The 288,358-nt window shown below is 38.2% G+C and overlaps 12 protein-coding genes across 22 annotated transcripts; 7 read left to right on the top strand and 5 right to left on the bottom strand.

Annotated features, from left to right (window-relative positions):
* The first annotated feature begins 2,077 nt into the window (after positions 1–2,077).
* On the top strand, positions 2,078–11,530 carry egfl6 (EGF-like-domain, multiple 6). Its single transcript, XM_044132387.1, is given in 14 exon segments — positions 2,078–2,430; positions 3,499–3,605; positions 4,762–4,854; positions 5,004–5,123; positions 5,224–5,343; positions 5,973–6,107; positions 6,193–6,315; positions 6,727–6,789; positions 7,218–7,463; positions 10,081–10,155; positions 10,248–10,343; positions 10,418–10,600; positions 10,603–10,676; positions 10,884–11,530. Coding segments are annotated over 14 exon segments (1,608 nt in total). The 5' UTR covers positions 2,078–2,365; the 3' UTR covers positions 10,992–11,530.
* Positions 11,531–12,501: 971 nt separating this feature from the next.
* On the top strand, positions 12,502–14,910 carry rab9a (RAB9A, member RAS oncogene family). Its single transcript, XM_044132386.1, is given in 4 exon segments — positions 12,502–12,885; positions 13,179–13,294; positions 13,465–13,743; positions 13,745–14,910. Coding segments are annotated over 2 exon segments (609 nt in total). The 5' UTR covers positions 12,502–12,885; positions 13,179–13,294; positions 13,465–13,503; the 3' UTR covers positions 14,114–14,910.
* Positions 14,911–15,649: 739 nt separating this feature from the next.
* LOC122840163 (trafficking protein particle complex subunit 2) lies at positions 15,650–17,626 on the bottom strand. Of its 3 annotated transcripts, none has more exons than XM_044132385.1 (5): positions 17,562–17,626; positions 17,254–17,367; positions 16,285–16,429; positions 15,925–16,010; positions 15,650–15,847 (listed from the first exon to the last, which is right to left on the bottom strand). In XM_044132385.1, exons 2-5 carry the CDS (start codon positions 17,344–17,346, stop codon positions 15,749–15,751), a joined length of 423 nt encoding a protein of 140 aa, XP_043988320.1. In that variant the 5' UTR covers positions 17,347–17,367; positions 17,562–17,626; the 3' UTR covers positions 15,650–15,748. The 3 variants fall into 3 exon arrangements, with proteins under 3 accessions (XP_043988320.1, XP_043988319.1, XP_043988318.1); XM_044132384.1 differs by having other exon boundaries at positions 17,578–17,626; XM_044132383.1 differs by having other exon boundaries at positions 17,591–17,626.
* A 200-nt stretch (positions 17,627–17,826) lies between these two features.
* On the top strand, positions 17,827–28,118 carry LOC122840161 (oral-facial-digital syndrome 1 protein homolog). The gene is made up of 22 exons (XM_044132380.1): positions 17,827–18,136; positions 18,243–18,446; positions 18,846–18,914; positions 18,998–19,022; positions 19,104–19,211; positions 19,306–19,442; positions 19,536–19,709; positions 20,453–20,559; positions 20,644–20,763; positions 21,724–21,797; positions 21,884–21,975; positions 22,124–22,310; positions 23,431–23,561; positions 23,740–23,851; positions 24,711–25,400; positions 25,507–25,666; positions 25,765–25,856; positions 26,839–26,967; positions 27,126–27,286; positions 27,365–27,535; positions 27,622–27,692; positions 27,981–28,118. The coding sequence occupies exons 1-22, from the start codon at positions 18,041–18,043 to the stop codon at positions 28,024–28,026; spliced, it is 3,156 nt and encodes a 1,051-aa protein (XP_043988315.1). The 5' UTR covers positions 17,827–18,040; the 3' UTR covers positions 28,027–28,118.
* Positions 28,119–28,198: 80 nt separating this feature from the next.
* On the bottom strand, positions 28,199–63,737 carry LOC122840162 (neuronal membrane glycoprotein M6-b). 2 transcript variants are annotated; one of them, XM_044132381.1, is made up of 7 exons: positions 63,525–63,707; positions 36,839–37,025; positions 35,451–35,607; positions 35,141–35,309; positions 34,046–34,119; positions 33,888–33,953; positions 28,199–30,717 (listed from the first exon to the last, which is right to left on the bottom strand). In XM_044132381.1, the coding sequence occupies exons 1-7, from the start codon at positions 63,526–63,528 to the stop codon at positions 30,568–30,570; spliced, it is 807 nt and encodes a 268-aa protein (XP_043988316.1). In that variant the 5' UTR covers positions 63,529–63,707; the 3' UTR covers positions 28,199–30,567. The 2 variants fall into 2 exon arrangements, with proteins under 2 accessions (XP_043988316.1, XP_043988317.1); XM_044132382.1 differs by lacking the exon at positions 28,199–30,717 and adding an exon at positions 32,724–32,932 and having other exon boundaries at positions 63,525–63,737.
* Positions 63,738–87,589: 23,852 nt separating this feature from the next.
* Positions 87,590–102,825, top strand: glra2 (glycine receptor, alpha 2). 4 transcript variants are annotated; one of them, XM_044132376.1, is made up of 9 exons: positions 87,590–88,282; positions 88,927–89,048; positions 92,753–92,820; positions 95,467–95,690; positions 97,457–97,539; positions 97,638–97,775; positions 97,868–98,082; positions 100,021–100,170; positions 101,390–102,825. In XM_044132376.1, the coding sequence occupies exons 1-9, from the start codon at positions 88,197–88,199 to the stop codon at positions 101,663–101,665; spliced, it is 1,362 nt and encodes a 453-aa protein (XP_043988311.1). In that variant the 5' UTR covers positions 87,590–88,196; the 3' UTR covers positions 101,666–102,825. The 4 variants fall into 4 exon arrangements, with proteins under 4 accessions (XP_043988311.1, XP_043988312.1, XP_043988313.1 ...); XM_044132377.1 differs by lacking the exon at positions 92,753–92,820 and adding an exon at positions 92,609–92,676; XM_044132379.1 differs by lacking the exon at positions 87,590–88,282 and adding an exon at positions 92,609–92,676 and having other exon boundaries at positions 88,931–89,048.
* Positions 102,826–108,682: 5,857 nt separating this feature from the next.
* Positions 108,683–117,183, bottom strand: fancb (FA complementation group B). Its single transcript, XM_044132374.1, has 9 exons — positions 117,097–117,183; positions 115,661–116,634; positions 115,234–115,389; positions 115,057–115,146; positions 114,279–114,407; positions 111,298–111,470; positions 110,382–110,803; positions 110,060–110,300; positions 108,683–109,166 (listed from the first exon to the last, which is right to left on the bottom strand). The coding sequence occupies exons 2-9, from the start codon at positions 116,567–116,569 to the stop codon at positions 108,758–108,760; spliced, it is 2,529 nt and encodes an 842-aa protein (XP_043988309.1). The 5' UTR covers positions 116,570–116,634; positions 117,097–117,183; the 3' UTR covers positions 108,683–108,757.
* Positions 117,184–117,244: 61 nt separating this feature from the next.
* mospd2 (motile sperm domain containing 2) lies at positions 117,245–136,568 on the top strand. The gene is made up of 15 exons (XM_044132375.1): positions 117,245–117,382; positions 117,461–117,518; positions 117,927–118,082; positions 119,444–119,530; positions 120,460–120,614; positions 121,472–121,532; positions 121,683–121,721; positions 121,815–121,939; positions 123,146–123,319; positions 128,496–128,611; positions 133,590–133,683; positions 133,799–133,895; positions 134,455–134,575; positions 135,045–135,147; positions 136,009–136,568. The coding sequence occupies exons 1-15, from the start codon at positions 117,350–117,352 to the stop codon at positions 136,159–136,161; spliced, it is 1,572 nt and encodes a 523-aa protein (XP_043988310.1). The 5' UTR covers positions 117,245–117,349; the 3' UTR covers positions 136,162–136,568.
* A 3,237-nt stretch (positions 136,569–139,805) lies between these two features.
* Positions 139,806–144,741, bottom strand: LOC122839627 (ankyrin repeat and SOCS box protein 9-like). The gene is made up of 7 exons (XM_044131410.1): positions 144,590–144,741; positions 144,425–144,504; positions 143,248–143,355; positions 142,757–142,907; positions 142,430–142,564; positions 141,819–142,010; positions 139,806–141,706 (listed from the first exon to the last, which is right to left on the bottom strand). The coding sequence occupies exons 1-7, from the start codon at positions 144,672–144,674 to the stop codon at positions 141,627–141,629; spliced, it is 831 nt and encodes a 276-aa protein (XP_043987345.1). The 5' UTR covers positions 144,675–144,741; the 3' UTR covers positions 139,806–141,626.
* An 80-nt stretch (positions 144,742–144,821) lies between these two features.
* gpr143 (G protein-coupled receptor 143) lies at positions 144,822–159,302 on the top strand. Of its 4 annotated transcripts, XM_044131408.1 has the most exons (12): positions 144,822–144,853; positions 144,946–144,978; positions 146,129–146,213; positions 149,220–149,481; positions 152,994–153,103; positions 154,141–154,235; positions 154,597–154,689; positions 156,021–156,130; positions 156,236–156,344; positions 157,143–157,260; positions 157,352–157,607; positions 158,662–159,302. In XM_044131408.1, exons 4-12 carry the CDS (start codon positions 149,226–149,228, stop codon positions 158,757–158,759), a joined length of 1,245 nt encoding a protein of 414 aa, XP_043987343.1. In that variant the 5' UTR covers positions 144,822–144,853; positions 144,946–144,978; positions 146,129–146,213; positions 149,220–149,225; the 3' UTR covers positions 158,760–159,302. The 4 variants fall into 4 exon arrangements, with proteins under 4 accessions (XP_043987343.1, XP_043987342.1, XP_043987344.1 ...); XM_044131407.1 differs by lacking the exon at positions 144,822–144,853 and having other exon boundaries at positions 144,871–144,978; XM_044131409.1 differs by lacking the exons at positions 144,822–144,853; positions 146,129–146,213 and having other exon boundaries at positions 144,886–144,978.
* A 374-nt stretch (positions 159,303–159,676) lies between these two features.
* On the bottom strand, positions 159,677–184,838 carry tbl1x (transducin beta like 1 X-linked). Of its 2 annotated transcripts, none has more exons than XM_044131403.1 (15): positions 184,260–184,838; positions 168,496–168,601; positions 167,914–168,059; positions 167,200–167,419; positions 165,161–165,320; positions 164,873–165,014; positions 164,716–164,779; positions 164,506–164,603; positions 164,122–164,182; positions 163,317–163,438; positions 163,171–163,245; positions 162,960–163,087; positions 162,568–162,733; positions 162,382–162,483; positions 159,677–161,634 (listed from the first exon to the last, which is right to left on the bottom strand). In XM_044131403.1, the coding sequence occupies exons 2-15, from the start codon at positions 168,551–168,553 to the stop codon at positions 161,608–161,610; spliced, it is 1,569 nt and encodes a 522-aa protein (XP_043987338.1). In that variant the 5' UTR covers positions 168,554–168,601; positions 184,260–184,838; the 3' UTR covers positions 159,677–161,607. The 2 variants fall into 2 exon arrangements, with proteins under 2 accessions (XP_043987338.1, XP_043987339.1); XM_044131404.1 differs by having other exon boundaries at positions 165,161–165,293; positions 184,260–184,829.
* A 14,625-nt stretch (positions 184,839–199,463) lies between these two features.
* LOC122839692 (anosmin-1) lies at positions 199,464–262,467 on the top strand. Its single transcript, XM_044131527.1, has 14 exons — positions 199,464–199,732; positions 209,573–209,620; positions 236,429–236,491; positions 236,808–237,030; positions 246,000–246,184; positions 246,526–246,655; positions 250,269–250,474; positions 252,101–252,245; positions 253,938–254,084; positions 257,151–257,239; positions 259,037–259,208; positions 259,460–259,680; positions 260,306–260,447; positions 261,214–262,467. The coding sequence occupies exons 1-14, from the start codon at positions 199,550–199,552 to the stop codon at positions 261,270–261,272; spliced, it is 2,013 nt and encodes a 670-aa protein (XP_043987462.1). The 5' UTR covers positions 199,464–199,549; the 3' UTR covers positions 261,273–262,467.
* Positions 262,468–288,358: the final 25,891 nt, after the last annotated feature.

Raw genomic sequence — 288,358 nt, 5'->3', positions numbered from 1 at the left:
GAGAAGATCAGTCAAACGGTCTTGGTCCCGGAGGATCCCCTGCACAAATGCTGCTTTAGTTAGAGATATAACACAGAAACATCAAAGCCACTGCCAGTTTTGTAATCCGTTTATGATTATTCATTCAATTACCTGTCTCTAACCTAAATGTGTGTGTAAAAATAGTTTTGTTTTACTACTGATATCTCGCAGGGGAGTGGTCATAAATTTCAAGGTAAATTTTATTCTGTCTTTTAAACATTTTTTTATTCAAAACTTGAAGTTTGATCCAGGACATGTGGGGGCGCTGTTGTGACGATCTTCCTGCACTTCAATGTATCTGACAGTCAACTCAGCAGCTCCATTGTACAGGTACATGAAACACATGCCAGAAATGTCAGTGATATAGACTCCAATTTCAAAATAGAAATAAAAGAGGCTCTTTAAGAAAAACAAAACAAATAAACAAACAAACCATGGATTGCAAAATTATGGACAAAAGTAATTTATAGATAACTGATTCTATCACTATCCCTGCACATCGTGTTGTCCAATATCACACAGTACAACAAAACCAACAAAGTTTTGATGTAAAAATATGACCTCTATTTAATCCCTCTGACCATCCTTCCATTTTCTGCTACACAGAGTTTGATTATTGCCCCCCTTTCCTGTCACATACTAATATTTCAGAGCATAAAACACAATCATTTGACAACGACAACTTTGGTAAATAAAATTTGTGCAAAGTCAATTTAGTATTTCAGTTGCATTTAATCTTTTTAGCCATTTATCAACTGAGTTGAGTGCTTTTGATCACTTCTCTGTTGCATAACCATGTGTTTAATAGTCTACTCTGTCCACAGAATATTAGTCTTGGTGATCACCATGACGTTTTTCTTTGTAAAATGTGAGACTGGCCTTTGTTTTCTTTATGAAAGAATCAAATGACTATGAAATGTGTTTATATAGGTAAAGATATTATTTTAAAATAGTAATTAAGTGAGTAAATAAGCAAGTAAGTAAATTAGTAAGTAAATTTAATTTATATAGCACCTTTCTCCAACATGAGTCACAAAGAACTTCACAGTAAAAATAATAAAAAACAAAAACACACCTAAATAATAGTACATAGGTTTAAAAAAACCGACTACATATTTGGACATATGATAAAAACCGAAACTAATATGATCAGACAAAGACATCATGACATAATGATTTCTCATATCTTTGTCTTAACAACTCAGAACATAATTTTATTTTAATAATAAAATTGTCTAAGGGGTCATTCCAGTGGCAGCGCCTTGTTATTGCGCTGTCAGTATCCTGAGTACTTTAGTTTTTTTTTCCCTCACTCAACCAACCTGAATCAAATAAAGGTTCATTAGCAGGCCTCTGCATAACTTTGCCATGCTGGGGAGACAGTTGAACCATTTCAATCAGTTGTGTTGAAGCAAAAACACATCTAAAACTGTATTGACCTCTGTCTTTAAGCTCTATGTCATGACATAGATGTTTGATTTTGTATATATTCGTGAGTCTGGATCAGCAAAACAGGAAATGAAACACAGAAACATTTCAACAGCAAACAAACAGCAAATCCTGCAGGTTTCACAGAATCACAGTCTGATCATTTGTTGAGTGAACAAAGAAGCTGGACCAAATGTCAGAGCTCTGTTTAGAAGTGTGCAAACTCATTAAACAAGTTTATGGCTGAACCAAGAATAAACATGTGTGAGACGGCAGAGCTTCATGTGTTACCCGTGAGCAAGACATCAAAGAGTGCTGCAGCAGCTAACAGCACGCCTCTGCATGTTTCTTTTACTTCCACAATTAGAGGATACAACTAATTACATGCATATCTCTTAAAAACATAGTGAAGGCAAACTAGCTGCCATGTATTTCTTGTTCATCTTGGCTTTCACAAACAGTGGTGGTATCACCCGGGCATACACATTTAAAACTGGATCCTGTCTCTTCCTGCATGGGTTTCAGGCAGACCAGTAAAGGATTAGAGTGAAAACCCAAACAAAATCCCCACCCCCACTTACAAACCCCCTCTTACTTTCCAACAGTCGCCCCCTATCTGTTTCAGAGCAGTGTCTTTTCGCAGAGTGTCAACCCACCTCCAGAAATTCAGAGGGGATGAAGGGGAAGCAAATTATGGGATACAAAGAGTAGCTGGAGCACAGAGAAGGGAGACTTTTAGCTTTGGTTCTGAACACACATGAAATCCAGCGTGCTTTGAGTTAAAGCTCAACCAAGACGTGTTCCTATCTGAGGAATTTAATGAAAGTGTATTTCAGGCAGGAACAGTCAAAACTCCCCAGACTGAAAGTCAGACTCTCGGAGAAACAAAGCAGCAGGGCTGTTCAACTTTTCAGACATGCAGGCATTTACTTTGATCGGTGCTTTTTTTATCCTGCTTAACAGCAGCACAGAAGCTTACAGGTAAGTCAGACTAACAAAGCAAGTGATGTTTTATGTGTTTTAACCCTATCTGCAGCTACATTTTATGTAGTTATACAAGAAATTAGCTCGAAAATAACCAAGGACATTGAGAATGGCACATAAACTGGCCGCTTCAAGATCTTTTTCTTCAGGTGAAGTTTAAAATGCTGTCCCTGAAAACAGATGATGAGTGTGAGTCTTCTAAATGTGGTGCAGCAACTGTTTGTATCCAAAGGGCACCTGTTGCACCAAGGAGCTCTTGCTCCCAGAGCTATTCCTGTTGATTTCTAGTCCAGTCTCAGATTCCTCCTCTCCCTCGGGGGCAAGCTGCTTTTAGAATTCCAGGTCCCACAACATCTAAACATCTGGGATATCAGACTTTACCTTCAAGCTTTAAAATAAAGACAATAAAGGTGAGAAGTGCAGCCTTTAGATTTAGCTTTTTTAGATATTTTCAGTAATTCAGTCAGTGGCACATAAAAAAAAAAATAATAATAATAATTCAACTAAAAATACATTTCTGCAATGTAATCTTTGCTTACTGTGGGTTATTTTAAGCGTAATGCTGAGCCCTTCCACACAACTGAGAATGGCTTGACACCAGAAATGCATTTGACTCCAGAACTCCCACAAAGATAAAAGTACAGCTGAAAACTGGCTTGTGCATGCGGTATCAATATGCATCATGTGGAGAGTCTAATTTGTGCTTTCCTCCATCCTGTCTGCTGGATGTTGCTCCGCAGGAAGCCCTATTTCTCTCCTTAAACAGGCTAAAGAGCAGACACGTTTTACTAGTTGTTTGCTTTCAAGGTATTAATCAAAAACAGATGCTGCAGCAATACCTTCCTTGAGAAAGGGTTTTTTTTTTTTGTTGGAAGACTTTTGGATACAAAAGGGGAGAGTTTTTAATGAAAAATAATTTTCACCACTGTGTTACTGTGGCTCTCTACATAATTTTGCTTGCGTAGAAACTTAAATCGTTTCTGAGTGTTTGATTCTCGAAACAGAGCATATCATTAATAATATGGCAGATAAAATACCCATTTCCTCACTGCTTCTCCCACAAAGGCACCATCGACAAGTTCATACTGGAAGCCAAGCAGGAGTGTGTCGCTATGGAAGGAGGCTGGATTGCTGCTATGGCTGGGTGAAAAACAATAAAGGGCAGTGCGAGGGTAGGATCTTTACATAATTAAATGAAATTAGAATTTACTAATATTTTCTGGGGGGGAAAATGGATAGAAAGCAACCACACACTGTATTTTTCTGGAAGTGATGTGATAGACCAATAAATAAAATAATGAATAGTTCTGAAGTGGAAGGAAAAAGGATTTATGGTTTTCAAATACAAATCTGAAAAGTGTGTCATATAATTGCATGCAACCACTTTTTGGAAGGTGTTTAGCGCCATCCATCTACTTTAGACCAAAACATTTACCCCTATTGAAGCATGTTGTTGTCCTCACCATGCTTTATTATAGGGATGGTGTGTTCAGGGTGATGAAGTGTTAGTTTGTTGCCACACTTAGAATTTGGTATGCAAGCTAAGATATTCAATTTTGCTCTTATCTGACCAGAGCACCCTCTTCCACTTTTGCTTTGTGTCCTACTAGGATTTTAAATTAATGTTTTTCATGTTTGGCAGACAATAATGCCTTGGTAGGTTTGTCCTTATGCCATAGTCATAACGTTTTTTCAATGCTAGATTGAATAGTAATCTGTTAGATGTTTGAAGCTTGGGAAAACCTAATATTAGGTTCTTCCACATCTTTCTCCCTAATCTGTTGTGCTCCTGGGTCTTCATGATGCTGTCTGTTCAATAATATCCCTCAACAAATCTCCAAGGCCTTCACTGAACTGCTTTATTTACACCAGCTAGCATACACATAAACTCTGTTTACCAGGTAACTAATTAGTTGCACTACATTTTCTTTGGTAATGTCAGACTGAAGTGAACTAAATACAAATGTACAACACACCTTTTATTCAGACATTGTTTTGAAAACCATTCAGAAATTTTCTCTCACTTTACAATTATGTGTAACTTTGTGTTTGTCTAGATTTAACACTGCTAGTTTGTTCTAAAACCCAATGCAATTTGTGGTTGTAACTAGACAAAATGTAGAAAGATTCAAGGGATATGTTGTTTTTTTTGCAAGATACTGGGAGAATACTGCTTCTCATCCTTTTGAATGTTGTTCTTTTCATCAAAATTTCTTGACCCACAAAATCCGGAGGAAATGCGGTGTGGTTTGACTGCAGTCCACCACTCTTGACCACTAATATGTCTAGTATATCGTGGTATTTTCTCTGTGTCAAATGTTTTACCAGCTCAGTGCGAGCACGGCTGCAAGCATGGAGAGTGTGTTGGCCCCAACAAATGCAAGTGCTTTCCTGGATACACTGGAAAAACATGTAATCAAGGTGGGTATTCCAGGTCAGTGAGGAAGGGGATGGGTAACATAGGTCTGACTGGGTTCAATTTGTTAAAGTACATTATTTTTCCACACCAATTTTGGATGTTTAAACTTAGATGTAAATGTGGTCCCTTTGGGTTTTGATTTTTTTTTTAGATCTGAATGAGTGTGGCCTAAAACCTCGTCCCTGTGAGCATCGCTGCATGAACACTCATGGTAGCTACAAGTGCTACTGTCTAAATGGATACATGCTAATGTCTGATGGATCGTGTGCAAGTGAGTTCCTTTCCTCCCTCTCGTGTACAATTACTTAAAATGTAAAATAAAATTCAAAAATCAATGTCTGATTTTGTGAGTATTATGGTAATGCGCTCAGATTCCAGAACGTGCTCTATCGCTCACTGCCAGTATGGATGTGAGGAAGTAGAGGGGGAGATTCGCTGCCTCTGTCCATCTGCAGGTCTTCAACTAGGCCAAGATGAGAGAACATGTGTAGGTGAGCTGCCATGTTAACAAGGAGTACTATTCAACTTCAAAATAAGGAATAAAGAGAATGACTTTGCCTTTCAAAGTCTCATGTGGAATACTCATTTTTCAAGATAAGTTTGTAACTGTACACTGTCAGGCTGGTAGATTATAAATGCAATAAGGTTCTATTCTTTTCTGTTTGAGCTATGACTGAGCCAGACTACACATAGATCACAAAATCCTAAAACGTCCTCCTCTTCCAGTTTTAGATTACCTCATTTCAATAGTGATTCTGATCTAACACTTTCAGCAGTAATTTGACAAGAAAAGCAGACTTTCACTTTTAAGGTAAGCCAAAATCTAACTGAGCCCATACAGCCTGTACAGTGCTGATGGGACACATTCTGACCTTTTACTCCACATTAAATTTCAACTTTGGCTGCACCAGATTGGATGCAAAAAACATGCCCAGACCTTTAGTGGTTAACTACGGATTGAGATATCTATTATCAAACATAGAAGTAACAAGAAAGTCAAAGCTATGTGGCTTAATGAGAATGAAAATAAAATATAAAATCTAATTTATGTACCCGTCAATAAGGAGCTTAACTTCAACAAAAATGTTACCTTGTTGTATATCTTTTTTTTTCTCTTCAGATATTGATGAATGCACAACTGGGAAGAACCTGTGCCCATACAACAGACAATGTGTGAACACCTTTGGCAGCTACTACTGCAAGTGCCAGAATGGCTATGATCTGAAATACGTCAATGGAAAATATGACTGTGTAGGTGGGTCTACAAGGTGTTCTTTAAGGTGAAACGTCTGCTATTAATGAGGCTTATGAAAGTACAAGCAGTGTCCTCCTGATTGCAGATCTTGATGAGTGTGCGGATGAAACCCACAAGTGCAGCCAACATGCTGCCTGTCTGAACACTCATGGATCCTACAGGTGTAGGTGCAAACCTGGTTTCAGAGGCAATGGCTTTGAATGCTCTGGTAAGGCAATATTTTAAAACAATTACTTTTATGCATACTTCTCAAACTGCACAGAAACAAGTAAGAAGCAGAAGGATGAGGGCTTCCCCTGATCAAAGCAGCCAGTCAGACTGGTCAGACGTAGTTTGCAGCTGCACATTTCATTTAGATTATTTAACCATCAGCAAGCAGGAACACAGCCAAGGCTAGTTTCCTGCTTTTGGAGTTGACTCGATGTTAAAGACTTTAAGAGACTTGGATTGAAAACACACCTGTGTAAATATGAAACTTTATTGTAACCAGCTCACTTTAGAGAGAATGAGAAGAAAAGACAAAGCTGCGCTCTTTGAAGTAGGACTGAGATCACAATAAACAAAGACTCTCCAGGTCAGAGGTTTCAGCACAAATGAAGATGCGTTTATTTTTTTATAGCCAAGCCATTTTATCAGAGGTCATGGGATGGAGACAAAGGCAGTGCAGATGATTCCCTCAATGGTGAGATGATATGTGAGGATGATTTTTTTCCAATGCTTTACCTTTCCTTATGTTGGCTTATTTTGTCTCTGTCTTGCTCGCTGCTGGAAATGTGCCATCACAATAGCCATTGCTTCAAAACTTCCAGCATGGCAGAGCTGATACAGTATGAGACATCACTTTTGCATGTAAAGCACTAATTTACGTTTTGCATTCATGATTTAATTTTAACAGCCACTCTTAATCAGCATGTAGATTTCACATACTGCTTTTTGTTCTGCTTTTGTAAAAAAAAAAAAAAAGTGACATTATTGGTAAGAAGCTGCAAGGAAGCCGGGAGCAAAAAGAGCAGCTGCAGAATGGATACAAACAACAAACAGGTCCTGGTAAAATACTAATTTTTAAATGCACATCCATGTGTGTGTTTCGCTTCCCTTTCCTGTCTGCAGTCATCCCAGACTCCCAGGTGAGGCCAGAGATCCTGGGAGGAAAGTTAAGCAACGAGGAGATAAAAAACGCCATCCCCGGAACAGTCCCGACGCCGTCCCCCAAAGTCCTCCATCAACCTTTCGACTACGATGGAGAGGCCTATGTTGGGACCCCGACGAAGGAAAGAAAAGAGAAATTTCCTGAGGAGAAGGAGGAAGAAGAGGAAGAAGAAGAAAACCAGCTCAACCCAAGAGGAGATGTTTTCAGTGAGTGTCTTCTCTTTAGCTGTCCTGTTGTAAATCACAGACAGAAATTCTGGTCTATGTTCAACACATTGACCAGCAGCTGAAATAAACATCAGCTCAAGATGAAGCTCTTGACCAAAAAGCAGTAAAGGAAGGGCTGATGCCTCCGACTGCATTACCTTTGACTCTGAGCCTCGGAGGTTGGCTAATGAATGGGTTCCCATTGCACTAAAAATAGAAATATACTTGAATATTAATGTAAAGCATCAAAAATAGTGTTATTGGGCATGCTGCGGTGGCGTAGGGGATGGCGCGACCCAAGTTTGAAGGCCTTGAGTCCTCGACGCGGCCGTCGCGGGTTTGATTCCCGGACCCGACGACATTTGCTGCATGTCTTCCCCCCTCTACTTCCCCCGTTCCTGTCAGCCTACTGTCATATAAGGGACACTAGAGCCCACAAAAAGACCCCCTGGAGGGGAAAAAAAATATAGTGTTATTGCTGTGACCACCATTGGTGTGTGGGTGTGAATGCATGAATGACTGCAGTGTGAAGCGGTTTGGGGTTTTGGGTTGATAAAGCACTTTGCAAGTACAAAGCCAGTGACCATTTACCATTTACTGTCAACTCTGACCTGCTGGTAAAATGTTTAGATTCTCTCACACTATATTTGTCAAAGGAAGAGAGATAGAAATAACCGGATGAGAAGCCAGCCAATGTAGAACTGATATAATATTTATCTTTATCAGATATAAATGCATAGAGCAAAGAGGTCATATTGTAGCATTCATTTCTCTTAGAAACCTAACACCTGAGGTTGCCTTTCACCTCCTTGCTTGATCTTTGTGAAAATACAAGCCTCTGTGTTAGACCTGTGATAGCAAGAGGAGACAAGTCCCAAGACATCCATCACCTCTGGGATGGATTTTTTATTTTTTTGCTCTTGTGGCATGTGCAAGCCTAAGGATAAAACTCATCTTGAGCATGCTTCCTAGCCTCACAATGCAGAGTAGGAGGGAAGGACGACTGTGAAGTCCCCACAAGCCTTTTATTATGTTTTCCCCAAAACAGCTGTTGTGCTAAAGACCTGCCTCCCAGTAGGAAAAGCCTGTCATCACCACTCTAGGCCTCTCTAACACCAGCCCCACTGTGAGCTGAGCAGGTTCAGCAACCCCAGCTGTCACTCATCTGAGTCTCAAAGGGCTGCTTTTCACATGTGGTGGTTTATTGCAAGAACTTTAAAAAGCTTGGAGTGTGGGGTTCAAACCTAAAGTTGAAGCTCCTTTTTAAAACGTTATGGCAAATGGAGAACAGGTCTCTAAATCTGTTGGTTAAAAGCCCCATTGGACCATTGATAATATCAGAATCTCTATTTGGAATGCTAAAGAAGATACAACTTTGTCTGATTTACTTTTCTTACTATGTTGAAATGTTTACTTACACAAACCTATTTAAAAATCATTACCTGTGCCATTATTAACCCTCTCTTCAGGATTGTTCATGAAAGTAAGGCTATTAGCCGAGTCCATGCCTCCCTCTGTCACAGTCTGTGAAAACATAATTTCTTTCAATGTCCCGATTGGTACATATAGATAGTTCTCCCACATTCCAGCTTAAACAAGAGAAGAGGTCATATGCCTGGCCCCACATAGGTTCTGTCTGATTCTCAGCAAACAGAGTCTAATCTCCCTATTCTCAGCAGGACGCTGGGGCTGCCTACTCATCACAGAGTTGTCAACTCTCTGTTGACTGGATATCTATAAAAGCAATAGATCAAGATCAAGAAGGAACGATTGTAAATGTTCCCATTTCAGGGATAGAGGAGTCAATAGGACAGTCAATGTAAATAAGCTGCTATTCAAACAAAATACATAGAATTAGAAACATAGAATTTGCTTAGGGAGCAAGTAGCTGAAAACCCCTGTTTTATATAACATTTGTGCTATAAAATTTATAAAACCCCAATTTTCTGTTTTATACTACACTCGATTGTTTTTTATTGAAAAGACCATTGTTCAAATATCATAAACAAAAAGGGAGTGATGATTTCATCACTTAATCTGTAAAGCAGGTTAAGTGATGAATGCCCAAGCATTTTATTTTATTTTTAAAATAATCGTACGGTTTTACATGCTAGTTATTTTATTTATTTTTTTTGGCTGGGGTCTATTTTTACACCTAAATATGTGATGCTGGAGGAGGAAATGTCCAAGGAGGGGATATAGATGGAGCCACTGGATTTACAAAGTGTGACCTTTGTTTGAAAAAAATTTTGTTTTAAATCTATTTGACAGCATATAAATAAAGACTTTTGTGTTAATGACTTTTTGATTATATAAAGATTTAATCTATAGTGTTGACCTTGTAAATGGTTTCAGACTGGCCAGATTCTGAGCAGGTCTTAGCTTAAACATTATTTCTAACCTTGATTCTGTGTTTCCAAACTGTGGTATTTCAAACTGATGTTTAGTTCAGCTAATGGCAATTTGGCCAAACCCCAGTTCAAAAGGGAAAAAAAGCTTTTTTTTTTTCTTAAAAAGTTAAATCATGTCAAAAAACTTCAAACTTTCAAAGCTTGAAAAATCAATGGACAAGAAAAATTCTCTGTTTATTTATTTATTTTTTCTTCTCTAAATTCAGTATCAGAGGACTTTGAGTCAGTGTTTGGCCCGGCCACAGAAGTCAAAGAAATCTACATTGAACCACCTCAGGAAGGTAATCAAAAGCATGTAAGAAGACACAATAAAAATGGTCTGTGGGTGGCCGACTGTAAAAGTGTACAACTGTTTTACTTTTCTTCCAACTAGAATATTTCCTGGACTGCAACTTTGATCAGGGAGCCTGTGAATGGGTCCAAGATAAAACTGATGACATGGACTGGACTGTGGCATACCGTACTAAGGGTGACGAAAGAGTGTTGCAAAATATTTATTGCTTGTTTAGATACAGCTACTAATATACCATTAAATCCACTCAGGTGGTGAGTACTACATGGCTTTGAGCGGGCTGATTGGTGGCAGAGGAGATGTGGCCAAGCTGAAATTGCTTCTCGGTGACCAAGCCCAACATGGCAGCTTCTGCCTGACCTTTGACTACCGTGTGGTAGGTCATGACGTAGGTTCGATCAGGGTGCTCCTGGACAACAATGCTTACCCTGTTTGGGGAGCCAAAGCAAAAACCAGAGCTGGCAAACAGAATTCCTCACTGTGGCCTGGAAGGAAGAGGCCCCACAGTCTGTGAGTCACTCTTTTATGAAAAACATTTTTCTTAGATTATTGTCATCATGAAGAAATTGACTTTAATAACAGTTATGCACGAACATCACAACAAATATTTGACGTCCCGTCAAATATGTAGATCTACAATTCTGTTTATTCGACTGGAGTGTATTAAAACACATTTTTCGACTTAATAATACAATGATTCAACCAAATGTCTTTCAGATTATCTTTGAAGCTCAACGCGGCAAAGGCATTGGAGGCGAAATAGGGTTGGATAATGTTGTGCTGACCTCAGGGCCCTGTCAAGAGGACGCAGGTCCAATCTTTTAGGAAAAAAAAAAACAACAAGGATTTTTGTGCTTCAATAACCTGCACAGTCAGATTATGTACAACAAGAGCATGCAAGTTTGCTTTCACTCCATACTGGTACATTGATCTGAACAGTCTTTATCTTAAGTTAATAGCTAGTCTAAATAAAACACAAATGACTCATATCTCAGGAACAGATGGTAGAGCTAACTTCATCAGTTTGTTTCAACAGTTTTCTGCTTAACTTGCATTGTGTATGTGACAGTATGTTAGTGAAGTAAACCACATAAAATGCAAGATGTAATATGAATGAAATTGTAGATGACTTAAGTTTTTGAAGGCTTTTTTGTTGAAACAATAAAAAGTGTCAGTGCATATATACTGCAACATTTGTATTGAAAATATGGTATATGGTTACAATAAACATGTTTTTTTCTAATAGTGGGAAAGATTGATCTTTTTAATAAATTTTTTTTCTATTGAATCGTGAAAAACATAAAAAAATATATTTCCTCTATGTATTTCATGTTAGTTAAATAAAATGTACACTGGAAGACAGCTTGTCTTCCAGCATCCCCTTGCATTTAGCTTCATCTGTCTCTCTATCAAATGGTCAGTTGCAAAAAGCACCAGCACAACATGACCTAGATTATGTCTTGTTTCTCCATTGGGATGTTGTATTTACAGTTTTATTTTTCTGACACATACAATGTTTGGCAATGTATTCCCTAAAAAAACATAATATTATTCTTATAAGACCAGATTACCTTCTTGCAGATGTTTGATGTGTCCCCACATTGCTTGTAGCAAACATTAAACAATACTCTATGGTTTTCTTTCAAAAATGTTACAATCTTGCCACTCTTTCAGAAACGCAAGACTTGTGGAATGCAAAAGTTATAGTTATTCTGGCAACAGATTTTGTTCTTCTACTAAAGCTGTGTGTCTTTGTTTGAAGCTCCTTCAGAGTCGTTATGAGCATAGCTGCTTCTCTTGCACAGCCCATCAATTTAAGTGGATTTCTCTATCTTCTTAGGCTTTCCCAGTTGTGTCTTACATTTTCGGTTAGATTTTAGAATGATGAACTGAGCAGTACCCGGTGAATTTCTTGAAGTTTAGAATATTGTTTTATAACCTAACACCACTTTAAATTACTGCACAGGGTTATCTGTGATTTACCTGGCATGTATTCTGATCTTCCTTATGCAGCATGTTTACTAATGTGTTTGAACAACCGAGAACTCTAAGACAAACTGGATGTGTTATGCAGGAAACTAGTTCCACTGGAAACATTATTAACACAGCTACCCTGGGGCAGAAAGACACGTCGTCACTGGGCCCTCTGATCAACACCAGCAGGGAATGCGGGTGAACTGTCTTGCCCAAGGACACCATAGTTAAAGCTTGCAGCTGTAACATGACAACACCTGAAAGTATTCAAGGCAGTTAAATACTTCTGCTTGACTTTTTGTAGTATCTTAGCACTATAGAGTACCGTCATTGCCTAAATGTCACCATCTAGCGGTCAAACAGAAATACTACAAAAACCTACAAGAAAAGTAGTGTTTGCTATCGGTGTAAATTAAGTAAAGAAAGCTAACAATAATTGTTGACTTTTTTTTAGGAAACGTGGCATTAAGTATTCTCACAAATAAATATAAATATAAGGTATGGAAGTTAAAAAGGGCTTGAGTTATTATTGCAGCCCTCGTGTTTCTATTACGATCACATGATCTAGCGGCTAGCTGCTTTATTAGCACAGTCTCTGGGAGTTGAACAGGAAACGCTGTGAGCCGACGTTATTTGAGCTGTCAAACGAAAGAAATCGTTATATTCAAACTATTTTTTAATTGTTATCATTATTTTAGCAACTATCTGATTAGAACTGCGAAGCACGTTTGGAGAAATCGTCTCGGTAAGTAAAGCCTGACTAGCTAGTTTAGTTCTTCATTAACCTTTCCATCTGTTATCTATTTTCAACTTAACCTAGCATAGCCTAAGCTTAGCTAACCTTTAGACCTGGAACAATTTGTCTTTCAAATTAGTTGCTACATTTTACAGGAGGTTAATGTTTTTGTACGTTATGACGACAAGTTAGGCCTTCATAGATTAACGGTGTACGTTTTTATTGCTATTTTCATCCATAACTTCTTCCCTGAAGCGTATGTTAATCAGGAAAATGACTGCTTGTTATTGTGTTTCATACAGATAGATGTTCTCTATATGGCTGCCATCATCAAAATTAGGCAAATGAGCATGTGATCTAATACTGTGGCTAACAGCATATGATCTGGCCCAGTGGAGGAAGACAACGTCAAACTGGGGTAAGAATAAATGACAATTATCCTATTTTGGGTCAGTGCTATAAAGTGAGGTATCTTTACTTGTAAACCTCAATAAATTAAATATACCTGAAATGTTAATTTATTTTAGAGATTCAGGTTTGATGATTTTGTGATTTATTGAATAAATTCCTGTGTTGTTTTTCTATTAGGTAAACAGTTTCTCAGTGTTTGATAAGTAGTTAAGAGCCATGACGGCAAGGAAGTCCCTGCTTAAAGTCATCTTGCTTGGTGATGGTGGCGTTGGAAAGAGCTCCATAATGAATCGGTATGTCACCAACAAGTTTGATGCCCACCTCTTCCACACTATTGGTGTTGAGTTCCTAAACAAGACCCTCGAGGTGGACGGGAATCAGGTAACCCTGCAGATCTGGGACACTGCCGGCCAAGAGCGCTTTCGTAGCCTGAGGACTCCTTTTTATCGTGGCTCTCGATTGCTGTCTGCTAACCTTCAGCGTGGATGATAACCAGAGTTTTCTCAACTTGAGCAACTGGAAGAAAGAGTTCATCTACTATGCTGATGTCAAGGAGCCTGAGAACTTCCCATTTGTGGTATTGGGCAACAAAGTGGACGTGACAGAAAGGCAGGTGTCTTCAGAGGAAGCTCAGATGTGGTGCCAGGAAAATGGTGACTACCCTTACTTTGAGACCAGTGCCAAGGATGCCACGAATGTAGCTGTGGCTTTTGAGGAAGCAGTCCATAGAGCGCTGGCTGCAGATGACAAAGCAGATCACCTCATCCCCACAGACACGGTCAAGCTCCACAGAAAGCCCCGCTCTGCCACTTCTTGCTGTTCATAAAATCCTTAAGCTATCACTAATAATCCTGATATGCCTGCCATGTTTTGAGGCTGTAGGCATAATATGCTGTAGTAATAAATTATGCTACTAGCTTTTTTTTAATTATTATTGCTATTATTTCTCCAAGGTTCATTGATGCTAACTGTTGAACTTCTGCCCAGAATACACGAGAAACACTAACTCCATTCATGACCAATTACAAAAGAACTTGAGGAACCTTTGCATTGATTTAGCTTTGGCATGTTTTAAAATTCTTTATGCATTAAAAAGTAAATGTTCCAGTTTTCTGCTGTCATAGTTACACACACTGCTTAGATGTGAGTGCAAATATTATCTGGCTTCCAAATGTGATTGTGCAACACAATTACAGAATTTAATTGCATCGTATTAAAACCATTTGTATCGCCCGATAACTGTTTCTAATGATTATGAATGAATTAAATCCCGTCTTTAGAAAAGCTAACCACAGAGACGTTTGATTACTACCCCTTAAAACTGTGTAATGTATTTGCATCATAAATAAATTAAAGCTGTGTTGGAGAAACCGTCATGAACATGTTTCCTTCTGGGAATAAACTTAAAGAATAACTTGCATGACAAATTTGAGCCTTCAAGTTTCTGCAAATCTTTGTATTCTGAAGCCTTGATGATGTTCAAATTAGATCTAGTGCATCTGACCAAAACTAATATAGAATGTCAATACTTGTATAGAGGGCCATAATTCAACAAATAACTTGTCAAATATTTATGTATGTGGTACTTTAAACTGGAATAAACACAATAAATTTGAACGCTTATCTAAAGGCCTCCAATTTTTAATACACAGATTAACTCTTAAACATGCTAGGTGTTTTTTCATTGTTTCCAAAGCAACAATCCATCACAAAATAACCTTAAAATGTGATTGTGGGTCATCAATCTGACTCGTAACGAGATCACAATAATCTACACACCATTTTTAACTATACACCAATGAACTTTTCTATTACATTGTCAGCTGACTTTGCTGGATAAAGTGTACTGATAAAACACATTCAACTTAGCATTATTCAATTAAAGACTGAAATAGTGCTATAACATATATATGCGTTATATGATTTCCATTTTTGACTTACATTTTTTTAAGACATTAAAGGCCAATTTGTATCTTGCGTATGTATTGTTAGTGTTGGACGTTATCAGATAGTTATTTAAAATGAAAAACAGTCGGCTTGGTTTGATCAGTCTGTTGGTAGCATTAATATTAACTGCTTACAAGTTAGTTTATTGTCCTAGAGATTAAACTAAAAACTCTTCCTGGGGAGATTTAATTTGTTTGTGCTGTTTTGATCTTGCTTTAATAGTGCTTGAACTTATAAAGAACAGGAAACATTTGTATATCAAAGAATAACGTAACTGTGTACTAAACCCCAAGTCTTGTTCATTCTTATGAATTTACTTTAAGAACCAAGCTTCATTGTCAACTAAATAAAAGTTATAGAGTAAAGTAGAGAAAAATGTCACACTGAAAGTAAAATCACTATCATTTTATACAAGTTTCTTTTAGCCATAATTTTTATTTAATGCTACAGAAAAAGAACAGACAAGCATTTCTGATTTTTATATATACAATGAGAATACATTCAGATGGCATGATTAACTTAGAAGATGTTTCTTTCCAAGAAACTGGACTTTCCGCTCAAATGCTGTCGAGCGTATCGGGGCGTTGATTTCATAGAAAGGATTCATTGCAAACTGGAAGATAAAACGCAATTGTCAGACAGTCAGCCTATCAAATTAGGGGTAATGGTGTCACAAAGAACACAACTCACCTTAATGTACAAATCATACACATCGTTAAAAAAGTTCTTGATTCCATCTTCTTGTCTAACATCGTGCAGCATGATGAATCTTATTTGTATGGCAGTTAATTAAAGAAAATAAACCAAGGCAGATATGATAAACATGCATATAAAAAAGGTATAAGAAACGACTATTATGTTCCTTAATATGGTGGTTTTCAACATGCCTCGTACCACTTAGATATGTTGTATCCACTGAATGGAAAAAGAAGGAACTTTTAGAGTTTCTGAGTAGAGAATTGTCCAAAACCAAATATCAACAACACTAAAAACTGTGTTTAAATATTACATTTAGAAAAAAAAACCAATAGATAATACACAAAAGGATATGTCCTGCTGTGACGAAGGCTGAGACAAACCACTCGTTGAACTTGTCCACAGTTTTCAGGTACATGCTGTTGGACAGCCACATGTTCTCGTCCACCAAGTCTAGGGCAGCGTGTGCGATGAACTGGTTGAGGTGACGATGGTCATCCTGTGGTCAATGAAACACATCTTATAAATGAGGGTCATAAATACATTCTTGCTGTTCATCTTCTATATGCGGAGCCTGTAGATTATAATGTATTTAATAAACAAATAAACCATTAAAGAGGATCTTTAATAATGAAAATAAGCAACAACAATTGTGGAACTTTCTGTTCAGTTTTCTGAAAGATGCAGCGTTTTGAAATACAAACTGTTAGACACTTGAACAGTTAGTGGCATCCAATGTGTGCTTGATGCAGATACATAAATGAACAAAAACAACAATACGAATTCCAAATCACAACCATCACATAATTTTTTGTTTTCAGTTTCAGGGTTGGTGCAATGTTTTAGCACACCTAAAAGGTAGGCCAAAAAAGGAAGAAAACAGTTGGACTTTGTTTTGCATATTTACTTTCAAACGCATATCGGGAAGTTATTGCTAATTTATTTAGGTATTTCACGCCACGTCACGCACGTCAATCTCCGCAGCTGCAGCTGGACAATGGCATATTTTTCCGTTTACTTACTAACATATTAATCTCAGAATGTTCACATTTGTCCAACTCGGTTACAGCGTTTTTTTAAAATATATATACTAGTTTCCCTTATCAGATTTGTTTGTTTTTCAGTTGAATTGCCCAGAACAAACATCACACATCACCACAAAAATACATTGTTATTACACCTCGAATAGCCAGGTACCTGCATTTTAATACTCAACAACATTGTCTGAATTTACTATTTATAATATATTTTAGTGAGTCTTATTAAAAATATATCTGTTTAAGGCAATTACGATAATTTTTAAGGGGTGAGTATATTTGTTACCTTTGATTCAGGCTTCCCGGTTGGTAAAAACTCCATCTCAAACACAGGATTGTCATGATGACCGACCATAACAAAGTAAAAGGTTCCCGACATCGTAGCAAATCAAAAGATGCCCTGTAGTTAATGAAAAACAAACAAAATCGAAGAAATGATCTTTCGAGACAAACGAAATGACATGTACACATTTGAAATAAACATACAACGCACGAGATTCTTTAAGGGATTGTTTCGCTATCAAAGTAAATAGTAAATTTGGACGTCTTTAATAGTCCAAAGGAAAATTAAAGACGTATATTTTAAAGTATTACCCCAGTTTTTCTTTACCCGTTAAACTCACTTCCTGAAGATGTGAAAGTGTAGTCGCAAAAAGATGACGACATTGAAAAAAAAAAACGTTAGCTACCCATTTAAATTTATTTTGTCTTTTTTTGGAATTTTTTTGGAGCATACTATTTTTGAAATTGCATTACTAAATTAGATCTGTGTAAAATTATGCACAGAAAATGTGATATATCGAGAGCTATTTAAAAAATTTAAAGGATTTATATCAGTTGCGTCATAGATGTGCGCCTGCCCACTGCAGAATTTCCGTTGGCAAGTTTAAATATTTTGGGTTCACATTTTTAAAGGGAGCGGATCGATTGTTTTGAGTTGTACGGTAACTGAAAAACAAATAGATTTCTCCTTCGTCTGTTCGGGAATTAGGTTTTCAGGATAGATAAACTAGTCTTCTACAAGCTGAGGAATTTGTCGATATTGAGGGATTTTCCTATTTTTTGTAATCGTTATGTCCTCGTCCAAGGAGGATGCGTTATACCCTGAAGAGCTGAGGAAAAGACTCTATCAAACATTTAAAAACAAAGGAGTGCTTGACACACTAAAAGTAAGTAACATTAACCTCAGAGGCCTCATAACTTCGTCTTCGTTCAAGTGTGGTCACTTTATTCACTACTGTGCCTTGTTCATTATCTCCTTTGGTTCTGATCCAGGTGCAGCTGCGGAATCAGCTCATCCAGGAGTTGAAGAGTCCACATTCCAAGGGACAAAATCCAGCTCTCAGGCCACTACACGGGACATCCGATACTCTTTTACTTTCAGCTTGCAACACTATAGTAGCTGATCACCTCCGTACTCTAGGGTATGAGTACACACTTTCTGTATTCTGCCCCGAGAGTGGTGTGTGTAAGGACGAGGTGTGTATGACTGCTTTTATTCCCTTCTGCAGTTTTAATTGTATGATCCACAACCACCAATGTATTCTATGTGGTTTTTAGTTACTTACAAATAAAATTCTGACATCTGCCTTGCCTTTGCATTCAGCCTCCTTTTGGTCTGACACCTCTAAATAAAATCCAATGCAACAAACTGACTTCATAAATGGAGTACTTGATATTTTAGGTTTACCGATGCTATCCTTTCAATCAGACTTGCCTTGGAACAAAATAAGTATTGTCACCAGAGGGCTGAATACAAATCCAAGTCACACTTTGTTTTTTTGTTGTTTTTTTTAAAATCTTGCATCATTTTACAATTATGTGGTACAGTATACTGAATTTTGTGGCTGTAATGACAATTCTGCTCAATTCTGGCAGATTCTCAAGAAAGAAAACCTTCTTCAGATTCTTAAATTTACCCCTTCGTCAGCCTTTTTCACATCTATGGTGATTAACCACAGTAAATATAAGATATAATCAAATTAACAATGAAGCTGTTTTGTAATATTAATATTATCAATTTTAAACAGCTAAATAAAGAAGATGGTGATAAAGGTACGTCCAGTAACTTTGTCTTCCACTCAAACTTCTTCTACACCCAAGTCTTCTCGTCAGCATAAAGGTTGTGTCTTGCAGGACTCCTGTTCAGTCTTTTAACAAACCTGACACACCATTCAACACACAACCTCCGTAATGACGTCGACACTCAGACAACCAACTTAGCAAGTTATGGAGAGTCTCTCGGTAGGATGAACTTGTATATATAACAGCCTTTTTCATTGTGTTCAAGCACTGATCATTTAGTGTTAATCACAGTTATTTTCCTTTCTGTTCCCAGTTGACAAGATGAAAATGATTGATAGACAATACGAGAACTCCAGTTTAGGTGAAGACAAAATATTTCCACTCCAGTCAAAACTGGCTGCGTATAAAAAAGAGATTGAAGCACAGAAGGAAGCAGAAATGAACACAAAGGTATACACATATGGACATGTAGAATGACATTTAATCCTCTGGGTTGTTTTTGTTTTATGTAATTTATGCTCTTACATTGTGTCATTTCATCAGCTGAAACATTTCAAAGATGTTGAAATTGCAAAAGTCAGAATGGATGAAAAAGCCAAGTTTAATCAGGAACTTGAAAAGCTACAGAAAGAACTGGAGAGGACTTATGAAATGAGGGGAAGGGCACTGATGGACCGAGAGAAAAATGCCATCGAGAGGTTGCAAAAACAGCAAGAGGTAAGACACTTTTAATAACTTGTGTTTCTCTGCACTTTCTCTTCAAATACTTAAACTCCTTGGCATATGACATGCTTTTCAGAAGCTGGGTTAATATTTTTTTTTCACCAGTGATAATGTCAGCCTAAGATAATTGTGAAACAGTGTTCTGAAACGTCTTTTACCTCATTCTCAAAAGATAACATGTAATTCTAAAAGCTGCTTTACTTTCAAGATTACCCAACTTCTGCTGGTGACAGTTAGACCATTTCTTTATGATGAGTAAAGAAAGTGAAGGTTTTTTTTTAGCTCTCTTTCAGCAGTTTTTTTTTTTTTTTTTTTTTTAAGGGTTGATCTTTTATCAGCCTAACCCTGCACTTGATACATCGGCTCCAAGTTTCATCCAAACAGGTTAAATAGTTATCAGAACCCTTGTATATATGTGCAGTGTTGACAAAAAACGATATTAGAATAAGTGGTTCACTCAGTGAGCTAAATTTGCACATTGGTGTTTTTGGGAGGGGGGATGAAAAGGAAATGCCCACAGATTTATCTGAGTAGACAACAACAGTGTCATCAATATGGCAAGATGTCTTTCTCTGGTTAAAAAAGAATGATTGCTGACTCTTGAAACTTAGACTTCTAAGTTACTGACTTTAGGTATCAAAACCTTTTGCATTCTTAAATAGTTCCAAATCTGAAGACTTTGTTTAATTCTATTGACTATTAGTGTAAACATTCTTTAATGACTGTGTTATTCTTAGATTGAAGAAAAAACTGTCTACATGCAGAGACAGTCACTGCTGAAAGAAATCGAAACGCTGCGCAGCAGAGAAAATGAGTTGAGGATGAGAATGGAGGCTTTTGAAAAGTAAGATATTTTTAGAAATCTTTTTTTTTTTTAAGAATTTTTTTTCAGTCACTGATTCATTGTTTTGTTTTATGTCAATTTCAGGTCCTGTGAAATTCATGCGGAGAAGATGAGAGCTACTGAAGAGTTGTTGAGGAGGAGAGAACTGGCTGTAAAGACAATGGAGGACACATACGACCAGAAACTGAAGAATGAACTTTCAAGGTATTTTTTTATTTAAGAAAAACACAATCTGGATTTGTTTAGGTCACTTAAAGTCCAACTAAAGGGAGCTCCTAGATTTAAGTTAGTATTTTCTTAAGTTTAGCATTCCTATCAGATGATGTCACTGTTGGGTTGACTTGATGTAATATTGTTACCTTATATGAACCATCACTCATCTTGAACTGTATCAGCTAAAATCAAATTATGCTAAAATTGTAATCTAATAATTTCTACAGAAGTTTTTATTTTTATTTTTTTTATTTTCTTTGCTGTGAACGCTTTTGGTATTAAAAGCTAATACAGTTCCAGTCACAAGTTTACCTGCATCATCACCAAAGATTTTATAACAATTTGGGGCTTTAAAAGTCAACTAACATTAAGCCTATGGAGCAATCCTATTGAAAAGAGAGGACCATATGTCCACAATTAATGTAGAAGCTGGGTCTGTTCCTGGAAACCAACAAATTTACATCAACTTTAACATTTTTACCGAAAAGAGAGATCAAATGTCCAGCTAGAACTACACCAGAAGCCTGCTGATGACTATAACAAGCATCTTGGTAAGGAATATTTGACCAAATATTTAGTTGAGGTGTATTCATTTATTTGAACTTTATATAAAGTAAACCCTGAAGAAATTCTAGAAAAGCCACAATAAATTCTAAGTTTGCACCTAATTATAGTCTTTAAAACTTGTTGAGGTTGTATGTTGACTTATTAGCCCTCTGAGAAAAAAAAAAGTTCAAATAAATACTGAGAAGATCCGATAAATAATAATTTTGTGAGATTCTAGTGTGATACTGTAAATGTACTGCTATCTCATCAAATTTTTTGCAAATCTGGGATAGGAGAAATGAGGCTTTCGTATTATAGTGTCAGGAATCATTCACTTGACTTTGTTCTAAACCGATTTTTATTCATCTTTGTCACCGATTGATTTCCTGCTTTCTATAATTCCAGTTATCAGCTTGAGCTGAAGGAGGAATTTCTTAGAAGAACAGAAAAACTCACAGAAAGCGAGAACCGAAACAAAGGCAAGCATTTCACTTCCTGCAGAAAAAATGACCAGCTTGATGATGAATTAATTTTCACAATGTTCGCAACATTTTTATTTTTCCAGTGGAAACAGCTCGAATCCAAAAGGAGTCTGATTTGATTGAATCCAGACTAGAAGAACACAACAGGGCATGCATAGAGCTGAAAAGACTTCAGGTATTAGTTTATTAAACTAATATTTAATTTGAAATATTTTGGTTATTCCTATAACACCTTATTGGAGAAGATTGACTTCCACAGGGTGGTTTATTGAAGTGTTTTCTAAGTTCTATTTTCATTTTCCACCCATTGCTGGTTTTCCCAGGTTGAGCTAGAAACACAGCAGCAGATATCTCTGCTGACTCAACAGAAGGAGCTATTAAAAGAACGACTGGAGAGTACGAGCGACTATTCCCGCTTGAAACGGGAGAGAACGGAGCTGCTGGGACAGCTGCAGCTGCTGAAGGAACAGCTGGAAGAAGCACAAGGAGAGAACCAGCGGCTCCGTGCAGGTGAAGGGAGACCGCCGCATTTCTAATGAACATGAAACAGCTTCTGTTTCCTTCATATCCATATCAGCTGTTACTCAGATGACATAAACAAGGTGCAAATACACATTCTGTTAATGTAATGTATGCAGTTTTTTTTCTTTTCTGGTTCGTCTCTTATATTGAGTGTCTGTGACTCCATTCGGTATGAGCTTCAATGTGCCGTGAAACGTTCAGTCCAGTCTGTCTCTCTGCCTCACCCTGAGTCTTAATTGAGTGTGGGGGCCCCTTTGGCTGACCTGTAGCTTTGCAGACTGTCTGTGAAGGAAAGCTATTAAAACGTAAGCTGAGACAGAAAGCTCTGTTTACCAGCAGCAAACAAAAATGTTTCTTCTCTCTGAGGGAGACTGAAGTCACCCTGTTTAATAAGTGGAAAAAATGTGTTGGTTTATTTCTCTGTCAGTAACACAAACACAGTAGCCTGAGTTCAGTAGGAACTCTGAGTGTGGTAGAAATTGGACATATTTAGTTAAAAAGAAATTATATAGTGCATTTTCAAAATACTCATATATCTTTAATTAACCCTCCCTTCCTTTTTTTGTTTTCATTACAACTTATAACTTCAAAGTACTTCTTTCGGATATGTGATAAGCCGATTGAAAGTGGGAGCATGATGATTTTTCTCTCCCTCTCTTTCATTTATTATTTACAGGTAATGATCTGAACAGTGTGGCATGCATTTGAATGAAGCCCTCCTGACTTCTAAATACGCTGCCTTGGTAATAGGCTTTAGAGCATCATAAAGACTAGGAATTAACTTTTAAAATAACATTCTAAATTTTGACTAAATTAGCTGTGTGCTATCTCCATCCAGTCTGATGTAGGTTTATCTATTTTCTAGCTCAGGAAATGGCGCAACTTCTGTTTCCGCATGTGGAAAGCTGTTAGAAACATTCTCCTAAAGACCGTCTGAAAAGTCTTGACTCCGAGGCCGAATACAAATTTAGAAAAATTTAGAATTCATTATATTTTATTTGCAGTTCACAATTATGTGCTGCCTTTTATAAAATGGTTAACAAATGTAAGGCACATGAATGCTTTCGCACACATGAACTAAATATGTTTTGTAAACCCCCTTTCTTAGAAATGATCAAACCATCTAAGGAAGAACTGGCCTTGCAGACGGAGCTTCACCGACTGCAGAACGCTCGTACGCTGGACGAGGCAGAGTTTGAAAACCAGAAACAGGTGCTGCAGACGCAGCTTCAGAGTGAGGTCAGTCCGGTTCCACCAGAGTACTTGGAAGACTGTGGGAAACTATGTGACCTACATTTTTCCCTATGATCACATAGGGGAAAAAATTGCTTTTCTGCCTCTGGTACAAATACAAAACTTCGCAAGACGGTGATTTGTAATTTTTTTTCTTTCTCTCTCTCTCTCTCTCTCTCTGCAGGTGGAACGATGTGTTCAGCTTAAAGCTCAGCTGACAGAGTGTGAGGAGAGGGCAGAGTGGATGACCAAGCATGTTGAGGAGATCAAAACACAGCTTCACCAAACACAGCAAGGTAGCATGTGCTGCAACTTACAGTTTGTGTTAGCTTGATCTTTGTGTCACGTTAGGTTTGTTCAGTTATGCATGTTAGACTCTGTAGCAAGTTTGTTGTCAAATTTTCAACTCTGAATAGACGGATTTGCTTTCTTTTTGTTTTTTGAGTGAAGATATTTGTCAGGGGTCAAATATTTTCCCCGTTGTTTAAAGTGTCTTGCAAAACTATTCATGCCTCATTTTGTCATGTTGCAAACTTCAGTGTGTCTTATTGGCATTTTATTTGATATAATTCAACAAAGCAGAACAAAACAGTGAAGTGGAAGGACAGTGAGGAAAAAGTGGGGCACACTTTTGTATCTCGCCTGTGTCTATTTCATCTAGAAGCGCTATTTACTGTAATTACAGCTTGAAGACCGTTGGGGATGCTTCTACTAAATTTGAACGTCTCTTAACTATGTAACCCATGAAGTCTTGACCAAACTGCTGGATTTGTACGGAGATTAAATTACACACATCGGTGTAAAGGGGACCGAATACAAACTCTCCTGAGATTTTTTTTTGTTTGTAAGCATGTTAGAAAACCAAATCATTCCACTAAATCCACTTCATAGTTATGTGCTACTATGAGTTGGTCTGTTCAGTAAAATACCAAAAAAAGTTGAAATGGGGAAAATGAAGAGTATGAAGAGTTTTGTCGGCACTGTAACAAAATGAAACCAAGAAAGACAGCTGCTGTCTAACCGTAGTAACTCTGTTTTAGATGCAGCTGCTTGTATTTCTGGTGGAGGTCTTCTGTTTTAGTGTTGAACCCCCTCCCCTCTCTGTTTGCTTTTCCTCTTTCATTTCCTTCTGTGTGACTCGATCGATAACGACAGCTCTGGAAAATGAAGTGCTGCGTAACCCGAAGCCCTCTCTTGTCGATCGCTCTGTTCTGGAGTTCAGCGCTGACTCACTGGTTCCACCCGACATCTACGTGGACAGAGCTGTGCTGAGGTCCAGGGTGAGTCACCATGATGTCTTTGAAGCAGGTGAGCCATTGCGAAGACACAAGTTCCCTTGGAGTGATTCTCCAGACTCGGACGTGGAGCTCGTGGCAGAAGCCAAAGCTCGCATCCAGAAACTGCAGAAGGAGGCTGAAAGCTTAGAGGAAGCTTACAGAAACTACCAGCAGAGGGCAGTGCACTCCATTGCCTCTCATAGGCCTCTTTCCCCACAGCAAAGCTATTTTTCACATTACCCCAGCTCCCCTTTGAGGAAGAAAGACTCTCTGCCTTCACACAACTATTCAACCCACAGACCAAAGACTTTACTCAAACAACTCACTCCTCAATGTATCCAGTCCCCCACATTGGTATCCCACGACACCGGAAACATCATGCCTCCTTCAGAAGTCTATGACCAGCCTCAGGCCCCATTTGCCCCTGAACAGAGTCGCCATTCTTTGTCTGAACCTGCATTTGCAAGAGACGGACAAAGTCAGGATGGAAGCTCTGTTTCAGTTGAGCAATCGTCTGGGACGCCACAGTCCTCCTCCAGACGGAGACATCAGAAGCAGAATGCAGAAGGTAGTTTTTTTTCCATTTGTCAGAGAATGCCAAACACAACTACTTTAAGTTTAAATTGATCCTCTTTTAGTCTTGTTTCTCAATATAAGTCCTTGCTCCCCCTTAGAGCCAGCGGTGCCTGCGATGGCACTCTCCCAGCCGCCACCGTCTGACACACGGCTCTTCTGTGCCTCCGTCGTCACCGTCGCGAACGCAGGTGACTTTTCTCCTGAGCTCAGTCCACCTCACAGCCCCCAGCTCAGGAGCACAGCACGGGACCACTCCAGGTACCATCTGCTGCCGCTAAGACAAGGACAAACATTTCACGTTTTATTTCATGGTCATGAATTTTAATGCTGTCTTGTTTGCCCTCGTTTCTTTCAAGTCCACCAAAAGCACAGCCTGTGTTTTCCAGCTTGGAGTCTTCCCCGCATCCGGAGGAGATAAACCTCGAAGATCTAACAGGAGATTTGCAAGGTGTTCTAGAGTATTAGCAGTCATGTCATGGTGCATGTTGTTAAACCCAATACTTTCTTTTTATGATAGGGGGAAGAATCATTTCACTTCTTTAATCTCCCTACATGCTCCTCACTTAGAAGTGAGCTGAACATAATTTGCGGTGGATTTTTTTCACATGTGTTAGCACTTAAAATCTCTGTAGGGTTCTGACTGACAAACATGTGGAAAAGACGTGCCACAGAAGCACGTCGCAGCTCTCAGCACTTAAAATCGGAAACCTCGCACTCCATCCGAACAGACATGCAATCATACACAGGCAGTTCTTTGATGAGGAATCCATGCCACATTTCAGTGTTAAACCACACACGCCAGTGTTATTGTGATTTTATGTCACAGACCAACACATTTGGGTGTAATTGTGAAGTGGAAGGAATAGACGCATTGTTTTAAAAATAGTTTATATTTATAGAAACATGGAGACAAGGAAACCATTGTTGAACAACAGCCATAAGAAATGGCTTTGAAAAGGGGGAGACGTTGACTTGTGTCTCCTTTGCAGATTTTTCTTTGAAAACATCTCAAAAACCATAAATGATTTTCCTTTCACTCCATAATTACATACTGCTTTCACATAACATGCAGTAAAGAAAATTGTGTCTGTAATGTGACAATGGAGGACAAGTTACTTATACTCTGGCATTATATAGTTTTATTGTGTATCTTCAACCTTCCAGTAGAACATTTTTCCGCTGAAATTTCCAAATGATGTGCTGCCATGCTATTTGCAGCAGGTGCCATGTACAACTTTGATGGTTCAGACTTTTTTTTAAATTTCCTGTTAATGGCTATGAATTTGGTTTGGCCCCCAGCATGTCCTTTCAGCAGCCCCGCACAATGGTGAAGATGAAGGACAGCTGATTATGTATTCTGTGCCGGTTCTCTGGCTCTGTTGTATTATGGGGGAGCATAAAAGATCTCTTTGTGCTGCGTCTCCCTCCAGAGCCCGGCCACATTCCAGAGCTTCTCCTGGACACTGCTGTCCCTCTCTCTGAGGAGGCCCCCAAAGGGCCCACCAGCCCCCAGCCCCAGGACCTCCCTGAAGACCCAGCAGACTCGCACAGCCAGCCTGGTGAGTCAACCCGTCCAGTAATGACCCTTGATCTTGGTTGACCCACAGTGATATGCATTTTATATTTATGTTGAAGGCCATCATTCTTACTGCTACCAGTCTGCCAGGTTTTGCTCATTTCCCGCTTCCTGAATTTATGTCACTTCACTTTTGTCTAGAAGTTCAAGAGACCTCAGGTGGCACTGTCAAAAAGGAAGAGGAAGACGAGGAGCAGAGGTGGGAAAGAGAGCGGAAAGAGAAACAAGAGCAAAGGCAGAGGGAGCTAGAAGAAACTAAGGAGCGAGAGCGGCAGGAGTTGGAACGTCTGGAGAAGGAGATGGTAACGGTGAATCCAGCGTGCCGATGCTTAAAAGATCTTGATCTGAAACTAACAGTGACCACTCCTGTGTCTAACCAGCTTTTGGAAGAGGCGGTGCAACTGGAAAAGGAAGGAGAAGAAATGGGAGGAGAAGCTGACATTAAGAAAGGAGAAGACGATGAGCAGATCAGGGAAGAGCCAAAAGTAGAAAATCCACTGGAGAAATACATGAAGATGGTTCTGGAAGCAAGAGAGAAGCAGAATGAGCAGGTCAGTTTGATCTAAGAGTCAACATTTTTTTGTTTAACTTGTATAGTTTACTTAACCTCACATTTGGCTTTTTTGTGCATTTCTAGAAGCCTGTAAGAGAGGAAGAAGGACAGATGAGCCCAGAGGACAATAGTTTATTTGAGGAAAAAGATGAAAGGTAAAACAAATAAAGCTGCTGTGTTGATTTGTAAACGTATCACTATATTGCATATAAAACAATTCAAAATGTATGACGTTACTTCAGAAGCCTTTAGTACAAGAGCAACACCATGTGATGTAATCCCAATAATTGATTGCTTTTGTGGTTTCCCGTCTCCTGATATGTCAGTAATGTTATTAGCTCTGGAATTACTTCAAGTTAATTTAAAAATATCTTCCTCTGATGGGTTATGCTTTTTTCTGTCCCTTGAGGGCTTCGCTTATTAACTCTGTTTGTTTTCTTCAGTATTGCAGCATTCTCGCTTAAGGATGAAGAAGACGAGTTCTGGTGAGCCGCCTCAAGAGCTGAATCGAAGTTCTGTAAAGAGTTTCAACCTCGTCACCTTTTTAATCTACATTTTAATATTTTCGTTTTTTAGACCTGTTTGCACTTATTAGAAGAGCAAACAGTGTGAAATATGCAACTTTTGTAAACTGCTCTAATAAAAAAAAAACACTTTAGAACATGCATAACTTTGTTTTCTTTATTTTCATAAAAACAGTCATCAGGCCAGTTGAGCTGTGTTTCCAGTTAGACATGGTGCTCATTGATTAGTTGATTGATTGACGTCCTCCTGGTGATTCATAAACATTTCCTTGCTTTTTTTTGGTTCATTCAGTATGGAACACAAACAATCAAAGGTCATGTACATTATTATGATGTAGTAGAATACCTCGCAAAAGAATCCATACCTCCTCAACCTTTTCATATTTGGCCCTGTTACAACTACAAACTTTAATTGTGATTTTATATGACAGACCGACAAAGTAATGGTTTGCTATGAAATGGAAGAAGTGGGTTGATTATTCTCTGCATTATACAAAGACATGACCCTCCGTACATATTGACAGGACAGGCAAGGAGAGTTGTATTCAGAAATGAGACAGGAAGTCCATGGTACCTTTGGAGGAGCTGCAGAGAGCCACAGCTTAGGTGGAAAAATCTGTTAGCTGTGTACTCTACAAATCTGGCCTTTATGTAAAAGTGGCAAGAAGAAAGTCATTGTTGTTAAGTGTTGATCATATTCTATAGAAATAAAGTACCATGAGGTTTGTGGTTTTTACATCACAATATGTGGTAAAGTTTAAGGGGTATAAATTATTTCGCAAGGCGTTGCATGTGACACATTTCTCAGTTTTTTCCACTGTACAGCTATTTGGTTACCATGAAACAAATACTTTAATTTCACAGGATACGGTTTTACACATTGGACAGCATTGGCTTCAACACTTTGGCTACATTTACTTTAAAAAAACCCCCAAAAAACTGATTTTTTTTAATTTTTAGGAAATTTTGAGGAAGCCCTTGACATTTGTAAAAAAAAACCATCTGTACTAACATGCAAAAAAAATTTATAAAAAGACAATAGTCTAAAAATATTGATAACTAGTTAGCTATGTAAAAGGAAGTAATATTAATTCAGTTAAAAAGGGCAAACACTGCCTACTACTGATGTCAGTATACCTAACTGTACATCACACGTGTCTCTGCAGAAACAATGGTTTTCATGCAACAGGACATCAAATAATCCCTGTAACTTCACTAAAAGCAAAAAGATTACATGAGTATATAAAAAACTGCACATTTAAAAGAAATGCAATTTAAGAAAATTGTTAATACGAGGTGTCAATTTCTAAAATCAGACACCAAAAAAAGTGAATCATAGCATATTTACAGTGCTTAAAACTGAAACCCTGGCTGCGTTCAAATGCAGTGTTATGTGGGACAGTTTTAATTCTGTTACAGGACCTTAAGCAGAAAACCGTAAACATTTGTGTATTGTACTGATGTACAATTCACAACTATTTACTGAGGAAGATCTTAGCATCACATCATTGGAAACAGATTGTTTTTTTTGTTTTTTTTTTTTTAATTAAATTTAATTCAAATGAACCAAATTTTGTAGATGTTACATGTATTCAGATTGCACTTTGCACCATTCCTGTAATAAGTGTAAGAAACAATTCTAATTAACACCATGAAGAGGATTTAATCAGGTTGAGTGAATGGTTATGTTGCTCCAAATACATCCCATTTTTGATCAAAATTACATTTTTAATGTTGTCTATGAGTTCTAGTGCACACCTGAGGTAGTGTTAATGTAGGCGATTGTTGTTCCAAACATGCTAATGGAACTACAATCCAAACTAATTCACACTTAAATGATTGGCTACTAAGATGGTTAGCCAGGGAAATATGCGTGTATTGATCTTGTGAACCCTATTTACTAATACAGAACTTGCATAACTGCCTATGTTTAACGTTCTTAATGCTACAATTTCAGCAACGTAAGACTAGAGTTTGAAAACAGTTACTGAAATTAGACATAAGGCTTTCCTCATTGTGTACAAATCATTAGCATCCTTTTTTATTTGAAATCTGACAAAAGAACGTGTCATCGAACTGAAACTTTACAACAAAGGGTCAAAAGAAGGAGCATGACAGACAGTAAAAACAAACTGTTATTTGCTGTGTGAGAATAGTGCAACGTCTTAACATTCACCAGCAGAGACTGGTTACAGAAAGGGCTAGAAAACATCAAAATCAACAGCATGAACATCAGAACTACACTGCATTTCCCTACAACACAGAAAATGACAAGATGTATCACTCCTGAAACACTTCTTGGTGAGTTAGTGCAGAAAGCAGCTCTTGTGGATTAGTTTGTTAGGAGCCAGGTTAGTACTGCACAGAGTTGGCAGGTTATACTAGTGGCGTGTTGGTCCAGAAAGAGGGCCTGAAGTGTTTGGCCGTGGTGTTCGTAAGCGTATCTGCGTGGATGCATTTTTTTGTTTGTTTGTTTTGCTTTGTTTCCTGTAAGCGTGTGACATCCTTATGTGTAGGAATTGAGGCATTCCTTGGAGCGCGAGGTGAGGTCCTGCAGCTCCCGCTCCTCCTTCATTTTGATGTCTTGGTAGGCATGCATTTGACTGGCATCCTTAAGGTAGGCCCAGTTTGCTGAGAGAATCATGAGGTAGTGGATCTGCAAGAGAAGGGTGAGGTGGATGGCCGGTGAGCATGTCAGAGATGCAAAGCGAGCTACAGGAAACAGAGCTATGGTATGTAAACAAAACACATTGTTACACTTTTAGAGAATAAAACATGGCAAAAGACTTTCTACAATAAATTTGTTACAATTACAGTTATTGTAGACGTTTCTACTTTTGCTATGTAGAGTACTACAGAAATTGCATTTTTATGGTAGGAAAATGAATGCTAGAAAACAGTGAAGAGTGGTACAGGCGTTAAAAGATGGGGGTTAGTGCAAAGCATGAGATCCTGGTTTCTGTAAACGTGACTGAGCTCCATATAGTCCCCATTTCATGATTTACAACACTTTGCATGAGTATTAATATCTCTTGAACTTGATCACATTTTGTTATTACAACTGCATATTCTATGTATTGTATTATGCTTTGTTGAGTGTTAGATCACAATAGATTTGCTTGGACTAACATCCCAATGGATCACTGTTTAGTCATTTATTCAGAAATAGAAAATGGCAGAAGTCCACCAACCCTACGAAGACAGCGTGGAGAAGACCTAAGCGGACAGGCGATGCAAGGAGAGAATTAATCAGAAGCAACCTAGAGGCCCATGGTAATATTAGAGAAGCTACTGAAATGCAACTTTCTGTTCAACATTATGAATTATCACACGTTGCTCTGCCTGACTCATAAAATCTCAACAATTATGATAAAGTTTGTTAATGTAAAGTAACAAAATTCCCCAAAAGTTCAAGAGATACGAGCACCTTTGCAAGCCACTGCATACGATTATAAGCGTTAGAATAAAAAAGACCAAGTAGGGATGCTTTTGTAAACAAAGATTGTTTATTTATGTAGAAAGTAAAAGCTACAGTCTTGTAAAACTTAAAGAAAATTAAATATATGAAATATGAAGTATAAGTAATTATAAGCAGATCAACAAATCTGAAAATTGTAAGCATGCAGGCACTGTGTTAAAATCAACAAAACGTCTCTTTAATGGCACTTTGAGGAAGGAAAAAAAAAAAATCTTTCCCAGCTGAGGATCAGCTGTCGTAGGAAACAGAATACATTTTGCTACTCTAAAACAGAAATTATTCTTACATCTTATAAAATGAGGCTTTAGGACCTCATCCAGAAGTATACCACTTGTACTGGCCTATGCTACTTTGAGGGAGGAGTTGTTACTTTGAAATCTACAATGCACAATAGGTCAACGTAATACTCATCAGCATAATACAGTGGATGAAAGTTTGCTTAGTTTAGGATTCATTTTGTGAGAAAAATATAATACTGAAGGTTTCCTGTGATTGATTGGCACAAAAAGTCCAAAAGAATTCAAAAATAAACAGAAAAAGGAACAAAAAATAAGGGTAAAGCTACTTTTTTTCTTTTTACAGACGTAGCTCCAGAAAACACACCAGGACTGCTAATCTGGCAATCTAACATGTCAACAATGGGATTAACTTTTATAGTCTTTGTGATTTCATGCTTCAAGGCCACGAGACTACTGGTGAAGTGTTCCTCCAATTAAGGTCTTAAGGCCAGTGTGAGTCCTTTAAAACAGCATTGAAACCTGCACAAGTATTCTACAATTGTATCTGGTGTGTGATTTATGAATTTGTGCACAAATTTGCAAATATACCCTGGTGGAATTTAACTGGTACTTGCAAAGCGAGTTGCTGGATGCTGCAAATCGTGTTTACTTTCCTGATCTAAATTAATCATGCACACAAGGCCTTTATACAAGACACAAGCAGCTGCACACGTTTCAAATTTAAATACCTCTATTTTTTTTTCTTAGATTTCTAGCTTTAAACTTTTCTTTAAACTTTTATGGGGACAAATTTGTAGAAGCAACGTGTCATGGAAAACTTGTGGAGAAAGCAGTGTCTCCTAAGCTGAGCGCAGCTTTATTAGGACAAGAAAACTCCCTGGATACCAAATGCTAAAAGAAGCACATAATCAGCTATTTACAGTTTGTGTGATAACTAATTGAGAGATGTCAACTTTTCTATTCTCAGGTTTTTGTTTCCTTTTTTTCTTTTTTTTTTTTTAAGTTTCTTTGTTGTCAGTGGTATCTGCCTCTAATTGGCACAGTCACGTGTGGTGCCGGGCTCTTAAACCAGCTTAAAACTTAGTGCAGCAGTCTTCCCGACTCTTAAACTTCAAAACGGCAAAGTTATAAGTGGTAGCCATCATGTAGATCAGCTGGTGGAAGAGAACAGAAAAGGCGGTAAGAGCACATGCTGATGACGTCCCCACTTACTGGTGCATCTCGATAAATTAGAAATATGACAAAAAAAAGTTTATTTATATCAGTAATTCAATTAAAAGAGTGACATTTGTGTGTGCTATTGATTCACGTTTATTTGTGTTAATTCAGATGACTATGGCTTGCAGCTAATGAAAGCTGAAAACTCATTTTCTCAAAATGTGATTGTTACATAAAGCCTGCAAAAAGAGCTGGAGTCACTGTTTCAGGAATCACTCATCTCTGGCAGAGGCTTCAACTTCTCCATTTCTGAACCAATGATATTGTCAGAAGCATTTTACACTGGCTAAAGATGGAAAAAAAAGAAGAAAGTTATCCTTTTAGATGAAAAAAACAATAATTGTTGCAGATTCTGGAGGAATAATAAAGAGGAACAGAATCTAAGCCACTTGAGGGCCAGTCTAGTTTCCACAGTCAGAGCTATAAGCCATAATTATCAAAGTGATCAGAAATAAACACATAAAATATATCACTCTGCGTCTAATAAATCCTTCTGAGTTTCACTTTTTAAATTATATTACTGAAATAAATTACCTTTAATGATATCCTAATTTATTGAGATGCACATGTATATTATTGCTGGTTAATAGTGTTCAGTTTCTTAAAAGTAAAATGTTAAAGGACATTTTAAATACATATGTTTAATATTGTGGAATTCAAAGTTATCCTTCCTGCCCATCTTGGAAAAACAAACAGCCATGTACATCTAAGCAAATGGTAAACAGTGAATGCGGGTTGAAGCTGTGAAGAAGCCAATGACAAACCCTTGTTGGTGTGTTTACACAAACCGTACAGCAATGGGGGGGAAAAAAGGAGCACTCAACTCAAACTCTGCTCATATAAATCATGCAAAGATGAGCTGAAGGATTGTGAAACTAGAGGGCAGCTTACCAAAGCGATCACAGTGGCTCCTGCTCCAGCGCATGCCACGATGTACAGGTGGTAAGATAGGTAGAACTGAAAAAGTAATTTTTCTAAATTAGAACCTTGGAATCATCTTTTCTTGTCCCATCCAGTGCTTTAAGCCTCTGCTCTCAACAGTTTCGTACCTCATTGCTGTCGCAGACGGTAATAAGAGAAGATCCGCAAGCCTTTCCTGGTGTGGCGTTCCATGGGATAATTCCTGCAGCCAAAAAGATCCAGAGGATTGTTGGTGATGTTCTCAACTCGTCCCTTTTGTCAATGCTGGTAAAACACGTGGCTTACAGATCTCAAACCAAGGCCTACTGGGAAAATATCACTGAAGTAGAAGATGCAAGAAAATAATATTTCAAAGTGTCAGTGGGGCAGTCCACTAATTTCACACGTTTTTACAGAAGGTTCCACACAACACGTGTGAAGAAATGTAAACTTTCTGCAATATCGCAGTTTAACAACCAGGATCTCAAATTCAACTTTATTTATAACAAGTTATTAAAAAAAATGTTGACCACAGTGTTGCACAAAAAAAAAGGTAAATCAAAGTAAATATAAAATATATGAAACAGAAAACAAAGCTATATACATATGGCAAACATATAACTTCACATAAAATCTGAGAACATGGTGGGTACAGGGGCATGATAAATGGTTGGATATTTGAAAAATAAATGTAAAAACATGGATAAGGTGGACAAAATATGAAGCTTGAGGTTAAAACACATTTTGAAAAGGGGTGCGAGTACTTTTGAAAATTTTTCTGAAACTGGAGAATTGGAGGACAATAGTACATACATCCTGATGTCTTTTATTTCAAATAATATTCTTGAAAATTAAAATTTAAAAAATAACAGAATAGTGGGTTACTTTTTAAATGTTATCACAGTTATTTTTACAATGTGTATCATGCCTCTGATCTAGTAAGTGTATGGTAAGATTTTATTTTACATTTATTTTTAGAATACATAAACTTAATTTTTTTATGCTGTTTGGAGTTTTTAAATTCTTCAAACAAAACTAAAGTCATAAGTTTAAGTGGTCACAAATAGAAACATAATCAAAATTCCAAAATAAGAAGTGTGAAGAGCTTTCAAGCCCAAAAGACAATTATGAAACCCTTCATATAAGTGGTTCTTTTGGTTCTTGGTTAGAGGCCACATGCGTGTTTGCTCTCAACTAAAATGAACTGAAACAAAATTTAGAAAGACAAAGCAATATTCTCTCACCGTACTGACGAACATCCACACAAAAGGAGTCTAAGTTTGTAATGTTGGCCATTGGGGACTTCATGGTGTTACAGGTAGCCCAAATGTTGTAGAAGAGGAAGACGGGTACAGCTGAGAAGCCAAATACGCCGAGCCAGGCTACACCCAGGATGTACGTGAGGAACACAAACTAGAGAGGCAGAAACAAGAGCAGGAAAGAGCTGTAAAAAAATTCATAAAATAAGCTCATTCTAGAGTTTTACACATCCTCTAACGACTGTTTCCCAAAATGTCCTGCTTAAATAAAAGCACTGAGGTTGTGTTAACATACCATTCCACTGATGCAGCGTCCACAGATGGTGGTCTTGAACTCGCTGTGCAGTTCCTTGACGGCGCTGGTTGTGTAGAATCCCTCGGCGAGCAGAATGATTCCATACAGGAAGAAAAACGAAGCAATGCCGTAGATGACGTACTGCATCAGCTGTATTCTGTTAAAGAGCGAGGTCACAGTTAGGCTTTAGTGTGCGCGGGGGACGATGCTGTGGACAACAAAACACCAGCATGGCCTGCCACTGTTCACCGTGGGAAGAAATGGCAGCATGCAGCATTTTTATTTTCCATTCAATCTTTAAGACATGAGAAAGTTGGGTTTTTAAAAATATAAGCAGATGGTCGGGATGAATCAAAACGTGACGAGAGACTCAAGTCCAAATGTGGGGATAGCAGGTGATGCAGGTCTCTGGAAATCCTCCAGGCAAAAGACAGACTGTGGACATCTTAAATTAAACAGAGCTCTCAACATAAAACACATGTGCAGCCCTGTCCAATGTCATCCTTTTTATGTCTAGACAAATGGGGTGCTTTTAAAAGCGGTCCTTATTAGGACTGTTCTCTAGGATCAGGTGAATGTGGGAGATGATGAAAGTTAAAAATATCCCACTTCAAGCTCACATTACAGCAGTTATCTGTTTTAAAAGACTTCTTTTTTGAGATGCTTATCTAGAAGTTTATTTTCCAGTAAGGGTAAGGGTTCCTAAATATTACAATGTTCTTTGTTCGCCTTTTTAGAAAATGGCAAGCATCAATTCTCACTAGCAACTAAAATGCATAAGTACTCATTCCCCCAGAACTATTTTACATTTCATCACAACACACAGCTACATATTTTAATTCTAAATTATCTAAATATTGATGATAATATATAGTGACTGTGACCATTGGTTTTCAACTCCTGTAGCAGATTCAAATCAGGCCTTTGACTGGACCAATCCAACAAATGAATATGCTGTAATCTAAACCATTCCAGTGTAGCTTTACCATTATGTCGGACTGTTGTCTGGCTATCTTGTGTGTGTTCAGGGTCCTATGCAACATTTGTTGTCTACCATTACTAGTTATAAATGAAGGAAATGTTACATTTTCAAAGCTTTCTGCATTCCACCATCCCATAATAATAAAGCTTAGGCCAAAAAATACTCCCACCTGATGTGGGGGGTCAGTGCTTCATAAAATGTTTGAAGCTTTGACTGTGGTGTGTGTATCATTTGCAAATTTATGTCACCTTGAGTTGGTCCATCACAGAAAATCCCAATAAATACCTTTAAAATACCTTAGCTTTTCCTAATTGCAAAATGAGAAACTTTTTCTTTCTTCTTTTTTTTTTTTTTATAAAGGCCCTTTATGGACAAGAGCATGTAGTTACAACATAGGGTGACTTACATGTCAGTGAGCATAGCATGGTCAGTTCTGACTGTGGAGAAGAAGGTTTCCAGGATGGTCACAGTGCCAGTGAGAGCCACATGGCCACATCCGCAGAACAGGGCCACACCAGAGAAGCAGAGGATTGTAGCAACCAGCGATGCATACGGCACGCCACCTAAACATTTGATGCAGCACTCAAAGCAACCTACGCAAGATGAAAGAGAGGAGAAAAAAAAAAAAACATTTTACAGGCCACTGCAATTTGATATAATTTGCTTTAAAAGGCTGTGAGGTGAAGCGAGATCAACATCAGCTGTCATGTCTATAAAAGGCTCATTTGTTTTAACCCACAGTTTGTCTAAAGAGGAAGCACACTCCGTCAGCCATGTCTGCAAATGTCTGTAATGTAAAGCACAAGCTGAAGCAGCTTGTTGCGTGCCCCTGAGGTTTCACAACTCGCATCGCCTTCATGTTTTCATCTGACAACTCACCACTACTCTTAAAGGGCACTAATGGCTGTCCAGCAGGTCAGAGCAGTGGGTGTCTGCCTTTGCTAGGCTGTAAAGAAAATCTATGGCAGCTGAACATGAGGGGAGTGAAGTGACCCAAATGGGCCCGTCTCATCCAATGGGTTCTTATGCCTTCTGAGGTGGAGCCATTTACCACAGTGCTCTCTGTCTGTAGGCACGAGCTAACAAGCAACTCTGCTCTTCAAATCAAATCCACATGTGTCGGACTGGAAATAGGGGAGTCGAGGGAGAACTAGGTCAATTTGATGTTTCAGCTACGCTGCCAGTTCCTGACGTCACAATGTAAATTGAATATTTAAAACTGCAACAACAAAATGTTTTACATTCGTAATGAATTAAATTGACAATAAAAAAAAAGAGCTAAAAGGCTACAGAGAGTGACCAGCCCAGACACAAAGGGTTGCATTTCAGACAATTTTTTCATTATTATTATTCTTTTAGTTACTTGATGGTTTATTTTGGTTCTTATATCAGTAACATTGCTGTTTTCTTAGAGATAGCAGTTCAAAATATGAGGTATTCTAGGTTTAGGCTGACCAGTTAAAACTGCAGCACAACATGCCTTTGTGCAAAACTCCAACAGAAGCTCTTCTTCTCTACCTCAACTGAAAAGTGAAGGCGGAGAAAAGATAATGAAAACCAGAACACATTTTCTGTAAATATTGTGCATTTAGGTTTCCAGCGCTAAATCTAGTAGCTTAAAAAACCTCAAAAAAGTTTGAGTAGTTTGACTGATGCTTTTATCGTATCAAGATTCTGTGCCAAAAGATCTGGGTACATTAAAACGCCTCAATGTTTCTCCTGTGGGTGAAGTCTTTTCTGGATGCTCAGTTAAGAAGTGAGCTGTCACGATGATCCCAGCAGATGAAAGTGACTTACAAAAACTCGAGTATAGGTAAAAATAAAGAACAACTTTACTCCACATGAAGAAAATTGCAGGCTAGGTTGCTTCTACAAAATTTCCTCACAACAAACCAACAGATTTTCTGAGCAGTGTGTTTTCTTTGTGTCTCTTTCACAAAGTCACCGTCCTGAGTATTCAGCACTGTTTATATTTTTGTGTGATGAAGAAAATTCTAACAGATATATTGCCGCTGGGCCAACACTTTTGGAGTCAGAGGCCTTATTAGCAGTTTGCGGCACACAGAGATAAAAACATTTCTCTCCAATGGTGCGTGCAAAGGAGTTGCCACGGCAACATGTTAACCACAACTTTATGAGTGTGCCCACAGTGGAGCTGCGAGCTCGAACAAATATGTCAGGCAGGGACAATGGATGGTGGAACATCCAGTGCCAGGGGATATTAAGCCCAGCTCTAAAGTAAATAACAGTTTAAAGAAAAAGCTCCTTCTGCTTTAGATGAAACCATCAAATCCAGTAGCAGATATTAGCTTAAGGTCAACTCAGTTTGGACCTTTCAACGCTGCAAAGAACTGCTTGCATACCCGTAAAAGTGCTTTTGGTGCTCTGTTTACCGTCCTGAAGTCCACAAATGTTACATGTGCTGAATGTGGTTGGGGTTTAAATTTATTGCTAAACTAAAAGGCAGAAGACACGAATACGAGTGGTTTTATTTGTAGCCGCTCTAGATTTTATGGTGAATCTAAAATATCATGTATGAAAATAATGCCTGCTTTGTAGTGTATTTGTGGTTATAATTGTACTTTAAGACTGGAAAAGGAAATCCAGATTTTCCATTTAGAACTGCATGTATTGTTAACAAGACATAAATATCAAAACAAGTAAAAATGCACTAATTTAATCCTCTTACCGAAATGAAAAGTTATTAGTGTTAGATTATAAAATCTTAAAAGACTACTTGGTGAATGGATCAGTGACAGAGCACAAGGTTTAAATATTTGTATGCAAAAGGAGCAAAAACATGAATGTCTCTAAAGACTAAAAATAAAGGAAATCACCAGACAGATGAGGGATAAAGGAGAAGTTTAAACCAGGAGTAGGTTAAACATTAAGGTCTCAGCTATGAACATCTCACAAAACACTTTTCAGTTCATCATATGAAAGGAAAATGGCACAACGACAAACCTACCAAAACATGACTGCACACATACACTGAGAGGCAGCCAAGACACCCTTGTTTGGGAAAAACTGCTGAAAACTAAAGCTGAGGTGAGGGAAGGTGTTGACAACTATTAGCATTGCACTCCACTGGCCAGGCAAAATTGTATTTGTGTTGGAAAACTAACTCTGCATATCAAGTTAAACACAGTAGTTGGTGTGAATTTGAAGGGCAAATAATATGCAAAGTTCTTTTATCCTCCATTTTTTTAAAACTATGCATCATTTTTTCCCCAATTCCAATTATGCAATAAATTGTACTAATCTGACAAAAATGTGTGAAGTAGATCAAAAGCTGTCGTTTTTGTAAGGCAATGTAGATTAGTAGAGAAAAGCAGAGCTTTATCAGATAAAACTAAACAAGAAGTTATCAATAGCAGGATTAGTGACTGATTATTTGTGCTAATCCTCACAGGAAATAAAATAAATAAATAAATATATAATTTGTTTTTCCATTTTCCAATTTTAAGGATGCACAGCTAAACATGAAAACATGACATTAGAAGGAGAAACTGCTGGCTTCTTCTGATTGGATAGCCAAAAATGAAAATCACGTTGGTCTCTCTGATGACTTTCACATGCTTTCCCAGTCACCAACAGTCCTGGTCAGACCTACGGTTCCTTCAAGTGGCTGACTTTCTGTCTTTGTCACAGAACGTAGCAAAACAAGAAAAGGAAGAATTCAAAGCCACTATAACAGAAAGAAACACCTACAAGTTTTGCTACTGTTGGCCCCGACAAAGTCTGGCCCCGAAGCAGAAGCTTGATTTGCCACATCAAGATCACGAGGAGACCAGGGGAAAAAAAGATTCTTGTGTGAGAAAAAAAAAAAAAAATATGTGTGAAAGTGTGTGACATTGTGAGAAACTCTGGAAAAAAAAAAATAGTAATAGAGAGAGTCCAAGAAGTCCTGATACAAAGGGCCAGTGTGTGCAGCCACAGACTGTCCATCACATTGGACTCTCAGGGGCCATTCAGAATAGCAGTAAGCCACGACTTTGCACTTCCGGCATGCAGGCTTGAAGCCCAAGACAAACCCACCACTGAGCTTCATCCTGTGTACTACCCCCCTTCAGAACAGTGCAGAGCCATAACGGTCCCTTAATGCTCGAGGAGGATCCTGTTTGCCAGATCTGTCAGTGTAGAGATGACACTGATATGAGATTCAGGCAAGCTCAGATACAGTTGAAACTGGACGTTTACTGTGTCTTTTTATTACACTTAATAAAAAGACACACAAGGCTTTCTTTTCTCAACATCTGAAGTTACATCTAACAAACTTCTCTTGTTTTGAATCATTTGCAATTACCTAAATTATGTCTATTTGATAAATGCTAGAAAACTTACCAAGAACATTTCTGAGAGATGCTTTTTTAGTAACTTTCATCAAACTCAGAAGTTTACATACCTTTGCACATCATCAGTGATCACTCCAATTAACTCAAATGTGTCAGTTGACCTATCAGAAGTTTACAAACCCATGACATCATCATTTGGTCTTTTTCTCATTGCTTAAAAAGAGAATAATCATTCTGTAGCTAAACTTAAGATTTTGAAAACATTGATGAATAAATATCTGACATATTGTGTCTCTCATTATTGTGATATTCACCAGATATAACGCTTGGTAATTCTAAGTGATCTACTACAAGGAAAGCTTACTTTGATTTTACTCCAGATAGTGAGAGGAAATGTGCATCTATGTGGTGTATGCAAACTTCTGGTTTCAGTTGTGTGACTGGCCTTTAGGTTACTGTCATTGCTATCGGTTTCTGGGCATGTAGTGAAGCAACTAATTGCACCTATTCTTTTTATTTTAATTGAGATGCAATGGTGTAGCATGTAGATTCACATTCAAGTGGCCATAGGATTCAAGCATGAAAACAAAGCGAGACAATAGAGTAATCTAAAACATACTTCCAATAGAAATGCAAATTCTATCAATTCAATTAGAAATTTTTCATGAAAAACTGTCCTGGTGTACAGATGAACAGCACACCCCTCTTTAAACATCGATATGGGAACACTATGAAATTACAGCTAAGATATGAGACAGTGAATCTTTGCAGGAAAACCAAAACAAAACAAAATAAAAAAAAAAAACCCAAACAAACATGGAATCTAATGCAGTAAAATATAAAAAGGTATATTTTCAGCTGTCCAAATGAAAAGATTTGGATAGCAAAAGCAGAATTATACACAACAAGAGGGTTATTCTGCCACATTCAAGTTCCATCCATCCATCCATTTTCTATACACCCTTCGTCCCTAATGGGGTCAGGAGGGTTGCTGGTGTTTATCTCCAGCTACGTTCTGGGCGAGAGGCAGGGTTCACCCTGGACAGGTCGCCAGTCTGTCGCAGGGCAACACAGAAAACAGACAGGACACACAACCATTCACACACACACTCACACCTAGGGAGAATTTAGAGATACCAATTAACCTGACAGTCATGTTTTTGGACTGTGGGAGGAAGCCGGAGAACCTGGAGAGAACCCACCATGCACAGGGAGAACATGCAAACTCCATGCTGCAAGGCAACAGCTCTACCAACTGCGCCACTGTGCAGCCCACCACATTCAAGTTCCCCCTTGAAACTCAAACTGACTTTTTCAGACACAGACATCTTTTATCTGCAGCAAATCTCCAACTGGTAGTTGGGTAAATGCATTTATTTTCTCTCCCATTTATTTAGATTCATATACCTCAAGGTCATGGTCTTGTAGGGGTGAGGCCTCTCCAACATGTTCACTTCAAATGTGCAGTGTTTGAACTTTTTAATACCATATAATGGTACACTTCTCTTCAGACTACCATCACAAGGTTATCATGTACATGTCTTTAACTATGAGAAGGTTAAAGAAAATTGCTTAAAACTATGTACAAATAATGTATTTCTGTATAAAATGTGGTAGATAACTCCCTTCTCAGAAATTTTATATTAAAACAATCAAAACTGCTTATGTAAAAATTGGCGAAAGGACCATCTCCCAACATATTAAAAAGTATGTCAACAAAACAGAAAATTCAGGAGAACATCTTTAAGAAGATAACTACTGTGTAATGTGCAAAATAATATTTATTGATGCATTTTGTGAAAGTACTTTCTTATTTTGTGCTTCAAAGTAAACATTTGTTCTTCTGCCTCTAATCAGGTTCATCTGACCATGAGTCACTGCAAAGGGCTCGTGCTCAGACTCATCGCTAACCCCTGCAGCTGGTCTTCATCCCTCAGCCACAGCCATCACATAAGCATAAGCACACAACCTGTTGAAAGAATCACCGAGTAGCTCAACTTTATGTCGGTTTGAAAGTGGAATAACAGGTATATCCATCTGTAGCTGGTTTGAGAAACATCAAAAAGCTGGGCTACAGATTCAAACAAGCTATCAATCTTTCATCTAAGGTAGACACAAGCACAAAGACACCTTCTAAACCAAAGACTTTCAGCAATCATAAATACAAGCTCCATGTTACTCTATGGAAAAATAAGTATGGAATGGAGTCCACACGCACAAACAAACACACCAGAGAAAAAACACATTGGAACTCTGAGTCTGGAGGAATAAACTGTCTTCCAGCTCCATTAAAAACACCATCCAAATCCAATCTGAAACCCAGGATCATTGCTAACAGATGTCTCTGTTTACAGCTGGGTATTGTTGTTTGTTGCCCCACCGGGGCAAACTGCCAGAGCAGCATCTCATTTTCCATTTTCTACCGAGGGGAGAGATGTTGAAATGCCTTAATTGCAACTCTAAAGGGTGTTAAAGAGAGGCTTTTCTTAGCCAGCAAGTTTCTGAAAAGTGAAACTTTATGTCTCATTTCTAATAAACTGTGCGATAAAAGTGGTTCAGGGTCACAATCCCTGCGTGTGACACGCTTGCTTTCCTGCACAAAATTAGATTTCAGACCTGGGGCTATTCACTGTCGCTGTACTAATTAAACTCACTTCAAACATCCAACAAACAAATTAGTGACTTGGCATAAGTAATAATAAACCCTGCAGATGATACGGTCTACTCAGATTTAGTTCATAACACTATAAAAATTAATGAACTTGCTACGTTGCCAAAAGATTTTCTGTTATTACTAATAGATATAGGATATGATTTATAAAAACATGTGTTGTTGTGAAACTGAAAATAAATCCTATATATATTAAACAATGATTTACTATACACAATTATTTATATATTAATTAAATTAATGCAGAAGTATCTCAGCTTGATACAGTTTTTAAATTTGAGGAGTCTATGACTAATTGATGTCCTGTCAGCAGATTTTTCCACCTGAGCTGTGGATCTCTGTTGCTCCTCCAGAGTTCTCATGGGTCTTTTGGCTGGTTCTTTGAATAATTCTCTAATTGACCATGCCTATTCAGACCAGATGGATGGCCATGTCTTAAGAGGTTTCGGTTGCACCATTCTTTTTTTTCATTTTCAGATGATGGACAGAGCAAAGCTCTGTGTAATGTTTATAGTTTGGGATGTTGTTTTATAAGCTAACCCTACTTTGAACATCTCCACAACTTTATCCCAGACCTGTCTGCTGTACTGTTTAGTCTTCACAATACTGTTTGTTCTCAAATGTTCTGAAACAAACCTCCCAAGTCTTCACAGCTGTATTTATAGTGAGGATTGTTACACACAGATGGACTCTATATGCTATTCACGTGACTTTGTTTAGTGGTGTCAGCATAAAGGACGGTGAATACAAATGTATGCAACACTTTTCAGATATTTATTTGTAAATAGTTTGATGACTGACTCATTCATCTTTGTATCTGTCCTCCACATTCACCCCGTTTGTCTCCAGTCTTCTTTGAAAGAATAACTCTGACACACCCTGAGCATTTATGGATCTATATTAGAGGATGGCTGATTATCATGAAGTGACATTTTCATAATGATGGCCACTAACAAGTCATAAAATGACCTGGTACTAAATAATTTAACTGAGATAAAGGGGAAAAAACACTGCACTACTACACAATAACACTGTTGTAAGAATGATGACAAAATAATTTTGCAGTCAAGGACAAATGGTAAAGGAACCAAAGTGTTTTGTGTGCAATATCTGCATTTTGACATTTAAGATCCTTGGATCAGAATATTGTGGTCAATTTTTGTTAAACTTTGGCCACCTGGTACCAATTCTGGCCAATGTAATAAGGAAATTATGAGAATAGGTTTCATAAGAACAGCATCCCCAAAATGTTCTTCTCACATTTCTGCCATGTGCAGCTATTATTTCTTTACACTTGTGTGTAAACAGCCACTCTGAAACTGTTTTACACCTATTTGAAAAGCAAAAATGATTATTGATGTTTACCATCTTGTTTTTAGGATTACTTTGGTTAGCATAACTGAAGCAGTGGTCTCCAGCGGTTCTCTGGAGAACATTAGGTTCCCCAATAACCCACCATGTTCCAAAACAGACTGAGGTTGAAAGCTCAAAAAGGTAAAATAGAGTGATTCTGCAATAGTCCATTCAGCCTTTTTGCTATCTGCTTGAACTCACTCCCTCTCTCTTTTTCCCCCTGAACAAACTGAAGAAATGTCTCAACATGTGTCTTTTCAAATAACTTCTTACATCTTGGTGCCTCCGCTCCCTTAATTTAAATTTCTGAATGATGTTGAAAATATATGAGTACTGATCACTGTGTAGTATTAAACAAAGTTCTTGTTAGCACTACCTGAAGGCATAAAAATCTGGTTTTGATCAATAGCCAATTTACTGATGCACTTCTAAAAAGGTACAACTTTCTATCAAGATACTAAGCAAGTTTCTAGGTGTGAATCTTACTTGGTTGGCACTGAAAAGTTGAAGCTAAACTACAAAGCCTACCTGTCACCACACTAATCTGTTTCTATCAGGATCAGAAGAGTGGAGCTTATATCATAAATCAAAGTGCAGCTATATGGTGAGGGGAACCATTCAGGAAATCTACTACAGCTGCGCGAGAAAACGTCCTTGTATGTCAGACAAGAAAGAATAAAGTAATTCACTGTTTGACCACAATGAAAGGCCAGGGATACAACCCAGCTCTACTTATACAGGGTTGATTCCTTAATTTTTAGACATTCAACACTTTATTACACCCTGACTGCTGTCGTTCCTCTATCTGGTGACTCCTAAATTATGAAGGGGAACAGCAAATCTACTTTTCCTGAACAAGGAAGCATCCTCTGCTCTGATGGATACAACAGAGGAAACAGCATGTGAAAACGAGAGAAACAGATATCCCTACAGAGGAATGCAAAAAAAAAACAACCTAAGAAAGAACGGAAAGACAAATGAAGAAAGGAGAGAATAAGAGTCAAAGAAATAATAAGAAATACTTGTTATAAAAACTGACAGGGAAGACAGACGATGAGCGATGACAGAACAAAAGAGAGTGAGGTAGAGAGGGAAGAAGATCTTGGCTGTATTTGTTTGGCAACAACAGGCTAAGGAGCCCCAGGGGTATGCTAATGAGAGCGAAGCCTTTCAGCAGAGCGGAGACCGCTGGAGTAGAGCTAGAGTGGGCTCTTCTCACGGATACTAGACCTCAGAGATAAAGGGGGTGAATGGGGGATGGGAGCCTCTGGGGTCAGGGGAAGTGAACTTAGCGGGGATCCCACAACAGCAACTGGTGTGCTAATCTTTAAGCACTTCTACCATAAACCCTGTAAATACTTGGTGAGCTAACATCTTCCTCATTAGGTTGGTACTGTAAATCTGTTGAAAAAAAAACAAACCACTCTAACCTTCTTTTTGAGATTATTCAACAGCATCCATCGTGTTTTCCAGATAAATGCTTGCAGTTCAATCAAAGAATCAAAAGAGTTAAATTGTAAAACAAGAGACAATAGATGCACACAGAGGATGCATGTTGATACATTGCAGTAGAATATAACAAGATTAAAAACAAGCCAGTGTACAAACTTTTGGGTTTTACATACAAAAAGAGCTTGATATATATATAAAAAAATAATGCTTACAATATGTTCTTACTTAGTAAATTGAATAAACAGCACTTTAAAGCATTTTTTGGCTTTAGGCTCTAAAGTAAATCCTTCTAATTCCCAAAGCATTTTCCTGTTTAAGCAAAGTTTACAACAAGAGTACTTGTTGGTTCTAAATCCACTTAGTTGTCATTGTTTTATTACATCACTGGTATACTGGCAATTTACCAGGACTTTCTCAGCAAGGTAAAGTTGTAAGTTGTCCAATAATTTCAGGCAGTTTACTTATTTAAGGTATCCTTGGAGTATGCCAAAAAATGTCTTTCATTTTTATAAGAAGCTGCAATACCTGTGCTGTGCCAAAAGGGGGCGAGAACGTCAACTTTAACGCCATCAAAATTCAAAAGAAGAATATCTTGTGTGTGGCAAAAGAAAAGCGAGACGCTGCTAAAACATCTGATTTTGTTTTTTCTGACTCCATTTGTGAAGTTTAAATGAGAGAATATGAACAAGTTGAGACAGATGTGGAAACAGTTCTCATCTATTCTGTCTTTAGGTAGTCCACATTTTTAAGCGTTTTAAGAAGTTAATAAACATAGCTGTTTTGTCGGAAAAAAAACTTAATTTACAGTGGATAAGTGCAAGGGCAGCAATTTATACATTTTGAAAAATACACGTGTTGGTTTTAACAGTGCCCTTAGCACAAAATTATATAAACAAATGGGAGAATCTCTTTTACAAGCAAACTTCCTAGAGAAAACAAAATAACAGGGGCTAGGTTTAGCTAAATTGTAACACAATTTTATGTCATCAGTGATACAGATAAAATGTATGCCTCACTTAGTTAGAACGTGATATGCTCAAATCTTCACCATGATTTTTGCTAAAATCTTAAAACAATTTTCATTGCTTGCTTGCTGCTCATGTTGGGCAGCTTCTTGCTATTGATCTCAAAATGACCAGTCCCTTTAACTTAATGTTGTTGTCGAGACAGTTTGATCTGCTCTCAAAAGTGGATTATTAAACTGTCAAAGTAAATCCAGGCTGCCCAAACGAAAGGTTATTTAAAATGCAGAGTCTTATGAAACATTTATTCTATTTTTGCAACTACAAAGTAGCAGGATTTTCAATACTTTTTGGCATTAGGAACACCTTAGAATAAGATTGAGATAAAAATGTAACATATGGAAATGCAGAGTAGAATGGTCTACAATAATTATTCTTTAAAACATAGTTTGTTTGTTTTTTTTTTTTGTTTTTTTTGAAAAATCATAATGGTAAGTTCCCTGTTTTGTCTCATTAAACCCACGTCCTTTACTAATTATTTCATGAATTGGATGTATCATTACACCTCTTAATGCCATTGCAATATTTTTTTCTTATTAAGAAGTTAATATATTCTAATTATGCAAAGCGATACACAATTAATAATGAACTAGGATCGGGCTCATCTTCACCAAAACCAATGACTGTGACTGTGGGAGTTTCACATGAGTACTGGCGACGAAGCCTGAATGCTGCAAGCTCGAGACTCTGCCTTGAGACGTGGCCACTCCCCTACTGGAGGACACAATCTGCATGATGATGAAGCTCACACGAATAAAACGGGCCTCATTGTGGGTCAACCTTTCACTCTGTGAGACTTGGAGCTCTGAATGCTCCTCAGTGCTCAGCCACCCGTGAAGCCCTGGCTGGCTCACACCAAGCATGAATTTCTCTGGGATCCGGATCCATGCCCAGGTCCAATCCTCACTTCCACTAACTAACAGCAAGTAAAGCAAAGCCTGGTTTGACACCAGAGGAATGAGAGTAGATTAGGTCAAATGGGTGTGTGTGTGGAGCATACCACATGAGGAATGACTCACTGGTGTCCACTGAAAGGGAAAAAGTAAGCTAAAGCAGTTAGAAAAAGGTCCATCTAAATAGTCCAAAAACATGTTTGTCATGCTCATGGAGAAAACATCCACTGTCTTGGGAATTGAGATTCTTATAAACATTACTTTGGCAATTTGCTGCAGTGAGTGAGTCTCTTTCCAGAGAACCGATCACTGACCCAGATTTAAATACAGTCCTTCTTCGTAGGTCAGCCTGTCCGGTGTTTATCCTGACATGTTTGGCATGAATTCAAGCTATTGATTGGTTTACAGAAACTCTCCACAGAAAACCCATTATACAGATCTATTCATTTGTTTGCTGACCCATTTTCTCCTGTAGAGTCGTGGAACAACGGGGTTAGAAACTCTGGACAGTTAAAAGTACAGCTACTAAAAAGCAAATGACCACAGGAATAAACTCCATGTCGCAATGGGTTTTCATTTATCCTGCCATCCTAAATCATCATAGTAGGACAAGGAGAGCAAAGCGAAAAAAATTTAGTGGCCTGACTCATAATGAGCGTCATCCTTCCTATTGTTCCATCAAAAAGCAATGAACAAGAGGTAAAAAGTTTATTTCTTTCCTGGCTCATTGTGTAAAGAGCAGAAAAAAGCAAGTCACAGGAAATCAGCTCAGCCTTTGACCAGAGTTAAGGTTAGAGGTAGATGTCATACAGTCTTTGATGTTTCACTCCACTTTTGGATGTTTATAATCCAATTTCTGTTTATACTTCAATTAAAACTAGTTTATTTTCTAAATCAGTAATGATTAGTGTCATTATTCTAAAGTATAATGTTGAAAACTACATGAAAAAATTTGAAACTTTGAAGTGGAGCAAACATATTTGCATGATATTTCCTATAAAACACAAAAATACTTTAAGTCTACATGAACTCATTCAGTAATGTTTAAATAGACATTCTTTTCAGATGTTATTAAAGCTTATATATTTTTGTGCCTTTATAAGCCTTGGACTGTGCCTCTCTGACAAACCAACAGTAAACCTCAGAAACATTATGCTGAAGCCAATCTGTGCACTTCTTTATGGTGTAATATATTATCCTATAATTCACAGAATTCTATCTCAGACACAATAACATTTTTCTTGAACAGAAAAAATATATAATACATCTAATTTATGTAGTACAGTAGCAAAAATGTAATATATAAACTACCGAGCTTCGAGCAGAAGCAGAAAGTTTTCATATCTTGGCACCCCTGCCATTTCTCCAATTGCAGGTTTATTTTTTTCTCCTCAGTACTTTACCAAACAATGCCCAAAGTATTTGACTCAGTACTTTTTAATTGCATGTTTCTACAATCATGTTAGGTCTGGATATGGAATAACATTCACATGGAGAAGCCTGGCACCCATTTTATTCCTCCTCTTAAAAAATTACTTCAAGACCTTGACAACCTTGACTTTCTGGCATCTCTGCAGCCACTGTGGTTTTGGCCGACATGTTGCAGGCAGAATAAGACACACACACACACACACGCACACACACACACACACATGCTTCCTATCATCCAGACCCTCTAACTCACTTGAGATTTTGGATGCTGCCACAGTGGCTTGGACAGGCAGAAAGCCATATGATATTAATACAGAAACCTACAGCTTTAAAAATGTACAATTAAAATCTAATCTGAATCCAAAGTTAGAAACTTGCCATGGAACCAACATCAAATCAAAACAAAGATATATGAATTGTGTGTTGCTTCACTCATTGCATTTCTCTACATGAGGGACAAACCACCACTTCAGAAACAATAAATAGTCCTTATATAATTGTTTGTTTCTCTTTCAGTCTGCTCTAAACATTTTAATGACGTCTCTTGTCTGTAAGAGCATTTGCTGTGATTGCAGTCCACCACAGTGAGATTATAGAGCAACTCAATCAGTAACAGACATTGAAAGAAAACACTTCTGCTCTTCTTTTCTCAAGTAACCAAGTGTCAATTTCCATTATAAGAAGTAATGCTATAATTCTGCATTAAGTTTGTAATGTTCTGGCAGAAAAAATGCGAGATATGAGTGGCAGAGCATGCTATATGTCAAGAAAATCAGCGGTGTAAATAGATAAGTTCACTCTTTTTGTAATATTGCAGTTTTGGTCCTTTGGGTTGATCTGCCATAGGCCATTTTGTATCAATCATGCTTCAATTCATAGCTATTTGAGGGGTCTTTTCTATACTGTACTTTTAGTGCAAGGAAAGAATATTTAGGCACATGTCATTTAGGATTATTTTGGTTTGATCTGGGGTTACAGTCAGTCATGGTTTAGAAGAGCTCACTGACCAAAACAAGGGTAAGGACCCAATACAAAGTTACCAGGCAATAGTATATAACTGAATTGAATTAGATGTGAAATTTAGATTTTTTTTTGTGAGCATTTATTTCTATCTTTATTTTTCTATAGCTTATTACAACTGTTAATTACAAGGACAAATAACGGAGACACAATGGTTTAAGTGCATGAGCAAAGCATGGTTCAGTTCTAAGTATAAAAGGGAAGCAGGAAGTAAAAAAAATAGGTAAGAACCGGTAAACCAACCCTGAGACTTTTTAAAAATAAACCCACCAGATATATTGTTATGTGGCTGTAAATTCACATGCCTTTTCGGATTGAGTCACTTTACACGTCCTGTTATTTTAGATGCTGCAAGTTTGAGTTTTGGACACTAAAATCTGGTAAACTGAAGTTAGAGTGCCTGGATAGCAAATAACGCGATGGAAGAAAACTTTCATTTCAACCTTGTTGCACTGTGCATGTGAACACGGAGTAGCACAATAGAGACATAATGAAGTCCAAAGCTCTTGAGACAGCAAGGGCTCTGGACTCTCACCCTCCACTCCTCCAGCCCCCCAGCTGCTGGGAATCTCTTCTCTCTGCTTCACTCCTGTCTGTTCCATTGTCCCCCACCTCACGCTGCCAACCTCTCACCCTTGACCTTAAAATTCAACCCTTTTCAAAACCCTTGGGTCTTTTACCCAACCTTTATTAGGTTGAGACCCCTCTCCTTTGTGCCAGCTCGACCTCTCCATAGAGGATTTGTTGACAGCTCTATGACAACAAAGTGGCTAATACGCAGATCACTTTAATGCCATTGTTGCATAAGGCTGCCCTGGAGTCTCAAAGATGAGACCATAACCTGGAAGTACACAGGAGTAACCTGAACCTGACACCTCAACCCCAGCAGAGGAGTGTCTGACCCTTTAAATAATGATACATTTCTTAATTATTGGCAAATATATAAAGAAGTTGGAGGATAAGAACTTCCTACACCAACTCCTGGTTTACGACTTGGTCTAAGACTTGGCCAGTTCATTCCTTTATTGATTTGATGGAGACATTTTGCTATGATTCATTGCAATATTGAAACACCACGATATGTGGGGATTTATTTTGAAGTAAGAAAATAAGCTATTCTTCAATTGACCTACAATACTGATTGGTACAATCCAATTCCAGATGCCTTCATTGCTATTAAACTGCTTAAGATTCTTGAACATATTTTGAGAGAAACATGACATCACTAGCCACTTAACTGGGTGCAACCTTTGAGTACTGGTTTGGACTCCCTTCTGTTTTCAGAACTGCCGTAATTCTTTATGGCATAGATTCAAGAACGTGTCAAGAAATATTCAAAAAATAGGAATAACAATAAATATCTAAAAGTTTTAAGTTGGGTGTTTTTGGAATTATTTTTGTTGGTATTCAGAACCGGGCACCCATTTATCATCCCCCTTTATCACATTGGAGTTGTGCACACTTTCCTCCTCATCAGAAAAATATTCCTCGGTTTTGTCCATATTGATAGCATGATAATGGCTACGAATGTGCTTTTGATTTGTAAGCTGTACATCTATAATTCAAATCTCTGGTGATGTTCTTTCACTTCTTAAAATGGCCTTGATTGGATTAAGATTGGGACATTGTGGAAGCCAATGGAGTGAAATGAGCTCATTGTTATATTCGAGAAAGCAGTTAGAGAAATGGTGCTTTATCCTTACGAAGCCATAAGAAGATGAGTACATCATGGACAAAATGGGATGACCATGGTCAACAACAATCCTCAGGTGGACTCTGGAGTGGATGCACACTCGGCACACATTGTTCCAAATAAATATGCCCAATACAATTACATCACCAGAATGAGCCTTAAGTAATGATGCAACGCAGACAAATGCTTTCATGTTCACATCCAAAGCCTGAAACTGAGACTCTCCAAACTAAGCAACATCTTTCCAGTCTGTTCAAGAGTTTTGGTAACTCTGCACAAATTGTGGCCCGTTTTGTGTCATTAGTGGATAGGATTGTCACCAAGATCTTCTCCTGCTGTTGTCAATTTGGTTGTGCATTTCTAAGTGGCACTGTGCATGTTTTGGTTGTTACGAGATGTTTGAGCGGCTGTTGCCTGTCTGTCATCACGAACAAGTCTGTTCATTCTCCCCTGACCTTTGACATCAAAAAGGCATTTTCATCCACACAGCTGCTCCACTTTTTTTTTTCCCGGTGGTTCTCTGAAAACTTGAAAAACGCCTGTGAGTGGGAATCCCAGTAGATTAGCAGTTTCTGAAATACTCAGGCCAGCCCGTCTGACACCTAAAACCCATTTCTTCCCCATTTCATCTTCATCATGTGTGATTGTGTGAATGCAGTGTTACTTGCATGTCATTGGCAGGTTTGTTATTTGTGTTATTGTGTTGTCAGTAATTTACTGAAAGATTCTGTACTGATGGCCAATTCTTTAAAACATAACTTGAAAACTTTGGCATCTTTGTGAAAACAAAAATTGGAATTTCTAATTTTAGTTTTTTCTTTACTGCCCACTCATCTGTAATCATATTTACAAAGCTCCTGTTTGCATGTTCTAAATATTTTAAATTAAGTATCATGAGAGATATGGCAAAAACAAAATGTTCAACAATGAAAAACATCAAGCGATTCTCCGAAAAAGCAGCTACAGGAAGGCTAGTTTCAATAGAAAAACAACATATCAGGTGCAAATCTCTTTCCACTCATATTCACACTTTATATTAGTATTAGCTCACTTCCAGAAGGTTTGAAACTTCCTCATCTCTAAAGATTTCTTTATAGCTGTTGCTGTTCTACTGTTACAGTATTTATTGTTTTCCCATACACTAAAGGTCAAAAACCAAAATGACTTAAGAGACCCTTAAATTGTGCTATTACAATATTCCTACAGCGAGCCAATCCCAACTCTGGTCTGCGTGTTGTTACAGAGCTAAGCTGTTTTTCAGACAGAAACATCTGGGATTTCCTCTGACCTGAAGCAGCAGTTAGCTGGTGTTTTTTTTCTCCTTTGCTTTGCAGTAAACTTTTGCTGAGTGACACAAAATATCCTAAAATGAGTATGTGATGAAATAATCAAACATCACTAGACTACTCTATTCTCTTTTTCCATTTTTTTAGCAGTCTAATTAAATTAAAATCCATTTTGTCACTTCTCCAACTAGTCTGCTTCTAAACCTACCCAAACATTCTCCCTGAGCTCTTATATTTCCTGCAGCTGTCTCGTTATAAAAGCTCAGCTATTTCAGATTCTCATCTGCTTGGCAGAAGTGACTCTTCCTGTCTATCAATCCCATCTTTGAAAGATAATAAACAGACAATGCAAATTCTCACTTGTAAAACTATGTCCTGGTGAGGAAAAAAAAATAAAAAATCGGGATGGAAAGAATGACTCCTGTAACTAATATAATCTGTCACAACAAGAGAAAAAATGAGTCATGCTCATTTCCAACATCTTGTGTAACCCAAACACCAGTCATTGCAGAAATATCTTCACAAGATTTGTTATGGGGGCTATGAAGCAAACTTTAAATATCTGCATCAGGAATGCATCTTGAATTCCTTCTATGGAGCTGTAGAAATATTCATATGGGGCTGTGAGGGTATTCATTTAAATCGCTGCTCAATTCGACCCCACTGTTGCGTTTGGCCGCCTCCCCGTAGTCCCCGGCTGTCTGGCAAGGCTCTTCGCAAGAAGACCATTTCTCACTGGTGTGCCGGGGTACCCCAGATGCTTTTGTCTTACGGTTGTTTAGCAGCCGCGTTAAAGGGCTGAGGACAAAGACCTATCTGTGGAGGCTTGAATACACTCAGCAGGCACACAGCCAACAGCTCAATCCTATAGGCTCCCACAGCTGAAAAGCAGACTAATGCATTCGGTTTTCACTCCTGACAGGGGATCTTGCAGGGAAAAGAGCTGGGGGCCCTTTTCTTTCTAATAAGATCACCTTAGTAATTTTACATGCAGCTTGTGGCCACACAAATCCCAGAAATAAAGTCACAAAGTAGATTTTGAACAATTATTTTTCTTAAAATCAGCTAAAATTAATTTCTAGTTTTTAATTAGGTCTGATCTACCAAGTTTGATTTTGAGCAATTCCAATTATTTTTGTTCTAAGGACTAAAACACATTAAAAAAAAAGGAGAAAAATTGTGTTGTAGGTTCTTTAAGAGAAGTAGCCATTTTTAATTTTCAAAAGAAAACAAATAAATTACGCAATCATCCCAAATTATACATCAAAAGATTTGCCCTAAAACTTTTGAGACGTTTTTATTAAACTTAAAAAAGTGCATAAAAGTACTTAATGTTGATTGTCTTAGTTAAGACTGAAAGTGGTGGCAGGTCTAAATGTTTGATTTCCAGTATTTGAGCAGCCAATTTTTAATCATAACAGATCAAAAGGGAAATCTGGCCAATCCAATCTGACCAAACTAATCTGTGCAATCTGTGTACTTACAAAATATCAAATGATAAAAAAGTAATATAGTTATTTTGAATGTCTTAATCTAAGCCTAATGTACATACTTCTGGGGATAAAATAAATAAAAACAGTACTTATTCTTACATCTTTCAGGACCGTTTTGGAATTTGAGTAAAGCAAAAATGGCACATAGTGAGCATGTACTCAACTGCAAAATTAGGACTTGTCAATCAAAGTTGCTCAACTGTTGCCTTTGCTGTCTTGTTCAATAACGCAGATGTATTCTGAACCACAGTTTAATCAAAAAGGGGCTTGACACGAAGTGTGAAGACATTCATTGGTCTTTGTGGTTATAAACGGATCAGAAAACAATCAGGAGCTGCCAAAATATTTACATATGTTCTACTTGGTTGGGACAGCTAATGGTCCGCATGAAAGCATGCAAGACACCACTTTTGTTTGCACCCATTTTAAGCCTACTGGGAAATAAAACCAAAGCAAGTAATAATAAACTGCACAAGTGACACCATTGGAGTGGAAAATAGACAGTCACTGTAAAAAAGGATCATTTGGTTTGCTTAAAATTAGTTTTGTGAAATTATTATAGGCAGTCAGTATTTTGCTCTGAAACAGAAAACAATTCTTTGAAAAAAAATGATGTTCTAAGAGTCAAGATAATCAAGAAGTCAAAGTTGATGTTTGTTTTGTTTTTTTCTTTTTGTCTTTCCACAGCCATAACCTTTTCACTGGATGGTTCTACTGGAGACATTGCTGGTCCAAAGTTGACATCAAGTGTCATAAGTTACATCAAACAAACTAAATAAGACTGCTTTTTTCTATATTGCTAAAAATATTTTTCTCCCCATAGCATTACTTTTCTATTATACATTTCCTGTGGTTTAGACATGTTAACATTTGCCTTGAAACATTTGAAAATGTTCACAGAACCAACATGGTTCTAAATCTAAACTAGTACTGATGTCAATATAGACAATTATTAAATCCACAGTAGGTAATTTTTATATAAATATCTTCTTTTTACATATTTGTTAAAACTGTCACTATATCCTGACAGGAAGACAGATAATTTATGAAATAAATACTTAAACTCCTCTGGAGGAGGAATGTCTCACCATTGTCAACCACAGTCGTGTATGTGATGCTCACAATCTTCCCCCGTTTAGCGCGTGGCATAGTTCAAGCTCAGGATTTCCGATTGCTGCAGCTGTGTTAACGGCGGAGAATTAGTGTAACATTACAGGAGAACTGTCAATTTCTAGAGTTCTTTGCAGGTCCTGCAGTAGGGGAGGAGCTGTGGAGGTCTCATTGTCACCCAACAGAGCAAGAGGGAGGGACCTGTGAGGTGTGCTAGTTCAAACTTTCAGATTGAGTCCACAGATTTTGCTGAAGTCCCTACTGGCGCTTTAAGTGACACCAAAGTCAAAATGGCTTAAATGTTAAAACAATAGTTTATGCAGTATGTTCTTAAACCACATATACATGCAGAGAAACACAGTAACTACTGGCAACAGCTTCACTGAACACCTCAAAAGCAAAAGTTTGGAAGGAACATCAAATCTGGACAAACATATGACCAATTTCATTAATATGCTTATCAACCACAATAGATTATATAAAAAGTCCCCCTCAATCTTTTTAGAGATAAATTTTCTGGTTTCCTTCAAAGTAGGCTCCTCTGTATCAAACAACAGCATTGCATAAATGGATATGCAAACTAGGACTTTCTTTTTAATTTTGCAACAAAGTTGTAACCGTTGCAAATCTCCCCAAAACGCAGGTCTTATTTTCCTCTGTAACATTTATTCAGCTACCGTCTGCATATCTGTGGGTGAAATGGTATATATCAATGAAAGCAGAATCAGTCATACTGCAAATACATCCTAAAATTCATCAAATCCATTCCATAGTTTATGAAAGAAATTGTGAACAGAAACTTGTAGGTCCTGCCATAAGTTTGACATGTAGTGTAATCCGAGTGCTTGTAAAAGAAAATTGTACATTTTAGGGAAAAAAACAAAAACATTACAATTGATTTAATTAGTGAAAGAATATGAGTAAATAAGTACAAACAGTCCTTTTATCTATTCATTTTCGTTCTGAGCAAGATGTGGCTGTCATAAGCAGCACAGAGAGCAGAAAGTAGTGCAACACTGCTGAATGCCTGTTGGAGCAGTGAATAAACGCTCATCAGCTGCAGCATCTCTTCGCTTACCGTGACCCATTATTTCCACCAGGCCTTCTGGAACAATCATCTGACTGTGAACACAACAGTGATCGAAACTGCTGCTCCACTAACAAGGACCCCCATTTTGCTCTGAATACATGAAGTGATGCCAGCAGGATGTCAAACTGAAAAGGAAGCTGTATTCATCAGCCGAACTCTGATAATCAGATCTGTTCTTAAATCTGTAGATAATGACCAGATTGTGTCAATTGAATAATCTATCCTACACAAAGCTACAGCTGCCTGAGCCTGTCATAAAACTTTGCTCTTTTTGCATAGAGAAGATATTTCCAGTGCTAACCTTTAACTATGGCATAGTGACTGTGACACTCTAAAAAGTATTAGGATCCTCTGAGCTATTTAATATTTGTTCACATTAAAGCTGCAAATTACATAATATTTTATTGCAATTTGATGTCATAGACCAAGACACAGTAGTGAATAATTTGAACAGGGGATGAAATACAAGGTCTCGAACACATTTTTACAAATTAAATTTTTTAAAAATCAGGTTAGAGAGGGTTAAATACAAAATAATTAAAAAAAAAAATTCAAGTCTGCTGATATTTCTGAATGTAAAAGCAACAAAACATCACTCACACACCACCTTCCATCCGCTGTGTTCATTAGCCTTTCAGTGATGGTGGAAGCCCATGTGTGAGCAAGAATCCAACCAAGAAACCTCTATTTCTATCATGTCACAAAGCCCAATGGCTAGCTTTGTTGTCTGAGGACTTATCAGCTCAGCGAATTAACATGACTGTATCTGGCAGACCTGGAGGACTTGGAGAGCTCAGTGAAGATGAAAGAAACCCAGAAGAAGGAAGACGGGAGATTTCAAGGGAAACAAAGTGGACCAGCAGGAAGAGGAGGAGATGAATGTGAATAAAGTTTTTGATTGAACTGAATTGTGTCTTTTTGGAGCTGCACGGCTACAGAAAGTCCTCCGACGGGCCTCGTCGGTTGTACAATAACCCAAGATGCTCAGTCACATGCGATGCCAGATGGAAAGAGGCCCAGAAATCACATAACTATGACAGCGGCAAGCTCATTATGGAGAATATTCGCCGTAATTAATGACTGCAAAGCAAAGACGGAGAGCAATTTGCAGATTATCGATGGTGGCATAAAAAGGTCTTCAAAGGTTAACAGATGCACTGGAACATATTTCAAATTTGAAATTCAAAGACGGCCTGAAAAGATTTGGATTTAAATAGCAAAGCTACTACTGCTACTACCGCCCCCACAGCAACTCATTCTCCAAGCCTGTTTATTACTGAGCTTTGAGAAGAGGACCTTGCCCAGCACTACCGGTCACCGGTCTTTCCTCCCCTCAAACTCAGGATGCAAGGTCACAGCACAGACAGTTCACTGCAGTGACACGTCCCAGATACCCTCAGCTCAGATGAACAAAAACACGTCCAATATAGAGGAGCCCAAGACAACAGATCAGAAACAGCAAGAGACAAAGCTAGTGTGACTAATTCAGCCCATCAAAGGACCCGATTTAGCAGTGAAAGCGTCACGTTAGTCATGAAAATAATTTATGACACAAAAATTAACCTCAAGTCAAAATCAGTTCTTGGTTTCACTGTCTGCTAAACCACGAGCCATGCGTGACGTCAATGTCTTCATCTGTAGCCAGTCCATTGGGGGCCTCAAGGTATTGCTGCAACCAGCTGCACACAGGCCATAATTATAGAATCACACGAAATGCAAGTGTCAAATTTTAACGTCCCGTCCCACAAAAACTGCTATTCAAAATGGTGGTACTAAAGACGCAGGCCAGATAAAGAGGACAAGTCCTGCAGCGAGCAAGAGAACTAAACAGATGTTTATTTTGGGAGATACTGTACAAGGAGATTTCAAAAATATGCAAACTGCTGATGAAATTCCAAGACCCAGCCTCTGATCTGTAATGTGACCAAAAGAATATTGTAATTCATGCATCCACAGAGGTAAAACATATAACTTATGGCCTATAACAATACAATGCTTTATCAAGTTCAGAGAACCCTAAAGCAATCCACACGATATTCAGTCATTCACACATTTACATGCTGGTGGTGGTAAGCTACTGGATTGTAGCCACTCCTGCCCTGGGACACAATGAAAGATGCAGACAAAGCGAGAATTGATCAGGGGGATCTGGTGAAATTGGAGAGAGGAAATATATTTTGGGATATTCATGAAGTAGAATAACTAGTTCTGACCTTTTCTGATTTCAGAACTTGTACTTGATTAGGTCAAACAGCTACTTGTAAGAAATCCCTCAAACTACCTTCCTGTTTGACTGACAGCTGGCCTGCCAGATGGCAAGCACTATCTCTCCACTTGATGACGTGGAAAAAACATCAAAAAAGGTTTCAGCCGTTAAGCTATGAAAAAACTGAGTAGGCTTAAATTTTGAATTACTGAATTATTTGTCGAATTACACAACGGAAATACCATGTAAGATCCTTCATAGGTTTCCACTAAAAAGCAAAAGAAGTTATTTTGTACAAAAGACAAAATCACCATAATTTACTCTAATTGACTGACAAAACATAAAATTAAAATATCCCCTTTCTTTAGACAGGAGCTAGAAAATATGTTCACCGCCACTTAGTAGCAACGCATTTCACCACACCCATAGTGATTCTGCCCAGACTGGTAGTAAGTTTAATTTGATTTATAGTAGTTCCTACTTGGGTTATTGAAATCCCACCCACACCAGCAAAGCAAATTTCTCACCTTATTCAAGTTGAATCCATGTGTTAAAGTGTACTATTAAATTTTGATCAAGTTGTGCAGAGCATTCAGCAACCATAACAACCCACATTTCTTAAACAAAGTATAATGGCAGTTAACATGCTGGCATTATGTAAATTGCCCACAATTAAATGGGAGGCCCAGTTTTCTGCTTCCCATCCACCACCATGTTTTAACTATGGCCTGGTCTCAGGACAGAAAAGTTCTGTTTTTCCTGGTTTGTTGTTTTCAGTGGTAACCATATAAAGATGAAGAGAAACTGCTGAAATATTTGATTTTTTTGATTGACATCTTGAGGAATTAAAAACTATGTCTCAAAATCTGAGTTACTACACTTAAGAGACATCAGTTTGGATTCTTAATAATTAGAAACACTACAGCAACAATGTTCTTCAAATGTGCCCATGGCTACTCTGGAGGAGCTGCAGAGATGGAAATCTAAAGTAAGAACAGAAAAACTTTTAGTTTTGCACTCAAACATATATGGCTTACAAGGATGAGTGGCATTCATGGACAGTCTTTATAAAGCACCTTTCAAGGCTTCCTGACCCCTCAAAGTGTTTTATACTTCAAAATCATTTACCCATTTGCACAAATGCACACACATTCATAAACTCATATGCAGATTGTAAGCATCTTGGGGTTAAGTGCCTTGCCCAGCGGCACAGTGACATGTGACAGGAGGAACTGGAATCAAACCTAAAATCTCCCAATTGTAAAACAACTCCTCTATTACTGACCTATATTAAATCTTTTGTTCTACTTGTAAAACTCTGGCTGCCCCAAAGGCAAAACATGGTAATGGCAGGAAGGCAGATTGGGGAATTTTTGTTAGGCTCCAAGTCATTGTTGAGGGAATGATAGTTAAAACTAAAAGCAGGGTATTTTAATAATTAGAAACCTCAAAGCAACATGGTGTTCTCAAAATGCTCCCAGTTGGGACCACAGAACTGAACACTGAAGGGTTTCTCTGGGTTGAATACAACAGATTGAAGACAGGTTATCTTCTCGCAACCTTCAATCAAAGTAGTGCATGATTAAATCATCCAAAGAAAGGATAGAGAAGACACTCAGGGCCTAAAACTTTCCTCTGAGAGGTGAATGCCATTTCAAAAATCAAATCAGATGCAAGTTATTTAAGTTCAGCCTCAAGCACAATCAGCTTTGTGACATCCTGTTTATTCTGGGCTGGACTCTTATCATGCTCACAGTTAATACATTTTCTATTTCTCATGAAACATAGAATTAAGATTATTATTAAGGTTTTTTGTTGTTGTTGTTTTTACAGCACCAAACGAGTCTTCACACTCACAACAGGCTACACTGCTTTATCGTAAAAAAAACAACAAAAAAAACCTTTGAGAATATTTGAATATAAAGCAGACAATGCACAAAGGCTGATTGCTATGCAAAGTAATATCCTCACTGAGACGGAGAATGAAGCAGAGAATGAGGGTTTGTGGGGAATTGGTTCACAGGGCATCCGCTATGAAACTTGCAGTTCAGTGAACTTCTCTCTCTACATTAAGAGCCACTGAAGTCGCACAAAGGAGCGGCTCCAAATTAGGAGCACAAAGGCGCTTCTGTGAGAGCTTCAGAGTGAATTAATGAGCATTGATACACTTTCTCACAGCGTTCTTCCCTACAGCCTCAGCTCCAACGTGTCGAACAACATCAGCTATTAAAAGATTACCGAACCCAGCTCAACCACTCGAAATGATACAGTTATTAAATCGATTTGTTCTATCCTGCATGTGCTGGGTCTCAGTTTACCACAGTTTCAACATGAGTGAGAAGTTTCAAAACATTAATCTGCCACTCCTGAGGTTTGGAACACAGATGGTCAACAGTTGGAACTCATTTAAAGACGGGACCGTCTCCTTTCCAACTCCAGACTGCAGTTTATGAGCTTCCAAAGCACGCAGGCTTCAAGATGTTTCCAATAAGACAATCTCCCAAGATACAGATATTGAAGTTTATGTTGGGAAAACATAATACTAACTTTTTATTTTTCATTAAAATTATCGCAATGCCACGCCCTAAATCATCTCAACCAAATGTAAGAAAAAATATTAGCACTGTTAAACAAAAAAACAAAAAAACTGTTCAAAGATTTGCCTTTAAATGTTACAAGACAGTGAAAATGTTTGGAAAGAAAAGATAAAAGAATAAGAACTTTAAAAAATAAAAATGTCCATTTCAACTCAAATTGGAACATGAGTTTAAAGAAAGGTAGTTATTTATTGACTTTAAGGCATGGAGTTTATAAATTTAAATTTAGAAAACAAGTAAAAACATATGTCTTTGTTTGTTTTGCCAATAAATGTTCCCTTGTATATGAAATTATGTCTAAATTTATGTACAAATTTGTTTTTGAGATGGTTGGTTAATTTCCCCAACCGCCATTTCATGCTCCTGCAGTTTTGGCTGTTTCATACATGTAGGTTTTTCAAGGACAAAAATAAGATATAATGGCCATGTGATCATTTGTAGCCACTTTGATAGAGTCCTACTCTCTCATATTTTATGACCTAACTGATTTGGTCTTCCTACCCTAAAATTGTTTTACCACACACAAAAAAGTACTTAAAATGTTAATTTAATTATATCAGAACTGTAAGTGGCAAAGCAACACAGTCAAAAAACTGGAGAAAGAGGTTTAGGACACATGCTTGCTGTTGTGTCTAAAATACTTGGTGTCAAAGGTCAGGTTAGATGTGGGGCGATGGAATAATTTTGAAAAAGTTCCATATGTGTTATCTAAATAAAAATAAAAAATGTCACAGTAAAGTGAAGGAAAAAAAAATCTTTGAAAATCTAGAAAATTCCATCTGGAAGAATATTAGTTCCTAAAAATATATGAAACACAGATATATATTTTTTTATTGGCCCAGGTCAGCCCATGTTGAAGACCGCCCCTGTGAACTCCCTGTGAACAGGAACCAGAGCAAAAATAAACAGAAGTAGGCTGCAATACAATGCATGAAATTAAACTGAACGTGAAATTTGAGCGTTTCACTTTCACATATAAATACGGGCATTTGGGCAAATTAATCTCAGGCCCCATTGGTTTCATGTCTAGCAACGCCCCTGAATAAAGTCAATCAGTTCTGTACTAATGATCAAAAGATGCTGATGAAAAAGGGCGTTGCCAAATTGAAAATAGGTTTTCAGCGAATGTATTGTCTTTGTGTCCGTCTGTCTGCAGGGAACAGTGAAGACAGTTCGCTGACCTGAAGTTAACACCTCCACGCATTCGCCCAGAGTTGACTGGAGGAATCTCTATAATCTCCCTAATCGCTTTCCTCAACATCTAGGTTGCTCTAATGCCGATCCTCACGAAAGCGGGTCAGATAAACAGCCCGGTTCTGCTTCACAACAGAATCTTCGCTCCTGTCAAAAACAGTCGGCGCGCCTCCTCGAAAAGTTTGAGAAGCTGCGTGTTTAAACCCACCCTGTGAGCCCTAAAAAAAAAAGACTCCCAGGTTCACTACTTTACAGGTCGTCTTAGTTTTGACTTTCTTGAACTTACCCATTGTTGTTAAAAGTTTCCGAACGGGCACGAAGTGAAAAGCGATGAGCTGAGAAGTTGTGCTCCAGCTACAGTGTCGTCGCGTCCTGGGATGCACACTGACCGCAGCCTGCTCTGCTCCAACACTCACCCACCGCGTCCCGGTGGAGGAGGCAGCGTGGCTGACGTCAACACTGAGGGGATTACTGATGGGAGTCACAGCTTGGCCCCTCCTCACCAAGAAGTTTGGACCAGCATTTGTTATACTGTCATGTGCGCAAAGTCCAGTCTGAAATTCCTTGGTTATCTCACACCAGGCTGACCAAATACATAGATTTTCTTTTGCCAATATTGGGATTTGCTGCTTAAGCAAAGTTTATTTTGTTTGTGCTACAGTGTATCTGTACATTTTGAACTTTCTCACATGCGGCAGTGTCACAACCAGTTGAGATGTAATGATATCGATCAACTCAAAGAGTGTAATTGTGAAACAATTTACTGAACTGGTTGTCAACCTTTATATATATATATATATATATATATATATATATATATATATATATATATATATATATATATATATATATATATATATATATATATATATATATTCAAGCCCCCCTAGAACATTTGCAAAACCAAATTTCCCAGCATTGCAGTTCCAAAGATTGGATTTTTTACCTATCCTTGTTTGCAAAATAGTTCAAGCTCCGTTAGATAAGATGGATGGTTTCTGTAGACATAAGTTTTCAAGACTTGCCAATCATTAATTGGATTTAGGTTTTCTTCCAGGATTGTCCGCTATGTTGCTTCAGCTTCACCAACATTCCCATTCCTTCTTAGAAAAAGCATCTCCCAAAGCATAATGCTGCCACTGCCATGTTTCACAGTGTGGATGGTATGTTCAGGCTGATGTGGAGTGTTAGTTTTTTGCTCAAACAGACGTATGTTGACAGAAAACATCTTCCCAGTCTTCACCAACTGCCCATTTCTGCGTCTTCCTCAGCCTTGATCTGTCTAATACGTTACTTGGTCTTTGAGATGCTGTTTGCTCTCTAGTTTTCATTAATAAACTTCTGAAGCCTTCACAGAGAAGAAACATTGAAATGACACAAAGACAGATTTTATTTATCTAATCGCTTCTGATTGCAACGGGTTACACTGGATTTCAGAGTAAACGGGGCAGGATACAAATGTTTGCCGCTGCTTTCTATTTTTATTCATTAAGAATTGAAAAACATGTATTATTTACTTTCCACTTTACAATTATGGAGTCGTCTATGTTGGGTCATATAAAACCCCAAGGCAAAGGATCTAAAATGACAAAGAACTGGATGTTGTTGAAAAACCTATAAGTGCAGGAAAAAAAACAAACACAAGCTGCAGATTCTGTAAGAACTCAGACACTCAGGGGTTATGTTAAAATTGAAGTTGCACAGTTGTTTGTTTTTTAATTCATTTTTCTTTAATGAAGGAGCACATGTTGTACAATGTCTTAAACTTTAAAAAGATTTCTGTTGCACGTTTAAGCTTCATTTTCCACATCTGGAAAATTCAGACTGATTTCAGGCCCCACTGTCTCCACGGCTCTTTGTCTGCAGGTTCCTGCTCTTATCCTGGAAAATTGTGCTTTATGCCAGACAAAGGCAGGAAAAATAAACCAACTCAGTCTCCAAAGAGAGATGAATAAGAAACATAGAGTGACCACAATGACACAAAATGGCTACAAAGAGATGTACTGTAAATCAGCTAAAATGTAAAACACAACAGTCAGAAGAATGCACAAAGCACTTCAATGAGACACATGGCTCCCTTAAAGTGAAACAAATGACCACAAAAACATAAAGAGATAAGAAAAATCTCCCCAATGAGTGGCAAAATGGCCAAGAAACATTCAATACAATAAAAAAGAGACATTAACAACATTTAACAGATGCGCAATGATGCTTTTTATCATTCACAAAAGCCAAAAATGAAATGAAAAACAGACTGAGTAAATTCTAATTTTCAACCAAATTAATAAATAAAACGACTGCAAAATAGAAGAGAAAAAAAAAGAAATAAACAAAAAAACACATCTATAATGAAATGAAACAAGATGCAACAAATGACCAAATATGGCAAAGACATTCTTATAGATTATACTGGATTCATGTCATGAAAAAAATAACACTGTTTAATTATATTTTCACTGACATTATAATTTCCCATTTCTATAAATGTTTTCTGAATTAATATGATTAGTCACAAAGGAAAAATGGCCAACTGGCCCATAATATCACTTCCACTTAAAAGCAAGATTTATTTCAATCTTTAAGGGACTGATAATCCCAAAGTCACATTTCCCCCCCAACAAGCTGCTTTAAATGCCTGAACTTTCTGTTTTGAATTTTATTTAATTCTCTCATGCTTCATGTTACCTCTGTGAACTGTGAAGGAAAGGGAGGCTTTTCACTAAAGCGAGGTCCTACAAAGAAACAACACCAATCACCATCAATCCAGTGCGCTGGTATCCGGTACCCAAGGAGGTCTGAGTACCCCCCTCCTCCCCTCCCAGTCCAATCCAGTCTTTTCAATGCTGGCCAAGTGGGCAGTTCTCACTGGTTTGCTTCATGGTCAAACAGCTATGGCATCTTCCCAAGATGACAAAATCAATAGAGGCTGAAAAGCAAGCAGTTTTACCAATCAACTTTAGAACTAAAATGATTGTGCTGTTATTTAATATGTTTTCTATTTTGATTTTAACACTTGAACATTTTTCTAAAACCATGTTTCATCTGCTCTACCCGTCATCAACTGTCAATGTTAAGTTTTTCATATGTTATCTTTTTTTTTTCTAACTGTAAATGTCTAAGTGGCAAAAAGATTTAGTCACTGAAATAGACCAAATTGAAACTTGCACTAATTTATCCACACATAAATTAGTAAATCTCCTTCACATGAAATGTGCTAAATTACTACTGTCTAGCAAAAGTCCTGTGATTTCTACCAAATAACGTATGTTTCCTGTAAAGCAAAGAAATGTCAATCAATATCTGTGTCTGTGTTTGGGAGCTGCAGCAGGTCAGTGTGTCTATGAGGGAGCTGCTGAATAGAGGATCTGCATGGGAACCTTCCAGCAACGCACTAACTGATACAGCAGCTGGCAGACAGCAGGCATATTAGTGGACGACGTGAAAACAAAACACATCAGACAATGTCTTTTAATCTGTCATTATGCTTTAGGCCCATGCCAGGTCATTCACGTAACAACACAATTGGTATTTTAGCCCCTAGGTGGACTCTGATTCTAAGGAGGTTCATCTTTACTACTGTTGTTTCAAGGACCAACAAGGTGGTTTGGAATGGATATATTTGAAACTAATTTTACAGTAAAGGCAAATTCAGTAAACCAAAACAGATACTTTGAACTTTTTTGATGTGCCTAAACATCTATTTGGTGACTGGATATGTTGTTAAACATGTAAATATTTTGTTGTTTAAGTCAAACACTTCCCATAAATGATTGAAACATTTTTATTAGAATAAGAACACTTCTGATGCACAGTGCTACTTCTCACAGCGTGGGTACAGCCCTTTGTGGAGAGTTCTTCTGTCTGTGGGGTTTCTATGGCTGATTTGATTTCTGCCTGTGGTTTAATAAAGTTTATTTAGGTTAATTAGCCACTGGATGTGACATTTTATAGTTGTTGGTTCAGTGTGTCTCTGTGTTAGCTCTTTTATTGAGCTGGTAACCTGTCTAGACCAGGGGTGGGCACTCCTGGTCCTCAAGGGTCGGTGTCCTGCAAGTTTTAGATGTATCTCTATTCAACACACCTGAGTCAAATAATTAGGTCATTAGCAGGACTCTGGAGAACCTGACTGCACTTGGGAGGTGATTCAGCTGTTGGATTCAGGCGTGTTGGACCAGATAGACATCTAAGAGTTGCAGGACTCCGGCCCTCGAGGACCAGGAGTACCCACCCCAGGTCTAGACTGTGTTCCAACTTCTTGCCAGATGGGATCTAGGATAGACGCAGTAAAAAAAATAAAGCATCCATGGTTCACCCTTGATGCTCTCACTTGATAATAGAGGAAAAGAAGCAACCAGGTGCTATCAATCAAAGACAGCTTCCACAACTCTGAACATCTCTAGAAAAACTTGCATAAATACATTTGCAAGATCCTTTGAGAAGCAGTTGTTGGTTCCAGTCGATATGTGAAGGGTCATCATACCATTTGAAAACATTTTTTTATTTTAAATTGAAGAATTAGCCTGATGCCGTCTGCCATGTTTAGCAAAAACTAGCACATCAAGAGAAATTGCTTTTCCAACTCAAGCATAAAAGGGGAGGGATGATGATTTGGGTTTATTTTGTAGCCTGGGCATCTACACAACTCTGCTCTGTACTACATTATCCCAGACTCAAATGTAAGACCACCTTTCTGACTTATGAGGTTTTGCCAGATTTAAGCTATCAACAGGACAGTAGTTCAAGACACATTGGGAATTTGACCATGGAATGCCTGAAAAGTAAAATGGAGGTATGGTAAAGGTCCAGTCTTAGCCGTGATTGAGATGGTGTAGGTTACTGGAACCTTAAAAGATCTGTGGAAAAAAAACAGAGTTCAATGAACTGGGAAAATGTTGTAATGAAGACCTATTGACATTCCTCCATATTGTTATGAGAGACTAATGAAGACATGCAAACATCTACTTATTGTTGCCAAAGGTAGCTGCTCAAATTGTTAATTGGTTTGGAGCACTTTGTTTTTATTGTGACTATATAAAATCAAGGAACAATTCTTTAAACCGAGACTTGTTACCAGACAAGGCAATGTCAGAGATGTGGCAGAAAACAAAAAACACTATGGAGAGAAATAATGAGTAACAGGAAAAATAACATAAAACCTTTTAAGAATATTCAGGGGTTTTCAGCTTATGTATTTATTCCTTCAATTGATTATAACAAGGGCAATGTCCAATTATATCATATTGACAAATACAACAAATAAGTCACAAACATAATAGCAAAAATCCTACCAGCAATAATTGGAGACAGAGCTTTTCTATGAGCATATTCCTGGCTGTACTTTATGTTGTGTTCCTAATTAAGAGTAAGCACTATGAAACAGGGTTGCTGGCAAGCATTAGGAGCTAATTGAGGCAGTCCTGTGGCACCTAATTGCAAATAAAGAAAAGCTGCTGAAGCTATACACCAAACATAACAGCCACTATGGCTACTAAGCACTGGGAAAATTGCAAACACTGAAAATGGGCTCAAAATGGGAGGTAGTTTAATGTGTGTCGAGAGCAAAGTTGGCAGTAGATCAAAAGCCACAACAATAAGTTGGACAACTGTGGCCTGCAGACGATCTTTAATATGTTCCTTCATCACGTAGAACAACCGAATTTTAAAATCCCCAAAGTTTTAAAAAGAAAATAATAGTCTGAGATGATATAAATATAAACAAGAGGCAAATTGTAAGACTTCCATCAAGTTATTTTAAGAGTTCCCCAGAGTTCCAACTGGGAATTTATATGACTCTGGTGGACAAATGTGGTAAAGATTAAATGTAATCAGTTCTAAAGCTTTTCTCTGGTGATTAGAAAACAAAATGTAACCTGAATTAAAAAAAACCTCCCCTTTCCTGTGAGTTGCAAAGTTAGTTTTCTGGATGTGAGCAGAAAAGAGCTTAAAAGGTCGTTCTTACTTTCAATTTCCAAACTGAATGTATTCCAGCTCGAATGTTTTGTGGTTTCTTCTGCGGGCAATTATTTGTACAAACAGAGTTTTCATCCATAACATGGTCGATTTTATCAGTAATGGATGGAACAGAGGTTTTAGTTTGAGTTTGTTTGAGTCATCACTGATATAGAGATGTAAAAGCATTTTATGCTCTGACAATATCTTAAGACTTACAGATATGGCTTTATTTATTTTCAAAACTAAAATAATCCCTGTCAGAGTCTTCAGAGGCTGGATGCGCTCCAATCTCTAATAGGGTGGGGTACACTCTCCAAAGGTCAGCAGAAGTTTTTGGACACTCATAAAATGAGTTCATGCACATTTTGACAATGTCAGCTAAAGTAGGAACACTCAATGGAAGAAGGAACCACTAAATTTATGGGGATGGATGTGGCTAAACACATAGTTTTGTTAATGCCTTTACAGACCTTGAACTTTTTACCTTTTGTCATGTTACAACCATCAACATTCGCTTGTTTTCTTGGGATTTTATGCGATAGATCAACACAAAGTAGCACAAAATTGTGAAATGTAAATCATTTAGAGGTTTGAAATAAACAAATGTGAAAACCAAGAAACTCAGAACATGCTAAAAATGAAAGGTTTTGGAGACTTTTAAAGCAAGGTTAGCCTCTTAAACAACATTCCAAGCTGTTCCCCAGCCGTTATTGGAGAACTGTTCAATCTATCCTGCAAATAGAAAGAGCAAGACTCAACTGCAAACTTGATCTTCAGACTAAACTTACATCCTGGAGTAGGAGAGCTTTAATTGGAGAAGCATCCCAGAGCCTCATGGTAACCTCAAAGTTCTGCAAATATACATATAACAATATATCAACAGTATATACCACTATGAAGGAGCTTCAATGATCCACAGCTCAGGGCGGCCCTGGTAGAAATATTGTTAGAGGCCGCAAAAGACTTGCTACTGAGCAGATGGTTCACCTCCTGAACAACGATTTTAAACTCACAGCCAGAGTCTTTATCTGACTAATTTGAGGCTGCTCTTCTCCTTTTTATGTCTTTACTTATGTCAGAGAAAGTGAATTACTGTAACCTTTTAAACGACCATCCCAGATCATTTTCTCTGTGATAAAATTCCTGTCAGCTTTCTGCACTGTAAAAGCAAATTGGTTTATATGTGTTCAAGTCCACAGCTGGGCACTTTTAGAAACATAAATATTAATGTCTGCAGAGAAATTGTTCTTTAATATGCAAAAGCCTTTGTCAACTACATGCTGGGACACTGCAGGTATGGGTATAAGTAAACAACGCAGTTGAAAATGGGGGAAAGAAAAGCTAGGAAACCAGCTTTGACCTCATGTGGATTACTGTGGGGAATCAACATCTGGTTTTCCATTTTAGTAAAAAGGTTGAAAACATTGTTCCACTGCCATCTTAGGGGAGTAAGGGAAGAAAAATGTTGTACACGTCTGTTTAGAAAGTCTTTTAAAAGATGTTCAACTGTTCAGCTTCTCTGTACGCAAAATACAAGTTCTGCTTCATGCTTATCAAACTTGCATTTTGTCAAGTTGTTTTTGTGAACTTTGATAGTCTTTGAGTAAGAGATTAGTGACAGTCAAATTTCAATTGTTGTAGAAGATATTTATGGTCAACATCTGTTTATTGCAATGCGTGTCTTCAGTAGAGGAATTGTGGTGGCCAACTCCAGCAGCTTGACTGGGGGTGATGAGCATGTAAGCAATGATTGAGAAGAGCTAATACAATTTCTTAACCCTTAAAGCTCTGGGCTGATGCCAGGAACAGGGTGCAAAAGTAACTCTAGACTATTTTTTTTTCCTCCAGTGCTTATGTGGTTTGAGACGCATGAGAAAATTATTTTCACATTCATTTTCTGAATGAAAATCACTTTGGAGTAGCATGATTCAAACTTCACACTCACTGGAAAACAAAGCAGCAATGTGACAATGCTGCTGGTGATAATTGGGTCACTGGACCTCATAATAAAAAGAAAAAAAAAAGAAAATGTTAGTTATACACAAAATACAATGGAAAGAAGGGTAGCTTGGGACATCTACTAAACTGATATGAAAATATGGACCAGATGCAGGTGAAAAATAGCTCGAAGTTGCCCAACACAGAGAGGACTGTAAATTAATTAATGTGTACAAATGCAAGCGGCATATCTGGACACAAACCTGTGTCTAAATATGGTGATGATATAGAAAAATGATGATTCTCAGGTTGTGTGTGTGTGTGGAAAAACGTTTTCGTAAATGTGATAGCAGACATAGACAATAATATTATGCTGCCATCTAGTGGACAATAAAATACTCACTATGACATTAATAAACTGCCAGACCTTTTATTACAGTCCTAAATACATTTAATAATAATAGCAAAATAAAAATTACAAATTAATAATAATAATAATATGAACTGTTGAACTCTGAGGTAGAATTCAGCAAATCGCTGGTTCCTCAATTCCCCAAATTAAATAAGACACTTGAATCAGAAAACAGTTCAAGTGTTTTGAGAGAAGTAAATGGATTGGCATTTGTATTTATATGTTGTGTTACCTATATCTAATGTCTTATTTTACACTTTTTAATTGTTGAGCTAGATTTAACTACAAATAATGTTGAGGCTTATATTTTTTAGTAGTAACTGGAAAATCAGCAGAGAAGTGATTCTCACCATGGATTTTTGGATCATTTTTACAGTGATAAGTAATTTTGTTGCAGTTATTATCCATTCATTTAGCTTTGCAGGATTGTGACTGAAATATCGTCACAGACAAATTGCACTCAAACTGTTAAGATGTTGTGTTTAGTAAGTGACTCATTCTGTATCATGACTGTCGAAGACACATTTTCTATTGTTTTGACATATGCATTATCATATAAATCTTATTAAAATAGGATATTACTTTAACCCTAATAGAATGGCACAGAGTGTAGTCAAACAAAGTGGAGTCAGCTCCAAACATAACATTCTTGAATCAGGAATGAAAGCCCGAAAAAGTGTTTGCGACCGTAATTATTAAGAATCAGACTTTCAACAACTTTAGTTATCCTAGAAGTATTCAGAGGTGTATGATACACTTGCTCATATTGTTTTTATACCAACAAATTTCTTTGAAAATTGAAATTTAATACAGATCTTTTAACTGCTTTGTCATTTTTAGTATCGGTTCATGGATAACAGGTTTTTAATCCACAAAGTTTGAACAACAAACTTTGTGGATTGTGAACAATTTATAAAGTAAATAGCAGAAGTGGTGGTAGAAAGATAACGCACAGGTGAAACAAGTGTGAGCAGTTTGAACTCTTGTGCTTTGGGTCTCCATTTTTATAGCTTTAAAATCTAACTACGACCTACCAGAAAAAATTAAAATAAAAGACACAAAAGTAACATTATTAGAAATATAGCCTCAGAACAGTGTTAGCGGTGAGGCAATATTTAAAGTAGGTGGAATTATTTATGACTGTATCAGGGAGGAATTAGCTTTGGGAAACCTGCAAGAGGCAAACTGCAGATTCACTCAAAGACAAAAAAATGTAGAAAGTGTGTACATAAATATGAACTGAAGTAATTTGTGATTCATTATTAAAAAAGAATACTGGTCATTCTTAAAAATAAAATATGCCAGAAACAATTTGAAGCACTAAATTCTTCACAGCCAGAAATAGTAAACTATACCTTTTGTTGATGGTTCTTTTCTCTTCTTGAGAAATCACCAGTCATGCAGGTCGCTCATTGTCTTATTTTACCTTTTTCTCCTACATCAGTGTTTCATGCAATGGTTTGTTTCCCCATTGAAAGTAATTTGCATGAATTTGAATAACTATTGGAAGATTATCCCCTAAATGGATTCATAACTCTACATTCAAATTCGGGCAAATTGTGTTAGCAGAGAGTCGGCAATTTATGTGCTTTCAGTAGCTTTGTGAATTAGAGTACTGGGTATGCATTTACATAGTGCAAATGCAATCAAACAAACTGGGTAAACAGTTTAATAAAGATCTAATAAATTTAATAAAGGAAGCCAATTATATATTATCAAAACATAGGAACTACTAAATAAACAAATCTAAAATCTTACAGATACTGTTGGACTAAAAACAAATTCAATTAAGATTAATTAAAAACTAAATACATTTCTTCCATCAAGAAACAAAATCAACACTGATTTTTTTTTTAATCAAAAATTAAAACAACTTCACTCTAATAAAACTAAATCACATATGAAGAGAAAGAACAGGAAGAAGTCAGTAGAAGTAATAAATACACAAAACAAAATTAAAAACCGTGTGAGCATTTTCCAGCATTTGCTTCAAATAGCACAATATTAGCTGGTTATTATGGAGAGCCACCTGCTGGCAAACCAATTAGATTTTCTAAATAATTCATTACTTTTGTATCTTTCATTATCACTGTAGATTATTTTTCCCTCTGGAAGTGAAACTGCCAGAATCTAATTTCTTCCTGGTTTCCGAGAGCCACTCTAACTGCATCCCTGTGTGCTGGCCAAAATCAATGTATTGAACTGCCAACCATAAATATCTGTTACAACAAGAAACGTTTGTTATATTTAAAGACAAGAAAGTCAAAGTGAATTGTGGCACCATTCAGGCTTTATAAATAATAAATCATATCATCCATTTACCAGTATACCTAATTGCACCCACCAGCCTTGGATATAGTTGTTGCTGCTCAGCAAATACAAGTGTTTATTTGTGTTCATTTGTAATTTTTCATTGATGATTTCTTTATTTGTGATTTTGTTTTATGTGGCAGAACTGCACAAAGAAGAACAGGAATGTGTGGCAAGGAGAAAAAAAGACATTAATTATTATTATTATTTCTTAATTGTACAAGTGCGGCATTAAAAGATGGTGCTGTGGCAAGGCAAGACCAACATATTACTTTCTATCTTGGATTAAAAAAAAAACTAAAATCACCCTGAACACACAGTTCCCACAGTAAAAGCCAGAGTTTAGGGGGGAGACAGATGGTGCTTAATAACGAGAAATCCTAGAAGAAACCTGTAAAAGGTTGCAAAAGACTTGAGACTGACAGTTTTTCACCTACAAGATAAGGAACCAAAACATACGAATCTACAATATAATGGTTTATTCATGTGTTAGAATGGTTCAGTCAACCTCTAGATTTAAACCTTGTAAGATTTAAATATTGATGTTTGCAGATATTTTCTGTGATCGAGCTCGAACAACTTTGCAAAGATGACTCCTAGAAACATATTCTCCGAAAGGCTTGTGTGAAAAAAGTAGTTCTGTTAAGTTTGGGGGCTTTAATACAAATGTAGACTACAGTTTTCAGATATTAATTGTAAAAGTACATTGAAAGTCGTGTATCATTATCTTTTCCTTCATTGTTATGTGCTATAAGTTGTGTCGGTCTATTACATAACCCCCCACTAAAAAAAAATTTTTTTAAAATTTGTGGTTTTACTGACAAAATTGTGAGTATTAAATGCACAATTCTGTTACGAATTATGTCCCTTTCAGCAAACAGGACGTAATTCCCATTAGTTTTGCACAGGATACTGCCGTCAGGCTCTCACTTCTTGTTGTCTCGCTTGGAAAGAGAAACCACTGTGAATTTTATTAACACATTGTGCAGTTTTGCTTTTACACTATTTGTTATTTAGGTTGACGACGCTGTTTATGCACTCTAGCCTGCAGCTCCTTCGCATCGTGGGGAGCTCGGCTCTCACATTCATAACTGTGTGGTAGATTCCCGTTTGCTGACCTGGTAGGAGCAAAAAGCCATTACCAATTTTAATTATTTTACCAGTCGCTTTTGAATGCTGCACTGATTACAGTTTTATTGCATATGTGGCTACTCAGAAAACACATTTTAAAAAAATATATCACATTTTATTTCTGTTGTCCTGCTTGTTTGGAGGAGTTGGTCATATTCCCAGCTCCACTATATTAAAAATACAGGAGCTCAGCCCACTGACAAACACCCAGGAGGTTCTGTTTCATTAGAAAACAGACCCAACAGAGTTGAATGCAATGAGTTCATCACTGAGGCTCACCCTTATCGATCTAAACTCAATACAGCAACACAGTGACAAATGTAGACTTCTCAGGCATGTCAGAGGCTCTCAGATAAACTGTTAAGTACAAAAACAATTAATTTTGTAGGTTTTGTTATTTTTCTTGCAACCTATCGTTTCTAAACAGCCATCAGTATAATTTTACCGTCTCTTTTGCATGCATACGCCATACACCCCTGTAATGGGCATGATGTTAAATATGCATTATTTTAATTGTTTTATTTGGGATGGTTTGTTTTTAGGTCAGTGTTCTTATACTTTCTGCAGTGCTCTTCCAGGACCACGCAAGTCGCAGAGGAGTGATGTTCTGCTGTCAAAGCAGCTCTCAGGATGCCATCAGTGACTCTCTGATCATGTTGTTTGCTCAAGAACAGATGAGGGGTTTGGTTGTGACACTGCAAGGCACAGCGCAAACATAGGCTCAGTGAAAATCTTATTTTAGACTTTTTAGATGTATTTGAATCTGTGACTAAAACGGGACACTGAGAATGTACCAAACAAAAAAAATTATATGTATCTTTAGATAATCAAACAAATCTCAAAACTACAAATATGGCTTAAAGGAGTAGATTATATTTATGTAGTTGTAAAACAGTTTTTCTGTACATCGAGCATGACACAACATCAAGGTCATTTGACTTCATGGGAATAAAGGAAATGTTTATAAAGCAGATGATTAAGAAAACACATCTAAGGCCTGAATCTCACATAAAGTATTTTGGAAAGGATTATCTATTGATACCTAATGTGAGAATTACAACAAAGTGAGGCATCACTTTCATATTATGGCTCTCAGTAGTGTAATGGTTGTCCTGAAGATGTGAGAGTTTACACATTCATAAAAGCAAACCAAGATAAATTTATTTGACATTCAGAATCACTATATTTCATTTATTGTAATAAGGTAAATCTTTGAATTTCACTATTATTAGATGTATTCTTTCTTGTTATATTGAAATATTTTCAGCATTCATGATGCATCTATTTATAATGTATTGTACTTTGGTGTATTGTATTTTGCTCATGGTATTAATAATAATGGGAGATAATGTTTTAAAATTTTATTCAAAAATGTAATATGTATTTGTTACTATTTTAAGATCTTATTGCATATTTTTATATGCATTCCATTTTGCTTGCTTATTTTCACATTAAGCCTGTCATTTCTAATAAAAAAAACATTTTTAGATGTAAAATTTTAAACATGAAAAATGTTACCGTATTCTCTGCACATCCAGTATAATTTATAATTTATGCTTTGTCACTTAGAACAAGCTGACAAGTATGGTTCAATTTTTTTTTATGTATATATATTTTGTTTATTTTCATGAACATTGATATTTTTAAACTAAAATATTGAGCTCTCTTCTTGGTCTTGTCTTTTTGTCTTGACTTTGTCAGCTTTTCAACCCGACTACATGTGCCTCTACCTGCAAGAGGACAGCTCTCAAAATAAAACAGATCAAAATCCTGTTTTTCCTGGTTGGCATTTTAATGCAGTGCTGCTGTACATCGCCTGACATTGTGCATTTTGAGATTATCCTCCTTTGAAACCTGCCAGATCCTGGCTGGCTTTAGATTATTGACTCAAGCCAAAGGAAACTGCTCCTGATTGCTACTCTGCAGCTTGATGAGAATAGCTCCAGCCAATCAATACGTCCATTTGTAAGGTAAATTCTAATTGGAAATTGTTGCCATTTGCATCTGAACTCAGAGCAGAACCAGCGGCTGACACAGCGGAGCCAGAAAGTGCTCGTGGCAAAAACCAGATAAGCCATTTGTTATCTCCCTCATAAAGAAAAATCAAACAGATTCCTCAGCTTATGTGGCTCCCTGTTTCCTCAATATATAGCCGGTTTAATTGTGTTCGCCAGCTGAAACGCTCTCAGCTTTTGAGGTTTCGTTCGTCATCAGAGAAATACAGCTGCTCCAATCCGCTTATCAATGTGTGTCTCTGTGATGTTCCCATGGAAACTGTGTTTACTGCCCCACAGTGTTCTAAAAATGGTTCCAAAAATGATAAGAGAGCTAGTGAGAAGACAGGAGCAGAGAGATGTGATGAACAGTGACAATGACTGACACTTTGACAGCTCTAAACCACTGCATATTGTCTTTGTTACACAAGAGTTTTTACTCGCATTATTTAGACTCAAAATTATTTTCTCATCGCAGTCCAACTAATTTTGTAAAGGGTTTAAGAAATTAGTCCACTAGAAATATCTTTTCCGCTCCATTTTATAAATCTTATTGGGAACTTGGCTCAATAGGCTTTGTTAGCGTATGAGCACAAGCTAGAACTACAAATTGCAAATCGAAAATGAGATTGACCTTATGTCAGCCTGTGCTCAGTATGAAGTCTAAATAATGGGATAAAAAAGTCTGCTAAAGTCTGCCTCTAAAAAAAATTGTCTTGAACAAGAAAATGCTTTATATGTGTTTCTTTTTTGTTCCTGTAATTCTCGTTACTAAATGACTAAAAACGATGTGTTAATTGTGTTTGGACTTTTTAAGCATATCTGCTTTTTCAGCAATAAAAACAAATAAGTATATGTAAATCATGCAAGTGTAATACAGTAATGAGTTCATAATGACACAGTTTCCCATGTTCCCATGGAAATAGCCTTTGGGCTAAATTTATTGAATAATATTAATTTGAACTTTAGAAAAAGAAAGTTTGAATATTTTTTTAACAGCTCTTATCATTTGGTAACAATCATTTTCTGAATCTCTGGATTATATTGCCATTTTATTAGTCACAAAGTAAAAAAATTTTAGATTATAATGGTGGAAATGCTTTTGTTTTTGATAAGAGAAAAGACGGGGTTGTTTTATTTTAAATTATGTCAATTAAAGCTCTGACCTCTGAGTTATAAAGAGGAAAGAATACAACAGATGTGGCAGTTGTTAAATAACCAGGCAATTTAAAAGTTTTTACATTTATCCACGGATGACTTTAAAGAGGAAAACCTTTTAACTTTATTTTTGATCAAATATATACTGTACTGATGATTGGTACATAATTCAATTTTACTGTGCTTTGCAAAAGTTGAGAGGCTTTACATTACCTCACATTACAACATATTTAATGGATTTTGCTTGGATTGTGTAGGGACTGCATGCGAAAGATTAATGAAATAGAAAGAAACGAATGTATGGTTTACAGATGTACTTACATCTGAAAAATGTGACATGCATATGTATTTAGCTCCCTTTAATTCAAACATTAAAAGAGATAAAATCTGGTGCAATCAATTGCTTGAAAAAGACAGTTTTGAACATTTCAAGTGTAAGAGCACTTTTCAATGTGCCACATGAAAACAGAAAGGCTGAAAACCAGGCAGTACATGGCCATCTGCAGACTGACTGACCGAGTAAGGAGAATATTAATCACAGATGTAAACAAGAGGTTATGTGCTTTAGGAGAGCCTTAGGTGGGATAAACTGTTAATAGAAAGACTTGTATGGCGGTAAAAAGTAAGCCACTGTTAAAGGGAAACTAGAAGAGGTTCTGTTGACAAAACAAACATGTTGAAGAAGGTCTCAACACCGCCAATGTAGGGCAAAAATTGAGATTTTTGGCTTTATGCGAAATGATCTGTGTGGCAGAAAACTACCATGACCGACTGCCCTCAAAGTCACACTGACATATGGTGGTAGAAGCATCACACTGTGAGGATGCTTTTCTTCAGCATGAACAGGGAAACTGATCAGAGTAAATAAAAAGGTAGTTGAAGCTCAATATAGGTCAATACAATATAAATCAAGACTACGATAGGTCAATATTTAAAAACTGTTCGATCCTGACTTGAGACTGTTCACCTTCCAACAATCATTAACATACAGCCAGAGTCACACTAGATGATTTGTTAGACTGGCCCAGTCAAAGTCTACTAAGCATTTGTTCATATCTGCTCTCTGTTCAAAATTATGGAACCTGATCTATTTTGCAAAGAAGAATTGGGGATAAATTAGACGTTAGACATGCAAAGCTGGGAGAAATATGTGTGTCAAGACTTACAACTCTATAGTGGGTTTATAAATATTCACTCATAGGACATAATATCTCGTAAAAAAAGGAAAGAAGACCTAGGGGTGGTCCAATTACTAAAATATTCATACTGTATCTGTGTCTCTATGAGCACTCAAAAACGTTTCTTTTAAAATCACACCATGAATTTGTTACTGGTATTGAGTTTTTTAACTGAAATCTTACAATCCCTTTTATAATTGTATCAAGAACCAATTACAGCAGCTTGATTTCCAGTTTCATAGATCAAGCCCAGTTTTCCCCTTTGTCAAAGTAAATACATCCATTTCATATCTTTGTGCTCCCGTCTAATTCTTCGATTTTATACTTGTAAACAAACCATTTTTGATACATTTACTTAATTCGCCTACATAAGTTTATTTCTCTGTGTAGGTAAATACTTTCATGCTGTTATCAAGCTCAACAGTGACAAAAATGTTCATTCTGACATGTAATTTAATCTAATTTTACAACATTTCATGAAACCTTTGTATTCCACCCCCAACTTTATAATCAGATTAGAGGCCTCCCTTGCCGCTTCTCTAACGTCAGTAATAACAAATATTTGAATATAATTTTGAATAGCATTTTCTTGTGGAAGCCTGAAGTTTAATAATACCAGTTAATTTTAGCAGAATTTGAGCAACTTTGGGTGCCTGTGATTACACAGTACAATAATGTCAGTTTTTTCATTGTCAGTGTTCCTATTCTTTTTTTAAATATTACTTTATAGATAACACTTTATAGAAAGAAATGTCAACAAAATAATATCCTATGTCCCAGATGCATTTAGTAAGTAAAATCAATTGCAACACGGAAGGGCATAAAAGTGTGTAAACTGTTTTAGAGTTGATGCATGCCATATATTTAGTCATGAGACATTGACTGAGATATTTACCACATTCAGTCAGAAAGCCGAAAGATGCCATTTTAAATGTTTAATGAATTAAATGTGTCTAAGGTGGATACCAAGTCACTTTCTGAGTGAATGGATCAGCTGCTTTCTTAAATTAAACCAGCTTCATTTGATTGCATCAGCCACTTTTAATGTGTTCCTTCATTGGATAAGCAGCACTCTAGATCATTTCATGCAAACATAACATATCATATATGTTCAACCTTACAAGCTTTTCGACTGTTTTTCTGCACATACTCCACTATATGATATGAACCATGATGTCCATCAGCTTGTTTTTACACAGCTGGTTGGCGAAGGAACCATTTATATTTGAAAGTATTACTTGTGAGATGACTTTCCTCACCGCAGTATTATAGATGCGTAAATTCAACAATTATAAATATTTACCAGTGCACTCTGCATTCTGGAGATTAGTTTTTCCATTAATATCTTTATTTAAAAAAAACTAAATGCTGCACAGCTAGTGTCCCTCTTGTGGGTAATTGGTCCCAAAACACACATTTAAGCTCCTCTGAAAGGGGAAAAAATAAACTGATGGAAACCAGTTAAGCAATTGAATTGCATTCAGTCTTCAATGCATTCTTGCATCACTTTGACAGCTGCACAGCGAGACAAGCCTGCAAGCTACAAATAGATAAACTGTTAGCCAGTGTCAACATGGAAGCAGACGCTGGCTGGATATAAAAAAATGATGTGCATTTGTGCTTCTTCTGGGGTTTGGGCGACTGCACAGACACGGCAGCTCAGGGGAGACGTCCCAACATGAAGAAGCGTGACAAATTTGCTGTCGCTTGAACAATAATTGCTTAAAAAGCTGGACAAAATTGTTTAGTGTATAAGGTGATTTTCTTTTTTTTTTTTTTTTTTTGCATTTGTTTTGGCATTGCTTATGTTTTTTTAAGCTTCAGGAATGTGCAGAGACTGGGTGGGTGTGCAGGATGTATGGGAGGTCTAGACACAGGATCAGTGGTTTTTCAGTGCTCAGTGATGAGGAAAGGCTCTGTGACTGTCAGAGCGCTCCCACTGATAAGGGAGAGCTGTGATTGGCAGATGAGCCACAGTGAAGACCACCACTGCTCCCATCCATTTCGCCTGCAGGAGGAACACAGCGAAAAAAGCACCCGCATCCCCATAAGCTTATTGGGTGTGCGTAGACCTTGTGCTCTCCATGACCTTACTGCTTCAGTGCTGCATCTAGAAAACAATCAAAAAATATTGAACATATGTCTCTGTTGCAGCTATGATGTAAGAGCTGTATAATCTAACCGAGTTTATCGTTCTCTTGTGTGCCACAGACGCCTGGAAATGGCTTCATTTTGCCTCGACAGAGAGCTTATGATAATTGCATTGAGGGTTTTGGCGCTGGAGGATTCTCAAATCCTCCCCGACTCTTTAAATATTCCTTCATTAAATCCCGCACATTCATCCATTCCACCTCCACCACATGTTACTGCTCTGTATCCCTGCTAGGCCTAGGACAAGTTCCATGAGTTGAGTTATAGAGCAAAAAAGTCATTAAGTAGGATAAAGATACAAGGAATCGATGGAGCAATGGATTCTCTGCAGCTTTCAATTGTCTCCAGTCCAGTGCACAGGAGCATCAGGGTGTTAAAGCCTGCTTATTGTTTCCAGGTGAGCTCTCCGGTCCGTCAACAACCTCCCAGTAACTGAGCAGGGATCGATGACTGTTCAGCTGTTTTGTACATACAGTACATGATAAATTTTCTTCAACACAGGAGCTGCTGGGATGATTTCAGCTGTGAGAAATACTTTTTTTTTTCTTACGTCACTACAATTACAACTGTAATGCCCTGTCACCTATAGTATCTTAGCTCTATTCTCAGTCAGGTGTGAGAATTTACTGCAGCCGGACTAAATGCAACAGGTGAACTGCTACTGGCATTCAAAATGTGAATCTTAAATATTTAGAACAAAACCTCTGAGATGTAACATTTGAAACAATTCTTTGTGATAGTAACACTCTATTGTAATGAACATGTGCAGTGTCTTAAGCATTTGGGGTTTTTTTTGTTTTCTTTTTTTTCAATTTTTTACCATCCATCCATCCATTTTCTGTTCACCTTTGTCCCTAATGGGGCCAGGATGGTTGCTGGTGTCTATCTTCAGCTACGTTCCGGGTGAGAGGTGGGGTTCACCCTGGACAGGTCGTCAGTCTGTCGCAGGGCAACACAGAGACATACAGGGCACACAACCATTCACACACACACTCACACCTAGGGAGAATTTAGAGAGACCAATTAACCTGACAGTCATGTTTTTGGACTGTGGGAGGAAGCCGGAGAACCCGGAGAGAACCCACGCATGCACAGGAAAAACATGCAAACTCCATGCAGAAAGACCCGGGGCCGAGAATCGAACCCAGGACCTTCTTGCTGCAAGACAACAGCTCTACCAACTGCGCCACTGTGCAGCCCCAATATTTTACCAATGATTTGAATCATTAATACATTACTTTGTATCCATCAACTGATTTGCAGATTAGTTTATGGATTAGTTCTTCTACCTGAGCTGTGGCTCTCAAAAGCTCCTCCAGTGTTACCGTAGACCTCTGGGTTGCTTCTCTGAAGTCGCTTTGAACTTATTATGCTCACATCATGCATAATAAGTTTAAGTTACATTTTATGTTTTCCGTTTAACTAGGGGACTTCTGGTAGCTTTGAGTTTTGAATTTTGAGCAAAAGGGTTTAGCAGAAATTGTCACAAACTTCAGATTTTAGTCATTTTGCTCCTGTTTCACAATTATGCACAACTTTGTGTTGGCCTATTGCAGAAACCCTAAAAATATATTGAAGTTTGAGGTTGTAACTTTGCAAAAAGTTCTCAACGCATGAGCACGTTACCAAGCCACCGCATTGTGTAGCCAAACTACCTATCCTTTTTTTTTTGGTGTGTGGGCAGCTCCATAACATGCTAAGATTTTAATAGCTATGTGAGGACAGACAAGCGCTTCCAGTTGAAAGAATAGCTGTGCTTTTATTCCCTCCTCTCACAAAGAAATAGGAAGGCAAGCATCCATCTCTCCCCTCATTAACACACAGATTCAACTTGTTCTTCTTTAATTATTTGACCCACCTGGCCTGAAGTCTTTCCTCACAGAAACTAATGGCCAATTGAAGCGCCGGTGGGCTGTCATGACACAAAGATGTGCCAACTGCAGCTGTCTTAGAAAGGAGAATAAGGCACTTGGGTGCAAAGATGACTGTCTCTTATCAGATAGAAATGTATTCATTAGAGAAGATTTCTGGTTTTAAATATGTTATTTTTGCCGTCGTCCTGACACCGTGACATTTGAGCCATCCACACATGAAGATGGTGACGGTGTTGCCCCACATAATAGGTCAGATAAGGGTTGTTTTATTTTAATCAAAAGCAAAGAATTTGTTGAATAATTAACTTGGGCATTAAGCATTTATGCTTGGGAACATGCCTTAGAAGAAGCAATGCTCACAGCTTCTGTTGACATGCAGCTGTTATATCCCCAGATGGGGTGAAAAAAGTCCAACATTTTCAAGCATGAGAGCCATTCTGACACTTGTAATTCTGTCAGAGAGAGGAAGATTACTTCACCTCAGGCAGGGATGATCTGCTAACTGGACAATAACCAAGAATCAGGCTGAAACCTAATGTTGCCCGGGGCATGTGGCAGCGGTGAAGCATGAGAGGTGTCAAGAGGAGTCTCACAGCACAATGCTTGTGGTTGGGGAGTTATGAATGAAATTATGATTTCTTTCCCCTCTGTTCTCGCTATAAACTGCCAGGTTAAAAACAATTCAACTTGGGTTATGTTGTTTCCTGGGTTGTTTCAATGTCTTTTTAAACATAGCTCAATGTTTTATGTTTTTAATCCTAACAGGTAGGTTTAAGGGACTAACATTAAATCAAGCAAAGAGCGGTATGAAAACAAGAACTCATAAGCAAAAAATATTCATTGGTACATCTTCTATTTCTTCTGTGTTCTTGTAGGAGAGACTCTCTGTATGTGCCAACAACTGTAACTACGCCTCCATAAAATTCTTTCATTATTTTTAGCTAACTTATTATGAACAAACAGTTGCATTTGTAGTGCAAAACTGTTTCCCTATTAAGCCCTCTAAATCGTTCTTAAGAGCGATTTACTTTTGATTTGCTATACTTCTTTTTAAGAAGTATAGTTCCTAATGTAAGCTCACAGTTCCACCAGGTTTTTGGTAATTGTTGCTGCTGCTAGTCTGTAGGAGGTGACTGGCGAACTTCCGGGGGAGAGATGCTCTGTGAGGTGAAAGCTCGGCTGGAGACTGAAGCGCCAAGGAGGAGCTTGGTGAGAGCAAACATTTTAGATTCAAGGATTTCTCAAACAAGCATGAAAGAATCAAAGCAACACTCCGGGTATGTTTTTGATGAGGGAATAACATTATATCATCATGCAAAGGTAAAAGAAAAAGTCGATCTTTCATCCCCGTTTTACAAAACCTAATAAAGCTAGAAAATGTAAAGACTGGATAAATGGATCAATTGAGTCAATCAACATTTTACATGTTTACAGACTCAGCGAGACAGAAGCACGTGGCATGTATGGGAGTGGAGATTTGATTGTGAAAACATTGAGGAACTTGCAGAACCAAAGATTAAAGAACTAGAAAACACAGGGAGAACAAAAGCAGGATGGAGTGATGAGCAATGAAACCATGGAGATCAAGTAGGCAGCAGGAGTGATAATAGGCCGAGAAACCAGGTGAGAACAGTCAACACAGTGCAGAGCAGCTGGAGGAGAATGCAGGGACCTGAGAGCAGGATGACTAATAGGAGAGACTGAACAGAAACACATCAAACTATTTCAGACTTGAAAGTCAACCTCACTTTTAAGAGTTAGTTCTGACTTTCAAGTCAGAACTAACTCTTAAAACTAACTCTTAAATTCTGACTTCAAATCAGTGACTTAAAAGTCTAAATAAAAAAAGAAATGAGAACAAGACACAAGAAAGAACATAAAGTTGTACATGTTTTAAAAAAATATGATGTATTTACTGAATGCTATGATATTGTGAAATTTTATACTGACCCAAGCCTTTAGCTAATAGTTGCTACTAAGCTGAAAGATGTATTTATTTTTGTTGAAAACTGATAACACCGAGTGTTTGGTCTAAACTACCCAACACCTGTCCAAACAGCATCAGCCTAACATCAACTTAGGATTTGGGTTGAAGAAATAACCAAGCAGTCATTGTGTGTGTAACTTTAGCCGCTTCCTCCACAGCACATACGTGTTTGTGTGGAGTGACTCATTCACGCCTGTGGTCCAAGAAGCCTCTGAAACCCACTCATATTCCGAAAAGTGTCAGCTCTCCCACCCAACCTCTGTATTGATACGTCAGGTTTGCATGCATACAAACTAGAACTAAAATTACTGAGTCTCTGTGATGGTGGCCCACTAAACCTGAGCTCCTCCAGCCTGAGGCTTCTGCATATTTCTTGTCGTCTGCATCAGTGACAGCCAGTCGGCTCTTCTCCGTCTCACTCTGGGAGGCCAACCTTTTAGCATTTCCAGCGATGTGCCTTGGAAATCTGTTTCCAGGGCAACTGGAGTAGCAAATACTCTCAGAGTGGCTTCTCACTGGTGTGTTCTTTGTTTATACCACACATATATATATATATATATATATATACATATATATATATCTGTGAGGATGCCTTGAATCACAGCACAAAAGGGCCACAATCCAAGACATTCATAATCTGAAAAATACATATTTCCATGATGGATGAAATAAAACTATTATAAATTCATTAACTAATTTTTTTTTTTTTTAAGTATCAGTCTTTAGAGAAAGGAGCTAAATCTGCATGAATGTATAAAAAATGAATGTATAAAAGAATGAATGAATGAATGAATGAATGAATGAATGAATGAATGAATGAATGAATGAATGAATGAATGAACGAATGAATGAATGAATGAATGAATGAATGAATGAATGAATGAATGAATGAATGAATGAATGAATGAATTGACTTTATGTCAAAATCATTTATCTTACTTAAGAGCTTAAAGATTTTAAGTTTAAAAGGTCAATTATGAAATAACTCAAAAGGTATGTCAGATAGACTCTGATAACATCTGTTTAAACTAGTCAGCTTGCCCATAACCAGGTTAGCCCTGCTGACAGATAAAAGATATTTACAATGCACCACAAAACTGAATTCATAAAAATTAGTGGGCCTCCTTAAAATTGCTGTGCTTTTTTTATTTCAATATTCCCATTTTGCTCCACATGGAAAGCTCAAAAATGTTATTGTTACTTCTCCTAAAAAGTAATATCTAACATGTTGATACTATTACAAGATCACTTTATCCTTAAATCTGCCAGAGGTATGAATAATTTTGGTCTTAACTCTGTCTGTGAGGGGTTGGGTGAGATTTTTGTGTGAATTTGCATTGAAGATCTCTTCTGTTATTGTTTTGTGGCCCTTAAATTAGTCCATCGAGTAAACTATAATATCACAGAAAGAAAGATAATTTAAGTAAATACAAACAATCGTTTTGAATTATTTGCATCTACTCATGCTACCCAAAACGATTTGCCCCAATGTAGAAAAGTTATTGCCCCTTATAATAAATCATGAATTGACAATAATTGATTGTGAGCACATTGTGTACAGTAAGATACAAGGACATACTTTTCAATGTTATCATTTCTGTGTATGAAATCATTTCTATGACGGTTTTATGTAATGTAAAATATTCTGATAATATGAATTCTTTGTTTTCATTAGCTGTAAACTGTGACAATCTAACTTAAGTTAATTGAAATACATATATCACCAATGTACAATTAATTTATATAATCTGAATTCTACTTGTTGAATTTATTGTTAGGTTTCAATCATTTTCAAGTTTAATGAGATAAACCTCGATTAATGTCAGTGTGTGGAGTGAAGATGGGAGTGGGCTCCGAAGTGAAATTCAGTGAAACCTTTTGCAATCTCTGAACACTCTAATATAGGAGTGAAAAACAAAATGCATGGTGTGTAGAAAACACAGTCAAGGACGGAGTCAAAGCAACCAGTCAATCCTCTGTTATAGTGAAAGCCCCTGGGAGCAATAACTCACCATTCAATCTATGCACCTTTGAAATACAAACATTGTAAGTGAAATCGACAAAAATCCCACTCACAATCAGCAAAAATTATTATCTTTACTTTGACCTGGAAACGCGAAATACTCCCTCAGAAAGACATTCAGTTCTAATAAGGGGATGCTCGCACTGGGAGTTTTCCTTTCACAGCAATCACACGAGGAGGGGGGAAGAAATTCAGCATTTAAAAGTGCGAGCGTCAATCATCATGAAACACACGCTGGAGGCAATTTCTCATATATTCCCGGTGATTACCACGCTCCTTTATTAGATTTATTCGAACTCAACTCACGTTCGTCACTTTTAAATGCCTTGCGCCTGCGCGTAAAGAATCCGGGAGCTGTCCAAGTGCTGAACTGAAAGAAGAAAAAGAAAAAAAAAAGGCGTTCCTCTCTCATTCCTTGACAGCCCCTCTCACCTGAAAACGGTTTCACTTCATAGACGCCAGCAAGCCTGGAAGCGGGTCGAAGCTTTTTTAGATCTCAATCCACCGCCTAAAGAGGAGCAGCAAGTCGACGCATTTTGGAGTTAACATAATTTCGACGGTTCTTTTATTTTTATTTTTTTATAATTTTTTTTTATTTTTCCCACCCCAAGGACTGATGTTTCTCCACGCCTTTGCTTCGGGCAGTTTGATTTTGCGCGTTGGAGTTTTTCTGTGAAACTGAACTATGATCTTTGGCCGCTTTGAGGAATGTCTCCCGCGTTTCTGCGTGACCCGAGACAGCCCAAACGCCAACGACTTGGTCAGGAGGAGAACGGCGTTGTTCCCGTCTGGATTATGTGTTTGACTGATGTGAACCATATGGAAGAAATAGAATAGAAAAGTGACGCACATGGGGAAACCACCGGGAATGAAACAATCCTTCTTTAAGGTTTTAGCAGCTATCTTCACATACTACCTGGAGATGAGCAACTTCAGGTAAGAAATTAGATTTCTTTGTTTGTTTGTTTGTTTGTTTGTGTTTTTGCTCTGCAACTGAGTTTTACTATTATTTTATTTTGAAGTTAAAAAAAGCGGTAATTATTTGAAATATTTAGACTAATTTATTTTTTAACCTAATTTAGCTAAACTATTTGACGAACTTAAAATGAAAAAGCACAAAATAGTGTTATTTGTTTAATTAGATTTAAATTTTTTAAATCTTTGGAATTAAATCTGACTTTTGTGTTGTTTTGTGGGGGCAATTAGAATTGCATGTAAAATTGTAACGAACACTGAATGTTATTTAAGCACCTAATCGTATTAATTGCTGAGCCATCGCTGCAAAATTCTTGCTGCTTCCACCTGCGTGTTTATGCATCTCTGTGGGAATCTCATGTTATGAACGGATTAGTTCTGTTTTGGAAGGGAAATCACATCTGATAGCTTAATATACGTCTGTGTGCGTGTGTGTCTGCAACTCGCACGTTTTCTGTGCGTGCGTCTGACTCCCAGGCAGCACCTGGGCTACACCGATAAGGTTTAACACCTGCTTTCTGAGCTGCGACTTCTTTCTGATCAAGTGTTATTTTTTTGTTTGTTTGTTCTTTTTTCCCCCTCCCTTCACCATGTGTGCTTTCCAGAGTTGTGGTCGCCAAGGAGTACGATTCCAGGTCCTCCTCCAACATGTCTCCATCAGACTTTCTGGACTCCTTAATGGGTCGCACGTCTGGGTACGATGCACGAATTAGACCCAATTTCAAAGGTTTGTTCGCAATCAAATGAGTCTCCACGCGCACACACATTTCACTTCCCACATTTTGAGAACTATAAATAGCCACAGAAATGCCACTGTTACTGTAAACACTAATCTTTTTAACCAGTGTGCTGGATGCTATCTGTTGCCAAGGAACTGGGCTTCAAGCAACTCGGAGGCAACAATCAATCACTTCAATTAACAGTAACAGGGGGGACCCTGCTTAGATTTAATCACAGTCCACACTGTGCCACTCAATGATGGTTTTCTTATCTGAAAGCTGTCTAAAATTCAATATCCACCTTTATTAAATGTGAGATCAGAATCAGGAGCTGGAAATATCCCAGCAACACAGAAATAAGAGACGTTCTCACTTCAGACAGGGATCGCACCATTACAGGATAGACGATTGATGGTGCCCCAGTGGCTAGACTGCAGGCTATGCAGACTTCCTCTGCTGTTGTTGTTGCTTTGATGCTGAGGACACACACAGCTTCTGTCATTGGAATGGTTTTGAATGAGCAAAGGTTTCATTTATGGGGGCTAAGGTTCACTCTTAGCTTCTGGGGTCACCTGGGATGTTGCTTGTTACAGTCCATGAACTCCAGTAGGTAAAGCAGCTTCATAATACAGGAAGAGAGAAAGCACAACAATCCATTGTCTATACTTCCGTTTTCTTGCAAGGTCACAGGGGACTGGTGTTTATCTCCAGCAGTCACTGCTGGGCAAGAGATAGTGTAAAATCTAGACAGGTCACCAGTCCATCACAGGGTCACAACAATATAGTACCTCCCATTGTTCTTGGAATTTTTACGTCACAGACAAACATATAGTAGCAGATTATTGAGGTGGAACTAAAATCATACAATCCACATAGCGTGGGCCTCATTTAAAAAAAAATAATTTTCTTTTAATCCAATACCACTTAATACAATTCAGTTCAACCAACTATCTATAGTAAATAGAGTCCACCTGCATATAATTTAATCTCAGCATGGATGCAGCTGTTTTGTGAAGACCTCAGAGGTTACGCAGAGAACATTTGTGAGCAACCATAATGAAGAACAAGGAATATATCCGACTGCTCAAGGATTAAGCTGTAAAGAAGTTTTACAGCTGCAAGCTTTAAAAGTTACAATGAAATAGTTTAAATAAAAGCTTATTAATATCACTACTCAAAGGCCAGACTTACTTCCAATAGAGAATCTCTGTTACGACTTAAAATTTGTTGAAAACACCATCCAACGGAGCCTTAGCTACTGTGCTCTAAATATGGTGGAAATATGTTCAGTATTTAGATGCACAGATCTGTTGGTGGTATAACAGAACATGTACTGTTGTAAATGCAGTGAAAGTTAGTCTTGCCAAGTAATAAGTCAGGTTAGCTAAGCACTTACTAAATGATTTCACTTTTCAGATTTTTTTTCTTTTTTGCTTTTCTTCTTGACTATTATCCACTACATTGTGTTTGTGTGTGACAGAAACTCTGAATAAAAAGCATCAGTTTTTAACTGGAAAAACATGAAAGAAGGTATGAATATTTAATTCCTGTATGCCATATACTCCTTGTCCGTTAGAGAAATCTGGTAAATGTCAAGATTTCTGTGACGCATATTATATTTTTAGGTTGTATTGATACATAAAACATCGATTTTGCTGATTTAACCTGGTGGTTTTAATGCTAGAAGATGAATGGAAGTGAGAGCAGGGATCTCTCTCTGTATTAAACAGATAGAGCTTCACATGCTACAGTCAGAAAACAAACGAATCCACATTAAGAGGCTGTGCTGTAAACAGTTAGTTTTTGCTCATGAACCTGCTAGATGTACTTTGAAGAGTGTCGAACTGTGTTTCTAAAAGGGCTGACCTAGATTTCCATGCCGAGTTTGTTATGAGGAGCTGCTGCCAGTTACCTCTTTTTGCTGTAAAAATGTGGAAACTTGACAACAAACAGAGGCAAATATTAATACAGAGAGCCATGAAATATTGATGTGGAAAACACAGGGGAAAGGCTGTAGGAAGAGCTCACAACTTCACTTATCAGCTTGGGGAGAAAGATTTGCTGTGACTCAAAATGCAAGTCTTGCAAAGATATTTTAGTTTAGAGAGCTGTAGAGAAAATCTACCTTCACTATTGGAGTACATAAGATAGATTTCCATATTCTGTTAAAAATAAAATGTTTATTTGATGGTTCAGAATTTAAGCATGACCTTTCACTATCAAATATATTTGCTTTATTAATTTATTACAAGTGAGCTTTGTAATGTGATTTGGACATTCTTGATGTTTTTTTTTCCTGATCATAACCATCTTATATTTACAGCACCAATGAGTAGCTCAAGTATTCACTCCTCTTGCAATTTCTTTTTTATGCTATAACCACATACTAAATACAATTTATCTGGATGTAACTTGACAACATGTTGGAAAGAAAACTAGAAAACTAAATTTGTTACAGATATCTAAAAAAAAAAAAAAATCTGGTGTGTATTCTTATTAAGGCCCCTTCCCTCTGTTACAAATACGCAGTATAACATACTCTACATTCAATTGCCTTCAGAGGTCACCTTATCAGCAAACAGAGTCCACCTGTTTGCATTTTCATCTCCGCATGTTGGACAAGCCCAACAAGTGTAGCATTATTCAGAGAAGCAGCCATGTGATCCACTGTAATTGTGGAGGAGCTGCAGAGATCCACAGGGCAGCTGCTAATCATGCCCTCAGCAAATCTGGGCCTGGTGGAGGAGAGGCAAGAAGAAATTCATTGCTTAAAGAAAGTCCTTAGAAGTCGCTTTGAAGTTTTTTGCAAGACAATAAAGTGGTCAAAGCAAACGTTTGCAAGAGGGTTTGCTTGTGAGATGAGACCAACACTGAACTCTGTGGCCTACATGTATGATACAAGTAAGTGTGATACAAAACTGCCTCTGCACACCACTTCAAAGAGGCAGTATTGTGTTTTCATAGAAAGATTCATTGGACAACCATGAATCAATTTCCTTTTACTTCAGAGCTATGTATTGGTCCATTACATAAAATCCCAACAAAATACATTGATGTTTGTGGTTATAATGTGACAAAATGTGTTAAGGGTGTGAATACTTCTGCAAGCCTCTGTATTATAAGAACAGCTTCTTTTTCATGTCTGTGGAAATATTGCTGATCAAATAATTCACTCCTCAGCTGACACACCACTTTGTGTGTTTGCATGTCTTTGACTCTGTGTGCATGAATCCTCTATTCAATGTGTTACCGACAAATTACCTCTAAAGGATTACCTCCATTAGACATCATTTCAAACATCATTAAGCCAATGCTAATAACCAGTCATAATGTTAAGTTTCATTTTAATTGTTCTTGTCAAACACTGAGCCCAAAAAGCAGATGTAGTTTCACATACAACTTGCCACCACCTAGATAACATACAGAAGACTGCTTGTTGTATTGATGCATGTTTGAATACACAGCAAAGCAGCAGCCCGAAATTCACTCTCACCTCAAAGGCCCTGCTTAAACATGTGTTTCAAGGCTTTGTTTCCCCCTGTCATGTCATTGTCATTCCATTTCACAGGTCCTCCTGTAAACGTTACATGCAATATTTTTATCAACAGCTTCGGCTCTGTCACAGAGACAACGATGGTGAGTTCTTCTGGATTTTATATTGATATCTTCCCTGTCCGATTTGTGAATGTGTTATTTATTCCTCAACCTGCAGGTCCACCAGTTAATGTTACCTGCAACATATTTATCAACAGCTTTGGTTCAATAGCAGAAACTACTATGGTGAGTGGCGTGTTGTGCAAAGCCCTGACCTCGTCTCTGGAATCCAGATTGAATCACTATGTTTTTGCCCAGTGCTCTTTTGTTTTTTACTTCAATTCATGCATATTTTATGATCATCACTGACCCAATTGGCGGGTTAAGTATTGATTTCTCTCCTCATGTGGCCCTTTGTAAACATGTTTGCTCAGGTCTGAACTCCAACAAACTCAAACAAGTAATTTAGTCTGAGCGTAGTCAATAAATAGCAGCAGGAGGTAGGGGGAATTTTAAACTTCGTACTAAAGCATCCATTTGTCAAATGGGGAAAAAAAAAAAAAAACATAGCATCTATGAGAACACGCAAACCAATCAAGATCAAAGGAGGCGTAATGAAAGATAATAACCACTTAGAAAATAAATGGAAAATGTTAATTTGTGCAGGGAGCGGGAAGACGCGCAACTGCCAGGGAATTACACAGCCTCAGACAGGCATGGCAAAAACTTGGAACCGCCAATATGCTGATGAAATGTCAAACAACATAAGGGCTTTTCATCATCATGACATATCAATTACTCTGAGCAACTGAGCTTTCTGACAGTTCATACTACTTACTGTGGTATCAGAGCTCCACTCATAAAGCTGTACTAATCCATCATCTATTTACCTTCACTAAATGCTAATTCTGACAAGTAACCAATGAAAAAGGTCAGTTTAGGTCAAATTGTAACACTATCTGATCAAGAGAAGACATGTTAGGATGATTAAGACTCCATTGACACCTCGATGATGGATGTTCTGATGCAAAACATGTTTTTAGAGTTATGCTCACTCATCAACCTTTCCATTAATTGTTCAGTGTTGTGTTCCAATGTTGCAAAATTGTGTTTGATGAGAGGAAAATAGTGTAAGTTTTGAAGCTGCACTAAATTAAAATGCGTGCTTCTTAATGTGGAAATGATCTATTTATGATTTCTTTTGTTGCTTGATGATGAATGATAAATGGTGATCAGTTTGTCAACTTTGCATGAATCTTATGATAACATTGAGCTTTCAGTGAAATGTTTAATCTGTTCTTTATTCTGAATGGGATCATTATCAAAAAAAAAAACCAACTCTTAAAAAAAGTGATTCTTAAAAATAACAATTATTTGGGTTCACAAGTTGAATTTATTGAGGGCTTTGTCTAAGCCATATGGTAGAATAAAACAAATACAAACTCATATCTGATAAAATATTGCCCCTTGTATAATTTTATCTGTATCTTTGAATATTCTTGAAGATTAAACTGCAGTCAGATGGACAGGTCTTTCTAGTAGAAATGGTGAACCTAATTTATTTTGGCTGGTATTGTGGCACAGAGTAAAGTTTTAAGCATTGTCTGCAAATTGTTAAAAAGACTGAAATTCTGGCCATTCCTCAAACATATTGCTGTTCCTCTTCACAAATATCTGTTTGTTTGGGACCATCGTCTTATTAGAATACCTTATGATGTGTAAAGTTCAACCTTCTAGCTGTTCATCTAAAGTCTAGTTGAGGAATCAGGAGATAATTTTCCTCCCTTCCTATTGCATTCACTTTGAATGACAAACAAGTTTCACTGGAGGCAAACCAGCCTCTCATTTGACCCAACATCGTTTTTTTTTCCAGAACACATTTGTTTTGTCCATGATAGCGTAAAACATTTTAGCTTTTTTGATTCATGACTTATTTTAGAACACCTCAACCAATTTTTTTATGCATCTATATATATATATATATATATATATATATATATATATATATATATATATATATATATATATATATATATATATATATATATATATATATATATATATATATATATATATATATATACATATATACATATATATATATATATATACATATATATATATATATATATATATGGGTAATTTTTCAGACTTGGTGCATCCAAATTTCTTGACATCTTCAACTTACAAACAGCTTCCAAAACGAATTTCCAAATTTACAATTTTCCTTCATAATTAAGCTATCACTTCCATAGATTTTCCATTTGTTATTTTTATTGGACAAACCAGTATTTTTTATTGCACTAATGAGAAAATATCTGCGGCTTCCAATTGTGCTCACTAACTAAATAAATGTTTTGGTGAATGTACATATATATATTTTTAAATATTTAACCTGGGTAGATTAAAGAAAATAACTAGTAAATCTAAACTTGTGAACCCAAACATTGTTTTTCAGAAATGAATCCACCCTGGAAAATGATCCAAATAGATAATTTTCTACGATAGGATGGAAACTTTCAAACAATATACTGATGTGTGTTTTGAGTATCTGTGCATTTTAAATTAAGCTCAACAATTTGTGACGTAAATGTGGACAGAGTGTGTTAATTAACATATTACATAGTTTAAATGACACATAACATTTGGCATGATTTCCTGCTTTCTTGATAAATTCCCTTATTTATCGACAATAGAAACATATTTTTATGTATCTGACCATTTAATCACTGTAACTATTATTATTTTATTATTATTGTAATTTTTCTGGATGAAAAAGAGCCACATTAAAACAAGATAATGTGCGACTGGTATTTCCATCGTCAGCATGCATTTCTCTCAGCCCCAAATCGCTCCGCAGCAAATATGCAAAGCTGCTTGTGGTCTCTGCAGGATTACAGAGTGAACATCTTCCTGCGGCAGAAGTGGAATGACCCTCGGCTGGCGTATAGTAAATACCCAGACTCCTCGCTCGACCTGGACCCTTCCATGCTGGACTCCATATGGAAGCCAGATCTTTTCTTTGCCAACGAGAAGGGGGCCAACTTCCACGACGTCACCACAGACAACAAGCTGCTGCGCATCTTCAAGAATGGAACTGTGCTTTATAGTATCAGGTGAGGTTGAGCAATTTTAAATATCAGCGCTGTAAGAAGTACTCTGCGTTGCTTTACAAATGTAAAGATGCACATAGACGTTTCATATTTTTGCTGTGTTTACACTTCAGTGAGTTTTATTTGGATTTTATGTGATAAATCAACCAAAGACTTGAGACTGGGGAATAGCCCATTCAAAATCCAAATAATGTGGGATGTACTGTGGTGGCGCAGGGGTTGGGCACGGCCCACATGCGGAGGCCTTGGTCCTCGACGCGGCCGTCGCAGGTTCGATTTCCGAATAAAGGCCACTAGAGCCAATAAAACCTTAAAAAAAATAAATCCAAATAATGTGTAGCAAGACATAAACATTGATGTTCGCAGGCTCTCTCCATCAACTTTGAAAGGCTGGAGTTATTTCGCAAAGGAACATGTTTCTGAATGTGCATAGCTGGAAACGATATAAACTTGAAAGTTTAACTGATCTGAAAGCTGGCTGTAGAGAGGGAGACTAAATGTAAATACACAAAATGAATTTTTGATTTGTATTTATGAAAATATAGAAGTCATTATACATGTTCCTTCCAATGTACATTTATAATGTACTTAATGTGGGCAATCATAATCATACAATAGTTTGTGGTGTGAATGTAACAAAATGTGGAAAAGTTTAAAGAATATGAAAACCTGCAAGCCACATGAAGCCCCCTCCACCTTAGAACAGAATCTAGTGAATTAAAGGACATAGCTGTTGTACTTGGACATTATGACAGATTTCTGTGTATTTTAACCTATTATTCCCAAGAGTTGATGAACTGTTAGCAGTTACAACTAATTTAAATTTTAGTTGGAGTTTCAGAGTTCTGAGTGAAATAATGAACGATCCAATCCCTTATAAACCAAAACCTCCACACCATACGTTCCACCAGAAGACATTCAGTCACTGCTTTTCTTAAATTTCCTCAGACTTCAAAGACTCTAGATGTAAAGCATGTCATTTTAAATTGATCTTATCTGTTATGTTCACTTCTTTGAAATACTCTAATATGTTGGACATGAGTGGATTTCTAAGGCAAGACAGACTGTTTTTATTCATATTATTCTTTCATTGAAAAGAGCTCAGATTGAAAAAGGAAAGTTCCTCTCAGGGGTTTTGGATGAAAATCTAAAAGAAAAGAAAGAAGATTTTTTTTTCTTTCTTTATCTTTTGCCTCTATGCGCAGAATAACTTAGAGACTACACTGTGTGTGGCATTTAAAGGGTCTCTCGGCTTTAACTGTAAACATAGTCCAGGTACAAGACTTGAAAACAGGTTACCTCTTATTTCAATACAACCTCTGCCACATGCACCATTCAATTTCTTTCAGCAGAGATGCAATGTAACATAGATCAATTTTGAGTCCATTTGGAAAGCAGCTCAGGGCTGAGTGGTGCACAGGTGCAGCGGTAGAGTAGGTGAATGAGAGAAATGAAAGGTGGTTAACCACACTCTTCAGTCGTGGGGGAGAAATGGCAGAGTGGGCAGACTGCCGACCACAATGCATCACTGAAACAATAAGTTGCAGTAATGAAAGTGTGATGGGAACCCGTTGAAGGGAATCCTATGAGATACAACCGAGGTTCTCATGGATCCAATACAGAGATTGCAAAAAAAATAAATGTACAGACAGTAATGTGATTCTTCAATCTATCGTCAAATCATGTGTTGAGGCCCTAGTTCAAGATTTCATAAACATATTCAGCCGGACCCGCCTTGTTTTATATTATGTCCTTCTCTTACACCACAGGTTGACTCTCATTCTGTCCTGTCCGATGGATCTGAAAAACTTTCCGATGGATGTTCAAACTTGTACGATGCAGCTGGAAAGTTGTGAGCAATTGATGTTTTTCTTGTGTTGTTTTCTGGACTCTTCTAATGGAAAAAATCTGCTCTTTGTCTAAACTCCTCCCATCATTTATTACCTTCAGTTGGCTACACCATGAATGACCTGATTTTTGAGTGGCTGGAGAACGGCGCGGTGCAGGTGTCAGAAGGACTCACCCTGCCTCAGTTCATAATGAAGGAGGAGAAAGAGCTGGGCTACTGCACTAAGCATTACAACACTGGTCAGAAAACAACTAAACACACCCTGTCTATTTAACCTAACCTCTCCGAATTGCATTTGTCTAATTGAATTACATTCGTTCCCATGCTGCAGGTAAATTCACCTGCATCGAAGTTAAATTTCACCTGGAAAGACAGATGGGCTACTACCTGATCCAGATGTACATTCCTTCACTTCTCATTGTCATCCTCTCATGGGTGTCTTTTTGGATAAATATGGATGCTGCTCCTGCAAGAGTGGCATTGGGCATCACCACTGTGCTTACGATGACCACTCAAAGCTCTGGCTCTCGAGCTTCTCTTCCAAAGGTACAGTTACATTTTTCTCTCTGACCATCTCAAGTAACATGCAGGATGGCAGATCTTATATTTTACTGCAAAAAATCACTCAGAGGTCCATAAAAGTTTCCAGTGGAGCATGGCTGTAGTATACCATCTTACTTTCATACTCCTGAAACTCCTTTCCCTGGATTTAGATCCATTCATCTCAAGAAAAGCATCCACATGACATGCTACTGCCATCACTTTGTTTTATGGTTGGGATAATGTGTTCAAGTTAATGGACAGTGTTTATTTTTCGCCACATTTAAGGCCTAAAGGTTGCGTTTTGATGTCTTTCGACTAGAGCACATTCTACTTGCTTGCTGTTCTCCCTACGTGGCTTGTGGCAGACGGCTAGGGGGACTTTTTATTGCTTTCTTTTTACCACTTCTCCGTAAAAGCCAGTTTTGTGCGCTTCACAAGTGAAAGTTGCATATGAACTGATTTCTAACCCCCACCCTTGCCCCTCTGGGGGTCTTTGCAGCTCTTTCCGAGTTGGCCTCCTGATTGCTTGTCTGATTAACACTCTCCTTGTCTGACTTGTCAATAGAAGAAGTTGAATACATTCTCTTGTGGAAAAATTTGAACCCATCATGAAATAATGGGTGTCTAAATGAACAGAGAACAAAAATTGAAGAAATGAAAGTCTAATTTGTGCCCTCAGTCCATGTGCTTAAAAATAATTGAAGTTCCTTGATGTTTTGATCACTGAAAAGTTAAAGTAATGTGACGTGATAAGCGTATGGAAACGTTTCCAGGTTGTTTATGTCAGATCACTGAATTTTACCAATCAAGCAATACTCATGTTTTATGTTTTTACAATAAATATGCGAGTAAGTAAAAAAAAATTATATAGTACCTTTCAAGACAAACCTCACAAAAGGCTTCAACAAAAAAAAGCATGGAGTTGCTGCATGTGAACTTGAGTCTGTAATGCATAGATCAGTTGCACTCACCACATTTTATCTTTATTTGAAGTGAATGTTGTTGGCACTCAAAAATATGGCAGCAATGTTTCAGAAGAGAAGCTCTTACTCAACTCAAACACAAACACAAATCAAATGTCAATGACACAACGAAATAACTAATAAATGCATATTCTATTCAAATGACACGACTGTCTTTAATCAGAGACAGGACTACAATGATTGTGCGCCTCATTCAATGTACCCTGAAGTCAACATCACAATTGGTTTTGCATGATTGTCACAGAGACCATGTATGCATTACAAACAACAGAGCAACACTGCAAACGCCTATTTTCAATTATGGAAAACAGGCACACACTCACTGTGAAGAGTCCTCCAGCACACTGAGTTGGATCTCAACAATCAATCAATCTCCTCATTATCAAAGGCTACAGTCGGCGTCATGAAAGACATGAAAAACACAGACATGCTGATAAATATTTCAAGAGGAGCTTTTGAGAGCTTTGACTCGTGGAAACAATAACTCAGTGTGCCTTTAAGGGTCCTCAGATTTCTGAGATGCTTTCTGAACAAGCCATTCAGTGTGATGAACAGGCGAGGTCTCAGGGATGAGAAGGAAAAACTACAAACTTCTACAAACTTCATGCTTAACTTTCCAAAAATTACAGCTCAAAACCAGCATTAAAAGTACCACTGATTATGTTTCTATTGTTATGTGCCAGTCTAACACTGACATTAACAGCAATCAAGCAACTTTTCCAAGCAAACACTTGAGATATTTACACTTATTCACATTTATTTGAATGACACATTTAGTTAACAAAATGTGTAATAACCTTTGCAGTGCATCAAGTCAATGAATAAAGGAAACTCTGATTTAAGTTTCATAGCTGGATCACGGTTTAAAGCGAAATCAAAAATTCATGCTGCATTTGATTTGTGAGTTGATGCTGTCACCTTATTGGGTCTAACAAAGAAAATCTGTTTTGTCTCTCAGGTCTCGTACGTGAAAGCCATTGATATCTGGATGGCTATGTGTCTGCTCTTTGTATTTGCTGCATTGCTAGAATATGCTGGGGTAAATTTTGTCTCCAGGCAACAGAAAGAGTTCCTCCGCCTGAGGCGAAGACAAAGAAAGAATCACAAGGTAAGGTTTCAAAGATTTCACAAGGCTGCCGTTTGCGTAGGACACTTTTAGTGCACACCAGTGTGACTTTGGCTCAGTTTTCTTTTCCATCCACATACCAAAATCACCTTCAAAAAGTAAGAAAACATATTTAGAAACCAGGTGCAACATGACTTCATGGATGTATGTACACCTGAAAGAGTGGGCCAATACCATTTAAGTTACAAAAAAGAAGAAGTCTATGAAGCAAAAAAGGCACAAATTTACCAGACATTATACCAACAATCAGGTTAATACCCTGGCTCTACATGGCATAAAGATTTGCTTTATTTGCTTTTTTACATCTTGAGTGAATTGTGCTTGAAATTGTGTTTTTCTTTATGAAGTAAATAAAAAGCGATTTGCAAGGTTCGGTAAAGATTGAGCAATAACAGGAAATAAATATAAGCAAAAGCAGCATCCGACTTTTTGAATTAGAAAGTTGGAAACTTTTAAGCCTTAGACATTTTAAAGTGCTTACTCCAAAATAAACTTAAACTGACTTTATGATTAATTTAGCTAAGAATTATTTAAACACTCCTATACCAGAGAGCATATGACATTCAGCCCAAGATAGTTAGGCATTATTAAGCATAAATAAGGGAAAAGGGAGAGTTGTGTCAAAGTTTACTTTGCTGTAATGCAGCAGCACTGGGAACTCTATACCTTTCTCTACCCTTCTGCCACATTCAAAACTTGATAAGTAAGTGATAAATTAAAATCAGTGTCTGTACTGTGAGTGTGTCTAGTTCACACAGCTGTTCAAATACTAATCAAATGACATCATAAATTTTTTTATTTCTCTATGAAAGAGGGTTGTGTTTACCCAAAACATTAAAGTAAACATTGACCATATGCAATTACTAGAAAGCTACTGACATGCTCTTCAGCCTCCAGTTTGCGCTTTAGTACAACTGCAGAAAATTGCAGGTAAATGTGAAATAGAATGCAATTGCTCTATTATTGTTTGGTTGAAATTGAGATTCAACCCCTGCAGCAGTCATACTATTGCTTTTTCATTAAAGTGCATCTGGTTATCCTGTGAATTCTAATTAATTTAGAAGAGTTTGTAATATCTAGTGATTAACATTCATGTATAATCACTGTAAAACAGAAATGCATGCCTCTGGCCACTGAAACGCAAAGCATGACACTTGAGCCGTACATACAGTTATCATCCACATATTCACTTGTTTTTCAGGAGGACGAAGGCCGCTTTAATTTAACTGGGTACAACATGAGTCAGTGCATGCCAACAAAGGATGGCTCGGCTGTTAAGAATGCAGTTCCTGCCATGAACCCCCAGCCTTCAACTCCAAAGGACATAGATGCTATGAGGAAAAAGTTTGTGGACAGAGCCAAGCGGATAGACACGATCTCCAGGGCGGCCTTCCCGCTGGCCTTTCTGATCTTCAACGTCTTCTACTGGATCACATATAAGATCATCCGACACGAAGACGTTCACAAACAGAAATGACTTAACCCTCTGCTGATAACGTTTTATCTTTCCATTTCTCAAATTGAGAAATGCTCGGGAAACTGTGTGCCGAGAGGCTCCATGGAGCCGATGGAGATGCTTTTTCAGGGATAATGTACAATGTTCATGTGTTATAAAGATCAAATGCTATTGTATCTGGTGAGGTGAAGGTTCTTGAGAAAAAGTTGCTGTTTGTTTTGTACTGCTGCGTAATATCTGAGGAAGACTTAATATGCTGTTGGAGAAGATGGACCAAAACGCCCCTTGAATCGCCCAGCCCTGGCATCTCTACAACAAAGGAAACATTCCACAGGTCTGTGACTGTAGCTAGCTTAGATCTTCAAAGACTCTTTTGATGCAAAATTTCTTATCGAGGATGTTCAAACTGTTTTATAGTGTAGTATTGTTTTTGGCACTTCTTCCTCTCTGTCTAAAATAAGTTCTAAGCAAGCAGAGCATGTATAGATGTATTAAATATTAAAGAGCTGCACATGTCTCAGGTACGGCTGCGAAGGAAGGAGATGGAAATCTGGGAAAGGAGTCTGGAGAATCCAGTTTTATGAAATACCTGAAGCCTTAGATATTTGATTTGGTTTGGATGAAGTGCTATGCTCTTGTATTTTTTCACGCTTCTATCTAACAAGTATTCACGGATAACTGATGTCACACAAAGTTGTGAATTTTGTTCACGTGTTTTAATTTCTGCCTCCCATTTTTGAAGTGATTTATAAGTTGTCACAGGCTGACTTTTAAACAAATGTATAACTGGGAAAACAAACTCTGATTGTACGTTATTCTGTGTTGTCATATGCATATTTACTTATACCCCAGGTAATTACTCCAGGTATATTTCGTACTCTGTTTTGTAGATTTAGCTTAATGAAATATTTATTGTAATGACTCAAAGGTTATGTTTATAAAATTGATATCTTTGTGTAAACCTATTCACCTTCCACTGCAGACTATTTCCTTCACTTTGGGTATTCATGGATGCAATCAGCAGTGAAGAATAAGTCTTCATTCAACATTCATAGTACAGAGCAGCTAATGGCAATTGCACTCCTGGGAAATATCTTTTCTTAAATGCTATTCATGAAGAAAGATTATTTACTGGCTTGTATATCAATAAAACTGACTGTGCATCATGTTTTTCTTATCCTCTCCTGAAATCTATAAGAAAGAAGTAGAGTAGTTCAAAATACTCTCTTTTGGATTTTAGTTAAAATACCAGTTTGGTCAAGTTGACATATTAGCACTCAAAGTGGATCAAATAGTAGTTGCTATTTATTGCAGACATAGACCATATTTTCTTACAGAAGACTACGACAAGAACATAGAAAATCACTTTAAATCAACAGTTGGCAAAGTGGGTGCAGAAAGTACAATTTGATGTAGTGTTGATATTAAATGTCCATCAATAGATTTCCTTATTTTGTACTCAAAAAGGCAGTTACAAAGCAATCAAACATGAAAAAGTACAAAATATCAAATCAAAAATAGCCAACACACTCAGAGAATGTGCAGTCAGTGGGAGAAATAATTATTTGATCCCCTGCTGAATCTGTAAGTTCCTTACGATTAAATTAATAGCCTATTAATAAAGGAAGATCAATAGAGATCCTATCCTAGTCCATTTCAGTGTAAATAAACTGCCCAAAGCAAACAGCAAACATTCACTTAAAAATGTTAACATGAACTTAAGTCATTTTAGTCTGTTGTTTCCGGCCTCCAGGGCCAAAAGAAAATTCTGAGAAATTTATATGGCATGTGAATAATTAATTACTAAACTAAACCCAACTTTAAAAATGATTAATGATTATTCACTGGCTCGTAAATAATCATTAATCATTAATCAATAATCATTATTAATGTTTGGTCATAAAGGTAAGGTAGAGAATCATATCATGGACTATGGAAAAGGCTTTCAGGGTGAATACATGAGTGATGGATCACTGGGTGGCCTCGGGTGACGAAGATGCGATCTGACAGTGGGTTTCCAAAGAATGTTTGACGATAATGGACTTCACACTGTAGTTTAAAGATTCTGTCACTTTGTGTTTGACTACTGCCTGACCGGCAAATCGAGAAGAGAAAACAATGGAGAAATGCCCTCAATAATTCATATTACACATACCATGTGTTCAGAAAAGGTGTTTGCTCGATCTGAAAGGTGTGAAATAATTCAACTGAGACTCATAAATGTGGTAAATTACTAAACAAAGAGTAAATATGCATCATGCTTTACGTACTTTTTTGGGTCAACATCAGAAAACAATCATAAAGATAGTGATTCCTTATTTTATTTACAGTATCTTGCAAAAGTAGCAACACGGCTTGAAATGTTTTACATTTCGTCTCATTGTAGGACAAGCCAAACAACGATGCACACGTACACTAGCACCTAAGAGCAATGTAGAGAAACAAATTAACCCAGCAGTCATGATTTTGGACTGTGAAGTCAGAGTACCTGGAGAGCAATACATCAAATCCCAATATATTATATCAAATTGGTTGGTTGTGAAAAAGGAGCATGAATACTTTTGCAAGGAACTGTACAAGGATGAAACCACTGCATCAATTCAATATGGAACATATTGAACATATTGAATTGATGCAATGTTCAATATGTTCACTGTGGAACATATTGAATTGGGTTTCCTTTGTTGAAGTCATTCTGATGGAGATCATTTCCATAATGTCTGACTCCCAGAATTAGAACATTATGCTCTAACAGATCCACAGGGCTAGAGTTCAGGCTACCCATCCCTGTTCCCTTGTGAGCAACAAGCTAAAGGATGACTCCTCTGACCATGTCACTCTTGTACATCTGTGTAGACAGGTGATGATGAGTCTGCTCAGATAAACACTCAAATATGCACTCACCTTTGTAATTAGAGGCGGCTGCACAGCAAATCAAGGTAATTTCCTACTCAACATAGCTGTCAATGTGCAATTATTTCCAACAGCCTGATCACTTCATGGACTGACCTTCGCAGCTATCTCAAGAAGAGCAGCTTTCCTGTTTTTTTTTTTTTTTTTTTTATTGCATGCTGCTCTGATGCATGAACACACAGAGCATTGAGCAATGGTGACCAAAGTTCTGCTTTCTGGTATAAATTCCACAACCCTAAATACATTTGTCACCTTATTCACTTCTCCAATGGATTCCACGACCCAGCGATTGTGAGTGAAGTTTCTGTCATCTGTTCCCGAATAATAGGTGCATCAAAACCAAACAGCTCTCAGGACTCTCCAAGGTTAAGACCTAGAAGCTCACTGAAGGACAGCAGGCTTTTCTTCTCATATTACTCCTAAATAAAGGGTGGTGGATCTAATTACCTTCAGAAGAAGCCTATTTCCACCTATGTGATGCTTAATCTCAATATAAATGAAACTGTTCTGTGACTAGAAAACCTCAGATATTTATTAGAGAACATTGGAGTTCTCCAATAAAATCCAAGGAAGCAGCCAAGAGGTCCACAGCTCAGAAAGTGCAATTAACCCTGTGAAGCAAGGTGGGAGCAGTAACATACTGTGGACTTTCCTTTACACAGCAGACAGGGAAGCAATTACTGATTGATGGGAAGATGTATGGAGCAAAGGGTACAGCAGGACAATAACACTAAACACACTCCCTGAACACAACATTCTCCCTGTGAAGCAAGGTACTGGCAGCATTACGGTTTACTTTAACTTTTTCAGCTGCTATTTTAATTATCTAGACACAAGACTTAAAAATGAGTAACTAACTGTTTGCATGTCACTTGAAACAATCGTCACTCTTGCAGTCTCACTCTACACACCAACTTTTCAATGCCAGTTAAAGGCCTTTTAAATGCAAGGCTTAATTTAACAGCCTAACCAATTTAGAGGAGAAAGAAATTGTTTGCACCTCCCCATTTTACCTCCGTTTAACGTGAATCCTATTTATCCTCATTCATAAGGTTTATTAAGAGTGCTTTTTGAGGTGTCGGAGAAGCTAGAAATGACGGTTGCTATGGTAGCTGCACATTTGCTGATAAGACTGGTGGGAGAGGAATACTGGAAATTAATGTCATTAAGAGCACTTTGTGTATGGCTTTGCCAGAACTAGCTCTGATGACTTGTACAGTATAGCAAACATTGGAAAAAGTGGAAAACTGTTCACTAGACTTCTGATTTTTGGCTTTGTTTAAGCTCCATCGACTCTAACTGAAATATCAGACCAGCAGCTTCTGGTAACCAGAAAATGGCTGCCTGGCATATAAAAATAGCATTATCCATCTATTATGTACTGGTTGTAATGATACAAAAAAAAAAAAAAAAAAAAAAAAAACATCTTTATAATTTTGCATTCAACATGAAGATAACTAAATCCAAATCTCTAGAAAAGATGAAACAATGTTGAAAGTATAGAAGCACTGTGTTTCCAACAACGGTCAGATTTCTGTCTCATGGGAGCTCTGTGAGACAGAGCTCATTCATTCATTCATTGCTGAATGAATGAAATTATGTCGCAGTTTTTAGGCCACCAAATCTCCATTGCTGTTTAATGCCTTTATGTAAATGCACCAGTTTTTAATTTTTGTCACTCTTTTCCATTAGCTCTGAACAATGATTTGCCTTCTTTCAGCAAGTTTATGGTGTACATCTAAAACTATACATTTGGATTGGAACAAATTCTGTGTGTCACTGTAAACACTCAATTCACATGGTTAAAAGTAGTGGTGGCAACATCATGCTGTGGTGATGAGTTTCTTAAGCAGAGACAGGAAAACAGGTCAGAGTTGGCAGGAAGACGGATGGAGCAAAATGCTAAATATAACCAATACTTTAAAGCAAAGTTGGGCTTCAGGAACCAGATAAATAATAAAAAATAAAAAATAAATATATATCATTAACATCAACTACTGCAGAATTGTTCTTGAAATGAGGCAATAATATGCCCAACTCTAACCAGGTTACGTCTCTGGTCAGAAGTGATCCGTTTCTTCAAGCAGAGGTCATTCAGAGGGCTATTTGTTACATGTAAGATACTGGCTGCTTGCAACAACTCCCATGAGTCGCACAAAACAATCAAAGACTCTGGCAGGTGGGAGGTTTCAGCAGGTGAAAACCCTGCAGCATCCTCTTACCATTCAGACTGAATACACGTTAACAGACGATAAACAGAAAACAAAGCAAATATTTCATTTGGATGGCAGTCAAGACATAAAGGGAGCAGATTCAGATAAAGATTTCTTCTCCATGTGAGGTCCATTTCCCTCAGGCTATTTCTTGGTTTTGTTCACTGCTAAATTTCAACTCAATCTTTTGTTGTGTGATGTGACAGAGGTGACTATTACACCAAAAAGAGCTGCGAGTGTGTTATTCATACGTGGGATAAAAGAAGCAAAAGAAGGGATCCACAAAGAGACGATGTGGACCAACATATCATGGATGAGCTCTATATCAAGTCTATAAAATATAAACTCATAAAATCTGGATGCAGGTACAGAACTTTCTTTAAAGCAGCGCATGTGACTTTTTCAACCCTTATTCTTCTTTTTGAAAAAGTACTATCGAAACCAAAAATTGCAGTTTGAATGTTGTTAGGCAGCTAAACCATTTTTAGTTTTTAATGTGAATTAATGACATTATTTTTGGGTTTTCCGTCAGTAAATACAAACCTGAGTAATCAATGAGTTGAACAAATTTTGAAGTGGTTATGTGGGAAAAAAAAAAAAAAAAATCAAAGATATGATGTCAGAGCACTTTATAAAAAAAAAAAAAAACATTTTCACAGATTCAAAAAATTTTTTAAAAACTATTTGTATTTTTTTCTTACTTATTTCTTTTTCCCCATACTAATCCATATCTGAAAAATAACAGCAATAAAATATGTATCTTTAAAAAAACAAAAAGACAATGGAAATGATATTAAAGCAAACACAAACTGTAAAAGAAAAAAGAAAAAAAAGACAAGAAAATGTTTGTCCTTTAAAGCCAAACTGGCACTGACCTTATGTATCTAATTCGTGTATTGAGTTGAATATCACTGCGGTGAGGATGGTCTGCACCACATCAAAAGAAAAACAGGTTTTTTTTATCAAATCAGTGAAGAGTGAAATACTTTGACCATGGGGTAAAGTACCACTAAAAGCTTTTGGGCAAATACAACCAGCCAGAAAATGTATAAAGATTTTCCCTGCCACGACCTACTGTCCCTAACTTTAGTCTTTATTCCCTGCAGAATAACACACAGCGGAGGCAGCAGCTACGGATATTAAAGAAGCCTTTTTAACGCAGAGGGTCTAAAGGGATGTGCAACGAATAAGAAGCGAACGAAATCATGGCAGTATTCGATTAGGGCTGTGAGTCCCACGAGGTGATCCGACAGACCTGGACTGAACACTCGGCCAAAGAGAATGACAGATGACAACCTAAAGAGCCTGAGTAAACTAATTTCACAATTTAGTGGGAGATTTTTTTATTTACATGTCTGTTTTGGTGGCTCTGGATGCCTTAATGTGTGTGTGAAACATATGCTTTGTGAAAGGAGGAAAAGGAGAATTTTCCTTGTTGCAAAAAACTGACTTAATTTAAAAGGCACAACAGTTCATCTCCAATTGACTCACAAGAGCAGTCGAGGCAAGAGGAAGGGACTCCAAACAGGAAATGAATGAGGAACCACGTAGAAAATAATTAGAGAAGTACAGTAAAAATATAGATTTGCGATAATATGTAGGCCTATAGTTCAGCCTAAAATAATTTACATTCCTTCCACATGCAAGTTGAAATTAATGTTGCATTTTTACCAACGCGTTTGGTTTTTTTCCCCGACTGGATTGACATTAACATTTTGGAGTGGTTCAGCCAGGATCCCAACTTAAGAATCAGTGGAGAGAGCAGAAGATTAGGGTGATGGGACGGAGGCTTTCCAACCTTAAAGACTCGGAGCTTATCACATAAGTCAAGTAGTCAAGATATCAGTGAAGATGCACAGTAGCTCTGAAGCACCATCTCTTTTTTTAATGAATAGTCCAAGCACAAAAAAAATCTGTTAAATCTGTGTTTATTAGAGTTGGGGTTTTTGAAGTGGACAAAAGAGAAACAACAGGGCAGAAACCGTCTCTATGATTGATACAGCTGACGCAGAGCGGCCAAATCTGATTCCATCTTGATTTGTGAAATACTTTGGATCATCTCACGATACTTCCCGGCATCCACCACGGGGTTCAGCCTCAACCGGCTCTTCTCTACGTTCTGCTGCCACGCCTCCCTACCATACCTAATGAGATCCTCAGCAGAACCAGAGTCAGGGATTTCACCATGTCCAGCACGCCCCTTGTTTCTCTCTTCTTCATCTTTGACACACAGAAGTGAGGATAAGCCCTCTCTGAGTGACAGCACCTCTTTCTCTAGAGCAGAAGCTAATTTTTGAGTCATGCTCTGACTTCTTGGACGCTTGACAGGTTGGATGTAGCAGGAATCAGGGAGGTACGACAGCATGGAGTCCAAGAACTGGATCATTTGTAATTGGCTGCAAAAGAGGAATAGAAACAGATTTTGCATGTTACAACAACGTACACACTGCAATGAATTAAAAAAAAAAAAAAAAAAAAAGTGATACGGCCTTTTTATCATTTTCCATCGTGTGTCAGCTGATTCCCAGAGACCTACCTTTCTAGTATTCATTAGTGGGATTTGTAATTTTAAGAGCACTGCTTGCAGGAGTGCCAACAATCTCTTTGATATTCGAGAGAACACCACACATACGAACGCCTTAGCCAACTTCAAAGGCTTGTCAACTTGGAATGTGTTTATGGAAATTCAGCAGAACTACCTTTCTGTATCCATCCATTAAAACGGCATAATTTAATACTCACAATAGAGATACTGCAGCCGACAACTGAACAAGACATCTCTATTCTGGATAATTTATAGCTTTAAGTCATATTAGCGGCATTTGGTATTTTATACCAAGAAATATTCTGAAAATGGTCAATCTGGAAAGATGAAAAAAGGTCAACTTTATAGGACGTAAAGGGCAACTATATTAAAGTATGTGAGGACACAAGATATTGCACTAATCCTCAGTGCAACTTTTCTTAATGGTGACAGTTTTCTGATTTTATTACATAAGGTTCTCATTTAACTTTTTTATGGTCTAACATGCTTCACTGGATATAAAGTGATAGACAAAAACAAAGTGGCTCAGAAGTAGCAAATAAAGAGAATATAATGATTCCAGCTGGTCAAAGTTTAGTATAAAATGGACGAAGTTAAACACAGGGCAATCCTGGGACAAAAGGTGTAAGAAGACCTGAAAATGGGGCAAAGGTTAACATTCCAGCAGGACAATGCTACAGTGTGTGGAAGTCTGAGGGACGAATTTGGCTTTCTTGATTGCATCAATCAGTGAAAATGGTTTACCTGCTGTGGATGGATAAGTCCCCTTGGAAAGGGTTTATCGGATGCCAGCGCAGCAGCATTGGAGCTGAAGATCCTGGAGAATCTAAAAGTAGATACTCAGGACTCACGTCTATCTTTTTAAAACCCTCTCTCCTCTTGATCCAGCCATCTATGTCACCCAAGCTATAATCTGGAGAGTCTACGCTCAAAACCCAATTATCCAGAACTGTCAACAGACTCAGAAGGTCTTCTCTAACCTCATCTAAAAATAAAAAAAGAGAAAATGATGAGCAATAAATGTTTTATGATTAAAACGTTGAGTTTGCGAGTTATTGGAGTTTACCTGTTTTTATTTGAGGGTTTTGCAGAAGCGGCTTCTGGCAAAGATCATGAATGTCTAATGAAACTTCCCCACAATGGAGTACAGCTGTTGTTGGGCTGCTCCCAGGGAAAACAGCCTCCGCTTTCTCCACGTAATGAAGCATGGCACGGCACTTGACACAGCCAGAGGTCAGCAGCGGTGCCAGTTTGGTCACTGCAGTCACAGCCAGTCTGCATGCACTGAAATCATCGCTGGCGATGTGCTGCCTGCATCTTTTGGCTGCGGGCTCAGAGAACGTAAAGCCAGACGATGGGGAGGAGAGTGTTGGTGTCGAGGGGCCGGGCGCAGACAGCCAGAACACTTGGCTCCGGGTCTGGATTACTGCAGGCGTCGAGTTCTGGCCCGGCTCTGTCAGGAGGGATAAGCTCACACCGCTCGCTGGTCTGGAACAAAAATAACACCATCATGAACAATCAGATATCACACAGATAGCCCACGATCAAACTGGAAATTAAACACAAAGTTAGAGTCGGTGTGTGTGTGCGTGTGTTTGTGAATGTAGCGCAGATGGTGGACTGATTAAACACCAACAAGCTTGTGAGGTTGCATCAGCTGCAAAGACCAGCGATAAAAACAAAACCGCAGGAGCGCGGGAGGCAGCCGCGTCAAGGGGAGCTTTTCTTCACATCTTCTCAAAGTAACGTAAGAACATGTGGATGAAGGTATCAGAGAGTTTCTTGTTTCCACGCATGATGATGACAGTCGCCCTGCCAACTTTAATCTGACAGGATGCTGGGAAAAACAGTCAACCCAGAAAACGCTATGCAACTACAGGTTAGAGGAAATTATAATCTAGTGGTGCTTTTATGCTCTTCCAGCTACAGACAATTCTACGCTATCTACAACATCATGAAAAAAAAATAAAAATCATATTTACATGCCACTGTCAGCGGTTAGTATCAGTCCAACAACCAGCTGCTCCTCAGTGATACGATGCCACAGCTTGTCAATTTTAGGTCTGGAAGACAAAGCTGGCGATTCATGCAACTTGTCATCCAGAGTCTCATCATTGGACTCTTCATCACTGTCCCACAGGGCAACAAGGCCTTCCTAGACAGAGAGGACAGAGACCGTAAACAAGAATGACACATGGGTGACACAACTACCAGCAATTCATGTCAAACATTTCAGTTAGCTTTTTAGGCACAATCACACAATCGTTTCTCAACCCTATTTGAAATTAAAGAGTACTGCTGCAAAACCGCAACAATGTAATACTACAATATGTTTTAATCAGTTAATTTTGACTTTTTTTTTTATTTTATTTTTACTAATTGTGTTTTATGTTGATGAGTATCTATTGGGAAATGCTAATTGGTTAACACCTTTGAATATGCTGGTGTAACAGTACATAACCTGGAAAAACACACTGAGCTGACCTGCAAAGTTTAAGAACTTCATGCTACTTTCAGCATCAGTCAAACATGTCATGTATCTGCTGTTTTGCTCTCCTGCTTCAGCAACAACAACAAAAAAAAAAAAACTCTGACATAATCACCTGTTAGAAATTTTGGTTCTTTTCCTGATACAAATCGGAATATTGTTTGTGTAAAAGTTTCTAACATCTGACCCAAACTGCCAGCCTCAGATAGAAGGAAATTGGTTAGGTGAATCAGCAACAATACAGGAACCTGTAGCTGCTGGTATGCAACTTTTTACTGTAAAGGGAGTTTAACGTCAACATGGCTAGAAAGAAAGTTTGAAAACTTGGAACTTCAGTTTAAATTTTTCAAACTTGAAACTGAATGTACAAACAACCTGAATGTCTTCAGGAGAAATGTTTTATGGTCAGACGAGACAATGATTGAGAAAAACATTGTCCACATTGAGAACAATGACAAGAAATAAGTTGGAAGTAGTCAAGGTGCTTTGCAGAGGGGCAGTTTGTTATTTGGTGCATTTTAATAAAGGAGAACTACCCTGAAATGATTCATCTTGACTTCAAATATAAATAGCCATGCGACTGAAACCTGGACACAGCTAGATGCTCCACCAGTACAATGATTCCAAACACACATTAAACAGGTTTTAGAATGGTCAAAGCAGAATATTGCTAAGATGCTGCAAAGGTCCTTATCTAAACCCTCTTAAACAATTCTAGATAATCCTTTAAACCCTGGAAAAGCCGTAAACTAAGTGAGCTATGCAATTTTTAATACAAGAAGATAGGTCAAATATGTAGCCTGATAAGTACCTTTACTTCTACTTCTAATTCAATCCAGGAGTGTCACACTCCAATTCTTGAGGGCTGGCATCCTGTAGCTTTTAAATGTTTCCCAAGTCCAACACACCTGAATCAAAGGACTACATTACCTTCTCCTGTACTAAGGTTATACAGAGCCATGCTAATTACCAAATTATGTGTTTCAGGCTGGTTGACAAAGAGACACACCTAAAAGTTGAAGGGACTAGCCCTCGAGGACTAGAGATTGACAATTGTGCACAGACGAAGGTGGGTAACGATATTCTTACTATAGTTAGGTCTTCTGGAATAGGGGTCTGAAGAGAATATCGGAGCAATCTGCAATATGTTCAACTCTAGATGATCTCCAGATCATCCAGAGTTAACGGTCAAGTTTACCACCGCCGGCTTCTACTCCCTTTAACAGCTGCCCAGAATAGGACTTCAAAATATCCAAACTATCCCTTTAATTCAGTCAGTTGATCTAATTGCACTGAAACATTCTTGCTGAAGGGACCAAAACCGTTTGCCAGCTCTTTGTTTCAGTAACACCGTTTTCTTTTACTCATTGAATAGAGCGGACAAGTGACAGAAAGTACTTGTTCAGACAAGTTTTGATTCAACTTCAACTACCTGCAACCCCGAGCAGAACAAATATTTGGTAGGGTAAATTGCTTAGAAAACTTGTAAAATAAAAATAAAAATTATATAATAATGGACATTTTAAAAAAATGAATTAATTCTATTCCATACCTGCAAAAATATCTAAAAAAAAAAAGAAAAAAGAAAAAGTTTAAGAATATCTTACGTCTTTGTCAGCTCATAACATGAACATGATATGAATTACACCTATGGGTGGGAATGGGAGACTGGTTGTTCAAGAACTACTCTCCCTTCAAGGCTTTGCACTCCAAGAAGAAATACCAGTCTCATAGGATTGGGAAGCTGTCCAAAGAAAAAAAAAAAAAAAAAAAAACAACAATGTGCAGGATTTAAAAAGATATTTTTCTCACCACTCCTGTCCAGGAACTGACACTGTCCTCATAACTCTACAACATTGCACCACATACATAAAACATCCTCCTTCAACTAAAAGCAGATTTAGTCTTGAAACTGGGCCTGAATGTGGATAGGACAAAAGTTTGGAATTAAGACAACTACTTCAAACAATATTTATTTTTTGTGTAACACAGACATCTTCCTTTCTTAAATAGCATGTTTCTTGTCATTCCCATTTTGAAGAGGGCCTCAAAGACACAGCCCTTCGTCCTGCATAATTGATACACATTTACACCTCGAGAAACAAATGAAATCCTGGATTTCAAATTAAAATTTCTGTTCAACTCAGCAGTTTCAAGCATTTATGACATGATTCACCTAGTTGCATTTAGTCTTTAGGGATTAATAAGGGTGTTAATAAGTTACTGTGACTATAATGTCATTTTCATGCACATTTATTTCCACAATGCTGTGGAAATTAAATATCGTTACAAAAAGCTACTTATTTTGGTCAGTTGTCATTCTGAAAGCATTTTACAGAGTGCATTATTCCTAAGTGACATCATGCATAGCATAACATGAATATACAAGTACATAGCCTACTACATAGGCTTGCTAATTAACGAGCCTATGTAGTCAGCCAGTTTTTAAAAGTTAAACAAGTGTGTGAATAGTACCTGCTCAGGCTGGCTGGGAACAGTCTCCCTTCCTGAAAGCACGTCAGTGAGGACTTGGATTGATTGCTGTACAACTCTGTCCTTCACTCTCACTTCTCTTTCAAGCTCTTGAAGGACGATCAATCCACTCTAAATTACAAATAATATTTGACTGAGAGAAATCCTTACAGACAGCATACATAATGAACCACTGAATGAATGATCAGAGGTCAATGTCAAGATATTCCAACCTCACAGACATACAATAACATGAGTATGACGTACAATATTTAGTACACAGAATCTAGAAATGGCTTTTAAATTAATAAAAAAAAAGAAATGCATATACAGAGTCTACCCGTTGAACTTTTCACATATTATTATGTTACAACACCCCATGTCAGAGTATTTCCATTGGGATTTTATGTGATAACCCAGCATTAGGAAGTACATAATAGTGAAGTGGAAGCAACATGGCAAATGGCTTTCAACATGTCATACATAAAAATAAAGTAAACAATTAAATAAATAAATATATTAAGGTTTTTGGAATCCCCCTCCCCATTGACACAACTAAGTAAAATCTGTTTATTTTTACATGTGATGGACCAACGACAAAACACAGAAAAGTTCAAGGAGTATCAACACGATTGCCAGGCAGTGCATACAAAGCAATTTCCTGTGAATTATGCATCTAACATGCAAACGCTTGAGTGGTGCAATTATATTGTCAGGCTGTTAACACAAATACTAGTTTTTTGGGTGTTCTTCTATAACGTGTTTACAGTTACAGTCTCACCTGTAATCGGGATTCCAAAGCCTGAAGAGTGAGGAGTGAGGTTTCCTGAGGAGGTGGACTTGCCTTTGGTGCTTCAGAGCCTTGACCACACTAAAACATGTATTTTTTATTAGACATTGTATCATCCATAACTGGGAACTTTATTAATATAGCTTAAAGTAACCACAGAAGCCTTACAGAGTAAGAAATACCACAAAGGTCAGTGATAAGAAATTTTTCCAGTGGCCCGCTGAATATTTCTTTATTTCTAAAAATCAGCAGAATCTGTTCTGTTCCACATCCAAGGAAATCATCCACATGTGCAGAGCCGACATCTGACCAACAGGAGGCTATCTGGAAAAGATATGTTCTTATTTAATAATGGATTTCTAGAGATTAACAGATCAAAATGGGTTGAATACATAACATGCAGGCCAAACTTTTCAGATTTTTATTTGTAAGATAATTTGAAAACAAATTTCCACTTTACAGTTAACTAATATTTTCTGTTGATCACACAACATTCCAGTAAAATAGCTTAACATTTTTTTTTAAAGAAAATCTGAAAAATCTAAAGGGATGTGAGTCCTTTAATGAAACAACGTAGACTCCAGTTTATACATACCTGAAATGTTTCCTTCCATACAGCACAAACATGGCCCTGCTTAAAGGATACAACAAACAGACATCCGTTTCTTCCTGTGTCAACCATCTGAATGTCTTCAGCCTGCCCAAAGGGAACCTCGCATGTGTCTTTTACAGTCCCGTTTTCAAAAAGCACAAGTTGCTGATTTGAAGTTGCAGCAATGACAGCACATCTCAGCACGTCACCTACTCTGTCAGCAGTGAGAACCCGCATGCACTGTGTGATGCAAATGTAGGGATGTGGTAAAATCAGAGAGCCATCAAACGCGTGTCCACCCTCAAACAAATAGCCAAGTGTCGGGGAATGATTAGCTAAAAGTGGTTCTGAAAGTCCAAGAGCAAAAAGCTGCCCTTTCTGGATGGGAAGTTCTCCAAAATGACATTTTGACATTTGAATGGGGATTTTTCGCACGCCTTCTGCCAGAGGGGATGTATAAGACACACTGTTGTCATGGCTCCACAGCACCGTGGGACCCTGAAGGATGCACACCTTACCCTTCATTTGGTAGGGGAGCTTGAACTCAATGCAGGGCTCCAGCCGGTGTGAGCTTCTCAGTGCCAGTAGGCTGTACTTAAAGCTGCTTCCCTTCTCACTCTTCTTTGTTACCAAAACGAACGCAGTTTTAACCCTTTTTTGAACATCTACTGCGCATTTACACGTCACAATGTCCACATGGGCTGATAGTTTCTTACTGATTGCAGTTGCTCCCTCTGTTGCATTCAGGAACGCGTTGCCTTCACGTTCAAAGTAGAAACTGCGGTACGTCAGGCCGCTTCTTTCGCTTACATTCACGGCTGGATCACGCTTGCAGGTGAATAGGATTATCTTGCCACCGTGTGAGAGGCCGTGGACATTTCGATTCGAATCATCCGATGACAACTTCTCCATTATGTGAGGATTCCTGTCGGGTTCGCTCCCTTCAAGTTGGAGCGGTTACTTTCGTGGCAAAGCAGCTGAAAATAAAGCAATAACCATTTCCTGAATATATCTGTGTAAAGAGAACGGAGACACGAACTTAACTTTCACACCGCTGTTAGAAGTACAGTGGCCTATAATATCAGTCAAAATAGCGCGCCATACTCAGATCAAAGTTAGCTTCCGACTTGTCGTTAGAGTTAGGAGTTTGGAAGGTGTTTTTTAAGCCACTTTTATTGTCATTTGTAGGTGAGAGATTTTAGAAATTATGGATGCTAAAATATTTTTGTGGATAAAAATTGTTTAAAATTAACTTGTCAAATCAGCAGATTTGTAATTGCCCTTTGCCCAATTAACATTCGGAAGCTGACTTCAGCGTAACCCCGGTCGGTGGTACTAAACTTCCTGTCAATTCAAGTGCATTGTGGGTAAGCTTCTATAAACACACGATAAAACAGAATTTGCGACTATATGATTGAATGTATAGCTATGCTTCATACTTTATAGGAATTTTTTGTAATGTCAGCGTGAAGACAATTTTCCATTCTAACTCTCTTTTCCGCACGCATAAAAAAAACAGCCCTCGGAGGCGTGGCCACGAATGGAGCCAAAATGGCACCGTCCGGATCCCAGCTTCACACTTTTAGCAGTGATTCTTCAGAGCAGCTAGTTTGCTAACTTAGCAGCCTGAACAACAACAAAAAAAAACCAACAAAGCGGAACTACCACAGAGCCGCGGAGGGACAGCTGAATATGGCAGAGCATGAACCGCAGCAAGGAGAGCAGGTAGTTGATGACCGTTTGAACCGTTTATTCCGCAACAGTCAAACCTGAATCTAACCCGAACAAACTATGTTTTGACAGGACCTTGAGAAAAAAATAGTGGAGATCAGGCAGAGATTCAAGAATGAATTGCTCAAAGGTAACACGGTTATTGTGGATAAGCGGATATTAACTCACTCACTGGATATTAATTTGCCTTTAGACGATTTTTTTTGGATCTATTCTATTGTTACTTTTGTTTGCATACTTATTCGTATTGTTTGCTTATTTGCTTTGGCAGTAAGACCTCAGTTAAGCTTCAACAAGGACGTGAAGGGCTCCAATTAGAATTTAACAAAGTTTTTAAATTCTAATTGGAGTACAGTTTTGTACACCCCAGACATACAACATTTCTGACCTCCCGTGGGACTTTAATATGGTTTATTATGGACTCCCATCAACAATGAAAAGTTTTAAAACAGTTAAAGTCAGTGAGTGTTTGAAAGTGAAACCTGCCGCTTGACCTGCTTGAACGTCATGTGATCGAGTATTTGTGCTGTGTTTGTAGACTCAACAGATAACTATGACTCCAGGGATGTGGAGAGGATTGAGCAGGAGGATGCTCTGGTGGAAGCCTACCTCACATGGAGATTGTATGTTGTTGATGACACCTTGAAGATGATAGATGAAAGTCTACTGTGGAGAAGAGAGTTTGGGATAAATGGTAAGAAGCTGGAATAACTGTTTTAATCATCAAAAGAGTTTAGTGTGAAAAGAAACGTAATTTTTATTTTAATGGGCATTGCAATGCTTTTGAAATGACACACAGGTCAATTACGCAGGAACGTTAAAATTTAAAACTGCAACTTAATTCTAAAAGCTTAAATTTAATGGTAAATGTCATCCTTTGTTTTACTTACTTTACAGAAAAACAAGGTCAGAAATATTAAAAAGTAAAAAAAAAAAAAAAAACTTACTTGACTTCAAAGTCTTTCTATTTTGCCATTGGATAATTAAATTTTTTGCCTATTTTTACCTTCTATCTGTACCAATAACAGTTGATGTTATAATGCCAGAAATCTCAAACTCACTTTTTAGTTTGATATTGAAATGGAGCAAAGTTTATTTCTGGCACTTCTATAGTGTTTAAAGTTTGAGCAATGTAAAAGTTCTTTGTTCTAAGTAACCCTCTTTTGACCACTATGAAAGTTTTTCTCTAAAAAGAAACTGAACCCAAATCTGGAGATGATTACAGATCTGAAATTAATAATGCTCACAGAAATCCTCAGCTGAATCAGCTTCACTGGCCAAGATTGTGTGCAAAAGCGAGGAATCTGACATTTCATTCAATAACTCACAGTTTACTGGCATAAAGTATAAATATAGAAACTCTAGAGGAAAGTAAATAAAGGAGAAAAGGAAAAGTAAAGGCAGGTCCTGGTAGTCAGCATTCATGCTAGCGCTGAAACGTACTGAAGTTCAACATCCAGCTTTGCTCAAAGTAGAAATGTTGACATTGGCATATGTGTTGCAAGCTCCTAACACAAATCTGTGATTGCCCTTGTGCTTATCTCGGAAAAACAGAGTCTCTTTGTGTGTTAAACAGCCATATCTCCATGCATAAGTTACCACAGAGAACAATGCACTCTGTTTCCCCTGAGAAATTTGAAAGACTTGTTGTTTGCTGGCCTTTTAATCCAGGAAATTCTATTTTTCTCTGAGTTGTTTTAGGAAATGTGATTTATTTGAGTCATTAGTGCCTCAGGCCACTGGGATGTGGCTGTAGGACTCAGTCGACATGCTGTTAGTTCTTAGCTTCAACTTTTAAAAGAGCTAATAAATGTGAGCTCTTGGTCTCTGAGATGTTGCGAGGAGTCTGGGGAGCATTTTTTAAATTTAAATTTCTTTTATATTTGGCACATCCAAATGTAAAAAATGTGCCAAATGTAACACAGATTGCCTCTAAATCAGAATTTTTGGGGAACCAACACCATCCGGACTGCCTCTACTGTTTGCTTGTCATCTTGCCTGTATCTCTGTCTGATAATTGCCCCATCATAAATAATTTGTTTTTCTTCACTGTAGACTTGAGCGAGAGCACCATTCCCAGGTGGATGTTTGAGAGCGGTGCCGTCTTCCTCCATGGCTACGACAGAGAAGGCAACAAACTCTGTACGCACGCGTCCTATCACAGCCTTACTCACACACACTGCAACGATATCAATTTTCCCAGTGTAATTTTTGAGAAGAAGTCCCATGATGTTTATGCTACGGGACATAAATACCATGGCACAAAAGCTGTTTATTTATGCCATAATATTATATTTTTTTATTATTTTAAATGCAAAAAATTATATCAATATCTAATTGATTTTATTTTAAATAGAAGAGCAACAATTCGTCCTGTTTCAGATAAAATATTCTAACATATTTACACTTAAGACAGTTACCTCTTAATTTTAGTTATTTTGGCTTAAGCAAAAATCCAGAATAAATTTGATAGGAGTTTTTACATCAACGTTTTTATTACTAAGAATTATGTTTGACATTATCTTATAGTAATATGGTGTTACTTTATTGAGAGTGACAGGTGGTGCTCCTTTATTGCTCCTTTATCCTTTAGTTTCAATCCCATACCTGCCAATATTTTTGCTTTTAGAACACTTTCAAACATCTAACCTTGTCTTTGTTGAATGATGGCATGTTACTTTTAACCAACTCTCACCACCAGTGCACCTCAACAGGTGGTTTGTTGTCCAGAGACAATAGATGAAAAATAGCCTTTTGGCTAATTCTGGCGCATTTACAGAAGTGTTCATTTCTGTACCAAATCAAATAAATTTGTCAAAATTACGAAATTACTTAAGCTATGTGCTACATACAGTTAAGAAAAAAACTTTGGTCTCTATAGCATTTCCTCTTGCATCTCATAAAAGGGAATTTAAATCATGGCACGCTGTGGTGGAAACATCTGAGACTGTAGCTTTTTAAGATCTTGGTTCAGCCACTGACGGCTCAGCCATTATGTTGTCATGAAAGAGCTTTTTGAGCATTTCTGACTTGTTTTAAGAAATAAAACAGATCCTGTTCTCCGCATACAGTCTGGTTTAAGGTGAAGCTGCACATCAAGGATGCAAAAACAATAGTGGACAAGAAGAAGTACGTCGCCTTCTGGCTGGAGCGGTATGCAAAGAAGGAGCCCGGGATGCCTCTCACCGTTGTGTTTGATATGACGGAGTCTGGCTTTGGCAATGTTGTAAGTCCAGCCTGTTGTGTTTTTGTTGCTTTTCAGCTCAGCTGGAGTTTTGTTATAAAAAAGAACATCTCATATACTTGTATCTCTTGGCACTTGTGAGAGGATGTAGCAAGACGGCGAGCTCTTCAGTTGTTTTTAACACTTTGAAGATTAAAGTAGCCTTTAAATCCTGATGGTCAATTCGAGTTGGCTGTCTAATCCGTTCGCTCACTTTCTCTCAGTCAGTGACGCCCTGCTGGAGAAAGGACTGTTAAATTTGTCATTACCCGACCCAAGCAACTATAGAAACGTGACATGCAATTATTTGTTTAGAAGATCAGATGAGAAAGACATGAGGTGGGGTTCTTTTGAAGCCCACGATGAGCTGCACTAGATCCAGTCAGTGTGATCTAATTAGAGCTTAGGAGTGAGTCCACTGCAAAAGAGTGACGCTTCTAGCCTATTCTGGAGCCTAGCCAACGCCTTAAGATCCTTCCTGTTAGCCTTCCGGACAGTGAGTCTGATCTCCTCAGTTAGCATAGACAGTAGAAGAAGAACCACCACATGAAACTTGCCAAGCTGCAGAATAAATCTTTAACATATTTTTAATATAGTTCAATAAACAGCAGAGACCTAAGATTTCTTTTTTTTTTTTTTTTGTCAATGTTGAAAAGTGTTGAAAATTGTTCAAACAGGCTTGCAATGAATTTTTATTTAATCCTTTGTAGGTAAGTTCAGATCTAGAGGCGATCAAATGAGAACAAACATCCTCCTGTCAAAATCGTTTTCTTAGGCATATTTTTACGTGCTACTTTAGACTTTTGAGGTTGTTTCCTTTGTGAATCTCCTAATTTATAATTGTTTTTTCTTCGTTTTAGGACATGGACTTTGTAAAGTATATCGTCAATTGCTTCAAAGTATACTACCCAAAGTTTTTATGTAAGTAACATAACACTAAAAGATTTTATGATATTCCAAAGATGTTATCTTCCAGTTACGGATTGCTTGTGTTCTTTGCAGCTGCTTTTAAGTCAAATATGCAAAAAGAACACAGTGGTCTTATCAAGGAACTTTGTTTTTTCATTTCAGCTAAAATGATCATAGTGGAAATGCCTTGGATCATGAACGGTGAGAAAGAGTCGACTTGACGCTGATTGATGATTTTTGCTGCACTGTGACTTCATTAAAAACATGATTTTTAAACGCATTTCCTGGTTACAGCTGCATGGAAGATTGTGAGGTCCTGGTTGGGTCCAGAAGCCATCGCAAAGCTGAAGTTTGCAACCAAAGCTGAGGTTCACACATATATTGGTGAAGAGTACCTGCCGCCTCACCTGGGTGGATCGGTATGCTCCTATGTTTTTCTTCACTCCATTACATCAAATGACTATTAGTTAGCCTTTCAAAAGTATTCCTACTTCTTAAACCTTTCCACATTTTTAAATGTATCACGAAAACAAACCTTAATGTATTTTAGTGGGATGTGGATGGAGAATGATACAAGGATTTAAAATTTTTTTACTAATATCTGTAAAATTTATATTCTGTAGAATCTTTCACTGCAATAATGCTCCACATCTAGACACTGAATTATTATTTTTTTTTTTTGCCAATTCTCCATCGGCAAGAAAAGGACAAGTTTCTAACTCATTCTACAGATATTCAATTGGATTTTGGTTTGACCTTGGACTAGGCCATTTTAGCTCAATAAAATGTGCTTTCTAAACACTCTGTTGCATCTTTGGCTGTATGTCTTGGTTGTTCTGGTTCGCTGCTTTTCTGATTAACAATAATAACCTGCCTGCCCTGTCAGGTTAGCTTGTTTTCTATCTGTCGTTGGGTTGGCAGATGTGCATCGTCCTTTTCATTTTTGGATGATGGATTGAACAGTGTTTAATGAGCTGTTCAGTGCTTGGAGTATTGTTTTGTAATTCAACTCTCTCCCTGACATTTCCATGTGAAAGGTCCCACGACACGTTTCACATGGATTATGAAACCCGTTTGTTTCTCATTTTGAACTTTTTCTGCTTAATTTGACAACCGAGTTATTTGACTCGATTGAATAATTTCTACGTCTGACTTGTCTGCTGTTCTCCTTAGTTTTCATATTGCTAATTGTTCTCTGATGTTTTTCACAGAACAGCTGCTTTTATGCTGAGATTAAATGACGTATAATTAAAATACAACTGCATGCCATATTTTTGTCCATCTCTTGGAAAACCAGGAACCTCTTTTCTTTAATTTTCCAGTTATGTCCTGCTTCATGTTGCTCTGACGTATGCAGTCACACAAAAAGACATGTAGGTTTGTGGTCACAAAAAGTACAAAAAATTGAATAACTACCACTAATTATGCGGGATTCTGTATGTTTTGCTACGTTGTTGAAATATTTTAGAAGTTGCTAAGAACTGATAAAGTGTATATGTTTCTCTTGTAAAAACTTTCTGTTTTAATTGGAACTAATATATCATAATTATAAATCGGAACCCCATCACTTGCACTTTACATGCCAGATTTGCAGTAAGCAAGATGATGTGTCCCCTTTCTTCCAGGACCACTTCAAGTACACATACCCGCCTCTTCCAGACGATGACTTCCAAACCCCGCTGTCTGAGAACGGGCCATTGGCCAGCGATGATGACGCTGAGAGCAAAGAGGGTGAAATGGAGAGCAGAGACACCCTGGAGTCCAGCTTCAACTCCGAGATCGTGGCAAAGCCTAAAAAGGTAAAATGTTTCCTGAATACATCAAACAAATCTTTTTATTTTTGCTTTGAAAACCCATAATGATGATAAAAAGAAAATCTTTTAGTTTCTTGCAAAGTTATAATTGCATGAGTATGAGACTCAGTTGCGTCATGTGTTTTCTAGAGTTGTTCTTTGGACCTCATTGCAAGTATGAATTTGATTTTGGATGAGTCAGATTTGTATGATATTATATGATTGAGAACTAAGTGTGATTATTTGACTCTGACACATTTAGCAGCACCTGGCTTTATTTTCTAGATTGACTCATTTCAGACAGAGGTGACCAGGTTGTGACTTTGCACATTTTAAACTCCCCGTGTCCTGCTTTTAGTCAGGACCTCCAGATTTCAGAGTGTAATCAGTGATTATGTGATTATCATTAAGCTGTTTTTCATGGTGTCTATTGAGTTTGTTCTTTAGGGGATTTTTTTTTGGCTTGCATTAAATCCAGCTAAGCCTTCACAGGCAAGCTGCTGCTCTGCAGTTCCTCATGGTGTCCACAGAGGGTCTGTTACTTAAGCTCTTCCATGCTGTCACAAGATTCCTCCTCCCTGCATCTTGAGGCTCCATCACTGAGACGGCTTGCACCCTGGAAATGTTCAAGCTGCTGTCGCCTCCCTTTCAGTATGGTTTCTCAGTACTGCACCCTGGATGTAGACAGCCTGCAGCTCGTGTCATGTAGGGCACAGATTCTCTTCTGACTCCCCATCAGGATTACCCAGATCTCCTGTCGTGATATTTTTACGCTTCCTTGCTCGTTTTTGTCCCAAAAGATGCTTTATGAAAGCCAGCCGTAACGTAATAAACAGGACACCGTTAAGGTGGACTCATTTACAGGGTTTCTACGCAACTGTAAATGTGCGTGACTCTGGAATATGATTCCAATTTTTCCAATTTTGGATTAGTGTGGAATAAGTATAATGGGAGTATAGAAAAAAAAATGTTTCCAGACTTTTTTCTCTTTTTCTCCCTCACTTTGTGTTCATGCATCAGTCTGTATGTTTCTCTTGTGATCTTTTATCCAACCATCCATTCATCCGCCCGTCACTCTGTTTATTGTTTATCATTCCTCTTTCTAATTCATTTTATCCATCCATTTGTACTATGCATCTATCTATGTGTATGTCTTTAGAGACATTTTCCATAAACTCATATGGAGGGTATTTATTCTTTACAAATTGGCTAAAATTGCAAGGATTTCTGGGAAATTAAGTCTGGAAAATTCTGGAATTGCAACCCACATGTGAGTACTACAATGTTTTATACACATCGTAGTAATTGAAACTTATACTTTTTTCATTTTTCTGTAAGTTTTTTTGACTGCAACAGTCAGCTTCATAGAGGATTCAAATTACAAAGAGAGAGTCAGGCTTTGTAATATGTCCACAGACATGTGGAGACTGCAAATATGTCTACATGAGACAAACCATGTTAGCCAGAGCTACACCCACAAAGCTTTACTGAACAAATAATGATCCAATTGTTAAAAAGCTGCCACGCTGATTATTCACAAGAGATTGAGACTTTTAAAGCAACTCATATCAATTACTTGTCAGCCTAGGTGTAATCTACAGACTGAGGTTTGAGCCTCAGCCTGTGCTCTTCGTAGGGGGAAAAAAAAATCCTATTTGTTCTTAAAAGTTACATTGCTGTCTTTAAATAGATATATTTTTAATTTTATTTGAGTCATCAGTGTCATTTTGTACTTCTGCAGTATTGTGTCATGACTTTTTGGCCCGGAAAGTCGCTGTCTCCCGCGAGACGTTTCGCATGGATTATGAAACCCGTTTGTTTCTCATTTTGTACTTTTTATGTTTGATTTGACGACCGAGTTATTCGACTCCATTGACTAATTTCTACCAGGAGGAGATTGCTCAGAGTTAATCTCTAAACATTTCAGAAATTGACTGAGCCAAACGGGGATCAGAACCACATTTAAAGAAAATGGGATGGAAAACTTTTGAAAAGGAATGCACACAGTATAATTAAATCGTACATGAGATTGCAGTCTATTTATGACCATTTATTTCTATAATTTATCAGAATTATCATACTGCTGAGAGAGAAACCAATATGCAACTGTTAAGTACATGGATACACAATAGGAGTACAAGCTGGCAAAAAGATATGTTGAGCTAATTATTTTATGTAAAAGCACAATAGCCCTCCACGCATCAGACTATTTTAGTCAACCAGGCCAGGAAGAGGAAGATGTTTTTCTCGCTAGCTTGTCAAAATATAGTTGCACAATCACTTTTAGGAAACTCCTCAGAAACAAAGTAATCATTCCCGAGTGCATGTCAGAAGGAAGGCTATAAATAAGGCTGTCAGATGATCTAATAAACATTCCCTGAATATTCACAAGGTGAAAAGTCACTGAGCAGCTTGTCTGAAAACTGGAACCATTTACTGTAGTAGCCTGAGCTGCTTCTGTCACCACATAACAGCCACCCAGTTAATAACAACCTCCTCCTGGCGGGAAGCGTCCTCATTCATAGCTGTACTATTATCTAGTAATTCCTATTTAGAGGCATTTAGTTAAAGTTTTCAGTTTTTTCATTCTGGAGAATCGTATGCATTTTGTGCTTGCGCTTAATAGAAATAAAGCAAGCTAATAATAGCTTGTTAATTAATGTATCTACTCACTTAGAACATATGTGCTGTTCATTACTTGCAACTGTAGCTTTAAAACAGCTTTACCTCCATTAGTGGAGAAGTCATTCTGTGCATTTTGTCAGTACTGGGAGTATTTCCAGACAGGCAGGAAAAACGAGAGGAAAGTGTTGAAGCCGCTTTCAGTCAACTGACCAGCAGTTAGCAGCGGCGGCGGGGCAGTGCTGGGTTACTCTGGTACTTTATAGGGTCATACCTAAACCCAAATTTTATAAGTGATGTAAGTATTTAAAACAAGGATGACCAGTTTAAGGAAAAGAGTGAAATTAAAGATTGGTGAAGGAGTGAGAATGCTGACAGACAGGTTAGGGTTTTAGTTGGTCTTTTTTTTAGCATAAAAGTGTTAATGTGAAGTGTTGGCTTTTTATTGTTGTTGTTGTTTTTTGTATTTGTTGCCGTAAATGTGACTAAACATGTGGTTCTGTGTTGTCACAACAGGCTATTGGCGCTTTGAGCTCGTCTTGGCACACTCCGCACAGCATTTAATTCTTTTCCCTCTAATCCATCTTGTCTAAATAAATAAAAGTCTCTTTCAGTCACTCCTCCACCTTCCCCACATCAACTATCTGTCTGCCCCCAAAGTCCTCTGAGGTCCAGAAGCACTGAGCTGATGGCTTAATGGCTTCTTTCAGCTAATCTTCTGTCTTTCTTTTTTGTTTTGTTTTCCTTTCTGGTGGCGGAAACAAGGGGTGGCTGTGGTAAAGCGATTTAGGATCACAACCACAGCAGAAGCTCAATGTCTGGAAGATCTCTGCAGACTGGAGAGGCAGGTTGTGCTCATGTGTCATGAGTTCGCCTCCCGCTAAGGTCGACCCAAGTTGCCACCACCACTCCTACACAAGCCCAATCCTTCGCCCATCATGGACCTCACATTTCCAATTTGGCCCCAACAAATTTGCGTCTTTGTGATTACTGGATGATGCCTTTTTAATAGGCTGTTGGTTTTTTTTTCTTGGATTTTTTGCACGCCTTTGAAACGCTGATGTAAGCGAAACGCACATTTCACGGTTTAATTAGCTTTTATAAAAGGTCAGCACACTCCCTGATGTCCATAAATATTTCACATTATTTGTCTCATTTAACCTCCCGATTAATAACTACTAAGATAATTACTGTTATATTACAGTACACCAACTTATTAATCCCTCGCACTTAATCTTTAATCAAACCTGACATTTGAAGCTGCTTTTTAATGTAAGCCCTGTGTGCCTTACAATCAGATATTATCTCTAGACAAGTCTGAAACTTGAAAGTTTTTAGCAGTGTTGACAATGTTGCTGTGTGCCTTAATTTGTATTGCACAAAGAAGGATATTTGACCATGTGCATTTCAAATACAAGTCAGTTGTCTTTGCGTTTCATATTGTGCAATGTATGGAAGTAGCATTTTAAATGCCTTTCTTTTATAATGATCTTTAATTTCTTTATTCTGCTGTAGCCTCTTAATTTGTTTCTCATATTAGATTCCCCTCTATTTTTTGTTCCCTTGTTTAATAAAAATCCATTATTAATCTATAATGGATTTTTGAAATTATATTGTGTGAGTCAGAAATGGGGCCAATGATTGTTCTCATTCCTACATTGTACTTTTAATTCCAGTATCTGTAATAAGGTGCGATCTACTTTAAGCATTTACTTTTCCCTCTAATTTGAAGTTGTTATATACTTTTCAAGTCACTTTATATTTGATTCTTACATAATTGTGTTGAGTTTTCTCTTGAAATTCAATAAATAAACTGGAAGCTGACAATCTCTTGACGTCTTTTTTTTGATTAGGTTGCATGAAAGGGAGACACAACTTTGCACATTTTTTAGCTTATGAACTTGGAATACACACTTCCCCTTTGAGTCAGCAGTGTTTGCTCACGTATTTCCCTCGCCTGGCTCCTTCCTTTCCTCTCATTTACCGTCTCCTGATGTTTTCACTGTCCCATCCACCGTACATTCTTGGTGGCTCAAGCATCCATACATTTAAAGGCTTAGCCAGTCATGTAACACGTCTGCCTGTCCAGTCAGCCTTTGTGTGGTCTGTGCTCTGTCTCGGAAGGATTTGGGTCAAAGTTCGGGAGCCTTTTGCTGCTCCCCCGTGTGAGGTATCTCATGACTCTATCCTGAATGACCTATTTTGGTTCATGAGGTTTTTTTTTTTTTTTTTAAATGTCAAAAGTCATGCGTTTGCGAGGTTACACTGGCTTCTTATTTTCATGGAAATGCTTGGTTTTATTTTCCCATTCCCTCTGGATGCGGCCAGGGGCCAACGTTTTATTCTGGTAATGATGACATTTCATTTTTTATTTTATTTTTTTTGAACAGAGTAGCTTATTAATTAAAGTTGACTGTGGTTTCTCGTACTAACTCATAGCAACCTACTTGGAGGCCAAAGGTCAAACATTTCATTTAAGAAGGGGTGCTAGGCGAGGTTTTGATAACTGCATTCTATGTCTTTTGTATGTTTTCTAATTATGTGGTCTTTTCCATTTCAGGTGAATTTTCTAGAAGAAAGCTTGAGGTCAGAGGATGGTGAAAGAGACACAAACGTGAGAGTGAAAGGAGTCAGGAAGCCACTCACCACCTTCAAAGGTCTTCTGCTAGATGTTAGGTAGGCCCCACTCTATCTCCTCACTTTCTGTTGTGACATCTGTGTATATTGCTTACAAATACGAGGTTATTCCTTCGGAGTTGGGAGGACATATAAAATACATTTGAGTTTGTGGTTGTAGCATGAAAAAACGTGTAGCCAGTGGTGTGAATATTTTTGTAAGGCCTCTAGAACCAGAACTACTCCTTTTTGAAATCTTAAACAAACAATATCTTAACTGTAGATTGATTGGATGTAATATTTTCTTTATGACCAGCAGATATAATCCATATGTAATCACTAGGGGCGCACCGATTGCAGTTTTCTGCCTGATCACCGATTACCGGTCTTTAAAAAGCCTGACCTTTTGATTCCAATTTTGGGCAATACCATTTTTTTTTTTTTTTGTTTGAAATGTTGCTAACTATGGGAAGAATGTCGCCAAGATGGCAGCAGTGGGATGACTATAGTTGGCTGCAAACATGCACACATGACCTGGTGGGCCAGTCTGTCAGTCAAACCTCTCAAGGAAGAGTGATCAGTTAACAAGGGTGTTTAATGGTTGAGTGCTGTAGATGTTTATAAATATTTTAAATTTATAAAAACCCAGACCACATGGGACGAACTGCAGCTTTTCTTTGTCTTCTTGTTTTACTTTTAAGTTTGGATCTTTAAAGATAGACTAAACGTGGTTCTTGGTGAATATTGTTTTAATGTTAGTCTATTGTAATTTTTATCAACTTCTAAAGTCTAAAGTGTGTCTTGGATGCTTACTTCAAGATTAGTTTATCTGATCTTTACCTAAGAAAAACCTTTTTTTTTTTTTTCTTTTTTTTTTTTTTAGCTTGTGTCCTTTCCATCTTTGCCCTTCCTTTTAACAAACAGTCTTTTAGGAGTAAGTGTGAAGTCATGCAGACTAACAAGAAACTGATGGATCAGAGAGTGTAGCTGTCTGTCACTCTGAATCATCATGCTATGGACCCATGTGGGAGCATAAACATGCTGCTGCTAGTGTTCCAGCAGGTCAATCCAGCATATTAATCCATATTTCTATACAGTGGATATAAAATGTTCTGATTGCTGAAACTGAATGAATAGTTAATTTATGTGTTAGTAAAGGACGTGAACACTTTTGCAACCAGTTTCTACACTTATTTATTTCCCTTCTAATAGATTTGTTGGATTTTTCAGTATCAGGATTTACCAGATAAATGTTATATTAAAGACAAAGAAGCTTTGAAATAATTTACTCTGGTGTTTGTGTCTTTTGAGTCCCTAAGGCCTGACATTTCAACAGTCGTGGTTGCGCTTTTCATATCCGCTGTACATGTAAATGAAATAGAAAAGCTGCTCCATTTATATTTGCGGCAAAGCCAGCTTCACTCGTGACTCCGCGTGCACAACTATTGACGCGTCAAACTGTTTTCATCACACCTACAAAAGCAGGAAGTCTCACAAAGACAATTTTCTCGTCTGCGTTTGAGCGTGACAATATCAAAACTGTCATGCAAATTTTTCCGCCGTTGCTATCCAAATGAAGGTCGTATATGAAAAAGACTGTGCTCCTTGTTGATGAATATAACAGTAATTGTAGCAGGAGGTGTGAAAGAACTGGAGAGTGAAAAAAGAACAAAAGTGGAAGTGCTTTATTTGTAAAAGGGGGAAAAAAAAAAAAAAACTTCCACACTTCTGCATATCTTTGGTGAGGTTGATTTTAACCGTGTGAGTCGGGTGGACGTATGATTGAACTTTGTCCACATTAATTTATCCAATCTGACCGCTTCAGAAGATGTAGTCATCTTCTCAAAAATGCTTCAGAAGACGACTTCATTTTTCTCTGAACAAACGGGCTCGCATGCTAAATCTAAACCTGAAACAATACATGCTGAACGCACAATTACTGCACAATCCCTCTGTGAGTTTGAACCTATTTCTGTGTGTTTGTTCTGGCCCCTGCAGAATTTCTCCTGGCAGCTTCATTGCAACACAAATAGGGCAGAACGTATCAGTTTGCTTTTACCTAACAGCTCTAACGGGTCGGCCTATCTGGATCTTATCTCCAGCTGTTACCAGGTTGTGTTGTAATGCTGGATTTAAAACTCATTTGTAAGACCTGAACCCAAGGTGGCCATCTTAGTTACCATATGATTGTTTCATTCTTTACCCTGGTGCTAATTGATATTTTAGTAGTTTATGTTTTTTTGTTCTTTGCTCAGAACATATGAAGAAGAAATTCCCAGTAGCCAAATATTATCAATCTAAAACTATTTGAAGGAAATGTTTATGATAAAATGGACATCCTGGTGCCTTATAGATGGAGTAAAATAGCTGTAATTTGAATCATTGCACAAAATAAATATTTACACTTTTTATTTATTTTTTTTTTTTTCTTCTTCTTCTTTTGGTGGCAAAAAGTTTAGTTTTTCACACACCGACTTAACGCTTCAGGTCAGTATTGATGTTTTTCTGCCTTTTTGCCCTGATTGATCTTGTGAGACGTGAGCAGGAATCCAGGATGTTTCCAGTCGATCTTTCATTGATTAAAAATGAGTTGGTGTTGTAAATCAAACACTGAAACCCATTCTACTGAGAAATGTTGGCAAGCAATTAATTACCACTCAGCAGGGGCGCCGGGATCCTCTTTTCCTTCACAGCACACAGTCCTTCATAAAAAGCCTTGCAGAAGTCGGCTTACTCTTTGACCTTTTAAAACATTTTTCACTGTACAACCACAAACTTTAATGTGTCTTTTTTTTGTTATTGTCAAGTGGAAGAAAATTATTCCGATGTCAAAATAACAATCTTTTTTTGTTTCTTATTCAAACATTTTAATAAAAGCACTCTACCATTTCACAATTATGGCCAAGTTGTGTTGCACCAACATGTAACGTTGCAAAGACATAAAAAAAAAGAACATTTTCATAGGAATTTGAATATTTTTGCTGCACTTTTTTTGTTTTAATTATTTACTGAATCCAACATGCATTGGCATTCAGATCAGTTTGTTCAATTGCTACAACTGGTTTTGTGGGTTTTTTTTTTTTTTTTTTTACCTCACACTATACGATGTCATTTTCAAGAATAATCTGAGCCGAATTCTGTTTCCACTGTGTGGCGGCTTTGAAGTGAGGATTTCTGACTCCTCTGAGCTGTGAATTATAGCGATAAACCGATTAAACCGAGCCTTAAATGCAGTTATACTTCGGCGCTCTGTTAGCTTTTAATTCAAGGCTGGGGGCTTCAGAAGAGAGTAGTGGTCTTTGATCTTGTGTTTGCCAGAGGTTCCTGGGCTCGCTCTGAGCGCGTTTCTACAGCTGTTTGAAGGGAGAAAAGAATACACAAGGCCATTAAGAAGAGGAAAAAAAAAGGCTTTATTCTTGGCAGTTTTAGGCCATGGAACATAACGAGGCTGCATTTAAATAAAATATTAAAATCTCTATACTGGTTTTCTTGTTTGCGAAGCTTAGGTTCCCAGTGTTCACTGTGCACTGAAGCCAAGTGGGTCTAATCACATGCCCTGCAAATTGGACTGCTGTAAACTTGATTGGAGGACAAATTAGGTGCTCCTCATCACAAGGAAAGCAAAAAGAACGTCATGCCTAAATTATAAGCCACTGGGTTTTTTGGTGGGGAGATTTTTCTGCTCTTGGCCATAAAATGTTTTGCTCCATTCTGTTGGCAGTTCATCACATTCCAAATTTTGATTTTCTGCTCCAAGAAACAAAAGTATCAATCTGTTAATCAACTCTCCTTTGGGACAAATTCAGAAATTGAAATGGGAACATTTACTTTTGTGTGTGTATCTTTTTTTGTTGTTGTTGTTGTTTTTTTTTATTTATGAAGGTTACATCAACTATGTAATTTATTTTTATGTTTAGCTTAATTTTGTTGTTAGATTTTGTTAAAAACCAACATACAATTATTATTTTTGTTCCTGTTAATTTCAACAACAACAGCTCAACAACCCATAACCTAAGTGCAGCACTAGAGGAAGCTCATGGACTTATACCCAGCAGTCTTGTTTTGAATAATCATCGTATTTTCTTAGTGAAACAAAAACAGCCTTAAGGTGAATTAATTATTTTTATCACTGTAGTATAGTCGTACACTGAAAAATTCAGTAATGTAATTTGAGTGGTGAAAAAGCAAGTTCACCACTGAGTTTGTTTCTGGCAAGAAGAGAAGATGAATATGTTGACAGACACTTTACCTTGGGTATGGCTAAATATTTTCTGTCTTCCTTCAGTTTTTTTCTTAACAAGAAAAGAATATAAACCATTTTGAAACAAATCACTTGCTTTATTTGGCCAAGTATAATAAATGGGTTGTCCTCAAGTATTTTTTTTTTTTTTTTTTTTTTTTTATAGTCTTTGGATGTCTTTGGTTCGAATAGCAAAGAGTGACATTTTTACAAATTTTTTAGTGCTGAATTAGATTGCTCTAACAAAAGATAAATTGTCTGTATGGTCTTTTTGAACACTTCGGCCATGGGGCAAATAAGTATGAAGGGTGCTATAAATACCATTAAGATCAGGAATTGTTTTTCTTCACACTTGCATTTCTTGAATGTTGAATGACACATCAACAGTCAGGATCCGATACCTTTTTCCTCCCTTCACAGTGAGGCAAAATATAGTTTGTAGCCAATATATAAACAAAGAAATTCCATTTTCATTCTCTGTAGCACATTTCCACAGAAACTGTCCCTCAGGGAAGGCATGGTGGTTAGCAGGAAAAGCTTCATATCCCCAGATAATTAGACCTCACAGACGCCAAGGAACGAGAAATGCACCAGAACGGAATGTAATAAGATTTAATAACAAAGCTTGTGGAGTAACAAAAGAAAACCGATGCTTTATTTATTTAATTAATTTTTTTTGCAACATTTTCTAAGATATGAGCCTCTGGTTTTGATTCAAATGTTTTATTTTTTTGTTGTGTGCTGTAGTTGCTGTAACAAAACCCATTTTTTTCCCCCCCTATCTCTTTTCTACTTCAGTCCTTCTGAGGAGCTCAGCTTTGGTTCCGGTGAGAACGAGAAGAAATGCCTTATTATTCTGAGCAACGTCACCAAAAATCAGGTGGCTTTTAAGGTAATTGTGAAATCGTTGCACTCTGGCGCAATGAGAGAGTCATCACAATGTCGCGTTTGGTAATGAATTAAATCGTTTAATCTAACCAACGAGCCCCGTGCCTCTGCGTGCGCAGGTTCGTACCACGGCGCCCGAGAAGTACCGAGTGAAGCCCAGCAGCAGCAGCTGTGAACCAGGGGCCTCGGTGGACATAGTGGTGTCCTTGCATGGAGGTACAGCACTTAACTCTCCGCACGCTCTCCGCAGTAGCTGAGCTTTAGAATAATCAAACGCTGCACTGCGTTACCTTCCCAAAGTGCAGGCAGTCACTTTTTTCTTTGCCCGACATGCATATTTCAGGTGAGATAAAAGAATCGCCCCCCCCTCCCTCCCACAACAAAACAGTCAGGTAGCTGACAGAGAGTTGAACCACAGTGCAACCTTCAAACACCGACACGTCAGTTTGAGGTTTGATGTGCTGAGCATATCTGAGGAGAATCAGCAAACCTGGCTGTTACCTTGATTTTTCTGCTGTCGTCTTGATTTTTTATTTTTTTTTCCTTATGAAAGCTTTTCAAACGGTAATTTAAGTCCGTTTTATTGCCACTGATTTATATAACTTTCCAGGTAATTCTCACATTTAATATCACAGAACAATTCATTGATATTTTTGGTTTATTAAAAGTTATATTGCCAGCAAAAATCACGAGATTCCAGACCCACTCCCACCACTTTTTACGAAATCAACCACAACAGTTTGCTTAAATGGTTTCATTGATGGGTTTTGTGCAGGTTCCCTGGCTTCTCCACAAGACAGATTTTTGATCATGGCTGCAGAAATGGAAAACGCTGGATCACAGGAACTCACTCAGTTCTGGAAGGAAGTCCAAAAAAACAAGATCATGGAGCACCGGTGTGTATCTGTTTCCTTTTATTGCTCCTGTTGATAAAATGTGATGTAGACAGAGTGAGGGACAATTACATAATTGCAAGTTTGCATCAAGAAAAAAAAAAAATCAACATGAAAATGAAAACGGTTAATACATGTATGCTTTCCATCCGTCCATAAATGAGCAGTAAGACCTTGTCCATTGTGAATTCCTATAATAAATCAACTTTTTCATAATTTTCTAATTTACTAAGCTGTATTTGCATGTCAGAGTTGACTAATTCAGTAGGAATGAATCATACTAAGTCTATATAACAGAGTTAATTTGAATCCGGATTTTTACTTACTGCTCTTATTTCTTGGCTCTTAAAATCCTCAAGAGGAACTTTTATCTAACACATTTCACATGTTTTCATATCAATGTGTGAGTACCTTTTTGGTCAAGTGGAGCTGGTTTTGCACATCTGGTCATTGGACTCTGACCTTCTTGCAGATTGCGTTGTCATGTTCCGGACAGTGTTAAGTTAGCAGCCGTCCCTCATAGGGACAGCCTGGGGGAGCCATCGACCAATGGGCAGCAGGAGTTGAGCACAGCGGTGAGTTCTGATGCCAGGATTTTCAGAATGTCTCCACTTTGCCATTACGCATGCATCACTGGGCGTGAGCTAAAGGCATAGGTGCCATTACCGTTGCAGTTCACCAAGGACACATACAGACTTAGGCTCCAGCTCATTCAGATGAGGCTCAAAGTTATTAATGCTAAGTACAGTCAAACGTTGCACGACGTCAGCCTGCTGTTTGCTTCATCCCAGAAGAAAGTCAAATTTGATAAAACGAAACGCCTGCAGCCTATTTTATCATAATCATTTAGAATGTTTATTTTTTTTCTAGCCTTTCCTGACCGAGGTAGTCAATTATTTATATTAAAGGGAAAAGAAAAATTCTGGTTACTATTGAGACGAACTATATCGACATTTGACATGTACTTTAGCATCATTGGTATTAATATAAGGGTTAATTCACTACATAATGTAGATTTTTACCTTAACTTTATTGTTTTAAAAATGCTGCCATATTTTCTGAATTCAGCAGGAGCTCAGTTGGATTAAACTGAGACTTTGCTGTAGACTTCCTGTTATCGGCACACTTCCTGCCCGAAAGAACAGACATGGCTCAGCTGATATGGTGGCAGAAAACCAATTGGTTGCATGGCAGCAGATGCTCTTTATGACTTCAGCAGAACACTTTAATTTCCGCTGCGTGCGTAAACAAACACCACCTGCATACAAAGCACAAATGCATTACGACTCATATGCAAGCAATATTTCTTGCCGATAAATTTGTGATATGCAGTCCCACCCTAACTCCAGCTATATTTATATATATATATATATATACATATATATATATATATATATATGTATATATATATATATATATATTTTTTTTTTTACCAGCTTATGCGAGTGATGGCCTGCAACTCTCGACTGGAGCAGAAAATGAACTCATGTCTGTGGGTGCAGAAGGTTCTCACTGGGCTGGTGCTGGTCCTGCTAGCGCTGAACCTGCTGTGTCTCTACCTGCTGGGTACGGCTCAGCGTCCGAGCTGACCTGCCTGCCGGCCCCTCCACCTGCGTCTGTCAGCCCTCCAGGAGGCGCTGACGGCTCCAGCCGGGCCACAGTTGACCACTCGATGGGACGCTGGTCCTCTGCTCCACCCGCCCAGGTCCCACTGGCTGCCGTCCTGAAGAGTAGCAGAGCTGACTATCCAGACATGTCGGTCCACGTGGAGCTAAGAGATTGTTCTGCTGCCTACTAGGTTAATGTAACGGATTGATAGGTTCTGTTGTGGCTGATCGTGAAAACATAATTTAAATTAATAACATTTATTAGAATTTGTTGGAAAGATTAGTCATATTAAGGTTTATGTAGAGCTTTTTTTTTTTTTTTATAACCTGTGAATCTACAAAAAATTTATTTAAACCAACACATTATAAAATAAACTCTTTTTATTCAACCTTTACTGTATTTTGGGGGTTTTTTTGGTCAAGTCTTTGTTAAGAATGTAAAGACGGCATATAAATACCCGCCTTATTCTTCAGCTCTAGCTATTTCAGCCACTTAAGTTGCCCAGTTATGCAAAATTATTCCCTCTGTTTAATAAGCTCCCATTAAAACGGAGCTTTGTAATTGAAAACATCGCAGCGAATGACCTTACTAAACTTCTCCTCGCTCAGACCCGGGAGCCCATGAGAGAACTGCGTCTCCACCACCTCATTTTATTTTAATTACCCCAACACTAAACTCCACTAAAAATACCAAAGCAATTACTGGCAGAGCACAAGGACGTGGCGCAACCCACTTGTATCTTAGTGGGAAGCGTTGATATCAGTAACAAGATCCAGCTCGGAGCAATCAGGACGCGAGCCGGGGTGTGAGGAGTGAGCTCGTTATTAGATGTTAGCACACCCGAGAGATGACTGAAATCAACAACCGCCATTTGTTTGCGGTGGGTGGTTGCCAGTTGGAGTGATTCGTGTAACATGAGAAAGCTAATCCTGCTTTGATTGTTAAAAAAAAAAAATTCCATTTTAATTTTGTCGTTGGATACCACTGAATGTTTGACTCTTGAAGCCTTCAGCTACGGTACATTGAAAAAGTATTCAGACCCCTTTTACAGCCACAAACATTAATTTATTTGTTAGAATTTTATGTAACTGAACAACTTCAAGTTGTTGTGTAACTGTGAAGTGGGAAGAAATGCGGCTTGGTTTTCAAATCTGAAAAGTGTGGCGTGCAGTTATATTTAGCCCCTTTTGCTCCCCTCACTAAATTGGCTTGATAAAGGGCAAGAGGACAGAATTTTTGCAAAGCAGGCAAGAGACCAGTGGTAACTCCATAGGAGCTGTGAAGATCCAAACCTTAATTAAAATTTGGAAAGAGACATGTGCAAAGCCCTGGTTGAATGAAAGTCACAGCAACTTCAATTTTCAGTTTTCTATAAACCATTTATGGATAACTGCAAACATAAGGGACACTCTCTCTGTGTAGAGGAAAACTCGCACTGCACTCCGCCCTGATTATCCCCACTGTGAAACATGGTGGAGGCATCATCGTCACATGGGAATGTGTTTTAACAGGGATGTGGAAGCAGGTTCTAAGACTGCTTCACAAGTTCACTTTTCAGCAGCACAACCACCAGAAGCCCGTAGCCGGGGCAACGGGGAGAAGATTTAGATGAAAGTGTGATTTGAACAATTCAAGTCCAGGTCAAAATCCAATTGAGAATCAGTGGCAGCAATTAAACATTTATGCTGAAATTGATGTTCTCCATACAGTCTGACTGAAGTTAGGATATTTTGCAAAGAAGTACAAAATATCCAGATTCTATGTGAGAAGTTAGTGTGAACCCCCCACCCAGAAAAAAAAAAAAAAAAAAAAAAAAAAACTTGGAGCTGTAGATGAAATGACAGCTGGTTCTTCAAAGATTAAAATTCACGTGGGATGCCTAAAACATTTCACTAAACTGCATTAAAGTTTGTAATACAAAAATACAAAATATTTGATGGGATGTGAATGCTTCTGCAAGCACCGTTGTTTCTGTGCATGCACGCGACCTCCTTCATATTCTTGTTCTCCTGCAGTTCGTCAAAGAAAGATGAATGTATGATAAACACACTTTCACAAGATGCAAACTTGCTCTTTCGTGCGCACGTTTCTCCTCAATTCCTCACGAAAACGGCAATTTGGAAAAAAAAATTTTGGGCGTAGAAAGTGCCACTGTATATAGAGAAACAGGAAGGAAGGAAAAGGATGGGGGGGTTAATGGAGTGTGCTCCTCTGGAGAATACTAGTAAAAGCTTTGGTATCACACATACATAGGCTGATTTTAAGTGCAGCTGAGTGCTGCGGCGTACCTGGCTAAATGTAGGAAAACATCAGGCTGCACTGCGAGGACGAGGAGCACCCTCCATCGGAAATGCAACCATGACTGAAGTGGATTGTTCTTCAAATGGACACGTGACCGCCATTCCCTGACGGAGTCCTCTCACCAATTTGTCACGATCCGACTAACTACTGAGCAGTGTTTACGATATGTGTCTCCCTGCAGCTGCAGGAGTCAGAGGCTTCTCCGCGGAAATTGATTTTTACATTAAACAACCAGTAAAATCGAAACATGCCACAGTCTGTTTCTGACTCCCGGGCACTTGTGCTGCATTTGGAAAGCAGGCGATGATTTAGTTTGGGTGGCAAATTGGAACAAAGGGATCGATACAAACTTAATGAGAGCTGCATTCAACTAGGCGGATGTGGGCGAGCTGAGTGACTTTCGCTTTGGTCGCCATGTAGACGATGCTAATCTCCATGGAGGAGCTAGCTCCATACACACCACTGTGAATGAACTGGTTAGATCAATGCTTACAATACACAACCTAATTCAATGCATCCTTTCAAATTGTGAGAGGGTGAATTTACGAGAGGACGTATGAGAGGAAGTCACGTTTTCAGTTTGCCAGAAGCCATTCAGTGGAAGAAGAAAGTGCTGCAGTGAGTTCAGGCAAAAAAAACAAAACCCTGATTACACCGTTCTGACTGGAAAAAGCAGTGACAGCATCATCCTGCGGGGATGCTTTTCTTGAGAAGTACTGGGAAGCTGGTCAGAAATGGAGCCAAATGGAGAGAACTGCTGGAAGAAATCTTCTAAGAGGATTTACAAGAACTGAGATTTGAGAGAAGCTTCATATAGCCAGAGATAAAATGAAATGGTTTAAATCAAGCAAATATGAATGGCCCAATCAAATTCTAGACCTAAATCCCATTGGGGATATGTTGTAAATGTTAAAAGTTGTTGTTTACACAACTTCTCCAAATTTTTATTTTAAAAAAGCAAAATTAATCAAATGCTGTGAAACTTATTTCACATTTCAGCCAATCAAACAAATGTACATTTCAGACAAAATTAACTAGATAAATTCAAGTTGAGTTTTTAAGGTAGACTATCCAAATAACCCAGGTTCATGTGTGAAAAAGCAAGTCCAGCTTGTCATCCTGATCATCGGCCGGGTGCACGACCCAAATTTGCTCGAGTTTAAGGTCACCAACTTCTGCATGAACATCCTCCTCCTGAATTTTCTGGTTAAGAGCAGATTTCATGATTCCATCAGTTACAGCAACCCCAGACTATCACGCTACAACCACTGTGTTTCACTCCCAATAAAATAGTCTTCTGTTACAGCAGATGTAACAGAACACACATTTCATTATGCTCCACTTTTTTCCTATTCATTTTGTGTTTTTATGTTTTCCCAAAAGTTATCAAAATGGTTTTTTTGGGGGGGGAGGATATGAAGCTTGACCTTTGTGTTCTGTTTGGTCAGCAGTCATTTGTTATCTTAAAATTCCCCCATAGAGCTCCTTATTGCTACATTCTCAACACTGATCTTAATCCTTCCAGACTGATGAATGATAAACAGTAAATAGACTGAACTTCTACAGTGCTTTTCCGACCACTGAAATCACAAAGTGTTAGATGTCAGTGACTTGTTTCCTATCAGTTTGTGAGATTCTTTTGATCAGGCCATGGTGTCTTGCTTTTGAGATCTTTTGCCTACTCCAGCTCAGATTTTCTCTAGAAGAGTTCCTTGATTCTCCAGGTCTGATTGTGATCTATTGTACAAAAGGCCAACAAAACTTCAGTTAGTGGCTATAATATAGCAAAGTGTGAAAAAGTTCAAGAAGCACCAAAAAGCCCAGTTTATTCCAGTGACATCTGCTATGTGGCTAAGCCTTGGTGTTTTGTTTCAATCAAATTATAAACTTGCTTTCTGCTTTCAGTCCCTCTGGTGTTACGACAAACTCTGATCAGAGGTCAGTGTTTTCGAGTTTGAGGAAGGATGTTGTTGCAAGCTAGAGAAGACTTCATCAAATCAAGATATTGTCATTTCACTGTACATTACCGTACAGTAAATGACAACAACTCCACAATGCTGCATTTTGGGAAATTAAGATAACATGGACGCCAGAATAACTCACTGAATCCCATTACTAAGAGCCGACACCGAATAAAGTAAAATAGCAGGTGACCAGTCCTGTTTCTCAATCCTGTTTAAAGCTATCTTCTGTGTCGTTTTGTATATTGATTTGCTGTAGTACGTTATCTTGTGAGCTAAAAACATACAACCTAAACACTTTCAGTTTTACAATGAAACAAAAACGAGATTACTCTATTGCCTTATTTAATCAGCGTGTGCACCCTTGCACACACTGATTGCAAGGGTGTGTGCAAGAGTGTGTCAAAGGCGTTATTTTTTTTTTAATCAGCAGTAGATTCAATTTCAATTCAGTTTATTTGCATAATTCCGATACACAACAAATGTCATGTTGGGACACTTTGCAAAACAAGTCGCATCTTATTAACGGTTGAAAATGGAAAAAAAAACACAAGCACTACAAATTAAAAGAGAACAGAATCGGGAACCATTGCTTTCAAGTAGTTCAATTCAAGCAGCAATGCTTATAGATAAAACATTAAAGATTTTAAATACATTTTTGTCCATCTCAGAGGAAACCACCTGAGACACGGGAACTTTTATTTAAGGTATTCTGTGTATTCTGGTTTAAATGATAGATATCTTTTTTAGTTGGAAAATAAATTACTAGGAACATTTGTCTCTTGTATTTTAATACGTCTATAAAATTCAGCTTTTCTTTACAACGTGGAAAAAAAATGCAACATTAATGAGGATTTATATGTTGTGTTATAGCTAGTCTTTCAGAGGTTTGTGCGCTTTGATTTTATATTCATTTGATATGTGTTATTGCTAATGAATATTTTATAAAAGCATCTTCGAACAAGAAGATTCTCTACTTATATAATAAATCAGTTCACACTCAACTTGAGGCTCTCCTAGTGGAATTATCCTGCCAGGTTGTGCAAGTTCCCCCCCTGCTGGCCTGAAAGTGAAAAGGCTCAGAGTTTGGGGTTGAAAGATGGAAGTGATTTCAGTGTTTGAGTGCATCCCTCTGCTCTGATTGGTAGAGCAGATACTGTATCAGCTTTGTGGGGAAGTGAAGGTCAGGAATCCCACCCGGCCTGGGCTTCCCCACAGTTTTTCCTGATGCACAGCTGGCACAGCTGCTTTAAAGGAGACACTGCTGGGGTCATCAGAGAGAGGGTTTGATTATGCGTTTACAGTCCCAGCAGTACAAAGGACGTTGGACGCCCACGCATCTCTGTTATTTCACTCTGTAACTGTGAACTGAATACCTCCTGTCTCTCTTAGCAGTCGCCCCACTGGGCTGTCAGGAGGAACCAGGTCCAGAGGCCGCTTGCCCTCTGAGTTCACCAGGAGCCGGTCTGCTCCGTGGTCGAGGAGGGCAGAAACCAACTCAGGGCTGGACAGACGTGCAGCGATGTGCAGGGGGGAGTCACCAGAAGCGCTCTTGTTAGCATCGGCACCTGTAGTGGGAGAGAGAAGGAATTTAAAATAATTCACTGCACTCCGTTGTAGCATTTTGATTTATTTTATTTTTTTCACATTTGCAATTTTATACGTTGCGATTTCTCTTATCTTGTGGGGCTGAACATAAATGCACACCACACTTTTGATACTGTCCGTTTCATTTAAACATTTCGTTGTGTTTAGGGAGAGTAATTGTTCATTGATGGTAACATGTCTGATGGAAATTAAGGGAAAGAGACTTGTTAACTTTCAAAGAGGTAATTCAGAGTCATTTTGAAACCTTCTCATTCAAATGCAAAAGAAAAAGGAAAACACTTTCTGCCTCATTACAAGTTTGAATTAGGTTATTTCGGTCCACCATCAGTCTGAAGCTGCAATGAATGTTTGTGAGGATAAAAGTTGAAACCCTCCTCACCGAGCTGAAGGAGTTTCTTCACTGAGCTCAGTTGCTGATTGGAGCAAGCAACATGAAGAGGAGACCCTAATGAATCAATATCCTGATCCACATCTGCTCTGTACTGAACAAGCGCTTCAATGCACTCAGGGTGACCTGGGGAGAGAAACAGAGTCACTAAAATGAGAACTGATGCAGCTGAGATCCTTCATCTATTTTCTAACACCCTTGTCCCTAGTGCGTTCATACATCTCTCCCTCTCTCTCTTTATTTCTTGCTATTTCAGCTAGCGTTGACTAAGCTCAGCAGAGATTATGCAAGCCCATGCTGTGGAATGTGACCTCTAACCCTTAGCTGCAGCCGAGTGGATTGGAGAACTGGACGGGCTGGTGCCCCGGGGGGTCGCTCCATGCTGGAGAAGCAGAGAGACGCAGGTCACATGGCCCCTGGCACAAGCTTCTGTCAACGCAGTGTGTCCGTCCACAGTTGTCTTGTTAACCTGGAGTTGGAAGAAAAAAAAAAAAAAAACAGCAATGAATTAAAAGTTTGAACAGTACACCTGGCCTCTGCTTTGCATCGCACATTTTGCTTACTAATAGCTGCATTTGCCTGCGTGCTGCTGTGTGTATTTGGTTAATTTCTCACTCATTTTGGTCGTCTTCAGGTTAAGCCTAGCAATGATTAAATATCGCTGTTAACATGCAAGAATTACAGGCTTTATTGAAGAAATTCTTTTAAAAAAAAAAGAAAAGAAAAGAAAAGAAAAAGTCATGAAGTTTTCATTTGACGGTGCTTTCTGTTGAATTCTTTCTCATTTCTGTGGGCTGTAAATCACTTACATTTGCTCCGTTTTCCACCAGAAGCTTGGCACAGTTTGTGTGGCCTTGCAGGCATGCTCCATGAAGGGGAGAGACTTGGTCCAGTGTGTTTAGATTTACACATATTCCCTGTGAACGCACCAGGACACGTGAATTTACTCCCGAAAAGTGGCTGCACAGACCGTGTCTTACAAAAGTATCCATACCATTTTTGACACATTAACACAACAAAAGTCAACTTATCTTATTGGAGTGTTTTGTGAAAGACTAACACACAGTAATGCAGAATAGTGGAAAGAAGAATGAGACAAATGAATATAAACATGTATTTATCCTCTATACTTTTATACATTAAAAGTCAGTGCAACCAACTACATAGAGGAGCCACTTAATTTGTAAATAGAATCCAAATTTGTAATTTCTACTTTGTATTAATCGTATCAATTTGCCATCTCAAAATGGTTCAAATGTAAATATACAAACACATTTTTGTCCACCACGTCTTGATAGGCAAAGAGGTTTGTGAAACTCAGGCAAGCATCAAAAAACGACAGTCCACATCGGTCTGATCAACAATCCTCACAGGGAAATGTGCTGTTTGCAGGATTGTATTATGGGGACGTTTTCCGTCAGCAGGGACAGTGAATTTGGTCAGTGTTATTGGAAGAAATACATCTGCAGGTCTGCAGATGCAGAAGTAAACATGTCAGATAGAAATCCAATCAGTGGCAAGTCTTGGAAATTAATGATCCATCTAGTGTGTCTGAACAGGAGCTATTTTACGTAGCAACAACTACACCTTACAAATGTGGACTAAAGTTTAAATCTGGAGACGTGCAAAGCTAGCAGAGGCATGCCTCAAAATGCATGCAATTGAGAAGCAGGATTTTAAAAAAAAGCACACTTTTGTTTCTTTTAACAGCAATGTTAAATAATAAAAAATAGCACTAGTTTCTGAAAGTCCCCATAGAATTCCACAGTTATTTCTGACTGTAACATGAAAAAGTATGCAAAAGATCAAAGGTAAGAAAGCACTTGCAAGGCACTGTAAGCGCTGAAAAACATTAAAGCTTTGCAGCATTATTACAAACTAACGTTTGAAATAGGAACGTGCGTCCTGGTGACACGAATGTGAATCTCATGCAGCAGCACCTGATTAGAATTTTAAACATTTTAATCTCCAGAAGTTAAACTTTACCTGAGCGATGAGTCTTTGCAGACGGAGGACGCTTCCATTGAAGGCTGCCTCGTGAATCGGAGACCAGTCGGCTTCAACATCTTCATGTGAAAAGCAGAACTTTGCTCAGACTTTGAAGTGATGTACATGTCTACTGTAATAACATACTAAAAGTGTTAAACTCACCACTCATCAAAGGGTTGGAGAAATAAACAGCTGCTGCTCCTGGACATGCTGTGTCCAGCTGTCTGTCTTTGTTTCCAGCAGACATACTTCACCTGTTTTAATGTCCTGGTTTCCCTTTTGTCAGACTGGAATATGTTTTTGTCCTATTGTGAGAGCAGTAGTTGATGTTGTCATGCTATTTCCTTCCTGCAAGAAGGACTGTAATGACTCAGCTCTGACCAATGGGAGTGCAGATGGAGAAGGAGAAGCAAGTTAAGCGCGTTGGTAATATGTTTGTCGAAATTTGACACCGCACATCCACACCCATTATCTCTAGGAAGTAACGTGACTATTTTCCTCTGTTGTGTCTGACTTAGAATTTTAAATTTAGGCAAACTGGATCAACTTAGGTAAGTAATAATGTTAAACTATAGTTTTGTTTTTGTTTTTTACGTGCGCTTTTTGATTCTAAAGTCATTTCCTGTACAGAAGTTTCAGTTCTCTAATGTCTTTTTTTACTTTGAGTAACTTGCTTTAGCGTCTTGACACTTCAAGTCAAAACATAATATATTTAATGATCAGCAGGAACCAGTGATTCTCCAGTTTTGTATTTACATTGTTTTGATAAGAGAACCATGACTGACTTAGCAGTAATGGCTAGTGCTTTGTATTTACTGATTAGGACCCAAAGGACACTAGTTTAACATTAATGGTGGGGAATATTTTAACAATTTATATCCCAATTGAACATCTATTCAAACATCCATGCAGTCATACCAAAATTATCTGAGTTTGTGATGTCATCATATCATTTCCAAAATGGAAGCGCGTCTGGCCATGTGATTGTTTTGATTGCAAAGTGTAAAATTGAATTTGTTAAATAGCTAACAATCTATGACAGTAACATGTCATACATTACAGTTAAACTACTTTATTTGCTTTTTTTGGAAATATCTTGCATACTTTCTTTTTATTTCTGAGTTCTGAGTCCAAATTTGGCTGTACAAGAGTTGACAGAGTCATCATTTTTAGTTTAACAAAAAAATATACAAAATGTATAATTATTCTATAATAACAATATTTCATTTATGTGAGTTAGCAGTCTAACAACCATAAATCTTGATGTTTATTAAATGTGATATGTTGATTTTTTATTTTTTTTCTGTGCTCTACACAAAAAAAAAAAAAAAAAACCTGCCAGAGTTCCTCCAGGTCAAGACACAGCAGACTGCAGATTCTGTTTCATTTGTTCTAGCAAAATATTCTCACCATTATTGCCTTGTGTTGTCCACCTAAAGAGTTCTTTAGTGCTACTGTACTATTACAGTGCATGTAGGCCAGCAGAGGGCAGCCACAGAGAGCAAATGTTCAGATTAAGTCAAAAGTCTAACTATGTTGCCCCTGGGTTTTGTTAATCCCTGGCAGCAGGCTGCAAGCCAGACACACAATTAATTCTGTGGCGTGTCAGGGAAGGTATGGATTAGAATACAATCGTACCAACTGTATGAATGCTCTCTCTGTTTTACTGATTCTTTGAAGGTCCTTGATGCTTTGTTTCAGATCTCCAGCCAAGTGAGCACATCTAGCAGCTGACTTCTGTTGGATCAGGACAGGGTGTGGGGTTGCCTGATGCACACATGCAGGGGTAAGCTGACCTTAGCAGGCAGGGTGCAGCTAATGTTCACCCTTACAACAGAAGAACCTAATTTAGCTTTATGGGGGGTTTTTTATTATTATTCTGGTCAACACTACATGTGTTTTTCATTTTGAGTATTACATACTACAGGAACTACTGTTTCCTGACTTTTATTTATTTATTTATTTATTTATTTATTTATTTATTTATTTATTTATTTATTTATTTATTTATTTTTGTAGTTTAGGCCTACTTGCAACTTAGATTTTTTTTAAGCTCCCACTCCCCAAAATAAGTTATATGCAGCACAATGCAAACGTCTAGATTCATCCTTACTTTTCTTATGTGCTCATGTTGATGAAACAAAACCTTGCAATCTTTTCAAATGAGTTAAGTCTGTCGTTTGTAAGGATTTCAGACATTTTTCTTTGAGGGACGATGCATATCTCATGTTACAGTTCATTTCGGGTTTATTCACTTTTATTTCGTTATAGATACATTTTCATGTAAGACATAAAAAATGTTTCTTTTAAACATAGTCAAAAGAAAGTCTATAGAGCGATTGATCTTGAGTGACATGAGGATGACACGAGGATGGCTGCATTTATTTATAGGCTATAGACCTGCATGTGCACATGATTTCGCTACACATATGACACATTCACATGACCACAAATCCCCATGAAAAGTGATCATGTGTTGGCCCAGTTCTTATCCAAATTTAAGCATGAATCTGCAAAACGTAAGGGTCCCTTATTTTATTACTGTGATGAAGGGAGTGCCATCTTATTTCTAACCTTTTACATCACAGATATTAATGTTTCAAAACAAATTGGCCTTCTGTATGTGGAGGAAAGCGTGCAGACAATAAGTTTAAGACGGCAGAACATTTAATACATTTACAGCTTGTCTGTCACCCCAAATCTTTTGCGGTATTTTCATTTAACAGGTTTTTCTTTTCTTTTTAAAAATGGAAACCACACAAACAGAAAAAAAAAAAAAAGATAAGCCCATACTTGGGCATGTAGACACTGAAGCCAACGGGGTGGCAGATTAATTTTCCCGCGCACTCTAAAAACTACTGGGTTATATCTTTGACCCGAATGCTGGGTTTATGCTGCGGGGACGAAACTAAAAAAAACTACCAAACGACTTTCTGAGTGCTGCAGAGGAAGCGCTCTGCTTCGAAACAAAGGAGCTGGTTATTTACTTCAAGTGGAGAAAAGTGGACATCCATCCGGTTGTGATCAACAGGGCCTGTGTGGAGTGGCTTAGTCAGTCTCTGGTTTTCTAGAACTGGAGGATGATCGGCTCTGGGGGTGGGGGGACACCAAGCAGCTGCAGGAAAAAAAAAAAAAAAACTTGGTCCACAAAAGCTGCTTTTAGCCTTCTACCACACTCCATTGAGAGTGCACTAACTTTCTGCACTTCCCAGCCCCAGAGAGGAAGGAAGAGACACTGATTGGCTGCATAAAGTTTTTTTTTTCTTTTAATTTCGGTTTATATCCAACTATTCAATTCTGCATTTAATTGTATTTTTTACTGAGCCTAACTGCATAAATCTTGTTATTACTCAATTGGAATGATAATGACAACAAAGACATCCCATCCTGTCTTTAAGCAAATATTGGGTCAGAAATATAAAATTGTCACTTCTACCCCTGATGTGACTCTCCTTGGGTTAAAAACCTTACTCAGTTTTTAACCCAAGCCCATAAAACAAACTTTTTGTTTTAAATCAACCTAGATATGGAAACTTATTTGCTTTGAACCCAGCAGTTTTAAGAGTGTATTTACAAAAAAAAAACATTCAGTTCCTAACAGGAAATGATGCAGGCGCGTCTGGGCTTGAAATGTACAGTTGTCACATACCAGGCATGCTTTAAGGGTTCTTTATTTAACCAAACTCCACAGGACGACACAGAATACATGAGCCTTTACGAAGCATAGGTGAGGAAGAGATTCAGTTAAAATGTACGTCTTCCGACAAAAGTATTTTTATCCACTAAACAACACGTGGTTTTCATCTTAAAATCCTCTAAAAATGTGCCATCACATTCAGCTCTTTTAACTCTCATTGCACTTAAATTAGAACTCACTTAATTGTTATGGAGTACATTTGTGTCTAATTTAATGTAATCATTCTAAAATATAAACTAGAACATTTTCAAGAGCGATGTTCAATGATAGAGCGTTTAACACAACTTCATGTCTACTACTTAAAGTGGCAACCTTAGCATGGAGAACAAATAATCAGATGCCACAAGCCATTCAGGGTACGCAGCAAACTGATCTGATACAATACAATATGCAGTCATACCCTTGCACATGACAGGTGAAACATGGTGGTGGCAGTATCATGCTGGGCAGATGCCTTTCTTTAAAAGGGAGTGGAGGAACTAAAGACTTGAGATTTGGTCTGAGGCGTGTTTACCTTTCAGCAGGTTAGCACTAAACATTCAGCCATGCATACAACCAAACTGTTTAGATTAAGTGTTATGGCCCAGTCAAAGTGCAGCCGCCTGGAGAAAATTCAGAATTTGAAGGACACCGTAAACATTGCAGACTCTTGTGACTTATTAATGTTTTTAATGCCTGCACTGATAAAGTTAGATTTCACTTTTGTGACTGTTTTACTCCATTTGAAGTTGATGTCATTATTAGACCTTTACATTTTACCCCTACATTAGTCTGAACCAGAGGGGGAGGGGTGTTGGGGGGGTAGATTAACGAAGAATTAAAAAGAAAACTTTAAGTCTGCTTCTGCCGGCTGACATAATCAGTCTCTTTCATACAACAGCCCTTTGTCGGTGCCTTGCATTGTGCGGCAGACTTAAGCTACAACTTCAGGGATTAAACAGAAGCACATGATGATTCGACCCCGTGATTTGTCGACGAGAGCTGCCTCATGGACTCAGTCATTTCCTTTTTCTTTTCCTTTCCCCTTCTTCTTCTTCCTCCTCCGAACACCGTCTTCTCCTCTCCCTCCTTCTCCTCCGCTGCATCGCCCCGCAGTCCGTGATGGCCTCCCCGCGGCTGGAGACGTTCTGCTGCCCGAACCGGGACGCTGCCACGGAGTTCGCAGTCTCCTTCCAGCCCGTCCTGTTCGGGGCTCTGAGTCTGGGCAGCGCCGCTCTGAGCCTCATGTTCGCTGTTCTGCAGGTTCTGCCGAAGCGCAAAGGATACAGGAGACTGGGACAGTACCCTCTGCCGAGGCCCGCCTCCTCCTCCAGAATATTGTTCATCATCAGTATATGTGACATACTGGGATGCACAGGTAAACAAATCAATCATCAAAAGCAGCCGATTTAGCTTTCTTTCTTTTTCTATATATATTTTTTCTTTTTTTCTTTTTTAGTCTAAGAAAAAAACGGGTGGTGGTGAAGGAGCTGCTTTTTCACAGCGTGGTTCTGGGTTTGATTACGCACATGAATAGTTTCTTTTTAACCCCTTTGTTGCACAACAAAAAAAAAAGCGTTTGAAAACTTTTGTATATCACCCTCATAATGAAGTTGAAATTTTGACTAATTAGTCACAACCCAGAGGGTCTGAGGATATTTAGTTTGAAATGTTCCTCATCAGAAATAAGTTGTGAAAAAACTGGACAATCTGCGGGCGAAAGGTGGGGAACACCCTGGATAGGTCGCTAGTCCATCGAAAATAAACTGAGCAGAAAACAACCCAAAACAATAAACAACAACTAAAGAACAATAACAAAAGAAAAAAATTATTAAAACCTCTGGGGTTTTTTGGGCGGGGGATATAATATTTTGGTCAAAAACCGATGAAGTAAATTATATTTTTGAGGAAGTCAGATTTTTTTTGCCTCTTTTTATTATTTTAAAATAAATATGTAGAAAGTATTTGTTTGTAGCAACGTATTTTTTTTATGTACGAAAAATTCATTTATTCCAAAATTGGTACCACATTTGTCAACCATCATATATGCCGGTAGGAGGCGCTGTTTTGTCCAAGCACTTCAAAAGCGCTGTACTATCTACATCTTTTAGTTTCCAGTACATTTTCTTAAGAGCACACTTGTTAAGCAAAGTATTTAAAATGGACACAGCAGTTTTTAAGACTTTGATTTGGAAAATCCCCCCTCACCAGATATACACAAATTAAGGTGTGAAGGATTTCAGAACATGAAGCAATTAGAAATTTGTGTCATTTAAGAACATTTTATTTAGATATTAAGAGGATTCCAAACAAAGTGTAAACTGAGGCTCATCATCCTTTTTGATGACAAAACAGTAACGCGGCTTATATTTAAATTTTGTATTCTGAAACAATGATCAAATAAAATGGTTTCTATTTGTTTGTTGTTCTTCATTTCTGAATTCGGAAGAAATCTAGTCTGCTTAAAGTCCAGAGGAACAACTTATGATGATGATAATAATAATAATAATAATAATAATAATAATAATAATAATAATAATAATAATAATAATAATAATAATAATCTTGCCATGCTTGTGAAAATTATAAAAGCTGCAAATAAACCCAACATAAATGCATTCTGACACATTCTGTGTTAGATCAGTAAAGACTATTCTTTCCTCTGGAGACAATTTGGCAACATTTGTTAAAAATCACTATATATAATAACATTCCACTTGCCACAGGCCATGTAGGGTACATTGCAAACTGATCTGGTATAACACAATATAGCAGTGTTTATTGCTGTAAATACTCTTTGAATGAGTCACAGCTTTTATTTTAGTGCTTCTTTTACAACGGGGATTTGCCACTAATATGTTCAAAATGTTTAGATTTCTGCTGGATTTCACACTCAGGGTACGCTGCCTGCCAGGAGGACGCAAATGTGTTTCCAATGTGCATTTAAATCTGAGCGAGTGTAACGGTATTACTTCCTTCAGGAATAAATAATCTGATCCTCAAGCCGTATCTCTGGTCACTAGTCATAAAAATGAAATATCCTCTCATTTAGTGCTGCGAGGCTGTGAACTCCATGTTTTTGTAGTAGCTTCTATACGTATGTTAATCATTTCTTTTACAGGCAGCCAAACCCACCTGCTGCTCCCTCTGTACCGTATTATGAGTACCTGTTTTGGAAACTCCATTCACATATTGGATGAAGCTGGAAAAGCAGTAAAACTTGGCTTTCCTATTGCCACCATAGTTATAAACATTATTAGATTTCCATGAGGTCAGATTTACAGCGAGTCCCTGCAGAGTGGCTGAGGAGCTGCAGATTGCAAAACCCAGCAGAAAAAAATAAATAAATAAAAATAAAACAGTTAAAGGTCATATGGTGCTTCACCAAAATCCCTTTGGAAATGTTGACAAAATGAAGAGGCAATTCCATTTAACTTGTAAATAAAGAAGAGGCAATAAAGACTGGCAAAGTTTGACCAATTCCATTATATATGTTTTTTTATATATTTTCTTTCCAAATCAAATTTTCTCTTTGCTTTATAAAGACACATTATAAAAACATTATTTACTGTTTACGTCTGAACAGTAAATAATGTTCAGTTGAAAATATATATTGCATTTTTTTTTTTTTTTTGTTGTTGCTGCAATTGTATTACAAATTTCATGTATTGCTTTTTAACAAAGACGTTAGCCAAAATATATTTAAGTGTATTTTCTCAAATATGACAATTTTTGTCCATTCTTCTCTTTGTGCTGCAACAAAAGTACAGCAAGGTGACATTAGCTGTTTAATAAACTGGATCATCTGCTCTGCTGGCTAGTCTGGAGTTTGCTGCTTAACAGACAAGCAGCTCGTAGCTTTGCTTTTATAAAAGTGATCGTTGACACTGCTTTCATTTCCGTGCCGTGCCTGTCCTTGATTTTTGTGACTAGGACTGATCTGAAACAAGCGCACTTAAGCATCTTCTGGACTGCAAACTGTGAGTGTGCGTCAGAAAGTTAGGGACATACACAACTAGTCATTCACACTGGATCTGGAGAACAAATCCCTCGTGTGGTTTTGCCTATTTATTATTACCAAACCTGGTGAAATCCTGGATAATGTTAACTGTATTTAGAGTCTTAAGCATCCATGTTATTTTAGATTTCTTTCTATCACAAAAATGTGTGTAACAATCAATGTTTTAGGCTTCCCAGAGAGGAAAAAAAATGGTCTCAATCCAATGCTTTCATGCAATAGTCATCATTCTCTCACATGAGCAATAAAATGATTAATTATATTTGCTTTTTTTTTTTAATACAGCCTTATTCTGGGATCATTTAGGATTTCAAATATCGGTGCTAATACCTTGATTTTTACTAAAGCTTATCACACCAGGAGACTCCGACCCTCAAGTCTTCGGTCCAAGCTGTTCCTCAGCATGCAGAGGAAGCGTAGCTCTGACACCTGACCTGTTCATTCATCACTTTTCCTGGCAAGAAGATGAGCAGGTGAAGTCATGAATTTCCACGTCCGGTGAGATCCAGTCACCGCTGTGGAATTAGAACAGCACACGGGCGAAACATGGAGCGGCATGCCTTCTGCGTTGCGTGAAAGTTCCAGGAGACCTCCTTAGTTTATCTTTTTTTCCAAGTTTCGCGAAGGAAATGGAAACACCCCAATAAAACGCATCCGCTAGAAGCTCATATTTCCATGATGCAAAGCTACTATTAAAAGGACTCCCTGACTGACAGTAATTAATTCAAGCAGTAAACCAAAACAGCTAAGAAAAGAAAACACGTGTTGAAACGCTAATTAAAGCCAGGTAAAATCCACATGGCCCCTTTGTGTTTACTCTGTTTACTCCGCTTCTCCTCCAGTTAAGGATTCAATGTGACTCTCTGTTTCAGGGATCATCGTCAGATCCTCTGTGTGGCTGGGTCTGCCCAGCATCGTCGAAGGCATCTCAGTGACCAACAACACGGACGTGTTGCCAGAGGCCTTCTGTGTTGGCAGTGCAGTAAGCGTAAAAGATGCTCCTTTAGATAGCTTCATATTGTCAAGCAGCTCAGTTACACTGCAGCCACATATCATGTCTTTTGTTTATGCTTGAAAGATCACGAGGAAGGTTTTATTTTCTTTCTATAATCACGCATGATTCTGGAAAATGTAGTTGCCATGGGAGGTCATTTGCTCGAATCGGAGCTCAGTAAGTAGATGGGAGTAAATTAGGTCTTAGTTTGTAATTTTGAACAGTTTCCAGCTACCATGAGACACTTATGGTATGTTTATCTCGAGTAAACATGTCACCATTTCAAAGTGTTTACCCAAAGAGTTAAAACTAAAATGTACAGAACAGTATAATCTATCAAAGTCAATCAGCAGGATGAATTCTTGGCGTTCTGATGAGCGTTCTCTGTTACGTATTTAAAGAAATAATGAGATTTCTGTGTTTTTATCAGTATTATAATTTATTTAACAACAAGAGCGCATCAGATTTAGACAAAAAAAAAAATAGTAATCAATGGCACAAAAATATTCTGTTATTAGATTCAAGATAAATCTAAAAAAACAAAGATACCACACCAATGTGGTTTTACACGCTAATTAAAAGGGGAAATTTCAACTTGGGATTAAAAGTATTAATTTTAACAATTAATCTAAGAATTACCAGGAGCTTATGAGGTTCTCTTGAATGCCTAAAGGAAGGGGTTTTGAACCCAATTTTGACTCCTAACATCCACTTTAATCTCAGATTGAAAAGAAAAAGATACCAGGACCAGGACTGCTTAATCAGCCGAGGGACGGTTAACGCAAGGAAAAAAATGTGTAAGCAACAAGTGGGGGTGGGGCAGTGTTGTGTTTCTAGAAAAAAACTATTTTTCAAGCAGACCAAACCTCATAACCTTCACGAGGGGCAGCTTTATCCGTACCTTTTTTAAACATTGGTATGCTCAGGCCTGATTGGTTCATGGCTACTTGCCACCAAATACAATAGATTTAGTGCTTTGTAAACCATGAATTTTGCTGATAACTATCCGTGTCACTGTGTTACAGATGTGGATCCAGCTGTTCTTCAGCGCTTCGTTTTGGTGGACCTTCTGCTACGCCGTGGACGTCTTCCTGGTGGTGAAAACCTCTGCTGGGATCAGGTTCTTTTGAGCTTCACTTCTCCTTCACGGTTCATTATCACCTCGAGCCTTCCTCCTGTAGAAGAAAAATAAAAATAAAAAAATAGTGATCCAAAACTGACAAGCATTTGGTTTCAGCTCTGCGTGCAAGATGCTTTTCTGTCCCTTTTCTTTCACTCCTGGCTCTGAGTGAGGAGCTGTTTGGCAACACAACAATAGCTGTTCATCTTCCTCTACTCTCTTGTCAAAGCAGCATGTTTGTTTCTTCTTTCTATGAGAAGAGAGAGAGAGAGAGAAAAAAAATACCGTCCACAAGAAACAGATCTGCAACTTGTGCTGTGAGTCCAAGTCTCATGACTTTCTCTCCTCTCCCCCCCCTCAGCACCATTGTCCTCTACCACATGATTACGTGGGGTCTGGCTGTGCTGCTGTGTGTTGAAGGAGTGGCCATGCTCTACTACCCATCCATCTCTGAGTAAGATACGTTTCTGTTTTCCCAAAGATAAATCAAAATCACCTTTCAGTGTTGCAGCTGGAAGCCATGAGGATCATTTATCAAAGAATCTTTTTTATCCTGGAGAATAATAAAGTTATTGATTGATTGATCCAGGGTGGGGTTTTTTTTCTAATCTTTTTTTTTCCACACGAACTGCTTTGCATAAAATGACTCTGGTGACATTCTGACGGGTAGCAGAAGGGAACGGTCTCACAGCTCTGGTTTTGTTGGGTTTCTCCTCTGCGCTTTCAGTTCAGTTGATCAGACGATCCCAGCTAACAGATTTAAATCTAACTGGTGATGTTTTTTAAGTGGCTGCCATCATAGGATCTAAAAATGGGGCTAAAATTTGAGGTGCTAGCAAGAAGGCCTTCCAACGTTGAAGATTTGATGTTCATCACAAAAGATAAATCATCAGTAGAAGAATGCACAATTTCCTGCTCAGTAATGAAAATAAATATTAAATAGATATTTTTTCCACTGATTATTGAGGAACAGAAAATAAAAAAAGAAACATTTTGGCATGCCGTTTTCCAATGAAATGTGAATAAAACCAGAAATGTTTTTTTCTTCCCAAAATAAAACTGGTGTAGAATCTCGTTCATGCAGGATTTCTGAAGGAGCCTTTTTGAAAAATGCTTAGTTGCCTGAGGGATAAAATAGGGATTTTTCCAGAAGATATTTTCTCTTTACATTATTTTATTATCTTTGAGAGATGCCCGATGAAATAAAATTAATTTAATCTAAATCTGACAGTGACTGAAGGAAATTAGACTTGCATAACTCTTTAGATTAGATTATTTCCCCAATGACAAGATTCTTGTAAATAAAGAACATCTCAGTTTTTTGGGCAGCTCTTGTGAAACTGGGTAATATTTTTGACCAGTCGCCATCACTTCATTTCAAATAGCCAATTTGGAATCACTCTCAATCATTTAGGGAATATTTCTGGGGACAAATTAGTGGATTACCAGAAATAGTTATAATTTTTTTTTCATTGGATTAATATTATGGTTTTTACCTCTTTTAACAAATCAACTGTAGACTGACTAGACTGTATAGCCTGGAGTAAGAATCATATATGTTTCTACAGCACATTGCATTTCTATTTCATTTGATGTGTGGCTTTGGTCCACTTCTTCTCACTTCTCATTCAGATTTTTTTTTTTTTTATCAAAACTTTATTTTTCAATTTGTGTTTCTGTGAACATTTTATTATTCTGGAATCGGCTCGTCAGATTAAATGCAACTTGTCAAAACCAATCATTTATTCCACTGCTGAATAAATCATGTTCCCTCTCCTTGTGCAGCTGTGAACAAGGCCTCCAGCACGCTGTTCCCCACTACATCACCACATATGCCCCCATGCTGCTCGTCCTCATAGCTAACCCCGTGTTCTTTAGCCGGACCGTCTCCGCAGGTCGGTTCACCTCTACCAATTCACTCTCGCACAAGTGGCAGTGCACCACAGCACATATTTGCAAGAAAAAAAAGAAATGAAGGTGACTTTCTGGTCTCTCCACAGTGACATCTTTGTTAAAAGGGCGACAAGGAATCTATACAGAAAATGAGAGACGGCTGGCTAACGAGATTAAACTCCGATTCTTTAAAATAATGCTCGTGTTCTTTGTCTGGTAAGTTGCCGACGGTTACGGCTCCACTCAGATTTTCACCTCTGTATGTTTCAATGGACATTGTACGATTGTCTTCAGATATTTCCTCCTCCCCAGATTAGCTCAGTTTATGTAAATGGCACCAAATTACAACAAATATCTTTTAAAGACGCTCCAATTCCTGTTCGGTTACATAGAAACAGCTACAGTACAGAATTAATTGACTTCAGCTCATTTCATTTCAAACCAATCCAGTTATGCAGTTACATTCAGATCCAATAACATACATTCCAAATCTAACTTTTACAATTAGAAGGAATGAATAGTTTCTTTTTCTGTCATCAGTTAGCATTATATTGACTCAAAGATACATTCTTGCTTTGTAATCATGTACCTTTAGTGTTTTAAAGCATATAAGAGGGAAGAATTACAATAATAGCATGGTTATTATTAGCTGGTGTAACTAGCAAAGCCTACTTGCAACTGAAAGTCACCAAATGTTGGTGTGCTGTTTTTTCCACATCTGTGTTTTTCTCTTCCTAGAGAAATGTTAACGCAGCACAGTCCTCTGTTTTCCAAATATTGTTTTCTGCTTTAATGATGGTTAAAAACTACACATTTTCACAAATACTTTTTGCTGTAAAAAAAAAAAAAAAAAAAACCCTGCTGATGTATTTTGAGTTAAATGATGCAAAATTGTTAAGTTGATTGGAACATGTTCCGTAATCTTTGTTGGTTATTTGTTTTATTTTGAATGGCTCTTTGTAAGATTGGATCTTCGTTCACTTTGGTACATTTTTTTTTTTTAAATCGTTTTAGCTGGGCTCCAAATATCATCAATGAGTGCCTCCTCTTCTACCTGGAGATGCAGCCAGATATCACTGACAACAGTCTGAGAGACATCAGGAACGCAGCCCTCACCACATGGTTCATCATGGTTGGTTGGACAGCAACACCAGAGGCAGATAGCTCATACTTTTCTCTGATCATTTAATTACTTTTATTCATCTTGCATCTTACTTTTCCAGGGCATTCTGAACCCAATGCAGGCTTTCCTCAACACCCTGGCCTTCCACGGCTGGACGGGTTGGGACGTGGACCTCAACCCGCAGCGGAGCAGGGAGCTGGCCTGGGACTCGGGCTCTACCTCGGTGCCTACCACGGCCGGACAAAACCCGGTGGTGGGAACGACTCTGCTGTACCAGAGTCACGTTCAGGAAGTGCAGAAGAACACGATAGGAAACGGACAGCAGCACTCTGACGCCATCAGTGTCCTCTCTGAAGGTAATTGGCTTGCCAGCGGTGCAAGCAGCTCACCAGTATATCAGGGCTGGTGATGCGCGTGAACAGAACGACACATGAGCATCGTGTTCGTGCACCTTCACGACATGCATTTGTACCTCAAACGTCTTCCTCACCAGAACAAAAGACAGAAATTCATTTATTTTATTTTTACATCAGTGTCGTTGATGACCTCTGTTATGCAACATCTATTTTTGACCTCAACATAGTGCAGCTGTAGCATGAAACTACACTCCTCGGAGATCTTGTGGATTGTCTGTAATTAATGATCTGAAGTGGATGAAACACTGACGGTCTATTTGGTATGAGGATACACAGCTGAGCGACGTGTTTTTTTATTGTGTAATTTAATCAGTGACTTTGTGACTTTCCGTTCAGGGTTTTTAAGCATCATTATTTACAGATAATCAGATGATTAGCAGAGAGCAATGGGGGTGGAGGGAATGGTAAATATGCACATAAGCAGGAAAAAAAAAAAAAAAAATCCCATATCTGCAACTAATGCGGTCGAATGCAACAATCCTGTGATAAATATTTGTCAAGCTTATATTGTTAACTTTCTGATCGGTTTAAAAAAAGAAAATAAATCCTCTCATGGAGGATGTAATGCAAAATTTGACTGACATTTAAGTGGTATAAACTGTTAGTTGAGAGACTTTACCTACCACATTCAGGCATGTTTGTTGTATTGGACTGCATCAGTTTTAGCTAGAGGCGTGCCTTGTGAACCTCCACTGGAGTGTATGTAAGTGTGAATCTACTGAAACCTTTGCTATTTTCATTCCAACACTACAGTGCTGGAATGCGCCTTGTCTTGTCACTAGCCCCTCTGACATCTTTTTAAAAATAAAGTTATTCTTCTGAAGGACTTATGGTTTTTATTCATTCGCTGAACATCTAATGCGGTAACAAACTCAAAGAAAAAAAAAAAACAATACTTGAATTTTAACTACATTTTCTGTAGGGTTTATATTGTGTAATACGTTTTAAGTGTGTGTGCAGCAACGAGTAATCTGCCCCTATTTTGTCTTGCTAGGTTCAGAGTCTAGTACAGTTGAAATCCACATTTCCAGCGAGCTACAAGGGGACGTAGATGCTGACGGAGAGTCCTTGGAGAACTCTGTGAGACACTAGCTGGCCTCATCCACACTCCAACTCCCTCCCCTTTTACATCGTATTAGGTTTTAGAAGTTAGACCTTGGTAGTTTTAGTCAAGTGTTACGATGGCAACTGGTTTTGAGAAAGCTGCTCTGACACAGTAGATTCGATTTTCTGTTTTTAAGACCTGTTTTTTTTTTTGTTACCTCTGAACATGTTAAACCTTCAGCAGTATTTATAAGGTTTCTTTTGCCGATCAGCTGAACAGCCCCAGCAATATTTTTTTCTCCTTATAGCGTAAAACTTGCAAAACAAACTGACATTTGTTTTTATCTGGTTACAGATTGACCTTTAGTGCTGGAAGAGATTTCTTTTTTTCCCCAACTGGCAAAATTCTTTCAGTTTAGTGCACCGATCTTGTAAAATGGATCCTATCAATAAGCTAAGAAGACACTACAAATTCTTTAAGCTTATCAGTGTTTTTTTTTGTTTTTTTTTTATAAAGGCTATTGTATTTCACACTATCAGTCTATGTATTTTTGCACAAATCTTATGTCGTATTAAATACCTTATAGATTTGTTGTTTGCTATGAGTGGTTGTGAAGGAATGCATTGTAGAAAAGCTGAACATTTAATTATATTAGTTTGTAAACAAATCCAAACCAACCCGAAGGATGGACCCTCGACCTTTCCATTGAGTTTCCCCACATTTTACTTTATTTTATTAAAGTTTATTTAGAACCAATTACAAAGTATGAAAATAAAAGAAATATATGTATAAATACATATTTTGAGACAGGGGACAAACTACACAAGTGGCCTGAAGGAAACAATTTGAAGAAACTTGAGGAGGAAAAAAAAAAAAAGTAGTTCTTGTAGGTGACATGTCGTAAATGTGTTTGTGTGCACTGCGATGTTCATAAGTTAGAAGACAAAAAGACAGAGGCATGTTGTCAAATATCAAAATATAGTAATTTATTTGAAACAATGAATGACTTCAAAGTTTTGTCTTGGAAACAGGTGACAGCACCCTTGATCAAGGTACAAGAGAGAGAAAATAGCTGTCACCCCATTTTTTGGGCTTCTTGGCATGCCAATAATGGTCACTCCCCCCCACAGACACAGCCCCATTCTCAGTCTGACACAGACAATAATGGCTCTCAGGAAAAAAAAAAAAAAAAAAGAAACAAAGAAAGCTTTGCAACACCTTGTACAATCCAGTCATTAAAGACATTAAAGAGAAAGAAAGAAAGAAAATAATAAACACTGGAGCACTTTCAACCAAAGCCAAGCAGTTGCTGAATCCACCATCACAAAAAGTGCACTTCATGTCGATGTAGCAGAAAATGCTAATGTGAAAGATCAATAACAAGAAGGCAAAAAGAAGAGGAATATTCTGCGGTATTGAATCGCCATCCACGTCACAGGATTTTCAAATGACCAAACTTAACCAGGTGTAAAATAACAATAATAAAAAGGCTCTTTTGTTTCCAGCAGGACTTTTTTTTTTTTTTCCCCCACCCATGAACTCTACTCTAGGGTGGAAATGTTGTCCAAATAGTCCGTTGCTAAATTCGCTTTAAAGTGCCACTGAGGATCTGTGATGATGCTACTCAAGCCGTCATAACTCATTTAGGTCAGGTTGATTTTCTAGCTACTTGGATTTATTGGCAATAAAAAGCTGAATCAGCAAACCAAGGAGACTGATGACTGTTCCCTCTCTTCTTTTGGGCAAGTTAACCCTCTGACGGCAACCAGCAAACAGCAGAAGACAGATTAGTATAATTAATATATCTCGCCATATCATTTTTCACCTCATTTAAAAAGGAAAGTCGTTGTATATAGCTGACCGTGTTGAGAAAGACTGCAATAAAAGAGGCTGACATGCACTTTGTTGTCACAAACTGAGAGCGAAGATGCAACGGCTCTCGCCAATAAAGAGCCCCTGTAGAGAACGATAAAGTGTACTGTATATAAACATATATACACAGTATATAAGTCTGTGTTTTCATCTGATTTACACATCTTTACATTCTTGAAATTTACATCCAAAAAGGGAGAAAGATTCTCTTTGTAAACCACAATTTTCACATCATCTTCTTTTTTTTTTTTTTTATTTTAAACAAAATGAAAATCTATCCATTTCAAGAGAACAGGCCGTTTTAGGGCGTCAGGATGATTACTTGGCAAGTTTTTTCTCTTGTTGACCTGCTGTTAAAAACGAACTAGGCTCTACCTCGTAACGGCACATTCAATCTGACTCTCAAAACATCCGTCTGTGGATAATGTCAAACGAGCAACAGGTATTGTGGAAACTTCCTCCTCCAAGAGAAGTTAGGCACCCCGTCACCTGACAGTGGCAGCATTGCAGTGATGATAATCGGTAACTTTCATCCTTCTTGCCTGCTCGATTATCTGAACATACAGTTATATTCCCTGAAAGGAATTATTAGCCCAACGCCTTCCCTTTGCATTTTGTTGCTTCTCCCAGCCCAAACACCTGTCTCTCATTTTCCCTTCTTTCTGTAGAAAACTTGACTCATCTTTGTGTTTCCGCCCAGCCTGCAGGGACCCCGGCACGTCCTCGTTAGAAACCTTTTAATACATGGATTCACTCAGGAGGGAGTCAGATCCACGTTGAGGGCGCTCCTAAGCCAGTTTCCATCCTCTCTCAGGCTCATCGGGAAAAACACGCATCAACAAACATTAAGGTGCAACAAATTTAGTTGGTGTTTGAGCTGCTGCTGTCATCTGGTTAAGGTCCTGTGAAGGGTTCTTTTCAGTCCACCTTTACAGCCCTTCTTGAGCGAGGAGAGTGCATCTGCTGATGTCCGAAGAAGGCAAATCTCAGCGGTTTCCAGGATCCGTCGTCCTAGTAGGAGGGCTATTTTCGGAGATCGAGAACACAAACCTGAAAAGGGGAAGAATCGGATACAATGAAAACGGTGTTGAAGAAATATTTTATTTGCAAAGACTGAACCAAAGCCTGGATGGGTGCCTAAAAGATGAAATTCTTGGGGGTTTTTAATTATTTTTGAGGATTATGAGATGCAGCAAACGAAAACCCAAGTATTTTTCTTTTGTTTTAAAAAAGTAGACTACTCTATTTCTATTGTTATGTTCATGCTGTAGTCTACATATATTGTTGACAGCTGTCCAGCAGAGAGACTGTAAATTCCACGTATATTCATGGGAAGTTGAGTGGAAGAAAACAAGCTTGGTAGAGAAAATGTAAAGCTTCCACAGTTAGCAATGACTGATCACATTTTTGTACCTTTTCTTGCACTTTATGCTTTCAATTAATTTTCCATTAATTGTACTTGGATAAAGCAATCCACTTTTGCAATTACCTTTTAGATTTTAACCTTCTTGTGGAGGGTGCTAGTGAATGTGTGCTAGGCAGTTGTCAATTCAAACCCCTCACAAAGAAGTGTGTAGGTCATCAAAAGGCAGAAACAGAACATTTCTCTTTTAAAAGATCCTTATTGCACTCAGGCAATGTATTCATTTTTGAATACGAAATTAACTTTGTGATGCAAAATTTGGTGTGTAATGAATGTTGCATCAGTTTCACTTTTGAATTGAATTACAGACAAATTAAGGCTTCAATAACACTGAAATTTGTTGACACGCCCCCTTAAATAAAACCGAAGCTTACCGAGCCGTCTGATGCGCTGGCTCCAACTTTATCTCCGGTGCTGTTCCAGCACACCTCAAAAATGCCACCAGTTCCCCTGTAGCTGTGGACCAGGGCTCCAGTCTGAAACAGAAGCATCATGAATAAGGACAAACCAGTCTGATACAAAACTCGTCTCAGCTGCCGTCTTACCACAATCTGACTTACCGTGGTGTTCCAAATGTGGACGCACTTATCGAAGGAGCCGCTGGCGAGGTGTTTGCCGTCAGGGCTGAAGGCCACGCTGTAGACGGGCTCCTGGTGCTTGGTCAGGGTGTGTATACAGGCCCCTCGCTCTACGTCCCAGAGTCGCACTGTTGAGTCAAAAGATGCACTGTGTGGGGGAAAGAATAAAACATAAACGTCTGAGAACAGCATTAAAGTTTCTTCATTTTTCTTGTGACAACACCTCGGTTTTTGATGTTTATTTTTCCTTTCAATTTAATAAGGCCAATGCAGAAGCTGTAGATTGTGCCTAAAGCTGTGGCAAAATGCTAATAAGTTGAACTCCTACAAAATAATATATATACACATATATATGTGCAGGTGTTCTAGGTTACCTGGCAAGCATGATGTTGGAGTTGGGGTTATTTGTGCCCGGCCCCGTGGGGCTCCACTTGATTGTGTAGATTTCTTTACTGTGAGCTTGGAGGTCGTGGACGCAGGACTCCTGCTTCATACTCCAGATCTGTGTGCGACGGCAACATATGAATACAAATTATCTCTCACGTTTGTTGCCTGCAGCTACTAACGTGGGAAAACTGGATTTACCTTTAAAGTCATGTCATCTGAGCAGGAGGCAAGCAGCATACCTGATGGATCCCACTTAATGGCGTTGACCTCATTCTGGAAAACACAACACTCGTTAGGAAAGGCGGGGATAAGGTCAGAAAAGTAACACGGGGAACGCTGCTCACCGAGTGACCCTGGAAGGTCTTCAGAGGCCTGTCGCTGCCGAGGCGACACACGTGGATGCACATGTCTGTGCTGCAGGAGGCAAACGTGGTGTTGTTCTGCCAGTCAACATCCAGCGCAGGGGCTGTGAAGCATTTGCGAGCATAATCATTAGAGTTTGGCATGTTGGTGATCTCATGCTAAGACAGAGTGTGAAACAGTTTGCATCTTGACCACAGGCACAGCTCTATAAAACTGAGCGAAATCGGTGAAATGTTAGTTTATTTCAGTAATTAAATCCAGGTACCGGTATATGACACTCAGACAAATATATTTAAGAGTTCGTTTCGGTTAATTCTTAAAGCACCGACTCCAAAACGCAGACCACGCCTTGTGAATCTCCCTCAACCATTTCAGTAGAGTTTACATCTCAATCTCCCCCAAGCCTGTGGTTATTCTTGTTGCTTGTGCCGCCTTTCATTGGCCACACTTTGTCCTTCCACTTAGCTTTCCAGTGATGTGCTTGGATAACAGCAAGCTACTGAAGCTGCAACGTTTTTGTGAAGGGTGTCAAAACCTGTCTGATGTACAAGTCAGACTGTTGACTTCAAATGTTATGTCGACATAAAATAGTATTGCTGTATATAAAGGTTTCTAAATTAACAGAAATAAAAGGTATGTCAATCTGGGTGTGCTGAAGCTAACCCCTGAGTTTCGCTTTTTTTTTTTTTTGTAAAATTACTCTAATCTACTCCTGTATTCAGATGGATTTGTATTTCTTATGTTGGAAAGATTTTAATGTTTTGAAATCATAGAGAGAACACAAACCTGAATGAAAAGGAAACTGCTGCTTGGCTTCTCCTGTATTTGCATCCCAAATGATTGTCGTCTGGAAAAGTAAAGATCAAATTTAAAAGTTAGGGGGGAAAAAATCTACAGCAACAAATTCTTTAGAATTAGACAGAAAATAGATTTATTGTCCAACTCGACAGAGATTTATTGTTGAATCTCAGACTTGAGTGACTAACCATGTCCGTTTATAAACTTAAAAATGTGTGTAGTCGTAAAATGCATCAGGTTTTATTATCTAAACTCAACCTTGTGTAAGTATTTGTAAAGTAGATTATATATAAAACAGAAGTGAACCACAAATTTTGGAAGGCTCTCGTTACTAAAATGCTCAAACCACTGCTGAGGGATTTTTAAAAGTACCTTATCTACGCCAGCACTGAGAATACAGTTCCCCTTCTTGTTCCATTTGAGTGCAAATATGGGCCCTTTGTGCTGCCCCAAGGTGCTGGCTAGATTTCCTGCAGGATAAAAGGTACCTTTAAAATGTCTGAAACTGGATTGTTCACAAAAATGATTCAATAAACCTAAAGTCCAGAGAAACACAATGTGTGACAGTGATGGAGGACGCACCATCCTTTGTCCATATCCTGGCAAATCCATCATACGAGCCAGTCGCCAGGAGAGTCCCCTCGCTCTGTCGGACAGACAAAAAACAACTGTTATTCGTCTGTGTAGTATGTGGCAGGGAAGCGGGAGAGACGACGAGGATAGCCGATCTGAAACCTACATTCCAGTCCAGTGAAGTGACGTCTTTGTTGCTGGGGACATCCTGGCCACCTTCTCGGATGCAGTGGCGGAGAACCAACTGGGTGGAGCTGGAGCTGCTGTTCTCGTTCAGGTTCCAGATCCGAGCCGTGGAGTCGCCCGAGCTGAACAGGACACACACACACACACATACACCCCAGACAGTTCAATGGTAAGATGTGCATTTTATAAACGCACGGCGGTGTATGCACACAGTGGACTCATCTATCCCAGCTCCACTCAGGATCCATGTCAGGAGAAATATGCTTACCCTGAAGCCAGCAGGTCACTGACAGGATTCCAGGCACAGATGAACACTTCGGACTCGTGGCCTCGGAGAACTGTGGACTTACTGGCTGGTATCTCAACGTCCCCGTCCACCTCCATGGGCTCACTGTGGTTATCTGGCAAGACCAGGCGAGCAGAAAATGCTATCAGATACACACACACACACACACACACACACACACACACACTATAATAGCTACCACTATAGAATTCAATTTGCATAGGAACTTCAAAGAGACCCATCACAATGTGAAAAAATCTCAATTGTGCTAGATTTGTGTGAAAAAAGAGAGGTAGTGACATGCAAGGGTCAGTTTGAGTTAAAATAGCTATTCTATAAGTCCTGTCACTAAAGTTATAAGAATACATAAAGCAAGGGACTTCAAACATTTATTATCTCATCAATATAGATTATATAATTATGTCCTCAACTCAATGGCTTCCTTAGCATCTTAGCATGCACACGGACAGGAATAAAGCAAACAAACATCTTTTTGAGGACTTTTTCAGCATAAACTGTTGGAGCCTTAATCAGAATATAATATACTAATACCCTCAATAAAACTCTAGCACAAGCATCTAGGATTAAGTCAAAAGTTTACATACACCCATTGCCAGCAGGATTATTAGTTTACATACATTCAGTGCTTTACTTGAATAAATTTTTCTTTCTGCAGCAATCAATGAGATTTTGAAGTTTCACAAGATAAAAAGATGCATCTCAAAAAAATTAAGAATATTGAGTAGAAGGTATGTATTTTTGAAAAAGAAAAAAAAATTATATAAATAAAACAGCGCGATCTATTCCTGGCCTTTATTTGCTGTCATTTTGATTATGGCTCAATGTTCTTGAGAACTCAAATTTCAGAATCCTGTAAAATTAGAATGTTAAGATCAATAAAGAACAATATTAAAACAGAAACATCTGGCTTCTGATACGAATGTTTACTTATGGTACAACTGGCTTCACTACGGAGGGAGACACTCCTGGTCCAACTTCTTCAAGTTTATGGTAAGCTTTAGCTTTTAGTGGTTCATTGGTTCTTCTTGAATATCAAATATGCATTTATATCCGACTGTGACAGTTTGGGTCAGATGGTTGAAACTTGGACACAATTGCCCAGAATTAGGGTCCTGAAACAGATTCCTCACAGTTCCAACCTGAGGTCTGTTGACAATATGTAGATAACGCTTTAAATGTAAGAGGATGACGACAAACCGAACCATTTAAATGAATAATTCTGATAAGAACAGTGATCAAATATCATATCAAAATTAAACTAGAAGTTTGTTGATGGCTGAGAAAAACCATTTGGTTTCACAGAAAATTTTTAAAGAAATGTTAAGTATGTGATGTATGCATGTATTTGAGTTTGTGTGTATAACTTTGGACTTGAGTGAATTTTAAAAAGATATCCATAATAAAACCTCTTAAGTTGCGTGTTGTAAAATGATCCCATCCTTCACACTACTAATTAAAAGCCCTGAATGACACTGGAGCCTCTTCTGGCCACAAGTGTAACATTAGTCACAACACAGTTGTGTTCCTATCAACACCTGCAAATTAATTTCCAAGGGGATCAAAACATTATCTTCTTATTCGACTTGTCCACCTGATCTCCTACTATCTGGTTTCCCTCACAAAAGAACTAAACAGAAACTACTTGTTATTAAGGTGATCCATGACAAGCTAAAATGTCATTTTTTGTTACATGAACCAAAAATGTTCAGTGATGGCAGGTTTTCATTCAACAGCTGGCTAAATTGCTTTATTAATTTATGTCATATGTTACATCTGATCAGGACATTAATTAGACACTATTATAATTTTGCAACCCTTAAATAGTTCAGGTAGGAGACTTTTGGAAAATGTCCCTCAAACAACATATGACTACATAAGATGAGGATACAATTTTTAATCTTCATTATTAACAGCTCTGCGTCTTTATGGGCTTTCGGAATGCCTCTTTATTGGCGTACATCCAGGACCATCCAATCACTTAATTCTTTGATCCGACTTACTCATGTTGTGAGTGCCGTTCTCCTCTCCATTAACAGTGGCTTCTCCGTTTTTTGGTGCATTAGACTGGTTTCCTGAGGTTGAAGCAGAGACGGCGCAGGTGGCGTGTTGCTGGGCGAGCTTGTCACGGAAGGCCTGCTGCCGCGTCTGCACCACGTCGGGCATCACCGCATCGATAAGCGACAGGGACTCGATCGGCCGACCGTCAAAGACAGTACCATCCTGTCAGGGAGAAAAGGACATTCAATGCTATATTTATGTGCTCTGGAGTAGAAGAGACATTTGCCCAATTAACGCTCTACAGGCAGAAGTTAGATATCTGCCCATCTAATATACAGTAGTTGATGGACAATGTGATATTGCTCACTTTTTGTGCAAATCTGTTTATTTGATGCAAGTACAAATTTTGAAAACACACGCCTTCTCTGTATTTAAAGGTAACCTTACATAAAGACATTTACAGTGTCACAGGTATGTAATATACCTGCAATATAACTGATAGAAAATAAGACATGACAAATTTAAATGATGGAAAAAAATACTACTACAAGTCTTTCACTATTGCTCCTAACACAACAGCATCTGCTAGTACGCAATTTTCAATTAATGTTCACAAAACCATGATAATATTGACCTTTTATGAATTCCAATAACCATGAAAATAAAAAAATAAAAAAACATTTCCATTCTGTTACATTCCAGGTCCCTGCACTCACCTCATTAATGCTGATTTCTGCCTCAACGTACTGAAGCCCTTTCTGCAGGATGGAGATGAGGGCTGCAGGGGGCACTAGTGTTCCATTGATGTTCGACTGACTGATGTGGCTCTCAATGCCAAAGGTGAATGCTGAATGGGTAAAACCTGAAGAAGAAGAAAAGAAAGGGGGAAAAAAAAACACAAGATAAACACATCACAAAGACTCAAGGACAAACACTTTAACTGAACAGAAACGTGAACTTACATGTTATGTAATTTAGGAAAGTTAAGAGGCCTGAAAGACCTGGTGTTGAATTCATACATTTCTTTTTCACTGATAGTATGTGAACATATTTGCACACAACTGCTTGGTCTCAGTCACTGTAAACACCAATTAAACATCAGCAAGGATTTCAATCATTTATTTAATATCTCTTAAATAGTACGCTCAGTAAACAGATTATGTGCTTTGTCTTAACTGCACTTTTTTTTTTTTTACTGAATATACACATGCAGGTTATTGCTATGGAAATGTTCTATATATTAATAGGTTTTCAGCATAAACTGTTCACTGTGTACACAAGACTTTTGTGAGACAAACCTGACTCTTGGAGGTATCTGTAGACCAAGAAATTCACTTCGTCACTGGTAATACTCATCTTAGCCCAGCGAGAGGGGGGGGGGTTGTTGGAAGGCTGAGCTCACTCCTACAATAATGAAAGAAAACACACAGTTTAATATGTGAATGGGCAAATGGTGGTTACAGAAGTGTGAATAACTTATTTCTATCAAAATGGAATAAAACATAACCACATTCTGCAGAGGGCAGCTTGTCCTGACTTGGGCTCAGTGATGCAACATGTTCGCTCCAGTTCTTCTCTTGGAGCAGATTTTCTGCTTTAATTTAACAATCTTTGTAAATTCAGAGTTGCTTCTAATTGACCTAGTTAAATACAGCAGGGGGGGAACGCTCTTATAACACAAGCAGGATAATAAAGGCAAACCTTTTTTTTTCTAATAGACAGAGAGCTGCTGCAAACACTAAAAATTACAAAAAGGAGAAAAAACAAAACAAAAAATAAACACCTAAATGTACATCCAGCTGGGAACGGCTTGGCAAGAACAAAGCAAAAACTGAGACAGGAGAATGAGTTGAGACATGCAGGTGTAAAACTGTTTCCCTGTCTCTCGCATTAGGAACAAATGGCAACATTATTATGCAGAGAAGAAATGTGGAGATACAAAGGGGTTGTGTCAGGTATGAAAACCACATGGCTGTCATTCCAAGCACTATACAGACCCACTCAAGGTTTTCACTGGTAGCATAGCAACAGGAGAGATCGAGCTAAATAGACGTGGAACGGTGTTGTCCCAATTACCAGTGGGCATTTAGCCAGAGGGGCTGAACATGTTGCACATAATGAATTATTCACTCTTTCACCTTGGCATGTTCTTTCAAATGAAGTTAACCTTGACTGCGCTATGAAAACCATGTGAAGGATAACAGTAGTAGATAAAAGCTTACAAAAGACGCAGTGTATGAACTGAAACAGCTACAGTGGTCATTTTCCAAAACTTAAAATGGAAAAAAAAAGGGCATCAGTTATTGTTCTAACTAGAGTGCTGCTTGCCTGCTTCTTTAGTTAGTTAGCTCTTACAGAGGAATAGGAAAGGCTGGCCACATCAAAGCTAAAGTGGAGGGTGCTACATAACACACAGCTGGAATTGTAATTAACAGGCAGCCTGAAGGGGCTCAGGTCCCATCAGTGTGGGACAGCAGCAATAATCCCTCTATCAGATGAATGCATGATGACACCACCCACTGCACAACCACTGCCATGACAATATTAGGTGCAACATGTCTACTTTCCCCTTGATCTCGTCTATGCTGCCATCACTCTGACTTTTAGTATTTTTGGTGGTGTTTTTTGTGCGTGGTGTGAGCATCAGCTGCCGTTAGACTGCCCAACTCGCTAAATATTGCATCAGCAGAAAAAAATGCAAGTTCATGACACTTGAGTTTTAAACAGTCCTTTGCGATACAAACACAAAAGCATTTTAAAAGCTTGCACCAAGTCTTAATTGTTTTTCAGCAAGAATTTTGGGTATGCAATATAGTAAAGAGGGAGAGGGAGACAAGACAAATGTTTTGTGGTAACATCACAACTGGACTAATATCACCTAATAATGGCACAAAAAAATTACAAAACAGTAAAGTTTGCTTGATACCAGTACCAACTATAAAGATTATTTCTTTATCATTAAATAACTCTAGACTGTATGGGATCTTTTATAGTTCTAAATATAGCATATTTTCATAATCAAACCTGAATCAAATTCTTTTACACAACACATTGGGCATTTAAGTTTCCAGTACCAAAGAACACCAAAGTTTTAAAAAGTTACAAGAACCACAAAAATGTTCCATCATATAGCTGTAAGCAGATGATAGAGACGTGAAGAAGGGACTTAAAATCCTCTTACTGTTCTCGGTGTTTCCCCCGGCCCGTCTGGTTCTACCCTCATCTGACCTATAGTTGGGGGTAGAACCCATTACTTAAATGAAGTTAACATTATTTTAAAACATCCAGCTGGCATGTCTGTTAGGCAGCCAGTTGCAGCCTTGCTGTCCGACCCGATTAGTCCAGCTAATAACCAGATATTAAATAGTGTTTGTTTTCCTTTGTCTGTATCAACATAATATTTAGATTAGTATAAACTACTACTACATTACTTTAACTGTAATAATGTATGATGTTATCTTAACAGTAGTAGAAGTAACGGGTTTGATAAAAGTAAGCTTTTCACGTTATTACCTTACATTAACTTTTTTTATTTTCTATGCAAATACTATGGTACTATAATATTTTTTTTGAAGGTTATCATGCCAATAAAAACTCTGACTGGCACATGCTAAAGCTACACTGAGCAAAGATCCTTTCAATAGTTTGAGACTCATGAAACTGTTGTTACCCCTTTTAAAATATATTTGAGGCAAAATTATATTCCTATCCCTGTTTGTTTCTTCAAATAATCTTAAAATAGCCAAATTTGATATTTTAATGGCAGTGAAGCTTGTTATGACAACTAAGCATGGCAAAGAATTAAGAATTACATTTACAAAGTTATTACTGACAAGAGGTGTAGTTATAAAGTTGATAAGGATTAACATTTCAGTCTGACTAAATATCAAGAGCATTGGGCATATGGCAGACAAACTGAATGGCCTGAATTAGACGTAATCTTCATAAGCTTGGGTTGCTATAGCAATATGAAGTGTGCGAAACACAGCAGGTAAAGAAATCCAAAGACATACAACTTCGAAATATCAAGCAGCTTCACTGCATGCAGTCAATTAAAACAGGCACAGAACCGGCATAGATTACAGAGTAACAAAACTTTGTATTATGGACCTTAAATAAACTCAAAATAACAATTTTTAAGCACCAATCGATTAGAATCTAGGACAAAATCATAAATTGACTCCTGTTTTTAGTCATTAATGAGAATTACTTCTATGCAAAGACATATAATGTCACAAGACTTCCCAAGACTAAAGAAAACCCCTATATTCATAATAATATTAATATTGCTTAATAGAAAGGCCCCCTCAGAAAGGAAAGACAACAGCCAGAACTGACAAACACCTAATGGGTCAATGATGAGAGTGCCTGCTGGGAATATAGGGCTCATTAGGAGGTTTATTGCACTTTTATGGCAATTACTTTACAATGGCCACCCCTTCTCTGCAGGAACACTGGACAAAAAGAATGGCCCTGTAAAATATTTGTGTGTGTGCTCAATGGTCACAGCTGCAAACTAAATGTAATCCCATGTTACAACCAATTGGGGGCAGTCTAAATTGTGAGGAGCAATTTAGGATGTGGGCTGTCCTTGCTTTGTTTGGGATGCTGATAGCGGTTAGATTTGCTCCAATGCGAAAAAGATTTAACTTAAAGCGGACAACGATCTTTTTTCAAGGTCACTGCAACCATATGTGTTTGAGAGCTATGTTTTTTTCAGGTTTATATTTTTCATGCTTATTTATTTTCTGGAGGAAAAACTAGAGATGCATCTGTCAGATTTTTTTTTTTCCTATGAAGTTTTTGTCATCTGATACTGACATTAGATGATTCAAACTCCTGTTCAGTACATATAATAAAAGAGCAGCAGCAATAAAACATTCCTGTTGTGATCTATCTCAGTAACACAGGCAACATCAAAACCATGTGCTGATAAAGCAGATGTTTTAATATGGCTTTAGTATCTTACATTAGAAGTTAACACAACTAGCCCTGCAATTGCAATTTTTGTGGGACAAAAATAATATTTCTGTTCTTTTCCATTGTAATACAAAGCTGTTTTTACACCTCACAGCCCAATCCAACTTTCAACAAATGAACTTTTGTCATGCTTAGTGTATCATTTCTTAAGGCTTACTGCATTAGGTTTTCAGTAGTATTATATACACATCTTTATTGGCCAAATGCTCAAAACATACACATGGAAATAACAAATAACCATGGTCCAGGCCTAACAACTTTCAGACTTGAAGAAAAATTTTCAAGGCAGGAGTTAGACGTGTTCTCCACACATCTGTGCATGTTACGCAATGACCGATACCGACTGGGGAGAGGTCAAAGTTAACCCACCGTTGTTACATTTCTGAATAATCAAGGGAGGTAGTCACAAAGCAGGTCTGGGATGTTGTCCAGGCAATAATTCTAAACTAGCCAAATAATTGGATTCAGCAATTCTTAAGAGAAAAGATTTCAACACATCCTCTATAATCTAGACTAATGTCAACACCTTGGAGAATCCTAAAGTTACACAGCTCATCTTCTGGGAGGTTTCAGTTGCCTTTAACTGTAACTATATGTGTTAACTCACACAAAAAAGAAAGAAAATATTTGGTATGATGGAAAGGCAAAACAATTGTTAAAATTATGCAACAGTTATCTTGTCAGAGCATAGTCCATTTGTGGCCTAAATACGAAAGATCTTCAGACTGCAACTAATTGGGACTGTGACTATGATATAAAGAAAACACATTTCTTCAGCTTACGCGTTTCATTTTCTTTTTACAACTAAACTCGACAACAGTCGAGTACTTTGAATTACATTATTTGGCCTTAAACTACAAATGCGCCTGAGGAAGACTTTTATTCATACCATATAAGAAGATTCAGTATTTAATAAAGAAGCATTTTCAAGACAATCTTGACAGTGGTACGGACTAAATCTGCAAACTGAAGGCAGTTTAAGAGGAAAGTAAGTTTGACCTGAAGGTCACAGCATGACTTGGGTAAAACTGGACAGACTCGCTCTAAACTACATTTACAGGTTAGGTGTAGGGACATTGCAACAGGCACAGGTCATTCCACCTCTTTGCCATTTGTCATTTTGGTCTTTTCTTATCTGTCTTTTTCAAAAAAAGAATAGAATGTCTTATGTGAACTTTTTACCAACCCGGTGTGGATTAGTACTTACCAAGGGGGCATTTCATACCACCTGTGATAAAATGAATTAAGTTTCTAACATCTAGTCACTGTACTCTTAAGAAAATTCTGTTTTATGAACAATTAATTCTGTTATTTATCATTAACAATTCTCAAGAGGAGATGGATGAGGATAACGAAACCATGTAAATTAAGATCAAGTACTTATGTGTGACATTTTGAAACTACAACATTGAGTAGACTAAAGAAATTGAAATGTGTTTAAAAAAACCCATCTGAATAGATGATCAGGGCATAAACTAGTCTAAACATGTATTTGAGTTTAACAATTTCAGAGAATGTAAAGAAAACAAGACAAAGGACAACAGCATCAGCGTTTCTAATCATATTTAATGCGTTGAAGATAATTTTAGATTCAGAACTCAGATCCATAAGCCTGACGTTCTCAAAATACAATTTAAAAGCCCTTGCTACAGCCGATAAGCAAGGTAATCATGGAAAGCATTTATACTTTACAAGAATCCAAATAAAATTCCTTCTGCATACACTTGGCTGCAGAAATCACACAAGCAAGGAGAACCAACCAAACCGTCGTCTCCTACGCATGTAGTTTTGAGTACAATGATGTTAAAAAAAAAAAACAAAAAAAAACTGCATACCACAGACCCCATTTTCTCCTGAACGGTCACCTCCTGACAGATGTGCAAACAAGACCTGGAAACAGCAGCCATTTTCTCTTGAACTGCTCTGCTGAGTAAAACCCGCCTTTGAAGCCTCTGGTTGGGCTGCAGTCTTGAGGGGGAGGGAGGGAGGGAAGTGTGTGTAAGAGACAGAAAGAGTGAGTGAGTGTGGGGGAGGGGAATAAGTGGTGGGAGGTAGTGTGTGTGTGTGTGCGTGTGTGTGTGTGTGTGGAGGGGACGAGGGGGACTTGAGGGTCTGGGTGATAAATAATAATTTCCACACAGGTAATCACAACAACTATTTGTGTATTGTCTTCTGTCTTTGTCGGTGAGGCGGTAAGTGACAGTCAATGTAGGTCAGCGAGCGGTGGGGGATGGGAAGCCTTTTCAGTTGTGAGGGGAAACACTTCTCCCACGGCTCCTTTGGGTGGCAACACTTAGTGTTTACCAGCAGAGGCAAGCTGTGCCCCACAGATACAATAGTATGCAGGTTTCCACTTCAACCCAAAGCTCCACCCCCAGACCGACATCCTTTCAGAGTACAATAACTCACACGTGAAATTACCCGTTTAGTTAATCCGCTGAAATGAAAACCTGGCGAGTGAATGGCAGAAAGCTGGACCTTGCAGGCCTGATCTATTGGCTCCATCAACAGCTAACGAAAAGCTATGCATGTGGAGAGGTCTTGTGGTTTGAGGAGCAGCCCTGCATTCAGTCAAACAAAGCTCAGTTCCTAACCCTTCTCTATATTCTCATACTTTTTGCACACAAATTCCTTTCCCATTTCCTAAAAATCAGTACGTAAGCAAAAACACGGTGGGGGTATTTTATTTTTGTGCTCTTGAAACAATGGAACAACACAATGATCAAGTTGTTTTACGATTTGGCGCTGTGGTACAAAGAGCTCCAGGTCAATGGGGTCGACCACTGTGACGCAGCACAGAACGTCACATAAAGCTAATACCAATCCAACATGAAGAATTTTAAAATACTTGACCTTAAATGATTATCCCTGATAATGCTGATTTTGTTTAAGATTTAATCATTTGAATTCTGTAATTTTTTGAAGATACATTTTCATTAAAAGTCAAACGTCCCATGTGTAGCTAATTCCCTAGTATATCAATATCTGAAAATCTTTTTATTAATCTATTTGATCGGTTTTGATTCCATCTGCCATTTGAGCCTGTTCACTCTATGAAAAATAAGAGATTATATGAGATTATGACAATTTTTGGTTGTGAAAGCAGGCACTAAACCCCTGACTGGCAAGTTCAAATTGGTGCGTGGTTATTTCAAAATGTCCCATGGTAGGTGGCACCATTTTGTACCAGAACAAGGCTGTGCAAAACAAATCAAACTGCTGGGATTTTTGGGTTTTAGTATTCATTTTTACAGTGGGCTCACGTCATAAACACCTAATCGGACGGTAAAAGGTCAGGACAATGACAAAATTTTCCATGCTTATCCAGAACTGGAAAAGGATAAAAGCAAATGCTCTGCTTTTCCAGACAGACAAACAAATATAGAGAGCAGACATTTCCTCACAGACGTTTCTCAGGTTCCTGCTAGTTAACTGCAAACTGTGTCTTCAGAGAAACAGTCGCTTGATAGGTCGTGTGCAAACATGACACTGAGACGTCACACCTCTGATATTTCTGCCTTGCCAGAAATACCCTTTACACAAGAAAGCTGCTTCCGTTTTCTGACTTCCTGCACAGCAACTCTAAATGCACCTTTAACATAAAATAAATTAATCACAACAATCCCAGCATGAGCAGACATATAAGAGGCTAATGGACCAGACGTTTGTTTTTAAGTTAACTTACAACTCTCCTTGAACTGTTTTATTTCAATTTAGTAAGATTATACAATAAAAGTAGATCCCAGCAAGTGCATATTTATCTCAGAGGAGATGATGACATGTTTCAAACGTCAAGCATCTCATGTTCTCATACTGAACCCACTGACCTCAAATAAATGTACCAACTCCCTCCAGGCTATTGTTGCCAAGGTAGAAACTGAAGTACAGCAGCTGTGTGATACTGTGCAAACATTACAAATATTTCATCTGAACGTCATTATCAAGATAAATATATCAATCCATAGTTTATATTAATCTGGCTACAGATAATACACACATATTTTCCCTCTTAACTCTATTATTTTGTCACATCACAAATACAAATTTCAAAATTTTTTACTGGGCTTTTATGTGATGGATCAACTGAAACTAATGTTCACAGAAACTCCGGAATGTAAAATAATGCAGCAATTTCTAATAAATTGCACACCATTTTCTTTCATAAAGCTACCCAAAAAGTAAAAGTTTGTTATCATAACATGGTAACAGACAAAATGTGAAAAAGCTTTAATAGTTCTACAAAACTCTACAGTAAAGGAAAGTTACTGCCAAAGATGAGCCGCAGACATGGGGACAATCAATCCAGCTAACTCACTACAAATTCATTAACTCTAGGTGGCTCAGGTTTCATGTATTATTTAAACTGCCGTTCCTGGAGGGCTCTTTCTATCTGTGTGCGACTTGCCTTTATCAAAGTGAAAAACCTTGTGTTTCAGGTCTCAACATCAGATGACCTTAAAAACAAACACCACAAAAAATACAGCATGAGACAGCATAGAGGGTACAAAGCAGTGAACCATTTTGTCTTTTTGAAATATTTATTGCACCTCATATATTAGGATACTTGCATAAGATTAAAGCTACTGCAGGCAACGGGAATTAATCTAACTGATGAAAAAGCTAAATGTAGAAGCTTAATGATCAAGCATGTTATTGTGGGGCAACACTTTGTCAGGCATTGTGTCTCTATCTGGTTTCTCCAAATGACTTGGCGGGTTTTTAGGTCAAGGGCGGCACAAATATCTCAGCCGTTCTTGATGCTCTAGTAAAGAGAAAACACTGTCAAGCCACTCTGTGTGTCATTCATCGCTTCAGGCTTAGCTTGAACTATCACACAGATATGACTTTTAATCTAAAACCTTGTGCTTGCTCTCATAATAAGCTAAAATATTAGCAACTATCAACTAATAATGATAACTTTAGGTAAGAGGTGGACTACTAAAAGACCAAATGTATATTTTTGGAGAATCAAAAGTACATTTCTACATTTATTCAGCAAGAATTAAAATAAATTCAGTGTTTTTTCAGCAAGGCCCTTTTTTTCTCCTTTCATAATGAGATGAGAATTGGACAAATAAGCTGTACACACAGTCAGACCAGTGTGGGCAATACAACGGTTGCTATGGTGAGGAGAAAATCTTACTTTTCCATCAACAGCTTAAATACCCCACACTCATCTCCTGGCGCTTTCCCTCCATCTGACATCAGGGTTAAACGAACAAGGCAGACAAGTGCGACGAAACACCGATCCTTTCTCTGAGTCACTATAGCCGTGTCTCCAGCCAGCATTTACACAGAGTGGCACAAATATCACAAGCAATATACGCAGTGGACATATGTGATATAAACAGACAAATTGATTTTTTTCTATATTTTTTTTTTTTTTACACTTAAAAATAGGGTATCCATGTGCATACTATGTAACAATTACTGTATTTTGAAGTCCACTTTGGGCCAATACAGGCCATGTCTTCATCGTCAACAAAAAGAAAAAGAAAAAAACCACAGTTGCCTTGGTAATCTCTTTCAAAGCTCATCTTTAAAACACCTGGATTACATTCATGCATTGCACTCCAGTTTAGCACAGTTAGGGCAAGTGTGTTGTTGGATCTGTTTCTACACCTAAAAACGCAGGAAAACAGAAAAATGGTGCAGCTGTAACCATAAAACTTTCACTTCCACTTCCATAATCAACGTTTCTTTTTTCAAGCGCATAGTGTTCAGAGCAGCAATCTATGAGTAAAACTAAAGACACAATCCAGATAACAAATGAGCAGATTAAGACTAAAAATTACATTTAACCTTTGTTGAAAGTTTGACATCTTACTTCTTGCTTCAAAAGGTAAAATTACACAAAGTTGCTTAATGACAAAATGTGGCAAGTCATGCTTAATGAGCAAAAAGTGAATGAGTTATTTCAGACACGTGGCGGATCAATGAGCTAATAATCTACACAGTTATTTCAGACACGTAGCAGATCAATGAGCTAATAATCTACACAGTGTGAATAGGACTAAGATATATTAGGGATGTAACATACAGGTAATAGTCTGGCGATAGTTTATTAATGTGTGGGAATGAGACAATTATGGCGTAGCCACAAGCTTCTCATTTGCACATCATCTAAACAGAGTATAAAGAAAAACTTATTCTGGGTTCGTATTTCAGCCACGTTTCAAACCAACAGCTCATCCCATCGTTTATAAATCTGTTGTACAGGGAACAGTTTCACCTTTTCCTAGTTTATATCAAATAAGCATGGAATAAGAAAAAACATGCAGTAATGTGCATTATTTTAAAACAAAAAACGGAACCATCCGAGCCTTTTATTATTGATGGCACCATGTTTACCTGTGGTAGATTGCAAAATTTCATCACAAAGAAAAGGAGATGGATCCAAACGTATCCCTAAAATAATTGCTGTTCTACTAACCATATGGTCAATTACTAAAATACTGAAAAGTTATATTTATCTTTGGGTGTATTAAAAGCATTAAAACTTAAAACTAACCAAGAGTGTGTTCTTTGAATGTTAGGGACATATGCATGAGGTGGGAAAACTTTCTAATCTTTTTTAATACGGCAGTCTAGTGAAATTTAACACCATTAATCAATGAACCTGTAGCAGATTCCACTTTTAATGTCAATAACTATATTTAAATGATAAAATAATAAAAGGGTTAACATAATTGGCAGTCAAAAAATTGGACAATTGGTCTCCAAGACTGACAACAAACTTTAAAATCCAGTCTTTTTACGTTCATTTGCCAAGAGTTACTAGGTCATGCTGACAACATTCTTTAGACACTTTTAAAGAAAACTCTACATAGTTACTTTCACAATCACTGAGGTATAAGATTAAGTGAGAGGAAGCACAGATATGTAAAACATACCTAAAGAAAACTGTATTTTATAGGATTTTGCAACATCTCACCAATTACAGAGGCTGCAAAAGGGGGAGAGAGAGCAAGACTTCCGCAGATATCTGGAGGCTGAATGAAGTAAAAAAAAAAAAAAAAAAACTGTTTTATTATGTTGCTCTAATAAACTTTGACTAACTGGATGTGGAAATGTCAGCCTTTTGGAAATTTCTGAGTACAGGGTTAAAAATAAACATACTGCATACAGTTTGTAGTACAGTACTACAAACTGTACTGTATAAAATCTAAGTAAAAATAGCATTTTTTGAAAATGCTAACCACATCAATCCCTTAGAGATGCTAAAGACCATGTAAAATGTCTCCATGATCACTTTGTCTGTTTTAAAATATTAATAAAACTGTTTTACAGTGACTGCTCTACAGCAATGTTGTGACATTGCCTCTCCTTCTAAAACAAATAATTAATGACCTCTCATGGCAAAAAGGCAAGAATAAATATCCTCTTTGACGAAAAGCAGCTCAGTATTGGCAATTTCATGCACCTTTAAAATAATTTGTCTGCATATTGACACAGAAAATGAAGATGGATGGAATTCAGTTGCAGCGCAATTTCTACCAATGTCACCTGATGACCTCAGAGCCAACCACACCCTGCGAGACATGTTTATATTTGTTTCAAATAGTCACTCATAAGGGTGGTGAGAACAGACTCCAACACGAGGTGTGACCAGATAACGATTTACGTGTTAACAGCCTTGTGCGTCTTTCAAGAACAGAGTTGTAAAATGGAGACCCTGAAATATAACTCATTCTCAGTCAGTTCAGCTCTCAGACTACATGCCAAAATTTCCAAATGCTGCAAGTATTAATGCTTGAGTAGATGCCAAAAGTGACATCTACTCAAGCAATGCTCTGCAGCCTATCATGTTACAGCAACCTTGTTTAGTTTAACATAGCAACAACTCATAAGAAATACTGGGTTGTTCTTTGCTAACACGCCGCCTTCAAGCAAGATTGAACTGCAGTGTTGTTTTATTGGAATGTCATTTAAATGTTTCTCTTCTTTAAAATGACTATAACAACCTAAGTCAAAACACCTCCAAATGGTTGTTTAAGGTAGTTGCTAAACAAAATTAAAAGAAAAAAAAAAATCACCCTATAATTTTCTCAGATTTATTTCAGTCTTGTTTGTACCATCAGAAACATGTCCATACCGAAAGCAAAGCATTCACATTTAGCCACATCGCCTTGAAATGTTGCCTTTAAGAAAGTCCTGTCAATTTCTCACTGAAGTCATTTAGCTTGTTCATCTTATGGTAATCTCACAGTGCTCCGCAAGATAAGAACGAGTTTCAACACATGTTTTGTTCCATTAACATCAGTCTGCTGAGTCCAAACACCTCAGTTCCTGCATCTCTACATTCTTCACTGGACTATAAGTATAAATCCACTAGTATCCTCTCCATTTAATTCAATTCAAAACCACTTCATTGCTTCCAAAGGGCTACTAGATCTAGGAATTACTCACTTTCTAAGTTTTATATAGAAAACCTGGAATTTATAATCCTGTAAGGCAAAGTCTGTACTACTTCATTGTTTAAAAATATATACAATTAAGCTGCTGGGAAATAACTTTATAAAGTAAAGTAGGACCACTAATCCCTCTTACGTTAAAGCTCAGTCATTTTCATAACTGAAAAATCAGTTATTGTTCATGTTAAAAGCCCAACATAAACAATAACTAAACAGCTTTCTCAATCTGGCATGCATGTTCTTTCACAATTTCCTGAACTGTTACCACGAGCATTATCAGTTACAGTGCACTCCCTTTTTGTTTTTGAAAATCTATTTTTAAACACTTGGCACATCAGCTTAAATGCCTGCAGTCTTGATCAATGTTAAATACATAAAACATATGAACAAAAATCGCAAGGCACAAATGAGCCAGACATGGTTAGCACTTAAACAGCTGAATAAGAATATGTTTGGGTTGTTTTTTTTTTTTACATGTGGACTCATTTCAAATCAAATACCTACAAAGAAACACACAAAACTTAGCACAATAATAAGCTGCCAAAAGAAATCGAAAATCTAACCAAATACATAAATACGGCCGTTAATAAGCCAATACTGCTTTGGGTATAATCTCAGCGTAACCACTGGTGAACCAGTTGGCTGGTAGCCCGTGAACATTGCATGTCTCTCTAGGGGTAAAAAATGGCTTACCTTCCCCCACAGCCTATCATAAATAAATACTGCTACAGAAATATTTGGATAGCTCGAAACAGAGAAGTGTTGCACCACAAGACTGACAAAGCTCTTCTCGGGGACTTCCTTGCCCTACTTTTTAGCAGAGGATGCCTTTCTGCTTTAAACTCAACCCACCCGAGAGGCTCGGCTCTGTTGCCTCACACTCAACAGATTTGAATCTTGCTTTTCAAAATAGATTTAAGGCACGACAAGGAGGACAAGGCAAAGTAGGTTTTTGGTTCTTTATTTCACTCAAATCAAAGACAGTGCCCTTATGGCATTACTGTCATTGAACAAGACGATCAGAAGACTAGCTACTTTAACAATAAACTGGAAGGTAGTTTTAAAGTATCTGTAATACCTCACTTACTACAGCTTCTTTGACACTCGATTAAAGGCCTGCTAGCAGAACTATTAAAGGCCATTTGACTTTAACACATGAAGGTACTATCGACATAACACCTGGGTCAAATGACTCAGGAGTAGCAAAAGCATTCATCAACTCCCACTGCGTCTTGCAGCAACTGAAACCTGACACCTAGACAGACATCTCAGTCATCTCAACCACAAATTTCATCTGCTTCCATTGAAGCAGGCGTTGTATACAATTAAGCAATAAGTATGAAAAAGCTGACGTTAATGTGGGTGTACACTGTGCTATTGCTTTTGGGTACTCCCAGACAATGTCAATCTGCATTTAAGAAAGTAGTTATGTCACACATTATAACTAGATAAAGCATTTCACTCTAATCGAGTGTACTATAAAACAAAAGAAGATGGGGGGGGTAACTGAGATCTCTGTTCACGTCACCAAAAGTCAAGTTCAAACAGGACTAGATCTACATGTAATCTCTTGAATGTACCCAATTCAGCAGTTTAAGTTGTCATTTTCATTCAGCATACAACAATTTCATTGGTTACCATTGCTAAACAGTTCATTTTTCTTGTATTTAACACTATGAGAAATTATGGCGATAAAAATAACAGACATACATAACATAAATATCGCTTACAAGATAGTGAATTTGTCAATTATAACAAGCAATATCTAAAATAATCCCTATTTTCTTAAAGAAGTGTGAAACCTTCCCTCACAGCTGCTAAACAACAAAGTGGTGAAGCATGCAGCTTCTTTAAGTGTTAATTGTCAACCATGTGTCTGGTGCATCAACAACACTTCAAACATGATAAATAAAGAGGAAAAACATGCTACTGGCAATGTTATTACCCAGAAAGAGGGTGGAATTTATTAAATTAGGGATTCTTATGTTAGGTGGCAAAATTCCCTCCAGAAATACACATGGCTGAATGTTTGTCATATTAAATTAGAGACAATGTGAGTCCTTATCCTTTAACAATCAACAGCCATAAAAGAGGAATTAAAGGGAGAAAAGAACACTTAAAAGAAGTATTATTCCAAATCGTGCTCTCCCAATACAGGAATTCTAATGAAATGCCTTAAGTGAAATTCTCAAGACCTTTAGTTAAGACAACAACTTAACTGAACTCAGACAAAGAAATGTAAAACAAGTATTGACTATACAATGTAGCATTATTGTAATATTTTAACCTTGACACACAGGCACAAGTCAAACCGCACTAAACACTTGCTGAATTCAGTAGAAGTTTTTATATGCCTATGTCACAGAATATTATATCTATTTGCGGTCTACTCTGTATAGACTAGAGCAACACAAGTCTAAAAAGCTGATGTAAGCGGGTTTATTATTCAGGCTATCAGCTCTGGTAGCAAAGTCTGCAGGCCTGAGCTTTACAAACATGCTGCTCGTACCAAAGCACCTTTTAGTATTAAAGTGACTACAGTGATGGGTGGCACTCATTTGACTTCCAACCCATGATCGTCTCTGTTGACCACAAATATTTTCAAAGCGGTTTCAGTGTGATCTTTGGAACGTGTGGAATATGCATCAGCCAGCATTAGAGTCACACATGCACCACATCGGCTCCATTAAGAATGGGAGCATTTGAGGTGAATTTGCGACAGGGGATTAAGCCAGCTAAGAGGCAGTGCATAGCAACATGTGGGGGAGGGGAGATGTGGCACTACTATGCACTTCACACCGTTTGTAAAATCTCTGATCACTTTCACATCTCGAAATAGGATGCCAAGACGTAGGAATAAATTCTAGAAGATTTTAACCCGCAACCTTTGGACCTGGCAACAAGTAACCAGGCCATACTTGACAAAGTAGCAACAATTGCTGTACATAAAATTAGTTTGGCGTTTGAAATTTGAGTCACTGACTTGAAGCAATCAAACATAGGGTGTTCTAATGTTTTTAACATTTTTGCAGTCTAATGCCAGGTCAGACATGTTAATAGTGTATTTTGTTTGCTTTCTGTCCATCGTCCAAGAATTATGACAACCAGGGTATATAATTTAGACCTGTCAATCACACTTCAGTAGGTTGGCAGCGCAGCTTTTGATTGTACTTATACAATAACACAAACTGTCCCTTGAAACTGGTGGCAGTCTCTTTTACAGTTGAAAGTCTTCCCCTCCCCCACACATGCGCTTCATAACTCTGGATGCCAATATGGTATTATAACTACTGATATATAATCTTTAATAAAACAACAGTGTGTGTATTCAAATGGGGGAGGGCTTTTAGCGGGGTATAGTTTTTTAGTCACAAATTGTGAAACAACCTTTAATCCTTAAAAACTTACTGTAAATAAGCAAGATAAAATGGGGAATGAAAACATAAAAAAATGTAGAGCCATAAATTCGGCTTGTTTTGGATAAGCAATAATAATTAAAAGACTTAAACAGGAATTTCACAACACACGTGTGGAGTGACTGGGTTGACTAAAAGCTAAGAAACACCGGCAAGCTCCTGCTTGAACGCCGTATAATCTATTTCTGAGAGTCTTTATAAAAGCCAGGCAGAAAGAGCCGAGCAGTCAGCGCATCCTGAGCCTTTACCCACCTTTAACTGTGAGAGTGAACTCGTGGTGTCCGCCGCCACCTCTCTCTTCCTCTTCCACAAGGAGAACCTCCAACAACTTCAGTAAGCGAGCAAACACTTTCCTCCCATTTCGCCTGCCCTCATATTTCAGCGCGCTTAAGAGTCAGTCACAGTCGGCCGGTTCGGCAGGGGAGCGAACCGGGAAGCTCCTTTCGTTTGGCGGTAAAAGTTGGAACAAGCCCGAGTTTCAGTGCGGCTGTGGCTGCAGGCTGGCTGCTCCGCTGGAGTTTCACCGTTCACTGAGAAACAGGAGCGCAGAGACAGCAAGCAGCTAGCAGGAGAGACGTAGACACAGCGGAGGGGGGAGGAGGAGGGCTGCCTGACCTTAAACCTGAATACTCAAAACACCTTTAAGCGTATAAAATCAATTAATCTCCGTTAACATGCCTAAAGTAAAAACATAGCTTAAAGTCTCACCTCACCATACAGCAAGTACATTTAAAATCATGCTCTTGTTATGTGAAAACAGATTACATTTGAGCTACAGAGACATTTGTTTGAAATAAAATTAATTGTTTTGACCAAAATATTTCTTCAGCTTATCATTATTATTTATTTTAGTTTAGGCAGAATACAGTTCTGCATGTTGCCTTTCTGGGCCTGCTTTCAGCGAGCTCCCCTCCCCCACTCCCCGGCTATTTTTCGCCTGCCTGGTCAACCAGCGGTTGATTAATTCTCCTTTCGCCTTGCTCAGTCATTCGGATTTGGAAAGTAAATAACAAGTTGACATCAGTGTGACACATTCCTTCGGTTACCGTAAAAACCGCTGCAGCGGCGCAGCACACATTTTTGTGCAACTGCTACCAAATTGTCCTTGTATCAAGCTTTTATTTGGGCAGCCTAACCACACGAAGCGAGTGTAAGCAAATTAATGGACTAACTGAGAACTCTCTAAAATAAATTGTTAGAAATAAATAAAGTTAAATAACATTTCCTTTTATGTACTCTCTGTTTAAATGTTTTATTGGAAGTGGAAGTGTACTGTGAGCACATTGGTCAGTGCTAGAGCAGTTCAAGCTCATGTCACTGTTAGATGTTTTAAGAATTGGTATGTCAGGTGTACGGTGGCCGACAGGTGCAAATGCGCAGCAAAAGAGAAAACATGCAAACAAAAAAAAGACACGCGCCCAAATTAAATGCGGCAAACGAAAAGCAAATAAAATGCAGCAAACAAAAAAGAAGACACCCCCGAATGAAATGCAGCAAACAAAAAGTGTTGAAAACGGTTTAAGCTGATTTTGACCTATGTTTTGTTGTCCCAAAGAAATGAATAGTATTTTCTTTGACTCCCCCTAGTGGTCTGGAGCACTTCCGTTTTCAACACTTTTTGTTTGCTGCATTTCATTCGGGGGTGTTTTCTTTTTTGTTTGCTGCATTTCATTCGGGGGTGTCTTCTTTTTTGTTTGCGTCTCTCTTTTTGTTTGCTGCATTTCATTCGGGGGTGTCTTCTTTTTTGTTTGCGTTTCTCTTTTCATCTGATATATAGCAAAATTGATGGTACTCCGAAAAACCCTGACAACACTAGGTCTGTGCTATGGTACGATGTTCTTTTTAAAGAATATTATATTTGGTTTAAGCTGAATTTGACCTATGTTTTGTTGTCCAAGTAACTCAAAATTGGTCTCATTTGCCTATAGAAAGTCATTCCAGAAATCCTTCTCTTTATCTATCTTTCTTTGGGCAAACTTTAACCTGCACTTCATGTTTATCTTAGAGAGTAAAGGTCTTCTTTTTGCAAACCACCATTGAAAGTTAAAGTTGTGCAGTTTCTTTGTGTTTGTACTAGTCACACTCACATCGACAATAGCAAGACCCTTCAGTAGGTTGAGTGATAAGATTTTAAGAGCTTTGGAGACATATTTTAGTATTTTGTAGTTTGCTCCCAGGTTGAGTATTTTGGCAGTTTTTTTTTTAATGTCTCTCAATTGTAGACCAATGTCTAAACAGTGGAATGACTGATTTCAAATTCTTCTGAGAGTTCTGTTGATGCCTTACCAGATAAAATACTATTGTCTTCTGTGTGAATGCCTCAGACAGTTGTTTTGATGTCTCCATGGTTTTCAGTCTCACTTCAGCAGTTATGAGCACACCAAACTTGATCTGCAAGGTTTAAACATGATAAATCTGCTTCTAAAATTGATTCTCTAAAGATCTGCACATGATCTTGTATACCCATGTGTGATTACTACAATTTCTTATGGGAATAAATTTAAGGAATGTCCTAACTTAGTCCCCAAATGATATAGTATGTTATTGCACTTTGCAAGTAATTTTAAAGTTTTTCATCAGTTTTTGTTGTATGTCTGTAGAAAATGAAAATGGTGAAATACAGCTATAGAAATATATTGCAAAAAATCTGAACACTCCACACTTTACTACATAAATCTAATGGGTGCTTTAATGTTTAACACAATGACTGATACAAAAACTCTAAAAGAATAATGAGCCCCTAAAAGATCAACTACTTCTGAACACAATAACCAAATTAAAAGCAAACGTAGAACATATAGTCACAAAATGATATCTGAGGCAAATAAAAGCATTAACTTAAGAAGGTTATAGTCCAGAAATATAAGACTTGGTCAAAACTGCTGTCATCTTAAAATTAACTGTGCCTTTCTGTTGAGCTTATCAAGGCCAAAAACCAAATAAAACATTATGAGGCATCTTGTTTGAAACCAGAGTTAGTTTTACTGTTAAAATGGTTCAGTAAAGACAAAACAGATGATAGTAAACATGAACTAATGTATAATATCTGTACATATGTCATTCCAGTGTCATTCCATTGTAAGCTTATTGTTCTCCTTTTTCCCTATCGCCAGTCAGAGTGCAGACAGTGCGTTGCACAGAGTTGCAGTCATTATGATACTACTAAAAGTCTTAAATAAGCATTTTTAACTGAATATGTAATGACAGAGCAGAAATTCACAAATAAGAATATAAGTAAACGTAGAGTAAAATGGTGTGTTTAACTTGTCATATCCATTACTACTGTCTACTGCATAAACTTTACAAATCAGATTCAGTCAGATAAAAGCAGGAATAAAAAGACCAAAAAATATTTGATTGGTTTTTTTTTTTAACTGCCTAACTGTATTCTGATGCTCAACAGATATTAAGCAGACAGTAGAAGTTAAATTTGTCATTTATGTCAAAGCTGTGAAAAATGGCTAGAAGTGATTACATACTGCAAGATATCCGATACACAACAACACAGGTCGGACTTAGAGAGTTTATAAGATCGCAACGTCACACCATAGAACTCAAGAAGTTGTGTTACAGCATACTGCTGTATTGTTGTTGCCTTAATTCTCAAAAATAGAACAAGATTTGTGCCATTTTTGCCTGGCACAAGCCATGCAAAGATTCACAAGTGGTATGAACGTAATATAGACCTTAAAAATATGTACTTTGTCATCTGTCAGTTTTAGTGTTTTTATTCCCCCAAAAATGTGGGATTATTGACTTTCTAAATTTCAGCTGAAGGTTTAGTGCACATTTCACACTTTACTTGGTATTCTCGAGCAACAGAACAACATGTATTATGCTTGCTAGAACTTCTTCTAGGAGCAACAGAATTGATGTTACATATAGTTTGTCAGCTTATTAAACATTTTTGCTGTTATTCTGAGCAGAAGTAGGTAAGTAAAAATGCACTACTGGATGTTCTCTTTAAAAAAAAAACCCACCATTGCATAAAACATTGTCATATTTCTAAATGATTCCTCTAGATTAGCAAATGTTTTATAATTTTATCTTGATAGTTTTCTCCCAAGACAGTGGCAGGAGAAACAATGAAAACAAACACACAGAGTGTGACATGTACATGTCAGTTAGCCACTGTTTCCTGCCAGATGGATTCCCTGAAGCCTATGATGGGATGTAATCATGCAATCCTCTCCTCTGTCTTGGATTCACAATTTTTCAGGTTATCACAAACTGTTTGCAGCTACTACTTCCTGCTACTTCAAGATGTCTTCACGCCTCAGTAAGATCGGGAAAATTTTCCACTTGGGGCAGCTTTTCGTTTTCATCCTACAAATTTTTTTCTTCTAGAAAGCAATCTTTCTCTGGGACTTTAAAAAAGTTCTCACTTTCACACTACTAGCCACATACCAACCCTGCATACCAGTCTTGTCACACTTTACTGAAAAAACGTCTGAGCTCAGTGTCTGGTGCAACTGGAACCACATCTGCAAACTCGCTTAACGTTCTGCTGTCTAATCCTATCAATAATCCCAACATATTAGAATTATATTTAAGTGCCCAAACATTCCTGTCTCCTTGTCCTTCTATTAGATGTAGTGTGGTAGAGTAGCTTCCTGCCACACAGCCGGGACTGACCTCCCTAACAAAGAACAGGTTCAGTCTGCCTCCCCTCCCCCAACCGGGGAAGCTGATGAGGGTCACATGGCCTTTCTAGACAACACTGAGAAGCATTGGTAATATGTAGGGGTGGAGGAGGGGCGCTGGCAGTCACACGCCTCTTGTTGTGTCATTTACCACAGGGATAGATCACTCTGCAGCAGGGGAATATACAGTGGAGTGTCTGGTGTTTTAGGTTTTACTTTTTATTTTATTTTATTTTATTTTTTTGCTGTAAACCCGTAGTTTAAAGACCAGAGGAAGAAGAAGAAGAAGCTTCAGTGAGATTTTGTGTATGTAAATAAAGCTTGTGGCATCAGATGAAAATAAGTAAGCCTTTTGTGTGTGTGAGTACACTATGTAACACCTCCCCCACAATCTCCCTCCCCTCCCCCTCTGCAGCCATCTACAGCAGCTAGAAAAGCAGAAGGCTTTCTGTGGTGCACTGTTATGTCATAGCCTAAAGACCTATTTTTCAGACAAAGCAGACTATACAAACAAAGAGGTCTATTTTCAGCTGCAAATGCCTCAATATCTCATACTCTATGATGTATATGTACATGGCATATGTAGCACACTGAGCAGCCATCATTTAAACAACAGTGTTTGATCTTTGTAAAATATCTGCGGTGCATCAGGAAGCCACATTTCTACCCTTTGACACTTCTGAATTCCTGTTACGTAACAAGGAGGGGCAGGGAAGGCGGGAAAGCAGGACAGATGTCAGAGATTGAAGGGTTGGGGACAAAGGTCAAGGGTTAGTGACCTGAGCAGCCAAAAGACTTGCCATTCCTGCCCCCCGACTCCCTCCTGCATAATGCAGACAGAATTACTTTACAATCCTTTCTTACAGTGACATCTAAATCTAGACTTTTAAGAGGGAGGCCAATCTTACTTTGGTCCAAAGTCTTCCTTTCGATATGGTGGAAGTTAACCAAACTGCATATTACGTAGTAAATATAGCACAATACCAATTATGTAGCAATATTTTTTTGTCTTTATTACCATTTTTTTCTGTCTTTTTGGATGAGGAGTATATCACTGCATGTACTTGGCAAAATTAGTGCTTTGTGAACATTTTCACGTGACATTCATAAGTATGACAGTATATTGTCGAGATTTTATGTGATAAAATTAAAAAGTAGAAGCAGGAGGAAAATCAAAATTTTGTACAAATGAAAAATTTTAAAGTCTGCCATCCATTTGTTTGTAGAATACACGATTCAATACTTCAGTATTGTGAGATGTCCAAAGCCTTGGTTGTTGTTGTTGTTTAACATAACCCTGTGCTAAACCTTTCTACAACGTTGTGTCTGACCTGTCTGCTGTGTTTCTTGGTCTTTATATTGTTCACTATTGTTTCATAACAAAGAGTTCACAGAAAGTATTGAAATTAAACTACACTGAGATGGGCTGCATTTGCCAGACTGTTTATTTGTGATGGTAGATTATGCTGCTTTAATTTATGGCATCAAAGTCATTTAGGTCTACCATTTGCAAATGTCACTTCCTTGTTCACGTGTGCTTTTTAGACACCTCTCTGAGACAATTTAAGTGTAGGTGGAATCTGCTGTCAGCAAATGATGAGTTAATTTTGTCTCAGAAGTGAGAAAGACCTCATGCCTGGTTCAGAGCCCTCTAATCAAAGAATACCAGAACTTTAATCTCCTTTTCCTTTCATAAAACATAAAAGGAACATGTTCAGGCATATATCTTAAAGAACCGACGAGGGCTGCTCCTTTAAATAGATACTAACCATCAGAAGTCCTAATGAATAGCTATAATCAGCCTCATTTTCTACATTTTACATGTGGAGCAGCCATTTTGGATGCTAACCTTGGCTAGGTACTGCTCTACAATGGTATATTATGGATGCTCAAGTCAATAAAAGCAGCTCATCTATAGTTATAAACAAAGCAGTAATGACAGTGTGTGGATTGGGAAACTGACTAATGTAGACTGACTAATAAATATTTCAATAAATGAAATACAGTAATGTAAAAAATATTAAAAAATGCAATACTAAGTATCACTTTCCTGCCATTTTAAGTGACACCCAAATTTATGTTGCGATTTTTCTAAAGAATGCCATTGAATATACTGAAGTTGTAACATGAAAAATGTGCAAAGATTTAAGGAATATGAATACATTGTGACATGTCACACTGCATTACTACCTTCAGTTGTGCGGGGTTATGGGCCAATATGGCCGCTGTCTTTTGGTGTCTTCACCCCTTCGGATACGATCAGAATGAGAAGCAGAGAGATTTACATGCTGTCTGAGAGTGACGGCATTGTTATAAAAACAAAGGAACCAGTTATCACTCTTCCTGATAAAAGTCATTCATATGGAGATGTTGGTCACCTCGGGAGACGATAAGGAAATTAAAATGAGCTCAGAGATCACCACCATCAGTTAATATTTCCCTTCCAAATTAGGTTGTTAAACTTAGATAAATCCCTCCATAATCTGCATTAAGTGTGTGCATGCATTTGCGTGAAAGCATTTGACAAAGTAAGTGTAAGAGAGATTTCAAAAATGTGTTATATCTGAAGACTGTTTGCCTCAGTCAAGAAAAGAAAATCTGCCCTGATAAATTCCCCATAGCTGGATATTAAGTCTGGATCATCTCCTGGAAAATATTATGTGAGAGAGACGGCGAGAGAGAGAGACGAGGAGACACTGTCTACACCAGCAACTTATCTGTGGCCACATTGCCATCTAGTGGTAAAGAAGAGGAACAATATACTAGAAACCCTTTAAATATTACCCCGGCTTCAGGGCTCTGTCTTCCTCTTTGCTTTTATTGTCAGTTTTCACACTGACTATAATGCATAGAAGCTTATTTGTCGCCAGCAATCCTACCCACCCCACCCTGCTGACGGTCGCAGAGGGAGATTCAGCAGCCAGTCAACCTTCAGTTTCTTTAGCTTTGAGTGGGTGGTTTTTATGTGCAATAACAGTGTCTCTTTAGCATCCACCCTCTTTCTTTGCTCAAAGCTGCATTGTTTTTGAATGTGGTGAGAGAAAAGGAAAAATGTCAGATGCAAGCTTGTACTTAGATTTTCTCACGTACAAGACTACTATTTTCACAGTGAGAAAGTCAGAAGAAATCTTTTTGAACTCATCATTGAATAGACAAAAGGTTGACCATGTAGCTGAGGTAAGAGGTCGTTTGAGAGAGATGTTTTCCACCTAATAAATTTTATTGCTTCACCTGAAAGAAAATCAGTGCAGACTATTGAACAAGTATGCAGTTCTGACAAAAAATGCATGCAATTTTTCATCCAGATTCAACTTATGTCAGATGGTTTAACCAATCTGAACCCAGTCTTGTCTGCATGATATGTCCACGACACAAACGTCTATCAAGGTATAATGAAATAAAAGTAACAGGATATGTCCTGTGTGGAATACCATGTCCTGGCATTAGATGTTGAGGGTTAGTTAACAAAATAAATTCTATTTAGTTGTACTGAGAGTATGTCGCAAAGAACTTGCTTACAGTGGCTTTCAAAAGTATTCACACATAGAGTTTTGCCGTTCCCTGTCACACAGGAAACGGCAAGATAACATAATGTATCTTGATGTTATGCTATTTGATGATACTGCCACAAAGTGTTGCATATTTGTACAGCAGAGGAAAACTGATTCATCATTTTCTGAATTTGTTGCAAATAAGAATTTGAAAAGCATGTCGTGTGTTTGAATTTAGGATCAAAGTTTCATTGCAATTAGAGCTGAGAGGATTTTAGCAGATGTGTCTGTTAGCTTTGTACATTCAGGCTGTGATTTTTGTCAAATCTTTGCAAAATAGCTAAAACTGTGCCATACTATCTCTTCTGTGATAATCTATTCCCTCCATAGCCTCTCAGTAGGGCTGCACTTTGATGGAGCCATTGTATAGGATGACTCCTTTATCTTATACAATATAAATGATTGAATTTTATCTCTGGCTGTTTGCATAGGGACACTGTCCTGTTTTAAAGGTTAATCTCTGCTCCTTGCTTTCTTCCAGGATTTATAGTCCAATCTGTGTTAACATCAACATGAGCAACGTCCGTATCACTATTTAAAGAAAGCATTTCCACACCATGATGCTGCTACAACCATCTTTCACTTAAGACATGGAGTGTTGTGTTAGTCTTCAAAGCAAGCAAGTTGATAGATAGATAGATAGATAGATAGATAGATAGATAGATAGATAGATAGATAGATAGATAGATAGATAGATAGGTAGATAGGTAGATAGATAGATAGATAGATAGATAGATAGATAGATAGATAGATAGATAGATAGATAGATAGATAGATAGATAGATAGATAGATAGATAGATAGATAGATAGATAGATAGATAGATAGATAGATAGATAGATAGATAGATAGATAGATAGATAGATAGATAGATAGATAGATAGATAGATAGATAGATTTGGTCTTTTCTGATCAGACTTCTTTGTGAAGTGTGTTTGCTGTATGACTTACTTGGCTGCAACTTGTACTTTCTAAAGAAAAACAGCTCTCCTCTGGCCCCGTTTTCATAAAGGCCAGGTTTGTGGAGTGAGTGACTAACAGTTGTCATGCCAACACATTCTCCCACCTGAGCTGTGGATTTCTGCAACTTTTCCAGACTCGCTATATATCTCTTTGCAGCTTTTCTGATTATTGCTCCCCTTGCCTGACATGACCTTTCAACTGCCTGTATTGGTAGTTCTGTGCTATACTTTATTTTCAGATAATTTACTGACGAGTGATCCAGGATATTGTTTAAAAACCTCACCCTACTTTCACCTTTCTGCTGCTCTTCATGATGCTGGTTTGTTCTCTAATATTTTCCAACAAATCTCAGGGGCCTTCACAAAAATACTGGATTTATATTGAAGTTAAACTACACACATCTCTGTTTAGTAATTAAGTAACTTCTCAATAACACATTATTAAGGGACTGAATATTTTCTGCAAACATTAACATTGTCTTTCATTTTTTTGTCCACTTCTCGTCTATGTAATCATGTATTTTGACCTGTTGCATAAAATCAAAATGAATTTATTAAAAAAGTTTTGGTTGTAATGTGACAAAAATGTAAAAAAGCTCAAGGGAACTGAAAACTATCAGCACTGAGTCTTATGATACATTAAAAAGTATTAAAGCAAATGCTGCACCGCAATTTTTTGTTAGTGTTTTTTGTCTCTTCGAATCAGATTGTGTTTGATTACCCCTGTTGCAATGATGTCAGATTTTTTTTCCTGTATTTAGTTTTCCATGATGGTCCAAAATACAAAGAGCAAAAAGTGATGATTTCAGTGTAGAAAAACTATACTCATGGCTGTTTGGCTTTGAAGAATCTGGAAGTTTTCTCTGTTCATCTCACAGAGTTAAATAGAAAAATAGCTTTTCCCCATTTTGTCTCATGTTCCCTTTAAAGTTGGAATTGAAACATCTAAAAAGTGCCTCAAGAAGATAGAAAAACGATTTATAGTAAAATTCAGGCAGAACATGCAGACCAGTTTGATGTGAGGGCATGCTAACATCTATAGCATCACAACACTTTGGCTTTATCTTCAAATGTCACCTTAATCTGAACTAATCTCTTATTTTTCTTTGGGGTTTTTTTTCCAGAGCTCCCAGCAAAAGCCGGTGGTCTGATCTGATCCTGGAGGCCCCCCTCATCAAAGTGGGAGTCCACCCGCACCTTTAAGCATCAAAGATGCATGAGTGTTTGATCGTCTTGCATCCTCTTTGTCAGGGGTATGCGGGCTGAAATCTGATACCGCCGTGTTATCTTTTGAAATGCTTTCGCGAGATCATGTGTCAGAAAGCTCCCTCAGTTCTGGGAGTGAATCCAGTCGGCCGCCACACTAGCACATCCAGTCATCTGTCTGAGTTATATCTGAAGTGGGAGCAGCGAGGTCTCTTTGTTGCCCAGCATGTTTCTGAACTAACAGCTTAGCAGAAAACAGATGAATTGCATTGTGAGGTAATTGGATTGGATGTGAACCAAAAATATTCAGTCAAAGCCTGTTTTGTAGTTCTGAGCCTCAGGATATCGACTGGCTCCGCACCTCTGATATTGTTGATGTTATTTTAGGAGAAAGGACAGACTGAGCCTGAAGGAAAGAACAGAAAGATGGCTCTTCATTAAAATAATTGGTTAAAAAGGAGAATGTAATGGTGGATTACCAGAAATGTGAGTTTAAACAGTAGATTTTATGAATCTCAAAAGGAGAAATTCAAGTACAGTGCCTTGCGAAAGCATTTTGATCCCTTTAACTTTAAATGGTACAACCACGTACCATTATAAGTGATGCAAATAAAAACGTATTAAATTTTTAATATACATAGATAAATAACTGATGTGTGCCGCCTGTAATTGCATGCACAAAATAAGGGTGCATCTATTTGCTAATTAGATGAGACGTCATCTAATTAGGTGACTTCTCATCATTAGTATACGCATCCGTGTAATTTAACCTCAGTATAAATTCAACTGTTCTGTGAAGGCCTCAGATGTTTTTAGAATTAGTGAACAAACACAATAGAAATAATTCCGTTCATTTCAATTCAATTTATTTACAAAGCGCTAATTAACAAGAAATGCCATCTTAAGGCAGGTCCAATGCAATCAGTTAAATCCTGCGATATAGATAAATTGAAATTCTGTGACATACATTCAAATTTGACCATACTTATAACTCTGTGTAAAGCAGTGAAGTTCAGTTTGTTATGCTGATTGGTTAGAAAAAGGGTTTTCCATCTGAAAAAAACAACAACCCAGTGTTGAGTTACTGACTTTGCCACAGTCCCTCCTCCTGAGCAAGCATGTAGTGACAGTGGACAGTTTATTTTGAGTCATTAACTGTGACTTATACTGTGCATGTGTAAGGTAACAGTGGAAAGGAAAATTCCCTCACAGCGGGACGAACCTGGCTCAGCATGAGTGGGCATCTGCCGTGACCGACTGGAAGTTTAAGAACAGAGCGGACACACAAAAAACCAGTGAGCTCTGGCCCAGGACTGCACTCTGTAATAATGGCAACTGTAGGTCTTTCACTGACGCTAGCTAGGTGAGAAAGACTAATGCGTGTGGGATGAAAAACACACACTATCCATAGTTAGTGGCAGCGGTATGAGGGAACAGCGAGAACAAAGGTATTATTGAAAGAAAACCAAAATTAGTCCCATTTGCTGTTTGCAACAAATGATATGAGACACAGCTAACATCCGGAACAAAGTCCTCAAGTCAGATGAAACCAAAACTGTTTGTCTTTACTGCAAAATGTATTGTGTGGTTTAAAACCGACGTTCCACCTTAAAAAGACAGCGCAGTGAAACATTGTTGTGGCAGCATCAAGCTGTGAAATGCTTTTTTTTTTTTTAGCAGGGGCAGTGAAGCTGGTCATAGTTAATGGGAAGGTGGACACATCCAGAGTTTAGTACTAATTAATTAATTTTTAACAGTTACATGTGTCTTTCCACATACACTGAAGTTTGCGATTGAAATGTAGCTACACATAATAAAGTTCAGCCCTCAAGAATACCTTTTGCAAAGTAATGTAAGTATTATGTTTAGGAATAATATCTTAGGTTTATTAGTAGAAGTAAAGACAGTTTACAGAAATCTTGAATGAACTCTCTTTGGTTTGCCTCTTTACACCCTGAGTTCAGCAGCATCAGAAGGGAGGCCTTTCCCAGTCAATGAAAACATGGCGTCAGAGACGTACGTGTCCCACAGACTGCAGGAGACATCAGGACCGCACACAGACAGTGTATTTCCTTCACTGCACACCATAAAATCCCACCACCACCACCACCACACATGGCTGTAATAAGGCAACAAATTAAGCCATTACACAGGTTTTTAAGGTACACAGACATCCGTGTTTAAATATTTTAAGAGAAGCAAGGGATATCTCACCCAAAAGTTCCATTGTATGTCTGGGACCACCAGGGAAATTAGAGCCCATCATTCTTATCATTACAGAGCAGTCTGGTTCTCCTTTTTGCTTTCCAACGGCGCTCATCTTTGTGTGTCGGATGGGAGTTTTTAGGAACGTTCCCAGATAACATAATAATTGCTAGAAACAGCTTAGGATGTGTTAATAAAGCCATATTTCCAGTTTCAGCAGAGAGACATGGGTCAAACCATTAAGTTCAATACACAAGCAGCCCAAGGCAAGACCAAGACTCGAGCCAGATCTAATGATGGTGTGCGAGTCAGTGTTCCCTCCCTCTCTGCATACAGTTTAAGAGCAACACCTATAAAACTCCATTACTTGCTGCTGTTGCTGCCGCTGCCGCTGTAATGGGGTTCAGGAAAATACTCCAGGAGCTGACAAAAGTGGGGGCGTCTCGTAAACCCTCGAGGAAACTTTCTAATTAAACACCCGCTTCTTAACTCCCGTAAACAGAGAGGATTTCGAGCTTTTCCATGTCATATTTTCTCCATACCTTAGGCGAGGAAATGATGCCAGAAGTTGGGAGTCCATCTTGAGGAATTTACTCAGGATGGACTTTAATGGTTTTCCATGTAGAATTGTTTTTCCAAGCTACTGGGGAAGGGGGCTTCCCTCGGATGTTGGCAAGAGTCTCCAAGGCTAAATATGTGCGTTTGATGGAGAAGACCTGTCACGGTTTACATTACCAACTGACTCGTACATGAATGTTAGAAAAGACAGGTGTCTCCTACATGTATGGTGTTAGAGTATTTAGCGTTAGATTTTCAGATAACGTAAACAGAATGCAGACAAAATATTTAAAAATGCTGACTTTAGGCAAATAAATTTAAAATTTGGACTGTTTTTCTTTTGATATTGTTGGTAATTTCTTTTTTATTTTTACATAGCATTTTAAAAATTTGTGATCTTAATCACTTCTGTCTCTTTCCTGCAGAGACCCAGGGATGAAGCTAAATAACTAGCACAGTAGATTATACATCATTAGATTATGTTTAGTTTAAATGTAAAAAAAAGAATGAATTTATATGATTCTACTATTTTAGTGTTGTAAGTGACAGACTATTAAGGCTTAAATTGGGCTTGATTTAGCAAAATGTTCTTAAAATATCAGGAATTGTTAATATTTTGCACATGTTCCAATTTAAATCAGACAACAGGTTACTAGTGTGGAGAGGTATTGCCAAAAATGAACCAGTATGACCTATTAGGGTTGAAGATGGGCTTGAAAATAACTGCCAAATTGAATGCCAGACTCCAGAAGACAATTTCTTCTGAAATGGGAGACTCACAAGAAATAGAAAATCAACATCATTTGATGACTAGGCTGAGAGACTATATCAATAATGGTTATATGGATCACTAATTGGTAATTTTGAAATCTCATGAATGTTTGACTTTGAAATGTTTGTTTTTATTGTTGTTCTAACCAATCTATAATGATTGGAAAGTTGGGTTTCTAACCTATAATTCCACTATAATTACTCAGAAATAGTTGCCAAGTAATTGTGCTCTCTTTTATGTTGTTAAATATTCAGGTTTGGCAAAACATTATGTACACTGTGTAAGCTGAGTCACAACTCTCCAAAATGTAACTGAAAAAAAAAAAACCAATAAAAAAAAAAACAATACTTTTTTCAATCAAAAATATTTCTTAAGTTTTGGATAAATTGTGAAAATCCAACTTAATGGATTCATATTTACCCAGTACAATTAAACTCCCGTCACTCCCATTTGCTATCTGAAATGTTTTTTGTTGCGCCATGGATTCAACAAAGTGTCTGAAACATTCTTAAGTGATTTTAGTCTGAATTAACATGACGGCACCACAAAGATGCTCCAGAACCATGGTGTGAATCTCGCAGTTCATCACATTCCAAAGGTGGATTAAAATCTAGTGAAAGCTAGAGTAGTACGGTGAACTCACCATCAAGAGCTTTGACACGGTGCATTATCCTGCTGGAAGTAGCCACAAAAAATAGGTTCGCTGTGCTCATGAAGAGATGGATGTAGCCAGCAAAAAGAGGGAGCTTGAGAGAAACTTGTGCTATCGAGACATTTTTCTGTCCCTCCTATTTTTACTACCAAAAACAGGTCCATTTTGGACAGCTGGCAGGGTCAAACCCAATGGGCAATATTGTAGTGTGGGCAGGATGTATGTTTTTTATGTTGTCTGTTGCTGTTAGATATTTTTGCTGTGTGTCATAGTATTTGGTTTTCTGCAACAAGTAACTGATTGTGACAGAGGCGGATAAAAAGTAGTCTACTTCTGCTTCAAAAGTACTCAGGATAAAAAGTAGTCTACTTCTGCTTCAAAAGTACTCAGATATGCTACTACGTTAATAGGGATTGATCCATGTTTTCATGCTGTTCTGGTCATATTATTCACGTTGAACCTGAAACCAGCTCAAGTATTTCATTGTCCAAGCGGAACAATAGCTTCCTGCTCCAACAACAACAACAACGTAAAGTCCCTTTCTTATTTTGATGTTCGCTTTGGTCGTGTTGCCAAAATGCTTTAAATTGCTGCCATGTGATTGGCTGGATTACTATGTGACTTGACTTGTTATTGGACAGGTGTTCCTAAAAATTACTCTGTAAGAGTAAATCATGCTTCACTGTGCTTTAGAGAAAAGAAAACATACAGTTATATCATAAAAGTTTATTCAAGTGGAGTAGATATGGAGAGACCTGCTTTATGCCTCCCTTTCCAACCATGAACAGTATGAAGCAATCTTTACCTGCTTCATCGCTCCTCACGCACGTCACTCACCTTGGGATCATCCAATCGCGACGCACACGAGCCCCGTAGCTCCTCCCCGACGTATAATTGGAAGTTTCTTTAGTTTCTCCGGCGGAGCTCGCGCGGCAGTGTAGTCTGAGCTCGTGGAGGGATTAAAAAGACACCAGCAGCAACAGCAGCAGCCGCGATGTTTACCGGGAGCCCGAGCGCATGTGTGACCCTGTGTTTGTGGATTACGGCCCTGACGAGCGTCTATGCAAGGAAGCAGGACGACTCCTTCTTCACTGCCAGCGTTTACCGAGCGAGATGCGCCTCGAGGTGCCTCAGCCTGCACATCACTCGCATCTCCGCGTTCTTCAAGCACTCACAGGTACGACGAGCGGGGTGGTCGCTGCAAGCAAGATCAGACCCAAAGCCCAAGGCTGCCTGTGTTAGTAGGAGACGATGGCTCTCATAATAAATGAAACCTGTTCTCTCCTGAGCACTATTGAGGGGGAAACTAGAGGAGACTAATTGTGCTCTATTTATTGTTGATCAGGCAAATTAGTCTTAATTTAATGCAAAAAAAAAAAAAAAAAAGTGTCACCGAGTTGCTTGCAAAGTTATTGCAACCAGCCAACAGAGGGATGGATAACTGTTGTCTGTTAGAATCAGGGCGCTTTACAAGCCTAATTAACACACCGCCGTGTTTCCGAGACTTGGAGATGAATAATAGCTCCAAGTGCAGCCAGTTTCCATTCATTACTCGCTAATTACTGGGAAATGAGAGGTCATCTCTTTTGAGCACAAATGTGGTCGCCACCTTGCTTAGTGGCCACCACAATTTTACACTGTGCTGTGATACAGACCTGGCTTGGATCCAATTGAAATTAGCTGTGTGTTTTGGTTGATTTTGGTATGTGGTGTCAGAAGTTGTTTTTCACCCTCCGCTGAATGCACTGTTCTCTCCCAGGACCCCTAGAGAAAAGAGCTGGACACTGATCCCTCCTCCCCCCCTTTCTTTTTTTTTGCTCCTTTTTCTCCATTTATCTATTTGGTGTCTGGCTGCCTTTACTATCACCCCATTAGGATTTTCAAGGCTTGTCTTTTTCTCAAGGTGCATTAATGAATCCCTAATTGTTTGGAAACTGGTTGGAGATGGATTAATCTGTATTTAGTTTGAAATGCACTCATCAGTCTTTTTCTGACTCTTTCTTTTCTTCTTTCTTTTTTCTTTCCTTCTTTCTTTCTCTCTTTCTTTCAGCAAGTGGTGGTCCAGTGCTAAAAAATGTCATGTATTGGTTTTGTAATAATGTCATCTGTACCATTTGCTTATTGAATTTTGTTCTTTTAACGTAAGCTTTCTGCTCTTCATAAAGTAATACAAATGTCCCAAGTTATAATTAGTCGGACTACCTTAATAGTTGCTTAACAGACATGCAGCTCATAACTTGCCTCAGAAACAGTGTTACCTTAATGAGAGTGATGGGTGGTGCTCCTTTAGTTTCCAAGTAACAACTATTTTTGTTTTTTACGACTGGAAATATTTCCTAACAGCCAAATTTGTCTTATTAGTAAAGAAGGGAGAAAACATTGGCACCGTCCTTTAGCCAGCTGATTATTAGTGTGGAGCAACAAGTTAGGGAGGGGCAGCAACTCAGGTCACTTCCTCTGACATATTATTGTAAGGACTTGTGGGAACAATATGATGGCAAAATTTTATGGTTTTGAAACAGCAACTTTTTAAAATCTTGTTGCACCGGTATCATACCTACCAGACACATCCTTACCATAGCATTATTTATGAAAAGATTAGATGTGGCTTAGCTGTATTCCACATTGTGCTATGATAGAAATAGAAGTGAAGAGGCATTCAGCAGAAATAGACCTAAAACAGGGCTTTGTAAAAGTGCAACTTGGCGAGCGGTAGCAGGGATTAGTTTTGACCAGATTCCAGGAGAGTAATGCAGCCCAAGGTTGCATAGTCAGGGAATTAAATTAGTCATCAGCTAAGAAGTCAAATAACTGTTGGAGCCTCACCTCTAATGAACAGCTAATAGTCAACATAATTGAGTGCAGAGTCTGAGAGTCTGAGGCGGTCCTCAGTAAGGGGGGAAAATAAAAGGGAGACATTTGTGTAAAGAAAGGCTGTTTAGTGATAAGAAAAGCAGTTTAAGCAAGAACAGGCATATCTGTGAGTATTGTATTTTACACTGTGGTCTCACTAGTCCTTTCATGTCAGAATGGGGGGTCTGGTCAGCTGTGAAAACATATGGCCACCCTCTTTCCTGCCCTCTACCCCCTGGCTGTGCCAGTAAATGCCAGCATCAAAACCTAAAAGCTTCTGTAGGAGACACACTGCTTTACTGATGCTGCTTGCTGAGGTCACCTTCCTGCTAATTAAGCAATATGGCTATGTTATAAATGCACCAATTAAGCTTTTCCTAGCTTATACCAATGTCCTGCTTTCATTGAGGTCTGTCTATCAGATTCTGAATTTGACCATATTAATTTCTATATGGTAGAACTATAACACATGAAATAGAAGAAAAAGTGCCAAAAGATTAGTCATAAAGCCAAACCAATAAATGCATGTTGATAATCTTCAGGTGAAACCCTGAAAAACAGATTTTCTTTATAGGATGCATCGAAATTTAAAACTCTATTTTCAGTCTACAAACTAATCAACAAGTTTTTGAAAATCAGTCCTTAAAAACATTTAAGGACACTCAAAAGACAACAAATATACAGAATAGAAGTTGGGATTTCAATGTATAATCACTGATGTACCAAAAAACATTGCCCTGCTATTGGAATTGGTCAATTAGGGTCTGTAATACAAAATGTTTATTTTCCCACTACACACAAATTCACCAACAGCTTGCAGCTTGATTTGTTTAAATCAACTAAACATCAGATCAGATATTGTTGCACATGGTTTGATGAATGAATGGTATAAATTATGCAGTGTCTTCAACATTGAAACTAAGGTCTCTGTCACAAAACCAGCAGAAAGCTTTTTATGTATTTTCCAGACACAGTGTCATTTACAGCACAATCAAGTCACCATGTTACCTTCGGTTATAAAAAATACGGTATATATCAAACATTAACTTCTTCATTTCACCGCTTGAAACTGAGCCTCTGTGTCTTTAAGAAGCTTCTGCTCTTTCTGACACTGCCTTCAGCACGTCATCACAACAACCGTTCTCCATTAAACCATGTTAGCTTGTGCTAAATGACAAATCATGTTCATGCCGAACAACAATACAAAGCACACAAGCCAAAGCTGTCATTTGGAGATTTGAGATCAACATTAGGGACAGAACTTTCCTTCAGTCGAAGTATTTTGGCAAATTCTGCTGTGAAATGTTGATAGTTTTCAAAGGGCTCCTTCCTACACTTGATTTGTGCAAACTACAACTTTCTTTGGCAATAACACAAGCAGAAATAAAATGAAACCATGCAGCTGTGTTTTCTGGTACTTTGAGAAAATGCATGCACACATGCTCTCGTAACAAAACATTTTCCCTTTTCCAACAGCTGTTATGCAGCGGCAAAGGCAGCAGAAAAAACTTAGTATTGTCTTGTGAAGTGGAGTCGAGATACACTTGGGTTTCTAGGTGAGGGGCTGTGCTTGGGGTTGCTAAGTAACAAAATTGTCACCCAACAATTTACAGGTTTTTGAAACATGTTGTTTTGCAGACACCAGCAGAATATTTACTTATTTCCAAAAAAAATGTCTGGGCGGTTGTTATTGCTCTTGGACTGTTTCTAGCAGTAGATATCCAAATAGAAATACAGAAATATGCAAAAAGTTAATTTTGCATGATTCATGATTCTTCTAAGCATCAGTGGATATACCTGTGGCACTTTTTTTTCCAAAATTTTTATATTCAAACTAAAAGAAAAAGACTAGGGGTGAAACATTTACAGTTTTCTGGCTGTTCGCTGATTCCTGATCTTTAAAAAGGCTGACCGGCCAACTCAGATTTTGGCCAATATCATTTTTTTTGTCTGAAATATTACTAAATACAACACGAAAGTAGCCGAATTGATAATAGTGGGGCGGCTATTGTTAACAGCAAATGAGCAGACATGAACCTGGTGGGCCGGTTTATAAGTCAAACTTCTCTCACTGGAGAGAAGAAGAGGATAGTGGTTGAAATGTAGACCTTTGTTGAAGTAGATAAAATCAGGAAGTAAAATCGGCTTTGCATTTAAGTATCGGCCAATCACTGATCTCCCAAAATAAAGAAAATCGGCACCGATAAATTGCCGCATCCCTAAAAGAGACACTTAAATTAAATGCTATTTACTGAGGCAAACGGTGAGTAGAACAATGGACAATTGGCTGTTTCCAATCTACAGCCAATTTGCTGGTGCATCTCTTGGCTAAGCGCAGACTATAGTCCTGTCTGTAGCGGTTCAGTTAGCACACACCTACAGGTGGATCTGCTTCCTCTCAGGTCTTATTACAGTGACGGGCCCAGCAGGCAGCTCGGAGCTCCACTCGGGTGATTGAGACGACAGACCTCCTAATTCAACTCAGACATCCTTCGGGGGGGTCATTTAATACTCACCGAGCAAACCAAGACACACAATGCGTTCCATTTTAATGGAAATGAAACGTCTCGGTTGTATGTCAAAACAGCTCCATTTCCTGTGTTTCCTGATATTTTACTGTCTCTGCTCAGCATCTAGTAATCTATCTGAGCTGCTACTAGTTTTGGTCTCAGAACAAAAGATAATTTGCTCCTTTTAACACATTTAGCAGATGGATTCTGTTTTTATATATATCAGCTTTAATTCAATCATTCTGTGGACACTAGAGAATTTAGATGTTGTTACAGATGTTGTGAGCAGCCACACGTCTGATTTGGGATAAAAATGAGAAACTTTGTTTTAATTGCCACATATCTGAATTAGTGCGAAATGGAAACAAGCTTGAAGCTGCAGAGTTGGGAAACTCATGGGTAGTCTATTGCTTGTCAGATTTATAGCAACAAGAGATTTATTGATGTAATAGCATTTCCAAACACAGATTTATTGACATTTTACTCCACTTTTGGGGAACTTGTCACCCCCAGTACAATAGACAGAGCCGGGGAACACCCAACCATAAATATCAGCTCTCGGACACTTTTAAATATTAAGAGCGAGCTGGGAGCCCCACGCAATAATGTATTCTGAAAGCATCGGCCTTGTAGTGGATTATTTATGTGGGGACGTGTGAAGCCAAAAACAAGGTGTGTCCATGAGTTCTTGTTATTACATTTAAAGCAATAAAAATCTCACACATTTTAAATTCACTCATTCATTTCCAATATTGTAAAATTCTAAGCATCTTGCTTGACGGATTTGTGTTTCTTGAAGAGAAAAAGCACAAAAAGAGCAGCTGGAAAGTAGTTTTTCCATGTCCTGTTGTTTTCAGCTTTTGATACGATTGAGATCAAACCACAGCCCCGCGCTCCTCTCATGTGTGGAGTTTTTCATTAGTGAAGACAGCAGATGAATAGAGGTCTATGTAACTTGGCTTAACCTCTCTGTGTGTGTGCTCCAGGAGCATGACGGTCCTGTCTGTAAATCTCAGCGCTGCTACAGCCCGACCTACCTCAGCTGACAAATTGCCCTCATTCCAATGTGGAGACAAACTTTACACCAGTTGTTTGAGATCTCTGAAGCACCTTTTTATGTTAACATTAAGCTCACTTTAACTCACTTTCAGGAGGTCCTGCCCCAGGAAATGATTAACATTAACTGAAAAATTAGAGGAAGGACCGACTCCATTTTTATATTTACCTTATTAAAATCCCACACTTTTTATAGACTGAAACAGTACAATAAAGATTTGTTTGTTATTATGTGTTCATCATTAATATGAGCATTAATTTGTTACGCTCATCATAATGAGGGCCACTGTTACCTAAGATTTTATGTTTAAAAGCTGTTAGCTGTATGCTTGATCAGAATAGTCTATTTACCACAGTCCTTGCTGCAAAACCATTTTCTAAAAGAGGTAGAATCTAAGCACCTTATCTCCTTTATCTTCCTCCTGAATCAGTATGGAGGAGTAGGAAGCCTGGAGTAAAGATGTAACTTACCTGTTGCCGTAGTTACCTAAAAACTTATTTGTTGGCAAACAGTTTGGTACATTACTGCCACCTTGTGATAGTGATGTTAATGTTGTCTCTACCAGATGGGCAATTTAGGCCTGGTATTTTATCACAATGTCTTGTGAGATTTATTGCAGTCATGATTAAATGAGAGATGCACTGATCAAAATGATGCGACTGATTTTTGATGCCTAGTTTTTGTAAATCTTCATCCCCCAGCAGAGATTTTGACCAATTCGGATTTCTTTTTACTCATTATTATATAAAAATACATAAGAACAGTATTACAAATATTGCTTTGACCCTTTCTAAGTAGTTATTTATTTATATTAGGAGCCGAGGTATAGGGTCTTGAACAGATTAAAAATGATTTAGGAGTTCATATTTTACCTTATAGTTTTTCTAAACAGCCGTCACCATTTTCCAACCCAACATGTGTCATAATATCAAATAGCTCCCAGGAAACAAGCAACTTTGCTGTACTTGGTTCAGTCTTCCTGTTATCTTCATGTTCTTGCTCTTTTCTTGCTCTCTCTTTGGCTAACTTAACCACAAATCTGTCTTAGAAAATGTTGTTTCTTTTCAAATAGCTTCTCAACTCTTGTTTGATTCAGTTGGCAAACAAATATACTTAAATCAAGAAAAACCTTGCAGGCTACAAGGTGACACAGTTAAAGTCCACAGGTTGCAATTCCATCCGGGGATCTTTCTGCATGTGACTTGTGTGTAATCGTTATTCATGTGCAAGGTCTTTTCCAGTACGCAAGCTTCCTCACACAGTCCAGAAACATGTAAGTTAAGCTAATTGATCTCTCTTAGTTGCTCTTTGGAGTGAGCATATTGGTGGCATTGTTTGTCCAGTGTCTCTGTGTTGCCTTGTGAAAAAGTGGTGACTTATCCAGAGTGTACTCCACCTGTTTCTCATGGTTAAAATGCTATCTATGAAGATAAATTACAGTAACTACAAATATACTTCAGTGACAGCTAACCACCAGTTTATTCATACGTTTATTTATACATTTGTTTTTTGTGGTTTGTACATTTTTTAATGTTTGGCCTTTTATTTTCGTTCTAGTAGAGTATAATGGAGCTTAAGATATCAAAGGACCTGTTAGCTTTTAAAAGACACATTGGCTTGCCTTTGAAGTCATGACTCCTCAAAACTTGGCCAGAACTCAACAAGGTCTTATGGACCAGGAGGTGCTTTCCACTATTTAAAAGGCGAGACGTGGTATAAGCAAGACTAAATGCAAGAAAGGGATGCATTTAATCCTAGTGAAAATCCAAGAAGAAAAGAAGATTTACATTTTCCAAAGGAGTACTGATATCCTGAAAGATAAAAGGAGTTTTGTCCTCTGAGCTGTCTCTGTATTCTAGACAATGCAACATGCCTCTGGCCACCTGCTCCGACTCGTCTGCTGACAACACCCATAATGAATCTCTAATAAATGTCCTCTTTACATACTCCTCGTGTCACTTTACTGTCACCAATAAGGCTCAGATCACCTTTGCACGTTCTTACCCCCCCACCTCACCCAACCTCGTCCCTCCGAGTCACACCGGAGAATATCTGGAACGAATTCACTCGCTGAAGTCCTTGACAGTCCTCAGCTCTGCATAATGTTCGGAGAGTGGAGGAATGTCGTGGTGAGTCAGAGGGATGAAGTCCTGACCTATAATTATTCCCTCGTTGGTCCCTGAAATGGTGGGGTCAGGTCTGGACAGCTGGGGCAACATCCTGCTGAGGCTCTCTGTAACGGGCATGCTGTCACACAGCAAAATTAGCTCCTTTGTGGATCTGGCCTTGTCTTCACTGATGGATGGGCAAAGAGAGGCATCAGAAACAGGACAGATGATTTAGGATGCGGTCTACAGTTGTGACAATCTGTATAAATTATCCGGATGTATTGCTTGCCAGTGTAAATGTCTATGTGTTATTTATATTTTGTCACCAGTGGAGTTTGGCTCCCTGAGACTCATCATTAAAAATTTAAATAAAAATATTTCACCGTGAACTTCACTAGGCATTGACTCTTGTGATGCTGAGCAAAATGATGCGTGGATGAGTAATAAACAGTAATTTAATCCAACAGGGCACAGGTGTTCTATGTCACCCAAAAGGACCGAAAACTTATGGATGAAAAGCAAACCCTTCAGCTAAACGAGCTCTTATTTCAACTCCGTTTGGTCACAAAAACAACTATCCCAAGTCTCATTAGTGCTCAGACTCTTAAAATTTTTCATTCTTATCTGCTGCCTTTTGCGAGGGAGATTCTCTATAGACATGACCGTCCAATCAGGGATTCCTTTGAAGCCATTTGACCGCTATCCTTGACTTTAAAAGCACAACAGTTACTGGCACTGGATGTCAAATTAAACCCCTATAATGATAACTTCTCTGCCAGGATCTCATGGGAAATTTCTTCTGGATTACATTGTAAGTAAAGGCTTTGAACTTGACATTGAACCTAAACAGACTCTTTGCTTGCGGATCCCTGAAGTTTGAATGTCTTTTCACAGCTTCATTTTATGGGGAGGACAGGGAACATCCAGATCCCAGTTCCAGGTCATTGACTAGAAAAACTTTTCTATGGGAACTCTGAACTTTCTGTTTGGAATCTATGCACTTGATCATTCATCATTTATTCAGAGGTATTAAAATGGGGAGCAGAAAGGCAATAAACAGCATTATAATTGTAATGGATGGATCATATGTTCCAGCGATATATGAAATAAGTAGTTTCTACTTAGGTTTTTGCTGTTTTAGCCTACTCCTACATGTCCTTTTATATTGTTGTTGCTGACACTTGTCACTAAGAAAAGAGATATTTAAGGTGAATGCATCTTTATCTTTTTTACCCTTGAAAATATGTTGAAAACTAGACTATTTAACCTGTGTCAATTCAATAAAACATTAATTGGGTATAAGTTATACTTGATTGATAGTTGATTTTAAAAAATGTTTTGTGATTGAAAATATATAAAAATGATTATTTTGGAATTAGGGCTGTCCCATTTGTGTATTTAGAGCAAAATCCACATACATCAGTCTCAAGTTTTAGACATAGGCCAGAGTCAAATGTAAAAGCCAAGACTTTCCGACCTGAATTGGACTTGTGCTCAGGTCTCATTAACAATCTTGCATGTAATCAGAAGTGAAAGCAAATGATATGTAAGTTAAAGACCGTCCCTACAAGTGATGTATACATTTTCTTTTGAAACGGTGTGCTTGATTATAAACGAGTGATGTTCACAGCTATTAATTGTTCATAACCTGCTCATGTTCAGGGTCATGACAGATTTGTAGCCTGGATCAAACTATAATAACTTAGAGTAACCTCCAAGCTTGTAGATATAATTTATTGAAGTCTTGAAGCCACATTTCCTTTCATTGTGTATGACTGAGACATAGAAAATTACTTATTAATTATGAATTATCCTCCTGGGGTGGTATAAATTAATGCACGGTCGGTACCAAATGACCTGTGGCAGACAGCACATTTATGTTCTTGAATTGAGTAGAGTTAGGGCAGAATAACCAGTACACACCTATTGGACTAACAGGCCATTCACTAATTTCTTCGACAAAGAATAACAAAGCTCTTAACCATGACGATTACAGGAAATGACCTCTTGGACAGGCAATTCTACCTCTTCTGGTGTTTCACTTGATAATCTTACCTCTTTCTACACATGAGCTTTAAATGTTTCAAATGTTTGGTTTGTCAGTGGGCAAATAATTGTACCATCACAGCAGTTAGAATGTGTGTAGTCTACCAGGGCTGTGTGCATCAGCTTTGCCCTCAACACACAGGAACATGTGTTGAGAGACCAAACAAAATCCTCACAAAAGCAGAGGTCACTGGGCTCTCCTGAAACTGACCAGAGGTGTGCTGCAGCCCACTTCTTTGGGTGGAGATGGTCTGACTCAGACTTACACATTAATCAATCACCAAGAGGCCTGTGCTTCAGGCTAAGCAGTGTGTGGATGTATATCGTGACAGGAGAGAAGAGGGTCAGCGTTACGTATGTGCATTTTGATGGATTGATTGTTGCAAATGTATTTTCAACGGTATCTCCTGATGAATAATGATGTTTTCCCTTCTCCTTTGCAGAATAATGGCTCTTTGGTGTGGTGCCAGAATCACAAGCAGTGCTCCAAGGTAATGTGGTTTCATTTCTTTCATGAATGAGATGCATGCCACGTACACGGCTCATTATCAGAGAATAATATGACTTAAAGCGTACGAGTTGCAACAGGACCAGTCTTTTCATGCCTCCACGGCAAACATGAACTATCGTGAGAGAAGAAGAGTATTTAATGAAATTGCTTTGGCTTTTGTTGTTGCCTATTTGCTCCTAATTGGAATACAACGAAAGAGGATTCTGAGGAGAATGGAAAAAGTACAAAAGCAAGGTGTTATTGCTTGTCGTTGTTATTTGGAGTTTTAGGCTGATAAATTATTGTGGCATGTGTCCCGTAGGGCTTGTTTGTGTTTTGTGCCCCGTTTGAAAGATGGTTGATACAAAGCTGGTGTTGACGGCTCTTCTGAATAGATGGTGCTGACATACTCCATCAGACCCTCCTGAAGCTGTTGACAAGGCCCTCGGAAATGCGCTGTAAAACCCGTAGGCTGGGGGCAAGGATGGATGCACCAGCAGAGTTGATCCATGTAGTCATCTCAGCAAGGCTCTCTATAGCTTTAAAGATGCCTTCTTCTTCTCTATCTAACTGGAAAATAAGGATTTGCTTCTGTAATATAGCATCTGTGCTGTTTAAGTGTTTATGCCCTGTAAATATTCAACATTTTGCCATCTTACAACTGAGTTAAATTAGGTTTTTGTGGATTTTGAGCTACAAGTGTTCAAATTTGATTATATTTGAATGAAAAACCTGTGAAATAGTCCTTTAATTTAATGCTGATACTCTCCTACATCAGGTTTAACGTCATTAGGAGCTCATGGTTTCTTTACCCAGTAATCTTACATTCTACCAGAGAAATAATCTAAAAGTGAAACTGAAACCTGGCTTAGTGATGAAAGTTGTCCTCTACTCCAAACACTGTGTCTATATTAGTAAAAAAACAAACAAACAAAAAAACAGGAACAGCTCCCTTTCTTACTTAACCTAAGAGTCTTGTACATACATACAACAAGGTTTTAAATGTCCCTTTTTTGTATTATCTCATCTGCTAATCTCATGTGTTTTTTAGGGGATTTCAGAGTAATGAGGGCTTAATGCAAATTGTTACCACACTTTTCAGTTATTTGTATAAAAAATATTAATTAATTTTCCTTTTAATTCATAGTTAGGCATAACTTTGTGTTGCTCAGATAAAAATGCGATGAAATACAGTAATGCCTTCGATTGCAACAATCCAAAACGATAGAAAAGTTCCAAGGATATGAATATGTTTGCAAGGCAATGTGTCTGTTTCTGCTCTCATCGACTCTTAAATGTATCAAACTAACCTATAAGGACAAATGTTTTCGTAACGGTTGTGACAAATCGCAGGTGGGCCCTCAGTGTGTTCATCAACTCCTCCGTCCTCAGACATAAGTTATTGAGGAATGCACACTGAGAATTAGTGCAAACTGATTGTTATTAATTGGATAGATGTTGAAAAATACAGAGTGGCTGCAGTTTTACATGGTTGCCTAACATTCCTTCATGTGTGCTGCTAATATTAATCACAATCAGTGTCCAATATCAACTGCCTTGCTAAATTCACCCTCCGTGCTCAATTTGTAGATTCCCTTTTTTGAATTTCAAATGGTTCCTACACAGTTTGAATCTGGCTCAGTACAGCAGAGCTATTGTGCTTTGTGTTTTCTGCTGCCTTTTCAAATGCAAACGTTTCTTCTTTTTACATTTCTTCTAGCATCCCCATAACGTTTAAAGTTGAGTTACAGTGCTGCAAGCCTGGAAATATGATAGTGTATTTTCTTTAAGTTCTATGTGATTGACTAACACTATGTTACAAATGGTTTTCAAGTTTTTCAAATCTCAAGCAAAAAGGTGGCTTGCAAATCCAGCCCTATTTTATCCAGAAGCCTTCAATAAAATCCAGTGCAATCCATTGCCTTAAGAAGTCAACAAATGAGTACATAATTACTTGCGTGTGATTTGATTTCTGTGTAATGACAGCTATTCTGCAAATGCCTAAGAGGTTTGAGTTAATATTACTAAACAAACAGCATCATCAAGATCAAGTGATGATAACACCAGAAAAGTTAGGAATGAGGTTGTGGAGGAGTTTGTAGCAGTTTGATCTGGTTTATGATCTCTGTCCTCACACATGACGCCTTGGGAAAGTTGTGCATTGTTTCTAGGGGCGTGTCCTTTAGTTTCGACCAATTCTGCATATCGCAATTTGTTAAAGTCTGCCTTCAGCACAAGTGGTACCTGCTAGACATGAGGAGCAAAGAAAAATCTAAAACCATACTTGTTTTGACAGTTATTTGCACAATTGAATGTAGCCAAAAGTGCAACCTCGGAGGAAAACCTCTTAGAGGTTTGAAAAGGATTCAACCTTTCATTAAATCAAGAATTTGTGGCAAAACTTCAAAACAGGTGTTCACAGATGCTTTTCATCCAGTTTGATTAAGAATTTTTACTTATTCTTCTATTTCACAAAGAAGGATAAGCAAAAAATACAGTCTCTAGGTGTACAAAGACATTCTCTAGATAACTAGTGGCTGGAAGTCCTGCAGAAGGTATTTTCACAAAGTACATGTAAGACTTTGGAAGAGGTATATAACACTGAAATGCTTTACTTTAAGATTTCTGAGGTAAATGTGCAAGTAAAGATTTTCTGACTGTTGGTAACACAAAAAAGGTCTAATTTATCATATTTTGAAACTTCTGTGACAGGCAGTCTCCCTCCTGTCCACTTTGATTGCCAACATCAGCTCCTAGTCATCCCTCAAGCCATTTCTCAGTGTTACGTCTTAAGAAATTCATTTCCTGGCTTCAAGTCTAAGAACAACACACTGTTTTTATAATCAATCAGCTAATATTACTGAAACCCTGCGAATGTCTAAAATCCTCCCTGTTGTAACAAGCGTGCTAGTTAGCACTTCTTCATCCCACGTCTAAGCTCTAAATACATCAGGCTGGATTTTGATCTGAGCCCCTAAAATAATGACGTGCTTGTGCTGCCGCTCTACAGCTGCGACACTCTGCGCCGCTGTGCTGCAGCTGCCAGTCCAGTTTGGAGAGCTCTCCAGATTAAATTAGTTTAAGCACATCCAACGTTTTGGTTCAGTTATTTGGGACATGGGCCAGGACACGGTTCTTAAGTCTAATTTGGAGAAAGAAGTCAAAGTTTGGGGAGCAAACATCAACCACACTTCAGCTCCAAATCAATGACTAGAGTGCACACTTGCAGGGCTTGTGTGTAGTGTGTCAAAACAGAGTCATTGTTGCCACTCTAATAGTTCTACCAAATGGACCCATGCTGTACTACAGTGGGACCCCCTGTGAATAGCTCTTGTGCTGTTGATTAGCCCCTTGACTTCATGAACAGCTCACAGTTAAACAGAGAAACAAAGACTGTATCTCAGGGTGAACACGTTAGGGCAGAAGGTTCGTCCATTCTGGGATTTAAAAAGCCCCAAGAGAAAACGCGACAGAGTGGCAAAACAATGATGTTCTGACCCTCTACATCTTATCTGCATATTAGAAAATCAAAACCTTCGTTTCCATTTGTGATTAGAGAGTCATTTTGGCCATCTCCTATGCAGCGTCTGGAGTCGGCTCTCACTTTCAGGCTTCCCCATTGTCATTATAATTAACCTGCTTACCCTTCTCTCTGAAACAGAATGAGGTGGCATTTGAGGAGTCATTACCATGCCGTACCAGCGGACCTGCAGACAAGCTGCATTCAGCAGGAAGTGGGCAAGAAAGCACACAGCAGGCATTTTCATGAGCTATTATCATTAATTCATCCCACTGACTAAGCTCAAAACCTGAGAAGTTTGGATGAACTTCTTAAAAGTTCTAAAAATCCCCATGTTCTGTTTTCCTGCTGGGGCAAAGATTATATAAATTGATCTCATGCACGCACCTACAACCAAGAAGCGTTCTACTTTCAAAGCATTTTGTTTCAGTGAGAGGTTTGCAAACACTCACTGTGGTCACAAATGTGTTGATTCCGAGCTTTTGATTAAGCATAGTGTTTTGTGTTTCACAGTAGAGATATATTGGAGCACATGGTTTCAGTTGTTTTTAACACAATAACTGTTGGAAAAGTTGTAATTTAATGTGAATTATCCCTCATTCACACAGTCCCAGGATTATGCATTTATCTAAACAAACATCCCTACTAAAATCTATTTTAATAGTCCCACATTTTGTTGAAATTCTGAAATGTTGTGAAAGATTTTGTAGGTAGGTCATACACTTCTAAGTGGACTCTGGTGCTTGCTTTCAAAATGATCAATGTTAGCTAGTTTTACACAATTCAACTCAAATTTTGATCTATGTTGGTCTTGTCCTGTTTCATTCAAGGTTGAAAAATCAGACAGAAATTGGCAGTCTCATATGAAAGAAAATTTGACGATAAACATTGAAGTTGGAAGATGTGTAATCGTCTACCCAAATAAAAACTCCGAAATATGCTAAACTGCAGCATTAAAACAAAGTGCAACTAATAATTTTAATGGTTTGCTTTGCACCAGGCTATAATCCAGTCTCCACATCAAATGCTATGACTTACTTTAGGCAGTAAAACGCTGGTGTGCAACAATGTGGCATGCTTCAGTACTCAAATGCCTCTCAGAAAAGGATATATGGAAAAGACATTGTGTAGATGGAAGATGGCCAAGAGGGAAGTGCCCATTAGTGAGGGTGTCCAAGGGGGGGGCGGGAAGTTGTACTTTTCTTGCACTGAATACTATGAAAAATATTATAAAATCTCAAATGAAATTAAAAGATCCAAATAAAAATAGTTTTTAATTTATGTCTGCCCAATTTTCTGAATTTCTGTTGGAAGTATTTTACAAAGAAAAAGCTTGTCCGAATCATTGTCCGAATCCCAATTTGATGGCAAATGAGACGTTCTTTCTAGATGTCTCTCCTATAAGAGTTCTTTTGAAACCATTGATCCCTAAGCTGCAGATTTCATCACAAGAATAACAAGTGTTTACTCTTTTGATTACATGTGCCCTTCGTTTTCACATCTTGGAGGCTTTGGAGAGGTGTTTCTGAATAACAATAATTGGAATGCTACTATGTCACATTCAAAAGTGTCTTTCAAAGCCCACTGTCAAACTCCCCCCACCAAAAACCCCTTCCTTTACCAGCCCCCCACATTTTCTCACGCCGAAATAAAATGATCAACTTTCTCCTCTTTTGTTTGGTTTTTTTCCAGGGTCTTCTGAGGCTTATTTGTGAGTTTAGGAAAAGCAAACACTTTCCCTTGCAGGTTCTGCAGTGAGTCACTGAAACTCCTTAGTGTTCATCTCTGTCCCTCTGGGTTTGAAAGTTTATTTTGAGGTGCGCTGAAAAGATGTGATGAAGTGGGCGGCGGTTGGTAGTTTTACAGCTGGGGCATGACTAGGATTGTTAGGTGCTTGGATGGACTTCAAAGCAACCTTTTGGTCATGTTGAAGCCAGACATTCATAGCAACTCACTGTGTTAGTCACATTACTAGCACCAACGCCTCGGAGCAAGCTAGGCTTGAAAATCAATCTGTCATGTCGGCTGCGGCTGGATCGCCTTGCCCGTGTGGGCGTGTGTATGTGTGTGTAAAAACGGTTCAAGCCAATTTTATTTTGTGTATTATTTGACTTTCAGTTGGTGATCACACAAAGAGGCCACTCTGTAGTTTCTCTGAACCCACTCCGCTGTTTTTTTTTTTCTCTATCTAGTAGGAGGCAGGGTGTCAGAGAGAGTGTGGTGTGAGTGTGGGTGGGTGGCAGAGGAGTGTGAAGCAGGGCTGGTCAGTCCCAGCAGGAAAGGCCTGATCTGGACATGGTTGTTAAGTTTCATTGGCTAACGGGGGGGTCGCTTCATTGGCTGCTATCTGCGCAGCTCATTATTCACATGGTGGGTGGCAGCAGGGAACGAAAACCCCCCTCAGCAGATAAAAATACCAAAGACATGGCCACAGGAGAGGACTGAAGCAAAGTAGGCACTGGGCAGTATCCAGATTTTAAGTCATGACAAAATAAGCAAAATTATATAAAAAATACATCCTTAAATGTTTCAAACTATAATCATGCTTTCAGTACTGATCAGAGAACAGAATTTTCCCCCCACAATTAGTCTTAACATCATGTGTGTTTTTGTGTCTTGAAATATTTCTAAAAGCCAAATCTTTGCTTCTTGCAAGCAAGAGAAAAAGTTAACGATTCTTTCAGTGTGCCACAACAAAGGAAAAAGAAAACTTAGGTCACTTTAACGTACCATTGCACCCGTGACTCTCCACGTTTAAAGCATATAGGCTTGTAGAACTGCAGCTGAAACTCCTTCTTTGGTGAAATCTTAAATCAAACATGACATACACAGAAAGAAATGCACTCTCCACCTCTGTGTCTTTTTCTTATCTTGAGGAGCGTGTATGGTTTTGAAATAGCGGCCATTTATTTTTTCGAGTTAATCCAACTTTCACAGATAGCCTGATTTTCCATGTTCTCCCTGTCAGACGGGATTTCATTTTCTTGAAGGATTAATGCAATCAAAGCTGCTGCGAAATCCTCTTTTGGGAATAATGGCCAGTCACACCGACACAAGTAAGTGTTTACTCTCAATCTGTCGATGTATTGGCTGAAATGCATGTCACATTGAGTTCGGTTCCTTGTTTTTATGACCTCACGTATTTGAGAGGTGATCAAGCAAAAAAAACAAACAACTTGGCAGCTTTGTTTGTAGCCATTAATATTTGCTGCCAAGAGTCACATTGGCGAAAGGAAGATTAGGATGTAAGAATCTTATAGCTGATGTACTTGGAAGATTGGGGTAGGAGCTTATCACCATTTCAGCTCCGCTCAAAGCCGCTGCATCCCACTGATAAATCACAGCGATTGTGCGTGACAGTTTCAGGACGATGGGAAGCAAGAATTTATGCCAAAGACTGACTGATCAACAACTTCCTTAACCTTCACCTTGGGTATGATTGCTTCAGCAGACTGATTTTAGACTTTCTTGACTGAACACGTATGAGGAATAAAGAAATCTGCATTTTTGTGTCAGCGCTTCTGTTTGCTTCTTCCAGCTAAGCAAACGGAAAGGTTTCCCCGCTCAACATGCTCAAGTTTGCCCTTTTTGTTCTACACTTAGAAACACAAATAAAAGAGAATGTATTCACTTCTTAAGGAGTACAGACTGTAATATGTTTCTGTTTTGAAGCTTGCACAACATTCCTCAATCTCGAAGTAATACGGCTCACAGACAGAAACCAAATTTGAAGCTGGAGAGTGGCAAGCAGGATTAGTGTTTTTGAAACTCTGAAAAAACGCAAATTAGAGGAGATGGTGTTGGAGTTTGATGGAGCATGGGATTAGAAAGGCTTTCTTCGTGTTGTTGGCCTACTTTGGGACAGAATATCAAAGTCTGGTCTCGTTTGATTTGAGTTAGGAGGGAGGCGGATTTAGACAGATTGAATGGTCACCACAAGGACAAACATTTATCTTGTTTATCATCTTTGAGATGACCAGAGACTTACACCAGCTTAACAGAATGTATTTTCCACTCCTTTGTGTGGAAATAATTAAATCGTTGTTGTTGATGTAAATAAACCTTATCAGTAATTTTGAATTTGAACCACAGTGTCAAGGATGTAATTTCTTCTGCTGTGATGTTATAGCGTTAATCTGTATTAAGCACATGGAATAGGACCCTATAACTGTGATGTTGAAAACAAGGATACATCAAAGAATTACACAATTTGAATTATACCTGTAAAACATTGCTAGTTGTAGCTATAGAGACCCTAAATGCCTGGAAATACCTGAAAGTACACCCTTGTCCCTTAGAGGGGCCAGGAGGGTTGCTGGTGTCTATCTCCAGCTAACGTTCCCGGCGAGAGGCGGGATACACCCTGGACAGGTCGCCAGTTTGTCGCAGGGCAACACAGAGACAGACAGGACAAACAACCATGCACACACACACTAACACCTAGGGAGAATTTAGAGAGACAGTCATGTTTTTGGACTGTGGGAGGAAGCCGGAGTACCCGCAGAGAACCCACGCATGTACATGCAAACTCCCTGCAGAAAGACCCTGGGCCGGGAATCGAACCCAGGACCTCCTTGCTGCAAGGCAACAGCTCTACCAACTGCGCCACTGTGCAGCCCTACCTGAAATGCATGAACACTTAATGCTTAACATGTATAACCCCTTATTTTAATAGTTCAAACACCAGATAAACCTTTATGAATATACAAAGCTTTCTTGTAATTTGTGGAACGTCAATACACTAAGTTAACCATGTAATTTTGATGAAACATGTTAATTTTATCTACATTTTGATGTACTGGACTTCACTCAACAATCACAATAAACAAGTGAGCTACTTTTTATTATAAGAATACTTTTAGATGTGCTTGAGAACTTACTATTGAATAGTTTTCTTTATAACAAAAGCAACAATATTGTAGCTTTTCAACTTAATTTTAAAACAGATTTAGGTGTGCATTTTTATGGTGCTTTCTCACAAGGACAGTTCTGGAGTTTTACTTTGCTTGGGCAAGGAAAATTTTACACCTTCATTTGGTTTGTTTAATTTTCATTACCGAGTTATCTGGCATGTTGCTGCTTATACATGAGTTGAATGCAGCAGGAACAAAAAAAAAAAAACAGTGGAGTCTGAGGGAATATGATGCGTTGCTCGGGTTGAACAGTCATTGGGTAAGGATTTACAATTTTTCAGAAACAAATCTAAAATTTTATATATATATATAAATGATCCTCTTTTTTGTTGTTTACTGGGTTTTTATTAAAATTGATTGAAAGTTTTGATGGGTTTTCACCATGCCCAAACAACAATCCCAGGAAACAAACTCTGGTCTATTTAAGCAAGCAGTTAAATGTGTCCTTCCTGTAAGCCAGGTGAAAGTTTAGTACTGCCTTTGAGCGATTACTCAATAACAGGAGGGGTAGAGCCAGCACTGTCTTTCTCAGTCAAACTTCAATCGATCCCACGTGATTCGTAGTTTCTTATTAAAAGGATTTAAGGGGTCACCAGTGTTGCAGTGATAGAGTGAGGCCCTCAATGCTGTTGTCAGATGTTCCAGTTCTGACCTCAGGATTTTGGCTACATGTCAGGATTTTATGCTCCATGCAGGTGGAGAAAACTCCAGTACTTTCTTTGTTTTCTATGTGCAAAGACTTTAAATCATAGGAACAGCTGAAGGTTTGTAAAATCCAGCATAACCTGATACCATCAATTAGTTCATGCCCGGTCAGTACTGTATGATAGTTGGGGAACAAATACGGCTAGTCTTGTTTCCGTTTTTCACACAGCTGTGGAGAGGGTTTGGTTTTCCCATGCCACGTCACAGCAAAGGTCTGCTGGCCTCCTTATCACCGATCTGACCCCATGTGATGGATACGTCCTGTTGAGTCTAATTGTGATGAAATGTAAACTGAGCTGAGAAGTAGGTGATAACTGAGGTTCTAGTTTCAGCCACTGTAATTTTGACTCCTTGTCACCGCAGAACGTAAGACGAGATAGCAGAGGACCTGTAAGTAAAGTGAGCCGCTGTGCTGTGTGTTTGGGAAGCTTTAGTCATTAAGAATTAAATGAACCGCTATTGCGTTTTGTAGAAGACTAAGCACAATTCTGGCTTAGCTGTGTGGGCCTTTTTTTACTCATAAATAAGGCAAGCACCTCTGATTGTGGGGTGAATGTATAATTCATGCACTGCCCCTCCTGCTCCTCCTCTCTGTCTTCTCACTTTCTGCCAAGCTATTCCTTTTCAGCTCTTTGTTGTCTGTACCCTCAACTGCATTTAAATTAATAATTAAATTGATGCTCAAAGAATGTCAGCGATACCACCTGCTGGTTTTCTTTTGGCCTCTTCGGCTGATTCTGCAAAGAGTAAAAAAAAACGCAGGGCTGAATCTTTAAATTGCATTCAGTACCACGATAAAAGGAGAAATGAGTGTAGTTGTAGCTGTTTTTAGAAAGAGAACATGCATGTGAAACTGAAAAAAAATCAAAGTGAATTCACAGTCATTATAAAAATGAGAGACACTCTCTTTTAATTGTAGGATTTTACATAGACAAAATCTTTATCGGTTTTTTAACTTCATTCAGTGTGCAAAAACACACAAGTAGTTCCATACAAACACTAGTGAAAACAGACTCACATTTGCTGCTATGACTGGATATAAGAAAGAAACTAGCAGTCAGGTGCGATTCAATTAAGGACTTCATTAAAGGATCATCTGGAAGTGTGACCTCATCTAGTAAAGCAGGGACATTTGCTGGCCAGGTCACTGTTAATACATTGCTAAGGAGAAAAGAGGTCTATAATGACTTTTGGGGATGAAATTGTTCCGGTTAATCAATCTGGCAACGGCTTTAATATCATGTCCAAACAGCTTTGAGTCAATCATTTAACAGTAACAGAGATTATTAACTAGATGAAAAACACTTAAATCTTTCCACGAGGGGACATCCATAAAATACATTCCAAAATCAGAATGTGCATTATCCAGAGAAATTATATATGTAGGTTCAATTCAAACTTGCCATCCAGTAACGTATTACTGTTCATGACTGTAGTGTTAGAAAGGCATTGAGCACATAAGCTTTTTGGAAGTGTCGCCGATGGCCTCCTAAAAGAATATGGCAGCACAACTCAGGTTTGCAAAGATGCATCAGAAAGAACCACAAGATGTGAAGCAACATGCTTTGAATGGACACAAGCAAAGTACAGATTTATTACCAGAACACAATTTGAAGAAAACAAAATGCATATTATCAACACAAATGGTTTCTTCCAAACATGGTGGTGAATGGTTGCTGATATGGGTTTGTTTTACAGCAACTGGACCTGAGAACCTAGCAGTTATTAAATCGACCATGATCATGAACTCCTCTGTAAATTATTCTAGAGTCTGTCTGACAAGTATAGCATTCCTGAATTTGATCCAACCACTCCACTTATGCTTTAAAGCTGTGAAGCTGCTACTGGGTACCTTTATGTTTCCATGACTGTGTAGAGATGGGGAGGTTTTGTGTGGTTTGTGTGCAGCTTTGGATCAACTGAGCCCACCAGAAAGCTACCGTTCATTACATGCTCTTGTTGTTGACTTTTCAGTATTGTCTCGCGACATCCTTCCCTGCCCCTGTTGGTTTCCTGTTAATTTGTTTGCCCGCCTCATTCTTTGTACCCATGTCGACTTGCGTGAATTATGGGTGTAGTTTCCGGTCAGCTAAATAAGAAAATCATTTCTCCGTGGTAAGTGTAAACAAGGAGTCTTTCTCAAAATGATTACAAAACAAAAGGGTTTAGAGAAAAATGATCTGCAACTCCTAACCGCAGAATGACAGTGATCCGATTTTATGTTTTTCCTTGAAATAACAGACCATGAATATTAAGGATCTGGAGAGTATTTAATATTCAATTCACTTATTTATTTTTGGATGAGATTCAGCTTTGAGACGCACACTAAATCACATTCCCACTCATGTCTTCCCCCGCTCCCAAATAAAATCTTGAATTTAGACAAGCACATTCCTGCTGATGGGAAAAAAATCATTTTGAACTCGTCAAGTGTGGAATTACAAACTCACATCTGAAGAGTGCATGCTGTTAATATTTTTGATCAAGCTGATCCAACCCACTGTCTGCTCAGCATATACCTTTACTGATTTACCATCGGGCAGTAATTTAACACAGAATATCTCAGGCTCGACATGCTCTCAGGTCACTTTAGGTTAAAGAAACAGTGTCTAGACTCTTGAAAATATCTTCTTACTATATTGCAATTCCTTAGAATTTAACTGCACATCAGAGACATATCAGAAAAACATATGATTTTGTACTCAATCAGATCAAGGCTCAAGAGTTTGATAAAATATGCTTCACACTCGTATTCAGTGAGAACAAGGGAGCAGAAAACCAGAAAACCAAACATTGGACAGATTCACCAGAGAAACTTGGACTTGTGAGAGTGACATTCCTTATTTGGCCTTTGTTGACTTATTTCATTTTTTGGCCTATATTGGGAGGCTGATGCACTGCAGTTAGATCTGTGTTCAGCCTTGCAAACATGATGAGGTCTGAAAGATTGACTAGATTGGACTAATCATTGGATCGACAAGCGTATCCTTGACAAAGTATAAACAGGCTGGATGCAGGTCCAAATATCTGTATATGTTTTTAGATATTTGGAGAGAAAAAAACGGGACTGTAGTATCAGCGCCAAGAAGGAAGTATGGCTTCACAACATCAGTAAAATATTAGAGAGCTTGTCCCTGGAATTCTGTGATGATTAACCCACGTTTTCTTGACACTTTGTTTTTTACAATTATAGAATCTATCCATTGCTCTGCATGAGAGTTGGCATCTCATCCATGAAAGACTTGCATCATCTGTGAGATATTAAGGGGAGTTAGAGTCCAAACAGCTGGGCATGTTTATTACTAATATTCTGAGCCTAAATACCTGACACGTAAGTATAGTTTCCTACCAAATATTATATTCAAGCAGTCTTGAGCAATGGCCATATTACAGCCATTAGCTATATTGTGGTGGAGCTGTTGCCTTTTTATAGCAGTCATTGGGCAAGAAGTGGGGTTCACCCTGGAAAGATCCCCTGTCTATCAACACAGAGAAACACAGGGCAGCAACCACTCACACATACAAATATCTAAGGACAACTTACAGGGACCAATTAACAGAACAGCCATGTCTATGGACTGTGGGAGGAAGCTGGAGTACCCAGAGATAACCCATGCATGCACAGGGAGAACATACAAACTCCATGCAAAAGATCCCAGTCAGGGATTTGAACCCAGTACAAATTGCCATATTGCACATTTAATTTAATTCAACACAGTCTACTTAATGTTACTGAAAAAATTTTATGTAGCAGCTAAACCAAGATGACATACTGACTATTTTTATAGTGATTTTGTATGTAGCTTATATCAATTCATTTGATTTTGATACATGAACTGAAGTCAAACTTTTTCAACTATGCACCCAATAAATTTAGTATTAATATTCAAGTAATACACCTTGTGCAGAATATCATATCTTATTTCCATTCTTTTGAGTGAAACAAACTTAAGAGTCTGATATTAGCTGTTAGTCAGGCTATATGAGATATTAATGAGGTTGCACACCGTGACATACATAGTTTTTGTGACGAGAAATATATCTGTGCACCTGAATTTATCTTTCATATTAGCAGGGGAGAGTATCAAAGCCTTACTGGACTCAGTTGATTCGCAGTGTGCATGGATCAGGTGAAAGAGGGCCATGCTCTGGGCTCTCTGCTGCTTCTTCTACCACTCTCATTAAACAGACATTGAACCCTTGCAGAAGTGTAATAATATATAATCTTTTTTTTTTTTACCTACCTTTATATCCCTTGGCACTGTGCTTATGCTGAGATGCAAAGGTGTAATTAACAAGTAGGCAAAAGTTTTACCTATTTATTTACTTTCATTAACTTCTGGGAACTTTTTACATAAGCATCACTCCTGAGATGGCTATTCCTGGATGTACAGGGGTTGCTATATTTTACGCTCAGAGGGCTCACTCATTTGTGAAAGTGATAGCGAGACCTCAGATAATAAGATTTTCTCTCTACTTGATTAACAATAGGGCTCTTTTGGCTGCCAGAGGTAAACAGAGACTATAGAAGCTGCTGAGATTGCAATCTAATGGATCCATAAGATGATTGCGTAATATATTGAGTTATAGTCATCATTGCAGTATCTGTATGTGTGATATTGCAATTGCGAAAGACTGCTTAGATAAAATTTGAGGTGCCATGCATTCAAAGTCTTCATGAGATGGATAAACTTTTCCTCCCCCTTATTCACACAACTGCTACAGACCATAGTGAAAAAGATCCTGAAAATTATGAGGGCTGTGACATCGAGATGATTAAAAAGAAAGACAGCGCAAGAATAATGAGGGTAACTTGCAATCGACATTTCAGCTATTTTCAACATTGCCACAATTTATAATTTTCCTAGTATAGTTCAGCCCTAAAATGGTATTAAAGACCGGAAGCACTAAAAAACCCCCCCATTTACATACGTATCCGACACAGTATGGTTAAGTCCCCATACAGATTGACTGAATAAACCAGTAAAGGGCTTCCTAATTCTTAAACGTTGAGAGCCTCACTGATTCTGTGCAAATGAAGTCTGCTGCTGTTCTCCCTCATTCTAAATAAAAATCAGTCTTCATGCTTGCAAGGGCATTCCAGTATGAGGTTATATATATATATATATATATATATATATATATATATATATATATATATATATATATAGATATATATAAAGAGAGAGTGGAGCAGTCAAGTCTTACAGATGTGCTTCAAAAGCTTATCCTGGAAAATACGCTTATTTTTATTCGGTTAAGTTTACTATTATAGGATATAAGGATAAGGGAATATGCTGGAATATCAACAAACTTAATGCAAATAGCATTTTTTTTCCCCCAAAAAGAAGTTAAATTTAATTTATTATCCATTTACATGTCAATCCAATTTAGATACTATGTTAGTATTTAAAGCAAAAACTTCATCTTCCTAAAGGATCATATGGATAATATTGATTCTTTTTTGATGCAATACTTTGCCCTAATGGTGCCCTTGGGTGACGGGTGACATTGTAGATGAGAACTCACTTTTAACAGGAAGAGACACTGAGCAAGACCAGCCTCAGGAAGAGGCGGCCATCTGCCTCGACCGGCTGGGGGATGAGAGGACAGGAAAGGGACACAGAACGATAGGACATTGAATGACTGCAAAGGAAGGCAGTTAATTGTTGCAATAATATAAACATGCATGAAGAAAAATGAAATTAGATTGCACAGTTAGGAAACATAATCAACAGTCCACTGGATGTTGTGACAACTGATTGTTCTGTATCCGGTTCCACTTCAAACGTCATTAGCCAGAAGAGGAGCATGTTGCTCTCAACATGCTCTTTTAGAATAATATAGAACTTCTGCTGTATTGCAGAGGTGAGAAAAATTAATTTTAAACTTTCTTTCTGCACCAGAGACAAAAAATTATTATAGACATTTCAGTAGATGTCTAAATGTCGATCTGCAAGTTTTTTCAGAAAACAAAAACAAGTTTGAAACCATTGAATGCATAAACCCAGCGCACACTAATACTCATATGTAATTTGTTGCTGTAATGATATTACAAAATGGAAGCATGTATAAAATTAGTAAAAAAAGTATGAGACACAGTGTAGAACCTTGGAGAGATCCATGACAAACTCTTTTCAGAAAACCTCACAATCTCATAAAACAACAATTTTTAATTTTTTAATTTGCTTTCTGGTTTCCAACCAGTTATATGAAGTGTGATTTTGATTTAAAAAAAAGAAAAAAAAAACACAACATACTTTTGTCTGGATTTAATTGTGTACATACATCTTAATGCATGATTGGCTGATTTAAAATTATGCTCAATGTTGCCTCTTCTGGGATGGAATTAGGAGGTATAACAAAGCACTTAATAAATATTACTTGCATACAAATACAACCTGCAGCTGTGTAGATCACTGGAATTGCCTGGAATAATTGTTAACAGCAAAACTAACAAACAAATATATGCTATGGTCCAAGTGAAAAGAAAGTATTGAGTAAGATTTCATTTCTCAGATTCTCTTGTGAAGTATTGTCAGCAACTCTTCTAATCAAGACAAAGTCAACATGTCTTGAAAAGGTGCATAAAATAGTATTATTGTAAGAGACTGGGAACAGTGTGGAGACATTTGTCATCTCAAATCCCTGTTGTAAAAGGGAAATTGGGTGAGAAGTGAAGACGTTGCAATGGTGTCTGTTTCAGCAGAGGAGAGCGAGAGTGTAGGAATCTACTCATCATTGGGTCGATGGATATGAGCAGAGAGCTGCAGCAATAATTGAGTCTGGTGGCTGAGAAGTGTGAAAAGCACCAGGGTAGCAAAAAAAAGAGCCATAACTTGATTTGACTGGAGGTGAGATTTACAACATGTGTGATAAACAACAGCAATTCCCCCCGCATCTGAGACTCTCGGAGGATGCAGGAAGCTACAGGGGACAGCAAAAGGCACCTTGTAAATAATCTTTGGCACTAGCGTACACTGATGCTGACCATCAGTCCTGGGATCAATATTTTCAAGTCTAAGCTTTGAGGAAACTGAATCTATATTTTAGCAGGTTTTGTTTGCTGAATTTAATCAAAAATGTCAGAGAACAACTTTATCATGCACAGATGTGTATGTAAACATTCTCATGAAAAAAAATGGAAAAAATGTCATCTGTATTGGCATGAATTATCGTCTATATATTGTTATGCAAACATTGTGTATTGCTGCACCTCCGGGTAACCTTAGCTGGTAGCTGTTCATGGCTTATATACTAAACCAAAGCTCTTGCATGACATTTTATATGTGGACTCTTTCCATGCTTTCTGTTATTTCAGTCACTCACTGGGGGCGCACAGTGTTTTTATGATGGGTGGAGATGCTGTGATGGAGAAAGGCAGTTCTATGCATGCACCGCAACCAGAAGCCCCCCTTCCTCAGTGCTGCACACTCCCACCACCTCGCCTCCCCACCTCGTCTCCAGCCTGAAAAAAAAAAGTGAAGATGTGCTGTGGCGTTGGCTGCCATTCAGCCTGACTCTCTCAGCGACCCCACAGAATGCTTTTCAGGCTTCCCCCCTGGAGTAACAACTGCTGCATTTTATTACAGCGTGAAATGGGGAGTGAAAGACTGCTATGGATGCTCCTACTTAACCATGCAGAATGTGTCACTGTCAGGACGATAAGAGGACAAAGAGGAAATCAGAAGCCCAAGCAAATGCTTTTGCCGAGTCTCAAAGCTCCAATAAGGGGAAGCAACCCGCTGTTCTCATATTTGTTTTAGAGGAGGGCATTTATGCCGCTTTGGGTGAAATTAGTTCAGAAATATGTTAACATCACATAGCATAATTACACGGGTTCCTTGTGTGACTCAAACAGATGGTAGCTATATTGGCAGTTGGAGAAATGTGCTTGAAGGAAACCCAATGTCGGCTCCCCTACTGAGTACATGTGCTGCGTCCAGTTCAGTTATGTCCTCTGCTTGAGTGACTTTGTGTATTTTCCCAAATTAATTACCAAAACTCAATTACTAAGCTACTGGCATAACAATATGTTACAAAATGTTTGTTGGGTCCCTTGATGGAAAGAAAACATTCTTTTATTTGTTTTTTTTGGTACATTCTAATTTGCAGATATTAACTGTTAGCAGTAAAATCAATGTTGCACATTTTAAACCCCAAACATAAGCACTTTTCAAAAGCAGTTATGCTCCGTGAACTAACAACTATCATATGTTGCTAGTTTTTTTTCCCCAATATAAATTTTTTTATGTAAGATGTGCAAAATTATGAAGTCGGAAAAAGATATGTGGTTTTCAAATTTTTCTTAACTCTGAAAGTGAGATTTAGATGCGTTTACGTCATGATACCCCTAAATAAAATCCACAGGTACCTGTCAGATGACATTTTGGACCACCATACAAAATGATACATGCGGCAAAAATGATGAAACATTGAAACATGAGGATGGCAGCATCATGTAAGGCTTACTTATCCTCAACAGGGGCAAGAGAACTTGTAGTCTGGCAAAAAGCATGTTGTTCTACAGTTTGCTTCATATGAGAGCACAGCATAGAGGGTCCCGACCCTCGACTATCGAGAAACGATTGCTTGTTGGTGGCGTGGACTCAGTTGAAGTTGAATATTTTACCCAATTGTTAAAACAAACAGCTCTTGAGCACTCAAGTGGGCCATCTTTGGTGTAAATAAAGAGTTGGAAGGGCTCAGTCAAAGCCCGGCTCTAAATCCGTTAGAGAATCTCTGGAGAATTTCACTTTCCATCTAACCTGGCTGACCATGAGTGAAGAAGGATGAGCTGAATTTCAGTTCTTAGATGTGTAAACCGGGTGCAGACACACCCCAGAAGACGCATGGCAGTAGTTACAGTCGGTCTCGTAATGTATTACCTCAGGGGGCTAAATACAAATGCACTTCTCAGTTTTGAGATTTTTATTTGTAATGTGTGGTATAAACAGTGCAACAATGTAAAAAATGTTAAAAAGGGGGTAACTACTTTACCAAAACACTGAAACTCAAAATCCTTTTTGTCTGTTGAAGACTAGATATTTCTGGCAGAAAAAAACTGACTAAGAAGAAGTAAAGTTTCTGGCTGTGTTTCAAGCTGTTTTACCTCCCTTGGCAGCATCAGTAACATGGTTTAGATTGAGAACCAAACTGTGTAAATAAGAATCAAGAACTTGATTGATGATAGCACCTTTGTAATTATATCCAGCTGTCCTATTTGCTTTGGCAAAACATCTGTCATCAGCTCTCCTCTTCCCTCCTGAAATGTCAGGTTAGTGGGTGTGGCTGGCGAGGAACGCTGACAGATTGGCAGTTTCCATCGCACCTGCAGGGAGCTATCTGCCTCAACATAGATACTTATCTTTTATTAAGGGTGTCATTTACAATAAAACCCACTAGCTGCAGAAGTTCCTGGTAGGATTCAGTTAATTTCTTTTTCCTTTAGAGGGAAACTTCTAAAACAAGCAAAAAAAAACAAGAGTCGTTATATGTGGGTGAGAAAACACTAAACTCACACCCAGCATTTGGATCTGTGTTGCAATATCTCTGGTACGCAATGTGCTGTGTTAATTCATGCAGCTTGGCACAGGATCTTAGACCATCTCGAGGTGACACTGACTGCAACGTCGCATGAGTAGCTGGGAGAGTAGGGCTGCACCTTAAGAAAATCCAGAGGAATACATTCAGTCTGTGATTGAAGATTGTTCAGTGAGCAGAATGTGCTTGATCCCTGAGCTTATGTGTGTATGTTTAGTGATTTGTAGAGGGGATTTGGAGGCTTTACATGTGCGTCTATCGGTGGAATGTCCTTTAGGCTGTGGTACAGCTCCTTGTCACCAGTCCAACTGCTTGTTGTTTAGGCTTGGGATGCCTTTCCCGCTCCTAGTCGAGATCAGAATAATGATATAAAGTGAACATATTATTAATAGCAGATGATTTCCATCTTCATAGACTGAAGCCTGCCTTGGACAGCTCAGCAGAGCTCAAATGTCATCTCAAATCCCTGAGCTGCTGCAGAGTTTTCACCTGCCTGGCTCTGTCTCAAACCACATTAGCTCCTTTTCAAGCTCTCATCTTCCACCAATTATCTCTTCACTTGACACTCGTACGCCTGAAATTACAGGAGTGATATCTGCATTGCTATGAAGTCATTAGGAAAATACCTTCCCTCCCGACAGTCTCGAGCCAGCAGTAAGAAACTCGTCACCCCTTCCGCGCCCGAGCTTATTCCTGCCGGAAACGATGCCGGCGAAGCAACGAGAGACTGAGTGTAATGGAGTGCTGGCAGGCTCTTGGGCGTCTTCCCTTGATTGCAGCGTGTCTTCTTCTTCTTCTTCTTTTCTATTATGGCGGATCACAAGCAACTTTAAGGTGCATACCGCCACCTACTGTACATGAGTGTGTAGCTGCATTACTTCACATCTATTAAATTCTATTTTTTAATTTTGTATTCTTAAGATAAATAAACAATGCTTTCCTTAATTTGTGAATATCTGTTATGTTTCCTTCATTTCCTAATATACCTTTAAGATTCCATTCATGCCCTATACTTCTAACTATTCTCTTTAATTCTTTCCTTTCGAGTTCATATGACTTACAGTTCATCAGTATGTGTTCTACATTTTCTTTCTCTCCACATCGTTCACATTTATCATTATTTTTCCTCCCTATTAAATAAAGTATGTCATTTAAGTAGGTATGACCTATTCTTAATCTACTTATTATTATTTCTTCTCTTCTGTTTCTTTCATTAATGCTTCGAATTTGAACTGACTTTTGTACTTCATATAATCTTCTTCCTTTCTTATCTTCATTCCACATTTTTTGCCATTCCTCCATTTCTTTACTTTTAATAAGTGATTTCCCTTCCCCTTTCCCAAAAGGAATTAACATTGCTATTTCTCCCTCTAAAGCCCTTTTAGCTAATTTATCTGCCTTTTCATTGCCTTTTACTCCTTCATGTGCTGGCACCCAACAAAACCAAACATCAATGCCACCCCTATATAATCTAAATAAAATATGATGAATTTCTAATACCAAATCTTTTCTATTATTTCCTTCTCCTTGATACTTTTACTACTGCTTTGGAATCTGTGCACACCACCACCCTATCTGGTCGAATCTCCTCCACCCACTGTAAGCTTAATATAACTGCCACCATTTCTGCTGTAAAAACCGACAATTGATCTGATATTCTTTTATAAATACATTTTTTAAACTCTGGAATATATATTCCTATTCCCACATATCCTTTTAAATTCTTAGAACCATCTGTGTAAATTTTAAGGTAATTATTATATGTAGTTCTTAAATAAATATCAGTCTTTATCCCTATTTCATTTAAATTCCAATCATTTTCATTATGCTAATTTTCAAATCTACATTAACCTCTGGTATTAACCATGGAGGAATAACGCTAGTTGGATTAAACTGAGCTATTTCCTTGTCCTCCAATCCATACATTTTAATCCATTTCCTAACCATCCATCCAAATCCATTACTTTGGAACTTCACATATTCCCAACAATTTTGTAAGATAATTGAATTCACATTATCATCTATATTACTTTTAATTTTCATCCAATATGCTAAAGCTAGTTTAATTCTCCTCATTTCAGAGGAGTTTCCCAGTTTCAATTAAAAGAGCATTAATAGGTGTTGTTTTTTGCTCCTATACATATCGTAAAGCTCTACACTGTAATCTTTCTATTCTTTGTAATGACGTTTTAGCTGCTGCTCCATATATAATACTGCCATAATCTATTATTGCTCTCATGAGAGCCCTGTATGCTATGTAATAATGACTGTCTATCTGCCCCCCAATTATTTCCAGCCACAGCCTTTAATAGATTAATAACTTTTTTACACTTGGTTTCTAATTTATCTATATGTGTTTTCCATGAGTAAGAACTGTCCAACCATAAACCTAGATATTTATATTCTGTTACTCTTTCTAAAGTCTGTCCATATAATGTTATTGTTTCTATATTAATATTTCTCTTCTTTGTGACAACCATATAACAAGACTTGCTTGCTGATAATTTAAAACCCCATTCATAAGACCATTTTCTACTTTACTAATTGCTTTTTAATATTTTCTACCACATGTTTAATATTTTTCCCTTTCATCCATATGGCCCCATCATCTGCATATAGTGCAGATTTTATACATTTACCAGTATCATAGAAAATATCATTGATCATAATATTAAACAAAATTGGACTAATTACACTACCTTGAGGTATTCCATTTTCAACATTAAATTCATTTGAATAGTCATTCCCAATTTTTACTCTTATTTTTCTATCTAGCAGAAAATTTGCTATCCAATTATACATTCTCCCACCTATTCCCATCTGTTTCATTTTTAAGTAATCCTTCTTTCCATAGTGAGTCATATGCTTTTTCTATGTCAAAAAATACTATAATCATTATTTCCTTCATTTTTAAAGCTTTCTCTATGTCATTACTGACTCTAGTTAGAGCATCCATTGTTGATTTTCCTGTTCTGAAACCACATTGGTATCCATTAATTAGATTATTCTTCTCAAGGAAGTATCCTAATCTATTAACCATTATTTTCTCCATCCATTTACTTAAATGAGAAGTAAGAGCTATTGGTCTATAATTATTTGGACAGGTAGGATCTTTACCTGGCTTATTAAATGGTAAAATGATTGCCCTTTTCCAACTATTTGGTATCGATCCTTCTTTCCATATTTTATTAAATAATTTTAATATTAATTTCAGTGTTACTTCCGGTATTTGTCGAAACATAGCGTAGCATAATTGATCCTCCCCTGGAGCTGAATATCCTGTCCCTTTCAATACTGTTTTTATTTCTTTCATGGTTATATTCATATCTAATGTTGACATAGATTTTTGACATTTTTCTAGTGAATTTTTATGATTTCCTAGTTTTTGAATCATCTGCCTTCTATGAGTATCTGTCAAGTGATCACCACTATGAACTGCCGCAAATGTCTCTCCTAATAACGCTGCCTTATCTTTATTTAAAACCAAAACCTCCTGTCCTCTGACTAAGGATGGAATATTAACATTGTTCTTTTTCCCCATCATTTTTCTTAACATTGACCAAACATTCTGTAAATTTATTTCTGAACCTATTGATGAACAATAGTCTCTCCATGTTTTCTTTTTTGCATCCTTTATGGTTTTCCGAGCCTTTGCTCTTTTCCTTTTATAATCAATAAGGTTTTCGATTGTTAAATTTTTCTGTAATATTTTAAAAGCTTTATTACGATCTTTAATTGTTTTACTACATTCATTATTCCACCAAGGAACTACTTTCTTCTGACCTTTCACTTTTATTTTTGGAATGCTATAATTTGCAGCATTTAAAATATGTTCTACTATTTGATTTGTACATTCTTCAATATTACCTTTTAATGTTACTATATGACTTGTTTCTTCACATTTTGTTTTAAATTTAAACCAATCAGCTTTATTAAAGCACCATCTTATTAATGTTAACTCTTCTTGTCTATTTATATTATCATTAATTATTGTACTCACTGGAAAGTGATCACTCCCTAGTGTAGACTCCCATTTAACATCCCATTCACATGCACTAACTAGGCAGTTAGATATTAATGTAATATCTAGACATGAAACTGTATTTTTATGTATATTTACTCTTGTACCTTTTCCATTATTAAGACAAACTAATGACCTTTCATCCATTAATTCTTCCACTATTTTACCATTATGATCTGTCTTCTTGCTACCCCATAGACTGTTGTGAGCATTAAAATCTCCACACCAAACTTCTCTTCTATGAATTTTCCCTATTTCCTTAAACATTTCACTATCAAGATTTTTACATGGATTATAATAATTTATGATTTTAATATTTCCGTGTTTCTTTAAATTAAATATTTCTATATTAATACATTCTAATTGTTTATTTAATGAGTCTTTCTTATAAGCTATTCCTTCCTTAATTAAGGTGGCACATCCTCCACCACTACCATTACTTCTATCCTGTCTTTCTATGTTATATCCAGGAATTTTAAAATCTAAGTTTGAATTTAACCATGTTTCTTGTATACATATTACATCTGGTATTATTTCTAAATCATAAATATACTTTTTAAATTCTTGTCCATTAGCTATTAAACTTCTGGCATTCCATTGAAGAATATGAAGAACCATTAGAAAAGCTTGTATCCTAATCCTGACCATTTTCTGTTATTTCAGTGGCACTCAAAATGGTATGAATCTGATCTGCTTGAATTTCTTTCATATCTAGGAACCTCCCTGCTGCTGTTACTATTGCTTTTATTTTATCACTTTTCTTCTTCATTTGGACTGTAACATTAATAATATGACATATAAATGCTACAAAGTTTTCTTTTTCACCATCATTGTATTTTCCTCTATTTTACATTTATGTGAACATATATTATTCGTATTTGTTGTTGGCATTAGTATTTGTCTCTGATCATTCTGTCCTTGATTTGTGTTCCGAGAAGTGTAACTTTGGTCTGTTTCTCCCAGCCTTATTCCTCTTGTACTATCTTTCTTTACTCTTTTTAATGCTTCTGCATAAGAAACTCTTTCTGTTATCTTAATTTTCTGGGCTTCTCTAGCTTCCCTTTGAACTATACATCCACCATAGGCTGCACTGTGATCACCTCCACAGTTACAGCATTTAATTTTAGCGTCTTTGTCACATTTTCCAAATTCATGTGGACCTCCACATCTTGCACATCTAATTTTTCCCTTACATTCTTTTGCAATGTGTCCCATTCTTTGACAGGTAAAACATCTGAGCGGTTTCGGGATGTACTCTCTAACTTTATAGTTCATGAATCCTAGCTGAATGTTTTCTGGCATGTTGTTTTCAAACTGTAATATCACAGCCATAGTATCTTTGAGTTCCCCTTCTCTTCTACTTTTAATCCTGATGGCATTTGTTATTTTCCCTCCTTTGATTTCATTCTTCACCTCCTCCATTGATTGCAGCGTGTCCTTCAGAAGCAAGGTTTATGTTTCATAATGCACCCGTCCACCACACTCCATAAAAATCAAATAAACTTTACACCAGGGATGGTAAAATAATGACAGAGCTGACTAATGAGCAAATTAAGTAGCAATAAATACAAATCTGGCCTTCTGACTGAGATGTGAGATTTCTTACATCAACCACAGATTTAATGCTGTCCCCACTGTACGATAAATGCCCTCATTGAGCCACTCTGCTGCACTGTACCTTACATAACTCTGCAAGTCCTTTTCACACGTTGGACTTGATGAGAAATAAAAAAAGAACGTCTTGAAAGTCCATTATTCAATCTACCTTTAGCACTGTAGTCGATGAAAGAGGCTAAATTAAGTAGGGTTGAATGAGGGACTTTGGCAGGTTGTCGGGTGGTGCGGTTTGGGCTGCTCCCAGTGCTGTGCAGATGCTGCCTGGCAGTGGTTTCCCTGAGCTTGCTCTTCTCTTTCACACCAGCTGCAGGAGAACATAAAAAGCCTTGCTCCTCTGCATCTGAACTCCGTCTGTAGAACGATCTGGAGGTACCGTGGCTGTTTATTGAATCTGATTCACTGCCTGTTGTCGTGTCTAAAGCAACAATGGTTGACTGGTATTGTAGCAAAGCTTCCTTTTTTTTTTTTTTTTTTTTAAATTGTGTCATCTCATTATGCTTGGTAAATCGAGTTTGAGCTTCGTTCATCGTGAGGTTTTTCTGTAATTCCGTGCCTGTGTTGAGCGCTCGGTAAATGCGTTCCCTGTGTTAAAAGAAAAAAAAAAAAAGGCTGAATCCCATGAACTCTAAACCAAGTGTAACACGTTTTAAACTCTTTAAAGAGGAGTTCATTCCTGGTGCCAGAGTGCATCATGCACCACAAAGCCTTGCCTCATAAACGTTTTTCTCACTTTACAAACACTAACATCAATTAACTTTTTTTTAAAAAGATTTTATGTGATAGACCAGTGGTGTCTGGGTTCAGTTCTCCAGAGCTCTCTGCACCTTTTGGATGCATGCTTTATCCTGCACACCTGAATTAAAATGTTGAAACCGCTCCTAAAATGCTCATCAGAATGTCATTCAGCTCAGCACTCTGGTAACGAGACAGTAATTTGATTCAGGTGTGTTGGAGAAGGGGTGCGTCTAAATGTTAACGGAAAGCAGCTGGATTTGGGCACCCTGGTGGTAGACAAACACAAAGTTGGGGAAATAAAGGCCTGAAATGTGCTGTGTGCAACAATATTCAGGCACAATGGGTTATTGAGTGTTATAATAGCCTACATACTGGATGTTCTACCTAGCTGTAGGTAATTTCTCATGTTATGACCATAAATCCCATTTGCCGTTTTTTAAGCTTGACGTCACTTGATAAACACTGAAAAAAATGTGAGATCTGAGATCCTGATACCTTCCTTGTGAGCTGTGCACTATGAACCTATCTCATTTTGTAATGTTTTACTTTCATAATATTTAGTTCATTATGTATTTAGATGGGCTGCACAGTGGCGCAGTTGGTAGAGCTGTTGCCTTGCAGCAAGAAGGTCCTGGGTTCGATTGCCGGCCCGGGGTCTTTCTGCATGGAGTTTGCATGTTCTCCCTGTGCATGCGTGGGTTCTCTCTGGGTTCTCCGGCTTCCTCCCACAGTCCAAAAAAAGATGACTGTCAGGTTAATTGGTCTCTCTAAATTCTCCCTAGGTGTGAGTGTGTGTATGAATGGTTGTTTGTCCTGTCTGTTTTCTGTGTTGCCCTGCGACAGACTGGTGACCTGTCATCAGAATGTCATTCACCCCGCCTCTCGCCCGGAACGTTAGCTGGGGATAGACACCAGCAACCCTCCCGACCCCATTAGGGACAAAGGGTGTATAGAAAATGGATGGATGTATTTAGATTCTTACAATGGCTTAAACTATTTTTGCTACTACTGTAAGGTGAACTTTCACCCCAACTCAAGTCTGCAACCGTTTGTTTGCAGGATTGCCCTGTATTTTTCTTCATCCCATTAACTCTGACCTCACAGTATGATGCTGCCAATACCGTGTTCCAACGTGGTGATGGTATGTTTAGTGTGATGTGCTAGGGTAATTTTTTGCTTTACAGTATTTTCCATGTTGGTAAAATTTTTTACTTAGGACTAAGATTAAATTAACTCTTGTCAAATAGTTGGCATATTTAAGTAGTAGTTTTAATGTAGAAAGGAGGCGCCTAGCTGAAAAAAAAAAAAAGAAACCGTTTGCCTCCTATTTCACAATTATGCACTGTCATGTAAAATCCAAATAAAACACACTGAAGTTTGAGGTCGCAGCATGACAATGTGCGAAGTTTAAGGGGTATGAATGCTTTTTTGCAAGACACTGCGTGTTTTGGCTTGGTCTTGTTTAAGGTGAAAAGGAAATATCTGTCAGGGTGACACCAAGCCAAGCATGAGTAGATTTACACAGCGACCTTGATTCTGTCTGCAGACCCTCATTTGCTTTTGTAGTAGACGGTGAGTGTCCTTTGAAGGCATGCCTGGCATTTGTAACAAAACGTGGTGTGACTGGTTGTTGTGAATGTGGCGGAGGAAGCGCCTCAGTGAGGTGTCAGTTAGATGCTGGTCCATGCTCCACAGCAGCTGGTCTTTGATGTGGCTGTGTCTTTTGAAGAACTTACACCCTTCTCCTTTTTCTAGTGTCTGGAGCCCTGCAAGGAATCTTGGGACCTGAAGGAAAACCAGTGCCAAGATTTATGTGAGGTATGTTACTACCACGAATAGCTGAGCTTATACCTCAGGATTCCAGGGTTTGAGCTTTCTGAGACCCAGTGGGGAAATTTCACTGAGGGGAAAGTCTGAAAGGGTGTGAAGTAACTCTTTCTGCGCTGTAACGACACCCTCCTGAGAGACTGAATCAGAGCCATTTAATATGCTCACCGTTTCAGTGACTCACAAGCTGAAATCTAAACAGGACAGTTACTGTTAAGTCAAAGAGCTGCTTGTTTGCAGCCAGCCATTTAAAAACTAATCTGACATATATTTTCCCTCTCCTTCCCCCTCTTTCCTCTCTCTTTAGCCCCTTTTCCCCAAGAAGCACTACGAGTGTCTTACAAGCTGCGAGTTCTTGAAGTCCGTTGAGGGGGTGAAGCAAGGCGACTGCCCAGCGCCAGAGAAGGCCAGCGGCTTTGCGGCAGCTTGTGTAGAGAGCTGTGAGGAGGATGGAGAGTGCTCCACGGTCAAAAGGTGTTGCAGCAATGGCTGTGGTCACACCTGCCAGGTGCCCAAGAATCTCTACAAAGGTAATAGGAAAAAATAAGTGAACTTGCATCACAATAAATGAAAGTGAGGGCAATATTTATCCTCAAAGGGCAAAATAAGCAAATGTGATTGTTATCAAGAGCAGGGCCACTGTCTTTGAACAGCTTTCAAAGAATATTTTTGAGAATAAATTGTTCGCATCATCCGTTTCTATTTTCTGGCAGCAGATCACAATGTATCAACATAACAATAAAATTAAGTAAACCATAGCAACCATTTGAACTTTAGGATTATAACATTACTCCATTGGGTGCATCCATCTTGTGCTCCCCTTATGACTATTGGAAACAAACCAAATGCAATTTAAAATTGCTTTAGCAACAATATAATACGGCCGTTTTTTTAATGAAATTAACATCAAGCCTTACCATACAGAAGGAGAATTATGGGACTTCAGAAGTTTTAGACCAATAAATGCTAGTTTTAGTGATTGGACTTTATTTTAGGCAGGAATTAGCAACAATATGTAATTGAAAACCAAAAGAGCTTCTGAACCTGGAGGTTGGTAGCAGACTTCACAAAAGTATTAAAATAAAAGGGTCTAATGTAACATTTTTCTGCAAATATGAATCCCTAAATTTGAAATCTACAAGAAATCAGTGATGCTTTTTTTAGCTGTGCTCATTGATACTGAGGGTTTAATGAATTCAATGGCAAACCATGAGAAGCTTCCTAAAGTACAAATACAACTGAAATAACAAGTGTTACATCGGCTTATTTTCGGGTATTTTCTTTGAAGTCTTTTTTTTTTTTACCTTTATCTTACTTATATGTACTTTTTTTTCATACGATTGGCCATATGTCATACTCTGCTTAAACCCCTATGAAACGACATGTCTGTTATGATATTGTGATGTTGAAGGACTCAAATTCAGCGAGGAGGACATGGCAAGTAGTTTTGAAATTTGAATTAAAAAATTGAATTGCAGGGAGCCAGAGCAGAACAAAAAAGCTATGACAGAAATGAAGAACAAAGAAGCCAGCTGAGTGAACGGGGAAGAAACTGAATTTAACAGGAGGAACCAGTATTGGGAGACTGAGAATGAGGTATACATATAATGGGGAGGTTGATTACTGAACAAGGAACAGATGGCTGATTAGAAATGGGTTGCAGGTGTGAGGGGAGAGCGCAGAAGGCAGGCTGAGGAGAGAGAGAGAAAATAATGCAGGGGGCGAGGGAGAGTATGCAAACTGGGTAACTAGAAAAAAATTATCTAACTCTTTAACAAATAACTAGGCAGAAGGGATATAATGAAACTAGAGTAACTAAGAAAAGACTGAAAGAAAAACAGACACACACACACAGCTGATCTGATCAAAGAATAAAAACTAATGAATGCAGAAATAATAAACAAACCCAAAAACAACTCAAGACAATGTCATCGGTTACCTATAAAAAGTTCATAGACAAGTAAAAAAAAAGCTATATATAGGAGCCCAAGAGGATCTCCAAAGTTAACAGAAAAAAAAGAAATGAAACATAATATATATTTCTCTTCTGCAGAAGTTAAAATTCAGTGGTGGTTGTTTTGGCTGCACTCTTATTACTGGTGGTTTGATGAACTGGATGGCAAACACTGAGCAGCTGCTTTGTTACAAACACAACAGAAGGAACAAGTGTTGTATTGGTTTACAGTGCAACCACACAAAGTCATTTTACTTGCACTGACTTCATCATTCACATGGCACAAGTAGTTTTCCAACCACAGAGGGGCATATTAAGAAGGCTGTTAGCCTGCTGAGGAGCTGGAGGTTTGCAACATGTTGCCTGTGGACTCCACTTCTCATCCAATGATTGGAGTGTTTAAAGGCTGATCCACTGACAAAGAAAACATGGCAGCATGTGGCTTTATAGCTGCTTTTGGGAAAATAGTAGCTGCCAATTTTGTTAGTAATGACAAATTGTGTTCTTTGCGACTACTTCAGAAAGAAAAAAAACCCCTGTGTTCTCTTACTTGAACACATTTATTATCAGACAGAGTCAAAGATAGAGTAAAATGTTTTTATTGAAAAACAGTTGCTCCCAATAAGATAAAATAGTAGTCATGAAAGCATAATAGCAGTAACTGTGTTGATATTGTTTGTGTCAATATTATCTGGTTTAGTTTGTTTGAATGCTGAAAAATTGTCTGTCAGGTTTATATTTTGAGTCAACAACTGTTACATATAGAGAGAGCAAATTTTACGGTGCTCTCCAGCACCTCTGACAAATTGTGTAGAAAAACGTTTTTATTTTTATTTTTTTTGAGTTGCATCATTTCACTTCTAAAGACTTACATTACATTCATTAAAGTTGAGTGCATTTATTCTACAGGGTAAATAGATTCCACATTAAGAGTAATTATTTAAAACCAGATGCCACAATCTTTGGCACTTGTGTTGCGAACCTGCATAGACTCCTTTTTGCCAATAGGAAAACATTTAACTTTAACGTGTCATAATGTTAGAGCAAACACACTGATGAATGTTTCACAAATCTTGTTTGCACAATTCTCTTTGGACCTTTCAGAGACTTGGGTTCTCTCTAAGGCTGTCTGTTGGGTGAGTTGAACATGGAAGAAAGTTGCTTTGGTGTCTGCTGAACCATTTCTGAGTGCATCTGGCCATATGTTTTAGATCATTGTCCTGTTTAAAGATGACGACTCATATTCAAATTTATACCCGGAGTCTGCCAGGTTTTTCTTTGTAATGTCTTTATCAATAAGTATCTGTTAGTGCAAGGTCAAAATCACGGCCAACACTCCTACAGGGAGAGCTATTATTTTGTTATTATCATAAAAAAAAGAGACAAGATTATAACAGAAAAAAGTCTTTTGTTTTAGTTTTTATTTCTCGAAAAACAGTTTCTGATATTGCTGCACTCCCTCTGACTTTGTCTTAAACGTGTGAAAAATGTTGAATAATATTGAAAAGTTGTTTGTTTCTTTTACTTAGTAACTCCATCCACGCCTGTTGTCAACACAACCTAATTCACTATGTTCACAGATTGGAGAAGAATTGGATTTTTGAGTTTCTAACCAGTCAGTCGTCTGTCAAACTGCAGTGGTTTGACAGATGACTGTGTAATCTCATAACCAGTTTTCTCAGTACAACTTGACATTTGTATGTCTAGAGACTGTTGGGCATACAAATGTATAATCGTATTCACAGATATGTTTATCTAAAAATAGTTCAACTTTAAATTTTAACAGATTTCGAACAAAGGAACTTGTCTTCACAATGATTCAGTTTGTCTAGTTTTGTAAAGAAAGAACAAAGGAGCTCAGAATATTAACAGATAGATTGTTTTTCAACCAGTGTTAACCTGTTCCTGCTGCTGGCCGTCACCTTCATAATAAAGGTATATGGTTTCCCTATCCCTACAACAAAGTTTTTTGTCTTTTTGAAGACTAATTCAAGGAGATTCAGAGTGATCGGCTTTACTTTGTAGTGAGTCACCAGAAGGAAATGGCAGCAACAGTGCCAGATAAATATTAGCATTAAATTGCAAGTGGAAAATATAGAAAGCGCTGCAGATAATTTATTGAATTAGATCAGAGTTCAGTCATTCATCAGAAGAACAGGGTTCCCAGGCGAGCAGACTGTGATGCAAAGTGTCAGATAATTTAGCTGTGTCCTCTAATGCGTAATAGTCCATGCACTCATCATTTAATTATTGCTTTGTACTGTAGCAGATTACAGTAACAGGATCCATCAACTAAAATAAGAGCTACGCCCCCCTCCCTCCTCTTCTTTTTTATTAACTAAATTATATATCAGAGGTAATGATGGGCTGTCAGGATTTTAATGTGATTAATTGCTGCACTTTGCATCCCTCTCTGCTAGACATCAATGGGAAATCTCAGTGATGTAAACGCAGATAATCTTACATCTTTTTTTTTTCAACTGCGTGCTCAGAATCATAGATCTCTTATTTCATCTCTTTACATTTCGGTTCACCCACGCATCCGACACACCATTTCTGCTGCAAATTGGAATATAGCTCCTCGCATTGAAATCGTAGGATAAGCTCAAAAGAGTTTTTACAGACACAGATGTACCCAGGAATCTTAGCTCCAGTAAAAATAGTTTTAATAGTGCTGCCCAAGGCGACTGGGTTTTTCTGAGGGTGCCGAGTCGTTATGTGAGAGAAAACCGAAAGGCCCCCTGAACCTGGAGATTGGTAGCAGGATCTACATTATACATGCTGTCAGCAGCTTATATTGCTGGCAGCCTAAGGCCATAACAGAGTTGAGGAGATGGAACAGTGGAAGATGAGTTTAAATCTATCTTTGAACAGCTACAGTGATAGACTGTAGAGGAGAATGCGTTCAATAACACTAAGCATGTGTTGCTGTGCTTCTTGCTTAGCACTGTGCAGCAAGAACATGTGATCCGATACTTACAAAGAGGAAGCGTCCTCGATTTGTATTTGACTAGAAAAAATCTCCAGGGTTTTGGAAGCACATGTCATGCTCAGAAGGTGTGAATCATTATTAGGTGAATGAAGGCTCCTCTTCACTGCTTTGCACAAGCAGTTGTAAATCTTGAACTTTTTAGTATTTAGTTATAAAAAAGGCTTGATTATTGTGATGTTGTGTTGGGCTTTTATGTGACATGAAAAGCAGTGCATGGTAATAAAGTGACTGTATTTTGTTTTTCTTTTTTGACAAAGAAAAATGTGATAAATCAGAAGTGACCAAGTAAGGAGAATACACTCTTATGAAATTAATCTCAGTATAAATACATGAGTCCTTCAAAGGCATCTGGGATTTGTTATTGAATATTGCCGACCAATTTGCATGATGAAGACTAAGGAACACAGCAGGATGCTCAGGAACCAGGGTTGCCACATTTCACAATTTCCAGCCAGTTTTTTATTAAAATGTACATCTTTTGTGCTTTCCGTTGCACTTAGAAAGATATTTCATCTGAGCGCTTTCTTAAAAACCCGTCAAATGTTGTGAAAGGAAGCCTACATTTTAACAACCCACACAGAACTATTTATCCAGTCCAAGGACTGAAATCCACCTATCTGGCAACACCGTCAGGGATAAAGTTGTGGAGAATGTTAAAGGAGTTAAATTCTTGGAAGAAAGCCTGTTGGATGCTACAAAATGTTTGTAGACAGGGACAGAAGTTTATCTTCCATCAAGCATACAGCCACAACAACAATGCAATATTTTAGACCATATAAAATCCAAAGGAAATACATTTAAATTTTTGGGTATAATGCAACAAAATGTGAAAACACACAAGTGGTGATGTACTCTTCAAAGGCACTGTAACACTGACAGCATCAGCACACGACCCAGTCAATGAGAACTACTCGCTTTGCTGTGAGACCTTTAGCTCAAGCGGCGTCTGATGGATTCCAAACACCGCAGAGCCCGCAACAGACCGCCATCAGCTCTACACTTACACTGAATTACACTGAAAGAATTCTTGTCCCGGTCGTCGGTGTTAAAGGTCTAATTAGTTGCTCATGCTCTGAAGAGCGTAATTGTTTCTTCGTGTGTTTGTAGTCTTCGGCGTGATGAGCTCCGATGCTGGAAACCATTAGCAAACTGTAGCGGTGAGAAATGGAGCGTTTCCCCCACTCTGAGATCACTCTCAGATGTGGATGTTCAGGTTAGGGACCTCTCAGCTCATGTGTACGGCATCGGACGGAAAAACGTCAAAGCTCTCAGAAACACTGGGCCTCCGCTGAATTTTTGATCTGTAATGAAGCATCATCTTCTTTCACCACTTAAAGTTTTATTTGAGGAAACAGGGCTTAGATAAAATTTGCTTTTCAAGAACAGAAACAGCTATTTTACGAACGTCTTAAGACTCCATAGTTTCTCTATAGGTTAGCACTTTCCCCTCTCCTTTGAAGATGTGGCACCACATGTGGTGAAAACCAGCTTGTTTTGGATGCTTTCTGATCAAAAGCAGCTCCACAACAAATACACCAAGTCTGGTTGTCAGATTAAGACACAATTTTGTGAGTCATGTTGACACTGTCACTACAACTCCATCAATCTGTCCCAGCCATATCTGACTTCATTAGGAAACATTGTGAAATGATCAGTTTTCGGAAGATTTTCCTGCACTTCCATAATTAGAGAGGTCCTCATGACAGCGTGTGCGTGAGGATTGAGAATTATATTCCCAAAGTGTAATCTTTGGCATGATATGGACACAAATGAACGGCAGAAGTTACATCATGGTGTGAGGTACGCGTGTGGCCCCCGATAGATGAACACCGCATGATGTTTGGAGCAAACTTGACACAGAAGTTGTTTTTGGAGAGAGCAACTTCAGCGAAATTGCATCATTTGTCCTCCCACATCACCGGAAGAGACCGTTGGTGTGTGCATCATATTTTTTATTTTTCACTTTTCTTTTTGCACACGTGTGTTTCGGCTTGTGTGACTTTGTTGGGAGGATGAGCAAAGGCTGTGGGAGGGGAAGAAGAATGCTGTGGTTAGCTCGGTGTTGGTTATTGTGCAGGAAATGTGACACGTTTGTTGGCATGTTCAGGGACACACGCAGACTCAGAAAGTGCCGCGGAGCTGTGAAACCGCAGCTCAATGACCCCCAGCTGTTAGTTTGCAGAGATTTGCTATCAGTGGAACAAAACAAAGTTCAGACTCTGGAACTGTACAACCCAAAGGGGTAATTAAGATCTTTTGACACGAGGCTCTTTTGAGATGTTATAGTCATTTTATTTTCATTGGAAAGTCCAGCTAACTGGTTGTCAAACTTGAGCTAAATTGAATTTGTACCATGTTAAAACATTTCTTGGAGATTCAAGGAAATGACACTTTATCACTTTTGCATTAGAAGGTTATTTACATCAAAGATGAAGGGATGTTGTAGAGATGAACTGATCTTAATTTGGTGATTAATTTTTAACAACCAAGTGGTAAAAATATATTAGAGAAACATAAAAAAATAGTTTTTCTTTAGCCCGCTTGGCATGAACGGTGCTGAATTATTTATAACATAGCAAAGGCAACATCACACCATCTGAGAGAGCCTTTGCTGTAAAACAGGGTTTTACTAAATTCACCACAAAGGCAGGAGGATTATAGAGTTGACATTTTAAGCTGTCTGATATCTGATATTAGTGATCAGCGACTTTATCTGGGCTAGCATTACTAACTGTAAACATGAATGTCTGTGTATGCTCCCTTTGAATGTTGAACCTTCTGGTTTTTACTTAGATATTTGTCACAGAATCACAAAAAAGATTATTTAATTGATTATTAAGAAAGTTACATGTAGTTGTCGACAGCAAATTTTTAAAGTCTCATTTCTTACCAGAAACACACATTTTGGCTCAACAAAAAATAATTTGTGAATTGTTCTGAATAATTTTGGGCTTAACTGGACATCCAGTTGTTCTCAGAGCAGTTGCTATGAATACGATTCAAAATTAAAAACACAGCAGCCTATTGCTTGCTCCAGTCTAGCCTTCATTTCCAAGATTGCCACATTATTTGTGTCCTCACTTGGTCTCCATACTGTTCTGCTTGCCTCATCAGCCGCTGGTTATGCAGATTCTCCTCAATAACAAATCATCTTGTCATCTTCTAGAAATCATCAAAGGTTGTCCTAATCTCCGTCGGACCCTTAGAAAGTCAACTGATTTGTAGCTTCTAAAGCAAAATCACATAGTTGTTGTTTTTTTTTTTTTTTTTTTTTTTTTTTTTTGAAGCAAAAAATTTAGGTCACACCCGTTCCTGAATTTGTTTGAAAGATTAGTAAACCGTAGTTAATCTCAATCATAAAACTTTTTGTTTTTACAGCCCATCCCTTTTTGCTCTAAATACTTACCAGGTGAAACTAATTTACATCAGGCTCTAAACCAAGACATGCATTAGGCTTCCAACAGTTCTCTAATGGTGTACAGGTTTTAAAAAAAATTGCACAGACAGGAAGATTTATGAAATTCTCTTTAAGCCTGTGCTTATCTCCAAAATGAGATCGTTCAGGTTGGATAGCGACTCTACGTACGTCTCCACAGATTCCCATGTTAAAGAATCAGATATATCAGTTTGAAACGCAAACATTGTCTTCAGATATTCTGTTCTTTGGCCAGGCACGTTTCCAAGCTCTGTGTAATGACTCAATAGCAATATCAGCAGACCAAACGCTGTGCATGGAAACAGGCTCGATAATGTTGTTTACCGGCGTGCAGCACGGTGGCCTTGAGCAGGCAGTGACGCCGTTCATAAATGTGAAGCAGCATTGAGCCAATGAACAGCGACAGAGGTCCAGCATAACAGCCGGAGGAGAACAGGTGATTTATTAGGAACAGTGTAGTGTGTGCAGCCCTCTGCTGTACTTTCAGCCTTGTTTTTCCAATCTCCATCTCATTATCACTGTGCCCAACGCTCAGTCAACAACTCACTATATCTCCACCACCATAAATCAGCTTGAAAGCCTCTGCCGGACTTGGCTGAGCGTTTGCCTCAGCGCTGGGCTTTATAAATCTCTTATCTTTATATTTATTGCACATGGCCACGTCAGATTCTTCTGAAGGGCTGAAAGTGAAGTTCACAGATGCAAATTAACATCCTCTACATGTGCGCCTGTTTGCACTGGTGTGTGTTGCACCTGTAAGAGAGAGAGAGAGAGAGAAAAGTGTTCTGCACTCCATCTTGCATACCTAAACGCAAACTATGTGTATCATCACTGAGAAGCGTAGCTACTAAAACATTAAAGCGCCGGCCAGGAAATATCACAACCTGTCACAACAGAGAGAGAGATGATGCTGTTAACCCTCAGCATGTATTAAATCTATTGCACTGAGGTCATGTCTCATTTTCAGATCTGTATCTCTCCCAGCTCAGATGTTGTCTTTTTCCTTTTCCAGCCTCTGGTCACCCAGGAGAGAAAAAAGAGAAGAAAAAGAAATCTTGTTGAATTTGAGCTATAATGTTTCACACAGAGGAGATTTTAACTCATCCTGTACTTTTAGGAGTCCCTCTGAAACCGAGGAAGGATTTGGTGTTCTTGGAGCAGCCCTCGGGTCAGCTGGAGATCCGCTGGTCGTCCAAGTTTAATATCTCAGTCGAGCCTGTCCTCTACGTGGTTCAGCGCCGCTGGAACTACGGCATTCATCCCAGCGAGGACGATGCCACGGAATGGCAAACGGTGGCCCAGGTAGGGACCAACAAACGGAGCACACCAGGAAGGTCTCTGTTGGCGGATCCCGTAAACTCTCTTCGGTCGTTGATTCTTGTAATCAGATATGCCTCGCACTAAAGTTACAGCTTCCCTTATCCCTGCATGCGTCATGCTACAGCTGTGAAACTGCAGAATGCCAACAGACTGTTGCACACCGATGCACATTCCACACAGCCACAGGGTCTTTGAAAGTTTGGCAGGGAGAAACACAGATGACTGATGTGGCAGCAGGCTCACATTGGGGCTGTGACCCTAGGTAAACCCTGACCCCTGTGGTTTGCTCCCCCCCCCCTGCTTCTCCCCCATCTGTCCCTCAGACCGCAGAGGAGCGCATCCAACTGGCTGACATCAGAGCCAGCAGATGGTACCAGTTCAGAGTTGCAGCAGTCAATGTCCATGGGACTCGCGGCTTTACTGCACCAAGCAAGCACTTCCGATCCTCCAGAGGTATGTCTGTCTATGTATGCATATTTACGTGAGGGCCAAATTACGTTTGACACCGACTGGCCTTCGTTTGTTATGTTTAGGAGTTTGGAACAGGTGGAAGCTTTTGGAAGGAGTTTATAAAATCTGAGGCAAACATTAACCCAACCTAAAGAAAATGACTTCTTTTTCTTTCTAAAAGGCTGCTTAAATTCTGTCTTCATGGGATTAAAATGACAAAGTAGGCTGTGTTGTTTTATAAACCCATTTGGACTAATGGCTCATTTAAAGTGCCTTAATCATCTTGAAACCTTTCACATTTTGTCACCTCTCAGCTACAAATTTAAGCACATCAACACAAATTGTCACATAGTCGTGAGGTGGAAGGAAAATTGATTCAGGGTATTCAAAATTTTTACTAATAATCTTAAAAGTGTGACAAGCAATATTTTGCAGAACCACATTACACGTTGAGGAATGTTTTTAACAGCTTTACACAAAATGTCAATTAAATGTTTTCCCCATTGTTTACAAGTAGCTAAAGCTTAATCAGACTGTGTGAAGAACATCTGTGAGCATCAGTTTTGGATTTGATCTAAACTGTCTGAGCTCTTGGTGAATGCTTGGAGTTGTTAATCCGTTTTTATGGCAGAATTTACCTCCTGTTATCTCAGCGTCAACTCTGACCAGCTTTTCTGTCGGTACTGGAGAAAATTATCCCCGCATTGGAACAGTGTGAAGAAGTAGCTATGCACACTACTTCAAATCCGACGCATTCCACCACTCCAACACATGAGCTTTGGATGCATGTAGCTGCTCCAGTTATCATTCACTAATAGCTGGTTCAAAGGCTAATGTTTCCACTGGATTTTATTGAGAAGTACCATCAAACTATACAGAAATCCACACCACACTTTTCAGATTTGCACATATATTTTTATGTTGCTTAAAATATGTTCAAAGTAGAAGAAAATCTGTGGTTATAACAAGTTGAAAAGTTAAAGGGGTATGGATACTCTTCTAAGGCACAACTGACAACGTCAGGTAGATGGTTCAGTTTTACTTATAGAAAGTAATAGAAAGCAGCAGGACGACAGGAATGACAAGATCTGTATTGTAGCTGTTGTAGCAGGAGAAAATAGTTTACTTTTAAAATAGTTTAATTCATCTTTCTTGCCACATCTTATTTTAATTTCAAACACTTACATGCAGCTTGGTAGCAGCTTCAGCACAAAAGAGTGTTGTTGTAGGTGCAATATTTACTGAATAAATTCTGATTCCATCTAATTTTACTGTCTGACACATCTTTATTCAGCTTCATAAATAGCCTCACAGATGGCATTTGTTAAAGTTACTGTTGAATCATTTTCTTATCACATTCCAGTTTTGTGGACATACCATTTCCTGTGATTAGTAGTTTTATTTTCCATGTAGAAGCAAACCAATATGCGTACAGTAATGCCTGTAGCACCACTGAGATCACTCATAAATATCATACCAATAACATACGGTATGACTCGCCATGTTCTGCCAAATACTAGATCAGATACCACATATAAAAGGTATTAGTGTATTTGGCTGTGTCGACCTGTGCTGCAAGTCCTTCATCATCCTTTTGCTCCTCTGAGCATTAAGGATGTCTGTCAGACAGCGAGACAGACAGCAGGTGGGGGAAGGACTGTGCTGCAGGGATGGAAACCGATCTCCAATCAGGGCCAATCAGTGCCAGAACGCTGATAGATTGATGAGACTTGTCAGGGATTTGATGAAGTGCCGGCCATTCTGTCATGCAACCGTTGTTTGTGTAATATGACCATATCATCTGAATGCAATTTTGCATGACCGTACTTTGTTAGGGCAATTTGTAAGAACTGACTGCTTATTTATCTTGCACAGCTGACATGAAGCGGTTTTAAAGAGTTGATGTGTCCAGTTGGTGTTTTTGGACCTGATTAAATGCGTTTCAGGTGGGAGAGGTCCCTGGCAATGGGAGCCAAGTAGGTTGTGGCATGAATCATTTTCTCATTAAAAGTATTGCTCCCTCTCATCTGGCGTGCGGCTCCGGTGGTGCTCCTCCACCGAACTGACATCCGGCGCACATATGGATCGGTCTGGGGCCAGCCTTACTCTGGGCATCATTCATGCACTGAAGTACATTAATGCTGGATGTGGAGCCAAAGTGAGCAGCATGTGTTTGTTAACCCTCGACCTGTGCTCTCAGTGGGGCTGAATGCTGTCTTGAACGTGACATGACACCTGTCATAACATCGCAGGGCAGATTATCGGTGGAGCTTGTTGCCCTCCTCTATTGGCCACAGTGCAGGGTTTAGTTGTAAAGCTCTTCATGGTCTGTTGTAATTCCTACCTGAAGTCAAGATTACTGGTCTGGCACAGAATTTGTCACAAATGTCCTCCTCATAATCGTGTGGGCTTTTCTGAACGTGACGAGAAAAAAAACCTAAAACTTTTTTCTCTTTTTTTTTTTTCTCATAAATATTTGAGGTTTTTAAGAAATAGGCATGAAGTTTTTCATCCCACATTTGTCTTGCCCATATTTTGCAGTTTTCATGCTCATCTCAAATTAATGGTGGTGCTTATGCAAAAAAAGCAATATATGTTGTGTAAGATGCATCATTAATGTAAACCTTCTGAATCTTAATGCATTTTTTCCCCTTCCCCTCCAGGGGGTCTTTTGTGGGCTCTAGTGTCTCATATGAAAGTAGGCTGACAGGAAAGGGTCAGCCTATTTTCCTGTCACTTCCTTCCATCACGGTGATGGAAGGAGAGGGGGGAAGACATGCGGTAAATGTCACCGGGTCCGGGAATCAAACCCGCGACGGCCGCGTCGAGGACTCAAGGCCTCCAAACGTGGGTCACGCTATCACCCTACGCCACCACAGCACGCCCCTTAATGCAGTTGTAACTTATCTTAAAGTGGATATTGTATTTTGCTTCATCACAAGTTATTATCAACATATTGAGCTCTTTGCGTTTTTATTTAGACAAGAAAATATTCTAAGTACTAGATTTTGAAATTTTACAATCTTTTAAAAATCTGACATGAAAAAATCTCTGCTATAGACACTGATTCTTATCAGTCTCACTCAAAGTCAGACGATGCATCATAGTGTACAGTGAAGACAAATATCTACACCAATGCTGCCCCCAAATATTGTATGTATGATATTTGAGAGTTCAGTTCCATCTCTGTCTTTGAACACAACACAACTTCCTGCCAGCCAAAGCCAACCCTTTCTCTGGGACTGATCAGACAGAAAGTGATTTCTGTTGACTGGAGATGAAATGTAATATTTAAAAACTTTGATTTCCATCATGGCACCTGAAAAACAGTCATTTTTCTGTAAGCAATATGGTGCAATGACAGTATGGAAGGGCAGAGAAACATTATTATCATTATTTTGACAAATATGCTTTCTTTGGAGGAAGCATAAAGCCCGGCTGGCTAGCTAAAGTGGGCAGAAGAGAAAAGAATAGTCAAAACTGGGTCATACTATAACTAAAACAGAAGCTAGAGTGCTTCACAAGTCAGACTTTACTTTAAATACATTTTCTTATATTACACATCTAGTGTTCACAGATAATAAAAGCTGTTTTTTATTGTTGCTTTGTTCCATAGACCCTTCGGCGCCTCCTAGCCCAACCAATCTGCGTGTCACCAACCTGACTTTGGGCGATGAAGGCACGGTGATGGTTCGACTCAATTGGACCTTGCCAGAGGAGCCTGATATTCCCATTCATCACTACAAAGTGTTCTGGAGCTGGACTGTTCCCTCAAAGTCGATGGTTCCATCCAAGAAGAAGAGGAGAACGACCACAAATGGGGTAATTTCCTCTCTTTGTTTCTCAGTGTTGTCACAGTTGGTATCATTACCTTTTCTGTCTTCACTTCTTTGGACATCTATTCTGGCATGCAGTGGGAGAAAAAAAAAAGACAAACGGGGAATACGCTTTGTATTTTTCGGTCACACTTAATAAAACAATGTGTTACATTGTTTTAATTTCTTATTCTGATGAAAGAACCCTTAAATGATGTTAAAATGTGAAGGGTAACACACTAAATGTGATGAATAGCCCTGTTCAAAGTGATAAATCATGATTAACATTTCTGGGTTTCCTAAATATCTCATTCTGATTTGTTATGTTGGTATTCTGAAGTCATTAGTCAAACTGATTGAGTAATTCACTTTTTCTAAAATGTGCTGTGCTTTATTTTACGTGATTTATTAGATTATTTTTTTGTACTTCTGAGTAGCCTAATAACTGCAGTTTTCATAACTGTACTCCCACTTCCTAATTTCTGTTATAATTTAACAGATGAAATCGGCGTCTATAAGCTGAGAGCCAAAAAGCGTTCAAGAAACAATCTGTAATTGTTGCATAAATACTGTGTTTAAAACAGCCCCTGATTTCTATCATTAATGCTCTTGTACTTCTAGTAATTTCATTTTATTTTTTTGCATGCTAGAATTCTACCAACTATTTTTATTATCTCAGAAAGAACAAATTCTTGTTTTATTTCTGTGACATGCCTGGTCTAGGTTTTTACAGCAAAGAGTTGGCACAAACAGAGAAATGATCCTGTTATTTTTTTTATTTTTCATGTATGTTTAAGTAAACTTAAACATATGTGTTTAAGTTTGCATGTATACAAAATGTGATGTCAATGCATCACATTTTGGTGATGTATTGAAAACTACATCACCAAAAAGAAGGCCGTAGAAAGCATTTTATTTGTGTTGTGCAATAAAAATATATTCATCTGCAAAACTATATTCTATTTTTTCTTTAAAAGATTGTGTTAAAATTCTGAGTTTTATGAAACTGTCTGTAGCAACACATGATCAGATGGCACATGTGGCTCACTATCACTGAAGAGTGTTTGATGACAGACCCAAGGAGGAAGACGGATTGTCTAGACAGTCCACACACACACGCACACACACACCTATAGATTTTTTATTTTTTTTCTCCTGAATTAGTTTTTAAAACACATAGCAGATGTGGCACAGAGGAGATAGAGGTGGGAGACACCAGACACTGTTGACACATGTACTACTGGTTTCCACTTTGGCACCTCGGGGGCTTTGAAAGCAGCCTGCTGCTTGAAGAATGTCAAAACACACGTAGTCAATAAGAGGAACTCATCAGGTTCACGCTGACGGTGGAATGCTAGAAGTCCAGCGCAGTGAAGAAGCCCTGGGAGGCTCTGATAACACGGCTCTCTCACACGGCCCCCTGGAGGCTATCTCACTGGTCACGGTACCTTCCTCAGCTCCAGATGTGTTCCTGATACACAGGACTTTCCCACACGCAGACACTGGGTCTGGCCAGGCTGAATCAGAGCGGGTACAGTGACAGAACTTTGAAAAGGCTCCTCAAACTGACGTATAGTAACAATAAATAAATCTAAAAGTGTTTTTTTTTTTGTTTTTTTTTTTTTTGTTGCAGGCTCAGAGCTGGGTGGATCTAGAGGGACTGCAACAAAACAGCAGTTACACTGTGGAGCTGCAGGCTGTCACATACTGGGGACAGGTGCGCCTGAAGAGCTCCAAGGCCTCGCTCCACTTCAGTACCTCTCAGAATAATGAATCAGGTAAACACTGAAGCTGCTATACTATTCTTCATTTGCACATCCACACGAAGGCATTTAAATGTAGCTTTCTAATTTTTCAAATCCTTTTGGTTTGTATTTTGTGCTGCCTGAGGCTTGCATAATATGGGTAACCAAATCCCCACATCTTTATCTGTGCTTGTTTTGTTATGCCTGTCAGCTGATGTCAGCTTTCAGTGCAGAATAACAGCATGTGTTAATTTAGCTTGTTACACATAGAATTTAAATGAAGTCTAGACAAACTACTAAGTCCACTTCAAACATGCACCTATTTGGACCGTTTCTTTTGATTGGCTTTATAATCTCTCTAGCTGCAATGATATTGCAAATTTGGAAATAAGTAGCTGGAAAACGTTTACGGTACAGTTTTAGAGCGATGTTTAGAGAAACTGATACCCGTTTTAGTCAACGGCTGGTGTGGCTAAAATCACAAAACGAGAAGTCTTCTTGTGGATATTCATGAAAATGCAGTGTCCTGACCTTAACGCTGAGATTCCCAGAAGGCTGCCAGCAATTTTTATTCTGAGCTTTTATTCAAAGGTGGATTGAATAAAAGCTTGCAGCCCACGATGTGCAGATATACTTGAAATGTCATAGAAAATATAGTTCCCTTTTATATAACTTCAACACCGCTTTCCCTCCACAGACATCTTTAAATATCACACCGATTATAAAAGTTGTTGTCTTTGACAGTTTGTCCTTCAACAGCAGCTTCCAAAACTAAGAGTGTTGTTGTCAATTAGATCTGCACAATATTTTCTATTGCAATCCCAACATCTATGAGTGCAATATCCTTATTGCAACAGACGGCAAAATATGGGGGTTAATATCAATCGACACTGTCATAAAAATTTTCAGCAGTGATGTAATGATGCATTACATGTTTTCCAGATGTTGTGCAGCCGAATTATCAATGCGACCTCGTAGTGATTTGTATCGGATGTTTGACTTCCAACCAGTTATTTTCTCGGTACATCATTTTTAATTCTGTAATTATGTGCAGGTTGGGGATGAGAAACCTATTTTGGATCATTGACTAAAAATCTTTTTGTCAACTTTTGGTTGAGTTTACCTTGGCGAAGATTAGAAATGTAGTTTCCCAGTTGCCATAAAGTGCTGCGTTGGGGCTTCAAAATAGAAAAGATAAAGCAATATTATAATAGCTAAATCTTGTACTCAATATCTCAAATCATGCACAAAGAAACTTGGTAGGTTTTGTATGTTCTGGTGGAACATAAATTACAATACTAGGCAGATTTTAGCTTCATACAATGATGACATACTGAGTCTGGATGTAGATAATCCTCCTTTTGCTTCTGTCTTGATTCGTTTTACCTCTGATTAGAATTGAATATCTCTAAAATTACCACGGGGGCAAACAAACATAGACAGGACAGGTATACTGTCATCCTGTTCACGTTCATCTGTAGCTGGTGTTCATGCAGACATCAAGCCTAAGTGAGAATGAGCTTCTTCTTTTGCACATGTGAACTTCCAACCCCTGCAGTTACAGAGCACCCATGTATAGAGATGGGTTTTTTTTTCTTATATTGCTCACTGCTGTGATCATCCAAAGTCATAATCAAGTCTGTTACCAAGCTGAAGAGAGTGCCATAACATAGTCACTGCTGTATCTTAGCTACCGGAGCAAACACTTCTCTCTTCTGTTCCCAGCAAAATCGACCCACAAGTCCAAGAAGGAGGAGATATCCCCTCTGGGTTCGACGTTGGCCAAACGCCCCTCTGGGCCTCTGGAAGTGGGCACACCCTTCTACCAGGATGGTCAGCTCCAGGTCCGAGTCTACTGGAAGAAACGAGGAGGTAAGCGCTCTGTTTTTCAGCTTTACTCCCACCAAATTAGCACCCCGTCATGCCCATCAATCACTATGACTCATGTGCACCGCATTAAGATGTTATGGCTGATCCTCGCTCGCTTAAACAATGGCGGATTGCGCTTATAAATGCGGTGTCAGTGATGTAAGTAAAGCAACGTGTCTTTGTGGGGGCCTTTGTAATTCGAGCGCTCGGTAGGATAGTTAAAATCTTCACACGGACAGTTAGGAAGGAGCCACCGTTTAGCAAAGAACAATAAACACAGAACCCGAGCTCAGCTGTGTTTAATAGATTCTCACATTAGCCTCGTTTCATTTTACAAAAAAGCTGATGTCATAGGGAGTAGACGCGATGGCGGGTTCCAGCACCGCGAGGGGTTAAAGCATGCCTCTCCCAGCGGAATCCATTCTCTTAAAAAATCTTCAGCTAATACCGGAGTGAAAGTATGGAAACCCTGAAAGCCATGGTCTAAGGGTAACCTGTCAAGTCCCATTCACTGCTCTATGTCATATTGCAAATATATGTCATCGCCCAGGCCAAACTCCACATCCTTGAGTCAAGAATGCGAGCCCTGGCTGTAGGAGATGCCTAGTGAGACACCAACTGCTGAATCAGAGCGAGGAGAGCAGGGGAGCAGGGCTGGCGCAGAGCTGTTAGCGAGGTTGGCCTGGACTCACTGAGCTGAGTGATGCTGACAAGGATCAAGCGTGGCTGGGGAATCACTGCGTTGCAGAGCAGAGTTAATCCAGGACCCGTTTCTTGTATTGTGGTCCCGGTTTGCGGTGAAAGTCCGCCGCTGCCGCTCATCAGTCTGAAGGATGGCCTTGCTCTCAGCTAATGTAAACACACAGACACACAGATGGCCTAGAGAGCCGGAGAGTCTCTGGACATCTGGTTTGTGTGACGGACAGAGGGGACAGGTTAACTGAACCATGATTAAACTCTCACTCATTGTGTTTGTGATCCAAAGCAGCCTGGCCTCTGGATTGTTTCCAGCAGACTAAAGGGAATGATATTATACTCCAGCTTTGATAAAGTATCTGCTGTCTTCTCAGCGCGCAGACAATACACAGCAGTTCTGCACAGCGGTACTTCTAAAGCTCGCCCCTTGTCATGATTTATCAAACACCGCTGAGTTTCTGTTCACTACCTGATTTCCACGTCCTATTTCTTGTTTTACATGGCTCTTCCCTTCTCCGTCAGCCCCAGCTAAGCCTATCTTGTTTATTTTTTCCCAATTTTCCCGGTTTGCTGTAATTCCTCTCTTCTACTTCCAAAGAGCTCAGGGGCTCCAAGTGCCAGACCCGTGTCTAAGCCTTCAAAGGACCCCTTTTTATCTCCCCCACTGCAACCCAGGCCCCTGCTGAGGGGTGAACGAAGCACAACTCAATTATTAATCGTGGAAGTATATTGAAAGAAAAGCCCAAGCAGCACAGTTGAAGGAATAAGAAGCCGTGTAAACCAAGATGAGGGTGATGGTAAAAAAAGAAAAACACTGCTGAGATGTTTACGTGGAGGTTCTTGTATTTTCATAAAAACCGTCAACATGATCAACTTGACTTGATACTCTGAAGACACAAAAATGTTCAGTCTGAGATTTGTCTTCAAGTTGGTGAGAAAAAAAAAAGGTTCACCAAAGCAGGAAGTTTATGTTGATGATATCACATAGATATGAACAGAGAAGGGCTTTCCCCGCCTGAAGCCATTCATTAGTATGGACCCACAAATGAGACCAGGAGATATAAGATTTCCCCATAAAATGTATCATATCCTATAAGATACCCATCTGTGAATCATTTAAATATGTCAGACTAGCATCACAGTGGAACTGCACTAGTAAATATGTGCAGATTTATTTCACAGCAGAAGGACACCTGTTTGTTGTTTTCTCTGTAGTTCCCTTAATTGATTGATAAAGTCATTGTTGTCATGTTTGCTTTTCTACACAGAGTATTTATTTATTTTTTTTATGCATGCGTATGATGTGAAAGTAGAGCTCCTTCTTCATCATTCCTTTCACTTTGTGAAATGCTCTAGTTTTACCTCAAGTGAAACAGTCCACAGTTTGATGCCACTGCATAAACAAGAATCTAGACCGTTTCCTTAGAGTTGAAAGAACTAATCTTGAGTCATGTTTGTGGTCACGTCACCCAGGAAGTGCATTCTTCGGTTTAACTGACAATAAAACATTTCTCCCGGATGTATCAGGCTTCTAGAATGAAACTCTATATGTCTCTCAGTCCATGACGATATTAAACTGGCCTGGGTGTGGACAGTAATGCTGGTGTTCAAGAAGTGATTACTTCATAAATCCAGTTAGATAAATTACTGGAGTCAATCATGTCGCTATTATTAACTTACATTTCAGTTTGCATGGAGAAGTAATTAAAGTCTGGAATGTATTAATCATTACTAATATGTTCATGTAACATGTTCATGTTTTGTTAGGGAAAATAAGGAGAGAGAAGATAATTGTAATGATGTAGTGGGGAAAAAGTTATATTACTGCAGATATGGCTGTTAAAAAAAGAAAATGAGAAAAACAATTATGTTAGCTGGTTGATTTTACTCTATGTTATGAAATTGTTATACTGTGCAATTTCAAAAAATATAGATCTAGGACAAAAATGATCATACATTTTTTTTTATTCATTGAAAACTGAGATTTTAGTTTGTGTTTTGGGTTCGACTGTGTCATTCCTTCATTTCGATGTGTAGTCCTGAAGAGACATGTGCCACCTGCATTTTAGAAGTTTTTTTAAACCTTTTAATTGTCAAGAAACAAAAAAGAAAAAAGCTAACAGCATTTTAGTGGTTAAAAAGTTAATTCATTACTCAGTTTTATGGTTTACTAGGTTGACACCAGTAATCATTGTTTACTTCTGAAGTAATTTTTCTTTTGTTTAATAGCAGTATGTGATCGCTGTGCAGCTTGTTAAATGCCTGACCCAGCCTGGTGATGGAGCACTGTTTCATTATAAAGGCTTAAGGTTCTGCATACTGAGGTGGTTTTTAACATTCCACTTTTCGCCCCTCATTCTTTCTTTGTTGCAGACCCCACAGTGAGTCGCTACCACGTCCAGTGGATGCCTGAGTACTGCAGCCACAATGAGACCCGAGGCCCAGAGAAATCCGTCACACAGGTCAGTCCAACCGAAGTCGCCTCACGAAGCTGCGAACTGAACAGCAGCTAAAGCCGATGCGGAGCACGTGCCTGACCTTTTGTCTGACGCTGAGAAAGGACCGCTCCATCAGGGAAAAGAGACCCACTGGGTGGACCATAAGACCTGTTATGTTGGGTTTGCACTGCCTGTTGTTTTCTGTCCTATGAGTCAGTAATTACGGTCAGGCATGTGGTTTGTTAGCCAATAAAACACTTAAGCTTATGCATTGTTTCCAGGAATAGTGGGGTTATACTCCCCCAAAGGCCTCGGCCATGCTACTGCATGTGTCTCTGCTTGAGTTGTGTACGCGTAGAAAAGGTGGGAACTCGGCAATGGGTGTCTCTCAACCTAATCGAGGGTGTCAGAGCCTTTCAATCAACACATTCTTTGGGAAGTAGCTCTCTGGTTGCTTGGGAATATGTATTTTCCATATATCACCAAGGAGGAGTCCAGACTTGGGCTTTTATGTGAGCGCAGCGCCTCATTCGCTTTTAATCAAAGCTGTTTCATATCAGAGAGAATATACACCCTCTCCTAAGGGACTGTCTATTAATGTAGGCAGACTTTATTACTGCGAGGTCTGAATCCACAAGTCAGCAAGATTTCTTTGTTCCCTTAGAGAAATTGAAAAAGTGTTAGCTTGTCTTTTTTTTTGTCAAGATCAATAGATGATTAAATCTTGAAATAGGTTTATGGTGAAAAGCTGTTGAATTCATTAACCTACATTTGCGGGCCGTGAGCACACCGTGGTTTCTGCATCTTATTTTAGTCCTCATGTTCTTGTGGTTATGTCTTATTTACCAGTGCATCTCAATAAATTGATCTTTACTTTGATTATGGCTTACAGCTAATAACTCAAAAATTCAGTTTGCTCAGAAAATTTTAATGTTACAAAAACAGAATAAAAAAGAAATTTCAATACAGGATGTTACACTGTGTTCCCCACTGATGTGGGTACATTCCAGAGAAAAATAAAAATTTAACCAGACACTGTGAAGAGGCTGTGACGTAAAGAATCTTATGCACTAATGCACACTAGAACTGAACATTTTGACTTGATTTCTTGCAACTTTGGCATAACTGATAGAACTTGGATTACAAAATTGCTGAAAGGAAAAAAAAAAAGTGCCGTATTCACAAAACTGATTAGCCAGAAGTCTTGATCTTGTTTAGCAGTTCCACTGCAAATTCGGTGATGTAACAGACAAGAACACGTCATAGGGAAGAGAGAAAAATGAACCGACTGGAAAACATAACCCAGAAAAAATTTAACGATATCAGGATGAAGGAAAAAAATAAAATATTGCATGCCTAGACACTCAAAGTACACTAAAAACGTGTTTTGGATTTTGCATCATACGTCCCCCTTAAGCAACCTGGGCTTCCTTATCTCAGATAATCATCCGGCTGATCACTGCAAATGCTGTACAGTAACACATAAAATCAGTTTGTGTGTAACTGAATGCATGATACATGATGTTTAAGTTTCACTTTTTGAATGCGATTACGTAAATAAATAGAATGTGTGATGATGGTGAATTCATTTCAGGCGCAGAAGCTATGATTTTGCGTTTTACGTTGTGAAATGTTAGGCTAACCTCTTCTGTGTATGTGTTCGAGGTACGATCGGAATCTGGGATGCGTTTCAGAGGCCTAAGCAGAAACTTGATCTCCTGTAGTGCTGTGTATTAAATCATCTCTGAAGCTCCACACAGGGACTGACCCGGGTGACGCGTCAGAGTCATCAGAGCTGAAAAAATCTGTTTCTTTACTCAGGAGAACTACATCAACCTTCCGGGTCTGCTGTTCTCCTGTAAGTACAAAGTCACAGTTCATTTGCTAAAGTCCAAAAGACGCTCCAAGGACGAGAGCACCACCTTCTTCACCCCATCCTGTGCCACCATCCGGAGCAAGACCCACAAACACATCCCCTGCCCGGGGGAGGGAGGTGAGGATTCAGCTGCCTGACACATGAAGGGCATTTTAAAATCAATCCACATTAGCAGAGACACAGAAATTAGATACCTTTGTGTCTTGTGGTATCAGCAGGACGATGGCGAAAATCTATACAGGGTTGAAAGAACAAGTCAACATGTTAAGCATTTTCTTGGCAAATGTGGATTTAAAAGGGGTGGGGGAGTCTGGAATAAATGCAAGCTTTTACATTTCCATTTATTGCTGTCATTTTTCTCTTTCCAGCTTCAGTCCTTCCAAAGGTTCTGGCTAAACCAGAAAATCTGACAGCCTCCTTCTCCATGACTGACGGAAACATAACGGGCAGCTTCCTGTGGCGCGTGTCCAGGGTGGCTCCTCACCAACGGATCACAGGCTTCCAGGTCACCTGGGCGGAGATCAACACTGAGAGCCGGCAAAACAGTCTGCCCAACAGCATCATATCCCAGTCCCAGATCCTGCCTCCAGTACGTTCAATCCTAGCGGAACCAGACTGACACTTTTCTCTTCACAGCATCAGCTTATTTTTCTTGCTTCTCATATGACGCTAGAATGTGTATTAGCGTTGCCGCACACATTCAGAAAATTTTGCTGTGTTTGGAAAAGGCGTCCTTTCCTCTGATTTTTAGATTAGAGCATCTGTCAGAGGTGACAGTGGTTTTCAGATAACGTTCTGAGGACTCTTTGAGTGAATCCTGTGATAAGGCGTTGCCGTGCGGTGAGGTACATAGATAGATGAGAGGTAGCATTGCTGCTGGTTTTCCTCTCAAAACTCTTCATCTGCCTTCATGTTGTCCTCTTTTATCCTCTGGTGGGGTTCTTAAACAGCCACTCTTTGACATAATCTTCTTCATCAACAACACATTCTGCCTATCTGCACTCTGCCTCCTGAGCATGGCTATAAATAAAACCACCTACTAAACACTTTGTCACACTGGCAGCAGCCTTATGAAAACAAAGGCTTTGTTTTTGTGTCTGGCTTCTGCAAAGGCAACTAATAAATCTCTGTTTTACAGCTTAACTTAAAGTGCTGTCAAATTCATAGGGAATGGTTGTTTTGTCTCAGCTGATATTCTTTCCTTGGCTTTGCAGGATCACAATCTGCTTGTCGTATCCAATTTGCGGCCGACTACATACTACAGACTGGAGGTGCAGGTCATAACAACCGGAGGCGAGGGACCCGCCACCGTCAAGACCTTCCAGACGCCAAATATACAACCACTGGCACAACACCGTAAGTTACTGTTAGCCATGATATCTTATATAAAAATTAGTTCCAAAAATTAATGTTCTGTTTAATTTGACACTACCTTTCTGTCTACCATTGTGTTTTTTTACTGTTAGTTTCTTTTGATGGCTAATTGATTATATGTATGTTTTGGTTTTGATTACATTGCAGTAAAGTTATAGAGGAAAACAGACTCCTCTTTACATTTGTGTACTGTATGGCTTTGCTCACCGCAAAAATATCAAGGTTAGCAAAAACAGCACTTTTGATAAAATAGATCATAGAAGGGTTATTTTACAGATTCATTGATGTTTCTGGCAAAGGTTGCACCTGCTGATAGCATTTTTTTTTAGCTACTTCAGATCTAGCCTGACCATGCTGGACCCTTATGATGGTATTTTGTTCTCACAGTTAAGTTTTTTCTATGTACACTAACTGCAGTTGACATTTTTGCTAGCATCCTTACTTATGTAACAGAAACCACGTTGTTGAGTCCATCAGCCCTGACAACCTTAGCACCCCTTCCAACCCCTGCATTTTCTGCAATTAGGATCTCAATTATCTTTTGAAAAAGATTCCAAATACAGTTATTTGTACCATTTTTAAATTATTAGTGTAATGGATGTCAATATTTAATGTTTACAGTGTTTAAAAAAAAGTATGCTCCTAATCTACACCTAAAAGCAACGCCATCGTATTAAGGCCGTATGCTAAAAATAACTCTAATTTCAAATAATAGCTAATGTATATCTGAATATTTGTGATTTCGAAGGACCCAGACTCCGGCAGCACCATTCTCATCACCAGAAGCCATCATTGGAGAAACACTGAGTTTGCACACCACGGCAAACCCAACCCGACTGAGCGAATCGCCTGTGACTCTGTTCCTGTCAGCCAGGGAAGGAATGTGTGGAACCTCACAGAAACTCAGTTTGCCGGACCATGAAGTGGACCACCCCACCTCCGCACTCTCTCAGCTCATGAAAAATGGGTCTATCTTCTTCAGGCTCCACAATGCATCAGCTCCTTTTGACCCCCCCCCCCCACACCCTCTCTCTCTTTTCACTTAGATGTCACCGGATAGGTTTGTGTGTGTACAGTGAAAGTTAAACTTCAAGGTTTTATATATTCTGTGCTGCGTACAGTACAGTCCTACCCCCTCTTATCCCAGCTCATCCCAGAGTTAAAAGCAAGTGATGAAATTTCTGGCCAAAAAAGATCCAATAACTCAGAAGTTAATTTTTGATCCCACTGTCGTTGTGTGCAACAAAAAAGACCTTTGATTGGATTTAATAAACGTGGTTGAAAGCAACCTACTGGATGGTAGGGCGATGCCAGAGCATTTGCTTATTCTTGAAGAATTAAAAAGTAGAACTTAATCTATTTATTTTGTGCTTACCCAATAAAGAGGCGCTTAGACATGCAGTCTGTACTGATGGATAATGTAACTAAAGTCCTTATTGTCTAACCCAGAATATTTCATGTAGTATGTTGCATGTAGTCCATTTGATTTTTGAACTGTAAATGAATTACTTGCTTCAAATTGAAAGCTCGTAATGTTTTTTTGCATGACAACTGTAAGCATCCTGTTGGCATGAAATAACGTCTCTGTGTTACCTCTTTTCAGTATGTTAGCAATATTCCATTAACAGATTAACAAATAATTATATTGGAAGTAATATGTCACGTTTATTAATGAAATTATAACGTGTGGAGATGAATTGTACATGTTCTTGGCTGTAGAAATATTTGTCTTGGAGCAGTCAGTGAATGTTTATATTTATTTATGTGTGTATTACAATGTTTGCTTCTTTTTGATGTGTGTGAATGTGTTTGGATTTTATGTGTTGTAGTCTCAGATTTTTAAAATTGATTAAAAAAAAAAAATATCGACAAAAAAAAAAAAAAGAACTTGTAAAGACATTTTGTAAAAAAGGAATTGTAAATACAGTCTTATGTTACATGTTATTTTTCCATGCTAGAACCTGTACAAACTGCTAAGTAATAAAATAACTCCTAACCTGTTTCCGGTCGCTGCTTGTTTTGTCCGTTTCGAGAGCTGAGGACTCTCACTTTGGCTAAAAACTCTCGTCTGTTTGGAAGCTACAGTTGCTTATTCTGGCTGTGACGTCCATCGTGGCTCTGTAGCATAATCACAGATTGGTCCAGGAGCCCAAGACACACGCTACACGTCCAAATAAACAGGTCATCTAGTGGATTTACCGCCGCTGCGGTCGCTCGTTCATCAACATAATGCTCAGCCTGTACAAGCTATTGTGTGTTTTAAAACTGATAAATACCTCCTCTGCTCTGCAGCTCTTCTCCATCATAAAACGGATAATCATAAAATGAGATGTGAAAATGCTCCCACAATGCTACATCAATAGGAGTGTCAATAGGACAGCAAGGGCCAAGTGTAAGTGAATTTATGCAAAGGTTTTAGTGTGGTAATGATATATTAATTTGGGATCTAAACGCAGTCCATGTCAAATACTTTGAAAACAGTACTGGCATGTTACTGTAGAGACAAGGATTTGTTAAAAGGATTTCTCTGGCAGGAGAGGAAATATGTGTCCAGTTTTTGAGTCAAAGACATCAAATAAAAATATACCTTTTAAATATGTCGATATTTATTTTGGCGATCTTTGGGAAAAAAATTCTAGGTGCTTTCAGATTGGAGAACTATTCTTTGAGTAGGAGATTTCATTTATAACATACTTGGATAGGCTGTTTTTGTTATCTATTGATATTGTCCTACCTGGTGACTTTTCCCATTTTGTTATTCCACCATTGCAATAGACCAGCTGACTGAAACCTATGGGTGAGACCTATTAGGCTAAATTACAGCATGCAAAAAAATATTTCACTCACTGAGCCTTTATTTTCCCCTTTTTTCCACACTACAGTTCCATATATCTCTGTGTTTTATTGGAAATATTTAATAGAGTAACAAAGTAGAGCACAATTGCAAAGTGGAAGGCAAAAAAAAAAAAAAAAAATGCTTCATGCATTTGCACTGGCCTTTACCTTACTGTGATACCCCAAAGCCAAGTTTACCTAATTATCTTCCAAAGTCAAACACAGAGTTATGTTGTGACTGTGCAGCTCAGTCTCATAAATCCAGCTATTCTGTGAAGCCCTCTGAAGTTAGAAAGAACTCAACAATGAACAAACAGCATCAAAGGAACTCAGCAGACAGTTCAGGCAGAAAGCTGTTCAAAGGTTCAAACTCGAGTTAGGTTCTAAAGTCAATTTTCAGGCTTGGAAAATATCACCACACCTTTTAATCCATCATCTGAAAATGGACTGACTTTGTCACAACTGTAAAACCACCAAGAAATGCTTCTCTGAATCAGGCTCATCATCAAGAGCCACAGCTCAGCTGGACCAATCTGTCGAGAGGACAAGCGTTAATAGTGAACATGAAAAATAACAAATCTGGCTCTTAACGTTGTCATTGGTGAAAGACAGCAACAGCAAATTTGATTTACCCTGGATGTCATTCTGAATGCACCATTCCAGTGATGAAACGAGGTAATGTTAACATCATGACATAAAAACATGAACAAAGGATAAGTCTTTTTTAGAATTCAAATTTCAATAAGCTTGCTACTGTCATAGTTTCCTTCTGTTTAATATATTTTTACATTTTAATATAAAATGCCAGGCATTTTTAGCTGCTTGGGCGATGCAGAGTTGTAAGGGAACACGTATCACACCAACACCTGAAAATGTTTCGTTAAGCCTACGAGTAAGATTTAAAAGTGCTGGTACTGTGTACTGTCTGGTGCTTAGCAGCCCACTTAAAGCACTGTTAAGTAAATATATAAACTTCTTAGTAAATATTTCCTTCCACCTCACAATTATCTGAAAGCTTTTATCGGCTTATCGCCTCAAATCACAATAAAATTGTTAACATTGTTAGGCCACTGTCAGATTTCCAAATATTAAAAAGTTTAAACCATAATTTTGCAAGGGCAAGCCTTCCTGCTTTTATCCAAAAAAGAAAACGTGGTGATCCTGAGTTCTTCTGGGAATTAAGAAACAGCTGAAGAGATAAACAATGACTAGACCTTGGTACCCAACAAAGGCACCGTACCCTTCTTGGCAGAATGCAATGCAAAGCAAAAGGGCCGAGCCAAGAGGCCAAGGGGGGAAACTGGAGCTGGGTCTTGGATTCTGGAGAAACACATCAGGCAGTTTTCAGAAAAAAAAAAAAAAAAAAGACAATGATCTAAAACATACAGCCAAAGCAGCTAAAGAATGATTAATAGAGAGTGATATCAGCATTTTGGAGACAGTGAGTCCAGACCTGAATCCTGTGGAGAGAACTCAAGATAAGAGTAACAGCAAGGATGCCAAATCTTACTTCACAGATAATTAGTTATTAATACGTGTTATGACTGTTTGCAATTATACGAACCACTTGATTGCTGTGATTGCAAATAAAAACATGATTTCAGTGGAAACATTAATCTCATGACAATTCACTTGTAATCAAAGCTTGGGAGTGGGTATGAATATTTCTGATTTTTACTGTAGATGGCAGCCAAATTACAATAATTTTGCTGCCAGAAGCTAAAGTGAGGAGAATCAGTTCTCCACTGTTGAAGTTTCTCCGCTTTTATTTGCGACAGCGGGTTATTTCTCTTCAGTTGTTAAACATACCACCCAAAGTGTTTTAGGAGAATCAAAACACTTTATTCTGTCATGATCAAAATCTCACATTTTTTTATGTCGTCTAAAATCGACTGCTTGCAGGACAGAGTTACGCTGTAGTCCTAAAACTCAACAAATCTGCATGTGCGAAGAACATTAACACCAACACTCGGCTCCTCGTCACACGCTTGCTTTACAAATCGACTGCGGTGCTGGAAAACTGTGTGGACATATGCTTTCTTTTTTAGGAGCGTGTTTTCAAAGGGATGACACCGCCCAGATGTTCAGCTTCCCAATCTCACCAATGCTGACAAATTGCTCTGAGCCCTCATGTTCACACATTCAGCCTCTTCAGTCAGCCTGCGCTTCAGTCGCTCAATTCTCACGGATGTTGTTTGTGTACAGTCCCATTATGTTGGAAGAGATTAGTTGCTCGGTCTGTGCACGCTAATCCCCTCTCCCTTTTCATGAAGCCGGGCAAATGTTTAGCAAAGGCTCCTTTCTATTTGAGTCAGCCAGCCCGGCCCTTTTCCTTTTTCAGGCTGTCCCAGTCTCTTTCTCTGTACACACAGAGAATACCATGGCCCTCAAGTGTGAAAACCTCAAAACAAAGAGGACCTCCAGCTTTTTGAGGCATGTTGCAAGACGTCCAAGTCCCAGTGGGCATGAAAGAAAGGCAAAGAAAATGCAACAACTAAATAATGGGGCCTGTTGTCAGTACAAAAGCTTTGTCTCTGGTGATACAAGGCCTGTTAGGGCTTATACGTTTTGCATGACATTACATCCCTATTGTCCAAGTCAGAGAGGGGATATTGCTTTCAAATTCAAATACATATTCCAGAAAACACTGTCCACTTAGCCCTCTGTATTGTCTGAGTCAGTATATATTTACCCGCCTTCCTGCTCCCATTAGAGTTTGATGAATTGTGGCAGCAAATCGTTTGAGTGGCGCATAAACATAGGTCAACATTTCCTCTGATCTATAAAAGCTCATATCAAGATTTATTTTTTTTTTTTTTGAAAAACAAGACAAATAAAAATGGATGGAAACAAACTGAAAACAGAGATTATTCGATGAGGAAGAGGGGCTGCTTCAAACGTTCCAACTTTTCTGACCTGCTAAAGCTTTAATCTCTCACCAACATTTTACCATTTTTAAAGAAGCGTGCATCACAGGTCCACTCAACACCTGTCACATCTTTGAAGTATGTTTACTGTTTCTGATGACACCCCCTTACTGCCTGCTCTGTGTATTGGGATTAACGGTATAAAGTTTAGTGTCATTGTCTGTTAGTTTTGCCTTGATGACACGATCTGAAATGATTTTGCTCTTTCACTTCTACATTCAACTGGTTTCGAGGTTAACACAATGCAAATATTACTACATAGTCAAATAATTAGTTCTTCCGATTGAGTTTCTCAATTCAGCAAGTGGAGACTTCATCAGAGCAGAGTCTCCGCATGGCAGAGCAGGAGATTTAAAGTATGACATATTGAACCTCTCTTTGAATTCCCTCAAGAACGAAACTAACACATCGCAGGTCACTTGTACGGAAAGTTTCACTGCAGTGCAGAAAGCAAGTGTCTTTTTTACAGGCTACCTCCAATGAGTTACTTTGTGACTCCATGAGCCACATTTTGAAACAAGATCGGCCAGTCACCAAATAGAACACACAAAACATCAATATGGGATTATATTCTGCAGCAAGAAGTCATAATCCATGCGCCAGAAATTTAATTTAATATTCTTTTTTTTTCTTTTCATTAAATGCATTAAAACAAAAGAAATAAGTGTAAATAATGCACTTTTATCAGTGAAATAAAAAAATATCTGATAAAGGCTTTGATAAATAAAAGGGCCTTTAGTCATACATCAGTACATCTACATCTGTCAAAGAAGCTGCTGCATATCCTTTACCTGCTGTAAGTCTTTGCAAAAAGAAAATTTGAATCGCCATATCGGATCTCAGCAATCGAAATATCGGCATTAAGCAGGCAAACTCGCAGCAAACAAAAAATACAAATATAACCATAATATTTTCCAGAGAAGCTTACTGATGGAATTTCTTCTTTAATATTTATTAACCAAGACTTCTTTAATGTTCATGGTTCACGGTATTTGACACAGCGGCCGAAACGTTGCTTCTTAAGACGTGGCTGGAATTCTGTTTCTGATAATGAACTGACTTTGAAACAAGGATAAAAAAAAAAAGAAAAAAAAAGATGTGCTTTACTCTCCTCTTTCGACATGACACCAGTCGTAACCTGGATGATTTGAAAAGTCCAAATTTCACCCTCGTGCACGCTGCAGGTCAGTGAGATCAGTGAGCAGCAGAGGGCATTGGCTCCAAAATCATTACCACATGGCCTCCTTCGGTGCTGCTCCTTCAGTATGATGAGATGAAATATATCGTTTGCGAGATTGATGAAAAATAACCAGAGTGTCTTCACCCCCCTCACCCCCCGCCTCCTCCCTCTATTAGGAGGAGCACCGCTGCTTTAATGCTGTGGTATGGTGAGAAATCTGACCTTGCCCCAGGCAGTGGCATGTTTTTGGTTAGGCTCTGGTGTGCGGGACCAGGCCGAGGACACATGAAAGGATCTCTGTGTCAGTCCTCAGAGATGTTCAGTGGAAGTCTAATAAAGACCAGAGTATGCAGACAGACCCGAGAACATGCATACCACCCTTTATACAAGCACAAGAGCTACAATGCTGTTGACAAGCGCAGCATTCTTTTCCTGCTCTTTAAAAAGCCGACAAAGTGTAAAAGCTTGGCGATGGTGTCAGCAATGTGATTAAAAGAGCATCATTACCTATACGGCGCCATAAAACTGCTGTCGCCTCCAAACGCGCAAAAAATAATGCACTTGTTTTTTTCTGCCTTTTATCATAGCAAACAAGTTCATTTCTCTCCACAGGGAGTATGAGTTTTGTGACTTGGTGCTGAGCAGCCACACTGTGTTTCAAATATACAAAACCTTCCAGTTTACAAAGCACCGATGTGCAATTAAAGGGAGCTCCGTCCAATAACTCTCCAATAAGAATCTGTAGCAGTTTTGTTGTAGAGGAGATATATTCGACTATTGAGCAGATACATGTGAAAACAAAAAGTGAAGAACCAAGCAATGTTTGACAAAACAGCTCAGTATATCAAATTAAAATTCGCAGTAGGACCAAAACAAAACACTGGAACAAATAAAACAATATGATGAAATCCATGTTTTATTTTGGTTAGGATTTGAAAACAAAATCTTAACTTTGTAAAACCTCAGTTTCCAGACAGCATGTAAAAACTAGCAACAGTGATGTTGCCATCCTGGTTTAAATGATTTGACTTCTGCTTTAGAAAACCAGCAGATTTGGGCTATTTCAGTTTAGGTTTGGATAGAAATCGCTGAAACGTCATGAAAACCATAGTGTGTTAAGTATTTGTGTGTATTAACATATAAAGTAATAAGTCACGATGTGTTACCCAGGGTTCTGTTCTAAACCAGTTCAGTTTCCAATTTATATCAACAATAAAACCTTCTTTATACAACTGTAAATTCCATCTTTATGCTTTATGTTGATTAGTCTTGCTGAGACTAATCAAATTGTATTCGCATATTTAATTTTTTGTGCTGAGTTTCTTAGTTCTTTATTCTGTTCTGATTTTTATATTGCTTTAGAGTCTAAATTTAGTGTTGGTTCGTAGCTTTAGGTAATTGACTTTATGTTTGTTGTTTTATTCCCTTTGTGTTCACTTGCGTCTTTATTACTCGTCTTCCATCGTGTTCTTTTATCGCTTCAGTTGAAGTCATCTCATTAATATCACCTGATTTCTCTACCGCTCATCCACCTTTCCCAGTAGTTAAAAGTCAGTTCCTTTCTGCGTCACAACACATCCACTGTCATCTTTACACCTGGGCACCAATTTATGACACCTTGAGGCTCGAGGTTCTCTTTTGTACGACTCTTCTAGCTTCAGAAGTGAATGTACAGACTGCACCAGAGGCAGGAAACAAACCCAGTGTGTTTGTGTTTATAAAGAAACTGTCGCCAGAGGAATCCTTATCTCGGCACCTCTTTTTAAACCAAACATCCCTCTCAGCAAAAGTGAAAAGATCAGGCAGGAATGTACCATCCATCTGGGTAATAGCTGTTTTTAATCCCCTCTGATTACTGCTAATCCCCTTTATGCTCCTTCCTGGGAATAAACACACACTGACCTGAGTGACCCCCCTCCTAATTAATGAGGTAAGGACGTTTGGTGCAAGAATCCTTCCAGCATGGCCCGGCCACTCTAAGAAAAGCTTAACTCTTAATTATATGTTTAATGATAAGAAGTCAAACTACAACAACTGACACTTAAATTGGCATCATAGTCTGCTGTCATCTTTTCACAATGAAATCCACTAACAGCCCCCCAGGCCCGACTAGAAGCGAAGGGAAACTTTCCGTCTTGCCTTCCTTTTATTTCCTGTGAAGTCTTTGTTCCAGGGGTCGGTAGCCGTTTCTCAGAGGCAAGGCAGAGTTCACAGGTCAGCTGTACCCAGGAGGATGGACAGCAGCATGAGGGCAAGACCCGGGCACGGGGACAAGGAAGGGGTCAGGGGGTTGAGTTCAGCCTGGATCCACACAGAGGATGTTGAAAAAGGGATCATCGTGGGGGAACAGAGTTTCCTTCAGGCAGGCATGGAGTCACACACTTTCAGACACATCCCCGACTCTTGGCTTTTCCCATAATGTGTAAATAATATGCAACCTGAAGTGTTTGTTTCAGTAAGATGATATTACTATACACGGCAGGTGTAATTTTATGCTTCAACACCTCTTCTTTCTCTTTAAATGACTAAATGACAGAGAAGAGCAAGAAGTGAAAGGATCTCTGAAAGACTGCCAATCCACAGACTTCGCTCCTCACATTTTCCATTAAACAAACACCTGGTTCTTCATATCAAAGCACCATGCTCTGTCTCCTTCTTGATTGGTCGAGAAATAAAAACTCTCTTTCGAAAAACAACAACCATCTGTCTCTTGTGTTTTGACTTTACATAAAAGAAGTCTTGAGAATCTAAATATGCTCGATACCTCAAATGATATACGTTTGTGCGCTTCATGGTAGGATGGCATCAAAGTTTATTATCGCTCCGCATAAAGGCACCGGGAACTGTTTCAAACTCTCATATAAATCATAAATTAGAAATGCGCTGTGGAGGGAGCATGAAATTGATTAGGCTGTAAAAGAACAGCTTATATCAGCAATCAGTGGCCACAAAGGCAAATGCTTCTCCTAAAGTAAATTAACACCAGGAGAAACACATTCTTATTTCATTTTCTGTAGAAATGTGGATCACAGAGCACATAGCTCAAAGACCGCAGTGTTTATATAATGAATCTGCAGAATTTCATCCTGTATGTGCATATGTGTGCGTGTGTGTGTGCGAGTGTGTGCTCAAAGGCTAAGAGCTCATTTCCACTCCTGATGATCACAGGCACCATTGATTGTAACACTGAGGGGAATGTTGGTTCAGCCCGTGTCGTACGGTGAATCTGGACTTATTTAGGGCTCTAACTTTCATGTTTTTTCATGCTGGTATGAAGCTGAACATTGATGCTTGCGGGCAGCTGGCTCTCATTAAGAAAACATGATGTCAAATCGAGTACCTACCTGATGAAAGTCAACTGCTCTTGCTCCTGATTTGGTCATTGCATCTTTTGACAGATGCACTGGGAACCCAATGACTCCTGCTGCGAATATCAGATTAGTTTCAAAATCATTATTGCGCACTTAAATATAAGTCATCTTTATTCTGCCCCGATGTTAAAATGCTATGTTGCACAGGACACATCACAGAAACTCATTGCACCGCACGAAGTTTGTGGATTTATATGTAAACAATTTTGGAGATTTATGCGACAATGACAACGTGCAAAATGTGCTGTTTCAAAAAATCTATATCTGGAAAACGTCTCTGATTCGTTTCTGCTGTAGTTCAAAGTTTAAATATAATTTCCTGGGCAAAATCTAGCATTTTATCTAAAGTGAGCAATTTAAATAGATATTGCATGAGATATCTTAGTGGAAATGCTTGTTGTGATTAATGTAATACAAATTTCTTATCTGATGTAATTTTAGCCTTAAACTTAGACTGTTTCTTTGCCAGTAGAAACAGCAATGTAATGATGAATTTTTAGGTTTGGCTCTTAGTTTATGTGCTGAGGTGAAAAATGAACAAACATTTAAAAAGCACATTATGTTCACTGTGGATAGATATAAACACTGCCTTGGAGTAGACAGCTGTTTTTTTCTTTCATTTCTATTTACTAAAGTGCTTCATAAAATTGCACATAACAATGAGTATGCCCAATTATGTTTTGCAAAAATACATACCAGTGGGATGCATTGGAAAAATGTCCTTATCAAAGACGTTTTTGTCTGAAAAGGTGAGGCAATTGACATCATCTGTGTTTATAAGACCAACATTCAATTTTACTATCCAAATATTACCCATCTTCATATTTACCTTACAGTTTTTTTCTTTCTTCTAGTCTTTTTTTGTCTTTTTTCTTTTAACTCTGTTACCTACAAGGAAATGTCTGTGCTTGGATCCTTCATAAACAACAATCTGTGAAGGAAATTGCAGCCGCCTTTTATAGGAAACTGCAATCAGTTATTCCTTTGATATAGCTACCGAAAGTCAGAACATTTTTCACTGTAAGTCGTCTTTTGAAGGCAATAAGGTTGTGAGAGATTAGAAAGCTATGTTTGTCAAGGATATCAACACAGTCATAGCATATGCTTTCCTCTCAAAAATGTGAGCAAGCAGCTCAGGGACTTGATACAATGTTCTATACAGGAATATATCAACGAACACTAGAATGGCCTTGCAGTATTCTCTGTCACTCTCTAATGTGCCTTAAAACTTTGCAGATTTAATTTAGGGTGGAATAAATAATTACACCAAGAGTGAGTTTTTAGCTGATATAAAAATCATGGCGTGGTCTGCATATATCTGAATACCCACATTCTGATGAAAGTCAAGTAGGTTGTTAAAGAAAACAAAAAACTGGCCCAATCACCCCCTCCCCCACACCCCTCCAAAAAAACACCTTAAGATGTTTTTATTTGCTTCCTAATTATTAATTTTATGCCCAAAACATTCATGTTAAATATATTTTTACAATGCTAAGCTAGGTTCACTGTTGAGATAATTTTTTTTGTGTGTGGTTTGACATGCTTTCCTTTAAAACTATGGATTTAAATATATTTTCAGTACACATTTTTGGGACGTCTGAAAGCACTTTAAAATGCATTGAGGACGGATCTAGAGTAACAATAAACATGCAGGTTTCTTTTATTTTGAAGTCCGAATGACCTTAATCCATGCTAAATGTCTAGACATAAACAATCTTATGAATGACCTCAAATTTCAGACTGCACAGATGGGAAGGATCATTCCATGCACACCAGGATGTTAGATGGAACTTATGAGACCTTTACAAACTCTGTTTTATTAATTAAACGTGATCAATGTGAACAACATTCAATACTTCCACTGTTTTGATTTAGGATGGTATTGCTGGCTTCCTGGATTCCCAGCATACTTGGAAGAACAGAATGAACAGAGCAGCGTGATAAATCTGCAGCTGAAGCATTTTGAAGTGGCCAGTTTACTAAATAATTACCAGACTGAAATGCGCAAGAAGCAGCGATGCTGGGAGGATCCGTGTCCAACCTGCACCAAGCGACGTAGGAAAACAAAGAAGGGCCGCGACATCCTGACCATAAATCCCTTGTCTAAACGTACCGTTGCGGCGGCGCTTTTCCGACCCTGCTTGCAACATAAACACTTCCGCTCGCGTTGAGGTGTTGAGTGGAGCAAAGATTTAGGTGAGTCGAGGGAATCCTGTGATTCAGTGTCAAGACAGGCTGCGCTGTGCCCGTGCAAGCCTGTAACATGTTTACGACACTCGCGAGAGGCAGAAAAACATGTGGTATACATGTTAAAAAGGCTTTTACAGCACAGCTTAACAAGGAACAATCATCCTTTTTCCACGCTTTGATGGTAAGTGGTTGTTACTACATCCACCTTTGGGACAGGTTGCGTTATCATCTACCTGATGCTTTTCTGGACAATTTAGATTTTTTATGTGGCAGAACTCTGGAGCATTCACTACTTTCCATCTTCAGTTCAATCCAAACACCCTTAAAATACTTGCATTTCAACACCGTGTTCCCGTTTTTCCTGTTTGTTCCATATTTATTGCATTCACTGCACTTTGTCGTCCACCCACCCATCAATCCAACCATCCTTCCTTCTTGCCCCTGGATTTTCCAAATTCTGAACCTAAAGCTTGACATCTAATGAAACGTCTGACTTTAATTCAAAGTGAGCTTTATTTTCTGGAAATCTGAGTGTTGGAAAAAAAAAAAAGGAACTCCTTATAATAAATCTGATGCCAAAATAAGCAACACAATTTGTGGTTTCTAATTGCCTCATACATAATTATTACAGTCACAAAAGCAAATGTATTTGCCTGAAAATCTGTAAGAAAAAAAAGAAACAAACAAAAAAACACCATGGAAACAGCGTTAATGTCTGACCCGCAGTTGACATCTGAACATTGAGTTCTTGTCCCGAAAGGTCCTCCAACAGTCATGCGAACTAAAGATCATTTCATATTTTAAAAATTTACCGCTTCATCTGATTTGTGCCCTGTTTACTCTTCATCTCCCCTCGCACATCGCTCCATTATGCAACGTGCCAATGATCTCGCTGAACTCACTTCATTTCTGGCACCATCCGTCCTCATGTTCGCAATCCTCTCAAGCAAAACTCCAAAGACAATGAAATATCGTGCAGATCTGATTGAAAACAGACCCCCATCATGTGAGCCTTGCAATCTCTCAGACTTATGTCATTCTGACTTTAAAATAGACCGTTTGAAACTTCACGGTAATTTGATTAAAATGGATTGACAGCCTTGTGAGTTACTGTCAGTGCGCCAGTGGGAAAAGAGTGTTTCTGATTTCTCTCGAGGAGAATCCTTCACCTCCCCAGCAGTTCCTTTTAATATGAGGGCAGCGCCTTTCATCCGCTCCTCTGAGCGAGGCTCTTAATGCGTTGCAGATTCCTTGGGCTCTGACAGTGTTTTACCATCGTCTTTTTGAAGGATATCTGCTGTGGATTTCAATTAATCTTATGTGAAATGAACTATTTTTTTTCCCCTTTTTTTCGTCAAAAAAATTAAATACACCATTTATACTCTGTGGTCGTGCTGTGAAGTTGTTATGTAACACAAGTTGAATACTAGAACATATAGATTTTATATGATTAACTATGTGAGAAAATGTCTGCTACTCAGATTGGTGAGATACTAAAAAAAGAAATGTGTGAGCCATGTTTGCTTTGCACCGGCTGTTACAAAAAATAGCAAAGGAAAAACAAAAAAAATCAGCTGTTTTTATTTATTTATTTTTTTGTTAATTTATTTTTTTAGCACTTTCATGTTCATTTTCTTACTGAAAATTACTGTCACTTTGTGTTTTATCTACAAAGATATGAGGATTGGCGTCATTCTGACAAATTTGGGTGCCTGGCCAAAAACAAGACTTGGACAGGAACCCTCTTTACCTCTATTTTTAGATAACCGAAAGACATACTTGAGTTATAAATCACATTGCCTTTAATTATCTACATTTCTTAACTGATCAAGTAAGGGACTTTGTTATACTTTCAGTATGTGAAGAAGAGATGATGGAAACTGTCCAACGTGTTGTACCCTCCAACTATGTTACAAACAGTCTGACCAAACACATTTCCCCTCCGGGTCAGTTCTCGGTAAAGGCTGTAAAATGTTGTAAAATTTCCATCACGCTCTCCTACAGTGCAAAGTTCTTTCAAGGTCCAGAGTTTTCTCCCAGCTTTATGTAGCGCAGCAGCATTGCCCCCCACTAACACTATGGGCAATAAACACTTGAAAACTAATAAATTAATATATGTTTGATAATTAACATCAGTAAATGTTACTGCCACCGTTAATGTAACTGGAACAATCAATATATTGTGCTGTCATAGCAGCAGCAAATGTTGCTTTTCTGTTTCAAATGTATTTAAGTGTTGATACCATGAGACAGTAAAACAGTGGTAATTATTTTTTTTTATTAAAGGTCACCATACTACATCAACTCCTGGTTGCAAAAAATACATTTCTGAAAGTGAAAAATTATAGAAAATTCTATAAACCATCACATTAATTAAATTATTGCTGTTACGACTTAAGTGAAAATATTAGTCTGAACGTTGGCATACTTTGCAAATATTCCAACTTTACATGATATTTTTATGTTTTTCAAACATATTTGCCCATGTCTGGATTCATCTTATGCTTTGAGGTTTTTTAAATGACGAAGGATATAACCTACTTGTTTCCCCCCCTGAAGTCTCTGGTTGAGAAAACAATTAATCTAGAACAGTTAAACTAACAAAGAGCGCTGACATTCCCACCAAACATCAGAAATGTTATGGAATCGATGGTCTTAACTCAAAGCCTGTTTCTGGAAATTCCACTTTCTTTTCAGCTTTTTTTGTTTTCATTTAGCTTATGTTCTTCCCAGTGATCTTCTGCAGTAAAGCTTCAGCTTTGTGGCTCATTCCATCACACAGTGGTTGCTGTTTTGTATAAAGGTTGCATAGTTTCCTTCCATTCCAATATTACCATTTTACCCTAAGGTTTATCACAAGGTCTTGGAAAAATAATGAATGCCCCTTGAATGTTTCGAGATATTGCCATCAGACCTATGAACAGATTGTCCCACCTAAGGTGTGGATCTCTGCTGCTCCTCAGAAATGTCCTGAAGCTCGTGTGTTTTTCTACTTTGTTTATTTCACTAATTAGCAAATCAAGACGACTCACGAGGATTCATTCTTTACTTACAGATCTTCGCACATCAGACCTTTCAAGTCATAGGTTTTGTAAAGATTTTTTTACATTTCTGCAAAAGAGGGCCTCAGTAAGAGTGGCCTTTATGTAGCTTTATTAAAGCCGATGAGACCTCATACTTTACTTAATAACTCTGCAAATGGAGCATCAGAGAAGCTTGGGAAAACATCTGCAGCATGCATCATCAAAGTTTTGAAATAGGACATTAAAATCGCACCTGTTTGCTTTTGATTGGCATTGTCTAATTGTGTTTGTATTCATAATCTCAGTGATCAGTCAGATATGTTGATAATATCAAATGTTTTGTCTACAGTGGGTTCTTCTCTAAAAGAACCCATTGCACATACCTCCCAAAACATCAACTATCCCTTTAATCAGCACACTGCATTTAATGCAATATTTCTCTGCTCGGCCGTCCCATTTGCTCTGGCTTAACCCTTTTTACAGGCTTTCATGTTCGCATAACTAAATCAACATTCGCTGTAGGACACAACCCTCTGATCCTTCATTAACCCCATTAGTATAACCAAATCAAGAGCAGGAAGTGAAAATGAATTAAGATGATACAAAAGCAAACAGCTCTTATTGAGGAACAACTTGTTGTGTTCTTTATGAGCCCCCGGCAGCCCCTCGGCCTCTCCGTGTGATGTGCAGGCCGGCGCTGTCTGCCAACAATAGCACTCTGGCTGATGCGTCTGGCTCTTATTAACACGAGATAGATTTGTGTCAAGCACAGCCGCTCTGCAAGCCGAACCGCTCCTTCGCTGCAGTTAGGAGAAGATTGCACGAATATTGTGCAATTGCTCACCGGCAGAGACATCAGGACGACTACAAATGACACGCCTTCAATCAACTGATCCTCTGCCAGGCTGAGTCATTTGTCTTGTCGTAGCAGAATCCTGACAGAACTGCTTTGAACAGGTGTCCAATATACTTGTTTTTTCTTCTCATCATTTATTTCTTTCTCTTTTTCAAGAAAAAAAAATACAAAAAAATAAATGCAAACAAATGTCTACCTCTCCCATTTGTTCTAAGCAATTTTCACATAAAAAAGACATTTTGCCAGCCTCTGGAATCGATCATGGACACAAAATGTTTGAGGAAGAGAAAGGGCTTTAAGTATGAGCCTCTTTGCGAGAAACATTTTCACACTGAGTGCAACTGTTTCACAAGAGGGGAAGGGTAATATTTCTTTAGTAAGATTACTCTGCCGCATCCCGATCCCATTTCAATAAGCTTAAAGTTTCATCCAAGTGTAGCATCACCAGATAAATATCCAGAGACTTTCCTCTCTTGAAGCCTTGCCAGCCCATGGAGGAGCTGCTTTTAATTGACCGACTGTCCACATGGTTAGAATATTATTCCCAGGCAGTGCCACGGGCAGCCCCGTCTCATCAGAAGCTGCTGTTGGTTGAACATCTCAGATCTAAAGGCCAGTAATTGAATAAATGGGCTTTTGATTGATGTTTAGAGGAAGTCCCGTTACCATTTAAATATTCATGGGTCTGTAGCCTGCAGGGATGAGACAGGAATCCAGAGCCAACCTGCGCACAACAATGCGCCTCAGAGTTTCGCCTGTCTGCTTCTCATTACAGTAAGTACGCCTTCAGAGCTACCATCCCTGTCTGCATTCCTGCACTTTGCTCCAGACGATTTGATCTGCTGCGACAAGCCTCAAAATATGTAATAAACAATGCATGAAAGTTACCACTGGCATGACTGACATTGTATCTCACTGAGTTTCACGTTTCTTTTTTCCTGCACGGGCGGAAAGTGCCAAAATGTTGTTTGCCACACAAGTGTTACTTCTAGGATGCATGCATGTCCCCCATGAAATGTTGCCATGGATTCTGTTTGTTTTGTGCCAAAAATATTCCAAAAGCAGATGCAAGAAAGCAACATTATGCATGATTTAGTATCAGGCCTGAAACAATTCCCCAACTAATAAAACACAAGAAAAATGTCAAGTATGTTTAACCAATTTAATCCTGAATCAGCATTTTATGGTGCCTCCAGTTTGATCCTTTGGCAATTCAAACCCACACGCAATCAAATTGTTTTTAATTGCATGTACTTACTCACATGATCAGTTTATGTCTTTATGCAGAAAACTATTTTTGCTGAATTTCTCAAAAAAAGAAAAAGAGAAACGCTTAAAATCTCACTTAAATGATCTACATTATTTTAAAATATTCCACATTACATCTGGGAGGGGACCAGAGGGAGACCCGGGAGGACCAATGTTTCTCGGCTGATCTGGGAACGCCTTAGGATTCCCCAGAGCCGGGCAAAGTGGCTGGATATATTCCATCATTCTCCATTAATTGCTTTTCTGTTTCCCTTTCTTGCCAATCGACTCTTGGAAAATATGAACTACAGGTTAAATTACCACTAATGGCTATTGTTGAAATCACATAATTACAGTTCCCCACAGTGAATCATAATATTGCAGAAAAATACTTTAAATGAGCAAACAGGTATAAGACGTCCCAAGGATTCCACTGATGATTGCTGCGTTATTGGCACAAAACATCTAATGCCCGATTGCCTTTGCTTCCCACAGAAGTCTGGCACAAAATAACCAGGACTGCCAAAGTACAAATTGAAGGGGCGAAATGACTGGTACGCTTTACGACGCGAAAAGAATGAACAACTAGGGGCGTTTGTGTTTCAAGGTTTTGCAGTGTTTAAACGTCAAGTTTCTTGTCATTCTACAAAATGCAGTCCAGTTGCTGTCCAGTGTAAAGTATTAATATGAACCCCTGCTTTTGAGATGTGTGCCTACACTTGACATCTTGTGTTTGTTTCACCCTTATTTTGAAGTAATGAAGAAAATAGCTATTTAGTTGTTCTGTTGGACTGAGAGTTAGTGAACGTTGTTGCCATCTTAGCAAACTTGCTGCCAGATTTAGTTAGCAATCGGACATTTGTGAAGGCTCACTTTGAAAAAAGTAACCAGTGTTTTTGGGGATTTTGTTTCAGTAGGAAATTTGATGAGAAAGCATGTATTGTTTTAACTCTTCTCAGAGACGAATGAGTACTTTTGAGTGTCATCCATTCCATTATATGTACCTTGTTGATTAGTCAAATTAACTGATGCTGTCATTTAGAGTTTCATTACATACAATAGTCACTATTGACTCTGTTGGCTTGTTGAGTTAGTAGACAACACCTATTAGCTATGTTAGCACTGAAGAAGCCTCACACTTAAATTGTTTGGGCATTTGGCAGAAAAATGACCCAAGACATTTTTTTCTACAGCCATCATTTACTCTTGTTTATTTATTTATTTTTTTCTTTTTATGAGCTTTTCCACTGTAGTCTAAAGAAGGGATATAACGTCAGCAGACATTAATTGCAAACTCTTTCCACTCCAGCAGCGCTGACTAAAGTCCTGCTCAGTCAGTGACTGAGTGTGAAAACAAGGCTACAGTTTGGGAATTAAAAGCCTTAAAACCATATATAATGATTCTGTTACACTGATTATAATTTCTAATCAACATAGATTATCTACAAACTTAAGGGGAAGGTATACATGTAACAAATTGTGAAGGTACTTTGGCATTGTCATGATTTCAGTTGCTTTTGAGTTGATGGAAAACAAGAGGTTTCTGTCGGCATTAAAGCCCAGTGTTCTGGCCACAAACATCTTGTTATTTCCCAGCGATTACACTGTGAAACTATATCATAATCCTTTCCCAGGAGTTTCATATATTCCTACATGTATAACAAAGTCTGAAAGATGTGCCTGAACAATCATAAACATAAAGGGCAACTGTGTCTCCTTGAAACCTGTCAGTAATCCAGATAGCGCCTGCTTGTTTTAATCTGTTCCTCAAAGTGAATTAAAAGATGTCTCCAGAAATACATATCTTCCATGGCAGATGACTGAAAATTGACATTGAGGATGAATTGTCTGCTACAGTAACCTTTAGAGTATTTTACATTACATTAAAATGCTTGCAAATGCTTTTTAAAGTACTGGAAAAATCCATAGCCAGCTAGCTTTTTACTGCTAGCAACACCTAAGTTAGCTCCTTATTGCTGCTCTAAGATGATGGGCTGTTTCAGTTTTTTGTTTTTTTTTTGAAAACTGGTAAAATCTGAACTGAAAATGATACTGAACAATAGGTGTGTATGAGGTCTGTAAAACCTTTATTCTGTTAATTATGGAAACATAAAATGAGTGAATTCCAATTCTTTTGCTAGCATTAGAAACCTCAAATTTTGACAAGGAAAAAACCTGAAATGCAACTTAAAGATTTGGTAAATCTCGACTAGAAAACATTCTGTCCTGTTGAGAGCGTCTTAAACACATTTTGTGAATTATGAAATATTTACTCTTATTTCTGGAGAGGGGGATTTTTCACTTTTATGAAGAAACTGTTAAAATCTCATCTTGTTCTGTTCTTGTGAAACCAATGTCAAGTACTGGCTCATTAGCCAAATCTATTATTACACCCCTCTTACAAGGAAAAAAAATTAAAACCACTGATCACAACATTTTAACTACGGCAGATCAATAAATACACGAAAGGGAAGTGAATACAAACAAAAATATGTATATATATATATATATATAAGATTAAATTAATCATCAGCAGATGTCTTTTCATTGAAGACATCTGAAGGTATTGAAGTTGACAAAAAAAAAGTATCAAAATTCCAGGCTTCATCCTTAGACTTAAAAACAACCATCCTGAAGATGTGAGTCATTAGAGGTGGTGAAAGCTGCCAATAAACCATGAAAGCAGTTCCAGGCAAACACCTCCTGACCAGAGTACGAAGGATGCCTCATTAGCGTTGTAAAAAACCCTGCACATTGTCAGGTGTGAAAATCCTGGCTGGCATGAGCAATTTTAATTGCTCATTTGACCCCAGGTCTTGTTTGATTGTCAGCTTACTGCTGTGTAAAACTCCAGTGGCAGCCTTGGAAAACCCAGAAACAAGAGAGAAAAGGCTCCTGGAAGCAAATCTGTGTCACTTTTCAGCCTGCAAACATAATCTTAGTTTAGAGTGTCCAAAATTGCTAATCTCTGGTAAAACTAATGGGATTGGATTAGTTTTACCATCCAAAAACTAATCCAATGTATGATATTCGGAATGAAGTGTTCTCCATTCCGAATATCACCTTACTTTTCCACGAGCACATTTTTGATGGAGGTTTTAATTAAACGAATGTGAGAGTATGTTTGGAAAATAGTAGGAAAGCAGCAGAGTGGTAAAAACCTGGTTCTAAAAAGCCGAGAGTCAAACAGAAGTCTGTTAAATAAACATCTCATATATCTGTCAGCGAACGTAATTCAATTATGCACAGTTTGTCTTTGTATCAATAAGACTTGTGAAGATGAAGCTCACGTTTGACCAGGGGGAACAAAACTATCTACACAGACGCAATTATGGCACTTTCTCATTTTTCGGATTTCTGTCTCTCAAAGAAGAACTATTTCTTTTATAATTAAACTCAAGTGATGCCCTGAAAACCTGTTTATATAAAATACAGCCCTCTCACTCTCAAGCAGTTGCATAGATGGCAAGTTAGCTCAGAGAAACATGTCAGTTGATTTTCAGCAGCGGCTTTGAAGTGGGAGACAAAGTGGTGTATGGAGCATAATATCCCCAGGGTCCCGTTTAGTATTTGGGAAAAATAAACATTTCCCAAGCCCAGTCTTGTGTGACTGATTCTGCTCATATAGTTCTGGCAGCAGAGTCCGCTCTCCAGTGTAATTAAACTGATAGGTACTCCGAGTTGGTCTGCGTAGATGATTTAATTAATCAGTCGCATTGACTTCAGGGAACATTAATAAAGACACAGCAGATAATATAAATAATAAAAACACACGGCGCATACTTCATGGCCAATTTAACGACAAAATTTAATCTTTATGTGTGCACACGTTTGGTCCAATCCAGTGTTCTTCTTCAAATTGATAAATAGACAACCATTAAGCATTCGATTTCCAGATGACATTTACTTCCTATATGTTCTAACATCTAAGGTACGCTGAAAGAAAAGCACAACAAAGGAGATATTTTTATTTTACATTTGGTAAAATTAATTTATCTTGTGTCTGTGAGCTCCACAGTCCAAGAACCTCACAATAACACACTGTAAAAAAAAAAAAGTGCTTCTTCTATCTGGGCTTTACTTGAAACCAAACTCCATTCACCCCTCTAACACTGATCAGGTGATCTATTGTCTTAGAAGTATCAAATGTCTCTGGGAACTTTTAATAATCAGAGAACTAAACTCAGAGAAGGAAATGGTCACATTCACCAGTAGTTGCATAGAGTACCCAAACTACAGGTGTTTAAGTTCAGAGGGGGGAAAAAATTGCACTTTGATGATTAGTGTAAAAAGATGAAATGTATAAGGTAGTTTTAAAACCCTACCACAACCATAAAACCTGAAAACCAGCCAAATCTAACTTTATGAGGACAACAATTTTAATCAAGTCACGTAGCTGCTGATATATTTTGTGCCCTAAAGCAAAATCCTCCATAAATAAATAAGTGTGAATAATAGTTTCTTTGTGTGCAAATGTAGGTTTTTCAATCTGTTTTACAAAAGTTTTGCAATAATAACATCAAGCAGGCATTTTTGGATCATGACTTGAAAATCTGTTATCTTGACAGTAGGAAGCATTAGGCCAATTATATTTTAAATCAAGATGGAAAAGTAAAAGGATCAAGATGGACTGTAGATCCCCAGATAACTGACTCATCAAAGATTATCTGAGCTTTTTTTAAATGACTGACTTTCTCCTCGACATTTGCTCAGAGGTCGTTTCCAAGAATAGAAAAAAAGAGAAGAAAAGAAAAGAAAAATCCTTGTTATGAGTAAGCACATATTTTTTTTATCTCTCTCCAAAGCCCACACTTCAACCACTCATTACATCCCTGCTGAACGTCCTGATTTATTACATCTCAGAATTTCACAATCCGGGTTTACAAATTGTTTTCCTCAAAAATGCACGAACATGGCCGAGAAGCCCCATATTAGTCGAAAATGCATTCCTGATGTTGCAACATGAGAGAGTATGGGCACGATGCATGTCACTGCAGATTAAAGGAGATGCCATGTTTTACGACCTGCAATACTGTTACTAATTTGGGGAAACTAGATATGGGGCATTTTCTTGAAATGCAGGCAAACACTCAAAAGCCACAGTGCCATGTCTTTTTGGGGGCAATTTGCTGGGCTCAAGGTGATATGCATGCCAGGGTCTCTGGGTGACTTGGATTAGCAACTCTTCAAACAATGAAAAGGAACAGACTGTCGTGGCAAAACACTCATAAAGAGCTATAAACTGACGAGTTGTCTATCTTCACCTCTTGAGAAATAATAACTTCCTTCTGGATATATTCATGAGGGTAAAGGGATCCATACTGTCGTGTTTTTACAAAAAGTAAAAAAGATGCATATAAAGCATCCAATCTGAGTTTCTGGCGCTGCTAAAGGGCATGTCTGAAGGTCACTGCTTACCTAGTTGATGGACATGTTTTATAAAATCAGTGTGAGGCAATGAGAGGAAAATATCAAGATATAACAGAAAACAGCAATGAATTGCAGTGGTTCATCTTTAGAGCGTCATGAAGTTAAGGGGTCTCCGCCTTTTATTTATTTCTATCGAAGAAATAATAATGTCGGTGGGAGTAATTTACCTCAGTGCACACCTTTGACGCCATGTTAAAGTCCACAGAAACTGAGAAGTGAATTGAGTTCAGCTCTTTTGTGTTTACAGCAGCATTCAGTGAAAAAGCTCTTTCTGACTTAAATGAACGGAGGTGCAAAAATGTGCCAAAGCGTGTTGACAGCAAGACGCATGCAAGCACTTCTCCAATCAGAACCGAACTCTGTTCACTCTACAAGATCAAAGGAGGAATTAGACATTTTTGCAAAAACTTTGCAATCACCGGCAATAAATCAACCTGACTAATCGCCACATTGTTTTTCTGTTTTTATTGCTGTTAGTGATTTTATTGCTTCTCTGTTTGGAAATTATTTAAATATAAAGCAAATGTGTCATAAATTTTTACATTTTTGCCTCATATTTAATTTAATCTTTATATTTTTATATGTCTTTCAGCCAGCTCTTCAGCAGTGTGCAGCCACAGAAGTAATCTGTACTCTATTCTTCACTCAGCAAAGCTACAGAAGTGGTTAAAAGTTGCAAATTTTTATTCCACCGCTATTCAAAAGTTTTGTCAGAGAGTTGCAGCTCCAGAAGGCTGCTGTTCGCATTCTCACTAAAACTAGAAATGGAGCACATCAACCCGGCTCTCAGAGCAACACTGGCTCCCCGTAACTCAAAGAATAGGCTTTGAAATACTTTTGTTAGTTTATAAATCACTGAATGGCTTAGCAGCAAAAGTATATTCAAGATTTGTTGTTGCTAACAACCCTCCAGGCTATTGAGGTCTTCTGGTTTACTCTTCATCCCCAGAGTATGGAGAAGCAGCGTTCAGTTTATTACGCTCCTCTAATCTGAAAAAAAAAAAAAAAAAACTAACAGAGAAGTGCTAAACTACTAAAACTCTGAGTTCCTTTAAATCAAAGCTAGAACCCCCTTTGTTTTGAGCTGCCTCTGATTAATAACTACTGGAAAATCATAAACTGCAGTCTGTTTTTCAACCCATTTTTTCGTACTTTTTCTTACATGTCACTGCAGCGTAACATTTCTTTCGCTGTTTTGTTGTTTTATTTTCCTTCTTATCATGTAAATCACTTTGAATTGCCCAGCTGCTGAAATGTGCTATGCAAATAAAATTCTCTCGCCTTGCCTTATCTCAGTAGCGGTAGTCTGCCACGATCTAATTAAAGAAGCCAATTGAGTGTAACGTTCTACTGGCAGCGCACAAAGAACCTAGTAAGGGTCCAGAAAATATCCTGTACCCTCACCCTCGGTGAAAGAGTAAAACGCAAACAACTGTGGAGAATAAGCTACAAAAAAATAAAAAATACACACAGTCCATCGACTCTGCGTCAGAATAAAACAAAAGCAGGTTTTCGAAGCATAGCACACTCCAAGACAAAGGAGAAATCTGAAAAACACTTCAGTGTGTGTCATCCGAGAAGGAGACTGTTTACATGTTACCACAGGATTAGGAAAGGATGGATTTATGCTTCGGCATGGGTTCAAGTAATTCCATGTCAAATCCATGGACCAAATGCATATATTTCATTCACCTTTTGTTCCACGGCCTTTTCAACTTGATGGATACGGTGAGAGCACATGACGTGGGGATGATTTGCTTCTTTCTTCTGTGACTGCTGTGGCTTTGTCTCTGTCTGAGCTCTCAGAGTCTCTAAGGGCCTTGCAGGGATGTGTTTATTCATCAGGAGCCCATTTGTAATAGATCCATATTTCTAAGCAAAAGCAAACCATCAAAGTATTCATTGTATTTATTACAAAAAGCACTATGTTTATGAATGATGATACAATGAGGAAATAAGCTGGATGAAATGCAAAAAAAATAAGAGGAACCTTAGGATGTAATAATACCAGAAAAGGAGAGCACGACTTAGCGTATATTTGCAGAATCAATTTATTTAGATAAATCTCCCTGAAAGCACATATGTTCATAAAACTTTAAGTCATTGTACATTGTGTTGATTAGTTCTCAATATGTTTTCTTCTTGGAGAAAACGTCTATGAGAATCAGGAGGAATTCCAGAGCTTTGCATCAACCTTTTTCTAGATGAACCCAGCTTTATGTGTCTCTGCGAGCTTGTAAAGAAGGAAAAGAAAATGTCAGTAAAGGGAACGCAGATATACTATTCCCAGCGGAACTGTCCAAATTTTAAGAGACAAATGTGCTCCATTCTTTCCCTCTAAATGGCTTTTGCTATTGATATATTTGATTAAATATGAACAGTTCTCTAACAAACCGTGCCAGTGACCTGAAATGTTGTAAAATTGTTCCTGGAATATAACTCGGAAGTGAAATAAAAGGTATTCTGGGTGCCTGTTTTGAGCCTGGGTATTATTAAGATGTGTTATTGCTGTTTCTAAAGTGATACCAAACCAAAGTTATGAATATGACTTATTGTATGGAAATAGGGGTATGGAAAAACTTTCATACCCCTTGAAACGTGACCCATTTTTTTTGACAAAAAAAAAATAATTATCTGATAGACTAACACATAGCAGTGAACAATGTGAAATTAAAGGAAAAGTATGCATAGTTTTGAACATATTCAAACAAAGAAAATATTAAAACTCTGGCTTGAGTCAGCACTTTACTCCTCCTTTACTCTGGGACCCTTAAAGGTATTCTCGCGCAACCAACCGCCTTCAGAGGACAGAAAAGTGGAAGTCAGAGAATATTAGTGAACAAACAGGTTTGGTGAGGAGAGCAGCCAAGAGGCCAATGCAGAGATCGTATGCTCATCATGCTATGTCTGGTGGAAAGCCAACACTGTTCATACCCATGAACACATAATTGAAATGTGGTTACAGGGCATTCCTAAGAACTGGGCATTGACTCTTAAACATACTACCACATTTACAATGGAATTGTTTGAATCAAATAATATCAATATTAGAATGTCCTAGTCAAAGTTCTAACTTAAAACCTGCTGTTCACAGATGGTTTCCATCTAATCAGACAGAGCTAGAGGCATTTTTGCAAAGGAAAATGGCCAAAAATGTCAGTATCTAGATGTGGAAAGCTGGCAGAGACACTCCTGCAAAGCTATGGCTCCACAAAATATTCACCCACCACTTTTTAAATTTTTTAATAGTTAAAAATGTACAACAATGTGTACAATTTCTTTCATCTTCCCTATAATGTTTGTCTAAAACATGTAATCTTAATAAAAATACATTGAGGTTTTTTTTTGTAACATAATAAAATGTGAAATGGTTCAGGAGGTCGGGATGTTTTTGCTCTGTATATTGCAGATAACCATTAGAGGCTGTTGCAAATAAACCTTCAATGGTAGCCAAAGCAGATTGAACTGAATGTGAGGAAGGAAGCTGGTGAGAGAATTTGGGTTTTGACCCATTTTTGTTTGGTTTCACCTTTGTTTGCATACCATATCCTCAATACATCCTGTGTTGACATGTACTGGGCGCATGGTGACTCTGAGTGTCTGTTATGAGCTTCTTCTCACATGTAGTGAGTGCTGAGAATCCCTTGCTGTCTGTCAGTGGAGGGTCAACACAGCCATGCATCCACATAGCTCCGTGTTGCAAACCTGGTGACATGAGAGCCGAACCTCGATGTCCGGCTGCCTTGTAGAACCACAGGACTACTTCCTCTAATTAGTTTCCCCATTTATCAGCCAGACCCTTCACCACACGCCTGTGAAGTACAGTGATCCCCACGACCAAGGCCCCTCCTTTGATATGGAAAATAGGCTATTCATCACCACAGTCGATTCACATCAGTGCCGACTGTGGCCATTTGTTGTGCGAACGTGTTCCCTCGAGTTACCTCTGATTTTGCTTTAATCTGAGGTGCGAAGTCAAACAGGACGAGAAAGAGCAAAACCTCTCACATGAGGGTCTCTGGAAGTCATTTGCTGCGGGTGTTTGGACCTTGCCATGAGGTGTGAGATGGGAAACAAGAGACAGCGTTTAGTGTCTGCAGCTGAAAGGACATCTATCACTCTTGCCAACTCTCTCTATCCCTCCGCTGGAACAGATGAGAGCTCTAACCTTGAGGGCATGGCAGTGGTGAACATATGCGAGTCATCTGTGTAGAATAAATACCAGGACGATCTTATGACAATACGTGCAGCCGCTCTGGGGTTTGTTATTGGCAGAGAGGAGAGGGCTCTCTGGAGACAACGGTGTCAAGCCTCTTATTGTCACTAATGCGATCCAGTGTTGCTTGACTGGTCTTCAAACGTCATTATGATTTCTAAGCTTTGAAAGAGCATCTATATAATAGTTTAAACCCTGAGATTATTTGTTATTAATATTCTGACCTGCTGAGTGTAGGTTGAAGCTCAACAACCACCTCCCAAGTCATATATATTGACCTGAATAGCAGAAAAAATATGATTCAGAGCTCCTTTGTTGCACAGGGGGTTAAGAGCCGGGTGTGAAAACACTCACACAGTTAAACTTTCAATTCACACATCACTAAATGTAAAGGGTGGGGAGCTAGTTAGGAAACATCTAATAGCGTGTGAGTAACGGATCACTGGAAAACAAACTGCTTTCATGCCCTTTTTTTTTCTCCCCCTCCCTCCATAAGAGAGATATCAAAACCAGACAGAGCTCTTCCAGAAAAATAAAACCTCAACATCAGCTCTGTCTTTCTCACCACCAAGTCAGAACACCTTTCCCAGCGAAGCTACAGATTATGGATTGGCTCA

The sequence above is a fragment of the Gambusia affinis genome, linkage group LG11 (assembly GCF_019740435.1).
Source record: "Gambusia affinis linkage group LG11, SWU_Gaff_1.0, whole genome shotgun sequence".
NCBI lineage: Eukaryota > Metazoa > Chordata > Actinopteri > Cyprinodontiformes > Poeciliidae > Gambusia > Gambusia affinis.
The sequence above is the reverse complement of the archived record's forward strand: the minus strand, read 5'-3'. Positions and strand labels throughout refer to the sequence as shown.

Excerpts from the sequence above, each read along its gene's own strand:
- LOC122840163 (XM_044132385.1), bottom strand. The coding sequence starts at position 17,346 with ATGTCGGGAACCTTTTACTTTGTTATGGTCGGTCATCATGACAATCCT. Across the intron at positions 16,430-17,253 it reads CCGGGAAGCCTGAATCAAAG|GATGACCATCGTCACCTCAA; the intron begins GTAACAAATATA and ends CATTGACCACAG. Across the intron at positions 16,011-16,284 it reads AGCCTTCGTCACAGCAGGAC|AAATAAGATTCATCATGCTG; the intron begins ATATCCTTTTGT and ends TAACTGCCATAC.
- LOC122840161 (XM_044132380.1), top strand. The coding sequence starts at position 18,041 with ATGTCCTCGTCCAAGGAGGATGCGTTATACCCTGAAGAGCTGAGGAAA. Across the intron at positions 21,976-22,123 it reads TAGAGCTGAAAAGACTTCAG|GTTGAGCTAGAAACACAGCA; the intron begins GTATTAGTTTAT and ends TGGTTTTCCCAG. Across the intron at positions 27,693-27,980 it reads TTTGAGGAAAAAGATGAAAG|TATTGCAGCATTCTCGCTTA; the intron begins GTAAAACAAATA and ends TGTTTTCTTCAG.
- LOC122840162 (XM_044132381.1), bottom strand. Across the intron at positions 35,310-35,450 it reads GACGCTGCATCAGTGGAATG|TTTGTGTTCCTCACGTACAT; the intron begins GTATGTTAACAC and ends CTGCCTCTCTAG. Across the intron at positions 33,954-34,045 it reads CCGTCTGCGACAGCAATGAG|TTCTACCTATCTTACCACCT; the intron begins GTACGAAACTGT and ends TTACTTTTTCAG.
- glra2 (XM_044132376.1), top strand. The coding sequence starts at position 88,197 with ATGGGGAAACCACCGGGAATGAAACAATCCTTCTTTAAGGTTTTAGCA. Across the intron at positions 89,049-92,752 it reads AATTAGACCCAATTTCAAAG|GTCCACCAGTTAATGTTACC; the intron begins GTTTGTTCGCAA and ends CTCAACCTGCAG. Across the intron at positions 92,821-95,466 it reads CAATAGCAGAAACTACTATG|GATTACAGAGTGAACATCTT; the intron begins GTGAGTGGCGTG and ends TGGTCTCTGCAG.
- fancb (XM_044132374.1), bottom strand. The coding sequence starts at position 116,569 with ATGGAGAAGTTGTCATCGGATGATTCGAATCGAAATGTCCACGGCCTC. Across the intron at positions 115,390-115,660 it reads TATGGAAGGAAACATTTCAG|ATAGCCTCCTGTTGGTCAGA; the intron begins GTATGTATAAAC and ends TATCTTTTCCAG. Across the intron at positions 110,301-110,381 it reads AAACCCTCAAATAAAAACAG|ATGAGGTTAGAGAAGACCTT; the intron begins GTAAACTCCAAT and ends TTTTATTTTTAG.
- mospd2 (XM_044132375.1), top strand. The coding sequence starts at position 117,350 with ATGGCAGAGCATGAACCGCAGCAAGGAGAGCAG. Across the intron at positions 118,083-119,443 it reads AAGAGAGTTTGGGATAAATG|ACTTGAGCGAGAGCACCATT; the intron begins GTAAGAAGCTGG and ends TCTTCACTGTAG. Across the intron at positions 133,684-133,798 it reads AAAATCAGGTGGCTTTTAAG|GTTCGTACCACGGCGCCCGA; the intron begins GTAATTGTGAAA and ends CTGCGTGCGCAG.
- LOC122839627 (XM_044131410.1), bottom strand. The coding sequence starts at position 144,674 with ATGTCTGCTGGAAACAAAGACAGACAGCTGGACACAGCATGTCCAGGA. Across the intron at positions 143,356-144,424 it reads TGCAAAGACTCATCGCTCAG|GGAATATGTGTAAATCTAAA; the intron begins GTAAAGTTTAAC and ends GTGCGTTCACAG. Across the intron at positions 142,565-142,756 it reads CCACTCGGCTGCAGCTAAGG|GTCACCCTGAGTGCATTGAA; the intron begins GTTAGAGGTCAC and ends TTCTCTCCCCAG.
- gpr143 (XM_044131408.1), top strand. The coding sequence starts at position 149,226 with ATGGCCTCCCCGCGGCTGGAGACGTTCTGCTGCCCGAACCGGGACGCT. Across the intron at positions 154,236-154,596 it reads AAAACCTCTGCTGGGATCAG|CACCATTGTCCTCTACCACA; the intron begins GTTCTTTTGAGC and ends CCCCCCCCTCAG. Across the intron at positions 157,608-158,661 it reads CATCAGTGTCCTCTCTGAAG|GTTCAGAGTCTAGTACAGTT; the intron begins GTAATTGGCTTG and ends TTGTCTTGCTAG.
- tbl1x (XM_044131403.1), bottom strand. The coding sequence starts at position 168,553 with ATGAGTATTACCAGTGACGAAGTGAATTTCTTGGTCTACAGATACCTC. Across the intron at positions 167,420-167,913 it reads CAGAAATCAGCATTAATGAG|GATGGTACTGTCTTTGACGG; the intron begins GTGAGTGCAGGG and ends TCTCCCTGACAG. Across the intron at positions 164,183-164,505 it reads TCAGTGCTGGCGTAGATAAG|ACGACAATCATTTGGGATGC; the intron begins GTACTTTTAAAA and ends TTACTTTTCCAG.
- LOC122839692 (XM_044131527.1), top strand. The coding sequence starts at position 199,550 with ATGTTTACCGGGAGCCCGAGCGCATGTGTGACCCTGTGTTTGTGGATT. Across the intron at positions 209,621-236,428 it reads ATCACAAGCAGTGCTCCAAG|TGTCTGGAGCCCTGCAAGGA; the intron begins GTAATGTGGTTT and ends TCCTTTTTCTAG. Across the intron at positions 259,209-259,459 it reads CCCCTGCCCGGGGGAGGGAG|CTTCAGTCCTTCCAAAGGTT; the intron begins GTGAGGATTCAG and ends TTCTCTTTCCAG.